The 284419-nt window shown below is 43.2% G+C and overlaps 19 protein-coding genes across 24 annotated transcripts in view; 10 read left to right on the top strand and 9 right to left on the bottom strand.

The window, feature by feature from the left end:
• The window catches only part of pcmtd1 (protein-L-isoaspartate (D-aspartate) O-methyltransferase domain containing 1), a 9207-nt gene extending 7072 nt beyond the window's left edge, over nt 1-2135 (top strand). For both annotated transcript variants that reach the window (XM_076144692.1, XM_076144693.1), the window contains one exon: nt 1-2135. This exon is cut by the window's left edge and continues 528 nt beyond it. The gene's annotated coding sequence lies outside the window, so the exon portion shown is untranslated.
• rb1cc1 (RB1-inducible coiled-coil 1) overlaps nt 1-5171 on the top strand; it is a 75285-nt gene extending 70114 nt beyond the window's left edge. Inside the window, exon 20 of the mRNA XM_076144554.1 lies at nt 4889-5171. Within this exon, the coding sequence (XP_076000669.1) occupies nt 4889-5047 (159 nt within the window). The 3' untranslated portion in view covers nt 5048-5171. The remainder of the gene's footprint in view (nt 1-4888) is intronic.
• On the bottom strand, nt 5089-30076 carry sntg1 (syntrophin, gamma 1). Its single transcript, XM_076144555.1, has 19 exons — nt 29490-30076; nt 23274-23589; nt 22580-22629; nt 21236-21370; nt 20366-20422; nt 20116-20173; nt 19983-20026; nt 19550-19591; nt 19131-19233; nt 18020-18102; nt 17562-17692; nt 14782-14911; nt 10921-10959; nt 9380-9496; nt 8808-8879; nt 7541-7693; nt 7296-7388; nt 5384-5494; nt 5089-5271 (listed from the first exon to the last, which is right to left on the bottom strand). Exons 3-19 carry the CDS (start codon nt 22604-22606, stop codon nt 5089-5091), a joined length of 1578 nt encoding a protein of 525 aa, XP_076000670.1. The 5' UTR covers nt 22607-22629; nt 23274-23589; nt 29490-30076.
• Nucleotides 30077-33335: 3259 nt separating this feature from the next.
• On the top strand, nt 33336-35688 carry snai2 (snail family zinc finger 2). Its single transcript, XM_076145178.1, has 3 exons — nt 33336-33584; nt 33825-34346; nt 34760-35688. The coding sequence occupies exons 1-3, from the start codon at nt 33506-33508 to the stop codon at nt 34939-34941; spliced, it is 783 nt and encodes a 260-aa protein (XP_076001293.1). The 5' UTR covers nt 33336-33505; the 3' UTR covers nt 34942-35688.
• A 45344-nt stretch (nt 35689-81032) lies between these two features.
• ube2v2 (ubiquitin-conjugating enzyme E2 variant 2) lies at nt 81033-86007 on the bottom strand. The gene is made up of 4 exons (XM_076145100.1): nt 85916-86007; nt 82344-82492; nt 82101-82226; nt 81033-81931 (listed from the first exon to the last, which is right to left on the bottom strand). The coding sequence occupies exons 1-4, from the start codon at nt 85929-85931 to the stop codon at nt 81785-81787; spliced, it is 438 nt and encodes a 145-aa protein (XP_076001215.1). The 5' UTR covers nt 85932-86007; the 3' UTR covers nt 81033-81784.
• A 650-nt stretch (nt 86008-86657) lies between these two features.
• mcm4 (minichromosome maintenance complex component 4) lies at nt 86658-93487 on the bottom strand. The gene is made up of 17 exons (XM_076144453.1): nt 93298-93487; nt 92554-92631; nt 92265-92423; nt 91733-91896; nt 91521-91628; nt 91331-91426; nt 91092-91187; nt 90803-90941; nt 90410-90630; nt 90139-90259; nt 89787-90046; nt 88843-89208; nt 88585-88712; nt 88123-88330; nt 87612-87840; nt 87316-87449; nt 86658-87202 (listed from the first exon to the last, which is right to left on the bottom strand). The coding sequence occupies exons 2-17, from the start codon at nt 92615-92617 to the stop codon at nt 87107-87109; spliced, it is 2589 nt and encodes an 862-aa protein (XP_076000568.1). The 5' UTR covers nt 92618-92631; nt 93298-93487; the 3' UTR covers nt 86658-87106.
• A 1406-nt stretch (nt 93488-94893) lies between these two features.
• cebpd (CCAAT enhancer binding protein delta) lies at nt 94894-96386 on the top strand. The gene has a single exon (XM_076144454.1). The coding sequence runs from the start codon at nt 95125-95127 to the stop codon at nt 96058-96060; it is 936 nt and encodes a 311-aa protein (XP_076000569.1). The 5' UTR covers nt 94894-95124; the 3' UTR covers nt 96061-96386.
• A 66-nt stretch (nt 96387-96452) lies between these two features.
• Nucleotides 96453-117777, bottom strand: spidr (scaffold protein involved in DNA repair). The gene is made up of 20 exons (XM_076144452.1): nt 117602-117777; nt 117179-117337; nt 117022-117085; nt 116622-116828; nt 116086-116225; nt 112741-112976; nt 112346-112443; nt 110628-110820; nt 107565-107769; nt 106640-106875; nt 102853-103011; nt 101014-101101; nt 100576-100716; nt 100394-100453; nt 99701-99899; nt 99418-99594; nt 98259-98352; nt 98056-98170; nt 97558-97614; nt 96453-97031 (listed from the first exon to the last, which is right to left on the bottom strand). Exons 1-20 carry the CDS (start codon nt 117614-117616, stop codon nt 96912-96914), a joined length of 2763 nt encoding a protein of 920 aa, XP_076000567.1. The 5' UTR covers nt 117617-117777; the 3' UTR covers nt 96453-96911.
• A 405-nt stretch (nt 117778-118182) lies between these two features.
• mapre2 (microtubule-associated protein, RP/EB family, member 2) lies at nt 118183-127091 on the bottom strand. 2 transcript variants are annotated; one of them, XM_076144667.1, is made up of 7 exons: nt 127006-127091; nt 122226-122353; nt 121487-121632; nt 121129-121345; nt 120791-120933; nt 119798-119956; nt 118183-119573 (listed from the first exon to the last, which is right to left on the bottom strand). In XM_076144667.1, exons 2-7 carry the CDS (start codon nt 122344-122346, stop codon nt 119463-119465), a joined length of 897 nt encoding a protein of 298 aa, XP_076000782.1. In that variant the 5' UTR covers nt 122347-122353; nt 127006-127091; the 3' UTR covers nt 118183-119462. The 2 variants fall into 2 exon arrangements, with proteins under 2 accessions (XP_076000782.1, XP_076000781.1); XM_076144666.1 differs by lacking the exon at nt 127006-127091 and adding an exon at nt 123630-123912.
• A 1197-nt stretch (nt 127092-128288) lies between these two features.
• dtna (dystrobrevin, alpha) lies at nt 128289-143354 on the bottom strand. Its single transcript, XM_076144664.1, has 20 exons — nt 143115-143354; nt 140273-140340; nt 139905-139985; nt 139601-139814; nt 139278-139363; nt 138642-138796; nt 138418-138523; nt 137784-137950; nt 137448-137572; nt 136380-136463; nt 133079-133160; nt 132664-132758; nt 132350-132463; nt 132014-132110; nt 130440-130599; nt 130256-130345; nt 130079-130172; nt 129796-129907; nt 129653-129691; nt 128289-129530 (listed from the first exon to the last, which is right to left on the bottom strand). The coding sequence occupies exons 2-19, from the start codon at nt 140337-140339 to the stop codon at nt 129674-129676; spliced, it is 1947 nt and encodes a 648-aa protein (XP_076000779.1). The 5' UTR covers nt 140340; nt 143115-143354; the 3' UTR covers nt 128289-129530; nt 129653-129673.
• A 1158-nt stretch (nt 143355-144512) lies between these two features.
• On the top strand, nt 144513-158582 carry ccdc178 (coiled-coil domain containing 178). The gene is made up of 19 exons (XM_076144449.1): nt 144513-144570; nt 145374-145510; nt 145611-145669; nt 145775-145864; nt 145941-146167; nt 146297-146517; nt 146890-147032; nt 148855-149008; nt 149096-149191; nt 149282-149418; nt 149494-149677; nt 149758-149820; nt 149984-150112; nt 150196-150309; nt 150448-150593; nt 150747-150906; nt 152840-152989; nt 156055-156189; nt 158454-158582. The coding sequence occupies exons 1-19, from the start codon at nt 144513-144515 to the stop codon at nt 158580-158582; spliced, it is 2532 nt and encodes an 843-aa protein (XP_076000564.1).
• Nucleotides 158583-163054: 4472 nt separating this feature from the next.
• klhl14 (kelch-like family member 14) lies at nt 163055-178785 on the top strand. 2 transcript variants are annotated; one of them, XM_076145029.1, is made up of 9 exons: nt 163055-163207; nt 168480-169380; nt 171205-171326; nt 175184-175273; nt 175770-175848; nt 176675-176865; nt 177685-177843; nt 178278-178435; nt 178645-178785. In XM_076145029.1, the coding sequence occupies exons 2-9, from the start codon at nt 168503-168505 to the stop codon at nt 178783-178785; spliced, it is 1818 nt and encodes a 605-aa protein (XP_076001144.1). In that variant the 5' UTR covers nt 163055-163207; nt 168480-168502. The 2 variants fall into 2 exon arrangements, with proteins under 2 accessions (XP_076001144.1, XP_076001145.1); XM_076145030.1 differs by lacking the exon at nt 163055-163207 and adding an exon at nt 167746-167791.
• An 11520-nt stretch (nt 178786-190305) lies between these two features.
• cacna1eb (calcium channel, voltage-dependent, R type, alpha 1E subunit b) lies at nt 190306-225815 on the top strand. Its single transcript, XM_076144580.1, has 47 exons — nt 190306-190608; nt 194573-194678; nt 194818-194957; nt 203712-203815; nt 204138-204296; nt 205439-205629; nt 205723-205826; nt 205907-206022; nt 206666-206719; nt 207035-207109; nt 207549-207758; nt 207860-207972; nt 208130-208242; nt 208329-208460; nt 209139-209208; nt 209638-209755; nt 209899-209966; nt 210116-210183; nt 212155-212907; nt 213000-213262; nt 213348-213483; nt 213573-213702; nt 214568-214627; nt 214737-214843; nt 215344-215355; nt 215644-215740; nt 215824-215984; nt 216206-216343; nt 216456-216657; nt 216758-216922; nt 217535-217645; nt 217776-217856; nt 218119-218238; nt 218331-218396; nt 218488-218579; nt 219111-219285; nt 219373-219500; nt 219872-219968; nt 220060-220165; nt 220257-220364; nt 220462-220562; nt 220655-220761; nt 221381-221480; nt 222317-222421; nt 222842-222974; nt 223178-223341; nt 224027-225815. Exons 1-47 carry the CDS (start codon nt 190307-190309, stop codon nt 224537-224539), a joined length of 6774 nt encoding a protein of 2257 aa, XP_076000695.1. The 5' UTR covers nt 190306; the 3' UTR covers nt 224540-225815.
• A 1000-nt stretch (nt 225816-226815) lies between these two features.
• On the top strand, nt 226816-230127 carry LOC142993970 (RING finger protein 11-like). The gene is made up of 3 exons (XM_076144581.1): nt 226816-227502; nt 227860-228029; nt 228234-230127. Exons 1-3 carry the CDS (start codon nt 227380-227382, stop codon nt 228403-228405), a joined length of 465 nt encoding a protein of 154 aa, XP_076000696.1. The 5' UTR covers nt 226816-227379; the 3' UTR covers nt 228406-230127.
• Nucleotides 230128-231229: 1102 nt separating this feature from the next.
• On the bottom strand, nt 231230-234863 carry rpe65a (retinoid isomerohydrolase RPE65 a). The gene is made up of 14 exons (XM_076144974.1): nt 234807-234863; nt 234447-234529; nt 234218-234368; nt 233884-233991; nt 233630-233771; nt 233386-233533; nt 232989-233070; nt 232767-232899; nt 232528-232667; nt 232302-232431; nt 232086-232200; nt 231883-231977; nt 231590-231701; nt 231230-231502 (listed from the first exon to the last, which is right to left on the bottom strand). Exons 1-14 carry the CDS (start codon nt 234815-234817, stop codon nt 231357-231359), a joined length of 1596 nt encoding a protein of 531 aa, XP_076001089.1. The 5' UTR covers nt 234818-234863; the 3' UTR covers nt 231230-231356.
• Nucleotides 234864-237642: 2779 nt separating this feature from the next.
• Nucleotides 237643-244283, top strand: LOC142994024 (uncharacterized). 2 transcript variants are annotated; one of them, XM_076144678.1, is made up of 12 exons: nt 237643-237940; nt 238638-238771; nt 241184-241299; nt 241434-241514; nt 242231-242268; nt 242414-242547; nt 242636-242714; nt 242794-242913; nt 243024-243113; nt 243223-243300; nt 243397-243580; nt 243662-244283. In XM_076144678.1, exons 1-12 carry the CDS (start codon nt 237819-237821, stop codon nt 243851-243853), a joined length of 1368 nt encoding a protein of 455 aa, XP_076000793.1. In that variant the 5' UTR covers nt 237643-237818; the 3' UTR covers nt 243854-244283. The 2 variants fall into 2 exon arrangements, with proteins under 2 accessions (XP_076000793.1, XP_076000794.1); XM_076144679.1 differs by lacking the exon at nt 237643-237940 and having other exon boundaries at nt 238645-240930.
• Nucleotides 244284-244350: 67 nt separating this feature from the next.
• Nucleotides 244351-252969, bottom strand: LOC142994306 (ankyrin repeat domain-containing protein 13C-like). Its single transcript, XM_076145074.1, has 13 exons — nt 252153-252969; nt 252000-252041; nt 250606-250710; nt 248945-249030; nt 248736-248781; nt 248439-248505; nt 248154-248298; nt 247926-248057; nt 247518-247679; nt 247356-247435; nt 247123-247221; nt 245891-245991; nt 244351-245793 (listed from the first exon to the last, which is right to left on the bottom strand). Exons 1-13 carry the CDS (start codon nt 252526-252528, stop codon nt 245663-245665), a joined length of 1572 nt encoding a protein of 523 aa, XP_076001189.1. The 5' UTR covers nt 252529-252969; the 3' UTR covers nt 244351-245662.
• A 672-nt stretch (nt 252970-253641) lies between these two features.
• On the top strand, nt 253642-255083 carry znf830 (zinc finger protein 830). Its single transcript, XM_076144687.1, has one exon. The coding sequence runs from the start codon at nt 253739-253741 to the stop codon at nt 254759-254761; it is 1023 nt and encodes a 340-aa protein (XP_076000802.1). The 5' UTR covers nt 253642-253738; the 3' UTR covers nt 254762-255083.
• A 373-nt stretch (nt 255084-255456) lies between these two features.
• efcab14 (EF-hand calcium binding domain 14) lies at nt 255457-260745 on the bottom strand. Of its 2 annotated transcripts, none has more exons than XM_076144685.1 (9): nt 260027-260745; nt 259043-259191; nt 258769-258914; nt 258581-258679; nt 258379-258486; nt 257108-257266; nt 256849-256951; nt 256626-256757; nt 255457-256532 (listed from the first exon to the last, which is right to left on the bottom strand). In XM_076144685.1, exons 1-9 carry the CDS (start codon nt 260200-260202, stop codon nt 256354-256356), a joined length of 1251 nt encoding a protein of 416 aa, XP_076000800.1. In that variant the 5' UTR covers nt 260203-260745; the 3' UTR covers nt 255457-256353. The 2 variants fall into 2 exon arrangements, with proteins under 2 accessions (XP_076000800.1, XP_076000801.1); XM_076144686.1 differs by having other exon boundaries at nt 258382-258486.
• Nucleotides 260746-284419: the final 23674 nt, after the last annotated feature.

Here is a 284419-nt window from a genome sequence, read left to right as displayed (position 1 = left end):
TTGACGGTTGTTAGTTAATGTCAATTTTTTTATTTGTATATGAAAATGTATGTAAAAAGTACAACAGATGGAAATACTTTCTGAACCACGTTTTGAGATTCAGATTTTATCACAATGTCAGGATGTCTGCAGAATATGTTGCAGACGTAAATTGTACAAAAGCAAAGTTCTTACTATATTTGTTAAAATATGATCCTGTTAAGATGAAGACTTTTATTGCACCTTTTGTAGAAGCTTTAACTTGCTATAAGCGTCTGGCAATTTACTGATGCTGAACGAAGCAATTGACACAGAGAGACACTCCCATCCACGAGTTAAAGTAGTTCATTCTTAAATAATCATAATGTGGCACTTCACTTATTCTGCCATTACCCTTCTTCATATTCTGCTTTAGGTCAAGACACTTTTATACCCGGCTATTACATCACCGAGAGAATTGGTGTGGTTTATCATTTCTGCAGGGCACCCTCTAGTCTAACTTGTTTTTTAAGGGGGTGCTTACTGTACATCCTGGTGTTTCCTCACTTTGCACACGCATCGTCTGCAGGCCCAGAATGAATCTGTATCCGATCTAATGCACATAATTGATCAAACATACAACATTTCCCTTTTCCAATGTCAGTGCAGCTGATTTATAGCTGAATCACATTTTAAAAAATATTGGCGATGCTCGTTAAGGTTGTTTAATGGTGAGTCATATTTTTAGCTTTGTAGAGTGAAGTGGGAGAGAGTATGGCCTTCATTTAGTCAAGTGCATGCATGAATATAGTGTGTGTACTGCGCGTTGGTGGCTCTGCTGCACATCTTACAGCTGATCACTTGAGGTGGTCACGGCCCTGAAAGCGCAATGAAGATGTTTTAACAATACAATACCATGGCCTTGAGACAAAACCCAAGAAAATATAATACCACATTTTTAAATTATTATTATTATAAGGGTTGTATAGGAATGACTGAGGATTTGCAAGATTTTGTATCGTGGACTGTAAAAGCGTCCACCTAAGCACCTTATTCTGCAGTCTGAAAAAGGGTGCAGTTTTTTGGTTTAAATTTGTATTGTGGACTAGTCATCTCATGTAGATCACAGGTCTATCACAAGTACAATTTGCTTACAGAAGCTCCTGATAGTGATGGCTTTCAAGTGCCAATGTACCCCATCACATTAGGACTTTTGTCAGTTTTCTGGCACAGTAAATGTACCTATGGACGGTATATTTCTACGATACATTCCGCAGTTAAAAAAAAGGACAGCACATCACTGATAGATGTCATATCTTGTTTTTTTGCTTTTACTGTCACACACTTGGACTTTTCTCCATCTTATTTTGAATGAATAATTTAGTATGCCAAACGCTGAGTTGAATGTTGGTGATATATGTTGGTATCCTATTCAATATAAAAGTGATATACGTAAATGTATTGTTATATGGGTCTGCATACAATTTGATTTTGCATTGGGTTTGTTGTAGCGCCCTCTTGCTGTACTGTGTTTTGACACTGGGAACTCTGTAGATCCACTGCTGTCTGTTCAATAGATATTCAAGAGATATTAGTGCTTCATAGGCCTTCATTTTATTCTGGTGTAATGTAAAATATTTTCTTTTGAAATGGGGCTGATTATTATATTAGTTGTTAATGTGTGTGACAATGTTTATTTTCAGGAGGGTTTTTATATTCATTGGAAAACTTTGCAAGTAAGCAATAATAGAACTATTTCTCAGATTGTAATTACCAATGACAATTTAATTTGCATTGTAGTCATTAGAATTCAGATGACCCGTTACAGGCATGCAACAATTTATATACCATTATCCAAAATATGATTGCTAATCACAGAGGACATTAAATATTGAAAGCAGGGGACCTTCAGACTCTCAGGTCATGACTTGCACCAAAGTTAATGGGACGGCTATGATTGCATTAATACGAATGGTATCTGACTACAAAAGTAGCACCCAGTAAAGACCGAGTCATAACCAATTTCATGGTCTTACATTGAGTTAATTCTTTAAAGAGCCAAAACAAATTCTGTTACCGAGCCCGAGTTGATTTCTCATTGAGTGTGTGGAGTTCATTTTGAAAATGTGTTGTTCCTCCGTAAATGTTTGGCACAAAAATAAAGGTCACAATCACAATATGCCTCTGATAGTCATTGCGACCAAACAGCTCATGGATGTCTTATTTGGGAGATGGGTTCCTTGCCCAAGTGTGTCCAACATGGTCAAAGAGTGTAATGAGCCATGCTTGGCAAGCAGGCGAGCACTGCAAACTGCCAATTTGGCATCCTTCACACATCAAGTGAGTGATAACCTATGAATACAAGTTTTCCTGCCAGTGTAGACATAAGCGATATATAGGGTGAGATGGCAAATGCCCCAGGCTGGATATAAATATATGGCTTCCTTTTGGAAGATTGTAACAAATCCTCGGATGCTTCCTTTGCTGCAAACTGTTTTGAAAACAGTTTAAGTTGATCCATAAGATTTACTAGAATTAGGGACAGACTGAGAGTGAACTGAACAAACTACAATCACATCTCAGCCAGGCTGTTGTCTGCATATGAAATCCAAGTTATTTCTCAAAATAATTGAGTTAAAAAGTTATTCTTCTACGTCTTTGGTTATTCCAATGATGAATCGTTTCTATTCTGATGGGAGTCGCCTTGTGAACGATGAACCATCCAAAGGCCACGGAAGGTCGCTGAATGATATGATGAGTTTGAAATTGTAATGTGATGTAAATGTGAATCAAATTCCATGGGCACTCCAAAATACTAGAGGTCAACCTAAATTTGCATCGCATCAAAGGACCAGGACCTGAAACACCAGAACTTTGCCCTCATAAAGTGACACCCACATTGTATCATAGTTTTAGACTTGGACACAAAAGGTAAAATGAACAAGCATTTCTCAATATTTACGCATTCTTAAAATTTTCAAAATTGACCTTTCGTTTTACAAGCTTTCAAACTGCAGCTGCCGACAGCTGAGCAATGACAATAGCAGTGTTGATAGTGGCATGACACTGGAAAGGTCAGGGTGAGGTGACATATTTGTGCCTAGTAGTGGAGTTAATAACATGAGAATATAGGCCAGATCATAACCCGCTAAGAGCAGAACACCAAATGAGATGTAGAACTAGCTGCTCAAGGCTGTGTGTGTGTGTGTGTGTGTCACCTAATAGGTCAAGTGGTCAGTGCTTACATCACTAACCCCTTGGATAAAGTCACCCATGCAGAGCAGCATCTTACTTCCATCTTTAAGATGAATCTTTTAGACTTTCCTTCCTGCCATTAGCATGCCAGAGACTCTGCACACTCTTTGCCAAATGCATTGAAGCTGTTTACACTCTTCAAGTCCCAATTTGTCACTTATCTGTACATATTTGTGAACAAGGTCTTATGCAAAAACTGTTATATCAGCTTGGTGTTATTTTGTTTGCTGAGTCGTGAGGATGAGCTGTTGTTCCCGATCAGATCAGACACGGCCAAACACAAACCTACTCACAAACAAGGCCATGTTATAAAAGTTCATATTTATTAATTTATTACACCACATATGTGTTAATAAAACATCTGCAAAAAATAAAATGTAACTCACTCTCTAGATCTCCTGCGTTATAAGGGTATGCGACCAAGATCATTTTAAAGCACAAAAAGCTTCACTCAGACTCTCTTTGCATAGACTGCACCACCATTAATCAGACACTCTGCCTAACTTGCTCGTACAGTGCGAAGCACTTTACTGAACCTTTTAATTTGTTACCCATGGGCGTGTTTTGCTTGGATTCTACTTTATAGAAAGTAAGAGGATGACTAATTGCTCTAGCTGACCTGAAGTCTTTTCGATTATGGTAGTGTTAAGGGGCATCCGAGACCTTCAGAGGCCATGATGCTACATTTCTATATCCTTGTGGTTTGCTCCTGGTTGTCACGTGGACATGCTGAAGAAAAGATTCATTATATTTACAAGTTGAAGTCAAAAAGATAGAATTTTCCCCCAAAAATGCACCGTAGCTCATTTTATTCTTCTAAATTGGTCCACAGAATAAACGATGACGAGAGCAAGAGGATATATAAGATATCTTGTCTCTGGTGCACCAATCAAATTAACCAAAGCCATAATCCCTACAAGTAATCCCTCAAGTAATCACCATTATTCATAATTGTTCCGAGTTCATTTAAGTGTGAGGTTTATTTACATAATCAAGTTTTGGGAAATGCTATAAACAATACAGAAGGCGTCTACTTTCTAATCATGTTTAGAGCTGATTATGGGAGTTTGGATGGCGGACCTGATTAAAACTCACTTATCAAAGTGTCACACTGCCGTACAGCATCAAAAGCCACAACCAGTAATGATGTTGAGGAGATGGGTACATCCTGACCCAAAAAGTGTGTGTACAGCAGCTCTAAAGGCATATGTGGGCAACTGAGATTACTCTGTATACCCACACACACCTACTTACACTGTTTCCGCTTTTTGATGTTGTCATTTAGCCTTTCATTAGACTTTTACATCGTAAACTACAATTGCACCGCTCAGTGAAGTATGCATGTAGGTCCACTCACTTCAAGTACACAAAAGTCTGGGAATATAGAAAGCATCCCTATATTTGCACATACATATCCTCAACATCTGTATGGATTTGCAAACCGTGTCAAGAAAATCTCTGTGTGGAAAGTCAAGTTATGAACCAGTTGAGGAAAACCTTCATGTCATCTTCCGAAAGAACCACATTTTCCTTGGTGATGTGTGAAATATAAGGATATCTGAGGATCAACTGAAGGATAAACTGACTTGAAAACATTTCTGAATCAGGTTTTGTGTCCATGGAGTAGCCGACCCTCCATTGGTTATGAGGTGATTCAAAGAACAGCTTGATGTTTATGTCTCAGAAATGTGATATTTCCTCAGCGATATCAGTTGTGTCACTCCAGAAGAGATCTTTCAATAAAAGAGTTCCACTACGGTGTAAAGTTATCCATCATAATGTCAGAACAGCGAGGGAAACAAACATAATCCAGTTCTGCTATCTATCATTTTAGGCCACTGCGTCTTAGAAGGAGTAAGGAGAGAACAGCCCCTGTCAAGTGGCGTATTTGAGTTTAGAAGTCTGTGAATTGAAAGAGATAGCGGCGAGAGAGGCAATCCCAGTGGTCGTTGCGTTGCCTTGACTCTCCACAAAGATCGGGTCCAGACACGCAACTTTGGCAGCGAAGAAAGCGTGAATACAATGAAGCACGGCGAAGAGGTTGGAGAACTCCAGCTCCTGTGAGACAGAATCAAACTGCAAGTCATATGGAAGTAATTCATACTCACAGCTCACGTCGACTTCTATATGACTCGGAATACAGCGATACACAGCATAATATAAGTGTTACCTTTGCTTCGATAGATTTGGAGTCTTGATTTTGGAATAAAAACTTGATCTTGCTTTTCCCGTCGTCAGATGATCCTTTCAGTTGGGAAAACTTGTACCTCCATAGAACTGCCTGTGTGGCACAAAGTGGAAATGATGGTGATTAGGTGATTATAAACTTTAAACTTTCAAACAACTAAAAATCGACTGTATTTCTTTACCTACTGCAATCTAATTTGTGGATTCCCACTTGTCACAGGGCCATGAATAATTCACACTGAAATCCAAAATGAAGCTACTGAGAGACCGGCACTCATTATGAGAAATGAACCTGTTATATTTGCCATTGGGAAATTTAACAAGCACAAATTTCACCTGAAATAACAAAGCGTAAGTGATTCAATTTGTGCTGAAGTGTATAAATAAAAGCTGCACAGTGAGCCGGCAACGACGATCTGATCCCTGTCTGACAATTCATTTCACTTTGTGTACATATTGTAATACTGCGCCGAGCACTGTGATACTTACGACTCTGTATTCTGATTGGTCAATCGCAGCAGTGGTCAATTACTGTTCAATTATTTCTTAATAATGTCATTAGCTGACAAGGAGACGTGTTAAGTTTTCAAACCGGGAGGCAACAAAACGTCAACAATAACGTCCTGAAAGACGGCTGAATGTGGCTTTTGTGGCTAATGCCGGAGAGAAAGCAGCAGTGTTTCTATACACAACAAAACCCTCAAAACTTCAAACTGGGATTTCAACTTTCAGTAAAAAGTTATTTTCAATGCAGATGAAACATTAAACTTAACTGAACTCCAGCAGTGTGAGCGCAGAATGATAACACTGCTGTTGATGTTTTGTTGATATTGCTTGGAAATGCAGTTCAAACTAAAAGTGTTTTCCGAAAAATGTGAAAAACAACTTTCCTACGACGATTCTTCCTAGCCGCTTCAACGCCACAAACTGTCAATTACACGTGAATCTTTTCATAATGTCCATATTGGCTTGTTGTTTGCATCCTGGGTGTTCATTTCCCACAATTTACATCAATTCTCTCAAACCTCGGGTGTCAGAGTCTCGTACCAGCGAATAAACCCTCTGAATCTCTTATAAATATCATGCCTGAAATGTCAGCCATGTCAGCAAAAAGTAACCTTTACTGAGCTTTGGAGGAAGTTGTTACTTCTGTTTGTTTTTGCAGCCACACTGGGTGATTTTCATCAAACTCATTAAGTCTTGGGGGCTTCGACACAGAGAAGATGTTTGTGCAGTTAATTGTGGTCCTATTTGATTATCTGTTAGTTAGAAGGAACTGTGAAACCTGTAAACACATTTCCATAAAACGTGAATAGGATAAGTGATTAGTTTGTTTGTGTTGATCTAAATGGAATTCTCAGATATGGTTTATTCGATTGTGCAGCTCTTTATAGCTGTCATTGAATTCTAATGGGCTTCTTTTTGCCAGCAGCAGCTTTAAATGATTGTCTAATCCCTTCCTGTGTATTGTTTGTAATAGCAGTTTACATATGGATTGTGTTTTGGCACGTTACTCTCTGCAAACAATATGGCAACAACATTCAATAGCCCTTGGGGGGAGGTTGTTGCTTCATATTGCAGGAATAAGAGCCAAACTCTTTCGAGAACAATATGGCAGTGCTTGTGCCCTGTTTTTCCACATAATGTGCACCAGCGGAATAGTCTGCGTATGCTCACAGACTTGGGGAACGGCCAAGATGAACTGCAGGCAAGAGTGACAGAGCTGAACTGTGGGAGCCAGCCGTCATAACAAATGAGCCCCAACTCCTAAAATGCACACACTGCAGGATGAGTTAGCAGCACCGAAGGAAGGACGGGAACGATCAGGCGCTATGATTAATTTCACCTGATGCTGTATATTCTTTTAATGCCGATAAGCAATGTCCTACACTCACCTTTGAGGCAGCGTCAAAGCACACAAAGCCCATGCTGAAGTCGATTGTGAGTCCCATGAGGTGGCTCTCCATGATACAGGCGTAGGTTTTACACTACAAAACAAGAGGACAGGAGTTACACACAAGTCTCACAGGGCCTCCGAAGCCCTTTTGCTCCTGCTGAAAATGTCACAGACGCATTTTCAGTGTTTGTGTCACTGGAACTACTTCACAATTCTCCCCACGTCGCCTGTGCAGGCACCCACCTGTATCCTCTCCACCTCCAGGAAAGTGGCCATCTGAAAAGCCTTTTCCCAGGTCAACAGCTCACACTCCAGCTCCACGCTGAAGAACATATCCTCCCCGCTCTCCGTCTGCACACTGAAGCAGTGTTTCCTCTTGTCCAGAAGGTCATTATCCTAAGAAAGCACAGTGAGGACGCCATGCTGAGTATAGATGGACAGAGTGACACAGAAAGAAGAAAGCGAGAGCAGCGAGGCGCTCTGGGGTAGAGAGCAGCTACAGAAAAATCATTCAGACTGCAGTGCAGCAAGAAAGACTGTTAGAATAGTAATATCAAGATGGAAAAAGGCTTAAATATCAATAAATTGCATTGAAGTAAACATGTATTAGCAGTAAATGTGCTCAAGTACCAAGTGAAACTGCTCTTTATGTCTTTGTGAAGCACGGCTACACATAATAGATTATTGATAATAATCAGAGTATTTCCAGTTCGCAGGACTTTCATGTCTTCCTCTTCTAGCTGAGAGAAACTCAAACTGATATGAGGATATGGGATTATTAACCTTATTGCATGTTCATTGTAAATCCTTCACCTGAAAACTATATCAAGTCAGCAGAAATATTAACAAGACAGACAGATAGTTTTTTAATTATGTATTGTGAAGTCAAACCAGGCATATTGATCCTGTTCTAGACTATCAATAGCTGTGATCTGTACCTGGATAAGGAGCTGGATCTGGTACACTAATAAACTGTATATACTTGGACACGGGGGCCAATTAATGGAATTGTTGTACAGTAACAAACGGAGCAGAAACAAGTAACACTAATGTGTGGCTGAGATGATGCTGATCCAGCAGCATGAAAATAGTTTGGATGTATCTTTAATGGGTATAGGGATAGATCTAGCAATATATATATGTGTTTATTATGGCCATTTGTTTCTCTTAAGGCCAGGATCCTATTAAAGCCATTTCCAAAAGCTAAATGGCACAGTGTTCTAGCACAGCAGTGTAATAGGTCAACTCATATCTGGTTGCATTTGTGACTCTATATGGGTGACATTTGCCTTTGGGAAGCTGAAGATATTAAATTGCAGTGAAATTCCCGCAATTCAATTCAAAATGACCTAGAAACTACTGTGACGACTACGGTCTGAACTTTGAGTGTCTCTCTGTGGGATCGGAGATGAAGGCATAAAACATGTAGCTAAGTGCATTATTCAGGTTCTATTTTACATTTTCTTAATATATCCAGTTTGACATTTCTTAGTGTAGCTCTCATACTTACCTTCAGAATCTTGGACATTATCTCATACACAGTAAAGCTTTTCTCTGCTCTGGTCCAATCCCATGTTGTCACCTGGAAACATGACATTTCATTTAAGTCTTTAAACAAAGAAAAGGACAATATATAATCAATTTAATACTGCTGCATAGACTCATCCAAGCGGAAATCATTCTTAAACGACATTTACGGCAATAGGGAGAAAAATCGTATAGGTATCTGCTTCTCCATAAGTAATATGGGGGTTTATTATACCATCAGCATGCAAAGCGCAGGAATATATTACAATATTCTATTTATATCAGCTCATCTGCCTCATGCGGGCAATTTCAGCCATCGATCAATCATTCCTCATCTCCTTTAACATCGACACTTTATCCCTCTTGTCATAATCACTTAAATAGCTGGCAGAATGTAAACAGATTTAATGATCATCATCAATCTAGAGGAAGATCAATGCGGCAGAAATGGTTTTGTGTGAGCTGCATCCAAACGTCGCTCCGGATGAAAATCTCCTGAAGGCTTTCAGATCATCAAATGATACATGAACGAGTGAGGAGTGAGGAGAAACGTACAGGAGGTCCTGAAAACTTGAAGAGTGAGGAACCCCTCAAAGCGAGGAACTTTGGTGAATACATTCGGTCCTGAACGGAGTCCTGCTCCTTTTCATCTACCCAGCCCATGTAGATAATCTGGCAAAAGGTGAGAAGAGAGAAGAGAGTAACAGGTGATAATGAAGCATCAAATGCAGACAGACAGAATTCAGAGGGGGGGACAAAAAGAGGTCAGACCAAGGTCGACATGCTAGGAGGAAGAAAGCAACACGTCCGGTGCATGTTGAGAATTGACAGCAGACTGTCAAGCATATCTCAATATCACTGCTTGTTAGAGTCTAACTGCAGATTGCGAATAAAATGTTTTGGCAGCTCGTCTGCGTGAAAAACTTTGATGGGTGGAAAAACAGGTGAGTGAGTGAGTGACAGATTCAGGGCGAGCAAGCCACTTCTAACCCCGCTCTTTAATGTCTTTAACGAAATGTCAGGTGAACTCGCACGTTTGCCAGAAAGAAAAAACAACAATTAAAACAAAAAAACAGCAGCTCCATTTTAAGAAAATACCAATTTGGCCGTGTGAGTTCAGAGCGAGAGGACTGACTGAAGGCAGATGCTTGTTTTCTGATGATTTCTCAGTGGATTGGCTTTCATGACGCAAACCCTCTTTTGCCGTTGCAATATTAACAAGATGAGGCCGTGTCCTTTTCGACTGACTGACCTTGTTACGTTAAAAGTTCAGTTTTAATAGAAGAATGAAACACAAATGCGAGTAGACTGTAGTCAGTGTGTACTTTGTGTTTATCTGCACTGCGATTACAGCAGAAGTGCAGAGGAAGACGTATGTTCATCTACGTGTGTGTGCTGTTATCCCCTTTATCACGATTAAAGTGATAACCTTATCTCTTCTAAATTCTGTTTTCACACACGTCTCCCTATTGCATTTTTCAGACATTGTTCCATGCCTGATATTGTTGGGAGAATAAAGCAGGCCGACAACTTTCGCATGGATTTATGGGAGTTATTGCTGTTTTATATATTGCTGTTATTACCCAGGCTACCATTCGGTGTCAGCGGTGAGATGAAGAAAATGTAGAAATTACGGATCGTCTTGAGATTAGAAAAACACATACATGCACACACACGTGCGCACACACTACCCCCTGGCACGCGCACACACACTACTATAGAGCAGGCTTCTCACTCCATTCTGAGAGAGTATAGATGAGGTCACTCTCTGATGTTATCACTGATTGACGGGCTGGGAGGTCGCGTGAAGCGTAATGTGACCTTCAATCGGTTAAGGATGGGCCGCACGTAGAGACTGATTGCTTAATGTGATTGTAAACTGATGGGTCATTTACATGCTTGAGTAAATCGATTTACATCAAAGGGGGTCAATTCATGCCCATCTGATTACGCTGTTTACGTGACGTTTGGAAAAGTCCATTTATTGCTTCTATTGGGCCACAATCAACATTTTAACATAGCATGTAAATGAATTCAGTCATATTTGAAACCTGAAAGCAGCAGGGGCTCAGAGTCTGCATATATTAACATCTTACCTGCTGGTTAACTGGAAAATTTCGGTTAATCTTCTTCACCTGTGAAAGAAGACATCATCATCACTAAGTCATTTCAATGAATCAGCAATTACTGAAAGAATTTATATTTAAAATATGTGTGTGAGTCTCAAGAGCAGAACACGCGATCAAAATGCGACAAACCACGAGTCACACTGTCGGTGATTGCGTCACCCACTGCAACGAGGGAATATTGTTAAAATAACTTCATTAATTCAATGTATTCATATTGTAAAATGAGACAGAATCATTTCCACATGGACCTCGGGCTCTTCCTAAAAGAAAAAGTAAAGGAAAATCCATTCTCTCAGCGGTAATAACGGCAGGGAAACTACTGTGAGAGCAGCCAAGCTTTAAATTAGAACATTCTGCTCAGATCACAGGTATCACTCCCTCCTAATCCACACCATAGCATATAACTCTGTTTCGCAGGAGGAGGACACCAAATTAAAATGTCCAAACCAGCTCCTGCCTTCCTATAGAGGCGAGAAGAATCATCGCTCCTTATTCTGAGACGTGTGTGTGTGTGCCCATGGAAGAGACAAGGAGCTCTTTAAGGCCAGATCACTGTGAAGATAGGAGGTCGGTCGCGTACATGGGAGGAGTGAGACACAAGTCATCAGTCATTAAAGCTGTTGGAGAGTTAAGAATCAACCGAAAAAAAAATAGAACAAACTCTGTCACTGTTATAGCGCCATCGTCAGGTCGACTGATATTTCAGAATGAGCCATGCCCACTCAACTTTGGCAGCCAAAATTGCTAAATAATCGACTAAAGAAATCCAAAATGGCATAAAATCTAGTCTTGAAAATCTCGATTAAATGATTTAATGGTCAGAGTGGTTATGACAGCGCCACCATCAGGATCAAGTCTGAAATCATCAACTACTTTTTGAGATAACCTCCTTTGCTTTGCACCCATTATCACATCCGGAGGGGGAGATTGGCTGGAGCTTATTTATGGCTGCACTTTGACTCCACGTGTCCCGTCCAGTATCAGAGAAGATAAATTCAACTAAAACTCAAACTACCAGAGTGACTTGTGCACACTCGTCGCATACAAAAAAACCTGCTTAATGATGTAATACGTGTCAAAAACAATGGCAGCAGACGGCAAAGTGCGAACAAACTGCATGGGCAAAGAAGAAACCCTCACACAAGTCAAGGTTTACAGACAGACGCTTGACAGGATGGCTGCTAAATGCCACTGAAGTACAGCAGCGAAAATTGCCACAGAATTGAATCAGCAGCTCTGTGACCCAATCTTTGGAATAAACCGGTCGGCTTTGCTGGGGTGGGGGAGGAGGAAGAGAAGAAGAAGAAGAAGAAGCAGGAGGGAAAACCGGAATATTTATGGCAGAACTGCCATTTAGAAACAGCTTGTATTTAAGGCAGGAGTGTATACAGTGTAACCTAGTGTACGGAGCACAAAGCCAGGACTCCTGAACACAAAACGGATGAGTCACTGCTAATGACTCACACTTCACCTCATTTCTCACGTCCAGGAGGGTTTACACTGGGAGGAAGCCAAGCAACCCCCCAAAAAAAACCCATAAAAATCTGTTGCCAACTATTAAACATGATGGCGGATCTGTGGAATGTGTAGGAATCTCGCGGGAGCCATTAGGATCTCTGCGTGAAATATTGGGGTGTTTATTTACGGGGGAAAGCTGCACCCTAAGGTGTTAACGCGGAGGCTGATGAAGCACTGTGTCAGCATGTGTTGACTATTAAAGATTGTAAGCAATCTGTCAGCGTGTGTGCGCTCGCTGTTGCACTATAATAAGCTTATACGAGGATGGATTGATAAGTCCTGAGCCTAATATTTGATGTGTTGCGGTTTAGTACATTTCAGCAAATGCCAAAGTAGCCCACGCCCGTTGATTGATAAGTTCTGAGCCCGGGCAAACATAGCTCTTACGCCGAGGTGTTTGCATGATTAATTTTTCAACATTAGTGCTTTTCTTGGCTGTCCAGAGAAACCCTTAATGGCGGACATTAAGTCACCATCTGAGGCAAAAGAGGTTCCCCGTTAAATCATTCCTCAATGTCTGGGAAGAGGTGAAGGCGAGGGCATCAAATCAGGCATGTCCCAGATGGAAGTTGATTGAAGCCATGAACGCCTCATTTGTCAATCTTGTGCAGGTCGCCGGGCATCACTGAGTATCGGTATGAGATAATAACAGTAGATGCGCCGGAGAAATTATATTCTTCCATAAAAATATTATAGCCCTCGCTCGCTTCCCTGTGCACGAGGCTGAGAACCTCTCCATCAACCCTCGTAGGTTGTTTTTCCCGCTCTGCTCATATTTTGGCTAAAAAAAATATCATGAACTCCGAAGTCCCTGCTTCTCCAGTCACAGGATATAAACATCACTAAACCTTTACGTGAACCTTTTTGCAGTTAATCTAAGCACAGAGGGGCAAGGACATTCCCACCTTTCCTCATCCTTCAACGTGCCGAAGGCCTTTCAATTCTTGGCAAAAGGTATCACATCAAACTCCACACAGTTGTTTGACAGCAATCTGATACAGATTTGCACATAATATATTTCGAAGGTGCAAGGTTGCCTGTTTTATAAGAACAAAATCAGGGGAGTGTATCAATACTGAATGAATCCACCTTATACAAATGTAATTTACAGTGCAAATATCCCTGTTTTTTCACTGTGTTTGTCTCTCCCCATCTTTTTTTCGCTTTCCAACACTGGAAGCAAAGTCTGTGCTGTCAAGGGACAACTTTGTGTACTGGATACTGCAGTAAACAATGTTCCTGTGCTGCGGAGAGCTGAACAGTGTTTTCATGAACGAGGAAGGACAGTCCAGCTGAATAGGATCTGCTCTCTTTAGAAATAATAATCAATGATGTTTCATTGAATATTAATAAAAGTCCTTGAATGAAAAAAAAAGGATTGGCTCCTTCGGTGATTCCAGAGACATTTATGTACAAAGCTCTGTCCATTCTACACAGCAGAGTCCATCTTCAGCCCATTCACACACCTACGTAAATGCCAAGGCTGTTGCTAGAAATACTCTCTCAATATTTCAGGCCGTTCTGGCAATGAGTCATCAGTGTTATGCTTAGTGTGTCCCTCACTTTGTCCACTCCAATTAGTCAGAGCTCCATTATCCCCTGACACTCTCACACAACGCTCTCACACACGGCGCCCAACACATCATTAATTTAAAACCCCTCCTGCTCTTTACTGCCGCTCACTCCCCACTGTATTCATGTCAAGTGGTGACGAGCACAACTCGCCATCAGTTACATTTTACTCTTTAAAAAATTAATTTGATACTTTACAAAAAGAATTGCAGAGGGCATTGAAAAACAGTGCATCAACAAGGAGAAACACAATGTTGTTTTGTGGGAAAGTACATTCATAACTAGAGGGCACTTTGCCTTTTTTGTTGCCGTGCAGAGTGAAAAAACATGGACTATTATTAAATTGAGATGAGAAATGAAATACATCGTCATTTGTTAAAAATATGTCAGAAGCATCGGCGGTAGTTGGATGTTTCAAGCCTTATTTGTTTATGCACAAAAATGTTGTCAATGTGCAAGTAAATCCAAATTAGCATCTGAAATAAATCGCACCTGTTCATACGATAAACAGGCCTGAATATCTTCTATTAACATTCCTGTCTTAGGTTATTAGTTTATCTGCATCTGGATCTTGATCAGGATCTGGATCAGGATCAGGATCAGGATCTGGATCTTGATCTGAGCTTCCCTGACTGACCCAAGTCTCACTTACTGGAGTCATTGTTAATGTTGACGTTATGATGTATTATGGCTCATATATGGCGGACATGCAGTGGAGAGAGAGGCATGTTTACTTACATTGTGCTTGGTGAGGCCGGATAGGTTGCTTGCTATTGCTTGAAGCCAGTCCAAGCACTCCTCAGCTGTGGGAAACTGTATGACCCCACTGCAGACGCCGTCCACAGCGATGACTTGAAAGGCATTTTTCCTTTTAAAACAATTGAAACAAATCACAAAAACATCAGGGCAACTGATTGAAATCAGCCTGACGTGAGTTTGCATGTTTTAGGCCATTAACCTCAAATTGCATCAACATCTACTTCCCAACATGTTTCAAAATGGTCCATGAAGGGTTTTTAAAAAATAGCTTATTTTAAAAATTGATTTGCTTCCTTGCAGGCAGCTGTAGTTTCCATTCATTTCTGAGCAGAGAGGAGAAAGATTAACGTAGGTGATCCATCACGGTGAACATTTTCAGTAGCTTTATTTCTTTTCTTTTTTGGGTCAAAGCTAAATTATCATCACATGCCATCATGACGCCGTACATCATCTGCCAGCATGCGGAACAGCAATAATTAGATTCAACTACTTCAGTGTGTTTCCAGTCGAAACTAGGATTATTTGGTGGTGTAATATGTTTGAGAGATCAAATCTACAAGAGAATGAATGAGGAGAAATGAAAGTTGTGACAGATTTCATGCAAATGTGTTCTAATATTAGAAAAGGCTCCTGCTCATGTTGTGTGCAGAGTTCACCACCTTTATTTCTTTACCAGGTATAGAACATATTACCATTTCAAACACTGCTCACCATTACACATATTAGTAAAACATCTTCATCAAAAGTATCTATCTTTAGCAATCTGTGTCCAACACACACTTTCACTTAATTACACTTTCCTCCAATTTCTTTCTGCTTTACCTATTTGGTTCCTCGCCGCCCGAGATGTTCTTGCTCCTATCTTCCAAACCTACAATAAAGCGCCTACAATAATCGACATTGTCTGGCTTTACATAACTCAAACTCACTTAACTTTGAGAATGATGGCAGCCTCTTCGTAACAAAGCTGTAGGACCAAACAAACAAAGGCTTGGATTCACCCGCAATCTGCAGGTCACTGCCTACACACTCTTTTGTAAGACAATCACGAATGTCTACATCCATTGTCAATGAACAAAACCCAGTGATTACAGTAGTTATGGCAAAAACAAAATATTCCCTTTTTGCATCACTTTAAACCATTCCACAGTCCATCAAATCAGACCCACGTACATATACGTTCAACCATAATCTAAAACACACACACATGCTACACAACCAGTTGTGTACACCTAAGCACACCCTCTCCTGTTTCTCCTGTGTTTATTCTTCTAAGCTTTACTAACATTCTCACTCCTGTTTCGATTTTTACCCGGTTATATTTTTTCCTCTTTTCTTCTCTATCTTTTCGAAAGCTTTCCCATTGTTATTGAGTTACACAGGAGCACATTGTGGAGCAGAATTAGAAAGAATAAGCTATAAACTATGAAGTATGGTCTAACAAAATAAATAAGTAAATAAAGCAGAATTGATTTTTGCTCTGATGGAGGACCTCTCTCTCTCCCTCCCTCTCTCCCTCTCTCTCTCTCTCTCTCGCCTGAAGGTGGTGAATCACTCCTATTACTTGAACCTATGTGATGTAACCTTCACACAATTTTCAGTTTCAGTTAATGGGCTGAAACATGCCAAACTTTATTAGGATGGTGTGATTTCATACGTGAGTGGTCCAACATCAAAACAGGCCTTTGCTGTGGCAGCTGCACAGATAACTGATCAGTTTGTTTGGTGCTAAAGGTCCATCTGCATTATCCAAACACTCGCTTCTATGATTCATATGAGCGCACTGCAGGCACATTTAGTTGAATTTTATTTCTAAATGCATAGATTGAATGACTGCAAAATCAAATGACAGCAGACGATCCACTTGAAAAGCCTCGAGTGTTACTGATCAAGTAACTGAGCTTGTCTTTGCCGTTTTGCTTTACATTCAACAAAAACCTTCTTGTTTCACTTTAAAAGCCACTTAAACATTTTGTATTTTCAGATTAAAGGGTAAAGCAACTAAATGTCATCCTAAGTGAAGCACTCACTATCCTCTTCAATCTGCCCTCATATTAACGATTATGCGGTTTAATCACTTACGGTTTATTAAAGCAGCCTTTCCTCTAATTGTGCAAATAAATGGAAATTTGAGGCATTAAATCAAGACACTTAATGGAACGTGAGGTGTGTGTAAAAATTTAAAGATAATTAAGGCCTTTTGAAGATTATTGAAAGAAAGTGGATGTGCTAATAATCACTGTAGGCATTTATTTGCTACTTTTAAGGTTGTTTTTTTTTAGCAATAATTCAATTGGTTTCCAGCACAAATGACTCTGAACCTACATTATCATATTGAATGTTGAGCCATACCAAGTGTTTAGACTTTTTGTGCAAATGATTTTTCGGCAAACTTAGAATAACAATTCTTTTTCGGATTATGACATAAAAAGCCCACACCTGCAATTCTGTTAGCATGGAGCCATATTTCCTTAAATAAGACAGAAATAAACTTTAAAGGTCAGAATCTTCACTTTGGCAGGTAGTTGTTCACATAATTCAAACATTTTTATGAGCCATGCGATATTCATAACAAATGATGAGGATAAGCTGTTTTTGAAAGCTGTGAGCTGAAGTCCTAGGACTAAATGATGTCAGCACTCCAACGTGGCTCCTATAGAAAGAGCAGACGACACTGACACTGACACCAGAAGCGTCAGTTCTGGAACACACACGGTATAGAGCTCTGTTTTTGACAACGACGAGTTCCCTCAGCTCACCTGCAGACGTCAGATCCTGGGACGTACTGTGACAGGCGCGAGTGGAGCAGGGGAATAAGGCGCAGGTCCACCCATCTCTTCTCCCAGCGCAGACCCGGGGATGTGGGCCAGGACGAGCAGGACAGCGTGTCCTGCAAGAAGTGCGAGACACAAATTCAAGAGGAGCTCGCCGCTGTTCACCTCAGCACACTTCAAACAGCTGACGTGTCAAGTGGAGCTGGAGGCCCCGGCGCCGTATGAGCACGTGCCAGGACGAGCACGCTCTGCAGCGGAGGAGGAGGTGGCTGATTCACACTTCTCAAAGATAAAGATAGAGTGTCCAGATTATCGGCAAGCGCTGACAGTTGCATGGAAACAACTTTCTGACATTTGGAGCTCTTCCACACGGTTTGGGAGGGAGAGTTATATAATCAGCCAGGCGAGTTAAAGCTTAATGAAAGGAAGGAGAAAGGCCTTACTGTGTTGTTGGGGTGGTAGTTCAAGTGCAGACCACTGTCGCAAAGAGGAGAGGAGGTCCCACTGCTGTGATCACTGGGAATGCCTGAGAGAAGAAGAGGGGCGCATGAAAAAAAAAATCTTCAAAACTTTTTTCCATCTATTTCACGGTTTGTAGCCACAGTGAATCAAAGCCATCACTTTGTTCTCCTGCAGGCTGTCTGCTCCATCCAGTCTGAAACCTGCCCACGGGTTAGATGTCTATTCATGGGGCTTTTATAAGCGTATAACAGGATTTTATAAAAGCACTCATGTCTGATGAAAAGTTGACGCGTTCACATCATCAACTGCCCAACAACGATCGGCATCAAAGTCTTCTTTTTGAGACAGATCAATGCAAAAATGTCAGCGGCGGCTCGTGTTTGAACCTTAATATAGAGTCTTGTTTGCTGTTAATGTTCTTGATATCAGCTATTAGTTGAACATTATTGAATTATTGCCCACAGCGCTAACTTTAAATAACTCCCTACCTGTTCAACCCCTGCCTAAACCCCGCCCACTTCTGAGGCATGATTGGCAGTAAAAGTAGCAAATCATCTCGTGGTGGGTTTTTTTGGGGGCCCGCTGAAAGGTATCAGATGCAGCAGCACCGCCGTGCAAAGTCATTTCCTTTACAGACACGTCAAAAGTGCCATTCTACTTTGATTAAGGCGATAAACCGATCAAGTCAAACATCAGGTAAACACCATAATCGCTTCCAAATTGGCTTAATTGCGTATTGTGTGTCGCAAGTGACATTTTGAGATCATGCAGTTGTAAATCAATTCAGTTCAATCATGTAAACGATCCATTGGGTTATAATCAGTGTGATCATTCTCCTCATTCACTCCCTTGCCGCTTGTGCTTTCCCTAAATGACTCATCCTATTCATTCCATCAATTTTTGAGTGTGCGTCTAGACATCCTGACAGCGAGAAAACTGCTTCTTTTTTTGTGTTCTGTCTATTTAAGACGCCCTCCCTCCCTGAAAGCCAAACTCTGCTCCAATCAGTCATGGCAGACTCCACGCCTGTTCGCTACACTCGTCCTGTTGGTGTGTGTGTGTTAACCAGGTGCGATACATTTGGGCTCTTACATGTGCAGTCCTCACACAGGGGCAACTTCAGGAAAGCAGGAGTCTTCTTCAGGAACGCGACAGTAAGCGTCACTTCTTCTCCGGCGTTCCTTAAAACCTGGACCTGGATCATAGACACAGGAGGAAGAGGGGGGAGGAAGAGGAAGAGAAGGAGGAAGAGGGGGAGACGGGTATTTTTGAAGCTGCATCCAGCAAACTTTTCTCGCTTCCCTGCTCCTGCCAGCTTCTCCACAAGTTTGGAAAGAGGCAAGATGGAGTGTTTACAAAGCAGTCAAGTTCCATACCATATTTCACTGTATTTAGTGTTGGAACAGGAGAAGAAGCTTTACGCGTCATTAGATAAAAATCGCAGCGAGACAAGATAAGCTGTTCAAAGAGCTGCTGCAAGTGTAATAAAAATATCAGATATGACAGCTTACCACTTCCTCGTGGCGATAGCTCCGAACGTTTATTCCGTTTATCTAGAAACAACAGTAACAGGGTGACTGTTAAATAATACTTCTGGCAACCATATCACTGGGTTTCTATCTGTAAAATGATAAATGGTACAAGAACAGTAACTGCCATTGCATCTGCACTAAAGACTGTAAACAACACAGTACAGACTGGGGTGGGGGTGTGAAGGCTTCCCCTGCAGTGGACGGGCTGAGCAGGAGAAATTCTTTTCTGCCGAAATACATGTGAGAAATAAAAGAGTCTGGATGTGACATTTACCATGGAGACCTGGTTAATTCTTCAGCGCTATTCTGTTGACATTTGGCATATGAAATATTAAAGACAGAGTCTGTGTCACTTCTGCAGAGGAGGCCGTGAGTGTAAACAGGCATTACGTTGACTTTTTTGGCATTTTACCTGAAGGATGCCGTCGCCGATGAAGAGCAGCCCGGAGAGTTCAGCTGGAAGCAGAAAATTCACTTAAGTCAAAACACAAAAAAACTCCCGGGAGAGTGAAAGGAGTCGTGCGGCGTCGAGGGTCAAAGTTCACCTTTTTGTTCTTTTGATATTTTTGAAATCACAACAGGGATTTTATGCTCCGCTCCGCCCTGGGAAATAAATGAAACAGCGTTACGGCCCGATATGCATCACAAGCACACAGAGAGAGCAGCTCAATATTCACCGACTCCCTCGGCTGCTGCTATTATTGCAGTTTGACAGGAGAGCGATCAATAACATTAGGTCAGAGTGAATCTAAAGAAGTTGGGAGGAGTGGACTGATCAGTTGAGATCTAAATTACCTTTATGCTCAAGCCGAACCCTCCAATCGTCTGTCTCCTGATTGTCACAGTCCTCTCCTGGAGAAGAGGCAGAGGCAGAGAGAGGGAGTGAGTGTCGCGGGTTTGAAGCCCACGGGAGCAAACAAACGGGGGAAGAAGGATCCTCGTGTCAAAACAATGTAGCCGACGTGCAAATCAGCCGACACGCCGCTCTGACAGCCAAATATTGAACAAAGTTTCACGTCTTTATTGCCTCTGTCAATGAAGTCCTGTTTCCATCTGTGTATTTGTTTCCAAGCTGGATTCCTCAAATAGTCCTGAACTGAATTCTTAAGTCAAATAAAGCAATTGAGCCCGATTTTAATTATTGTTGTTTGTTTCTCTGGTAGGTAAGTAAGTAAGATTTCACATTCACACACATGGCAACACCAGAACTATCAATATGATCAAAAGAGAGGAAGTTTATTGGAGTTTGTCAGACGTTGTTTTGATAAAACCTTTACTTTGAATAGGCTGAATAAAATAAAAGCTAAAAATCTAACCTGGATTTGTTAAAAGGGCAGAATGAACTAAGATGCTGAGGTTGTGTGGGCGCCTCTGTGTCTTCCCCCCCTTTTTTTGTTAATTGGTAATCAGGTTTCCGCCAGCATGGAGCGCTTCCCTCCGTTGACTTTGAGCAAAATGATGAATTGTGCCATTTTGCGAAAGGTCACGGGCACGAGGCCTCAGCTGGGGTTTTCCAAGAAACAGTCAATTTATTAACGCGAGGAGAAAGAACGACACCCTGAGCCGCCGCCTGACTTATGATGTGGATTTAACCTGAGGCGGCTTTGCTTTCGCACAAACACGAGGTGATTCGGTAATCATGACGTGACAGACTGAGTTACTTACGCTTGAGTAGAAAGGCTCTCCCGACACACAGATGACATCTTGTTCTTGAATGGTCAGAATATCTTTTGCCAAGTGCAGTCGAATATTAAACGGCTCCTCATTACCTTCTTGCATCAAATAAATCCCAGTCTTTGTCTGCGCGGAGTCAGAGAGATAAAATCATTCATCATTCCTCCGTGACCAAATTAACTGGCCGTGAAATGAAATGTCATTGAGAATACGGCGTGCGGAATGAACGCAGAAATTATGACATAGTGGTGAAATCTGTGAGTCTGTTGTCTTTACTACTCGTCCTGTTAAAGCTTAATCTGAAACAAATGAGTGATAAACAAGCAATTAGACAGCAACGTCGAACAGTTGATGTATGGGTTTTGATACTGAGTAGATAATCAGGATGTAAAACAAGCATTTTTCATCTTTTTACAACCGCACCTCGGGAAAAAAGGTCGACCGCCCGGCGAGAACTACATCACCTCATTGATTCTAAGTGCAGAACCGCTGATGATGGCAAACGAAGAAGCTGTGAAATTAAGTGGAGTGGAATCAAGCTTACATTAGAATTTTTACCCTGCATTAAATGAGCGAGTGTGAGAACTGCACGTTTCTCAGCAACCATTTAAAACATGCTAATCTGCACGCATTTGCATTCTGCATATCCTTCCCCTCCCCGAGCTAATTACGATGCCTGTCCTGTCCTTGACTTGCAGCAAAAAAAAAAAAAAAAAAGGATCTAAATGAAAGAAAGAACCACCTTCACCTGACAAGATTACTAATAGAAAAATGCACCAATGTCATCATTACTGTCACAGCGGGGGGACGCACGCAGTCATCAGTTAACAAAGACACCGCCTGCCTGCTATTCTTAGAGAGACAATGCGCGTGCCGGTGTCCAACCTCAACAAAGACTCAAGTTTGTGGAGAAAATTGTCTTTCAACTCTAATGAGGAGCGTGAACGTGAACAAATGAGCCTCCACCTGCAGCGCCGCGGTGGGGAAATGGAACAGGGACGTGAATTCACATGATTTTTCAAGAAACGTGTGTGTGTTCCCGAGCCTGAGAGTCATTAGCAAGACAAAATAAGGGCAGCAGACGGGGTCTCACGTGGCTGAGCATTGGTCCACTCGATGTAACGCTTGCCTTGTACGTAATTGGCCCTCGCTCTGATCCCACTCCATGTTTTGCTTTTACTCTCCCATGCTAATACCCTCTATTAACATCTACGTTATCATCTCTATATGCACAAGACATGCAACAAGGTTGGCTCTTTCACATGCTTTCAAGTGCTGGGGCTCATTCAGAGATGGATAATGATACTGAAAGATGATATAATAAATCCTACCAACCTCTTCATTTGAAGTCTTGAAATCCATGTGCTATTATGCAGTGAGGGATCCTGCGACGGAAGAAAAAGAAGGATAGTGACACGACTCCGACTCGTGTTGGTGCGTATTTGTAATTGACTACATTGTTAACAGAACACCTGCTTTCATTATACATGCGTGTTTCTCAATAGGAACCGAGAACGGAAAGAATGGGACTGAGAACGGAGAAGAATGGATTTTTCATTGCAATGTGCCTCCTTTAAACTCAATTCCGCAAGAGGAAAAACGCCATTGAGCAATCTCTGGAGAAAACAGGACACCATTAAGAAGCAATGAATTATTCATTAGCAAAGGTGAGAACTCAGGTATTGTAATAAATGTTTCAGTATCAAATCTCGTGCTGGTGGCGACATGTTACAAATGTGTGGTATGCTGTCAGGAAGATGATAAAAACAAGTTATACAAGAAGATGCTGCAGAGGTGAGTGTGGTGGTAAAACAGGAGAGGCACAGATTTAAATCATCTGACTTTCTTTACAGATACACAAGTCGTCTCGCAAAGAGCTTCACAGGCCCTCATCTGAATAAACCAGTTCCACTCGGCTCTAATCAAACGTGACTGCCACTTGACTCACCAAAACGTCTGAAGAAGATGGAGGCTCACACTCCAAATGACATAGAACCCGAGCGGCATAAAGGGAGCTTTAGAGGCTTACCTCAGTAGAAAAGCCCCCAGCTCTTCCTGTGGTGAGATCTAGCCATCTAGCAGTGAGTTGATCCCCGATCTGAGCCGTCGCAGAGGGCCTTCCCAAATCATGGCTGTCAGATGGAGCGAAGCTGTCACCTCTCTGGACTGCGGCTGTCGCAAGAGGAGGGGGGCGGATTATTCTCAGAGGAGCCCGCCGAGCAGTGTGAGGCGATCCTTAAGTGAGGTTTCAGTCCCGACAGCACCCCAGATTTGTGGCCGCGCCGCAGCAAAAGTGTTATTGCTGTCTTGATTAGTCTTTTAAGTCCAGCAGCCAATAGCAAGAGCTGCAATAAACAAACAAAGTGGTAATTCCTCATGCATCTCCAAAGTTAATGCAGTGAACAGCGATGTTTTGCAGAGACAATTGGGGATGAACCTCTAGCGAGTATGAGTGAAAAGATGTGTTCTACTGGTGACAGCAAACACTGATATGTGCGATGTCAACAGAACTCTGTGGGATGCTGCATCAGATGTTCACAGCTTTATTTCACAAATAAGTAAAAGGAGACAAAAAAGGAAAAGTTAACCCCGAAAGTGTGAAAGTTTTGCTCAATCGATGGCGACCGTTGTAAACACCTGTGGATTGAGTGTATGGAATCCAAAATGCAATTAATTCCTATTCTTCCATTTTCTCTTAGTTCAGCCACCAAGCGGAAATGATGCTTTCAAAGCCTTTATGCTCCTTAGATGCAACCTTGAGAGATTCATCTCTGCAGTCTGCACGGGTGGCTCACTTCAACCGCTGCCGCTACTGTCATTGTTCGCAGGGATTACAGATGTATGCATAGGAAGCATAAATTCACGCATCAATTATTTAGCTGTGATTATATATTTAGAATGTATTTAATGAAATCTGAAAACGTCTCCCGCTGAGAACAAACACAATGAACCCTGAAGCGATACCGCGAAGCTTTAAAGCATATTAATGTAATCAAAAGAATCTGATTTGCATTTAAGAGCACCAAGTTACAGTCAAATTCCTCTTCTGTGACATCATATCATTAATATATATTATTCATCATACATATTACTTGCAGTGTATTAACAATATAATATGTAATATGTTCAAATGTATGTGTATTGCATCCTTCCATATATTCTAATATTACACATCTCAAAATGAGGGAAAGGAGCAAAGAGCACAGCAGGATATGTACGATTACACTGTATAATTGTGGAGTTCAATAATCAATCAAAAACGTCAGATGACATCAATGCAACTGTGCCAGCAGAACTATAAATGACTGCAATGTGTGAAAGCAAAGTAATCCACTTTGATCAATTATGTTTCAATATATTTCAGGCATTCAAGTTTTGCACTTAATGGAAAGTGAATTAGAAAGAAGTTTTGTCTGCTTCCCTCCCCGCACCTACATTCTAAACTTGTATCTGACTGATGAGCTCTTGGTGATTGATGAAAAGAGCCATGGTGGCATCATTTGTGGACCTTATCTCACAATGAAGCCGTGCGTGTGGTCAGCTCCAAAGCGCTCTGAGACGAGCACTTTGTCTTCTCCCTCATGCACTCGCTGTCAGCTCGCTTCCCTGCGAGGATCCACGAATAAATAGACGGAACCCTTTGTGCCTTTTAAGTTGAGTCAGCGCAACTCCATCACTGCGACATCAGACATTTTAACTGCTGCCAATTTGCCACGCCGTGTTTTTCAAATCATATTCTTGTCATTGACACAATGGCAGGCGACTGCAAGAGAGCAGCAGCACGGTGAGATTGCCTGGATGAGGCGTAGACGGTGATGGTGACATCTCCATCTCTTCCATGTGAGGACAGCTGTGGCCCATACAGGATGATGAATGGCCGTTTCAACGAGCAGGTGGAGCAGCTGCCTGCAGTGCACTCCAGCAAATACACTTTTATTACTTTAAAACTGAGATAGGTTTCATTTATGCTCACTTGTTCTGCGACCCTTAAACATATGGCGACGGGAAGTAGAGCTTTTATTTGAAGTGATGCCCATAGATATTCTTTTTTGTGTTTGTTTTTATTTATTTTTTGTGTTGAAAAAGAGCCATGCTCAATATCAGAACCACTACAGCGATGGAGAACACGATGCACATGTGTGTGAAAACACAATGAAGTAGAGTTTACACCCACCAGTCCTCATCGCATGGCTTTAATTGGAGGAGCAGTGTTGAATTTTCAGCAGCCATGCCTGTTTCTTTTCACCTGATAATTTGGATGGCACATTAATAAACATCCCCCTTGATCTTTCTCTGGTAGTAGAGGAGCTTGTGTCAAGAGGCGACTGTTTGCGCTGTAATTACAGAGTGCATCTTGTATTCACCGGCGTGCTCCCCGCTCTGAGAGTACACGCCGAAAAATGATCGTTTGTGTCACATTTTCAATTCTTTCAGAGGATTCGTTTCAAAAACATCTTTCATTGCATTATGGCCTAAGTCAGTACGTGAGACCCAGTGACATCCAGTGGTGCTCTGCCTGCCAGATGCTCATGAATGATGGGCGCAGAGGTAAATTAATGATGGACACATTTATAGACTGCGATCCTGACCTGCCTGACTGTGATTTATATTTGTTGGCAACAGAGTGCCACCAGTTATCAGACGGGTGCCAACTTAAATCTATGGGATTCATTTCAAAAACTGTTTCCCCCACGAGATCACTGGATATGAGAGTGTAATGAAATACAGTTAAAAGGCTGTAAAGACTAACTTCCGAGGTCAGGCGGAGCTGCGGCCTGTTTTTCTTTACTGACATGCTCCTTAATGAGTGGAATCCATTTTTCTATACCATAATATTGCGTATAAGCCTGTGGGTGTATGGATTTTGCAAGTCAAGCATGTTATCTTACATGAGTATCTTAATTAGGTCATTATACTACCTGGATTAACAATGTTCATTCTCCTAATTGATTTTTTAGATTAGAATAGAAATAACACGTTCAGATGCATATGCCTCATACTGTACTTGCTGTCACTTGTGCAGATCGCAGAAAAGGAGCTAAATACTCAACTATGGAGAAGTGTAGGGTCTGGAAATGGCACCACGCTGTGTGTGGAAAACATGAAAGGATTATGCAGCTCAGCACACTGCTGAAGGGTGGACTCGACTTGAAATGAAGCTGCACAGTCTGTTCAAGTACTTACATGTGAAGCAGGGAAACACAACTCTTAAAATGAGCCAATTGCTGTAACTGATTTTCTCTATTAAGTCAAATTGCGTGACACCAGACAAATTCCCTATCTGAGGAATGTGAAACCAGCTGTGGAATTAATAACTTTTAAAAACTGCTTAATGTCATAGGAGATGAGATGATTTAATTTACCTAATTTCCTGGAAAACGTGTGGTGTGTGATTCCCTGACTGCAGTGTGCATAAGTAACTGCTTTAAGTGAACAACAAGGTGAACTCTGACGGCCATTTTTTTTCTGCCTTCATAAGCAAAAGTGTGAAGTGAGTTAATTGCTGCTTGCGGCTATTTGCTATTCACAGGTTGAATGAATTGCAAATGTTCCAAGGAAACACAATTTACAGCGTCGGAGACCGTCCTCACGCACGCTAGGTGTCAAGGTAACAGCGTTTAACGAATAAGCAACCACGATTCACATTAATCAAACCTGACCTAAAATTGTCCGGCCTGGACTACTTACAGATTGTAAAGACGTGGAGGGAAACAGAGCGGAACTGCAGGGGCGGAGGTATGGATTCTGAGCTCTTTGTCACTTGTATGTAAAGCAGCGAGCGTGCATCATAAATCACTACGTATCATCTAACACCTTATTGGTTTTCTTTGGGTAGTAATCACCCTCGACTGGCTTTCACTGCTCTGGTTTGTTGCAGTCCTGACCCTCTAAATCAGACGGGCTGCTATATGAGGTGCATATAAATGAGTGTTGTGTCTTCTGTCTTCCTCCGCCATGAGAGTTTGGTGTGCATTCGCTTCATTAGCCCTCAGCCTCCACTAAGACACACTGGTAATGGCTTTCTCTCTCTCTCTTCTCTCTCTCTCTCTCTTTCTATTTTCTTTTGCATGACAGTGACTTTCCAGGACGAGACACTGACAATTCCCTGCACGCCGACTGAAATATCTACAGATTCTGCACATTCATCAAACAGCAGTAAAAGCACGAGTCACCTCCCCTCTCCTTCCCTTCCCCATCCACTGCAAAATTCAACATCTGGAACAGTTTGCACGGATGGTTGGCCGAGCTATTCCTATTTAAAAACCCAGTGAAACATCAGGTGTGATGCAGTTTGCAGCTCTCCCTCAGCTGCCTGGCTGTGGGGCTGCACTGTAATGAAAAGGAAGTGTGGCCAACCTTACACTGACACACTGTAGGCTCTCCCAGCTGCCCTTTTCCACGGAACAGCAGCTGGAAGAAAACGTTAAAGGAGCACTCTATTTTGGGATACCTAATTGTTTTGTTTAAATACACATAAAGGGCCCTGGCGCTATGCGGAAAGCACCAACAGGACTATACACTCTCTACACTATACACTCTCCTGCGTCCTCATAGCTGATTTGACGCTTTGCAGTTTTCTGATCACAGCAATTCCTTCTGTGGTCAAAATAAGCCGCTACGGTGTTGATAAGATCTGAGTTATGCTCCAGTTTCACACCAAATCATTCAATATTGATAACAACTATCTAACGAGCTATTGGATGACACCAGGGGGTGTGTAACAACACTTTGAATGTGTAAACATTCATAATTGATGTCAACGTGTACACATTCCACTGTTTGCAGAAACGCCTCAGGACGATTCATCCCACTTGTGCATTTTAAGACATTTATCCGGTCAGGGTTTTTAAATGACCCAGTGGGATTGACTGGAAGCAGAAGCAGTGGATTAGTAATTACCTCAGCAGGGGAGGTAAAAGCATGAAGAGGCAGCAATGTCGCTATAGATACCATAACGTGTAATGTCTGCATGTATTTACCACGGCGTCCTTGTCCTAAATGTGAGCCGATCCAAACAGCTGCACGGTGCAGAATGGAGGCCGGAGTCAAGCACCTGACATATCCAGCAGATGTGACTGACACCATTTCACTCAGGCCTGGTTCTCTGCCAGTGTATCTCTGTCACTTGGCCAAACTGATCATTGATTTAGGACATGAGCAGAATGGGAGGGGAGGCTGTGCTCGCACTCGGTCATAAAATCGTCAATGACATGTCAGCATCTTGCCTTCTGTGGGAAGTGAGACCTCCAGTACATCAAACAGATTGCTCCTGACCTCTGACCAGCGGACGGAGCGGCTCAGCTCCCTGTTAGACCCGTATGGACAAAGTGCTCCCTATGCTGGTGCCAAGGAGATATATCTGAAATAAATGGGTATGCAACGCTCAAGAGATACTCCAGCCTGATTCAATAACTCAGCAGGGTTCTTTAAACAAACTGCACTCACAGACTTTGTCACCTTCATTCCCATAATGAGAAGAAACCAGCCTCCCTGTGCTTCTTGCCACATCTGAACCTGCAGTTTATAGTTAGAGGAGCAACATAAATTCTCTGCAAACCCCCCTGGAGGATTCAGGAGCTCTCTGTCAGGCTTATAAAACACACTGGACCTGCAAGGCTGTGGGTGAAATACTCACCCAAGTTTCGGGATGGACGTTGCTTCGGGGGTTATTCGAGGATTGAGAAACAAAAAGGGTGCTGACCCGGTGATTTGTGATCCACTGGGTGCAATTTTAAGGCGTAAATCTTGTTTTGTTTTGAAAGTATAGGGACGCTGGTGGTGGTGGGGTTTTGGTGGCAGTCAAGCAGCCACAGCACTTCTTGGTGGCTCTTAAATGCTGCACTGGGCTGGTGTGGAGCGACTGCGGGCGCTGAAGCTGAAGCAGAGGCGAATGTAAAGCTTCCTGCAAAAATAAAGGAGGGGGGGAGGGGGGTGGGGGGGCGCATATTCCCTGCAAATCACACAATAACGGAGCGCTCTTTCATCTCATCATCAGGCCAGATTGAAGTGCACAGTACACCCCCCCCCCCTCCCCCCAACACAAACGTGACTATAACAGGATGTGGCTGCTTCGTTATATTCACCGGATCTTGTAGGTGCATGGTACATAACGAAATGCGCAGCAGCAGAAAAGTGCCCTACAGATGGATTATTGTTGCATTTCATTAACCAGAGTCATTAACTACCTACATCACGCAGTGGAATATGAAGCGTTGGGAGATGGGGACAGATCTGTTCGGCTTACCTGGTTTTAGTAACAGGTGGTGATGTCTTATTAGATCCCTTCGGACGCGAGCAACATTCCCTCTTCTTCCTCTCGTTGTTTTTTAATTTATGCAACGGCTCCTAAAACATCTCTGCGAAAACACAATGTATCCCTTGTGGCAGCATCGCCCACACGGCATCCTGGTCCACTACACTGTAGCAATGTGGCAACAAAACACACACACATACACGCACACGCACACACGCACACACGCATAAGCTCCGACGTCGATGAACGAGCCCCGGTGAGTTTAACGTAACGTGCAAAAGCCAGATTTAGTCCATATTTCCTGGGCAACCGCCTGGTTCAGTTTCAGCGGCTCCTCTCCGTCGTCTTCCTCCCCGGCAGCGCGCACCGGTTCCGCGGCTCCTCTCCGGCTCCGGCTCCCTCCTCTCTCATCGCGCCGCTGCCAGCAAGGAAAATGACTGGAGCTGGAAATCACATGCGGGGGGTTTAACGCACAACGCGTCAATAGGCTCCGTTTACCCACAGACGCCCGCACAACTCCGCTCCATCAATATTCAATGGAGACACTTTCTCCCTCTGTGTCTCTCTCTCTGTGCGTGTGTGTGTGTTTGTGTGTGTTTTAGAGATGCTCCTCACTGCTGATATTTCACTTTTTTTTTTGGCATTTTGCATGATATGTGCGCGCACTGCGGTTCTCGCTTCTTCATTTTGGGATTCCTAAAAGGTTTGTCCGCACACTTATGAGCATCTGCGACATAAAAGCTCATGAGAAAAAGACACATTCTCCCTTTTAGGAGGGTTTAAAGTTGCTCTCACTACTGTGGTTCGCATTTAGAGCTGAATACCACAGTGAATAGAGCTTGATGGATAAGTGGACAAACGTAGCAGAGGTGCATATTCTGGCCTGCTAGGGTTAAAATGTTGTAAATGTTACAACTGATAAATGAATTTCATTTGACCTGAGCTGAGTCTGGAGATATGATGAACACAGAACACACATTTCCATCTCGTCAAGTCATTTTGTCTGTTTAGTGGCCCTGAACGTGTGATTTTCCTCTCTAACAAGTGGAAAAACTCTCATCTCTGTCCAATACAAATCATTCTGTCAGTGTCAGGATAGTAAAACTGAATTAAGCAGATCACTGCACTTGAGACTCCCATGCTTGATTGTCATGGGCTCCATTTGAATTGAGTCCTTGATAATCCACACTCACTCTGTCGACAGCAAACATTTGTTTACAGGATTAGTTTGGGGTGAAAGAAATCAAATGAGAAATAAAAAGCCCTAACTCAATGAAAGACTTTTCAAAAGCCATTTTTAGAGGCTCCACGTGATCTCCTGACTTACACACACACACTTGCTGTACACATGTGTTCACTGTACTTGGAGTCTTAATCCCTAAGGCTTGTGAGCAGCTGCACAGGTTGAGCAGGTGCATGCGCTTGATTTTCTAACCATAAAGACTCCACTGTGACACACACATGATGCGCCAGCTCCTCTGACGCTCGATACCCGCCTAAGCTCTACGTCAGGGAAAGCGTCTCTTCAGAAGGTGAAATCTAGGACAAGATTGACCCCTGGGACCTTAACAGCCTGGAGCCCAATACAGATCAGTCCAGCCCAGTCCAGATTGCAGCCTCACACTGGCCGCCATGCCAAGGGGGAATGGTGTAATTTAGAGATAATATATGGTTGTGCTCAATGACTTCACAATTCATTATACGGCAGCAACCCCTTTTATGCTACTTTGCTTAACTGTGAAGCTGCAAACCAAGAGCTAACACACACTCAGGTTTATAGCTTTATTTTGCTTTATTTTATGTCTTTCCAGATCCGATTGGGAGCTTTGCAGCAGTCCTGTGCTATTAACGGCTAATTTCTGACAACAAAGCACGCTCAACCATCTAACATAACCATCTGGGTGAGGTTTTCATCAGTCCATGCTACATCAAATAAACCAAATGTTATCCAATTCAGCTCTTGTGATTCTATTGAAAAGTATCCTTGGCTCATTGCTCTGTTCTCATCTCTTGCTTATACATTTTATGCTTTTAAAAGAAAAAAAAAGCCTCAAATAAGTCCTTGTAGAGCTGTGTAGTGATATGAGCAATGTCGCAGAATAATCACATCCATTTATTACTGTATCGTTGTGCTCTGAATACAGGGAGCACGGCTGAAATCTGCAATAAGCTCCATTTTTCACTACAGCCGATGCAGACCGCAGCTCTTTGATATGGTCTGCTGGTCTTGCGGCACTGATTAGAAAGCAATGCCTTTTTTCCAGCGCACAAGGTAAAGCGCTGGATCACCACCAAACACCGTCATCGCTCACACCTCCTGCTCACCGTATGCTAATTGAGGTATTGTACAGAACGCTGAATGAGTATGTGACAGTCGCCGAGAGTTATTACGCATAGATAACCTTCCCTTGCCTTTATAATTCCACTTAGCACAAAGGAAAACTATTCATGATCTGCAATTATGTTCTCTAGATAAGATAAGCGCCTCACAATTAACTTAAGGCATGGCCCCGGATGTAAGGAGCTTTTCATATCTGCTGACCCAGCCAATCAAACTGCTCCAGGAGCTGCTTTTTGATGAAAACCAGCAAAGCCTTTGCCTTTTGCCTTTGTGACTGTAGCTTCCTAACCTGCTCCCCCTGCCCTCTGAAGTGAGTTGAACACAAGGGGGCGTAGACTGCTAACTTTGTCTCTCCTCGTCCAGCTGAGCAGCAGAGATAAAATTCGATTATGTATCATGTCTGACCTTGAAGGGGAAACTACACTTACATTTACATTTCAAGGAGAGATACCTTATTGCATTACAGCCGAGGAAGCGTGGGTTCCTCCTCACTCAGCTGCATTAGGGAAGCCCACCGTTAGTAACAGAAAGGCAGGCAGGTTGAGTGGATGAGTGGGAGGCAGTGTGGTTCATTTGCTGCTTTGATCGCTGATTAATAAAGGTCCAAATATAGATGGTTAAACGAGCATGTATGTAGAGAATAAACCTCCCCTCCTTCCCCCATCCAATCATCGCCATTGTTAGCAGCGCCAGCAGTGGTGGGAGTATTCACCAATTCAAATATGCCTGCAGTACAGCCTAATCAAGTCTCCAGAGGTTATAACACAACAATCAGCAACAACTTACACACACACACACACACACACACACACACACACACACACACACACACACACACACACACGATTGCATTAGCAATGGCATTTTAAGCAGTCGCGTCCATCTCGCTTTCTTACTCTTATTCTATTCACATTTTCACACATTATATCTTTAACGGCTTTGCAATGTCAGATGCTTTTAAATTGTTATTTTTTTGGAAATGCAAGTTGCACACACACACACACACACACACACACACACACACACACACACACACACACACAAACACACACACATCATTGCAAAGATGAAATGTTGGATTTGTTCAAAATTCTTAGATAGATAGATAGATAGATAGATAGATAGATAGATAGATAGATAGATAGATAGATAGATAGATAGATAGATAGATAGATAGATAGATAGATTTTAAATGAATATGTAATTATTCATATTTCCTCTGCTTATTCAATGTGGGTAAACTCTTCAATACAAAACCACGTCATCACACACACGCACACACACACACGCACACGCGCACACACACAGAGGCAGACACCAGCACCTGTCTGAGTTGAGGCTGCTGGTAGTAACTCCGCCCTTTAGGGTGTTACTACAGGCTAAAAGTCTATTTTAACAGCTCTGTAGTAAAAGCGCGTTTTAATTGGTTTGAGCTCCCAGTTTATGTAAATGGTGGTTCGCGGCTCCTCCCATGCACCTGATCGAGAGTATTTACGGCTCTTTACTGCTCCACGCTGCACTGTTTCCAAGAGCGCAGCGCCGCACCATGACACTCCACCGCTGGACTAAGCAATAGGGATTCCCGTCGCCGAACACCGCTGCACTCGTCGTCCACCGCCGAAAAAGATCGCAAAGTTTTGCCAAAGTTGCCTATTTGGTCACCAAGATGCCACGCTCGTTTCTGGTCAAGAAACATATAAACTCTGCCAAGAAGCCAAATTATAGCGAGCTGGAGAGTCCCACAGGTAAAGTTTTACAAAGTTCATTGATTGAGTTTGGACCACAAATGCAACACAGCAAAGTTTAAAAGTTGTGTGTCGATGCGATCAAATGATTTTTAAAGTTGTTTTCTGGCTGAGTTTGAATCAGTGCTTTTCACTTAGATGACAGCAGAAGTTTGTTGCCACATACACTCACACACACACACACACACACACTCTCAGGCAGGATGTGACTCACTCTTTTGCTTTTATTCCTGTTTTCAGTCTTTATTTCGCCGCACATCTACAAGGGCCTCCCCCTGCCTCTCATCTCCCAGCCGGAGATCCTGAGCCCGGCAGCCTACAGCCCCATCACGGTCTGGACTACCAGCAACCTCCCGCTCTCCCCGCTGCCCAGTGACCTCTCCCCCATCTCGGGATACCCTTCCTCCCTGTCCGACACCTCCTCCAAGGACCACAGTGGCTCCGAGAGCCCGAGGAGCGACGAGGATGAGCACATGCTCCCCAAGCTGACGGATCCTCACGGCGTGGAAGCAGAGAAATTCCAGTGTGGTTTGTGTAACAAGTCCTACTCCACGTACTCCGGACTGCTCAAGCACAAGCAGCTGCACTGCGACGCCCAAACGAGGAAATCCTTCAGTTGTAAATACTGCGAGAAGGAGTACGTCAGCCTGGGAGCTCTCAAAATGCACATCAGGACTCACACGTTGCCTTGTGTTTGTAAAATATGCGGCAAAGCTTTCAGCAGACCGTGGCTCCTTCAAGGACACATCAGGACGCACACAGGTGAGCATCAAGACAGGGCCACCCCATCAGAACCTCTATGTAGGGGCTGCTCTAGATTTAATAGCCTCTCAAGCTCTGTTATTCTGCCTCTATTATCCTCTAGTGCAGACTTTTGTTTATAGCTTATTCTTGTAGGAAAATGTGATGTTTAACTGAGCTCCTCCATCTACAAATCATTATTATGTTCTGTAGGTTTTTATAGCTGATATTTTCCCCCCTGTTTTGCATGGAAATCAGCCACAGGGTGAACTCAGTATAGTGTGATTTTTGTTTAGTTTTGCGTCCCCCGGATGCTTCAGATTCAGAGTCGATGTTGCACAGCTGTGTAAGTTTTTTTGCAGGCCATATCTGTGTGCCATCACTTAAAAAGCTTTTCCTCTCCCCCTCTCCCTCTCTCTCTTCCCCTCCCACAGGAGAGAAGCCGTTTTCCTGCCCGCACTGCAACAGGGCTTTCGCAGACAGGTCCAATCTCAGGGCTCACCTACAGACCCATTCGGATGTGAAAAAATACCAATGCAAGAACTGTTCCAAAACCTTCTCCAGGATGTCTCTTCTGCACAAGCATGAGGAATCTGGTTGTTGTGTAGCACATTGAAACGGGGGGATTCTGTTCCAAAAAGAAACCTCTTGTCGCTTTAAAAAAGAAAAACATTTTCCAGCCCAGGAGAACTGTCAGGGAAATCACACTGAGGGTTTTTGTTCCAAATATGCAGACTTTTCTATGAGCGATCCATTTCATTTCAGAGGGCATATTTCTGTCATGTGCCTCTCATCTCCAGCAGTGTTTCTGTGGTTGCTATCAGTGTTGATCTTTTGTCATGCGTGTACTCACCTACCTGTGCTATTCATGCACTTTCTGCATGTCTAGATATGTTCTTCTGCCATGTTTATCAATGTCTCTGCCTAAATATCTTCCCCGGGCTGTGTGTTTGGTTGTAACGGACTCCTCCACTTTTTTATACGAAACCACGCAAACTACACTAAAGAAAAAAGGCGCATTATACACGACATAATGAATATAAACGGTGGAATCCTGAAGCCATTCTTACTTAGGGAACAAGTGCAACCTTAGTTTTTAGGGTGAAATTGTTATAACTTTTGCACAGTCATTAGAAACTGTTTGCCAGCACTCAAAATAGCAATACGATTCCTTTCAAGTGCCTCAGTTTTTCTTGGCAATATGTATTTTTCAACAACAGTTTGCTTTTATATTTTTATATATTGAATGTAAGCGTGACTGAGATGATTGTATATTAACAGTGAAAACTGTGATGCTGAATTACTTTGATATTTTCATATCCTCATGACACTTTTAAAATAAAGTTTCATGACTTTTGTATAATTTCGGAATCTTTCAAATCACTTTCTCTGGCTTACCCTCCTCTTGTTTCTCTCTGTGTGTGTGTGTGTGTGTGTGGGTGCTGCCATTTCACATTCTGCTGCAGCGCCTTGTTGATGTAAACTTCAAACTGAATAATTTGCAGAAATCCAAATGATATTTAATCCACCTTGAGCTGTCTCATGTTGTGAAGGAGACGGAGGGAGGTGACTTAGTGCTGAATCGAGCCTGAACCTGTTCACTGTGAACCTGTTCAGACATCAAACAATCTTGAAATTTAACACATACTAGCTATATTGATCTGCACTCACTTGTTACACTCTTTGAGGGCCCCATGACTCTTCCTTTACCCAAGTGTGTCTAACTTTTAAATGGAAACACTTCTCCTCGAGAGCCATTTATATATTTATATATCTAACTTAGCCACTGACTGCACTTCTTACAAGAAAAAAAAAAAAAGGCTATCTGTCAGTGCCGGCGTCAAACTTCAATCGATCATTTGGTGGCGAGGGTGTTTTCTTACTTCCCTGCTCAGTCGCTGCAATCACTGCAGGGGCAGAGGGCAGGGAGATATTTAGATTCTAATATGTTTTCTCAAAAAGCTTGCATTTGCATTTGCTTTGACAACCTCTGTGAGTTCTGGGCCGTCTGCCATCGTGGATGAAATAGACTTCCTTGGGCTACGTTTTGTTGTCTTTCACCATATGATGTCTTTCTATTCGCGACACGCAGAGAACAAAACGTAGAATGCCTCTCGGGCTACAGTCAAAGCCCACAACTCTTTCTAACAAACCTGAATGTTTCCATTTGCGTCCTAATGCCCAAAAGCTGCTGACCTGAGTGATGTGATCTGACAAACAGACACTTGTTTTTGCAGGGCTGTGAGGGGGGTTTCTGAGCTCCTCTGTAGGTAGATTCTCCTGCCTGTGAGTCAGCGTCAAGCTATTCCAGGTGCTCGCCGCCCGCCCGCTCGGGATCTGTCCAGGTGGCTCCAGGCTCTTCGACCCCACTGAATAACAGGTGCAGAAGGGAGGGAGTACAAGTGATACAAACCACAGCTCAGGCTTCCATGTAAGAGACCTCAAGCGTGACTTATTGTGGGGAAATTACAAGCGGCGGGTCGGTTTTATTCAGATCCTTTGCCTCATAAAAAGGCGAGTGCCATCAAGGGGGCCACTGTGAACTCCTGCACTGGTGGGATGGCGAGGTTGTTGTTCCTCACCGTTCTTCAGGGATGTAACAACAACCACAAACCGTCATTTTGTTATACTGTAAAAATGAATAATACCAATTAGCTTTATAATAGCACAAAAAATCCACCCTTACAATAATAATTAACTGCATGAATGATTTGACAGATAACAGCAATGTGTTAAAGGCCCCCCCCCCCTCGAACGTGAGTGTATTTGATTTAGCTGTTGCCTTGGTAGTGGGAGGAGATGCGGAGGCGGAGAGGCAGGAACTCATTTGTTTCTAAAGCACATAGCTGTTATAGGATGTGTTGTAGATTGTGAGGGCGAATCTTCGTTAAGAGCGGCAAACTGTTACTCGTCACACAGTTGTGTTTCGTTTACAAATGCGAGGCTCAAAACAGGTCTATTCCCTCGGTGTTGAGTAATCAGCCAAAACAAGCCTCGGCAATGAAATGTGGAGCTGATAAGGTTTGATTTGATTTGTTCTTCCCTTAGAGTCCACTGATGTGAAAATATGTGAGGCCTAAATTGAGTTATTTGGAATTTTTCGCCTTTTCCTGACAACTGTAGCTGTCTATTAACCTCAATTTACATCTCATGCATTCACTTTAGACTAAAAGTAATTATGAACAACAGAAATCAGGCCATTTTGATGACATCACATGCCATTACAACATGCACCTCCTCACTCCACAGTGGTGAGCGGCTATAATCATAAAGGAAAAAAAAAAGCAAAGGAGTCAGCATGGCCTCAGGGGTGGGATGAGGGGCTGAGATGTAAAGCAGGGCTCAGCTCTCAGAAACCTGCTGACTTTACGGTGAATTCGAGGGGTATGATTCCTTTATGACCATCAAGTGGAACAAATAAAGTTAACGCCGTCCTCTGAGACCTGATTGTCCTAACCGGAGCGTGATCCTCAGACCCCCCTGTAACCCTGCCACATTAGAAAGGAGATGATTGTGTATTTTATTCCAATGCGCCCGGAGGAATGTATGCCTGTTTATTGAGCTCCCCCATCTTGTTAGAGACTATTCTCTTACATTTCTGTTGTCTCCTCCAGTGGGGAGCCATATAGGATGGATGTGCTTTTCAGCTAGAGGGGGCGTCTCCTGATAATAGTGTTTGCCTCTAATTGCGCAGCGCCCTTCGCATCGGCGCTCTATTTGTTAATAAATTGGATTCAGATCAGGCAGGCATAATTCAATCAGTGGGGAAAATGAAATCTTTTGAGGTTTTGTGGCCCAGTACACTCTCCATGCATCTTATTAAAGGGAAAGAGTAATGCAAAGGGAAGGGAAGCCAGTAAAGAAGAAAGTGCATGAGTGTCAAAGCAGGGAAATAAGGATATGACAAGACGTTTGATGTGAGACAGGCGCTTTCTGACCCCTAATGTGGGTCGGGAATGATTTTTGTTGAACGTGTCACAATGAGCTGCAGTTAAGAGTCAAGCGGAGACAGACGAGGCAGTGTTGTCTTAATCAATCGCTCTGTGCTCTGTTCTCGTTGCCTTCTTGTTGAGCAGAGGTCATCTGTCAGAGGATCCTGTGATCATATTTACTTGATTGTATTTCCTCTGTAATGTTCAACCCGCAAAACCCCATGACCACAGCAGGATCGTCTCTGTAAACAACACGCTGCTTTGTAGCCACACATGATCTGACAGATTGAAACTCGTCGTGTTCCATGGAAGGTTTTCGCTTTCGAGCTGAGGTGGGGAAGTTACCACAGTTACTGCTTTCCTTGAGTGTTGGCATTGTGGGAGACTTTCTGTCTTAGTATGATACTTTTTTTTTTATCCCACTGCATTTTTCTTACAACTGTGGTTACATGCAACATCACAGTGCGTCCTTTGGTCTTTTACATTCAACATGAGACATTCTTAAAATATCGCTGTTGTTGGGTGAAAATCTTACTTTTCGCCTCTTAAGGAAGTGTTCAGGAACAGCTTGTGTTTGAGTTTGAATTTTTATCTGAGCTCATCTAGAAACAGGAAATTCCAAAATGGTACATATAAGTTTTTCTCCCCAACAGGTTATTTGAAAAAGGCCTCATTTATAAGGGTTTCATCAGTTCAGTATAATAACTGTTTCCATATTTTTTGGGTGACTTTTAATAGAATCTACTGTATCTACAACTTCCCCAATTATTGTCTTTTTCTGTCATTCTTCAGCTAGGATTTTTGACGATTGATATTCAAATATGTTGTTTCATCCCATTTTAGAATTATAATATTTTTCAGGGATTTATAGAGTAAGTGAAAAAGCAAATTTGACTTAAACTTAAAACATTATACTGATGATGTAGGTTTCCGTCTTCATGATCAACTACGTGCACAAATTGGTTGTGTGGTTTTGATCAATTACACTTCACTGGAGCAGTTTAAATCTTCCAGGCATCGTACATCATTCTGTCCAGTCTTTCCTATTTGAATTCAGAATTACTTCTTCTTCTCTCTCTGAGTAATTTTTCATAGTTAAGTATTTAATACAACCTGAAATCTTTGACCACAGCTGCTAAATGTAACTATAATTGGAGAGAGACTGTTCTGTGTTCTGTAGGTATGAGTCAGCAGAGCCAGGGGTTTGCCGTCCGAACCAAAGATGTCACTTGGTTTGGATTTTTATCTACCTGAACATGCAGTTCTCTGGAGACGGGACATTTTCCCTCCTCGTCCCACAGGAGCGTCCCATTCAGGTGAATCATGTTTTCCTCTCCTCTGCCGATCACGACAAGGTGACGCTGGACAGGCGTCAGCGTTATCGAATGATACTCCGACAGGGACAGCTGAATGGTTGTCAACTTCACAAGGTGGTGCGGGAAATTCATGAGTGAGGCCACGGCGCCGCCACAGTAATGGGGAGTTACAGCTTTTAATATGAATAATGATGACTACCTACTTTGAACAGAGGATGCATGACATTACTCATTTCTAATCCTTTTAGCCTTTACAGGTGCATTTCACACGTCCATCAACTAATTTAGCCTGAAAAAAGTGCTGTGTGATATCACCCGCCATGATTCATCATATTTATCACCAGCATCAACTTCTCTATCGCCGCTGGAAACTCGTCTTCCTCTTAAATAAACATATACGCAGTGCTCCATGCAAGCTTTCCTTCATTGTTCATGCTTCCCCCTCGCTGAATTAATTTGTAAACACAATTGCAACAATCCCCGCTATGCTGATGACACGCAATTATACCTTCTGTTAAACCCTGATGATTCAAACAGCCTTGACATACCAAACAAGAGCCTTGATGTCTTCGGGCGCTGCATGTCTCAGAAGGTTTTACAGGAAATCTTCCAAAAAAAAAAAGTAATTGGTCCTGCCATCTGAAGTTGGAGGATCCAAAGTAAACCAAGGCCATGCCCACATTAATGAGGATACACTTTCGATCTTTTATTATTGCCGCCCCGAGAAAGTACTTTAGACCACAGAAAACTGATCTTTGCTTGTTTCCTCTCCACTGTGGACAAGTGAACATACAAAGTCGAAAACTACAAGATGGAAACTGAAAACTGAGCTTTTCAACAAAATTCCAGCACTGATTGGCAACACACTCCATACTTGCTACAATACACACACAATACTCCCTGCGTGAGGCTAGTATGCCCACTGAGTAAAAGTGCGCTGAGGCGACCGATTTAGTGCCTTAATTGCAGTATATGGTTGATATTTAAAGTGCATGAAAATGTATTCAATATCAAAGCGAAAGTGACGCGCAAACTGTAAAGGCAATGTATAAAATCATTACCATAGCAACTAGAACTTGTGCTACTTCTTCTTCCGCCTCTAGGCTGCCCTTTGATATACTGTATGGCTCTTCACACTTTTTAGATGTATATTTTTCGCCCTGATGTTGCACTTTGTGTTTGTTGAATGTGAATATTGAACGTCAAATTAATCAATCTTAAAACAAAGTTGTTCACTTATCCGTCTCATCCTCCCATCCGACTCCTGACTACGTTTGCATTAATTGCACACTATTGTCCAATAAGGTGAAATGTGAATAACACATACAATATACATGTTTTGCATTTGTAGGATGCCACTGAGTATACATAACATGTTGTGTAATCAGATGAAGAGGAGAGGCTGCCAGGTGAGGAAATGAATGCAGAAATGTTTAGATTCTAATCACATAATAACCAATTTTCAAACTTGTCTTTCCAATTCTCGAAAAATATCTATATATTGCCTTAATTGGAGCCGAGTGGAGTGTTACTGACCTTCTCCCACCTTTGCCAAAAATGACCACATCACATTTTAACTGTCCCACAAATGACTCCCACACCAGATTCCTTTCTTTGTATTTACTGTATTTTCTATTGCCAATGCAGATGTATTACATTTTGTCACAAGAGGAAGACATTTGAGAATATTTACCTCATTTACTAGGATAACACAAAGCTTTGTGTACCTCTTTGATGCAATATTTTGACAGCCAACACAAGTAACAAGTACATCAATCCCACTGGAGCTGAAACTGGACGGTACACTGAAGCTTTCAATAATTGGGTCTCATACTGATTTCCAAGCACACATAGTTCTTCTATGTGTCGTGCTAAAAAAAAAAGGCGGCACCAATCAAAGCGCTGAGATATGAAGAGAACTGTGAGAATTTCAGTGTGATAATGTACAGAGGGCTTATAGAGAAAAGCTTCAGAACCTCTCATTATGCTGAGTTAGTAAACGTCTGCTTTAATTACAGCACACATGGGCGTTTGTCCTCTGGGATCTTTTAGACTCTGAAAAGGAGCCATCCACCATCCAGGCTCAGCAAAAGCATCCTCAAGCCGCATCTCTGCAGTTTTGAAACTGACAATATAACACACACCATTTCACAAGCAATTCTGTGCCTGTAAAACAATTGAACAGAGAGCAGACCGGAGCCAGTTCAGGGCTCCAGTGGCATATTTACCATTTGTTAGGGACAGAAACAGCTCTTCTGCATTCGCCCACACCTAGACATCCAAATATACGAGATTGCCTTTCAAATTGTGCAGCCGTGGCCCAAATCCTTTATTCACATTAATGTTTGAGATGAAAATCCATCACTGAATTCCCTCTATGAAACTGAACCAATCACATCCAGATTTGAGACATTGTGGAGATGCGGACGGTGCAAAACAGATGGCAGGTCTGGAAGGTCACTGCATATTCAGTTTATAATATTCTGATGTCTGTATTTCTGTCACCAGCAGCGGTGCACAGTGTTTATATGAGAGTGTGAGGCGACCCCCGTGAGGCCACCAGAAAGAGCCGGTGACCTAATTATGATGAATCAGGGCGGGGAGGAGCTGTCTGGCCACCAGCCGTTCCTAAGTGATTTTACACGCCACAGCAGCAACAGCAGCAGAGCCTGATTGACACAGCAAAACATATCAGCAATGCGCCCACCACCTATCAAATAATTTAAGCTGAAAATCGCATAAGCAGGACTGTTTACAGGTTTTAAATGCAATGGTCCAGATGGGAAGTTTTGATTGAAACTTCCCTCATGGCAGAAGAGATTTTGAAGCTTTCTTAGGCCAACATGTAACAAAATGAAAATGGTGTGGGCTTCTCGTTGGATTATGCGTATCCCTGTGAGTTCCAGGTACCAACATCAAAGAGCAGCTGTTCGGGTGACACACACATTACTGCATGACCTCTTTTAACTTTTGGGTAAATAGTGAAACAGAATACCTTCGGGGCTTGAGAAATGTCTGCCCTGTCGCTGGGTATGACACAGGACCTCTGAGACGTATTAGAGGAACCATCCAACATCACATTTATGGCTTAATGTGTTGACTTAATACATGCAGGGAGATTCTTGACGGCTGTGTTAGCCTCAAAAATCTTGAAATCGCCTAAAAATATCCACCGAGACACATTCTGCAAGGATCCAGTGGCACCTAGGGCATCTCTGGAGATGTTTTGGATTTTTTTGCCTCTTGTCTAGCGGTTATCTGATCATCAGTGGAGGGAAAAGGTGAGTATGGAGCACAAACAAAAGGTGCTTGAATAAACTAGCTCCCGGCCACATTATTCAGACTCTGGGTATTGTGCTCTGCTGACAAGCCCCAACAGGACGTGAGCCTCCGGAGTGGCTTCTCCGGGTAGGTCTCCTGCGCTCGACAAGGATCTCATGGGAACGACAGATGCTACATACCTACTCAGTCATTTTACTTTTACAGCCCGTTCTCACTGAAGTACTAACCTACAATCTAATTTGCATATGTCATAAGCGCAGGATTTCCTTCAGAATGATTTATACATCTGGCTTATTTTGGCTACACAATACATTGTTAGCCTAGTTCATGCTTTTCAGAGGAAGAATAGTGACAAGCTATAGCCTGGAAACCAACTGCAAGAATGCCATTCATTTGGGATTGGACATTCATTTTCCCTAGAGGTTGAATCCTGATCACCCTCTGACCTTTTGTCTTCCTCCGCCATGAGGCCAAATCTTTTACTTCTAAATTAATTGGCCATTTGCATGAAATTAAAGGTACTCTGCACACTCATGCTCCCCAGAGGAAGGACTGTTTCAGTTCACTGCATGAGCTTTCTTTCCCTTTCAGTTACAGTGTAGTTGCACTTTATACACTGTATATCTGGACAACAGTTATATCCATACACACTCCTTGATCTTTGTGTCTCCTTGAGCGCTTCCTGGGCTAGAATATCCCCTGTACATCTCACAAATGTCTCAACTCCTAAAGGGGAGATTAAGAATTGAATCTCAGAGGATTACCTTAAATTTCCTCCAGTGCATCTTGAAACCAAAAGGTTGACTTTCTGCCCAAGATACCTTCATGCCAGATTGCCATTGGACGTGCCGTGATGTTCCCGGTCCCCACAGGATGAATCCGATTGATTTTGGCATTGCTGTGACTTATCTCTTTGGTGCCTGATCTGTGGCGCCCTGTTTTAGCTGGGAGAAGTCAGTGCCCCCCATTATTGGTAGTTTATAGGCAAATAAATAAAGGCTTTGCACGGCCTCAACCAGAGCCAAAGTTGCACAATTTTTATCACACGGTAATTTGTTCTGTTGATGACTTCCTCTCGCTGTGAATGAGACTTTCTTTATAGTTATTTGTATAACGAGCACATACTGTGAACTCGAGTTCTCTTTTCTTACTGTCTGGGAAAGCGACTATGTCATGTCTCAGCTGATATGACTTACAACTGTTTTCAGAACAGTAATGTGACTCCTTGCTAATGATTTCACTGTGTCCACTAGTGCACGCACAGTTACCCGCGTCATAATGAAGACGCTTGTTTCTGCACATTGCTACCGGCCATGTACTACGGGAGATCATCTGTCTGTTATTGAAACGGCAGAAAGTCATCAGTCATGTCCAAAACAATATCAGGACTGTGTTTTTTAATATTAGATTTATGTGTGATAAGTGGAATGGAAGATGTTTACGACATGTGCAACATAACCGTCCACAGTGTATCTAAAACTCCCGAGGGACTGCCTGCTTTTATTTATGCTGAGCCGTGCATTGCTTCACTATTTTCCTGAGAGGAGTCGGAAATATTTCAGCACTCAAAGATTTCAAACAACCACCAAGTAGCTGGATACGTCTACGGGCTGATATTTTGCAATTATCAGCCTTATAAACAACGCATCATATCACAATCCCCTCTCTGAGAAACAGATTGTTTGTCTTTCCAACCTAGTAGTCACAGCCTTCACCGCCATAAATATCTGCTGTCATTGGTGCATTCCTCTGCTTCACCACAGCCTTTGAGTATTTTCGGAGGTTGCCTGGTCTGCACCGATGCCTTCATTCCGCTGGACTGATCACAGGAGACCCGATCCAGCTGTGTGTCGAGCCGCAGAGCAAACCACGGCTGATAAGAGACGGAGAAGACACTGACTGATGTGGGATAAGGCCTGACTTTAAAGGCAACAAACGCCATTTGGGTTGTATTAGGAGATAATGCTAATGAGGTTCAGATTAACACACATTTAGAACTCGGTGGTTTAACAAGCTTTGGTTTTAGATCACTGCTCATAACATCAGCAGGCAGATGTGGGAAGTGACTTAGTGTATTTACTCCAGTACAGATTTGAGGTTCTGGTGCTTTATTTTGTTTTGTTTTTCAATTTATAAGTTTTTCACCATATAGTGCCTTTGAACATTCATAGCGCATAAAGTATTGCTCTTGTGGTTTGTATATTCTGAAAAACAGCCAAAGTTCAGCTTGGTGACATAATAATTGTTTTGGACGTCATCTGAAGAACTTAGAAGAACTTAGAACTTAGAGAACTTACTCAGTCTGTGTCCTTCAACTGGAAACTGAAGATGATTGATATGAATAATAGAAGAGGGAATTTCATCTTAATCTACGTGGATTTACATCTCATCGAATATCTCCAGTTTGGGGCTTTTTATTATTTTATGATTTTTAAAGAGTTTGTTACTGTGAATAGTTCTGATTTTACCACTTCAAACTTCCACAATAGTATGACTGCTTTAAGTCATGTAAAATAATAACGGCTAGTATTATATAAGCCACTCAGCGGGGGAGTATATAATATAAAGCACTGGATATGCACTAACAGACTGTATGAACTGAATTTAAAGACATTATTGTTTAAAATTTACATCTGCTTTCATGAGTAGAGTTGTGCTGAGTTTGGTTCATCATTTCCCCACAGTACCACAATGGAAACGTGCTTTTAGTTTTATTGTTGTAATTGAACTTTAAGGCTGGATCAACAGTCTGGCATCCATCCTTTATTATTGTCACATAAATCTATCTCTCTATCTATGTACAGGCAGACACGTCATCATCCCACAACACTGGTGTTACTTGCCACAGACAGCTGGAATGTTCCACTGGGATGACAAAGGGAGTGTCCAATGGCAGAAGGACACATAACAACAACCCCCCTCTTTCTCTCTCACACACACACACATACACATCACCGTGCCTTCTGGTTGAGCCCCCAACCCACACCCCCACCCCCACACCCCTCCAAGCTAATCCCCGCAGTCCAAGCTAACTGGTCAGCGGAGGCAAATGGTATGAGCTGGCTGGCAGTGAGGGAGCAGCAGGTGCTGTGTTGTCAAAAGGCACTTCACACCTCTGCGCTCTCACACCACCGTCGCTATCGGCCCCCTGTGAGCCTGGGCCACTGTCTCCACGGGAGGGAAGAAGATGCTCTCCGGGGCCTGCTTTGTTATCAGCAGGCTCCAGCTTTGAAGTGAGCTGGGCCAGAATCTGGACTGTGTTTACTTGAAGGCATCTCCCTTATTGTGTGTCAGCCTGAGGTAATTGTGGCTCAGTGAGTAGCCCTGACCGTGATGACACGGCGGGGTAGGTGTGGAGGTGGAGGCAGACCTCTGAGTACATCAGTGTCTAGAGCTGCTCTTACTCACGAGGATGTGGTGTAGACGAGGGAGCTCCCAAAGGGGGCCTGCTTGCATAGGCATGATTTGTTAAAAGAAGAAGCGGCCATAGCCAGAATTGTCCTATAATTGTATTGCTATCATGAAGTGCAGGCCTGTTGCAGGCCCCGCCTACTATTCCTCTGCGGGGTGTCACATCAAAGACTTGAGGGGCAAAGCAGCAAATTCGGAAGAAGTTATAGTTGTTTCATTCAAAGGGAAAGTTTTGTTATTTCCCCTTTTTAATGTATGGTAATACATTTTCTACCTGTAACCGTTTATTAATTTCATTCTTCCATCGACCCAATGACTTAAAACATTAAGTAAGCATTTTGAGACACTTTTTCTATGTGTTTTTTTAAAAACAAAACAAATGTAAGTTTGACTCTTAATGTGCAATCCAAATGTAGGAAAAATGGTCACTACAAATCACAGGTTTGGAATTTATAATCATTCTCATATATGTATTGTATATATAACCATATTGGTATTATTTCATTTTTTTTATTTTTATTTCACAGCACTGCTTCTTGTTGATGTCTTCATCCACATACCACAGACATATCTCCTTGCCAAATTGCAGTTTTGTGATGTTTATGCTTGTTCAGAAGTCTCATTCCAGATTTGTTTATGTGTTTTGCTGATACTTGTTTGTGCATAGGGTTTAGATAAATACAGACTTAAGACTTAATGACGTGATTTCTACCTTAACTTATGCATGAATCCACAAAAAGGCTGAAAACAGATTGCAAGTACACGCAAGTAAGACTTTAGTAAAAAAAAAAATCCTCCTTCGTGCCTGTCGACTGGCCGAAACATTACTGATGGAGCTCCGGCAATTCCAATTAAATGCAACCTTCAAGATTATTAGAGAGAAGTAGCACACATACATACATGACGCTGGTTCTGTCATAGATCATGTTGTATAGCCCTTTTACTCTGGCTTCAGACATGTTGATGATGTCAGTGTTAACACAATGTCAAAGGTCAGATTCCTCAGAGAGTGAGCCTGTTACATGGACTCTGTAATCTGCAATGAGAATGACGCCGGTGACTGTTGCGTTGCATGGGGCCAGATATCACCCCCCGCCACCATCACCCCCACAGCCACCATTACCGCAAGCCTGCTGCAGATGTCAGAGAGGATGTGTGTGAAGTCTCAGTCAGTCTGAGTATCCCTGTGGAAAATGAGGGTAGCACTGTGTGCAATATCCTGCGAGGAGTGTTTTACTATTCTGTTCTTTATTTGAACTGATTACCGAGCGACATGTTATGAACTTTGCCTTCCCTGTGTCCTCCAATCTACAAAATCTAAGCGCGTGATGGATATTCAACTTGTCACTCTGCTTCAACCGCCTGCAATTAAACTAGCTGTACTCCGGATTTAATAGACATACTCGTTTGTGAAAGAATAATTGCCTGTCTGCCTTTGGACAGTGCCGGAGCACCCAGCTGATTCCAATTACGGAAATGCAAACCAATTCTCTCTTAAGCTTTTATTGTGAAATCAACAAGCCGAACTTACGTCGCAGTCAGAGGTGACGAAGCACATAGTGCAGAGTTAAACTGACAGTGAAAGCTTTTTTTTTTTTTTCCAAAGCCAGTACACACAGATTAGGGAAGATCTACAAAGGCTATCACAATCTGATAATGCTCCTGCTGTTTTCATTGGTGAGTGTGTCTGCTTTTATCTCCTACAACTGCTGAGCTTCCCTTATCATGTGCTGCACAGTCTGGAATTCCAACCGCTGATAATTGTCTGGTAATCCTTGGTTAGAGTGAAGAGCAAAGACGTATACCAGTGTGGATTGTGGAATATTAGTAAAAATGGCCTTAAACTGCATGCTGCTTCACCTGAACATAACTCTGCTCGGAGCTGATTTGATAAATCGCAGCTGCAGGAGCATGTTTTGTTCAGTCTTTCAACACAAAATAAGCCCTCTGACATGAAACCAAGATGAATACAACTTAAGTGTGAGGTAAGCTCTTCTGCCTCGATGCCAAGAGAGAGCAGAGGCAATAGCTGACCTTGTCCTTCTTTGCTGTTGGTCTGTGGGTTTGGGCCAGGGACAGGAACTCCCTGTACAGACACTGTGTCTGCGATTGCTGAAACTACTCCACAGTAGAACGCTTTGTTCACTGCCACCAAGGAAAACCTAGACAACAAAAACACACACATTCTGGAAAAATGAACACTTGAGAGGGGTCGTTTTCCCCTCAGACGTCTTGCTTGGATTTCAGCGGTAAATGATATTCACATCAAGAAAGGAAAATTATGGAGCGTTACCAAACGCCTCAAGATAATACATATAAGACCTGTTGTTATCAAACCATTAATCTACAAGTAGAGTAATGAAAGGTTATGTCTTGCATAAAAAGAGCACATAACCACATTCTGACCCAAGACTGGAGTTGTTTAACTGTGGGGGGCTTTGACTGGAGGGGAAGCTCATAACTCTGGAAATTAAACAGTTTGGAGGTCATATGGTTATTTGTATCGCTTACACAAGCCTTAAATCTTAACATTAGCCCTTTAGCCTGCCAATAAAAACAACAGCATAACAAGCTTATACTGTAGTTTTAAGGACACGGATATGTTTTTTCTTTTATTCCTTCATCCCCACAGGTGAAATGGGATTGTTCCAGATTTCACTGTCATAACATTCTTGCTCCTGTGCAGCTGAAGGAGCAGCTTGCCATTTTTCATTCACATCCAATACAGCTGACCAAATATCACTGGCAAATAGTGTAATTTCAATCAAGGTGCCCCCAAAACTGATAGGTTACCCAATTATGTGCTGGGATGCATTTCCTGGGAAGCGGGAACATTGCTCATGACCTTTTCTTGATAGCAATGAAATTTTCTCCCCCTCCAGCTAAACAAAATCTCCGAGTGCTCCACCCTTTCGCCACGAGTGAGTCACACTGGGAGAGTCAAACAAGCCTACACGATGAATCCCCAGACGTGACTTCAAAGGAAGAGCGGTGAAGAAATGGGCCCATGTTCTTAGTTGTGTGTCACCTGCAGTGGTTCTGCATTGGCATGTTTCAGTGTTTGGAGAGGTGTATCGACAGTGGGCTGAGTCCTTTGCCCCTTGCTGTCTTTGAGCAGGTTACCTCTCCCTGCAGCAAGCTGCCACGCGCCTGGTGCACCTGATTGTCTCATCGGTGCATTCCAGGTGAGAGGTCCCAACAAGCCAGGACAGAGCACCCAGACAGTGATACACTTGTTCAGCAGCCGCAGGTGTAGCTGCCCTCTTTTTGCTGCTCTCCCAGAGGTATAAGGCATCGTGGAGGAGCAAGAGTAATCTCAGGCGAGGCGGGGAGAAATCAATGACAAATGACTTTGCTTTTCTATGCAGCCAGTAGGAGAGGACGCCTCATCTTATTGACCCACATTGTTGTCCATCATTCAAGGTAGATTCGGGTGCAATAAAGTACTACACTGAGTGAGTGCAGTTCATCAAAGGGGATTTTCATTGTGCATCCTCAGTGTGAATATTACATTCAGTAGTTTGAGAGAATTAGTAGAGAATTGAATAGGGATGCACAGCACTGTAATGCACCTCATTCGAGCAAATACCTCATAATATGCAGGTCTAAATATAAAGATAACAACAATAACAACAACAACAACAACAACAACAACAACAACAACAACAATAACATAATAGGCCTAAACTGCTGCAACTTATTTGAATGAAATGACAGAGATGTAAAACACAGTATATACAGTGAAGAATGCAATACAACAACCTCCATAACGATACTGGTGTGAATAAATACCACTTGAACTGTAGGCGTCACAAAGTAGAGAGCTTTTGTTAGATTGTATAGTAAAAGAACATATTTTAACCTAGTCCTATTTTATTTTTAATACTTAATTAATCCCTTTCTTTGTAGTAGAATAGTGCCTTTGTGCTGAAAACATACATCTCCCACACACATAATTACTCCCCTTTATCCTTTTATAAAACATTACTATTTGCACCTCCTAAATGTGCCTTTTTCTGTCACTTTGCTCCCATTGTGGGCTGATTCAACCATTCAGACGGAGGGAGGAAACAGGAACTGAAGCATTTTGATGATGTAATTGGCAGCAGATGCAGAGGAAGATGGAGATAAAGGAAAAGGAATTCAAAATAATGTGTGTTTGGGCATGCATCAGGGGGCTATCAGGAGCACAGAGGAATCATGCTTTGACTTCTGCCTCACAGATTCACCACCGCTTCAGTACTTTTGTTTGACAGTCATCCGAGCTGTGGGAATCTGAATTTGATTCTTCTGTGCAACTGCAGAGGTTATATTGTTGGGAACAATCGTCAGATCCTATCTCTAAAAAGACCCTTTGATAAAAGTCATTTAGCCCACCTGTTCGATGCCCACACAGGGCCATTTAGAAAACAAATTGAATATGCTAATAAAATGTGAGCTGCTTGTAAACAGTACTATCATATCTGCTCATTTGGTGCTCAGCTGGGACGAGGCTTTCAAACTCTTGATCAAAGCTGGAAACTATCCAGCGGTTCATCCAGGGTGAGAATTATTTTCTCATAGGAAAGACATTGCAAAGAAAACGACCAAAGCAGGTCAAGCAGCCCCTTTTTCCTGCCTTCCCTTCCTTGCGGTCTGACAATGGAGCAATGAGAACAACAAGCCAGGGCTGAGTAAGAGGACGCGGAGGGGGTGGGGGGGGGGGGGGGGGGGGAGGACACAGGCTGGGACCTGCTCAGGCATTAAGTTATGCCTTTGTGAGGCAGAAGCACTTGCCTGTGGCAGGTGCAGGTAGCAGACGTGACGCTGCCGAGGTGTTTCTATTGAGAGGTACCCAACCTGTCGAATTGTCAGGACAAGTTGGAGGCTCAGTCACCACCCCTCCTCAGAAAGCTAAGCAGATCCGCACACTATGACTTGCACTTCTAAAGATGCGATGGGGGAACTGGAAAATCCCAGGGCTTGAACATAAAATTATAGGATTGTTGTGATACTTGTCAAGGAGTCTAATATGGAGGATAATACATCATAACAGCAATTACAATCCCAGGGACTGTCTCTTTTATCTTCCATCATATAAAAAGCACTAGTTATACATCAATGCTCAGGAGTTATATTTAAAATGGAAAATGTTAGCTTTTACAGGGGGAGACTGTAATCCTAAAGGGTTTAATAACAACCAATGCACTTGTGAAGATTTACAGCAGTGGATTTTGATTACACTGAGGAGCGCTTGTATTTCACGGTAAAGCCGAGGCAATCTTGACCACTTGAACACTCGACCCTCACTGACATTTACACTTGAGCATTTTCCACCTCTGCGTGTGAGGATGAACTGATTGAAAAGACGGCATTCTTATGTGTTTACGCCCCAAAAGCACCTGTAGCTTCTTATACAATGAAAACGTAAGCTGGCAAGTCTGGACATGTCAAATGGAATTCTAGCCATCAGTGGAACAGTAATCACCTGCACAGAAGGGGCAGAGTTGGAAAGGCGAATGAAAAGGGTGAGTGTGAAAAATGCACTCAAAAATTCTCTTGGAGGAGACGTGACTCACTGCAAACGTTTTCTTGTTGTAGGAGTGGCAGTGGAAGGCCCCTCTGGCCACCATTTTCAGGTTCAAAGATGTTCAATGCAAACACATTTCAGACTCGCTGCAGTGAATCAGGTTCCTCTGCACTCCCGGGACTCCAAAATTCCATGTTTGGATGATTTTGCAGCTTGATCTAAGCTATGAAATTTAAGATCCAGAACCTGTTTCAGCCCGTGTTGATAAGACCTGTGGGAGATGATATGAAAGATTCTCGGCCCTCATGCTGGTTGGAAAATTTAAAGATCACGTCAGCGCCACCAACATGGAGTCACAGGAATTCAAATACACCTCCACAGATTCTCCAAGTCACATACCCTGCAGCTTGGTACTAAGCATGTGCATATTGTACATGCTCTAATACTATTTTTAATGTTATTCTGAAAAGCCAGTGGAGAATGTAATGATATGTATCTCAAACAGAACATTTAGCTGCAATTATCACTGTCGACTCCTGAAGGAATGGCCAGTATAACAATAAGGGCTGGGTAAGCAAAATGATCTGCCTTCCTCTCTCTGTTTGCTTTGCCTGAATGAGCAGCAGATCCACCAGCATGGCAGTGTCAGAATAGATTAGCGCCACGGTCCATCTCCCCGGCTTCACAAAATAAAATCCTCTTAAAAGCAGGGGATGTCACTCAATCTCCTGAGACTTGTACTTGCACGGTGGACTTAGGAGATCTGACAATTGGGAAATATACCTGCACAAACAGAAGGAGTTTAAACGGAAAATGAGCCTCCGATGTGGTATTTACCGAGGTACAGAAAATCTTATATGTGGAGGGAGAACCTGGCCCTCAAGAGAGACTGCACGTGGAACTACTGCAGACAAAAGATTGTGACATTATAGAACTGCAATATGCGATGGACACAAAATCATTTATTTCAACTTATTTGCATTATTGAAGTGGACAGGTTCACATAGCTTTTTATCTCAAAAGCATCTCTGTATTGCCCTCAGCTACCCCTTAATTTATAATCATAGCCAAAGGCTAAGCGTAAAAAGAGGCTTATTCTCCCAAAGCATTCAAAGTTTTCAATCTGTGTAACTAAGAAAACAACAGGAAGTTCCTCTGTTAAGAGCCCAAAGGCAGAGGTTAAGAGTTCAATGCTTACAAAACCACCTCATTATTCTCCGTCAAAAATAGATTAACAGATTTGGGGAGAAGTGGGAGAAAAAAGTTTCAGTGTCAAAGTTTATTTAAAGATATGGAAGATAAAATATATTGTAAATGCAGTAACAAATAGCTGTAGATCTGTAGTTTTTGCATATGCATGATAAATAAACTACTGCTAAATAAAATACATTGCAGCAATACCATGTAGATTACAATATACTGCAAATATGTAACAGTGGGAGTTTTCCCCTGACTCATATCCAACCTGGCAACCAAGTGTCATTGAAATAACTTTTTGCGATATCTAACTAAGAGAGAGACAAACGGCCATCTTTTTAATAGATGGACAGCAGGAAAATCATGGAGTTCATTTGCAAAAGTTTTTTTTAAGTTTTTTGTTTGTGCATTTCAGATCAAATTAAATCAAATGAATCATATTAACTCTTCATTTATTTTCTATTTCCATGACAGAATGAACTGGTTTCACACAAAGTCCTTGTCTGTGTTGCATCTTCTTTCACCCTCTGTGCGTTCACGTCATCATTTTGTCCGTCCTCCTCCCCTCATGTGGCTGAAGCACAATCAAGACGCACAGTTGTGTCTGCAGAAATATCCGATGATGATGATGACGGTGACCTGTAAGGTGGATTTTACCTCCAGGAGGGTGACACTTTGTACGTGCCTGTCAGCTTAATGCCTGCAGCAGCATTTGGTATCTGTCAGAATGATTATGTCAGTGCAAACACATCCAGCATTCTGCACTCATTCACACATACAAACACACACACCAAGACAATATAAGTATAAAAGTTTTTGCAGATGAATACAGGGCAGAGGCGCAGTCTTCCTCTCTGGCATGGAAAAAGCTTTGGTCATGGGTTTGAACATTTCAAAGCAGCATGAGAGGAGTCTATGTCAAAAAAAGCATCACCTACCATTTGAAGTGAGGATGTTGTAGTGTATGTTTGCAGCGGAGCGCCACACGGCTCTGCACTAATCAATTGGAATCACTTTCTGTACTGCAAGAGTCCTTCTTTTCATCTCAGAGTCTCATTGATCATCGGGGGGGCTCGTAGTTCTGGGCTACAGGTGTGATCATCATCCTAACTAGCTACAATATGTGCATCCAAGTTTCACCCGCTGTCTGTGCTGTATGTGTGTACACTTGTTCTTGTGTGTACATCGTCATCACGTGGACACAGGAGTGCGTATATGGCGAGAGTTGCTGTGCACTGTACACCGAGTACTTTCTTATGAGGTCTGGAAGTTGAATAATGAACAAAGGAATTACATCTGCCATCGTGTATTAATGACATTTCAAAACAACCCATACAGAAATCTAATATATGGAAATGACATGCACATATTCTGGAATTACATACTGTATATGTAAAACATGGCAATGTCATATTCAGAAACTGGATCAGTTTCTAATGGATAAAGATGTTGTAAATATATCCAACCATGTGTTTCACATGCATGACAAATCTATGCAACATTATTCTTGATAATGGTATGGGTGTCAGATAAAGTATTAGTCATCTCCAGTATGGCACATACATGAAAACATCTAGTATATATGTAAACCTTTGATTAATATCACTACATTTGTTTAACAAAACCCCTACTGGTCAACAAATTTAAGATGAGGATATTTTCATATATACAAATGTATGTGTTACATATCTGCACGCCCATTGTGGCATATACTGCACAAACTGCATCTTAACTATATAAATTGATTGTATATTTTACTATATTTCGCTGTATGTATCATCTGTCTCTAATAGGATCATGTATGTTTACTGTTGATTTCTACTTCTATCATGCCATTACATCATATAATGAAGATTTGGTGTTTTCATTCAGCCAAGAATGTTGCAGTCGGTGTCCCTGAAACACTTGTGAAGCTACGTGTGTGTAGAACACTTATACCCTGCAGCATTTGTGTATACATGTTTTGTGTGTGTGTGTGTGATGACTCTGGCATAATGATAGAGTGACAGTGGGAGAGACAGCACCACCCCAAGCAAGCAGAAAAGCTCAACATTCCAAGGCTGCGAGCTGTGAATCTGAGCACTGATTGCAAGTTTAAACATGCAGCTTGGAGCCACCACTGTTTTCGTAAATACTCTTAGAGCTGCTGTTTAGAGATCATAGCTTTAGGACAAGGGTGGGATTGATTTCCCAAACAGGGATTATGCGTCGTGGTTGTCCAATTTTATTGAAAGGAAAAAGTAGAATGACGACTTCACCTGCAGAAAGGGACTCCAGTGTGCATGTTTTAGTGTTTTTTGAGCTTTGGAATTGAGTATAAAATCCCATACTTACATACTATTATGTTTAACTCACATGTGTAACATCAACATACATCCATTTGATATAATTCCCAAGGTTGTAAATCAGTCTGTTGTTCTTTGGATTCTTTCCGCGCTGTAATAAGAAATTATGAATCTATCCAGCGGCTCACCCTGGCTGCATAAATCTGCATAGATCGCCACCTGCCACTCATATCCAAGACACCTGCTTCCTCCACACTGTCCATCGCCAGCTGGCTGGCTGCTAAAACGCTCACACAGCCATGAAACATTAATACAGTGGAGGAAACAATACTGTATCTTCCCCGCTTCTGATCCTAAACATTTACTACTAGTCAATGTTCTGGGGACTATTTTATACCTCCTTTTTATGTGTGTATCCTACTTTCCAGCTGTCCAGGGTTTATAGCAGTTGAGCTATGAGAGGAAATTTCCCTAACTCACAGCCAACATCATCAAATAGTAAAACTCCACAACAATATTAAGAACTCCAAAGCATCTTCTCTGTAACCTTATTCCCCCTGCCTTCCTTTAATTGAAACATGAATCACGCAGACGTGCTGGTGTGACTGTGTCACATCCTGATGTTCCCAGGCAATAAACCGGAAGACCAATGATTGGCGTTATCAGCGAACTGATCATTCTTGCCGTGTAAATGGAGGAGGAGCCAAGGCACCTACAGGATCACCTACAGGATAAGAAAGTGCATCCACTCTGCTTAGTTGAATCTCTTCTACTTGACTTGATAAAAGCCTATTTGTCTGCGTAGCATAAAAGCTCTGGATCCGCTCACTCGTGCCCATTGCTGCTTCTCATTGTAATTCACTGCCTTTTCTACCATTTTGGCTCTACTCTGTTGCATATAATTCTTTTTCTCTCTGTGCTTACTTTGTCCATTTTTCTCATCCCTGTGCGGTCGGTAGATCTCTGTCTCTTTCCCATTCCTCTGCCCAAACAAGCCATTTTTCTTGTTCTAGGCCTTTTTGCAAATGGGAAATCAATTGAGTTTTTTTTACTTTACTCTACTTAGCATCAAAGCCATGTTCTATAGAATGCTCTTGAATTACAAGCAGGTTTAGTTCAAGACATTAAATGGAACATAACGCTGACATGCAGACCAATTCGATTCAAATGAGGGAAACAGTCTGAATGGAAGAGGGAGGAAATCCAACCCATTGCAAGCCCACCTGATTGGAGCTGAACTGAATTTCAGCAATTGTTTACAAATGGGTGCAATCAAAATCAGGTCCGGTGGGGAAGAGCTGGCTGCACACACAGTTATTGGAATGTCTTGTAAAATTCCAATAATAGTAACAATTCATTTAAATATCTAACATGGATTGTGTCAGCGTTAAATATCTTTGACTGGTGCAGAAACTGCCTTCCAAGCTTAAACTGACAGTAATTATGATTCATAAATCAAAACGTTTCAATCGTCTGCACTTTGATGCACCACAGCTAAATATCCTCCAATGGCTCTCTTTTGGAAGAGAATCGCTGCTGCACCTGTTGAAATAAAGGGCCTGTTGCCACCAGCTGGACGAGCGCTGAAGTGCACCACCTGTGAGGAACACCTGTGCTCAAACAGACAGGTGTGCTTGTTCATACCTGCACACTGAGGAGAGTAAGATGAGGGAGATAAGGTTCAGATAAAACTTGGGACAAACAACGTGGTGAATCACTCAGAGTTCTAGATGTTGTTTCCTGGAGACACTCATTTAATGAAGTGTAACTTCCCCCTCACAAACCTGGCTGGAGTGTGTTTACGCAATTCTGTGTGATACTGATGAAGCCGGAAATGTTTTGATATTGGTTTCATTTCAGTTCAGATAACGAAGCTTGTCAGTCTTCCCACGTTTCGGAATTGTTTTCGGCCGGCACAAACAAGTGGAGCACATGGTTGTTATTAATACTTATTTCAGTGAGGGCCGCGCCTGTATATTAGTCAACAGGGCTGGACTGTCAGCGGAAGCAAATCTCAAAAGATCAGTGGTCAGTGGAACAATGGCATCGAGGGTGAATGTAACAAGTGGCTCTGAATCAAATTCCAGTCGGAGGGACGCGTACGGGAAGCTGTAGAAAACCAGGAAGGACACTGCCCTCGCTCTTCCTCTGGCACTTCAAAAATACACCAGCTATAGGCACCAGACGTAGACGCTCTCAGATCAGGATCCTGTTTTCACTCTTTCTCTGTTCCACATTTGTACTTTCCAAAAAAGAGAAGAAGCGAGGCGCCGCCAGAATAAGAAATGTGCCACGCATGTGACTGTCAAAGGAGCTTGGATTTCTTCAGAGGTAACATGGTTTCTAATTTTAGAAGGCACATATGACCAAGTCTAACTGATAGCTACTCCTGTCATGGACCTGACTGGTAGATGTAGGTGGTAAGAGGAAGTGATGGTTGCAGCACTGGTGCCGTGATTCACTGGCCTATGAAATGACAGTGATTCATAAGTCACTTGACACGATTAAAATTGCTCTCGAAAACGGAAGTGTGCCTCTCTAACCTTTAATAAGAACCACTTTGTGATATCACATGCACATGCACTTAATGTTATTCATTGAATTATCCGTTTATGAGGTGCACCTGTTCGTTCTAGAGCCATCCAATAATAAATCTTATCTGTGCAAAACGTTCAGTGTTCATTATCGATTCATCTGTGTGGTAATATTTTTATAAGGAAAGTAGCGTGTCTCTCACTACATTTACACACATTCAAATTGCAAGAAGGGCGAATGCATGGACATATTTGATATAATACTCCTCCAAACTCTTTCAAGATGTTTACATGCCGAAATAAATCAATTTGAAATTGTATAATCTAGTTTTAAAGTGTAAACCTATGCAGGTATAAATATTATCACGCAGCTGGGGCATATTGATGAGATGCAATCGACAAATGTGTTGAAAATGCTGAAAATGCTCCTCTAGCTGGCTCCACTTGTGCTTGTTAATAAAGGTATTATGAACTGGGAGGAATACAGACAGTAAAAACCCATACAAAATGTTTTGATTTTGATTTTTAAAGACGGTACTTATCCATTAAAGAGCGATTGGAGGAAGAATGAGCTTTGTCAGCTTTATAACCTGCCACTTATGTCTTTAACCAGATAACATATGCGGATACACGGGCCGCATTTTAACGCAAAGGTGTAAAAGCCAAAGAGACAACAAAAGCTTAACTGTCTTCAGCTTTCAGGTCGGATTTATTACCAAACAGTTGTGCTGGACAGCATCGGACAGATGTACCTAATAAATTGGTTGCTCATCATCGTTGCTATTCAAACTGATCTAGGAATAACACGTTTATCATCTAAATGGAGTGTTCTGATGATGCAGACCAATAGGTATGCACTCAAGAGAAGCCACAGGAGCACAGGAGCAGCAAGCCAACAACATAAGTAATGAAACAGAAATGGGAAAGTACCATGTAATGCAGAATCTGCGTTCAATCTCAATTTCTACTGTTAAGCCGTTGCTGGTGAGCTGCACAGAGGATGGACTTCCAGCTGGAAATGTTCTATTGGGCTTTGGGCCCATTTCCTATAATCTTTGCTTATTAAAAGCAGCCCCTCCTGGTGTATTCACTTGCACCGGTCTACAGCATACCATAAATCCTTGCAAAAGACAGAATGTGTGAGTGCGAAAAAGGGGCAGAGAGAATGAGAGAAAAGGAGAGAGAGAGAGAGGAGTGGGCAAAGCAATCATTCAGTATCATTACCATCATCTTGATTCATTATCCTCTTAATTATTGGTTCACTAGAGAAAGAAAGGAGCAGTTCTCCTACATGACGTATTCCTTATTTGGGCAGATACAGAAGGTACGAGCGAATGTACAATATTAATAATTTATACATTGATAAGCATTGTTGATAACCTGCTGGATACACACCACCAACAATACATGACTCATATAGGTCCCAATTCTTTGATGTATGGCTTTGATATTTATTCAATGATGAATGTGGGAGGGTTTGTAATCGCACAATGCACAATTTAGCTTTGACGCGTTAACGTCGGTTGTGTGAGAAATGATTAAGACCTTTCATACAGGAAAAGAACACAAGCAGATAATTAATCTATTTTTATTAATTATGACCGCCGGATCAAAGCAGAGATTGATTTACAACAACGACACGAGGAAATCCGGTACCTTCTTATATTTTTCATTTGCTATAATGTGTATAAATTACATTTCCGATGAATGCTAATAAATTGAATCTTGTTTAAATCAGGAACTAATTAAGTGTTTGTATAATGTCAAGCTCTGCAATATTGCCTGTCAGTCTTCCTCACCCTTACTGAGGAAAGACGGGAGGATCCAAGCAAAGGAGGCGATGGATCAATACCTCCATGATCTGTGGTGACCTCCATGTCACTCCTTGATATTTTACAAGTGGGACTCTTTTTCTGTGCTGTCGCCCAGCTGACTCCAGCCTGAATGCCAGGCTGTAAACATCTCTGCTACGTATCATGGATCTAATGTCAGCATCTATCTAAGCATCTATATGAAATTAGTCTTCTTCAAACTCATTTTTATATTTGGACTGTTTATTGTTTTTATGCAGGGAGATTACACGAGTATGAATCCACAAGTTATAGGAAAAACATTAGGGACTCCGTTAGAAATAAAGATGAAATAAATCAAATACAAATGAAGTACACATCACTCCGAAAACAATGCTACAAGATCAATAACCTGTGTTTGTTTGAGTGTGTGTGGGTGGCTGTGAACTTCTGAGTGCATGTGCCTGTGAGAAAAACTAAACAAAAAAAATTGCATAAATACAAAAATAGAGACTGGAGAGGAAAAGAAGAAAGACTGCGTAATGGTGTAAGTGTGTGTGTGTGTGTGTGTGCGTGTGCGTGTGTTTGTGTGTGTGTGTTCTCGGTGAGAGAGTTGGTGTGTAGATCTGAGTTTGCATTTTCTCTAACAAGACTCTGGCGTCCCCACAGCCGTCAGTGGGATCCACGCTGGGCCCTTTCGCAGTAATCAGCCAGACTGTCTTGCTCTAATTGTTTCCAGATTTGTGTGGGAGGTCAGAGCCCCGGAGTGCTGATCCTTGCCAAGTTTATAAACAGAGCAGTGTTTCCAGATGGCCACTGGCTCCAGACTGGCTAGCAGGTTGATTGGGACCAGAATAATAACAGGTGGAGAACAGACAATGAATTCCTTGACACATTTTACCCCGCGCGCGCACACACACACACACACACACGCAGACGCGCTGACACTCTCTCAAACACACAGTAACACACTTTTCAATATGGTTAACGGGGGGAGACTCCTGACGCCGAGCTCAGTAACAACCAGAACAGAGGGAAATACGAGCAGGATGGGGAATACATTTGGAGTTCAGCGTCCAGAAGCAGAACGGGATCTTGTTTTAAACATTTTACATACGCAAATCCAAACATAATCTGGAAAACTTTTTTCTTTTGGGTCTGTTTTAACCTCATGTTGTAATACAAAAGTAACACAGTCCTGGAAAAAATTCTTCTGACTTCTCCTTTTAGTCAGACTGATATTTGACATTGTACAATGTCTTTTTCCTGGCTTGGCTTGCTGTCAGCCTTATGAAACATTCTTTGTCTTGTGGGGAACAACGTCAGCTATGAATTGCAAAAGAAGAGATTACAAAATATGAAGTTCCTGCAGGAAGCCAGCTACTTTCCTATGTTGTTTTTGGCTGAGGCACAAGTTTATGAATTCACTTTGCCTTTCCGAGACGTCTAATTATTTATTTTCTACTTTCCCGAAGGCACATTTTTTTCCTAAAAATCCCTAAACAACAAAGAAAAGAAAGGAAATATTGCTTTAATTCATGTTTTTCATATTTAAATGAAGGTTGTTTCATTTAAACTTTTTTAACACTGAAGTGTCACTGCCTTTCTAAGAAATTTGTGTCCACTCTGACACACACACACACACACAAATTCAAGCACATTCTCACTTGTAAAGCAAAGGTTTGGGCAGCTTGGGTGAAGACATTCCCACCACCTTCACATCATTAGCTGCAGCGTGTCTCTTAATGCCTCTCTCAAGTTTTTGTTTACAGAATCCAGTCCTTCCAAGGTCTTTGTAATAGCTTGAGAGATCTGGGCTTTGGCGAGTAGACGGGAGGGGTGGGGGGGTGGGGGGGCTGAGGACGGGGGCGAGGGGGTTTTGAGGGTGCGTGGGTGGGTGGGTGGTTGGGTGGAGGGGGGGGGGGGGGGTGCTGCCTTTCATCGGTTTTGCTCTGCTACACTTGCTCGGGCCAAGGTTGGCCCCTGTTTTTCAGTAAGCGTACTCCACTCCAGATGTGCGGCGGCTCCAGAGTGGCTGCCATGTACAGTAAATCGGCATCTGAGGGCTCGTCAATCTGTGGGGTAGAGAGCTGCGGTGTCGTCAGCCCCAGCCACTGGTATAAACGGAAATTTGTACTGCCGAGCTCCCATGAGGCCTTTGGGGGGAGTTGGAGTGGGGGGGTTGTGCGGTGAGGGAGTTGGGGAGCCTAGGGGGGGGGGGGGGAGGGGCAGGAGAGTATATTTGGATGTGAGAACTTCAACCTGATGAAGAGAGAGGGACAGAGACACAAAAGGTGCTGCAAAACCTTGAATGTATTTTCCTCCAGAGGGATAATGAATGGGCTCAGCGCTGAGATGGTAAATGTGCGGCGGAGAATTACATCGACAAGAGAATAAATGATGACTTTTACAGAGAAATCTATCCTCTGCTGAAAATGGAGACATGAGAGTGGAGGCAGGTTCTCAGTCGGAGTATTTCAGCAAGCTTTAAAATTGAATCCACGCAGATAAAATGATAGGAGCCCCATAAAATAAAATTGAAAAAAGACCTCACTGCAATCCAATAAGCGGTGATATAAAGCAGAAAATCAACTCAAACGCTTAGAAATGGAAGCTGTTGATAGAGCTGCGATTGGCAAAATTAAGTTTACTTCTCCGTAAAAACAAAATGTAAACACCGAGCGCCTTGAGAGAGATTAATACGGATACATCGTGCAGTTAATGTGAACGCATCAGAGCCTGAGTCATAGCAAAGATGGAGCTGTTTGGAAAAGGACACAGCACAGACTCCGGAGTGTCATCAGAGCAGACAGCGTTTCCCCCACACATTCCTCCCCGTACATTTTCCCATGCGCAGCACTCAGGCCCTGACTCAGCGGCGTTATCACCGGGACCGAATCTTAAGGAAAGCCACTGATGACTTACAGAGCGTGGCCTCCGACTAATGTTAGCGCCGTCCTACGAGTGGGTTCCTCCATGCATCTGATGCATTTCATCATAGGTCAGCCGTGTTTCTGTCGCCCTGAACATTGTGAAGGCACGGGAAGGCTGCAGATAACGAAGGAATTAAGGTTTCAAGTGGGTGCCCATCACATTTTGTTCATTTTTTATCTGTCACCTGGTTAAAAGCTTTATTAAAAACACTTTATCATCATTTCCTCATAGGGGAAATCCTGAGTCAAGTAGACAAACCATTTTTTCAACAATTTGTTTAAATCCTTATAACGTCCATTAATTGGACACTTCATTAAAAATATCATGCCTCTGCAGCGCCTCCTACTGATGGAATCTGATTTGGGAAAAACCTTCAGTAATTTCCCTCGGGATATTTAACTTTCATCTTATCTTATCTTATCTTATCTTTGAACTATTAAAAAAACTTACCACTATTTACCACAAGGGGCATCATGGCCTCAGCTGTCAATCATGTCTCATGATTTCAGGGTTGGCTGAAAAATAAAAACTCATCATTACATCCTACATTACTTACATTACACATACATTAGTAAGGATTATTGCAGCTGAGTGCGATGTGGCATCTGTTACATATTAGTTCTAATAGCTGCGGCGATCAATTTTTGGCACACTGTGGGAAAATTGATGTCTGAGATGAAATATCTAACTGACATATTGTTGACTTATAAAGTTGTTACCGAGTGTGTGTTGTTTTGTCAGCATTTTCTTATGTGCACATCCAACAGTCACAGCAAGCTATGAGCACTGAACCGGATTTGTTTGTTTGTTTGTTGTCCACAAGATGAATGTAAACCCTCGGTTTGCTTTCCTTTTAGATTTGTTTTCATCTCCTGAGAAAAATATCTGGGTTTTAATTTGCTTTATATATTGTTCAGCCTTCTACAACAACAAACTTTCTCTCTCTCTCTCTTTCTTGTTGTCATTTCATGCTGGGCAGGTAGTGTACATTGAGCTTGTTGGTTGAAAATGGCTTTCTGTGATGTTACACCAGGGGTTTGTGAGAATTATTGGGAGGCAAATTTGCAGTGTTTTTGCAGCCAGAAAATCAAATGAGCGATCTGAAAGAGGCTAAAAGCTCCTCAGAGCTGTGAGGCTGATAATTCTCAGTGGGATTGGCAATGACCCTGTCATATCATTCACTTGGCTGTTAAAATCAAAAACATTCACTGATGCAGGGTTAAATAATTTATCATTCATCATCTATTTAACAATCTTCCATTTTATGTTATTTTGAAGCTACTTGTTAACCACTGATAACCATTTACTTTCAGACTCATTCTCACACTCTATGGTAACTACATAGAGATTGTATGTACTTTGTTGTAACATGTTGCAACATAACAGTGTATTCTGAGTCTGTGTTGTTCCTTCAGCAGGCTTGGCCACATCTTAACCTTTCCTCTCAGAGCGACAGCCCCACTATGCGACCCCTGTCCTGGGTTTCCTGTGGGATCCCCCCGCACACACAACTTAGGGGTCCTGCGCCCCCCGCCCCTGCCCCGTAACGAGGCAAGGCGTCAGAGGCCTGATTACTTGCACTGACCCGGGTCTGTCTCCTCGGGGCGGCTGCCTCGGCACAGTTGCACTGGATCCCATTGACACGGTGAAGGGAGAGGAAGGGGGGAAGAAAACAGGCCCTGGCTCCAGTCAGTCGGCCCTCCTCGGCAGGTTGATGAATGTCCAGGGCTTCACGATCTTTGCCACCCAAGCCAGTGGAGTCAGGCTACAATGAGTTACAGTCTCTAGGTTAGAAAACGCTACTGCCCACCGCCGCCCCCGCACACCCCCAGCCAGCCCACGAGCCCCTCAGTCCCCCCAGAACCCGAGCTGGCCGGCCTCCCTCCCTCCACAAACACTAAAGGTCTATCCTTGACTGCTCCGCGGCACACTCTGCCACCAACCTCCTCACCCTTTCAACTCTGCTGTCCTGACTGGGCCAATTCTACCAGGCAACACACACTCTCAAGTCTAACCACAAGCTGGCTACAGTCACCTCCACACACATACACACATACACACACGCATTTCATTGCACTTCTAACTGCTATTGACAGGTTGCTGCAGCATTAATGCATCCATTAGTCTGGTATGAGAACACCTGACTGGCTTTGAAAATGTAAGGTGAGGGTCATTATCGATTACATTGCTTCTTCATAATAGCCTGAACCTTCAGCCACAACAAAACACTATCTGACCTTAAAACGAATTAGCTTCACATATGCAATTACACTTTAGGTAATAAAATGAATGTTTGTTGAAATTCAGGCCATTTTTAATAAAGAGTAAATGGCTTAAAAAAGGAGTATATGTTTCTTCTTGTGAAATCGATCAATCTTTGCATTTATCAAATCATTAAAGGTTGATTTGAATTGGAAACTTTGAATAATCTCACTGGACTGGAAGATTTTCTTTCTGTTGCTTTTGACTCAATAACAGAAAACTTTACTTATTAAGAATTCTATGGCTGTTCTGATTTAACCTACAAGTTTTCTCATCATCGATGTTTGGGGATAATCATTGCCTTGTCTGATCAATCTAGAAGCAGCATATCGACACTTCCTGGAATCCCTGCCTTGCGGTAAAGTCACTGTCCGTGCTGAACACAGCCGTGATAGATGCTGCACTGCCACCAGCCAAATTTCAATAAATAATAAATGTGATAAATATTTTATTGCCCTTGTCTTTCGTTACATCACCGGCTCCGCTGACTATGTATCTTGTAAATGAAGAATGCAAACCAGAGGGGAAAACTGTAAAGAATCCGAGTAACGTTCACTAAGGATGGCCATAAAACTCGACAGCAATGGCAAGAGGGAAACAACAGCATTGTTAGGAGTGAATCCCCCTGCTGTGAAAGCTAATTGTGAACTAGTCTTATGCTGTTCAGTGTCACTTTGAGTTGGTGGGAAGTGCTATCAGCTCATTGACCAACTCGTGCTGAAGTGTTCCTCAACTCATTTGTGTTTGAATAATTGCGGAGGGTTTAATGATTGTTCTTTTGGCGGAGGATTGAATGTAATCACTTGCTCATTGTAAAACTATTCCTGATTGTTTTTCTTTTTTCCTTTAATATGGGAGACGCGTTAAGTGATCCAGCCTGAAAAGTGAAACTGATAAGCAGAGATCCTGGCATGAAAAAACAGTAGGAGGTATGATCAAATTATACAGAGCTGGAGACAAACATGCCATGCCATTAGAATTGCAATTATTCGTTATTACAGCAAAGCACAGTCATTATGCTACCCTACAATTGAGACTGGCAACACTCGTGGTAGTTTGATGACGCACAAATCGTGGTGTTTTTGGCTGCCGAGAGCGAGTCTGAGTGTTTCACGCCATTTTTCCAGCATCGGCCAGAAATTCAAACTGACCTCTTTAATCGCTCCAAATATTCCTCCGTCAGACTCCTGCGACCCAGTGTATGTTTGTTTAAAGCAATAAGACCGAGCTGTAATTCCACCGAGCAGTAATTAGATGTCATTGTATTGTTTTGTTTATAATAGTTGTCACATTCTGTTAATTTCACAATTGTGGCAGTGTTGAGCATAATTAACCTGCAAGGTCTGCTGGGTAAACTTTGGAGGAGTTTTTCTTGTTCACACCTCAGGTCATGATGTTCTACATACATTTATGATATTAATGAATATGTGTATCTTGTGTATACTGAGTACACTTGATGACTATTACTTATGATAGCTGTGCTGCAATTTCAGGTTCTCAAACTGTTTTTTATAGTTGTGTTGTCATATATTGTTTTTTAGCGTTTTTTTAGTGTTGTTCATTGGAAAAAGCCTAACATGTCCACTATGAAATTCCATATGATGCAGGTATCTATAGCTTTTTGACTTGTTATGTGATTTTATATTGCATTTGTGGCTCGTTGGTGAGGTTGGATTTCGATTGGTTACTTACTTGATTGAAAAATACTGAACATAAAAAATGCCCAATTTTTTTTTTCATTTAAACAATACAATTAAAGATGCCTATAGAAAATTAAGCATGCAGATATCATCTTGCAGTGTGGAGGTGTTTCAGCTTAATGCATCAGATGCCACAAAAAAAGGTCAAAAGACTTGCAATCAGCTGACACGGGCTCTGTCAAGGGATTCTTTGAGTGGCTTTTCAAAGGAAACACTGTCCGCACACGGTTCATCCGTCTGTTCCCTTTAAACCAGATCTAACTTCCGTCCAACCCCCCCGCTGGTGCAGGAGACATTCCTCGCAAGATGGTTGAATGGCAGCCCTGTTGCAGGTCAGTCTCGGCGGCAGCAACAGGCGATTTACAGGGTCCCTGCTGTGTGGAGCTGTGACCTGGCCTCAGAGCACTGCTCCCAGGTGACAAATAAAACACTGGCCCTCACAGGAGCGCGACTTCAGACTCCACAATGCTAATTCAATACAATGCATCTAATTGTAGCCCAGTTCAGAGTATTTAGCAAGATCCTCTGCCAGCCATTCAGAGGATTACTGCTAATTGGGAAATAAATGTGTGGTAAAACAGTCTGGGATGAGGTAGTTAATGTGGAACCCTCTAAATGGCCACTTACAGCTTATTAGGTGCATTCTCACAAAACATTTTTGATCAAAAAAACTCTTTTATTTTTCTTTTTATGGTGTCCCATTAGTTTTTGTGTGTTTTTCTAAAAAAGTAAAGATTTGTTTGGAAGGCGCAACCAAGCATCAAAGTAATTCTACTGTGTGGTTGCAAAATATCCACCCAATGATCTTGTCATGCATCCATGAAAAATCCATATTTTTGCAATGACGCTGGATAGATGTAAACATCAGCTACTCAGATCCAAAACCAGATAGTCACAGATTGGCTTATCTGTGATGTTTTCAATAGATGTTTGGAGTAGCCTTTTCTCATGAGAAGCAAATTGTGGATTCAGAGACTGTCACAACTTGTATAATGTTCATAGTGCTGCATAAACCGAACTAGAAAACATATTCCTGTTCCTGGGTAAAGGCCAGGGTGTCAAGAAATTGCTGTTACTGTGTTGCTGCTGCTGTAATTCAGAACCGTTCTTCTACAAATGTCATTTATATTTAGTATACTGCAGAATCCTGTTATTTCTGTCCATGTGTAAATCTGACTTGCATTTTTGCAGACAAGTATTGATTGGATGTCAATATGATCAGTACATTTAAATGCACATCAACATTTTGATTGCGATTAAGACAATAAACACACTCTTTAGTCGTACTCTGAAGTACTGCATACATATAACTTATTGCTGTAAGTTAAGAGAAACCATAGCAGGAAAACCAAACTTTTTTACCTTGTAAAACCTTCAGAGTCTAACCTTTGTCACTTCAGCTATTAAGGAAAATAGACTTCACAAAAACCTCAGCTGACTATTTCTGCTGTGGGCTGCAAGCTACAGTAGGTATTCACTGTAATCTTATCAGTTCTTTCAGTCCAGAACTATGCATTGAATTATTCCGAGCACATCTGATTTATAGCTGCAGGCTCATATATTTTTAAAAGAAATTGTTTCCAGTCTGGCCCAAAAGAGATCTTGACCTAAAAAGAGCTCAAATATTTTGGGCCATGAATAAGACAGATACAGAGACTCAAGCACTCCCACCATCGGGTTCAGTTCAACATGGCTCTCTTTTATCTTAAATCGGGGATCCTGTGTATTCCTGCAAGGACAATGACGTGTTTGCAATTGTTAACTATTGCTATAAGTGTGTGGAGTATAAGGGAATGTGCAGCCTCTGTGCAATCAATCTGCACACTGTGTATGTAATTCGTCAGGATAGAGGAAAACCTGGATTAAAATTCATTCTTTCACACATCTCTGTGTCGCTCTCACAGCTGCATGTTTATTGCAAATTTGTAAAAGGATTTTTGGCTGCCAACAAGACAAATGTCCTTCTGTAGTAAATCACCAGTTGCAGCAGTCCCTCAAATAATTCAGTGTCCTGGCCGTATACTCTGATTGGATTATTGTGGCTATCTGTGTCTTAAGACAACCTGACAAAATGAAAAATGCAGTCAGCTTCAGGAAGCTGTGACATGAATTTCAAAACTAGGTTTGCTTTTGACGCCAGAGTGAGAGAGAGAGAACGCACATGTAATGTCTGTCTGGACCTTTACGTTATGCATGAGCATTTCATCAGTTATACATCAGCATTGCAGTTCAAGTCAAAGGAAAACACTGGTATGAATGTACCATTTAACCCATTCACTACCTGTCACTTATGCATCACACTACTTGATGATCATTTTCCAAAACATGCCACAGATTTGCGGTCTTGTGTTTACTCCATTCCTAGGCAACCATTGATTTATATAAATTTGGGTGCAAGATGAAAAGCATTGTTGATATTTCTTGGGTAGTCCATCCATGCTTCCCTGCATCACCATACAATGGAAATGTAATAGCAAAAGCTTTTAGAAGTCAGATTCAAGTTTCTGTGTTGTATTGTGCTGAAATTAATGGAAATCGATGCCTGCCAGGAAGGTCAGCAGTCATTTTGAGTGAACAAAATATGTTAAAATAGGGTAAACAAGCAACAACTATAAAACAAAAAGCATCACTATAGTGCCTTAAGTCTATTCTGACATCAATAAATGACTCCTGCTTGTTAAAAAACACACTTGAACTTCATAGATATTTAGTTCTCTGCTCACTCCTGATAATCACTGAAATCATGAGTCCTCCAGCTCCCCCAGCTCATCCGCCACTGAGAATTCCCAGAAAGTCTTCACGAGCACATCACAGACTCGAGTCAGCCCTGTCCTGTGTAAATGTGTCATGTTTATAAATCTTCTCTCTCTCTCTGTCCAAGATCACAGCTTTGCCTGCGTGTCGTCTGTGTCCCATAATTGCCATTTACCTCCCACATGTAACACTTTTCATGACCACGGGACTCAGCCAAACAATTAAAGACATATTTTATGTGTAAACATGGAACAATTCCACCCACCTGCATTATTAACATACTTAAAATGTAAGTTATGGTGACACTCTTCTGTTGTTGTGTAGATTTAGGCTGGAGATTCACATGAATGGAAATGTGGATAATATTTCCACAATATCTTGAGGATTAACCAGAGATATTTTGATAATCCAGTTGATGTTGTAAACTGCCACCGGCTGTAAAACAGACCCCAGCAAGCTGTCTGCGGGATCAAATGGGCAGGTTCTCAGCATGCTATCAGCACCGTTGACTCTGGCTGTAAAACAAACCTCCCAGGAGGTCAGAGGTTGAAATGTTTGGGCTTCAGAGAGACGCCACAGATTTGAGCGCGGCCAGGATTTCATATGAAGTCTGACTTGAGAGTCACCTCCCAAGAATTAATGACCTCTGCAGCAACCCCTGTTCACACTCGCACAAGAGGGCCGTACAGAGGAAGTCCAGTTGTAGATGCAGACGTGAGGTACAGGTTATTATGGAGCTAAATCAAACTACAAAGCTCTGGGAGAACGCACACACCACCGCTATAGCCACACAATGCTCTGAATTTATTATTTTTCATAAAAGAAAATGCTTTGACGTGCAGATCAACATCAGATACACTGTGAAAAGTGCCCTTTCTTTTATTTAGAATGTCATCAGTAAAACTGTTCAGAAAGATCAAACAGCAGTGTTAAATAATCCAAGCAAACCTGGATCTCTGCCCAAACTTTATAACAACTTCACTTTTAAGATATATTTCACAGACTATTAAAAATCTGGACCAAAAAGCGGGAAGCGGTAATGTTCTGCATGAACACACATGCAAAATGCCGTTGATATAGAGACAGGTTAAGTGAAATAATATGCAAATAAGTTGTACATGTCTGCTGTTTACAGGCTGCACATATGAATGCATTGTTAGCTTTATATTTAAGCATTTTCTGTAAGCAACATATGGAACCTCTCTATGGCTTTAAGGGTGTAGATGCTGATGTATTAGATTCCTAGATTTCCATTCAGTTTGGTTAGGCGGGGTGGGTACAAATAATTGTGCTTATATTGTCTGCAAACTGATATTTATATTTCAGACCGACTCTTCACTTCACTTCGCTGTTGAATAGTGAACACAAACACCAAAGTTAAACTAATGAATCGGACATTAACAGTATCCCCAAGTGGCCTTTGGAATACAGAGAATTCCATCAGCGTGAGTGTAAACGATAGATAACGAGCTTATTTTTCATTTTCCTTAAAATGTAATGCACCATTAAGCTAAACATAGACTCCAGCAGATAGAGCTGTCGAGACGACGGCATGGAAGAAAAGCACAACATTGGCTTTGTCTGGGATGCTAAGCTGAGGAAACCATTGAATCAGCAGACAGTGGAGCTCAGTAAGACTGCAGTGAGACGAGCAAACATAGCTGCGCACATCCTGAAGGTTACGTCAAATGAGTTATTTCTTTAAGGATATTTCACTTACACGTAGATAAGAGTCTTAAAGAGCCTTCGGTTGCTTTCCCTACTTTATTTGGCATGCGTTTTGGCACGCACCTCTGTACTCTGCACTCACGACGTAAAGATGATGTGAAGGGAAAGAGAGAGAGAGAGAGAGAGAGAAGGAGACAAAGAGAGAGAGAGAGAGAGAGAGAGAGAGAGAGAGAGAGAGAGAGAAGTGGGAGGAAGGACTGATGAGGCAGGAGGGAGGATGAGGAGTCTTATCAGGAGCTTTGAGTCGCAGTCCTTACCTGAGGTGAGACATACACCTGCTGGATCAGTGTGTCCTCGCTGTGTACACACACCCCCCGCATTCCTACATGAGCACCCATTTGGCACGTGTAGGTTAATTACCGGTAAGTATTAAATGTGTTCTTGTCTTGTATCAGACATTTGCACACACAGCACTCTGCAATGGCACAGGGCCTAATTTTCACACATTTGGAGGTCAACCAACGAAGCATTAGACTCCAAAAGTGTGTGTGCAATGAGACACTAACTATGGGGGGTTAATTTGATACACAGATACGTGTGTGTAGTTTGGTTTAGAAATGCAAAATAAATGAAAACACTTTGAGATTTATAAACAACTTTACACAGAAAGTAGCAAATGATTTCTAACACACAGTATCAAATAATACTTCTGATTGCACGGCTGCCCCACTGTGCAACTGAACCCTAGATGAGAGCTATTGTAGAGAGCGTTAATACAAACCAGATGTTAAACTTGTGTCCTTAAAATGAATGGGTCTATTGGGAAACCGAGGCAAGTCTCAGGGGACATTCCACTGGAGGCTAAGCTGATTGGTTCATATTGAAACAACATGGCCAAGATAAACTGAGATTTCAAGAAAGGGGGTCTCTGGACGCTGGAGTCTAAAATAAATCGTTAGGGCTAAAGGAGGAGCTTAGCTCATCCTCTAAGGAAAACAGTGAGTTTTGCAAGTGACTGACACAGATGATGACTGTGGCGCCAGGCAACCTCGGTCTACGGCCCAGTTGTGGGCTGCATGGGAAGTGGAGAGCATCAGGGGCCATGCTTCCTTTGTGCTGATGTCACAAAGCTGCAGGGTATTACTTTTTCCAAATTGTTATTTTCCCCTCATGTCTTGACTGTTGCTGGCAAGAGGAAAACTAAACTCAAATGTTCTTGTAAGGGCAAAAAGATTTCTCTTTTGATCACAAATTCAAATGAAACTCATTTATGCAATCTTGCTTTAAGGCCTCAAAGATGTGCGACTCATGTGTGCCCTAAGAGTTTCAGCTGTGGTTTGTCATTTAATGTAATATGAGTGTGTTCATGGGCAGGGGAAATTTATTGCAGCAATAGCAGCTCAAATCAATTTCAACATTTATCATTTGATACAGATCTTTCTTGCAGTTCTATTACATTTGTTGGTGTCTTTCATGACAGCAGATGAACAGACACACTTGATCCAACAATCCTACGGATATTTTATTTAACCTTCTAAAAATCAATATTTGTGTGGACTCTCTTGTGAAAGCCCATGATGGATAACAACAGTGAGGAGATTATCTCAACTCAAAAGGCACTTGGACACAGGCAATCCTCCAACCATTGACAGAATTTACCTTCCTCCTCTCTCACCTCAGCCGTGCTCACAGAGCTGATAAGAACCAAATCTTCATGTTTTACCATCTGCACACACCTAACCGTCAATTCACCTATAAAATAAGTGTTAGGGATTGGCTAGCTACAAGTAGCTAAACTCCTAACTGAACTACTTTTTTTCAGTAGCTTGACAGTAGCTGAGCTCATTTTCACCAATGTAGCTTTTAAAGAATTTTACTACAAGTAGGTTGCGAGGTGGAGTCAGTGAGGAGCACTGTTACAACTTTATTCAAATTCATACATACACACACACTGAACTCTTCGACACGCCACAATCAGCACAGCTACTCCCCAGCATGCATCACTCCATAAAGACTACACTACAGATGTGCATACTACTTTACACACTACTTGTGGGGAAACTGAATACTACATTGACAGAGCTTGGCTGAAGCTTAACTACTTTAAGTCATGAGGAGCTTGTGCCTTGAAAAGTAGCTTCCCTTACACTGGCCCTAACAATGAAAACACTGCACTCCAGGCTTTATCGGCCTACTAGAGGAAGCACATCAGGCAAGGCAATACATGTGCAATGAGCCAGCTGTATGCTGATCGATCGCTTCATGTAAATGGAGTAAATCAACTGACAATCACAAAATGTAGATCTGTTTGTCGGTGTGCAACAACTCCAAGGCCAATTTCAACCTTTTTATGGTGCTGACAAAACATTTGAAAACCTATTTATTGACTCAGTTGGCGAGGAAACACCCTGAATGACTCAGATTTAGTTGTGGTGGCTTGATAGTCGATGTGTTTAAAGTAAGCTGTCAAACTGTTTGGAGTGATGGCTGGGTCCACTCCTGTTGCGTTATGGTGATTTTCACTGGAGGGGCTTTGTGTTTGTTTATTTTTGCATCACAAATTGCATCTTTAACCTATCACAACAATGTCTGTCTCTGCTGTAAGATAATGACTGCAAGTCCGGTCATTGGAGCCTCCTACGTACAGCTCCAGAGGACTGGTATAAATAAAACCTGCACAAAGTCATAACAGTGGCATTCTAATTACCATTAGCCAGTCAAGAAGGTAATTGCTGGTGCTGCGTCCTCTGGTACTCTGAGATGTGAGGCTGTACAAAGACAGATCTAAAAAGAGAAGCACGCTTCCACACAATAGCTGGAAAGCAGGAGTGCAGCGGTGCTTTCCTCTGTCAGTGGGCTGGTCAGCCTGTTTTGTAAGCACTTCCATCCTGTGAAAGCCCCTGGTAGACCTCCACCTGCTAGCTCCACTAGACTGCTGCAAGTTCTCAGAGAGAGCAGCGCCTGCGAGCCAGCCTCTCCCCCTCATTTCACTGGCGCCAGCGCTCAATGGGCCCTGCACTTTGATTATTTGTGTTAACAGTTAATTTAGCACCACAGACACATGTGCCAAAGCTGGCTTCACTTCCTCATGCATCACCAACAAATGTGACTTTTATGAGTTCCTTTTCACAGGGCCACCCCCCCGCCCCACCACCCAACCCCTCCACCCCCACTCCCTCCTCACTTCTCGCCTCTCCACTCTCCAACTCTCTACGGAGTCTCCACCCCCTTTCCCACACACACACACATGCACACGCTCCTCACCCCTTTAGACAGCTCCTCACCTCTTCTTACCCCCCCGCCCCCACCCCCCCGTCTCATTTTCCAGCCTCCCTCCTCCACTTGCTCGTTTCGTTGCTTCAGTCTTAATCTCTTCCACATCTTGCCTAAGAGAGTTATTTCTGGTTCTTCTGTTCCTGATGTTTGCATTATCAGAATACATTTCATGTCAATTTATGGTTGGTTAATACGGCGCAGATTCATTCTTTAGGAGATTTGCATTGCGCTCAATAAGAGTCCTTATCCCTCGATGTTATGTGACGACCTTTTTCCATTTGGATCCCTTCTCCCAAAAATAACTACAGAGGGGGAATTAAAGAAATAAGTGTTTCAAACAGCGAGCCCACTTGCAGACATCATTATAGGCCACAAAAATGCAGACCTGGTTGCACAAGATGATAAATGGTTTTATCATGCAGACCCCTGACCGAGGATGACCACCGTACTGTCGGGTAAAGTGCTCCAGATATAAAACCAACCTGAGACCGTGACCTGCACTTCTACAGGATTAGGTGACATAAAGATATAATCTGGCGTTATTAAAAACCTCTAGCCTCAATACCAAGTGGAGCCACAGTTTAGTGGGTAGTGGGAAAGGAAGCATAGAGGACTTCGTCAATGCCTTGTTAGCCCCGACATTGATACTTACAGACTGGGAAAGAACAGTGCTGAGGGAGCACAAACTAGCCGCACACACATGAGCTCATGCCAGGACTATGCAAGCAGAAGGCCACAGGAGCCATGGAAATATTTGGACATCTTTTTTGCTCCCCCGCTTGTCTGTAGCACAAACCAGTGCATCATCTTTTGTGGTTGAGAGACACGTTTTCAAGTGGCCAGAGGCAAAACCTTTAAAGGTTAGACTTGCATGGTTTTTATTGTGTGACTCCATTTCAACCACTCAGCATGAGCAAATTGTGACCGCATCCCAACACTGTGGATTCTTCTACATTAGTGCTCTGTCCGTGACATGTATTCCCTTCACTGCTTTAACAGCGATTCATGCAAAATGTTCCACAATAACACAGCCACTGTAAGCCTGTTTTCCATCTGACAGAGTTGGTCAGCGTTACCAGCCTGAAGCGCTGTTGTGTGTGTTACTATGCTGCAGTCGCTTGTGACCGCTCGTGAAAACTTACATAATTATTTTTTTGCTTTTACACGAGTAGACACAATGGTGCCGTAAAAATCTCTTATTTGGATTAAATTCCATCGCTTAAGGTTATGCTCTCAACTAATATGGGTGATTTTTTTTGCTGAAGGCCTCACAGGGACTCGAGAATTTTAATTTCCAGAAAATGATAGGTCACAATAGGATACATAATATCCGCCAATGCAGATAGATTGTTTGTCTGTATTACATCTTTCAAAGATGCGAAAACTCATCTTTGAAAATCCCTGAAACAAGTTTGGTTGTACTGGAAGCGCTGAAATAATCTCACCAAAATGGACATTTTTGTTCCACTTGTTTTGCAAAACAAATAGTTCTAGGGCTCTATAATAAACGGCATACAACTAAAATACAGAAACAGGTCGACTCAATGTTATGCACTGCAATTTGTGTGGGCAGACAATCTTAACTAAGATCCAAGTAATAAAGAAGTATGGTTCAGTAATTGGTTGCTTGCCATTGGCACCTGCTGAAGAGTTAAATCAGCAGGACGTGAACAGAATTCAGATGAACGGATATCAAGCAACCGCACACAGGAGAGGAAAAATAAAAGTAGAAAGGAAATAAGACACTTATTCTCTATTATGTTGTCATTGATTCAGAGTTAATCAAAGAACTGTGTCTTAATCAAAAGGCTTCTTCAGATTCTGAGAACTTATTCAGTGTTTTAGATAAGCAGCTACAGTCGTTTCCATTTCCATTTCCATTTCAGTCACACAAGCATATCTGTGTAACCATTCATTAATAAATAGTTTGTTTTGTTTTCCTTCCCTGGTACCTAATGAGGAACTTGTGTACAGTGAGCTGTTATTGGAGGAGGTAATGTCACACATCGCTGTATCTTTACTCTCATTTTCCTGCACATGCGTAGGTGGGAGGATGACAAAGTCTATACTCATGGGAGGTGGAGAAGTCGCGGGGGAACGCTGTCAGAGACACTCGGCTGACCGGACTCCTGCACACAGCTCCGGGATTCCCTCCTCTTCCTTCCCAGTATTGTCCCACATCCTGCAGGGCCAAAGCGCTCCTCTCCGCGACCATCACTGCCACAATAGCATCAACGGGCAGCGGGCACGGAGGGGTGACCAGAGGGACACCAGCAGTCAGCTTGACAGGATGTGACACACTTCTCTCAACAATTAATGAGTACAAAGCCACGGTTGACACGACATGACAGCTTTGCATGGCACTTTCAGGCCCAATGGCTCACTGAGTGGCACATTCACACCAAGGCTATCAGACCATCAAACAAAATGGCCACTGATGGCGTCATGAAAAACTTGACCAAAAGAGGTTTTGCTGTCAGTCAGAGGTCACGCACTTGACAATGACACAGCAGGTGGGGGAGGAAAGGTACTTCTGCTTTTTGCATTTTGTGCTACTTTTGGTGGAAAGTGCTTTTTACTTCGCTACGTCTCTCGGATTTACAAGTTACTTAGCAATTTCTAGGATTTTCATTTCTCATTCCATCATCTCAAAACAGGTTTTCCTCACTGTGTCGCCAATTATGGAGGAATTTAATAACAAATTCTCTCCGGAACAATTGTTCAGAATAAGCACTTTTACTTCTGACAAAAGAATTTACTGATAATACGTGTCTTTGATTAGAGTAGGTTTTCAGGGCAGTCGCTTGTAGCAGTGTTTGTCTATTGCAGTATATGTTGCCAGGTTTACTCACATAAAGCATTTGAGTAACTGTTTGTTTGGATGTCATCACTGTTTGAAGTTTGTTTGTTTGGGTGGCATCCCTCTTCTAACCTTTGTTTATTGGATGACATCATAGTTGTTAGTTTGATACTGTCACTATTGTTTATTTAAGAAGCCCCAGAGCCTGATACTGTTGTTTTTTGACTGCACTTAGTACAGGTGGACAAATAATGGATTTTGTAATTTCGTGTTTTCTGAATAAACAACCCAAAGGGAAGTAACCACGTGTAATCGTACATGTGACAAACTGTTGGCCAGGCTCACCCAAGAGGTGCCACTGCACTTAAATACAACAAACATCCTTATTTGTTTTCGTATTTGCTATAAAAATCCAAAGCCTGAAACAATCACAGAGATAAAACGATCAACAAAGCCTTATTGATATCCTCGCCCGTGTGATTTCATCAGCCTCAGTAAATGAATAAAGGAGCTGCATTGCTCTATCCTCTGGCGTTTGCGAACTGTGAACAGCAGCTTTCTCAATATTATTAATAATATCACCGATGGCACCAATGAAAGGGAGGGATTAATGTTTTTTCTGCTGGATGAGGAGTCACCGCCTGGCTGGTATACATGTGGGATTTGACTTGACTTTCTTTAAACACAGCAAATGGGAAAGCCAAAAATCTTTTTCATTTAAGAGCAATTAAGTGGATCCCAGAATCACTGGCTCCAGCACGCCGCCGAGGTTTTTTTTCTCTCGGTTTTATTACCCATTTCCTCTCCATTGCGCCAGCAGAAGGAATGTTCACTTTTCTCTCACAAAGCCACATTTCCAAAGCCAGAATCACACAGGGACCACCGTGATTAAGTGCAAGCCAGTGCTTCCCTAAACATGCAAGACATTATAGAGCCCCCCCATCACTGGCGAAGTGTTGTGTTCCAACATTTATGAGAAGTAATTAAAAACATCCAGCAGTAATTTAATAGTTCCCACCGAGTAGAGACATGAAGTCTACCCAGTTTTTTCACTCTGTATAAATAACCTGGAATTCAGTGAGTACACAGAATATTTGGTCATTTTTCCCCCCCTGCTTTTTTACAACATTCTGTATGAGGCCCTGTTCTGTGTCACTTTGACCTGAGATGAGTTTGCAGAGTAACGCACCGACTTTTAAATTCTCGTTCCAGATAGCTAGTTTCATACATCATGCACTGACAGGAGAGTTTTATGTCTCAGCCTCCCTATAGCCTGAAATTGTCACCCTCTGAGTCTTATGGGCTGACACCAGTAAGCGCAAATATGACCTGAAGCTCTTTCTGCAGCAGCCTGTCTGAAAGTGGATAACGCTGTGAAGTGCATGTCAATAGCCCAGAGCCGGGAGAGCAACAGACATGTGGTTCCAATCTGTTTTTCTCACAGTGCGGGGAGGCCATTCATTTATCTCACAGCTAAATACAACACAAAACACTGAACATGTGAGTAATTAACGTGAGCAAAGAATGATTTTTTTTCTGTATGAACAATGGATTCTGTGTCCCCTATGTCATGTTTTGGTTCTGAATTCTAAACCTCAGTGTTAACTCCTCCACAGTTATGACAAAGACTTGGGGAATGGTAACAAATGTGGTTTCGACGTGTACGCAGAGACATTCTGGTCATAAAAAAGACAAAAGCTTTTTACAGTATCAACAGACGGAAGACGTGACCTCTTGGCCTTCCAGGGCAAAAGGTGAGAGCTCTGGGAGAGGAGGCCTGGTTCCAGCAGTCTGCCGGCAGACGAGCCGCATGTCCTCCTCGCTGCATTCCTTCCCAACTTAGATCACTAAACGGCACTCTCAGGCTTTCTGTCTTTATTCCCATCCTACCCAAAGCAATATAACACGTATTTTTGCCCTGGTTGGCAGCTTATAAAGCAAGCGAAATAGAGCAGGGTGGCACAACTGCAATAAGCTCAGTGAGCTTCCATTGCAGTTCCAGCTTTTGTGCAGGTGCTTGAGTTTGAAATTCAGATTAGTCTAATGGGGCTGGAGGTTAAATACTGAAGGATTTCCTGCTTCCATTCAAATTATATTCTCATAAAGTGGAGTCATCATGAGCGACGCTGCAGATAAGTGAATGACGATGTGAATGAAGGAAGACGCTTGTGAAATCTGGAGTTTTGTCTTTTCTACTTGGGGTTAACTGTGCTGAGTGAACTGATAATACATATCCATGACTTCAGAAAGGTGGTAAAAAAAAACTGAACAAACCAACAAACTAATAATGTAACTAAGGGAGGCTAGGCCTCTTATAAACTGTCACAACACAAGGAAGAGCGAGGTCATCCTCCCCCAGCACACACTGACTCATCTCACACCCACATGCACACACGTGGGTTCACAGGACAAATGCTACCCTTATTATCTGTTAACACGCACAACCTCAGCAGCCCTGTGAAGACACACAGAGATATCAGCAAAGATTATTTACACAATGGCCCACTAACACTCTGGCCGTAGTCCCCTTGAGCAAAACGCAAAATATGTGAGTTTTCTAAGGAGTACTGACAGCGAGCACAAACCTACCCTGGAAGCATTACGCTGGCCCTGCCTTTACATACAAGTCATGTCCTCTGCACAGAACCCCTTCAGAGCCCAGCCAATGACATGCATGTGTTTGGAGCGCCCTCTAGGGGACGCAGGTGATAGGGGTTGGGAGTGTTCAGCAGATGGACGCACCTACTGTAAATACACATCTATGCAAAGATGCGTATGTTTCATAATGATTATGGAAAATCTATTCTCACACCCTGCTGTGTAGAATTCTTCACCTCCAGATTTTCTAAAAATATGCTGAAAATATATATTTCTATCTAAAATACAGTTTTTTTCCTCAGGGGGCCTTTATGAGTTCTTGCTATTCTGCAGTGATGTCATCGCTGTGCCGGTTGATGTGGCCTATATACGTGTGGCCTGAGTCGGGCTCTGCAGTGAGGCAGATCTACAGTATGCTGAAGAGGTCACACAGGTCGAGGGAGGAAGCTGCCACACTCCATCATGTGTACACGACGCACTCCGAGAGCCTTGGACGCGTTTAGGGCACAGATTTCTCACACAACTAACAGTTCTGCGAGCTTACAAGGGCCCAGTATTTCAAGATCCCTTTAGCGTTATGACGATATTCACAGGATGAGGCCTATGTCGCAATATCTACACAGCAAGAATAGAACTATGTAATAAACTGAGAGAATGCAGTGGACAAACTGAATGTTACTTTCTGGCTGGTTCAGTAGCTCGCTTGTGGTTGGGCCATCATCATTTTCCTCTGAATGCTAATCCATCCCTGATAAACTGAGCCTAATGCCAGTTTTAATGGGGATGGGAATTGCTAGAAATCCCTCAGCACACTTTTGCTCCCCCTCCTCTGCTACTGTGGCCTTTGTTTGAAAAAAACAGAATGAAGGATTGGTCAATTCTCTTGCTTTATGGAGCTCAAAAGTTAAAAATCCCAAATGTTCCAGCATGGTTATGTGCGCAAATACACAATTTCCTATTTATATAGAAAAATGACTTTGCCTCTAAAGAATACAATCCCTGTAAAGCAGCAATAGCTCACATTTGCTTCTTGCACAATGAATATGTACTGCTTAATATACAGTAGTGTCCACAAACAAGACAGATTAGTACCTGACGCAACAAGGTTTAAATGGACCATCAATCACTGCGCATAACTACGCAGACAAACGAGGCCTGCTCGGTTTAATAAATGACATAGTGCTTATATTATTCTAATGAGTGTGAGTCACATATCGAGTATCTGCAGTGCAACGTCATCCAGCAGTTTCATTAACCTGGTTTCCATTACATCCCCCCCCTCAAGCATGGACAGCAAGAACCTACAAACACAATACAGAAGGAGCATCTCGTGCATCTTGATGCCAGCAGAAGTCGATGTGTCAGCTAAGCTGCCGCTCAGTGCCGAGCGTCCTGAGGGAAAACGGGCCACTGTGGTTTCGGCTTAAGAGGCAAAATAAAAACGTCCAACCTTTGGAAATGTATTTGCAGACAGTGATTTTAATTTCAGAAAATCACAAGTTCATTCACCTGCCATTTTCACTAGAAGTTAAATGCAAGGGTTTGAGAACAGAACAGAACAGAACAGGCTTCAACGTCTGTTACATGTCAAAGAGAGCTGTAAGAACAGAATCGGATTGGTATCTTGTCAAATACAGATATATATTTATATTAAAAAACAAAAACAGATTCTTTCTTACCTTGTGACACTACTTTTAGACTACAGCCACTGTTCAATATTCAGCAAATCTCCATGAAATCTCAATGAACTTGCTAAATTTCACTAAACAACTCAAAAAATGTGGCTTCTCCTTAACTATTTATTAGTTACAGAACATGCCTTCATACACACACACACACGTCTTCGCTGTTTTGCTTCAGTGATCAGTCATTTCAACATAAAACTGGACTGGTACAGCCTTTTACATGGCGTCATGCTTCTCTCTTTAAGCCCACTTCAACGGGAAAATTTCAAAATAAAGGTGACGGTCAAAGAAATGTAACAAAGGCGAGTGACTGTGGCCTTGAAGTTGTACAACTATGTATTCAGTGCTTAACCGCTTGGGAGTTTATTCTTCTTTTTTTTTTTTTAAAGACTTATGTAATAAGAAAGTCCAATCTTGCTCTTGCAGATGATATTGTAGATGTGCAAAGTGAGCCTCTCGATGATTTTACACAATATTTCTAAGAGAGTAAAGTTTAAGACAGAGGGGTCAAGACAATCCGTTACAATTAAGTGGTGTAGATTTGTCCTTCTGGTGGTTGTGGAAGCTTCATATTTTCTTTGGCCATCATTAGACGCCTTAACTCTTGAAGAATAGCTTTAATGCTATAAGAATTCTGCCATTTTGCTAATATTGGTATGCTACGTGGATCCACCTGTGGGACAGAATGAGAAACAGCGAATCAGTCACGCCCACAGGGTCGGCCCATAATGCATCATTGCTCATGATAGTGGCAAACGAGACAAGTACAAGCATTTTTTTGAAAATATCAATAAATGTAATTGGACAACACATGCAACATATTGAGCTGCGATGACACTTACCGCCCCGTTGGAATTATTTATCCCATTCATGCTAATTTTTGTTACAAATTTAACAGTCGGGGCTATCTCTGGGTATTTAGATCCACATTCCACTTTCAGACTGTATATCCTGTTCTCATAATTGGTCTGGAAAGCAAAGAAGTGGACACAAAGGAGAGATGTGTTGATTAGAACTGTTTGCTACCATCACTGGTATAAGATGTGATACTAAAAATCAACAGTGACAGGGTTTGTGCTGCTTACTCGTGCTGGTCCGATGATCATGCCTGTCCACCGTGTCAGAGTCATGTCATCATCGTCCTCAAGGCCCCAGCTGACTGTGCCATCTCCTTCTCCTTTCTGCCCTTCTTCAAGCTCCTCCAACAAGCGAAAATTGCGTGGAACTAGTACTCCTAAAACAAGAGACACAGACCCAATACATGGGATCAATTCACCAGGATTGTGATCTTTAGAACAGAGCAGATCATCATGACACACTTTCAAAATGTACTGCAATTACAGAAGATCATATCAAAGTGAGTCTGTACCAATAATGCAACTCTGCATTACTTAATGGAGAGACACAAGACAGGAGCTGCTGACACAAAGTCCACTGACTGTGACAGCTTCAAATGTGCTTACTTTGTCTAAAAGAAAACATGAAATCCTAAGATTAGGCAAATTCTTACTGCATCTATGAATATCTATCTAAACTGTTAATAGATTAATAACAATATTATTTGCTTCAGCACTAAATAGGCCATTAGGAAAGAGAATCAGATAACGAGCACAAGGACCTATTCCACCATATTTAACAGAAAGTATTAAGGCAGGTCAACACATCATCACGACAGTTAAGTTGCTATGACAACAGATTGTTCAGTGGGACAACGTTCCTGGAAAGTGGCTTGGATGTTGGAGTTAAACACAGTCTGACAGGAACTCATAAAGATGTCAAGACGAAGCATGATGGACACAGTTCCTGACAGGAGAAGCGATATACGGCGAGGAAAACGGCAATTTAAAAAAGCAGTAATTCACATTTAAAATACTAAAAGGCGAGGTCACAGAGAGGGAACAGAATGAGTATTTTCGGAAGGGTTCTGTCTCACAGAGACAGAAGCCACAATGAAACCATTCAGAATCCCCTGCCACTGAATCCTAATGGGCCATTTCACCTTGTCCAATTTCAGACATTCATCAAAGTCACACTTCACAAATCACTATTTAAAATCAATATTTTTCATCTGGTGCGCTGGGAACAAAATGAAGAGTTGACCCGTCAGTTGCACAAGCTCTTTCATTTTCTTAAAAGGCCCTTCACGCTCAGTTCAAGATTTCAGTTCTTTATCAACAGGCAAACACCGCCGTATGGAAACAGACAACAAAAGTGATTACAGCCAAGGGGCACAGGTTTTCAGGAAGTAATACTTTAAAGAAGCAAGGTATTGATGTGGTGTGATGCATTAAGCAAATTTAATTAGTTTAGGCTGGAGCAAAAGTTCTTATTTTGTGGTTGTTGTGCTTCTGTCTGGGGATTTATATTGTTATATCACTGAACTTGTTAATGCTCTAAACTCATCCTCCTACACTAGAACCAGCATCACAGGGATGACACGGAAAAACCAAAAGGAGACCAAGTGATGGGTTCCAATCCTGGGAAAGTAATTCTCTGAGTTTAAACAGTATCTAATCCATCATAACAAACCTGGGGCCTGTGCAACGAAGGAAGCCCAACTGACCCCGCCCATAAAAGGGGGCGTGTATGCAAACACAAGCCATCGACATGAGGGGAGATTGTGTGCGTGTTTTGTCATATTTTGTTATGATTCTATATTAAGTGTATTGAACCACTCATGTCAAATGCACTTTAAATGAAGCTGGATATGATTCATTACTGTATCTTGTTGTTGACTTAGATTAAGCATAACTCACACCATTATTGTTTGAGTTGCCATACCAGGGAGAATTCAACACAGAGCAAAGCAAGTAAGAAGCGCACACAGATGTCTGCTTTATATCCTGTGGGAATTTAAGCGTATATTGCGGCGCCTAATATGGAGAAACACCCTAAAGACAAGTCAAGAGGATCCTGCAGGTACAATGATGCTATTTTACAAGTGAGGTCCATTGGTCAAGGGTTGGTGCTTTATATTTCAACCCGACTAAGTTGCGTAACTGTTCCGGACCAGAATTGGGGGCGTGGAGCGATAAGTTACCGTGGCAACACAGTGAGCTCAGAAGTGAGTCAGCTTTGTGACACCGAAGAATCAGACCTGAGCTTTAAGAGAGTTGACTATCCCCTTAATGAGGCTTCGCTGTACAGGCCCCTAGCAACCTGTACTCAGTGTAACCTGCCTGATAAATGAGTACACAGAATGGATTACATATTACATGTTATACTACTACATGAAATATCATAAAGTTACAAAGAGCACACTGAGAAATGACCATGTATCTGAAGCAAACTATACCAAAAGACCCTTTAAGATGACTTACTCTTAACAAGAAATGTACGGTACTGTATGGTGATCAATCGGCGCATACTACATATCCATTAAAGTACATTTTTACAAGTATGTTGCATTTACAGCATACTAATATTTATCACATAGATGCAATTGCTTGTGTACTTTGTAAGAGAATATAATAATAATAATTATTAATATTATTCAGAGGATCCTCCTACCTGATAAACACATGGTTAGGACTCACTTTAATGGTAAATTAAAGGGGGTGTGTGTGTGTGTAGAATGAGTGTCAGTCCACGTTATGGATCTAAAATAACCCAGCTGTTGTGCAGTCCAACCGTCTCCTCTTTCTCTGCATGTGATCGAGCGCACCACTGGTAAACTTACACCCAAACTACAGTATGAATCAGCGGGTTGTGTACTTTCGATCATCCACTTACGTGTTCACCTGCTTAAATTAAACATCATCATACTCTTCATACTTAGCTGCTGTTGCGTAAACAATCTGTGTGCGATGTTACAATCTAATGTATTGCAGACGCGGCTGGTTTATTTTGACGCACGCCTCCCTGGTGAGAGCTACCAACGCATATGGGCTCCGACTACTTGCTGAAATCAAGCGTGCCTACCCACTAAATCTTGTGCTTCCGTTTCTCAACTTAAGAAACACTTGTATGACAAATTAAAACATCAATTTAATTTCCCAAATCTGATTGATTGTTTGAAGCATGACAACTACGACTGCAATGATGAGACTTTGTCGCTGCAATGCAATCATTTAGCTATGTTTTGACAGCGTGTAAGCAGCAAAGAACTCCCATAATAAAATAATAATATAAATATCATGTTTAAGTTCATGTGCGATTACCACATAAATGAGCTAATATCACCTAGCAGGGACATAACGGGATAGGCACTGTCGCACTGTTAAAATATTCTAGTCGTCCCGTTAGATAGCTAGCTAATGCTATCGGCTGCTACTATTTACAATTCTGGTATTTGCAACGATTCTACGTTTTTAGCATCCAAGTTGCACACACAAGCTGTACACCTTTATAACGATGACATATCTACAATATCATCATTTATCTTAGCACACATACTGCGCGACACATTGAGCTGCTGAAGCTAAAAAGCATTAGCGGGGGGGCTAGCTTATATTAGCTCAGATAGCTGCTAGCCCTGTCGCTCCATTAAAAATCATAGCTTTTGCTAGTCGCGGTGCGTTCGAGGGACTGGAACACAAAAAGACACATCACGGCTTTTGTAAACAGCTTCGTTCGCCTGCTGAGATCGCGTATCGCCCCACCACCCCAGTTTTGAGATCAGTTCGGTGTGGTTAAGATGTTTTGGAGGCACACAAACCTGAGGAGGCCATCATCTTCTTCAGCCTGATCCAAAAGCACACAGCGCTGTGACATCACAGCGGACAAACCCACGGCTACATCACGCTGCTGGCTGCGGCGTGAACTGCTGGACTCACACCCGCTGATCTTTGACTCGAGGTAATTTTATATTTACATTGTTTTACTATTTAAATGAGTGTAATTTGTGTTGCTGTGATTGTGCTGTAATATAACAGCAATTACCGACAGATTCACCAATGGAGGCCTGTATTAACATTAAATCGGGTACTATGGGGTCATTTTGATCACTCAGCCAACATTTGACTCAAAGAAAAATATAACCAATCATTTAGTGTATTTATTCATGTGACAACCTCCTTGTAATGTGTATGTATGTGGCTCACATGCTGTTCCTATTCAGGTGTGAGATCTCCAGAGGGCCAGAAGACCACATAATGATGCATTCAGGTCCTCCTTAAATTAAATTGGTGAGTGAAATGATTTTCTGCCCCTCAAATTATTATTATTATTACTACAACAACCGGTGGTGTTCCACATAGACAAGGGACATTTTTCAAGGCTTTGATTGGACATGGATCCCACTCCATATAACAAAAGACACAATGGATTGTGGGTACCCTGGTCTCATTATGATGCAACAGATTTCTAAGGAGGGAACAGTCATCAATCTCATTAGTTGCACCTGTGCGTCTCCAACAGCTCTGCAATAAAGAATCATTCCAAGCTTCTTACATAGCCAACATTTTTTATTTTTTTCTCCTTATTAACAAGTTCAAAGGACTGAACTGAACTGACATTGCATGAAAGTCGTTACAAAGTCCAAACTATCTCCAAACATCAGTGACAAAAGAGGAAACTCGGACTGCATATTTAGCACATTTGGCCTTTAACCAGAACAGTACATACAAACAGCAACAGCATTACTTGGAAACAGAGAGCAAACAGTATAGAATACAAACACACTTAAATATCAACTTTTAACTGCAAGCTGAGTATTTTTAATCATGGTAACAATACACCAAAGAATGAATGCATTGTCTGTTAAGTTTTCCAATCCAAGGCTATTCCAACATCAATAACTGTGCTTCTATTAAACAAATAATTATTTATTTTTTTACAGCTCCAAGAAGAGGTGAATACAAAATAGGATTTTAAAAAGTAAGGACTGTACATAATTGCAGCGTGCACCTCAGGCGAGGAAACGAACGGTCTTTCCAGTGACTGTCAGGAAATCGTCGTCGGCCAAGGCTCGGAGCGCTTCGTCGAACAGTTCCTTTGTAATGGCCTGAAAAGAGGGCGACACAAAAAGACGTTAAAATAAGCACACAGTTTTAGGTGCAGTCAATATAAGCAATTTATATTTTAAGACTGATACTATTAAAATATAAAAATATTTACAGTTTCAGATTGTCCTCTGAGATCATCGAGCAGCTGGTGGTATTTCATGGCAGGCATCTTTCCTTTGGCCTGGATCAGTTTCTTCAGGGCTTGGGCGACCTCCTCCTTGCGCTTGCGGGCAGTGGCGCTCATGCCTGTTATCAGAAAATAAGCTTTAGGACGTCTGATATCAAAACACCTTTAACCGATAACGCCTGACCTCCATATCAAGACACCTACTGCAGTGCCACCTTTAGAAATAGTTGCTATAGTGAAGTGAAAACAACCAGAAACGAGGCTGTGGCTTGCTTGCATACCTGTTGTGAGAATGGAGATGTCAACAAATCCTGTCCTGGGGTCTGTGGCCGACTGTTTGAGGGCCTCGCGGTGCAGCCGCTTCGCCTCCTCCACGTCGATGGTCTCCACCTTCTCGGAGAAGCGCACCTTGGCGTGGGCCTCTGCCAGGCGGATGAGAGACTCCAGCTGTCGAGGGTAGGCGGACACCATGCCGCGGCCGCTGCCAATCTTTCTCATGTCGACGTAGGCCTGAGGATGAACGGGTACGAGGTCAGGTGAAGTCACGGCACTCGTTCCAAATCAAGTTAAAGCATCGGTTTCCATTGTATCGTTACATTGTATCATTACAGCTTATACACCTACAGTTATTATAAATTCCATTTGCCTCTTTCATATTGGGGTTATGAGTTTCAGAGGTTGATAAGTCAAATTCTGCGTAGCTCAATAGACTGAACACGTTCTGTGTTTCTGATGTGTACTGTACTTATCGAGCGCCTACTAAGTAATGAGGGGAGCAAACACTGCACATACCTCAATGAGGGCCTGGCTGGCCTCCTCACTCAGCCTCGGAGCGATATACGTTCGCGCATATGCTATGTAATCCCTCAACACGGCCATGTCGAGGAACTCCTCATGGATCTGCTCCTCGCTCTGGTAGTACAGTGACACCAAGTGGTGGGCCAGCCTGCGGTCATAAGCCTCATCTTGAGGATCCAGCATGAGGAAGATCAGGTCGAATCTGAAGGGGAGCGAAGCAAAGTCTCAACATTAAAACAAGAGGAGGTGGACAATACACACAGGCGTCATGAAGGACACACATGCAAACACTGTTACACATTTTTGCCAGTAAGCATTTTTAAAAATTCCTCTTGCTGTTTTGTGGCTTTCACTCATAATGTTCGCTGGCTTTAATTGTGTTTCAACAAAAAGGTCCGACAGCCACAACACATTTGTAGCTGTAACCAATTTCTAACCAATCAAGTTTGCATTAACCTGGACAGCAGCGTGTGAGGCAGCTGAATGTTCTCAATTGTGGTTTTCTTGGGGTTCCACTGGGATTCAATCGGGTTGGCAGCTGCCAAGACGGCCGTGCGGGCATTCAGCTGGCAAATGATTCCAGCCTGCAAACATTACAAAAGAAAGAATTAAGACAAAGTTAGAACAACAACAACATATTCTACTGTGCAAAACTCATATGTTCTCAAACCTGAACATCTTAAAATTGTCACCACAGTATATTTTTAAGTTTACCTTGGCAATGGAGAGTGTCTGCTGCTCCATGACCTCGTGCAGCACAGACCGAGTGCCGTCACTCATCTTGTCAAACTCGTCAATGCAGCAGATGCCGTTGTCGCTCAAAACCAGTGCGCCGGTCTGCAGCACCAGCTGCTTGGTCTCCGGGTCCTTCATCACGTAGGCGGTGAGACCCACGGCGCTGGAGCCCTTTCCTGACGTGTACTGGCCGCGGGGCACCAGGTTGTACACATACTGCAGGAGCTGTGACTTACTGGTGCCAGGGTCCCCACAGAGCAGGATGTTCACCTCGGCACGGAAGTGGCCTCGGCCCGTCTGACTGAAGTCCTTGCGAGCGCCACCAAACAGTTGCAACAAGATTCCCTAAGACAAAGAGAAGAGACGTTAAATAGCACTTAGTTCAGTCACCATCACATCACTAACTACTGCTTGTTTAGTGATATTACACATTTTAATTGATACATCTATCAAGTCAATGTAGAGACGAGACATTTATGGAACACAAACACTGTGACACATGATCTTGGTTGGGATTTTGGTTATAATAATGAGTCTAAATGTTTTCATTGCCTTAAAATTAATCGCACAAGGCAATAAGATAAAGTTAAACGCACCCACTTGATCCAATTTAATCACCATCTTTTTTCCCGTTATAGCACATTAACTGTTGTTTACATTCGATATGATTGATTCAAAAAACAACTCTGGAATATCTCCCTCTGTGTTGATTGTTTCAGCTCTGATTATAAATTATTTGTTTTTAAGGAGTTTCATCTCCTTATAACTTAAATACTGATATTAGTTATTTTAGACTTGTAAAGACATTGCTATGGGCCTCATGGATACTGCAATCACTGTCATCCTCCACCAGGTTAATGCTAAACGAAATGTCGCAATCCCCTTCCTTGGCTTTTGATCCCATCCCCTCCCCTCACACACACCTTTTTGATGTCCTCATGTTCGTAGATGCTTGGAGCCAGTGCAGAGGAGAGGCGTTCGTAGACATCTGGCTTGGCTGCCAGCTCCCTCAGGGTCTGCACTCTGTCCTCGGTGAAGAGCTTCTGTTCCGTCTCCTCGTCCAAACCGTGCAGACGCTTCTCGTCCGTCTTACGGAAGTGGATGACGTCGATGTGTGTCTTGTACACCGACTTCACGTTGCTCTGACGCGGGTGCACGCGCATGGGCACGGCTCTGTAGATACCTATGGAGACACATGGGAGGCCATCAGGGTGTGGATGAGCGAACATATGGATCGGCACATTGCAGGGGGGGAGGGGGTTCACGGGTGCTTACCGGTGATGTTAATGCGGTCTCCTGGCTGCACCTTATCAACTAGATCATTATGGGCATAGACAATGGTTGTGTGAGGGGTTTGGCCAGCAGGCATGTCTTCAGGAGACTCTTGAATTTTGATCTGTTTTGAAGAAAAAGCAACAGATGTCACGACTTCATCAATAGCGGCATATTATTATTCACCATTTCACATATTTGGAGATTAGGTGTCATTTACATTATGTCTACAATCTGCCCTATAGCTTACCCCTCAACCCCACCAAACACTCACCATCTGTTTGTCTGAGAAGCCTGAGCGATTGTGAACGAGCGCCAGGCTATGGGTGTTGTTGCAGTTGCGACACACGGCGGGCTCGGCGATGCGCCCGCGGTCCACCTCCACGCGGGTGCTGTAGGCGCAGACCTGGCACTGGAAGAAGGCCTCCTGCATCTCGGGGATGAGCTGAGAGGTGCGGATCACCATGCCCCCGATGGTGATCAGCTGATCGATATCTGTGAGAGCAACACAGAAGGCAAAACAGAAGCTTTACCTCGAAGCCGTTACCTCACATTTTATCAAATCGAGGAACAATATTCACAAATATCCCACACGAAATATGGGATGGAATATGGAACAAATGGTGGCCCTTATGAGGGTGATTTGTGGGCCAACGAGACCACTCACCTTCTGGGTTCAGGCTCCTCATGTTTTTGGTTTTCAGGGCGTTGTAGGGGCGTACTTGGATCTGGAACTCCAGGATGGAGTCTGGGAAACGCTCAAAGAAGAGCTCATTGACTGCCATGTCAAAGGTCGGGATGACTTCCTGCCAAAAGAATTCACAACAAACACTTATTTATCATTTTCAATATGCTGTCAAGCACGTCAACGCATAAGTCAGTACAAGAACAACCACCGAAATGAGTATGTAACATGATACGAGCCCAACTACTAAGGATGGATAATGAGACGTTACCTGCGGGTAGGAGATAAGCTGCCTGTAAAGTTCTGCATCGAAGGACTGGACATGGAGGCAATTGACATTCAGCACAGGGTCGCCAACAACACTGATCTGTGAGGTAAGAAACACCCATCAGCATTCAAGACGCATCGATACCACTGATCACAATGTAGCCCGACGCAAAACAACGCAGATCGACCCAAACGCCAGGTAACCGAGCAGAATGAACAAACGGATAAACTACTGAGCATCACCTCCTCCAGCTTCTGCATGTACAGCGGCTCATTCAGGTCCAAACCGGCGTTCTCGTCTTCGTTTGAGGTCGGGTCGATGAACCTCTGCAGAAATCTCTGGAAGTAAACAAAGAAATCGAGATTTTAGCAAAGAAGATTAAGATTAGAGTTTAAAGAAGAGTCTTGGCGAAGTGTTCTTGTGCGTCCATACCTGAAACTTCTCCTTGCAGGTCCCCACATTCACATCAGTACCCCAAATCACCAATCTCTGGCCTGCATTTGGCTCGCTGGCCGCCGCCGCAGCACCATCCACATTTGGCTGCAAGAAAACAGCGGCAACAACTTAATTAAAAACTTGTACACATTGTTTACTGTAGTCAACAGTATGACAAATCTCTGAATATTCTTTAATCTGCCGCTTACCGGCTCAGAGTGAAGATCGACTTGGGGAGCCTTCCTCACAGAGCCCAGGTCAGGACGCTGCCTGGCAGGGGTGCCACGCACGGTACTGCGCGGGGTTCCCTCCACCCTGGAGCTGGGGGTCCCGTACATCAGAGGGGAGCTCATGTCCACCTCGTTGGGTAAAACTGTGAAAAACATTTCAAACATGAGCAAAGATTCCGAATAATAGGGTTGATTGATTGATTAGTCGTGAGCCTGACAAGAATGTGTAAGAGTAACCAACAGGAATTTCATGATGGTTTCACATTTCTGATTTGGAGTTTATAATGCTAGGCTCAGAAATATCAGTTGAACTTCCTCAGCATAGGCCATTTCAACTATGAAAGTATATGATCATTGTTTATGAGGCCTCTAGACTTATGCACCAGTCTAATTCCACTGGATATGAGTAATGTAATCCAATAAAAATGTAATTTGGACATGCTTGTGGTTCTTTGGCTGGAATTAAATATTTAAACTGAAGGGGAAAAACTCAAACATGCAGTCAAACTACCAGAGGGACGAGGGCTGGAGAACAGAGACGTGTCCTGGACAGCTGCTGGGCTCAGCATGTCTGTAGCCGGGGAGGTGGGCATAGGGAGCAGGTCCGCATTGGAGGAGTCCAGGCCCCTGCGCCGCTGTGATGGAGGCGAGGTGGGACCATCACTACTGGCTGAAGGTACACAAGAGACATGAAATTAAATTAGAACAGTATGTACCTCATAACATCAACAAAGTACATCAATCTGTTCAAATTCAAACGTTTAATTGTTTTTGGTCAGGAAGGCAAACCCTGAACATACGTGTGGCAGGGTTGTCAGTCCTTTCACGTTTACGGCCACCGGGTGTTGAAGTTGGGGAAGACATTGTTGTTGGGATATCTAGAAATCAAAGTGATAACAATGAATTAAATGCAACATAAACCTTGGAAAAGATGGAAAGGATGAAGTGCAGAGTGTATTTACTTAAATGCTGTACATTAGAAGGTTTAGAGGCAGTGTATTGGAGTTAAACTATGGTTTTCATTACATTAATAGCACTACAGCAAAGAACACCGATTGGTTACTGGGCAGGTTAAGATTTTCTATGGCAAACATACAATAAACTGAATATATTATGGATTTCTATAGCTCAAACTACCCCACAGTATATAAAGAAGTGACATTAAGATTACCTGACCGAATTATTGGTAAAACACTTACACCAATCATACATCAAAAAGGTTGCACTAATCCCAGAATCACATAATACTCCTATTACTACAACTTCCGTGCAGTTTGTTGTTAATACGTCTTTACTTGTGAGTATTTCTTCGTTGTGATATTGCTTCTTTGATAGTTAGTGAACACTTTTGCTGTACTTGACATGTGGCTGCAGTGGAAACAATGAGCCCCATTTTGTTTGTATTGAAGTAACAGTTAACGTGAGAAAACAAATCAAACAGCAAACCACAATCGGGCGCGTATGTTATGTACTAACTTGTGCTTCAATCCGATTCAAATTTATACACGCGATTAAACATGTTTTGCAATGAAATGCAGCCATACCTTTCCTTGTGTGTACGTCCGTGCGCTGCAGACAGATCTGGCGCGAAACTGTGGGTGACGTAATTTTCGCGCGGAACTTTGCACCAATGGCAAGGCAGCGTCCTCAGTTTCCTTCCGTCAGACTCCTTCATTGCACAGGGACGTTCACGGATTGAAGCCATTTGCGAGTTGTGTCATTTTAAAACCATACAATTACCATTAAAAGTGACCAATAGCTCAAATAAAAACATAAATGAATATATGTTTCTGTGTTGAATGACAAATACTTTCTGCATTTCGTACGTGCCGCCTCACAATCGGCGACACCCCTGCTTCGGTTTGGTTTGCGCCAAACGGAGGGTGAAATTATCTTGCAGGTACACTTATTGACCACGTGGGGGCGTTAAAATCATTAATAGGAGGTTTGTGTGGACTGGAAAAATACAGAGCACCACGTGTGGGGAAAACAGGGAGCGTTTCCCAGAACTGTCAACATGTGGGTCATGTAAAAGTACTTCAACGTTTTATGTTTACTGAGTGAAATCACCCTTTCCCATCATTGTCGTAACACGACATTACTTGTCAGCTGTAATTCAATAATTAGTTTGAAATGAGTTTATATTGAGGATGGAGTGTGCTCATTATGTAGTTATATTATTCAGTGGAGTGAGAGAGACCGGTGAGCAAATATTAACGTGTAGCAAATGATAATGATGTTCATAATGGAGGATGCTGTGATGAATAGGTTGTCAAATGGCAACGGATACACACCACATGGAATCTACTTCATTATATTGTTATAGTTACCCACATGATTTGTTGGCATGTTTTATATCAGTCAGATTATCATTTAAGTGCAAACTAATGACTACAAATCCATGCCAAGATGTGTCAGCTAACTGCCTCCTTTCATTGACAGTAATTGGGATTTCTCATAATGAATATACAATATACTGTTTATTATAGTTAGACAGAGCCATTCATTTCTGTAATTTATGTGAAATACCACACCTTAGACAAATGTTGCATTATTAATTTGAAAGTCTGGATCTGGGGTTCAGAAAATCTAAAATGCTTTAATGCAATATCGAATTACTTCATCAGTTATGACCTAGATATTATGAAGTCATGTGGTAAATATGTAATATAGGAAATAGAAGTACTTTTAGGTTAGTTTGGTCTTTTTTTCCCCCTTCCGTTTCCGTTCGTTCATTTGAAATCAGATATTTTAATCTCATTTTGGACCCGTTTACTGAGATTTCTAGCAATCCAAGTGCATATCTTACTACTATCTGTACTACCACTCGTACTACAAGTGAGATTTGCTGGATTTTTCCTCTCATACATATTCTCCGCATGTTATTTGTTCATTGGATCGTAAAAACTCGAGGACAGATGTTTAGTTGCGGAGTGAACAGATGAAGGAGCGTCCCAAAACTTCCAGGGTCTATGTAAACAACAGCTTTTAGTCGTAGTAAAAGTGGGTGGCAGGAGGGACACGCCCACAAATGTGAAGTTAACGGGTCCTACGTCACTCGTCCCGACTTTACTGGCTCGTGAGAGGGGGAGGTAAAGGTCTGACGTCACCGAGGGAACGATACAAAAACACTCCGCGAAACTTCAGATCCCCAGACAAGTGAACAGTCAAGGTGCGAAGTTTTGAAACTACTTGTAATGACCTGTCAGTTAACACGCAGGGGATCAGAAATCTCGCAGCCTGCTACAGAAGACTTAATTACCGAGCGAATCCACGGCGGGTCGTGTTGCGTGGAGAGCTGTCACACCCGCGGGTTTACCTATTAACACCTGCTTTCTCTTTCTGAACCACGTGGACGCCAGCCAGAGTTCATGTGTGACATATACAGCCTGGACTCACACTGCGTGTCCCCACAATGCAACATGAGTTGGGCGATGGAGCCTGCTAACTTCTACGAGAGCAACAAGCTGAGCGGGGGCCCGCAGCAGGGGGTCTGCAGCAAGCCGGGCAGGAGCGACGGTGCATGCGAGGACGGCACCATGGCGGAGCTGAGCGCCGCCCCGGCTATGTACGACGACGAGAGCGCCATCGATTTCAGCCAGTATATCGAGTCCATGACGGCCGTTCCGAACCTGGAGCTGTGCAACGACGAGCTCTTCCTCGACCTGTTCAACACTGTGAAGCAAGAGAAGGTGGACTACTACGGCATGCCCACCGCCATGCTCCCCGGCGGGATGCAGCTGTCAGTCGGCTCAGTCTACGCGCCCGGTGCGCAGAGAGAGTTTGACAGGAGAGCGGAGATCGGGTTGAATAAGTCATTCAGCGCCCCCATCAAGCAGGAGTCCGACTGGAGTGACAGCGACATGTCCTCGTCCCTGCCGTCCCAGATCCAGACCTGCGCCCAGACCTCGGTCAGCCTGACCACGGGCCAGCCGACTCCCCCTACAACCCCGGAGCCCCGCTCCTCCTCCTCCTCCTCCTCCTCAGCGTCCCCCTCTTCCTCCAGCTCGGTGAAATCGTCCCCGCGGAAGATCGGGAGAGAGAAAGGGAAAAAGTCCGTGGACAGGTACAGCATGGAGTACCGTCAACGGAGGGAGAGGAATAACATCGCGGTGAGGAAGAGCAGGGACAAAGCCAAGCGGCGCAACGTAGACATGCAGCAGAAGATGCTGGAGCTGGGCGCGGAGAATGACAGACTACACAAAACCATCGAGCAGCTGACCAGGGAGCTCGGCGGGCTGCGGGAGTTCTTTAAGCAGATGCCCAGCTCCTCCTTTGCGGGCTCCACGAGTTCAGAGAACCGGTGACAAGACTCTCATGTCCCAACACGAACTGAGCATTTGCAGACATACCTCAAGAGACATTTCGTTTTTACCATCTGTAACAGATGTATTATAAGCTTTACCATAATGGCACTGGAAATATTTGATGTCGCTGCCATACTTTTTTTGTGGATTTTTTTGTATATTAAATTATTTTACCACTGCATTTACATGATGTTATACCTTCTATGGTACATGTTTTATAATTCCAAACTTTGTATAAGAGCCAGAGCATGATCTTTTATATAGTTTGTATGAAACTTTGGAATATTTGTCTATGGAATCTGTAATAAAAGTGCTGTAAAGATGGAGTTCTGAGTCTTTGGATACTTTTTTTTTTGGCCTCACAAAAAGTTGAAGGAACAAATATGATCTGGAGTTGAACCTAGTTTGTCTGCACATGAAATTTGATCACATGGAAGAATGCTGCAGGACTTCACTATATGATTTATTGACAGAATCAGCAGCACCACACAATCTTAAACACAGAGGTAGATGATTTGGAAAGAGGCTTTTTACCACAAAAAAAACAATGTTTGTCCAGCCAACAGGCAAATTCTAGAGTGGCCTCACAGTTGATGAACCACATGGGCTGGTTTGACAGCCTGCACTCCACTGCTTTACCCTTGGGCTGCGAACCCTGGGTCCACTGTATCGCATATCATTAACACAAACAAGACCTTGTCTTTCCTGCAGCACAGCCTCAAGCTGTCAGGAGGCCTTCGGCGGGGGAGAGGAGGCTAACCGGCTCAGACCAAGGCCTCATGTGCAGATCCTTGGAGCCAGCCGAAAAGCCTGAGGATTGATTGTCATTAGTGTCTCGCTCTGACCTGACCTCACAGGCTGATTTCTTCCAGGCCCATCCAGAGGGCAGGTTTCCTGGTGACGACTCGGACGCAAACCGTGAGGGGTCCCACTTCCTTCCCCAGGACACACTCCATGTCGTAACCTGGGAACTAAAACAAGACACACATCAGACACACACACACACACCTGGCACACTGCAATCACATTACTGCACAATTAATGCACTACTAACTATTTGGTATCGTGTTATGCTGACAACTCTGTCTGGCCTGGTTTACTCCTTATTTGTTCTTACAAGAATTTTGGCAGAGAAGACTTTGACCTTAGCTTGACCTGGGCTCATTATGCATTCAATTATCCAAATCACAAACTAATTCTCGTTGCAACTGCATTCATTACCGTTATCATCCCTGGTGCAAAGAAGCTGTATTGAAAATGACTAATTCAAAACTTATCAAGGGTGCTGGATTATAACGTCAGCACTTTGGAAGACAATTCTCTGATGTGCCAGCATGACTCAGCAATTTGTTCAGTACAACACAGTCTTTATCTGTGGATCTGACGTGAACAGATGACGGCGATTGTAGGGACTATTGACAGGAAATCGGTGCACACTGCTATTCAGCGAGAGGCTAGTGCAGGACAGTGTTATGTAAGACGTTAATGTGAACCTACCTCATTACCCGGGGATGAGGTCGCGTTCAGGAGGGAAACGATCGTGCTTTGCTCCAGCTGAGACCAGAAAGTTGTCAAGCTGTTAATTTCATTTGTACTTATCGCCGTATTCTTGTAACATATACAACATTACAATTACATTACATTCACGTACTGATACTGATAATTTCATCCGCTTATTTCCCTGATAACAATGTGACTTTTGTACCGTTTTACTCATCATTCACTAATCTCCAAAATACTGAATCCATCTTATTGCTCTTCTCCCTCCCCATCAGAGGTCCATGGTCATTACACTTGACCTTCAAGGACACCTCAACAGGACAGATGCGTGCTGTGACCTTTGACCTTTGACCCCTGCTTCCTCTATAAGCCGCCCCGTCCTCTTCTTCTTTTACAACAACGCACTTCTGATATTCAAAGTTTCATGTTTTATCACAACAGGTATCCGTAGTATCGATAGTTATAACTTCATAACGCAAACAAGTTCTTCCTCACCTTAACCTTCATCGTGCAGTCCCTTAACGAGGAGCAGCTCAGGAAGACGTCCAGTTGAAACTTCATGGCCGGCGTGTCCACCGTCGCCTTACATGACACGCAGCGGAAGGTTTGACTGCGGTGAGACAGTAAAACAAGAGTCATGCCAGTAATTTGCCACGATAAGTAAGATTAAAGTCTTTAGATTAGTCTGCGCAACTTACAGTCTTTCCTCTAACATCTCTAAGTCGTCGCTTCCACAGAGACTGCAGGTGGGCCAGGAATAAGCTGTGTTCTCATCCACGCCAACTATCACCCCTGAAGGCAGCACAGGCACATTAGGGGGAAATTCACGCACAACAAATCTATATTGATTTAGTTTGTCCTATAACTTAAATCACATTTAGGAGAATTTCTGAGACACAGTACAAGTACAAGATTAGATAAATGATCTTACACGTGATGTGCATCGCTTTCAAAAATGTGCGTATGCTTGTGAGTGATAAAAAAACATCCCCTTCATTTTGAACTGAGATAGCGCCGATAAATACAGCTGAGAAGTCCTCCCTACCCAAAAAAACACTGCATCTCTCTTGACAACCGCAGAAACGGCCCCACAAACGTAAACACAGACCCTCAATAAGATACCAACTTTTAACAACTGATAAAACGTTCTTGTGCGTTCTGATCTCGGCCTCTTTCCTCTCCGGTACTTTTCTAGAAGACGAAACTTGCTTATGAGTGAGAAAGATAAATGTGTGTTTTGTTTTTTTCCCCCAGCCACCTGACCAAACATGTATGGCCAGAGGGGCCAGAACCAGAGTGTGTTCACAGTACGATCTTTGCCCTTAAACTGTGACATGAAGCAGGCAGGTGCAGATTATTATCTGAAGTTCTTCTTTGACTCGCATTTGCATAATTGCAAAGGAATCAGTGAAAGACGGAAACACCTCCCTGAAAGTAACAGATACAGGTGCAAATGAGCTCATTTAGATGGCGGCAAACAGGATTTACTGCATGGAGCGGCTGAAAGATGCAGTTCTATCTGATGCTACCATTTAAATAAAGAAAATACTGAAGGAAAGACAATAACAGTAGAAATGATGCAATCAATAAAGTACTTCCACTAACAAATAAGGAGAATTTAGTGTGTTGAGTGAAGTGTTTGGACTTTATAAAGGTCCAAACAATGACAGTTTGAGGACACCAAATGAACAACAGCAATGCCTCAAAGTCACATCAAAGCCTCTCGATGAGCAGGAAGAAACATATAAAACACAAGTGGTTTTCCTTTCCTGCGACGAAAACACATTAGACATGCTCATCACGTCAGATGTTGCAGTCACGCGAAAACCACAGGATTAGTTGGATGTGCAGACTGACCGGTGAGACTGCAGAGGGAGTTGGGTGTGACTTCCTCACTCAGGGGATCCAGTATCACAGGTTGGGGCTCGGTCAGCGTGTGTGACTGTGACTCTGGCCTGGCTGTGCATTCACCTCTGACCTCAGGTTCAACTGAGCTCATCTGAAGCACCGACTGCTCGGCACACAGGAGAACACCTGCAGTTTCAAACAGACTTTCTTTATTTATAAGCTGGTTAGAATAAGTCCTATAATGTGAAACTACTTCTGAGAAAATGGAATGAACACAACATAGTAGTACTACCATGTTCTTTGATGGCATCTCTGAATGACATGCAACAGGCAGTGGGGGACTTCAGTGCGCTGACGACAGAGGAAGTCAGCACACAGGAAGCGCTCACACACACGGCCACCGTACGCCTGCATGGCCTCTCGGCTTCTTCCTCCTGAAGACTGGGGTCTGTCAACACCAACCAAACCTCACCTTGGCCTACATTGCAACTCTGAAACCAGCGCAAGCAGAGAGCAGAAAGTGCAGACGGAGACGGAAAAATGATTTCTGAGATTTAGTTAGTGGCATTTATTCATCTAAGGCCGTGACGAGATCATCTCCTCGACAAATAAGAGGACACAGATTTGCCTGGAGTGGCCTGATGTCGGTGCAATGTGAGAGCGTGGCAAAGTCCAGCTCTTGTTCTGAGCTGCTATCTCTGTTTGGTCAAAGTGTAAAGGTTTGGCCAATCAATGGTCAAGAATGCCTGGGCCTCACACACACAAACCGACACACACCCACACACGCGCACACACACAGATATGGATCGTGGTCTCTGCGTCAGAGCTGATCTGATCTAGAATGGTGGTTAGGCGTGAGCTCTACAAGACACGCTGTGACTCTGTCTCACATCCACCAAGGACAAAAATGAAAGTATGAACACTTAAGAGAAGCATTTGAGTTAAAGGAGTTTTAAAAAAAAATGCTTCAATAGCACAGAAATACCTGCGATCTCTTGTAAACAACAGTGGCAACGAAGCTGCAACGAAAGCTTTTGATCTTGCTCTGAAAAAGAACAAATGTTTTAACATTATCAACCGTTTGAAGATTATTTACCGTGACCTCAAGACATTTTTGCCGAAATTCTCAGTGTGGGCGTGTGTGTGTTTGTGTGTGAAACCGTTCACCTGCAGTATATCCCGTAAGGTTTGTTCTGTGGGGGGAAGGTAGAGGGGAGATACTGCCCCGCCCTCCACCAGCTCCACACAGCCCTCCTGGCCGGACAGCAGGTAGCAGAAACTGGGAGCCGGTCTCTGCGGCCTGCTCACCTGAAACAGAAAGCGTTGTACGGTGAATCACTATTCTCAAGAAGGTACGGGCTTTAAATGGCCAACCACGCACCAAAACACACACACACAAACTTCTTCACAATTGTCATCAGATCCTACACCCGTGCTCCAGATCTGTGGAGCCGCCACAGATGGAAACAATGTTCTCAAAGTCAAATTGACGTAGTTAGATTCCAATTAGACATGTGAATTTGTTCAAAGCTTTTGTTTGGTGTTTGGTTGTTTTGGCCTCGGAAGAAATGTACGATTTTATTCGGGATAAACGTGGGAACGTACGCTGGGTGAGCCGGGGGAGAGTCCGTGCTCTTTCGGGGGCATGGCGGGGGGCCACACGCTGTCTATCAAGCCGAAAAGCCTGGTGCACCTGAGTGTGAGGCGAGAGAGAGAGAGAGAGAGAGAGAGAGAGAGAGAGAGAGACACTAAGTAGCGATAAAGAGATACCATACCAAGGAATCAAGAGGCTTTGGTGGGAAGAGTCGCTTACACTTCCACGGAATCAAGAATATGCTCAGCCAGCTTTTTTTTTTTCTAAATGTCAGAGAGAGAGCAACAAGCTGGGGCTGGCAGAGCACATACAGTACATACAATCAGTTGTTTACAGGGAGGCGGTGAAATGGCAAAGGGTGGGTAGTAAGTTCACACCCTACATAAATCAGGGATGTGATTGCGCTGCAGAAATAACAAGGTACAGAAAAGCAATTACAAGCGCCGTCACGTTTCCCTTCTCTCAACACGATCTTAATCTCGCCGCTTAAACACAGAAACTGAGTCAGATCGCAGAAACTGGCTTTTAGCGCCGCACCGTGACGCGTCAACCTCTCAAATCTTTGTCTCCTCTCCTATGAAGTGCCTGTTGAGTTAAAGGCGGCCAGTCAGTGTTTCGTATTCATCACCGAGCGTCTGTCAATGTCAGCCAGTGGTTAATAACCTGTTTGTCAACCTTTAATCACAGGGCTTCTTTGTTGGGAACTGGTTCTGCAGCCCATTCAGGTCCAGTGAGGCCTGCATAAAGATGAGTAACAACACACTACCCGGGACACATTCAACTCACTGTGACTACAGATTCTCAAGATTGTATTCTTGTCAACTTGGCCAACGTGGCCTCGGCTTTGAAGGCGAGCTGAGAGAGTTCGTACTCTTGACAGACGCACGTTAAGCTGTGGATAAACCCTCGACATGCTCTGCACTTTACTCACTAAACGGCAAAGATTCGGGGATCAGTGATTCATTTGTTACGTGTCGGTGCAGACTGCTCACCTTGGTGCCTGGGAACAGAAGTTTCTTTTTTTCTAAAACGTCTTGAAAGGCTGATATTGTCGGTTTATTGACTATTACAGGATGCTGAGAAATAAAAACCTTTGCTGCTTCTGAGAAACAGTGGGGGGGAAAATAAAATGCCCGATTTATTCCAGCTAAACCCACATGTTTTTCTACTTGACCACTAAGATGGCCCACGTGTGGGGCTCTGAAGATGGACCATCCATCACAGTCTGCACATAGACGACCCCCAGAGACATTATATGCTGTGGTGGTATTGAAAAATACCAAGGATGTAAACATACCCCGGCCCGTCTCTCAATCTTCCCATGTCAGTTCTTCTAACTGCTTCTAATCTGGGATCCTGACTATGGACGCTCACATGGGAGCGTGTACCTCCGTGTCACGTTACATGTCAACACAGACGCGGCCGGTAACATAACAGCGTCACTGCGCTCACCTGATCTGAAAATTTGACATTCTTATTCTATTGTACCAAAACAGATAAAGGGAGTTAACTGATTTCTAAGAGTTGGAGCCATTAGATACTAAACGTCCACATGAGTTTGAGTGTTTACATAGGGTCAAAGCCTGGAGAGTTTAAGGCCTTTAGGCCGGTTTAACCAGCGCGTCATATCAGCAGTTGGCTATCACAGGCATTTGCCCGCGGCTGTTGTCTCAGATGGCTGAGGAACCAGATAAGATGACTTCTCGTATAGCAGAAATCCATATCACAAATATAGCACACCGTGATAATCAGCAAAGGTCCCAGGTTGAAGTTTACCCAGTCTAGCTGTGGATTGCAGACCAGGTGGAAAGCAAGCGGGTGGTAGTGTGTGTGTGTGGGGGGGGTCTCACCTTTCCCGAGTGACCCGCTGGACCACTTTAATGCCTTTCAAAGTGCAGGCCTTCCCCTGCCACGTCTGGCAGTACTGGCGTAGCCGGTCCTCGCATGCCAAAAGGTGGAGCTGGACCACGCTGAACATGCCGTAACCATCCTGCACCAGCACACACAGCCTGAGAAAACACACACACACCAGACATAAACAGAAAGAAAACACACTGATTTCCTCCACTGATTCATACATAATCATTTGTTTTCATTTTGTATGGAGCATTTGTAGCTGAAAAACACAGTAGAGACTCAACAGAAGAGGCTCCTCATCTACTGCTCCCTGCGGAGATGCTACAATGTCTCCAAAAGGCTTAGGTGTGACATTTTGACGTGTTAATGCCCGGTGGCTGCGGTGACGAGCTGCTGCTGACAGTGAGGACCTTTGGCCTACAAAGTTGCGAGTCAGTGAACCGCTTTAGAGCTCCGGGTTGAGCGAAGGAGGCAGGAGCTGCTGTAGCTGCTGCAGTATCTCACTCAAGTCAAGCCCAGACACAGCCCAGTACCAGCCCAGAGAGTAAACACTAGAGTTCATATCCCCCTAGTTAAATGAGCAACAGCCAGGGAAGAACGGGAGAAAGATGAGAAAACAGGGCAGAGGGCGGAGGGCTTGTCGGCGTGCCTGCGAGAGTTTTTGGGGCTGTTTTTCGACCACCTGATTGAGGCTATAACGGGCCTGTGTTGGTAAACAAGGGCTCTGTCTGGGTTTATTTTGAGAGACCTGGAAATAGACACCAAAATAACATTCTTGTCCTGACTTTTGGTGAGGTAGGCCGACGTTTTTCACCACGACTATTCCCAGTTGTGTGCTTAATTCACGCTTCCAAATCAGGCGCGTTGTAGCGTTTCGGTTAAAGAGCGTGAAATGTCAAAATCAAGTCGTTTTTTCCGCAAACTGCCTGCTTTTTATGGAGCTGCACGGAGCAGGATAACAAGGTAAGGTAAGGTAAGGAGAGGAGATAAGGTAAAGAGCTTCAGTCCAAGCAAAGTCTACAGCCAAGTGAACAGGCCCCATTATACAACTATGTTATCTCTCGCAGCGAGGCCGTAATGACACGACGGCCATAACGTCAAGACGGACGAGAGACGCCTCCGGGAGGGTGGGGGGGTGGAATTCTAGGAGGACAAACTAAAATCTTTGAAAACACAGGAGGCCGTTATCACCAATGTTCAAAAGAGATTCCCCCCCCCCAATCAACCAGTAAGTGATGAACTCTGGAATCGCTTAGCAGTTGTTTACTAAATTGATTGACGGGTGATTTAATGTACCGCAGGTCGCAGCCAAAGGTAAACGTATTCAAAAACGGGCAAGGCGACACATGAAATGCTGATGTATCCGTCAAACAAACACGTAGATTCTAACGTTTAAGACTCTGGCCTCTTATAAATGGATCCTGGGAGCGACGTTGTGTTGAATCGTTACTTGGCCTTTTTTCTTTAACTGTCAAAACAAGCTCTTATTCACACAACTGTCACTGACTCCAGTCGAGTCTGGTGTACACTTTCACTTTGAGACGAGCGTGTTGGAACTTGAAAAGAGACTTTGCATGAAATCTGATGGGATGCATGACGGGGAGGGAAGAAAACGGGTGAGACGACTCATGGTGGTACCGGCTCGCCTGCGCAAAAACAACCGCCTCCCTTATTCACTCGCTCCTTTCAGCCGTTTTCACAGCCCCACTTCCTCAAATGCCGACCCTCTCTCCCTCTCTCCCTCTCTCCCTCTCTCTCTCTCTCTCTCTCTCTCTCTCTCTCTCTCTCTCTCTCTCTCTCTCTCTCTCTCTCTCTCTCTCTCTCTCTCTCTCTCTCTCCCCAAAGGCCTCTGCCATTGGCCAGTCGGAGGATGTCAGGAATTTGTTATTGTGAGCGATCACGGAATTCTCAGCAACCCAAAGTTTCTTCCAGGAAGTCCGATCCACTGAGCCTTTGCAAACACACGCGCACATGCTCCTTCTTGCACACATCCACACATACACACACGCTGTGAAAAGCATGCGCACATGCACAACTTTTGGCAACACACTAAGTAAGAGTCCCACACTTGAAGAATACAAGCAGAGAGGCCTCATTGGTTCTAGGCGTATAGGCGGGATTCCTTCCTTTGCGTTGTCCACCAATCAGTGGCGGGAGAGTGATAAACATGGTTGTAACAGGATCCCCGCGGCACATTGTGTTCCATCTACACCCGTGAAAAAACAAGGGCCGGCCTCTCTCCTCTCTCCCTGCAAACAGTTAATCTTCTTGTTTGTCCTTCTCCGAGTTTACGGGAACTTCACATCATCTTCAGGCATAAATATCACACTGGCCTCTCTCCTCTGTGTATGTTAACGGAGGGGTTGAACAACAAAAGGATCAAATGAGCGTGTGTTGACCGACAAGAGTGAGTCAGAGACGCTGGGGACACAAACTCGAGTGGGGACAAACTGTCCTTGCAGTTGTACAGAAAAGTGGGTCAGCAGAAAAGTAAACTTTCATTTACACAGGGCAGGCAGGCAAGCGGAACAGCTCCATCAAAAGGAGAAGTTGTTGTTTCTGTCGTACATCCGGCCATGAACTGCATGGACAGCATAAAAAAAAAACAAGGGAAAAGGGCAACTGCACAATAGTGTCCCCTAATGAGACTTAAGATGTTTTTGTTTTGAAGTGGAGCTGTGACAATAGACAGGATCGGCCAGATATTCTGAGCTCCAGCCCTCGTGATCGCCCTCTAACCTCTGCCCCGCCTCCATCCGCCCAACCTGCTCAATCTTGTTGAAGGGAAGGGAAGGGAAGGGAGGGGAGGGAGGGAAGTGTGGGCAAGGGTGTTTCCGGTCAGGAGGGGGGTGGCAGTGTTTGTTTACCAGCGGCAGAAGCAGCATGGCAAGAACAAGTGTCAAGTTACAACCAACTGCTCCCTCGGGCAGGTTGTCAGCTGACTTGGACTCTCCTCCTCCTTTCCCCTTTAAAGAGCCCCCACCCCACCCCACACAGAGAGACCAAGACTTTTCTTTTATTACTCAGCAGAGGACCAAAAACATCTAGGGCAGGCACGGCCAAGTAACTAAAGGTCAGACTTGCTGGCTCGTCCTCCGATAGAACATTTGCAGATTCATTAACCCACAGCAAGATGACTCAAGGTAACTTAACTTCAATGACACAGGAAGCTTCTAACAGCTATGACTGTGTTAAATGTGACCCCAATAAAACACAATCACACCATTGGAATAGTTTTGCGATATTACATGGACAGGATTGAATTGAAGGTGTGTGCTCCTGACACTCTCACATCCGCTTGGAGTTAAATTGAGAGGGTTAACGCGAAACAATCCCGCAAACGGTGCCACCCGGTTGACCGTGAGTGGGCACCGGTTCAACTTCGGCCTCCCTCAGGACTCACAGGATTCTGAAAACATCATGCTGCGCTTTCCTGAGAATTGGCCCGGATCGCTCAGGGAGGCTGGATTCAATTAGAAATGTTTGTGTCCTTTGTCAAGCAAAGCCATATGGCCAGAGACAGTCCGGGCGCTTTGTGGGGCCTGCTGCTCTGGGAACAATAGCTCGACAATGAGACACACTGTGCCACCAAGGAGACTCATGCGAGGCCCAAGACCGAGGAAACCAGCATGCAATTTCTACCCAAAGAATTAAGATTGTGGTGCGGGGGAGATACACAGCAGATTAAACGTGATTCGGTTTTTCCACCCGCTTTTGGCTTGGCGGTGACAGAACAAGAGGCCTCGCCAGGATTCTAACTGTTGTGCGTTCGAACAGTACCTGGTTTTGTCTTTTTGTGCGGGAGGAGCCCAGGAAGACCTGGGGGGCGCCCGGAGCATGGGGGAAGCGGAGCGGTCTGGCGCGGGGACGGAGTAAACTCTCTGGACCGTCACCTCCACGTTGTGACCCACGCTGCCGGCCTGGCCCAGGCCCTCGATGGCCTCCAGGAGCGAGTGGCAGCGTCTGTTCGTGACACCCGAGGGTCCAGGGCTACACAGCGGATGGGGACCGGCACGCTGAAGAGGGGGGGGAGCGGGAAAATGAGCTTGTAGTGTGTGAACAGAGGAACCACACATAAACTACAGTATGTTTACATTCTAGTTCAACTTGAGAAACCCATAATTGCGTCTAGGAGTGTGGTATGTCAATATCCTAACTCGATTAGAATAACCAGGTTAAGATCAGATGCTATGACCTATGAAAACATGTTAAAGATGAGTGAGACCCTAAGGCACAGAAACACCTTTATCCTCTTTACTTCTGGCTTATACACCCACAGTGTTACATACATAAACAATAGCACAGTAGCGAGCAGTGCTTAAAATGCTCTTGTATTAAAATTTGCTTTAAGAAGGAGATGGTGAATGATGACATCGTGTTTTTAGCATAGCTCAAAAATATGCAGTTAGTAAAATAATTAATTAATTCATATACAAACACGTGAGCAAGTTCATTTTAGTAGAACTATAAACACCTGGACTCTGCACAGCTGGCACAACTGCTGCTAATGTTTATGCGTAAACTTGGTGTCACAGTTACCAGCGTATACCAGCGTATATGCGTCTTGTGGAATGATGTCATAATGTCAAAGTTATCAGGTCTGTGTGTGTTGCCTGTTGGCCAGTGTGCCTAAAGTGTGTGTTTCCAGATACATTTTCAACAGGCGTCATGATGTGACTTGCGCCATTGTAGACGTTGTACACACCTGTTGGACCTTCTCCTCCTCTGCGGCCTCGTTCACCTCCAGCAGTCCAAACGTCTTAACCAGGGGGTACGGCGCACACCTCTCCACTGGCAGCACGGCTCGTGGAATGGATGCGTCGCCTCGCGTGGACGCAGAGTGGACTTTCTGGCTGAAGTGTGTGTTCAGAATAATTGCACAGCTGAAGCCCTCTATGGAAAGACTTTGCCTGTGAAGAAACACGGAAATCGGTTTCTAATTCAGAATGCTGCATGTTGCGTTCCATACATTCATTCACTCATCGACTCATTGCGGATTTAAACATTTTCAATGTCGATGGAAGATTATGAACAGCTGGTGTTGTAATGGCGTTGATGTAACATTGGCAAAAACTCCTGTTTCACACTGAATTCAATGTGTTGTTGCTCAAACTTAGAGGGGGCTGGCAGACCCCTAAAGACCATTTGAATGTCACACACACAGATAAGGCGACACCTCCACACGTCTGCTCGCAATGCGACGCCAAGCGCAGAGAGAGAGATCAAAACATCCTCCTGCCTAAGGGAGAAAACACGCAACTCTCACAGATAAAAAAAGACGCATTTTACAAGCACTTGAGATTCTTACAAGCCTACGCATCAACAAGGCTCAGTGGAAAAAGAAACGCTTTCCGAACGTGAGCTCATCGCTCATCTGTGGAAAAATGACACCCATCACCATTAAACTGTAAAGATGACGATGAGGAGAAACACGCAGGAAATGTTGAAAGAATCTAGGAAAAATCTAAAATCAGAAGTAATACACTTTTGTCCAGTCATCACGAGCAATTCTGTTTATCAAAAAAAAGAAAAAAACAGCTGGACAATTACATGTGTCATTCGTGCCACTTCTCAGTTATGACCACATTTCTTCCTCATGTGACACAGACACTAATGTGATGGTCTATCACTGACTCAGAGCCAAATCCCGTCAGTAACCGAAGCTCCTGTTCGTGTCACCGCCTGTCGCCGGAGTTTCCAGAGTAATTAAACGCACAAATTAGACGGTTAAAAAAAACGACAATTGATTTGGACCAACAATAAAAAAAACTGAATAGAAAAGGCTCACTTCTAGGATGAAATTCAAAAGTTTCAGAAATTATTTGTGGTTCTGTTTATGGATGCTGGTCATCATCTATAGGTTTGATAGGATAACGCAAACATCTGTACGATATAATGCAGCATGAAAACACAAACTAGGACCTCTGAAGTAGCATTGAAGCTGAAAAAACACAAAGTTGACAACTTAACAAAATGAAAAATACAAGCATTGATGGTAAATATCGCTGGATTGTATTAAATCCGTGCAGATGTTCAAGTCCAAATTTTAATGTTCAGTTCATTAACTGATTAGCTGATAAACTGATCGATGATACTTTTAAATCTATTTCTTTGTCATTTTTAGACATTTTGGTTATTTATTTGGAACAAAAGTCTTTAGTTACACTTTCACAAATTCAGAGATTTTGTTCCTTCCCTCCATTTCCAATTAGTAAAGGAATAGCAGAGACAGTTATGTATTTCTGAAGGATATGATTCACCAACAAGTGAATAAATATTGAAAACCATAACACGCCCCAGGCCTTTTGTTCGCCTACAATGACAGGAAGCACCAAGTTTGATTCCTGGAGCAATATTTATCATCACATAATCTAAGGCCAGCCCAGTCATCGGTAAAACCCATAGCAGAGCAGGACGTCCTGTGCGGAGAAAAACAGGTACACTGGTGTACCGGAAGTGTGTGACCCCATTGTGAACAGGTGAGTGGGCAGCAGTCATCATCAGACAGGTAGCTGTGTTAAGGAGCGGCCCGTCTGCTGGCGTCACAGCTGGTAAGTGAACAATCCCTGCAGGTATTTCCGCTCAGGCCCCGGCCCACGAGCAAACAAGGAGTGGGAGGTGGGAGGAGCCGACCCACACACTGTAGGAATTATGTGGGAGGCGACTTGTCAGGTGTCACACAGGAAGGACATAAGAGGAATTTTACCACGCACTTTGGGCGCTCAGAATTCCGGATTTTTCCACTCGAGCTTTTCCCGCTGCTGCACATGCTGGATGAATGAATGAATGAATCTGCAGGACATCAAACTTGTCATCTGCTCTTGTTATGACTTAGGGGACCATTTTATTGCCCTATAATGCTGATTAAAGTCAAACCTAAACCAAATGGGGTACATGCTTAAAATCTATATGAGGGATTTATGGATGCTAAAAGGATTTAGACATCCCTGCTCAGATGAAAACTGGAAGAGAATCCGACAAGAAAAAGAGCTGCTCAAGCACAAAGGCTGCGATACTCTGAAACTCGCCATATGTTTTCAATCTCCCTCCTCTGGCTCCGTCCACGCTCTGCTCCCAAATGCTCCAGAAAATAATCCTACTGTGTTTTTCCCCGGCTTGCTGGAAATGACCTAACTACTGCCAGGAAGAGGAATGCGAAGCATTCCCAGAGGCAGTTTGTGACGTCAGAGCGCCGAGGAGGCCCCTGTGCTTCCGCCAGCTTGGATATTCCAGAGCTCACACGGCCCCAAACTCCCAACAGCTGGAAGCGACTGCTGCCTTGCTCCAGCTCCAAAATATTCCCAAACACACACACGCGGCCCCCCCACCTCTCCGCTCTGGATGCACAGGGCTGTACTGCACATCTGGGATTTTGCTGCTTAGTATGAGACCACCAACTGGAGATGTTGAGGACAGTAGATTCAAAAAGCTGAATATTGTGTGATCGGATTATGCCTAAAAACCACTGAAACAAAATAAGCTTTCAACTTATATTCATCTGTACTGTATATACAGCCAGGATGCAACTCAGCAATAATTGTGAGGTTTTGTCACACTGTTATCAGTTGTGTAATTGCACAAAGAGGGGAGTGTAAGTGTAATTTCGGGTTGTGATTTCATTTCAAGGCACGGCCCAAATGTGTCGCACAAGTATTAGACGCTGTGTTAATGTCAGACTCTGTTACTGCCACAAAGCAGCATATAACCAATATAAAAACCATTTGTGCATCCAGGGTCAGAGTACATGCTTCACACACATCCTTCTCACCATGGGGGGTATATGTGGACGATGTCTCCTGGGGCGGGAATCAGCTGGGCTGCAGTCTCCCTGTTAAACAGCACCAGCAGGCGGGGCCGGGGGCCTGAGGCGTCGGGCCCGTGCTGCTCGCAGTGTGCCAGTTGCATGCTGCACTCCTCCAGAACTTCCAGCACTTCCAAGACCAGCACACCAGGCCTGTCCACTGCAGAGGAGAGCAACAACACAGATGTTGAGCCAGAGTGCGTGCATGCAGAGTGTACTTACACCCACACATCTCTCTCTCTCTTTCTCTCCCTCTCGACGTAATTCAATGATAGCATCATAGCCATTTGCACTTCATAAAAACAATGTAATGCTAATGTTTGGATTATAACTATGGCGCCGACTCTGCTTTTGTACACAACGATAAAATTGACAGTAATGAATCACATGAGAAAATCAAGACGATGCCTCAAAGCACAGAACACACAACTTCCCTGAGCGCACATTTGCGTCAAGCTAATTGCGATGAATCATGTATGAGAACTTAAGGTTCTGTCAGCAGAGCTCTGTGTTACCTGGCCAGAGGGGAAATTCTAATACGCTAAGAGTAAATGGTATCAAAAGGATCTTGAGAGAACAGTAACGTTCAGACATGCATTTGTCCAAACATGCATGTGAAGAGATTAATTGCAGCTCAGCACATCCAAGTCCCAGATAACAAAATTGTAGAGTAATCAGAGGCAGGAGGCCAAACCTGAGGCAGGACAGGAGTTCTGCTCTAGACCTATAATGAGCTGATCTATCGCAGTTAGAGCACTGTGAGCGTCAAAAACTCAAGGCCACAATCTGTGCGCGTGTACTACTGTGTAAACAAAAACATTACGAAGATAAAACATGACGGCATCATTTAGCGAGATAATAACGCTGTTACTGTTAGCTTTGTGCCAGGCAGCCATTAAGTACTGTCGACTCTAAACAAAAAGCAAAAAAAATTTGGGCTGATCGCCAGCAGAAATGTCTGAGTGTGCAGAAAATAATCAATTGACATTCATCTAAAAAAATAAAGAGTCGTGATATGAGCGATTTGACTTTGACGTCGGTTTGAGAACTCTACAACCCCAGAAGTTTTAAACGACTCCCGAGACTTAAAGACATTATGTCAGTCCACAAAAATCTACAAGGCAGGAGCACAGAGTTCTTAGTAAAAAGCGAGCATGTATTCATTCAACACTTTCAGAGAACCACAAATATTGATTATATAATGAAAATGACACAGTCTTTCACTTTAAAACCGGCGTTAAAACTCTACTGTCCATTTACTGAACAAATCATTGATTGGACCACAAATTTTACGTTGGATCACGTGGGCGCTTGTTTCCACTATCAACTGTCACATTTAAGCCGCTGGTTGTGTCTTATTATGAAGAGACACTGAAGAGAGAACAGTGGTTTGGTATACCACGGAAAGGAAAAACAAGAACTGAGCATGCAGCTTCCTGTCACCTACATTTTTGCCCTGAGGTTCACAGTTCACTGCCATAGTGATCGACGCAAACGCCAGAACATCAATGTGCCCTTAACCTTGCTATCATATACATCTGAATCACGCCCGCCGACTTATTGGCTTCATCCCACTCGTCGTGTGTGTGGGTGTGTGTCTGTGAAATCAAAGTGCGGCGGCAAGTCACGGGAGCACATGTGCCACATCCTGAGGTGCGCGTGGGGCATCGCTGTCTTTCAATCACCTGTTGTTGATGTGTCAGAGTTGGACTGGTGCCTCCAGAAGCTAATAGCTGACCTCTGCCTGCACTGCAGTCGATTCAGCCTCTCTGCCAGGCCGCCACTGTGACACACACACACACAAATACACAAACACGGTAAGAGAAGTCAATGAGTACATTTCAGAGATAAAACTATCATGTGCACATAACAAGGCCATGTTTCAGATGGAGGGGGGCTAGTGACTGACACTGACATTTAGCACCCACATCGTGACACCAGGTGTCCCTTTCATCAACAGTTCTGCCATGGAAATGTACCCCACGGTGTTCTGACTGTTGTTTACCGTCTGATGTTGTTACTTTAGTTAGTACTTTGCTAGTATGAAGCAACGACAACAACAAGCGACAAAGTTTCAAACCTTTGGAACTTCCTTCGCTTCTTGGCAGAGTCCTCGGGGGTCTTGGCCTGCTTCTGCTGCCGTTTCCGTGGCGTGTGCAGCATCGCCTGTGCCGACCTGACCCAGTCACTTACTGACCTCTTGCTGCCCTCACCAGTTTGTGCGGAGAAGCTCTCAGAGTCCAGTCTGCTCGAGGTCATTGCACCACCGACACTCCCTCCGTCAGACACATAGCCAGAGATCTCCAGCTGTGTCACCTGGGCACAGATTAAGAATTCATTGATAAATAAAATCATTTAGCAATTTGACATTTTCCCATTTTTTGGACATTGTTATGATTTACTTCAGGTTTAAATAAACTGTTTATACTCAGTGGGGGTTTCATTTCTTTCATTTACTACTAATGATCTTGTTTATTATTCTATGCTACTTAAATTGGAGTTTTGGAGATTGTGTGTACGTGCCTGTGTACGTGCCTGTGTGTGTGTGTGTGTGTGTACATCCCCAAACTTGCCAAAAACAGTATTAAAAGGCTATGACATTTACATATTTTTCATTCCATTTACATCAAATTTGAGTTAGTTCTTTTTAAATTTGCTACCAAATTATAGCAGTAGGAGACATGAAGGGAACCACCCTTCTTTGCCATGTGGCAGCTCCCTCTCAGGCTGGCCTTGGTGGTAACCGTTAACAAAGGTCAGGGGTCAAGAGAATGAGCGAGTTGGCATCTCCCTTCCCTGACCTGTGTTAGCCCACTATCAGCTCTACACAGCCAGGGGAGGGAGAGCTTTCAGGCACTTTGCTCTAATTATAAGAAATCAATTAACCGTACGCGTTCTCACGTACTGGTAATTATCGAGATAAAATGACCAAAGAAAAACTAATATGCAACAGTATCTTCTTTACTTCTGTATCAGAGTGCACCTCAGGGCATCAGCTCGCATGGAAAAATCCACGCAAAAAAACTACATGGTCCCGTCATGTGCAGACAAGACCGGCATACCAGTCTCTGTCAGCCAACGTGCTCTCTTATTTGAATCAACTTGACCCTGCTAGGCGACGTGCCAGCAGACGTCACACTCTAACCAGCTCCAGAGAAAGGAACACTATGTTCCTGGCTGCGACTCAAAAATGTTTTCAGCGAGCGCTGAAAGCATTGTAAGCGCACGGCCCGGAGCTCTCCGCCCGTGCAGGCTTGGGCCGCTACTACGTTTTCCTGCACAAACAGTAGTAAAACTGCATTTACGGCCCGGAGATGTTGGCACGGCCCCCACGGTTCTAGCGAGGCCCCCAGATAGTGGGAGGTTACCGACCCCGTTGGCTGCCGACAGAGGGGGGGACAAGGATCCAGCTTCATCCGGGAAGTGTCCGTCCTCTTAGGTCTTGAATTACATTGTCACGCTCACAGCTCCGCCTATCCACTTTCCGCGCTAGTACAATAATAAAGAGGTCTGGCAGCCATACATCCAGTGAGTCAGCCTTGCATTTGTTTCAGCTTTATTTGGGAGTCGTAAAACTTGGGATCGGAATCTTCCCTTCTGCATCCTGTTGGAGCCAGTTTGATTTAGCTTTGGCAGCATGAGATAGGGAGGAGAAGTTTCAGATTAGATTACTACATTCTGCTGTCTTTATTCAACCTAAATCAATGTAGGATGAAAAATGTGCCACAAAACAAATACATATCTAAATATGACATATACAAACAAATGTACCCAACGGTGACAGTGCACCAGATTGTGCAGTCGGACCGCCTTAACAGTTATAGCACGCATGCAATTTATGAGCGTCTCTTTCTAGGAGGCCTCTGACCACAAGTTTTCTTTTTCAATGACCTCACACTGCTGATAGCAGCAAATTAAACTGTGACAAAAGGAAGTAGCTGGGTCTGTGAGAGTGATGGTAATCTGTCTTCATGCTTCCTCTCTCAACATATAGCTGGTAAACGCAAAGCTCCATCGTAATATGCCGCTTAGTTGAGTTCATCCTGATTTATAATGTAATAAAAAGCTGCACTGGGCTTCAATTTGTTTAGGCAATACCGCCACTGTAATACTCTTTAGTTTCGTTATTCTATACTCATCTAATAATTGCAGCTCGATTACATAATGTCTTGAATTAGAGCCATGTGTGGTCTTGAATATGAGCGGGTTTATTACCACTCCTTTCACATTCTCTCCATGCCAGCCCTGCCTTCAACAAACACAGCTCCTGGGTGACTTCTGAACAGGAAACAGTAAAATCACACCCTGTACTATACAGATAAATGTGCAGCACCCACAAAGAGCACACATGCAAACATAGTAAAACATCAGCGGACATGTAATCAGTCAACTGCCACTTGATTGCCTATTAACCGATCCAACTATTACTGACACAGGATAAACTGGTTTCGCATTGACTCTATTTGTTTTGGTGAACACAAACAACCACCATTTTCATATAGTTGTAACAATAGAATGCCTATCCATTCAAATGCAAACAATCGCTAGTGCATCAGTATCTGTTTTGGATGGCTGATTTCATCCTCCACATTTGAATTTGCTTCCTTGACATGTGACCTTAAGTTGGGAACATGACCTGTATCTAGAAAAGTGCACTATGTGCTGAGTTTAGCCTGTCGGGCCTTTTCAGGTCATCGGAGCATTACTGCAATAAACTCCATCTAGTGGAATGATTGTTGAACATGCAATAAAATGTAAACGACACCCACCCAGTGATAAGAGAAAAACAGAAACATCTTTACAACCTTCTGCAATTCTGATAAAATAACCAACTGAACAATAATTAACTTTCAGAAAGCCCATGTTAGTATTTTGTCCATCCTGTAATACATAAACTAGAGGGACAGACTATTAGAAACACCCCTGATACAGATGTGTTTTCTGGTGATTCGGCTTATAACAAAAACAACCGTGACATTAAAACTATGAGAAGTGCTCCCACACCAGAATTCCTATGCTTAATACATACTGTGAATTTTGGAAAATGGGAAACACTAAATTGTTCATCCCACGCATTTTTCTAAGATTAGATTTTCATTGATGGTGCTCCAGTTGTGTATTATGATGGATGTTTACAGTTCGATTCATCAATGAACACTCTGCTTTGCACATTTAACAAAGCAGGTTGTGACTGTCAACAAAAAGCTGAACAACATGATTAAACAGTGTTAATCATTAACTGCGCCTCAGCTAGATATAGCAAAAAAAGGTGCACAGCTCCACCTAGTGTCCAGAAATCCATATAACACACTGAGAAAACAACATTGTATTGTTTATGATGAAGAAAATGCATAATTTTGGACAGCTCATGTTGCACATATACAACAGGATATGGCGGCATATAAATCTCTTATTAGTCACTTACGGGTGAAGTTTCAACACGCGGGTCTTCAGGCTTTCCGTCACACAGTTCAGAATCACAATCGGAAATGTGCTTCCCGCTGTCGTCTTCCCTTTTCCCAGAATCCTCCAGGTCACTGTCCGTGTCTATGACAGGAAAGTCCTCTGAAATAAATAACAGATATATACATATGTTTTTTAATTGGTTCGTTCCTGTAGACTCACAGCAATGTGACACATAAAACCTAAAATTTAACTGTTGAACCTTTAATTCAATTGATTATTCATTAGTGAAATCAATAAATAAACAATAACTAAATGAATACACATTTGAGACATGCTTGTTGTGAACAGGCTACACAAAGGTTACATAATGCCACTGTAATCTGACTGATTTGTGATGTGTGGTGTTATCTGCTCATTCTGCTGAACACTGTGATAAAGGCAGTGCTTGTTTACTGTACGGGGGGCCAAAACCAAAGGTTCTTATATATCACAAATCCACCTTTAGTCACAGGAGCGACCACTGAGTCACTGACTGGCTGACAGATATCCATATACCTTTATCAGTGCTGAGCATACGTAACGCTCTGCTGTAAGACTGAATGGGGGCTGTGAGCCTTCCTGGTCTACAAGCCTGGAGTTGATGATGTAAACGACGTGTCTGCTTCTGGGTCTCATCGGTCTCATCATCAGCCTGCTCACTGTCGCTGGAGCTCCACGCGATGTGCACCGGCTCCTCATCAAGGCCAACAGCAACTTTCTGTCCTGAACGAACATAATAACATCATCAAAATATGGAGTTACAGCTCAACAATTCGTTAACATTTACATTAGGTTGGCACGACTAAACACTAAACAGTCATTGACACACACAACTTACTGTTACATTAAACAGTGTATCACATTAAACCCCCTCAACATAATAGCTAAATATATCTAATGTACTCCAACTGATTACCTATAGCAGAAGGCCGAGCCAACTTTCTCACTGCAGACAATCTCCTTCCTGATGACTTTAGATTCTGCAACAATAAGGAGATTGGACGATTATCATTATTATTGTTTAAGTTAACAAATATCGTTGCTCATTTCATAATAGAAGAAGATGTTCGAACCTTAAGCACCGGAGTGTCCATGAAACTCTCCCCACATCTCTGCCAGCATCTGGAGGAGGACGCGGATGGACGTGGAGGCTCATGTGCTTCTGTTTTCACACGGGGTTTCACATCATCCGGAAAGAAAACACACTTTATATCCTTGGAGTATTTTTTCCGCTGAAGAAACGTGAACAAAAAGGCAAAGGTTCGAGGTTAATGTCACCAGCTTCAACTGCACGAGTCTACTACTTCATGAGAATGTTGTTTATAACGATATATAATGGTTTTTGAGGGGGTAATAATGGAAATATAGCAAAGAATGTGCATAGGGTACAGTGTACAGTACATTTAATCCGCGTTAATTAAGTAAGTGGTAAGTTTTATGTCTCAATGATTGAGCCTGAACACAGGAGCTAGCAAGTTAGCCAACAGGCTTCTTACCTTTCTACAAGACATGGCGACAAAATAAAGAATGCCACAGCTTTAGTTAATGTGCGTGTTTACATGTCGTTATCTATTACAGTTAACCTTATCGTTGCATCTTTGAACAGTTAGTGTTAAGCAGTCAGAGTTTGCTACACCATTAGTTTTCAAACTATGTGGAGAAGAAGCGAATAACGGCGCATGCGCATCAGTTGTCGCTGGAGCGTGGTGAAGAGGGGTGCGCTTCTTTTCTCTTCCAGAGCACACCGGCTGCTGCCGAGTGGGCGTGGCGCTCCATTGAAACAATATAGTCTGTCTGACTTGTCATGTATAACGCCAAATATAATGTTAGCGTATATACCTGAGAATTATACAGTCAATAAATTATTAAAGAATTTCCTAATACTGCTGTTTTCTACTGCAGATTGCCTCCTGTCTATTAAGATAAGGGATTTTATCAAGATTTGACAAGTACTGCAACATGCGAAATCATCAAGTTGTATGTATTGGTGATGTTGTATTATTGATACCGGATAATTACGTTTTGGTTTGCAAAACATGATGGTTTGCGTCAATCTGGAGTGACATGATGACTCTCCCTTGGACTCAAACGTGATTTTATTACAGCAAAGTCATCCTAATCTCAACATCTTTCAAACAGCAGGTTAAACATACAAAAGCTCACTTAACATAATTTTTTTTATTAAATATGTAAAAAGCCGGTCAAGTTATTCACAAATAAAATGCAAACATGCAACACGTTTTGGGGAATGCATAATGAGTGGGACATGAAAAAACATTTACCATTCGTAATTATTGACAGTACATGTTTACATTCCTTTTCATTTACACAATAATATATGACTAAAGCATTATGGTGCACTGCCGAGTTCAATAATAGTAAATGCAATATTACGAAAGGGTATACAATTGACTTACTGGAATATAGCATGGCAAATAAACGCTCAGTGAACAGACTCATCTCCCTAAGACGTGTGGTTCGAAAAAAGAAATAAAGTGTAAAAAACCCTTAACATGATTGAAATCTGAACAATCCACAATTTCCAGCGGAGGTTTCAAAACTTGAACAGATGCATTGTAATAAGACTAGTTCACCATGTTTCTTCCTTCTCTATTTAGACGGCATACCAACATACCAACCACCTGTATGACATGAATTATCCTGTTAGACTGATTATCGTACGTTTTGTGATTTGCGAGAACAGTTGTCACGCAGTCATACAGCTATTTGTGTAATGTATCGCCTCCCTTCATGTGGATGCAATGCAGAATCTTACACTATTCCTAAGGTTGAATAATAAATATGGTGACTGTCTGGACAGATTGTCCAATGTAGGATCAAATGTCAGTGCAACATATGGAAGGAGGTTAGATAAGAGCTACTACGAGCCCTTTAGGGCTTTGCTTATTGCGTTCTTTTGATTAATATTGTCGATATATGAAATTAAAACAAAATAAAATAAAAGATGTGACAGAAGCTTGGAAATGAACACTTGCACTGACAGGTATAAGTTTACCTGTCTTAACTTCAGCATTTCATCGCATCTACAGTTAGACTTTCCACCCACACAGTCCTTGGTAACTTCTGTGATGGTCTGAGCTTGTCTGCTAGTTGAGGTCATTACCACAAACCTGGCACAGCAGTTCACCATCAGTCACAAAAAAAAGAGGAGGAAAAACACTGAACAGTGAGCAGAGGGATTTTAAAAAATGTGACGATGCTTCTTTTCAGGAGGTTGCTTCATGTGCTCAGTCTTTAAGAGAACAAAAGAAAGGAACCATGAGGAAAAAAATTAAAATCCTGTAACAGTTCTCACAAAGTAAAAACGGGACGTAGTTGCGTTAGGGATCATGGCAGTCAGTATTCGTCCTGTTCCTGCTGATCACCTGGTACTTCCTCCTGGGCTTCCTGGTCCACCTCCTCTCCCTCTCCATCTGCATCTCCCTCAGCCACCTCTGCAGCTCTTTCCTACAGGGAGCACAGACCAGATTAATGCCAATTCCAACGGACTGGAAAGTATGCAACCAACATGTGACTCCAGACAAAGACTTGATTCTTGTTTTTCCCCGAAGTTTACCACCACCAGGAAAAATCCCACCCAACACACTTGTTTTTGTATTCTGTCCTGCGCCGTCGTGTAAAATCAGGAGCGCGACGGCTCTGAATCCAGTTGGGACCCATTAAAGACTGACCTGGTCGTCTGAGGAGTAAAGGACCTCCATTAGCCGCTCCACAAACGCGGCGTTTTCTTCACCATGTTCCTGGCACAGCAGCTCAACCTCTCGCAGCTTGCTGAAGTAGTAGTCCCTCTCCTTCTCCACTCCTTCCAGTGCCAACTTTAATGTGCTCACCTGCAGAAATACACAGGAAATTACTTAAAAGCAGCCACGTCGAAAAACCTGAAACTATTAAGGAACAACCATTTTAATGAATCGACGGATTAATTAATTTATGCAAAACAAATCTTGCTACTTTGTCCGTTCCTATCAAGGTAATGAATGAATAAATCGTATTAGTCGTTGTTAGTCAGCTGATTGAGGATATACACACACACACACAAACAAACACACCATTATGTGGACTTTGGTAACAGTCAAGAGGGAACAGATAAGCAATCACAAACTAGACAATCTGCAGACTCAGACTGTGTTACTTTCCTTTGTACTGTTATCGGCTCAGTTAATGGATATACTGTTAGTCAGAATTGTAACCATAAACAATTAATCAACTGATTGATTAGAAAATGTGTCAATCATCTAAATAATCAAGTAATAACTTAGAAAAAACACTAGACTGCTTCATTTTCTACATTTTCAGAAACAGAGAGTAAAAAAAGCCTGTTTAAATCCAGCAGAGCCACACAGATGCAGAACAACTTTTAGAGAGACTTCCATGACAGGGACATTCTTGTGGAGTGAACGCCGTGCCAATGCCGCTTTCGACACGCACGTGATACACTGTACATTGCATTTCCCCTACAGTTCAACATTTGCCAAGTAGGGGCAAAGCCAAGTAAAACACCAAATGTTTAAAGTGGTGTGCAGTTGTTGTCTTTGCTGGTTTAAAGCTGCTGACATTTGCAAACACTGAACACAGCTTTGGCAGGACACCTGTCATTATGTTTGGGCTGAATGTTTTATCAGTGAATCCAAAATCAATAATGAAAGTAATCCCAGTGAACGCACCTCCTCAGTAAGATGTGTGACTTGTGTATCCAGCTCTTTCTCTCCTTTGGCAGGAGCTGATGGGGTAGGGAGCTTTTTGGCTGAAGAAGGTCTGGATGATGGTGTGGAAGCTTTGGGGGTAGTAGAGCTTGACCTTGAGGCTCCTGCAGCAGATAAAAGGTTAATAGCTCAGGGACGACGGAGCAATTCCTATCATTCCTGAACTTGTTCTTGACCCATTATAAAATCCAAAACGACAGATTTGTGCGTTCCACCTAACACAAGAACACCAAAAAGTCACCAGATTCATCACAGATCATTTAAAGCCAGTGACCGTCACTCTCTGCTGTGAAGCTTACCTGCAGTGGGGGAGCTGGCAGCGTGATGGGACTTCTTTGGCAGATTGAAGATCTGCTCGCCGGGGTCAGGTGGGGGGATGGCGTCCTGACCCTGTCTGGCATCCAGCGGGTCGTACTCTTTACCGTCGTAATTGGCGTCAAAGAACTTCTTGAACCACTGGATGAAATCGAGATTGTCCTGAAATCTGCCTTTGACCAGCTTCTCCACAGGAATAATCTGGAACAAATCAGGAGGAAAGGTAACATTCAAGTCAAGCCTTTTACTTAAAGGAAGCACGGTGCAGTACAGCAGAGTAACACTAAGTGAAGAGTAAATTGACAATTGGTTGATTTTAAATTAAAGTTTTAGCTGACCCACCTTGTCCACATTCATCCTTTTAAAGGACGCTTGCAACAGTTTGAAGTTGTGAATGTACTCATGCTCCAATTTAGCTTGAAACTTGACTTTCTTAAGACTGATGCAGCCAGGGAAGAGCAAATCCATGAACTGGCAGTAGGCCGCTCCTAAAGAGAAAACAAGACAAGGACAGTTGCTTGTATAAGACCTTGGATGAAACCTGAGTGTGACAATACAAACACGACAAACTCTTAGTTTATACTAAGGCGCATCAGTTGTGTGTTAGCGCAGCAAAAAAAAAACAGGAAAAAAAACCCCATAATGCCTGGCAGCCTTTTCCCTATCCAGCACATTGACTTCGATTCTGGAAAATGAAAAGTGAAAATAGGTTTTACATCTACAATTGCTGAAAATGCAGTATGAGTTGAAGCTTAGAGTACATCAAATCAACATTTCACTTTCACTTAAAGAATTAAGTGTGTGTATGTGTGTGCTGCCTAAGAGTCACTAAAACTGGATTAATCGGTCACAGCAGGAGGACACAGCAGGCTCCAAATGTATTTATAGACAACTGTGGCAGGGAGACGTCTCCACAGGTTGCTTTAACCGACGACTTACAACCAAAATGATTGAATACTGCACTTCAGGTGAAGATGGAATAGTGAAAAACCTGTTCAACATCTCAAACACCTTCTTTGAGACATGCCCTACAAGATGAAAGGAGAGGGAGAGATGATTTTGAGGTTTAGTTTGTTCTCACCTGATGAGAGTTGCTCCACTTTCGTATAGTTTAGGCAGACGATATCATTAACCCAGGCAGTGATGTCATGCCTGCTCATAGTCTCCTGGGTTATTGAGGTAGAATATACGTTGACCGCCATCCCCCAACTGCAACAGAGGAATAACAACACTTAAAAACCACTGTGGTAAAAACTGCTGTGCATAATGGGAGTATAAATATTAATATGCAGTGGAACTTTGAACGGCATTCAAGTCTTTGAAGCGACACACAAAATGACACAAGATTGAGATTGTCTATCACTTACACACAGCAAAAACACGCAAATAGTTTTATTACACATACAGAACCAAAACATGTCTTAAATTGAGGATTTTAGTGTGACACAAAACTTGACGCACAGATTTCCCTTTACTTGATTTGGATGAAAAGTCAGAATCTGCACTTGTGGCAGGTTTTGTCCAGTCAATTCTGCCCAAATGATAACACATACAACGTCAATATACTGGGACTTTGGTGGGGTAATAACACAAACATTGCACTCCAACATTTCACTCCAGGTAAATGTGAGGACTGCAGCATAATCAGTGGACAGTTGCGGGGCAAAACACCCACGTATTGGATTATAGGGTCCACTAATATGCTATTACATCATGCCAAATCATCATTATCATCCACTATTCGACTCTTGGTGTTACAGGATAATAATAACCCCTGCTGCATTCAGGGATCCATGGATTCTCCGGGAAAAAGGGAAGGAAGAAACTGGGTGCCAGGTCTCATGTCAACAAAGCGGATGTATGAGGCTGTTAGCATGCTTTGTTAGCCGTGCAGACGTCGCCCGTACTGGGCTGGGCAGCCGAGGTTTGCCGAAACACTCCCGGCTTGTGCGGGAGTGTGTTCTAACCGGATGAGAAGCTGGTTGTATTTATAGCAGCATTCCCAGCAGGTCCACGAAATTAGGCCACTTCAGGTACCGGGCTAGCCTGTCCTGTCACAGCGGGGCTATTCGTGCAGGCAATAGGGGGGGTGGATGCCGGCCCCACCGTTTTCGATGTGGGGATTCGCACCAACCCACGTCGCCACATTACAGCCAAAGCTTATGAGCCGGTGATAATAACGCAGAACGTTAGACCGGCTTGGCGGGTGTGAACTAGCTAAACTCGCAGGGGCCTTAAGCGATTTACGCCATGATGTTAGTCTGACACACACGGGGGGAGAGACGTAGAGGGAGAGAGAGGCAACATGACAGCGGGCTGAGACAACGGAGAAGAGCGGAGGAGCGCAGAAGCCAAGCGGATAAACGCGCAGGGGGAAGAAAATGGGGTCTGACGCCTTCTGCAGGGGTGTTGTCGTTTCATTCCGCTTTGAGCTTCTTCCCTTCTGGATCCCGCATTAGATGAATGCGGCGCTACACGGGTTTACCTGTAGGCGCGCTCTCCCCGCACTGTATTTTTCCTGTAAGGAATGATGTTGGTTCCGTTGTCCGGGACGATGTCGTTGTTGTTCTCTCCATTTGGGGACAGGGCTTGGGTGGGACCGGGCATTTGGGTCTCTAGAAATGTCGAACAGACGTTTCTGTTCACTCGGTTGGGCCAGAAAAAACCGGGGCGATGTGTGAGTAACGCAGGGAGAGAAGCGGCGGCGCACCTCGGGCTCCTTTCTTCTGTCTGCTTATTCCTCTCAAATCTCAGCCCCGATTACGTCACTGCGCCCCGTGACCACGTGACTGATGGGTGGCTTTCTGGTCCTTCTAGTGATGTAGGGGGGTTTAAATACGCGAAACAAAAACCATCCCAACGTGGTTACTTAGCAGATCAGCGGTCAGATCAAACGCCGAAAGAAAGCCGCTTTTGCGATGCGGATCGATTACGTCACTACAATTAAGCAACCAACTGATTAGAGACAATAATCAATCAATTAAAAAAGATCAAGTGGGTTAAAGAAAAGGAAGACCTACGACTGAATCAATCTAATAAAATAAAAAATAAAATTCGTACAAATAACAAAAAAAAACATTAACATTAAATATTAAAATGTCAAATACAACAAAATTCTGTTAGAGTGGAATAAAGAATTAAAATACAGCCCGTAAAATATATGAGCATTGCAATTTTGTCCTGCATCTGCCAGCAGAAGAGGTGATGATGACATATCTGTGATTAATTATACATCAGCATTTAATATGCGACTGGCCTATTGACTCCAGCCTTGTATGACGGTGGAAAAGAAGCACGATGAAACTCAGTTTGGTGTCACACTTCTACAAGAGTAATAAATCAATCAAAACACCTTTGTGGATTGCTTGCTTGCTGGAATTATATATTAACATGTTTATTCATTTTATAACAACATATAAAGCACTCTTATAAGTCACTACACAAATTCTCAAAAGGGCCAAAAACAACACTAATCCTCCAAACTAACTAGCAAGCAATGTGGACGGCAGCCAACAGGTCTGTCTGACACTTAAAGGCCCATTAGCAAAGGGACACGTGTCCTATAGGTGTATTTATGCTGTTAGAGAACGGTTCTCTGCCTAGTTCTTAAACTATAAATTCAGCCTTAACGCTCCAGAAATGTCAGATTAGGAACAGCTGCAGTTACATCACCGCCACAAAAGCGTTAAAACCTTGTGAATTCCAAGAAGTCTCCTTGAACATTTACAAGACCGAGGAGACAACTCGGATCTGAGAGCTCAGTGTTAACGTTGTTCAAACGTGTTTACTTGGAACCTTCTCTGTAAAAATGCAGTCAGGTTTAAACACAGAGTAAAGATAAACAGAGGCGATATGCAGTACACAACATGAGCCAAAACCACAACTATAATTTTGGGGAAACAGTAAGCTCAATGCAAACACACCCCACCAGTGTTATAGCATCACACACATGCGACAAATACATGAGACCGGTGCTCCCTGAACCCGCCATCTCTAACTCCAGTACGGCTGAGTGCCATATCCGACGAAAAGAAGATGTGGAAGATAAGATGGCGGCTCTTTGCGACAGGGGTCAGGTTAGGCCAGGGGCCAGAATTTAGTACAATGAGCTCTGCGGCCTCCTGCCTGTTCTTCCGGTCAAACGGGCGGGCGTTTACAAGACAACCCTGCCTGTATATATTCATCATCGAACATAGGCGTGAATCTAAATTGCTGCGCTTCAACGAACAAAATGCGATTGGAAGTCATTTTATTGAAGCATATAAACAATCCACTGGGTGATAAACAACAATCTCCTCATGCATTTCCTCGCCTCTTCCCCTCCTAAGATTAATAAGCGATCCAAAACTCCATCCATGTATTACACCTTACTCAACATTAACGCCTTAAGCTGTATCCGGACACTAAATGAACTTTGTGGGGGTGTAAGGTAATTGCTCCATTTATTCAAGGTAGTCTGTAATTTTGCGCCATCTGAATCGACAACAGACTACTTTTTCTAACGCCCCCATCTGAGAATGTTCCCGGGTCAAACTTCCTACAATCTCACAGGCCCTTTAAATATTTTAATACTATCTGAATCAACCTGAGCTCCACAAGTCGTGGTGTATGGGAGAGTCATTTTCTGTGCAGTTTCTGTGCAGTTGTAGGGTGTTTGAACTGTCAAGACAACAAGTGCTTCTTCAGTTTCATGACTATGATAACAAATATAACCACATTCAGCCACGTTGCAAACAGAAGATGAACTGGGTGATTATTTCCAGACTGTCAGCTTTGGCTGGAGTTGTTTGTTAATGGCTGATTGTGTTCATTAGGTGAAGCTGAGGGACTAGAAGACAGGCAGGATGCAGAGAGGACACCGTTTCCTCAGCTTGGAGTAGCGGGCCACTGGAAGGCCAAACACGGAGCCAACACAGTTCCTGACTTTGGGAGCACAAAGGCAGGTACTGTTGTTAAAGTCTGACTTCAAATTCATCGCCGCTTGATCTCGCAAATTAATCTAAGGCTGAGAAAGCTGAAACAGAAAATCAGTTAAAGCACTTTTCAGCAGCAAGACAGACAACAAGATCTGTTTCAAACTCACCACAACAACTTCATTCATATGTCTTTCTCTTTTCACAGCCTGGGGCCACGAATGAATTAAAATTCAGTACAAAGGCACGATAAAGGCTTTAACTGATCCACTACATTGTAAATAATCCAGCTACAGTACACCATTTGTTTTGAACAATGGTGCTGCCTAGTTTACATGTACACTGGGGAGTGTACATGTAAACACACCGACAGGTTAACCATCTTTATGTGTACATAACTTAGATGCAGCACACTTGGAGCAAAAGGTTTCATTTACAGTCTAACCACCATTTACACAACGGACAGGAATGGCCACCCTCTATGCACGCCACTGCTCCGCGTTAGCATCAACTGTTGATGGGAAAAAATAAGAAGTCGAACATTCCAGAGCTACTTTGCACAACAATACCGTATATGTAAACCATGTAAATGCAGCTACCTCAGCTAGCTAGTGTCGGTCTGGCTGCTTTACGTGAGTTAAATGACGGAAACAGATTGAAAACCTAGCTAGTGATGTAACTGAACAAAGCCAAAGCAGAAAGGCGAGCGGGTTTAACAAGTGAAATGATATTTAGAGTGAGAGTAGCGTCGCTACGGATAAGTTAGTTAAGCTTAATATGTTTTTTATGCACACTTTGACACATCAGTCAGAGCCGACGAACTGTGTGCTGTAAAACATCACTGTATGGACCTCCCGTCTGGCGAAATAAACGGACCAGTTTGTGTGAAAAAATAAAAAATCGTTCTGCATGTTTTATAGATTATTATTAGACGCAAAACAGACTCACCAGTGAACTTTGATCCGCAGGTTCTAGGTGTTAAAAAAGCTGCTTTCCGGCTGAGTCACCCCACCCTCCTTACGCCTATTCACGAACTGGAAACACACGCGCGCCTGATTGGAGAAAGCCTCACCGCAGTCGCAGCTGATTGGTTCGTTTGTGACAGCTGTCATAAGTGTGACCAATCATGTCTTGATGCGTTGATCATTTGAACGTGTGACAGCTTCCCGTCATTTTACACCATTACAATCATGAATTTATTCGACGAGATATTATTTTATATTTTCTTTATTAAAATTAATACTGAAAATATAAAGATAAATAACACATAAACCATTACGTTACATTAAAAAACGTTTTTAATTACACAAAGAATTATGAAGAATTCTCAGAAAACGACTTAAACCCTCAAATCACGTTATTAAGCTTATTAGAATAAAAGATATTAGAGGACAATGTGTGTGGAATTCTGCTGAGTTGAATCATTTAACATATTCTTCAATAATAATGCCAAAAACGACCATAGGTTTCCGCCGAAAGGGTTGGTTAATCAGTAAATTACAATCCTGTGGAGAAAATGTGTGTTTAGCTAAACGTTTTCACGAAAGAATGTGTCATACGTCAACAAGAGAGGCTGTCTGTCTTACTGTTGTGTTTTGTATCTTAAGATAGTATATTTCAGAAAATAAACCAGCTGTCCAGTAATTGAAAATTGCAATCCTCCCTTTCAACACCAGGGCGCAGTCATGGACTTGATAAAAGACAAAAGACAGCTGGCTGCAAGGAATTGATCTGTTATAGCGCCTTACTAGCCTGGTGGACCAAACACACACAATGATCAGAGAAAAGAAGAATAAAGGAAGATTTTTTTAGCCATTTGGACCTTCTAGCTATTTGTGATAAAAAATGTAGGGTGAAAATGTTGGTTCCATAACTGTTCTCATTGACTGCAGTAAGACTCACGTTGATGTGTTCAAAACATTAAAGATTCTGTTTATAGAAACTATCAGTTAAATTACGGGCTGATACAGTTTCAAAGAGAGCTAAATTCTCTTTCATAATATCCACGTGAGAATGAGGTTCAGTACCGGTTGGCTGCTTTAATGTTTCTTCAGATGGTGAATCTGTGTGATGAATTATAGACAATAGGTTGAGGGCAGCCAGCAGTGCATTTATGACAGATAATAAATGTGCTCTGCCAAACCAAGCCAATTGAAGTGTGCCGTTCTGGAATGGAAAAAGAAAGAGAAAGCAGTTCATAGGCAACAAAAATTGCGGTATTATGTCAACACTTTATTATGCATCACCACCATGCAAAATCACGGGTATGAACTTGCTTGAAAATCAAACTAGATATATTTCACACATTTATGATTTCAGACTGGCACCCCACTTTTTCCAATGTGACTGAGTAAAGTTTAACACACACTCAGAACATACATCAAGAGTGTGTACGTGTCAGTGTGCAGGTCACACACAGATTTGTGTGAGCATAAAATTGGTAACAAATGAACCAACAGCAAATGATCTATGATCTAACCTTAATCCATGAGTCAATAAGAATAGTCAACACAATTTGTTCAATGCCCTTACCTGTGTAAACCATTCAGTTTGAGCAACTGGGAAAGATGTCTCTCTCCTCTTTTTATTTTACATAATTATCACTGTATTTCAGCACATTGGCAGATATCAGAACCAATTCTGATAGGCCATACATTAAACTGACAATTATAATTCAGACAGTGTAAATATTTGCCTACCAAATCCCTCAGGGGATAATATCACTTCCCAGCAGCTGAGTTTACTGTCATTTCTCCAGTAAAGAACACTGGCATTGATGCCGAAATGGTGTGATATGTAGTCAACTACATGCTGCATTAATGGTTGAACTCATCTGAGAGGTCATCCAACCAGTGAAGGCAGTGTGCATGACTACTACTAATGTATCAAACCAATCACAATCAGCCTGCTGTGAGACTGAGTCAAACAATACAAAACCCACTCAACAGTAACAGTAAGAAATCTATGGTGTGGTGGGCAAATCTGATTTTAAATCTGATCAGGCCGGATAAGTATTGCAGATTTTAAAACCTATAACCTTATAATCTCTAACTTCTTCTTACACAGTCAGAGGTGACAAACACACTTTGATCTGGCATAACATTTCAGAAACATAAGAAATTGAAAGAAGAGAGGTTTGCGACCCTGTAATGACAAAGTAGTTGTGCAATTGCTAGACAACTCATGTAAAAAGGATACAAATTAAGAAATAATTCCCCCAAATATTTTGATTTGTTTTTATGGCACATGTGGTATAATAGACAGCTCAATTATTAATCTCTTCACATTAGGTCACAGTATTATCCTAAATATGTTGTTGGTTAAAAAATATATCTTTACATAAACTTATTCAGTGGTTGTATTGAGGTTTTTCTTCAACTTAAATTCTTCATATCTTCAGAACTCTGTATGTTTGGCCCAGTGCTGTTTCATCCAGTGTGTCTTCTACTTTTGTTGCTTTTCATATTGCTCACCTGTTAAGATGATGGCACAGGTTACTAATAGCATAAAATTAATGGCAGGAGACACTCCAGAATAATGCAGAAAAGGTTACATGGCATAAAAGTGAAAATGTCTGGCAGTTTCAGATACTTACCAGTCATTTAGACTAACACAGTCACTGCTGCAATGACACCTGTACCACAGAGTGAACAGACAGGTGAGGGTTAGAAAGGATTTCATTTCCTCACTTTCATGATTTAATTTCAATTTTACAGTAATAAAAAGCTGGTAACTGACCACGCATGCTTTCTCCGGTTCCTGCCTGTGCTTCATGAGTTCCTCCAATTTGAGCTCATCCTCCAGCTGCTGCTCCAGCTCGTTCTCGTAACTCTCTGCAGCACTCGGAGTTCTGTACCAGATGCAGTCAGTTCAAAAGCAAAATCAAAGATGGGAGGATAACCAGACAATAAAAATGTTGCAATATTACAAATCTTTTGTCTACATCCACAAAGCTAATTACAAAACATCCTGTGTATGGGTCATTATAAGGCTGTAAATATTCTGTATATCAGCTAGGCACCTTGGTTGAGACATGAAGAAGGGATCTGAAGAGGCCAATAGGTCACCATGTCCAAAGTCTGAGTCCACAGTGCTCTCAGTCTCACTTCCACCCTCTGTGAAATACACAATCCCAATACATAAAGCAGTTGTGGTGCAGAAATGAATGCAAAACACGAGTTACAATTACTCTGTTTACCTGAATGTAGTTCCTTAACCAGTGATGACATTGTGTTGGTGATGGAGTCAGCAGCAATGAGCAGGTCATTTCTCAAATTTCTCCTTGGACCTGAGGACAGACATTCATTTTATAGTCAAGCTATCTGCCGTGCTTTTGATATTGTATGGTGATGAACTCAAACATCTGTCTGTCTGACTGATACCCTGAGCAAAGGCCTCCTGAACATCCCCTCCCACTCCCATGAGCGAGTCCTGAGGTGTGTGAGTCGGCGTCGTTCCGGCAGAGTCCGAGTAGATCGGCGTTGGGATCTGCCGGCTGGAGGTGTGGCTGGGGGAAGAGCGCGGAGAGCCGGTACCCTGAGTCTTCAGGGAGCATATTCAGAAGCGAGAGGAGGGATGACAAATTTAGATTCCAGAGCCCTTTCCAAATCTATTCCTGTAATTAATATCATCTGAATACAAAGGTTTTTCATCATGCAGAAAACATCCTAATCCAAGAACTGAATGTACAACTGCACAAATCACAGCAAAGAGACGTCAACATTATTACTGCTCAGCAACAAACCAGTCCAATAGCCTTGTAAATGATACATGTTGCACACATGCTGAAAATGTACGGTATGTGGAGTCATTAAGCTGCCTTTGTTATCATGTCAGTATTTTTCAAATAGTCGGCATGCTGTTAAATTAGTTTTCCTCTCTAAGAGCTATTCAAATGACTCCCACAGACCAAACCACAAGTCACCGATACCCAGTGCACACACGTGTATCTCCAAACGTGTTGAAGTATAAGGATTACATCATTTGACACCTTGTCAAAATTCATTTCTTTTCCTTCTCACGTTTTGGAGACGCACAATACACTGATTTCAAACGTACATGCAGTAAGTTTCTCTTTCTGCCCTGCAGTTTTCAGACTTACAGCTTGTTTCCGTTCCTCCTCCAGCTGAAAAACAATATTTTATGGCTCATGAAACAACAACCACTACACTTGAGTATTTCCATAAATCCAATTGGTATTTCCTCCGGGCCGTGACAAGCACGTGGCTCGCTCATTCAAATTTAATGGATTGACATTGATCCTTTCTCAGCTAATTAGATTGATATCCTCGCCACTTAAGTCAGTACAGTGAGCAGTTTATATAGGCTTTGAGGAGCTCCTGTTTTATTGACTGCAGCAGATATTCTCACACCAAAGGTTATCCTCCTTAGAGTGGGGCAGACACGTTGTCTTGCCAAGAGGGATGGAGCGTAATCCCAAACTGAAAGGTCTGCTCCAAAGTCATCTGTCTGGCCTTGTGTCTAGCAACAATAGATATCTTAACACAACACAACCAATCGATACTGCCTGTCACATACAATTACTGGGACACAGTGTATGTGAAAGAGGTTATACCTTCCTCCAGCTCGGCTTTTAATGACATACGCCCTCTACTGGACGGCTACGGTTACACGTTCTCTAATCTGCAGTGTTGGTTTTATATTATCTGAAGCGATTCCGCCACAGCTGGGAAAACTCATCATCTGGCCATATTGCCTACCACCTGCCTCATAATAAGGAAAATTATTTCCAAATTAAGCACCACACATCTCCATGTATTATCATAAAAACATTCATACAGGAGCCTTAATGTTTAAGAACACAGATAAAACTAGCTCTGCATTGGTGCTAGATGCAAACCTGAGCCAAGATTATTCCAATTACTGCACTTCTGTCTATAATGCAACAACCACTGTGCGATCATAGTGAGGAAATGCATGAAAGGGTTTATCGTACCTTGAGCAGCATCATAAGTTGCTCCAGCTGCACCATGAGTTCCCTGCGACTCTCCTGCAGAGTAGACATTCTTTGTTCAAGCTCATCTTTGCGATGCCTGACAGGGAAACAGAAACAAGTTGTAAAGCGTGATGATACACACCGCAACGTCATGTCTTGGCAGAGGAGAAAACATTCTGAGCATCTGCGGTCTCTAACACACTGTGTGTTCATTTGCTGGGAGGAAAAAGGTAGGCAGTTATGTCGCCTATGATCTACTGCAGCCTAAGCAAAAAAATAAATAAATGTCTGATGTGAACCGGTTGATTTGTACTGGATCAAAGTCAGCAAAGACACCTGAGAAGTCGTAGCTCAGCCAGCAGAGTGGGATTCTGCTGGCTCCTGTCAGTTGGTGGCTGGGATGCCTCTTCGTGCTGAACGCGCAGACGCTGGATCTCCTGCAGGATTTCTCTGCGACAGGCACAAGTAAACATGCAAGAGAGTAGTTTTGAGTAAAGAAGTGCAAAAAACAAGGGATAATGTATTAATAAACGTTCATGAATGAAATTCAAACTAAGATCATTTTATTAAAAGGGGATTTTTCATTTTGGAAGGAGATTTGGGAGAGACAAGCAGAAATGATGGGCACCACCAAACCAGTCATCCCTAACCTGTTTTTGCTCTCGAGCTCGGCAATGAGCTGCCGCTGCTGTTTGTTGGCATCTAGAGAGCAGGGGAGGTCTGTGGGGACCCTCTGCTGCTGAGCCTGTGGGTGAAACCAAGCAAGAGACGTGATGTCAGCTGGCTTTACCTGTGGCTGATCTCATCCTCTCTTCCTCTTATCTCACAAAAGGAACAGAACCGTCGAGTCACCAGCCATCCGTGAACACCCGAGCAGAGCATACAGAAATGATCCCCACATGTAAATCTCTTCATCATCTTGCTAATAAAATGTAATACAACCCCTCCAAAGATGCAGTGGCAGTGCACATTAAACCGTTTTCTCATCAAGGACAGATTTTTGGCTCCGGACACCAATGAAAGATGCTGTGATACTACGCGCAATAAATGTCTGATATATCTCACCGCAGCATCTGCAGCCAGTCTAGCAGCGTAGCGGGCAATGAGACTGTGCTCTTCATCTTGATGGTTACTGCTCTCCAGCAAACTGATCAAGAGGGAAATAGAGATGGGAGTCAAAATAAGACACAGCTGCTCAGTGGAGAATGTGAGGAAAAAGTCAGCAAAGTTTGTTTTAGTTAACTAATTTAACTAAAAGTCCCTCTATTCACATAAAAGACTGGATGATTGCTCATTTTGAAGATTAAAGCATGAAAAGCTTCACATTTACACACAATCACACACAGATTTGACACACATACGCAATGGGTTTCCACAAAGCTGCTCATAAAATAAACAAAGATAGCCAACGTGATAACTACTGTAAATATGGCACTGGAAGCAACATAACAGGAAATCCCCCTTACACAAGGCCACATAAACAACAGAGCATACAGGAGATAGCATTTGATGGTGTTTGTAAGGAAGAGAGGTAAGTAGACACATGGTTATGATTCAAAGGGGAGAGAATATGTCCAGACTTTTAATATTTGTTCTTCAATATTCCCTTAATGCAGACTGTCAGCTTCATACATGTACCTTGTATGAAATAAGGTGTATGACCTTACTTACAGAAGTGAGATAAGAGTTGATGTCTTAAACATTTTCAGTTTGGTTAGAAAACTATTATAAACTATTTAAACCACTTTAATACTCGTTTTGGATATGAGTCAGTCACCATGTTGCTGCTTATGCATACAACAATGTATCAAAGTTCAATGTGTCAGTGATTAGCCTGTGTGTAAAGCTGACGGCATGCAGGATTAAGACTGTAACAGATTATAAATGAGCTTGCACAGGAGTATTGCTCAGTGTGGCTGTGCAGCAGAGCACACAGATTCAGGCAGGATGCCCACTAACCATGTATTTGGCTTGTTTTGAAGTAGATTCACATAGAGGCCAATCAGAACATGTTCGTCAGCGAGTCTATCGGCAACATCGAGGTTGTAGTTTAACCTGGAACAGTGCAGGTTTTCACACAAATAAACATTACGTTACACAGGTAACAGGCACAAGTGTGTGTGTGGGAAACGGAGGGAGAGAGAGAGAGGGGGGGAGGTAGGCACAACAAACAGGTTTGAGGGGAACGACTGAGAGGCAGCCATTCATGGCTGACTAGAGAGAAACAAAGACATATAATGTTTGAAACAGACACCAATGCTGGCGAGGAGTTTAAAAAAGGACATGCCGAGCAAAACCAGCCAAAACTGTAAATGCAAACTTTACTACCACACACTTATTTACACAACTGGAACACGTTTTCTAATCCTTAACGTGAAGCAATAATAAGTCAGGTATGCACAATACTCCCTCAGGTGTAGTACAAGTATGTTTTTTTCATGTGTCCTTGTATTTTTGGAAAGAATCGACTGTTTGTGTACAAAACTGTACAAACTGGCATAGAACAAAGGACAACTGCAATGTGGGTGAGCACATTCCAGTCTTTGGGATTCTAAGAATAGTTTTGTTAGATCTGTTTCCAAATTAAGCTTCACGCTTCGCAATTGCAACCTCAGGCAAAAATGTCATTGAGTTGTAACCAGTTAATCGAAAGAGTTTGGATGTTAAGTAGAAAAACTAACTAACCAGTAAAGCAATTTGGCAAAGTGTCACTGTAACATGCACCTACTAGTCTCTACTACATGCACAGTCACATAATGTTCTCTGCTGGATGTATTTAACATGCATAAAGCAACATTACTGATATTGGTGTGCACTGAAATGAATGCATGGAATATGAAATGCTTGATTGAAGTAGCAAACACGCTGAGAATCAACACAGAGCAAAGCAAAGATCTACACTTTTATAATCTTGTTTTTGGGGTTTTTCATCCGGCACATAAACTGTAAAGTTGCATCAAGTGGCTCTCTCAGTATATCCAACATGCCCAGCATGAAACCAGAAAGTAAACAAGTTGCCGGTGTCAAAGTCGAGCATGTAGCTGCTTAAGACCTGATATCTTTCTCAGGAGTTTATGGAGACCAAGCTGAGCAGCTTAGTTGCATTTTTCCCCCTTTAATCGCAATGAGGAGAAATACTGAGTGCATATACACACACTGAGTGATGAGATGAACTGTGTATCCCTTAATGCTGAAATCGTTTCATCGTACATTTAGAAATACAGTTATTGAGCTATACTTCACCTTCTCCTGACCACCTGAGGGCACGTCCACCTGTATTACACAGTTCCTCTGCTCCAATGTCAGATGCTTTGATATGCTCATCAAAAACAACTTATAAAGCGCCTCTCTCTCATCACTTCATCTATACTTTCTATAGTCCTGTTTTATATAAGGAGGTAGTGTCCCCGACAGAACTTGTTTGCATTATATCCGCATCAACCGCTGACATAAAGGAGCTTGTTACCTTTTAGCATTAAACTCATCATATGCATCCTGCTCGCAAAATGCCACGCAAATAGCCAACACAAATGAAAAGTTGACATCATTTGATCCAAACAGCAGTACCTGTTCATACACAACACAAACAACGAGCCCAAGAATTCATTCAATTTAACTGCTAAGACCTGAGCGAGGAAGAGATCGAGGGTAGCATTCAAAAGCAGCTTATATTAGAAAGTGGCCGTTAGTATTTCCCATCACAACGCCAACGAAAAGACTGTAATAGACACTGCAAACTAATGGCCAATGATCTTTATGATGCATGCTTCATATGGAGTCTTTGAAATAGCCCCTAGAGTATAACAATGTAAACTTCCCTATAAGAGATCGGGTACTCTAATAGTTTCCTTGGGACAATAAGCACTCCAGTGTATGGTCTATGATTATTATCTATCTATATTAATTCACACATGCATTTGGGCAACAAAGGCAGCCTTGTGCACACACACACACACACACACACACACACACACACACACACACATCACCTGCTTCACTTACCCTCTCCCTTTCAACAGATCTGGAGCAGCCCTAGTCAAGGGCTTTCTTTGCTCAACATCATTATTCTTACTGCAAGGCAAGTTTACACTCAGCAGAGGAAACCACCAGGAAACACACAATGATCCAAACATGCACACACAAATGCGCTCGCACGCACACACACACACACACACACACACACACACACACACACACACACACACACACACACACGCACACACACATACTCACACATTTACACACTCTTAGGAAAAAGGCAGTGAGGGTCACACAGTCTATAGGGGATGGGGCCTTAAAAGGGGCACGACAGAAAAAGGTCTTTTTTACAATCCAGGGCATCTATTGTTGCGGCTTTTGTACTCACTTTTTGGTGGAGTATGGGTTCCCTGATGTAGGCATGGAGTGGGAGAGCGCGTATTCATTGCTGATGTTCACTGGTCTCGGAGGCCTGGGTGGGAGACAAAAGTTATTTCTAAAGCGAGACTAACAAAGGTATTTATTATGTTAAAGAGACTGAAAGAAAAGATGCCATTTGAGGGTCCCGACCCTTTTTCTTTCCACTTTCTTTCGACTATATCCTTGCCTAACTACTATTCTGGTAGATGACCTATATGATGAGTATGTGGCAAAGAGGTAGTATAGAATTTGTGGCATGTACTAAACAATGGCAACATGCAGTGAATGGATGAATCGACAAACACGATACAATAGGAAACGTCAGTAAGCAAGGAGGGATGGGATTTGATTTGATATAATTAGCACAAAACGAACAAAGGATTCAAATCTGGCAGAATGTCATATAAAATATGCTATGATCTATAATTAAGCAAAGCCCACTCACCATGTGTCTCTATTTGGAAGACGATAACAAAAAACAAGGAAAATAACTTATTATAATCATTGCATAGAACACACTGAATGTAGAAGCACTAGTCCACTAGTAAAAGCACTAGATCAGTAATAAGTAACCAACCAATCCACTCATACAAAACGGCTGCATTGATCTGATTAAGCTTGAATCCTTTAAGGTTAAATAAAGAAGTTTGTTGGTGAAAATAGCAACAGAAACGGCTGAAATCCCCTGTATGTACTGGCTTTAATAGACTGCTTATGCTTATGGTCGACCTTCACCTGATTATTTACGACACACACAAGACATTGGTCAAGTCATCATAAAGGCAGAAGCAGCAATGAACATTACAATCATTCCTAAGGCTATAATTAAGTCTCATTGATCAGTTGCACAGAGAGATTGATTGGAATCGCTTCAGACTTGGGGGCACACGGTAATTTGCATCCAAGGGGTTTGTTGCATTTCAACATCTGAAATGAGGAACTGGATGGTCCGACATTTGTGATATGCATGGAGGCGCAGGGCAGGATTATGCACTTTCAATGTGTTTCCAGGCAAAAAGAGATAAAGCTAACTTACACAATGTGGGCTAGGTTGAGAGGTTTCTCTGGCATATCGGGGAACATGGGATGAAGAGGCTCTCTACTGGATGCACAGCTCAGGGATTTACTCAGTGCATGGGATAACTTCTTAGCAGGGGATTTCTGAAAACAACACACAAGGTGCTAGATCATATCATTCCTCCCAGAAGAACACACAACATTGATGCAAAAGAAAACAGTGTTGCAACAAGCTGTGATACACGTTTACCACCACTATGTTGTGGCGAAGCAGAGCGAAAATAGCTGCAATGACTGGTCCAGTGCAGCCACACCTCCTCAGCCCGCCCCCTCTCCTCCCCTCTCCTTCGCTTACCCATGACGTATACTCCTTCATTTGGTGCTGGTTGCTATGGGAACCGCTGGCATGCCCCCTCCAGAAGCAGTCCTGACAGAGCTGGTAATTATGACATTGCTGGCAGCGATAGCGGAAGCCCATCATACTCTCAGTATGGCAGTAGGAGCACTCGACCGGGTGAAAGACTGCGGGGAGGAGAGGAGGGGTCGGATACACACAAGCACACAGATGAACATAAACAAATACACACACGGGGGCAATTGGAAATCTGACGAGTCGGCATTTTGCAGTAAATATGGGATTAATTTCCATTGAAAGGAAAGGTAGCTGAGCTGGGATATTGAATTCCTCTTGACACCAGAAAATGTAACTCAATCAAGCAGAAAAGCATCAAGCTGTAAATGTGTCATAGATTTAATTGCTCACATAGAGGGGGATAGTGATGATGATGAGTGTATATCACAAATACACACACGCAAACACCAGGTGAAAGGTCCCTGTTGGTCATCAGCACAGGAGGTGTGTATGTGCAAGTGCTTGTGTGCTTGTGTATGCTTGCATTTGCACACAGTGATTCACGGTTATGATGCAAGGCTGAACTTTACATTCTCCCAGCCCACAAGGTTTATCTTGTGTAAATATGCTCTTATACCGTTCTCCACATTGGCGAGCCGGTGCATGAGCGGCAGCCACACCAGACTCTGAGGAGGCGGGTCTGACATCAACGTATCCAGGAATGTGTTGAGGGACACCTTTTTCTGTTCACAGAGAAAAGAGTTCAACAGGGGAAAAGAGAAATGTTCAATGCCCGATACGGTCACCGGATCACTTTGGTGACAGGAATGTGATAATCTTGTGTGGGTAAAGAACCCTCACCTGTTGTGAAAAGCAGGTTCTTGCAGCTTGTTCGCTATAACCAAACGAAGGTCCTTCAAAAACCGCCATTGGTAATTTAAGAACTTCCCTTAGATACTGGTCAAATAGTGAGAACACCATTACTCCAGTGGAATCTGATATCTGTGAAAAAATATCTTGGAACAACACAGGGGGAAAATGAATCAAACTAATTGTCTCTTGCCGCCCCAGTTGACTAATTACAGCATTACACAATGCAATTATCCCAATTATTTGCGAAAAAACAAATCAAAGAAGCGTAGATATTTAAATCCATTGTTATAAAACATGAGCAATACAGCTCCCCTCTTATCTTCCTCGAGCCTTTGCTTTGCTGCTCCCACAGATTATTATGTAATACACCTCATCCTTCAGATAACAAATAATGATTTATCCCAGCCAAGAGGAGCCCGGGCCAGTTCTATTTCTTTCTGGACACAATAGGCTAAGCAGACAGAGATGTCAAGAATCCAGACACGAAGGTGCTAACAGATATTCAAAAGCACCACATTCCTTTTTTTTATAAAGGCTATTTGCTGATTTATTACAGGCAAAACGGATGATTGCAGTTCCATTTTTCACAATTAAAGTAAAATAAAGATTGGTCGTGGTGCTTACATCTTAATTTGTCCAGAATTTTCCCTCCACAGATGGTTGCCAGGACCATCTTCACAACGGAAACAGATATTTTTCCATGGCCCTCCCTAAAGAAAGAACATACGATTTACGTTATGGTCAAATGTTAAAAGGTCAAAGGTTGAAAGATGCTTACTTTGGTTTTGTCCTTCATATTCACTCTATATCAGCTTGTTGTGACATTATTCATTATCATTACTACATTATTTACTCTGCCTTTGGAATGTTTGCCACTACCACAACGTCAAAACCTCAGACATGAGCACACACGCCAGCCACCAGCTGTCACAAAGCATGTTACTCACGGGTCATAGGCTGCCAGCAGGAAGTTGAGCAGCAGGCTGATGCACTGTTCTACATTGATCTGGTGGGTGGTGGGCATACGTTTATTCAGCTGGTAGAAGATGGTAGAGATCACCGCTTCTAAGCGAGCCACTGTGAGCTCAGCATCCGAGTCTGCGGTGTTGAGGCCGTTCTCTCGGAAAGCCTCGATGACGTTCCAAATGTCAACCAAATGCACTTGGGAGTAACAGAAGAGAGCGGCATGTTATCGTCCAGGTGGCAGAGAGTACGAGCGCAGGGGTGTGCTAGAAAACAAATAGTACTCACAATTGCATTTCTTCTGCACAAATCTGAGTTTACAAGCTGTCCTGTATGTCGACAATCTTATGGAATCCAACTCCTGAGCCCCTGTTGAAGAGTTAGTCCTCATTAAATAACACTTGAAATGACAGTGCTAGTTAAGAGACAATATTGAACCATGGAGGAAAGAGTGTGTCATCACATTGTAAATACTGAGCGAGTGAGAGTTTGTTAAAGTGTGAAAAATCAATCTGGACACAGACTGGTGGGGACACTTGATCTTCATTATATACATTCTCTTTAGATGAATCTTGAACATGAGTTGTCATTTTTATGGGCAATAAGTAAAAAGAGTCCAGTGTGGATCACAATGATATGTGGTCCGGGGCACTTACTCATTTCGACTAACAGTTGCCTTCTATCTGCCATGGTGTCGCTACTCCGCCCGCTGTCTTCAATCATTCTGATCAGGAGGAAAGAAAGTGTGGTTGATGTGTGTGCACCCCTGTATTCATCACAAATACCATCACAAATACACATTATGCTTTAACAGCAATGATCAAGTATGAAGCACCGTAGTTAGATTCTGAATGTCGTTTTTCTTTTGCAGTTCATTTGCAAAACAAGTGAAACACACCACCAAGCTTATTAAAAATATGTGAGGGGGCGCGGGAAAACTTGAGAAAGACAAGCGCAAGTCTTTCACAAGAGGGGCAGAGCAGCTGAGAGAATGCCCACACCATGCCTCGCTGCACACTGTCCCGGGCAATCTAATACACCTAGTCATGTGGTTTGTTACCATGGCAGCAAAGATCCCAGCCACTTGGTTTGTAAAAACACAGGGCGAGTCGTCACCCCCCCCCCCCCCCCCCCCCCCTTCTCCACCTCCCCCTTACTTAACTCCCCATGCACTCCACACCTCCCACTGCAGGGACTCGAAAAGTTTGTAGAGAAAAGTTTTGCACCGGTAAATATCTTTGAATTTCTGTGATAACGCTCGGTTGGATTGCGGTTGGGAGCGCGGTGCCACTTCCCGAGCCAGTGGTTTGAAAACACACTTTTTCTGCAAGACAATCATCCAGCCATGGCTTTTCAAATTACTTTGACAGTAATTGGTAGACCCAAATATTATGCTGCAGAGACCCATGATGAGGAAATTAGAATTCACCTAGTGTTTAACAGCAGACTGCAGGATACTTTTGCTCTTTTAGAACTCTGTCCTTTCTCTCATTTCAGTCTGTACAGTAAATACAGGACTCAAGGAATCTTTGAAATCCAGCCCTAGTGGTAAAAGATTTGGAATAAGAACTCAATACATACATAATACATATTTATGAGCTTATATACTGACAGAACATCATATCAAATCATGAGGAATTTGGGAGAAAATGACCACGTTGTGAACCACAGCCTCATAAACCACAATCATAACAAATGAGTACCTCTGATGCAATGATGAATGCCACTACAACAGTAAATAGCCTTTTTTTAACTGTGTATACTGCAATGTCAGCACCCTGCCAGCAGGCCGTAGTCCAATGTCATCTTGAACATAATGGATATGCGAGCTCGTTCATCACTATAGAGTGAGAAATATGTTTACAAATGCATGCAATTTCGTAGATTAACATTGATGTCCTTTCCACATCAAGCAGCATCTCTGGATTGCCAGTTAGTGTGGACCTCTGTGCTCTGTATCGTGTCTCACAAACTGAAACTGAGAGTGACACAAACATACAGTATAAACCAATACAAACTAACTACTAGCAGGCATACCTTTCATAAAGCACCATGGTTTACTCCTTCTCCCTTCAATTATCACAAAGCAAAGTCCGTCTTCTGCACACCTACAATCGCCTGTCTAACGAGGGAACATTACAACAAAAGCTGCGCAAATGGATGTGGCTGCCTGAAGTTATCTGAAATTAGAAACTGTCAGTGAGGACACAGCCTGCCTGCCTCTATCTTTAACTACAAATGAGAAGGCTCTACATTCTTGTAGAGCTTTACTGGCTCTCTCGTTGCAGACCCCAAACCTCATTCTTGGCATGTGCCCAGTAAACATTACTCTTTCTCTGTGGCACTGTCACACTGGCAACATTAGAAAATAACAACCCTTAAAAGAGCAAATTATTGTATACTATTAACATTGCAGGGTGCTTCTTGTTCTAAGCACTGCCAAAACCAAACTATGTCTCTCAAAGGAATAACTCAGTCTATCATTTAATGCTGCACGGAATCCTGCTGCCCAAATATTCCACAAAATTCCTTATTAGTCATTTGTTTACATGGCAAGTCTATTTTGGAAGCGGCGGGATGAAACATAGGGGGCAGTGCTGTTAATTTATATCCTGCTTCAAGTACTTGGAACAGATTGTCATCCAACATTTCTGAGTACAAGCATTTGCTTGCCTTACAGTGCGACCGGTGTTTGGCTGGCTCAGTACAGTACATCGCAGCTGTTCCCCTCATTGATTGGCCAATGTTATTTATACATCATGGTGATTCTCATCCCCTTGACAGGCATTAAAAGCTGTGCCACTAGCTTAGTTCATTAGAAACAAAGCCAGAGATGTTGGGTAAGAGTAAGTCATATGCAGGAGTAAAGCAGGCAGCCACTGCATGGAGTTTCTCATCCTGTCTGGTAGCAGCCTGTGCAGTCTGCTGGAGGGCCCTCTGCTCACTATAGCACACTGATCGCCATGGTTTCAACTGCAAAAAGGCCAAAACTTTTGGACCCTGATGTTTAACGGGCAAGCAGGAACCCACATCTGAATCTGTTGGTGCTCTAATGTTTCTGACACTATTGTTGAGCTATTGGCACAAATGAAGGAGCGTCCATCTCTGCAGAACACTGGAGACACTGCAATACAGAGTTAGGGTGATTTTGCATTGGAGTAGACATGGTGTTGACTTTCCACCAACCTCTGCCATGCTATTGTCTAAAGGTAAAAAAGGGCAGCATGGCAACAAGCGACTCAGCCCGCACGTTCATGCATAAAGCATCACCTGTCAGCAGTGCCACCTGTGTGGACGAGCGACAAAGCCCCAACTGTTACACGGAATCACTTCTCCAAACGCAAAAACACCTTAACCCCTGCAGTGTTTTTACGCGGCACGCACATTACATTTCAGAATCGCTTAAAACTTAACACAGAAACTCATTTCAGAGTGACAAAGTCGTGCTATGGTCGCTCCTCAGCCTGCAGCTGCAGCAGCGCACTTGCACACACTCACCAGAACGTATTTCGAGGCATGTCGGGCAACATCGCTGCTTCCAACCGGCGCTCCGACAGTCTTTTGTTGTCCTGCAGTGTGATCAGGGTTTCTTTGGTGTGAGCTGCTTCATCACTGCGCGTAGCGGCCGTGGTTGCCGCCGCTTCTGCTGCTGCTGCACCGCTTGTTGTGTGTGTATGTGTAAGTGTGTGTAAGTGTGTGTGTGAGTGTGTGTGTAAGTGTGTGTGTGTGTGTTGTGGAAATTTTCGGCCAGCGCGCAGGCTGATCGGAGCAGCCTCCAGTCCGTGGCCTTAGCGGTGACGTAATGCGGAATCTCTTCGCTTGCGTCAGTGTGGATGGGCTGCAAATGTTAAAGTTGGACCGAGAAAAAGGGAAAGGTCAAAGAAGTAGATGGATGAAATTGTATATGCTCACTGATACAATGATAGCGCTCATATGGTGTTGTGTTATTCCGTCCCATCATGTACAATTCAGCCCAATTCTTCTATATAGATCGATAGAAAGATGCTTTACATCCCTAATACACACATTTTAATTATATTTAAGTCCCCGCAGTGGACTACGAATACCGCTTTGTTATATTAACATTCTTTTACTCAATCTACTTAATGCCTTATCTATTCTATTCTATTGTGTTAAGAATTGTTGTGTCTCTCTTTTTTATTCTGTTCCATTATCTTCTGTCTCCGTTTAGTTTATTCTATTGTGTTCTATTTCATTCTGTTCTATCTGCTTGCATTCTATTCAATTCTGTTATACTCTTTTTAATTCTATTTCAATGTGTTTTATTCTATTTCAATATGTTCTATCTCCTCGTATTCTATTCTATTCTATTGTATTCTATTCTATTCTATTCTATTCTATTGTATTCTATTCTATTCTAGTATTCTCTGATTCTTCTGTTGCGTTTGTGCTGTTAAACATCAACAACGCAACACTCGCTGCTGCTCTTGAACACACCTCTAGAAGTCCAGGCGCAGCCCCCTTATTGCTTAGCAACGTTGGCAGAAGATTGACAGCGACTAAAGTTGACTTTCTGAGGAAACTTTTGCTTTGAATTTAAGGGAGGAAACATTGAGGGAATACATGCAGCGAGCACACAGAAGAACTGCCACAACATATACAAGCCTGCAGTCAAACTATAAGGTAAATGTAATATGATAGCAACAATTGTTCGCTCTCACTTTGAGCCATGACAACGACCCCACCAGACATTAACAATTTAACAGCCACTTATTGGTGAAAAGTGAGCAACATTCTGAGAAGAGTGGAGGGGACAAAAGACTGGTAGTATTAGTAGATGGTAGTTTTACGTTATATAACAATGTTTCATGTTTACACTGGGTGGTGAGATTGAGTATATTCATATTTTCTCAGTAACCTGGTGAAGTTGCAGCAATGCCGGACATTGAACCTCTCAGATTCCCATCAAGGGAAGGAAAAGCCAGTGAACAAGGTGAGACCAGGAGATGACATGTGTGTCGTGGTGTACTGTTATTACATTGCATTTTTCAAATATATTTCAAACAAATGAATGCCCAAACTCGATGAATTAATGCACAGGCAGGTGTATTGTCAAATTGATTCCGATTCTTACAAGATGCATCCAAGGTAACTAACTGTCCACCAATGATCACCTCAGTGACAAAGAATACAATATTTAAAAAACGAAAAAGATTTACAGCAATGACAAGAATGTAAACACGTAATAAGAGGCAGTTGTGTTTGAGGTATTAAAACAGAGACTCGTGAGTAAAATTACTCACTATTCTGCCAACTGTTGAGCTTGTATAGCTGTTTGATATCCTTTAATGTTAACTAGTTTATAACCATCTTACCTGTGGCCGAAAAGGACTTGAATTCGTTTGAACAAATACAAGTTTAAGTGTCAGTCTGCGTCACCTGTGCACATCATCCTCCAGCAGCCAGATGGCGCTCTTTCACCACTAAGAATGGTGCACCAGGGTTTGTCTCTGTTCTTCCACTGATCCCTCCTATCTGTGCCACAAGAAGCCAAAAGGAGAGTAAGGAACCATGTTTCACAACAAAATGGATTTCAATCATTTCTTTTCAAAATAAAAGTAAGGAAATAGGTGGAGTGTTTTATTTTATCAGCACCTTTGGGCTACTATTGAAACCAACCTCTGTGGGTCTTGTTTGCTTTTCAGTGCTTCTCTGTTGGCAAATGTTTGTATGTGATGCACAATATGGTTAAATTACACTTTATTTACAGTTGACAATACTTTGTTGTGTCTTGAGATCAAAGAGATCTTCCATCTGTTTGCTCTGGCCGACGTCGCTGTTGCATTTCGCTGAGCAGTCCCTCGCCTTGCGTGAACAAAGCTGTTTTCCATATCCAGGAGCTGAAGCTGAAGGCGGAGAGCTGGTGTCAACAGGTAAAGTGCGGGTGTCAGGTATGATGAAGCCTGAGACTATAAGTTAAATATCCTTAAATTCAAATCTATACGGCCCCCGCTCCCCTTTGTCTTTGACCAGTGTGGGAAGTTTCCACCACAGATAGAACGGGACAAGCACCAATACAGCCAAACTTTGCGGTATTTGATTATATATTTACTCCTGTTCAATTTATGATGACATTAAATAAGATTATTATTTATACTAAGTGTTATTATATAATATTATCTTCTGTCCTTTAACAGATTCCAACACATTGACTCGGATACGGACACTGTGCTATGTACAGACTTATACATTGAAGGCATTGGAATCGGTGAAAGAGGTGAATACACGTTTCCCCAGAAAAGCTACTCAGATAATGTAAGACAAGGCTTTTTTGTGTGTTGTTGGGGATACGTTCCAAAATAGTGTGTTTTCAATCCATCTTTTAGAAAGCAGCCCGGTGTCACCGGTTTGGAAGAAAATTTCAGATGTCCTTGGAGAGGTTGTGAGTCTGATCGAGAGGCTGGAGGCTGATCGTCAGGATGCCGAAGAAGCTTTTCAAAAAGAGACCAGAAGGAAAAGAATATTGGAGAGCAAAGTTGCCAGTATTTCACAGTGGAAGAAACAAGAGCATTCTGTAGTCGTCCAGAAAGGTCAGTGGCTGAGACATACACACAATCATCCACCTACAAGCTGCAGTATTGTGACATCATCATACCCCACATTAAATGCATGAGATGAAACTCAGAATCCAGGTTTTTGTTAACTCTTCCTTCATGTAGAGCACGAGGCGTGTGTCAGGGACATCACCGAACTGAAATGGCACCTGAACCTGGAACAAGAGAAACTTGACCAGGCCCAGGAGAAACTGTGTCACATCGAGGTTTTGAACCGGCGCTTACACGAGGACATCAGCTTTGTCAACAAACAAGCGCCCCTTGTGAAAGAAAATCTGGAATTTCAGACCGGCATCATCAATGAAATCAACAGTGCGCAGGCCGAGGTAGCTTTTAATTTGATATTTTGAGTCTGTATGTCTTTTGAATCTTAAAGCACTGGATTCGCTCATAATTTGGTTATAATTTAATCCTAGTTGCTGATATTTTTAAACCACAATGTCACATTAGATGCTTTTTAACTGGAGTGCCTTGAGGATGAACTTGTCCCACTGAGGATCACTTTAGATCAGTAGAGACATGACTGATGACTGAGAGACAAGGGGCATATATAGGACAGCGTAGCTCATTTTTGGCTTAGTTCTGGGATTCAGAACACAGAGAGTGTTCTAAACTTATCAGTGTCTTCTTCAAATCGGTATAAAATATGTTAAATAGCTGAAGAAAGTGTACCCTTATTTAATTCTCCCATTGTTTAGGCTGACAAAACGTATGCAAAGACACTAGACAATCTCAAACTGGCAGAGAGGGAGTTAGAAACCATGGCGCTGGATGCCAACAACGAAAAGGCATCAATGGAGCAGGAGCTGCAGAACGTGAAGAATCAGCTGGCCGACAGATTGTGAGTATGACAGTCCGACCGGTGTTTTTGCCCAACAATTCATCCTCACAGTTTACATTCACTGTATTATTGGATTAAACTTGCATCACACTGAATTATTTAGGATGTAATTACTTTAGAGCATTCTCAACTTTAACTGTATCTGTGTTATTCCACAACATAACACAGAGGGTTAAATTGCTGGTACACACACCTGCGATTCCTGCATAATCGTTGTTTGGGTGACTCTTTTGTCTCCTCACTGCTCCTTTAACTTCACCGTGTACGTGAGATTGCCGTGGTTACCCTATCAATGTAAGCCCCGGTGGTGTCTAAATTTATATTTTGAGTTATTGTGACCATACATCATGGTTGTCAGTGATAAAAATGGATGGAGGCCAAAAAAGACTCTTATATCCACAGAATTAAAAGTGTGTGGCCAAGCGCTTATTTTGCCCCATGGAGGAGGAGGAGGAGGAGGAGGAGGAGAAGGACGTGCCTGCATCGTCTTGACAGCTCACTCCATACACTGAGTTGTATATAAATAAACTACAAGTATTATGAGCATGGCTCTATACTCAATGTTCATTTTCTGTGTGACTAAAAATGTTAGGATTTGTTTACAACACAGCAGATCAGTTGATTAGATGGGGTCAGATGCTCATTTTGTCTAACACGGAGGATGCAAGTCTGTAAATAGCTTAGACAAACTCTCTACCAAGAACACGATTATGCCACACAGGGCTTGCAAGTATCCAGACTGGATAAAATGTTGCCTAGTTCAACACATTCCACTTTCTGTTGCAACATGCTGATGACAGGCACTAAATTTGGTGTAAACATCATGATTCCACAGATCCATCTGGCCTGGTGTCAATGGTACAGGCTGCTGCTGCGTGTGGGGTATTAATGTGGGAAATATTACATTTGGCCCCATATCATGCATCATCTGAACACTACTGTCATTTTGTACAGCTTTGCTGATCAGTTGTGTTTTGTAGTTTCTCCTATGTCACAGCGGTAAAGAGCAGACAAAGTGAAAGTAACAGAGGCAGTTAAAGGGTAGGCAGGATCGTCTGAATGGGGCTCGGCAGGAACTCTGGTCGCAACATTGATCTACCTCAAGCGAGTTTTTGGAGCATTTTGAAAAATGTGTTGGATCACTTGCAATTGCCGTCAAGCAGTTTGAAAATTTGGTGGATATATGGCTACTGTCTGTAGATCAGTCCATAACAGTTGCTTTTTCTACTCCAGTGGCTTCTCAAACTTTTTTGAATAATCAGTGTGCGGTGTGCAGAGTCATTTGAGAAGTTTTCAGTGTGAGCACAAGAACATACTGACGCCGGCATAGACAGAAGGTACCTGGTGTGCACACTGAATGAATTGGAGACATTTGATTAAAACCAAAGGACAATTTAACACTTCTTGATGAAACATTTTTTGCGGAATAGTTTGCCACATTAACAGAATTTCTATAGTTTTCAAATGTTTGGATTTTCTGTAGAACTTTCTTGTCATCTTGCAAACCACCAGGAGGCGCTTCAACTGCTTCCAGTGGTACATTTGTTTCACCCCTTTTGCTCTACAGGTTTATTTAATTTAGGATTTATCAATAAAAGCTCATATTATCAGAGTTTCACAATGAACGTCCAGGAGAAGGAGTGAGTGATACATCTAGAAAAAGCCTGGATTTCATTCAAACTTGCATGTAAGAGATAGATTGCTTGGTTTAATACATTGTTCTTTGTAATACGTATATTTAGAGGCAAGCTTTCAAACAAAACAGCCTTGTTTTAACTGACCGGCTTGATAACCAAAAACACAATTGTGTTCTCCTCTCCAGAGAGGAGTTTAACCAGTTGAAGACACAGGAGGAAGGTCTGTGTGCAGAAAAACAACAAGCTGAACAATCTGTTGCTCTTGGAGAGAATGAGAGTGCAGCCTTGGCACAAAGTATTCCTGAAAGGATGGAGCTTGAAAAAGCAATAAACAAGCAGGTAACTCTTACGGTGCAATGTACTAAAGGTATCCTTCATTCAGCAGACAGCAGGTTTTAAAATTCATTCTTTGTCCATTTATTGCAGATTTTTCAATTAAGGGGTAAAATCAGAGGTGAAATGCAGAAAACTAAGAAGTTGAAAGAGGAAATAGCTGAATTGCAGGAGGACATTCAGAAAACGGTGAGTAATGTCTTAATACTATTGATCCAAACATGAATTAGTGGAGCTGTAAGGTCCTACCGTATATTCATTATGTTATGTTATTCACAGAAACTAAATGGGGAAGAGGAGGTCTCCCAATTAGAAGAGCTGCTCCATTCAAAGCGTGATTCCCTCGCAGCTCTGCGTAAGGAAAACATGGAGTACGAGGTGAAGGTGGAAGACTACAAGATGAGAATTTCAGAAAGGTACACAGCAGGAACGGAAGAGGAACAATCAGCAACCAACGATTGTATACTAATAATAATTTGTTTTTGTATTAGTGAGAAAACAGTGACTCAGATGCAGGAGTACAGGAAGGAGATGCTCCAGAGGATCCGTGAGAACGAGGAGCAGCGGGAAGGAGTCAAAGAGGAAGTGACTCAAGCTGTGGCCCAGCACAGCGTCGTCAAAGCCAGCCTGGAGAAGCAGGAACAGCTCACCTTCATGGAAGAGCAGAGGACCAGGGTCAGTGTAGAACGTATGTACACGCACGCATGGTTTTACGCGGGTCCAGGTTTGTAAAAAGGTAATTCAATGCTTTACAGAATGTGATGGAGAACCTGGGGAGAGAGCTGGCCAATGAGACGGCGGCAGTGGGACGACTGAAGGTAAACGAGACGACTTTAGATGCGAACGAAGCAGAACTCGGATGAAATGTGTCGTATTTTGCATCTTTGCACATTGTTGAATTAGAATGGAACTGTTGGTGGTGTGAGTTGCGTAATCTTCATAATTGAGACCTCAGGGTGAAACACATTTTGTCTCCATCAGACTCGATGTGCAAATGTCACAGAGGAATTGCATCAGCATGGACGGAGCTCGGAGATAGTCAATGAAAGACTTCGGCGGGAGTTTGACCAAGCGTCGTCCACTACGAAAGCTTTAGAGGTGCAAATGGAGGTAAAATGAAGATTTGTCTCAGGTGAGGTGAGAATGAAATCAGCTAGAAACAACCTTCTAATTTCTGTCTTTGGTTTGTTCAGAAAATCAAGGCGCTGACAGAAAAGTTGGAGGGAATTCAGCGTCAACACAGGAACACAATGGTCAACCTTGAGAGGGAGAAAAAACTCAGACTTGAGCACCTGAACGCCGCAAAGGTGTGAAAGCAAAACTTCATGGAGCGCAAAGCCACTCGCTGCCATTTATCATCTTACTCTTCGGGCAAACTGTATAATCTCTCGCCTCTGAGCCTTTACACTTTCCAGATTCCAGTTTGTTTGTTTGTTTGTTTACAGGACGTCCACGCCGATACTGTTAAGAGATACGACTACGCTGTGGACAGGATCAGTGACCTTGGAAAGAAGCGCGCGGAATACAGGGACGCCTCAGACAAAATGGAAGTAACAGCTGCGTCCATGTCAGACGTCATCGCGGAACTCCGGTAAGATGAGTGAATATCCCACTTTTGTCTCTCGTACAGGTGGAGTCCTGCTAAGGCGTAGATACTGAAAGCCATCATAATATTTTCGGTATAAAGTGCACGGTATCGTTCAGGATTAGTGCTTTTTATTATGTGTGTGTGTCTCCTTTTCAGAGGTGCATTTGATGTGGCGGAATTCAGAAACAAGTCAGCCGCTCTCATAATGAGCACCTTGCAGTCTGATATTAATAACTGCCTGCACCGAGCACAGCGATCCATGCAGACACACACAGCTCATGTTACAGCGAGGAGAAGGAAAATGGAAGACATCAAGGTAACAGGGAAACGTTACACGGGGCTGGAATACTGTACAGTATAACTCCTTGTAAAATACACGACTTACGCGTCAAACACTGTGAAATCGGAAACAAGCTGTTTATTTGTTTGTGGATTAGTGTCAGCACATTGCTCGTCACAATACTTCCCTTAAGATGCAGGGAACAGAGCTGTGTGCAATTAAAATTACAAGCCATGGTCAATCTTGTTTAAGTGCTTTACCCCACAAATGACAACTCACAGTTCTTATAGTCTTTTTTTTTTTTTAGTCTGGACAAATTTGATGATGCATGTCCCCCTTCGTTTTTGTTTACTTGTAGGGTGAAATTTCCAGTGAGAATTTCCATGTAAGCATCTTCTTCGCAATATTCCTAAACATCTAATGTGTGTATTTTGTATTATGTGCGCAAAATGGCACACATTTGAACCCTCCTTTGTAAGAGAAACCCCTATTTATTGTAAGGTTTTCATCTGCAGGATTATCAGCCCCAGCCAGAGCCTCTTTGCTGATGGGGGTTTCACATGGCTTATCTAATGTGAAATCGCCATGTGGTATATAGTTTCATTAAACGGTGATCAAGAATGCATTAGTTCAAAACAAGAAAAGGCAATGGAGCTTAAGCCGCCATGCATCCAAGTGCAGCAACTTTAAAGAAGTTGTTGGCGTGAGACAATTTAAGAATTAGAAGTCTTCCTCATAGACACAACTCCCATTAGCCAGATAAAAGTTAGCCATGCAAAAAGGGTTTAGTGTTCTCACTCCACGAAATAAGATGAAATAACAACAATACTCCTCGGCAAATAAAAAGATCAGACGGAGTGCGGAGTTGGATGGAAATTGGTCACTTTAATCATGGAGACCAATATAAAGCACACATAATGTCCCGCATTAGCATAACATAATAAGCACGGGAGGCATTCAGAAATCGCAGTGCGTGAAGCGGAATGACGAGACTTCAAATATGAGATTTGGTATAAAGATGCTGACCCCGTGCTCTGCTCCCGTAACCTCTTGTGGTTTGAAGCTCCAGTTTTCCTCTCTTCCTGTGGAAAGTGATTGGAATTTAGAGCACAACAGGCAATAGACTTGGCCTCGTAGCTTTAAAAAAAAGATAGGATACGAGAGGGTGAGATCGTTTGTTAGTCCGGTTAAACGTGATCATCTGCATACGTTCGGACCTGGCACGTGTCTCTCCTACCCGGAACGCTTCACGCACTCAAACCGCCACCTTATTCGTCTGATTTGATGGGGCTGGCCTGTCGTTTTCTTGAGGACAAAGTAAACAATGCAAACTGCCGACGCTATCAGTTTCTTATGGGCAATGAAGTGTAATTTGTTCCATTTACACTTCACAACAGCATCAGATGGGCTTTGTCAGTGCTGCATGGAGTAATTAAACCTGAAATCAATAGCAGGCATTTGTCATGTTTACAGCCCCTCTTTCTGCTGGGTTAAACTCATCACTTTAGTGCTGTTCTGTTTTACTGCAGAGACACACTTCATTATGTCTGCAGGTAGAGTTGAGATGTTCACCAGCCGCATTTTCCAGCACTTGGGAGACAATGTTCAGATGAAAAGGGGACACGCGGAGAGACACGTACTCATTGTTATTTATTTGCTTGATTTCCCAGAATAATGTCCAGCTTTGTGTGCCTGCTATTTTTTTCCCCCCGGTTTTAATTAGCAGCGTAACAGTGAAAAGCATTTAAACACATAGCAGGTGAGGAGCTACAGCGACAATATCTCCTCTATCATCATGTTGGCTCTGCATTTCAAGTGATCTATTTATCTACGCACCACCATGAAGTCATTGTGGTCATCACACTGATGCAAAGCTGTTAGTTAATCTGTCTTCCCCGCTGACCCTACATCTGCCAGTGGAGGGCAGTAAAAACAACCTTTTCTTTTTCTTTCCTTCATGTGTTTGTAGGAAGCACTAGAAGTCGCACTGAGGGAGAACGCAGTGTTGGCCACTGAGTACGAAGGCCTTCAGCTGACCTCGATGAATGCCAAACAAGAGGCCACGTCTGCACTCAGCAAGAAAAACACTGCACACAGATCTTTTCATTACTACACACAGGTAGGATCACATTCTGTTATATTGCAGTGACTGTATGTTGTTCACCTGTATCCATTGGTTTGTATGTAGTGGAAAGCTGGAATTTCATGTGCAGATGTCAGTATATTGCAATTTCTCACACAGAGTACACTGATCTCAATGTAGTATTCATGCATATTCACCCCAAGTTATTATTTTGATTTACATTTATCTACTAAACTAATAAAGCCTTTCAATCCGTTCCTAGTCCCATAATGCCAGTACGCTCTTAAAACATGTACATTCTTTTACAGGCTTCTCTGGCCTTGGTGGAGGTATGGTAAATTAATGAGTGTGCTCCTCTAGTGAAATTATGTTTAATGAGGATTTCTGTTATGTTGTGTTCCGCTCCGTTCTGTCCCTTCTACCTCTGGACAGCTCTTGTTTTTGCGGGCAGTAATTTTTAGGACAGTTTCAGTTGGGCAACCAACGAGGAGGTTACTGCAGCAATCTAATAATGATCAGTTAACTTGAGTGGAGGAGGATGATGGATGTGACTTAATGTAATGATAGCTGTGTAGTCCTGCCACCAAAGGGAGTAAGAGAGGTTGATGGCACATGTTAATAGTATTACTTACAGTTTTTCCATTAGCCTGTGGTTTTTGTACAGTGGTCAGAGGTGAAATGCTTTATTATCTTTGCCTCTGCTCACAACTGCAGGATCACACAATAAATATCACCAGAGGTCGGAAGGAAGCAACGTTAAAGTGTTTAATCTTTATAGTTTTTGACAGTATTTAACTGGAATAGAATTACACATGACAACCATAACACCAGGAAGAAACTGCACTGCTCCTGCAATGAAAAATACACAGTATTTGTTCCAAAAATGACTAATACCTCTACTTGAGCAATTCCTCATCTAACTGCATGAATGTTATCAAGTGAGAAATGCATGCAAAAATAAAATCCTGTGGACAGGATTTTCCACGCTCATGATCAAAGCCTGATTTTCTTTTTACTCTGGATTCAGCCCTCTCCATTTTTGTTTGTTTCAACTCTACTTCTACAACAGCAGCCTCTCGGCAGTAAGGTTTTGTGTTTAAATTTAGTTTATTCTAACAAGCTTATCCTGAGTGTTTCTGTAATGTAGATACATGCCTGATGATGGTTAATCTGATTTACACAGCAACCCTTTCATTTTCTCAGATTTTCTTCTAATTTTTTCCCCAGTAATGTCTACATTTATGTCACAGTTACCATATTTCGTGAATTGATTCATTTTCTAAGTGGATGTAGCCAAGATATTTGCATTTAACTCATCCCAGGTCGTTTGATAGATTAGAACATTAGTGCACATGAGATGTCTCACACCAGCCATTTGTTTGTTTAGAGAGCCCATATTTTGGTTTTTATTCAGCAGAGGGACTCAATAAAAACATTATTTAAGCATCATTGGAATATAATCTTGACTGCAAGCATCACTGACAGGTAGTTCAAGTGACAATTAACAAAAATCCTTCACCAATGGTTCCAAATCAGCTGCTATTCGACACAAAATGCCTTAAAAAAACGATTTAAGCTATCTTTTCGATTCAATTTCCTGATAAAAACTTATTATAAAAAAACATCCCTGGCATCACAGAACTGTTTTCCTGCTCTCTAATGAACAAGTACGAAACTCTATACCTTCCTAATTTGTCAGAGAGAAAGCCCTCACAGTCACAGCACAGATTAAACATGCTGCCATTCAAGCGAAGATGTCATAACTTTCCTCAAGTTGTTTCCTTTTACGAAAATAAAAACAAAATGCAATAACCACCTCTCAGGAAATTCTCTCTCTTCTGAGTAACACCGCTTACAAACCAACCAACCAACGTTAAAATGGAGACATCATCTTCCTCGTCATCCAATCGATGATGAGGAAGATGATCGACTGACCCGGTAGCTTTGGATGTATTTATTTCCCTTCTTATCCAGGACATTTGAAACCCAACACCCCTAACAACACTTGAGAGCATCTAGAACTACTGGAAAATGTTCTTTGCTTAATGTTTTAGTTTACCATATACAATATATTACCCTTGATGTAGTTGTGCTTGGTATATGCTTATTTAAAGTAAATGGAGGAAAAAGGGGGTTGTGCTGAAATATGTTTTCTTATCTGTTAATTCTCCAACCAAGAAAAGTGTGTAGTAATTATTATTTGGAGAAAAAAAAGGAATAAATGGGGAGTAGGGCACCTCAAATACATTTATACTAATATACCACTTCATCATAATCCTGTACAAGTAGAAATACACTCAATATTACAGAATTCTCTTTTGTAAATGAGGGAAAAATGCATGATTAATTATCATCTGATAGCGCTCTTGCCGGTATGTGCCTCTCATATAAACATGGAATCTGCTATACATGTAGGCATAGCTTCGTTGATGTGAATGCTCTCAGCTCGCAGGTTTTAACAGGGAACACCATAAAGAGCATTCTTGTTATTGTCTTTCCTTCAGGAGCTGATGGCTGAGCTAATTCGCTTTAGTTTTTTCGATGCACTGGGGAACACATTGCCAAACAATGATAAGCTTTGTAGGAAAAGTGGAGAGATGGGAGGGGAAGAAAAGCCATGGCATCTATCAGAATTTAAACCTCTTTGCTTGAAACTGTGTTCAAATAATAAAGCAAGCAGCATGTCTTTCCGAGAGACTAGGAATAATTTCTGGTTTCAGTGGGGGGTTCATGACTCTGTGTGTATGTGTAAAATATGTCTTGAGGGGATTGGTATAAAGTTAAACTGGGTGAAGTAGAAATATTTTACTCATCAGCTTTGCAGTCACAGAGTTTGCCTCGGCTAGAACAAAACTGCTGAAGCATTTAGAGAAAATTAACCCCCCATCCTGGCAGCCAGATGTGACTGGATTCTGATGAGTGCACACGAGTGGGCAGAGAAACCAAGAGACTGTGAAATTCCTGTCAGGCCCGTGTACTGCAGAATGGGCTATTGACTGCTTTCTCTATTCCCCTCCATCATTCTTCTTGAACACTGCCATTAATTTCCTCTCCTGCCTTACCAATTCCTTTTCTCTGCTTTCTCTCTCTCCCCCCCCCAGCTCTCTTTGTTGCAGAAGAGGATGCACAAAGCTTTGGTAAAATACTTCAAACAACGCAGCCTCTACAGCCAGGCTGAACTGGACCGGTGCCAGGCTCTTTCCCGAGAGACCGACCAGAAAATAAAAACAGCCCAGGTATTTGTGCGCATATGTGTAAAACAGGATGCAAAACTGTCACCGTCCATTTGGATCTTAAACGCATTTATTCAGCTTTTTATTCCACTCTCTGTATTCTCCTGGATGGAAACATATTCTTTTTGCATAGCACAGTGACTCCACGTTACGCTCGACATTGTTCGAGCTTCATCCGGCTAGTTGGGTTTGCCTTGTGTGTTATTCGCCGTCGAGGTTTCGTCGCCGTGCTGCTGCGGCGGTGGAGTGAAAGACGCCACTCTCACATTTACACTCCATCCATCCACTCATCAGATCTCAGACTGACGTGATGGATGATGTGTCTGCAAGAGTGCCTATGCAGTGACCCTGAGTCTGGGGGGCCAGCTCTGCCTCTTCAGATAACTCTATATACAGAGCACATTGTTTCTGGCAGTATTGTTTTAAGGTTCAAGTGCGTTTCCTGTTTAATGGCGGCGTATTGAGTTTGCAGGTAATTCAGAGTTTTGAGTTCGAGATATCTGCTATGCGGTTTCTTCTTCGAAAGTGGAATAACCTTCTGTCCGGCAGCGTATTCTGCAAGGTTGAGAAGTAAGGATCTTCAATTAGATGGTAATCGGTGTCTAATCTGTGCTGTGACGTGAGATGAGGTCAAAGCAGACAGGGGGGGACAGTGATGAATCTTTATGAAATTTCCTGTCCGGTTTTAGCGCAGACTCAGGAACACTCATCTTTTGCACTTCCTCTTTACCTTAACAGTAGGGCGTCTCAGTGCGATCATCATTATCAGTTGCAATCGATGGTTTTGCTGTAAAATCCGGATTTTGTGATGAACTTACTGTTCACCCAAAGTCAAATTCAGCTGCTACCATTTCATCAGATAAGCCTGAGGCATGAATCTGATTTAATGTCTTTTTTTTCCAGGCAGCACCTATTGAAAATACTATTAAGCGGTTTCCTTCTCAGTTCCTCCTCCTTTGACTGCCGACATGTTCTCTTTTTTCTTTTTTTTTTTGATGGGTCTGGACCAGACATTACAGGGAGCGGCCGTGTCTCAGCGGCCCCGACTGAAAAGGCCCCAGCAGATCACAGCTCAAAGCAGGGAGGAGTGGGGCGCAGAGGGGGAGGAGCTATCAGAGCGCTGCAGAGTGTGAAGGACAAAAGAGCTGGTGTATTCAAGCGCACCGCACCGTCACCCGTCACAGCCCAGCACAGGGTCCATCAGAGCAGGCAGCACTCACTTTAAACTGGCTCCTCATGAACAGTCCGGCTCAGGGTCTATTCTCTCAAAAGTGCACATGTAGAAAAACCATTACATCGTCTGCAGAATCATGGAAATAAGCTGCTTAAAAATGCACCAATCCACAGATCCATGTAATTGTGATAATATCCAGCAGATAGTGTTATGCAAAAGGTCAGTGAGTAGGTCATATATGAAGTAATATGTCCAACACCAAGCAGAACATAATTGCTTGACTCCCATATTATCAATACCAGTGCCCGGGTTTGATTGTAACTGGTGTTGAACCAGTCTGAATCCCGACGAGGCCCAAACTAATCCATCATGTCCACTTAACCCCACAAGCAGAACATAAGAGAGGTCAGGTTAGCAGTTTCACGGCTAAAGGCGTGCTCGCAGAATCACAACGCCAAATGGCACTTTGCTCAAAAAGCAGCTTGAGGCGAGGAAGGCCGGGGGAACCCTGGGGTGGGCGGGTGTGGGTGGAGGAAGGGTGGGGGCGTCTGCGGGGGCTGTCATCCTGTTACACTCCTGCCAGAACTGGCAGTTCGGCTTTGTGTTCTGCCAGTTTACACTAGGGATGGCATAATTGACAATGGCTAACAGCAGAGAGCAGTGCAGAGCCTTGTTGAATGGCCAGTAATGATTGGAGCAGACGCCCACTGCCCCAGTCCCAGGGGACAGTAATCCAAGATCCTGTTTCTGATATAATTGTTAGTCAGAGAATTTCTGCATGGCTAGGCCAGTTCAGATTCCCAAGCTGGTTGACAGTGCCAGGCAGTTTAATAGAAAAACTGGATGCTGAGGTTTTTAAAACAGAGGAGCACTGAACCTGGACATGGTTCACCAGGAGCCTCTTGTTCTCTTTCTCTACAAAAATAAGAACAAGACGGTAACTTTACTCTCACATTTGTAGACTCAACATCATCCGGCTGTGTGTGAGACGTGATGATTTGCTTCGGTTTTGTTGCCTTTATACCAAAACAGTGTCATTCTTTTCTTCATTAACCTGCCTTCACAAATTCTGTTTCCTTGCTCATTGGAACAGGGGGAGTTGTCAAGCGAAATTCAGCACATCTCTGCATTCCTGCAGTCTTTGACAGATGACTCTACTACCTCTGATGATGTTGGGGTGAACAAACAAGCCAGTCCACATGCCACTGGATCGAATGACTAGAAGCCTTCAGTCTAAATCGCAGTGTAATTGGACATTCACCTGTACCAGACAACTTACTTACCCTAGCACGCTTCACTATTCTCCCTCTTTACTTGCAGCAAATCCATAACAATGAAACAGGTGACTTTCATGCTGCTGTCAGGACTGATCTAATTTTAGCTGGGTGAATGATTGCAATTGGCTTTGCCTCATCAGATAATTAATCTATGTCACCATTAATTGGAAAAGAGAATAATTACAGGCAGTGTTGACAGAAATTCTACGCTTCTCCAGATTCCAAGATCTAATTACAACTAGTGGAACCCTGTGACCTTAACTAGCACTTAGTACCCCCCCTGACCACCTTGACCATGCCCCGAGTGAAGACGCCGTCTCGAGGAGGCGCCCTGTTTGTGTTTTCACGCCCGCACTCCTTCCTCTCCTCACTCCCTGAAAGCTGTCTCCCTCAATCACTTTTCAATATTCAATCTTAATTTTGTGGAAGTTTAGCATTTTCAATGAGCTGGAGATGAATGATTAATGAATAAATTTAAATGCTTCATTTTGTCCATGGATCATTAGTTAAGTCCTTTGTGGGAAGGACCTGAGAAAGGAGTGAAAATTATTGAGACATTAGCCTGAAGCAATCCAGGGGTAAATAGTGTGCACAAAAGGATGTTGTGTGCGCACTATCCACTGGCTTTCTAAAGAACCCTGGGGAAACACTGCTTTCAATTTGGAATCTTAACTGAATCACATTTAGTACTTGGAGAAAATGGATTTTTGTTTCAATGTTGTCATACTAATGGCACTGAAAATTAATGTGTGTTCCATATACAGTATCAAAGTTAACTAAGAGCACTTCTGAATAAACAATAATAGTCAAATATTATGGTTCGATATTTTCATTTTAATGGAAATATGGGAATAAAGGATTAAAAAGGATCATATAATTCTTATGATTAGATTCAAGAGTGGTTGCTTTTGTTTCCCATTGTTTTTGCTTGACCGTTTTCGTCCAATGTTTACACCTGTATGTCGCTGTCTCCACCTGTCCCTGTGTGGTGTTAGAGGTGCTGTTGTTTAGTAGAGAGGTCAGACGCATCATCTGCTAGAGGGGACAGAAGGGGGCAGTGTGGAACAGCAACCTCACAAACACACACAGTAATTGACTTCAACACAGTCTGGTGCACTATGACGACATGGCCATGGCGTCTCAAAATAAGCATCTATGTTATCATTTCTGTTGGAATATTAACATAAAAGGAAATTAGATTAAATTTAAATGGAGTTTTCAAACTTTAATGTTGTCTTGTTAGTTACACAACAAGGGAATATTCACGATGCAACCAGTTTGTCCAAAAGCACCTTGGAGAGAAAAGCGCTCTGCTCATCTCTTATCCCTTACTGACGATATATCCTCAAATTAAAGCACCTCCCTTAGACGTTTATCTACACTCCTCGCCTCTAATCAATCCTCTAAATAAATTAAAGCGAGCCGGACGTGGATGTCATCACATTTATCTGCAGGCACGCCTCAAAGTGTGTACCCACCTGAATCCTGCTCCTCTCAAGATTGTAAGACTATGGCGGGGGTACATGATGGCTGAGGTGTATTTTCTTCCATGTGACAGGGACAGAAAATACAGTACAAGCCTGCGGGGTATTCTGATGGTTGTGAGGATGTAGCTTGTTGCATCAAGAGACAAACCTGGTTTACAGACGGCATGATTCTCAATTTCAGGCTGGCGCCACCATGCAGACGATGGGTCTGTTTCAGTTGGATACACTTCACGGATCACCTCTGATCACTGATGTGAAGCCAAGCGAATCAGAGCAACATTCTGCGTTTAGATGCTAACGAAAGTCTGTTGGAGATCTTTTCGATGTTTTTTTTTTGTTTGGCCACGAACACACACGGTCCTCTCTTTGTTCATGAGTTAGTGTTGAGCCATGGAGCTGATGGAGTCAAGAGAAGAATGTGAGTTCAGAGAGGTGCAGCTGTGTCTAAAATATCAATGAAAGAAATGCTGCCAAGTTTTGGAGCACAGAAGAGGAAACTTAGTGTAAACTAGGCAGGTCTTCACTGTTACATAGGGTAAATGTGTTTTAATGCCACAGGTATGCTCGCAAGTAGTTTTATTTTGTTTTATTTAATTTTAATATTTTTATTTTTATTATTATTATTTAACTTTTTATCTTACTTTTTATTTTTATTTTATTTTACTTTATCTCATTTTATTTTATTTTGTTTTTATTTTGTTTTTATTTTATTTTATTTTATTTTATGTTGAACCACTTCTTCACAGGCTATGTTGGTCTCTCTGACATTAAGGGAGCTGTAATATCTGCCAGTCAGTCAGGTTTTTACTGTGTTACTGTCTGTGTGTTTGCCCAGGTGAGTCTGGAACACGGAACCGCACCGAAAACATGCCAAACGCATTCATCAGAATAACAATGCGCGTTCCTTGTGTTGCCACACTCGTTTGATTTCAAAGATATTTTTCTTTAACAGGATAATAATTTGTGAAAGTCTCTGACATTTGTGGCTAGCTAGCATGATAATAAATCCATGGCTCGGAACATTTTTTAGTTAATTAGAGTCAATCAATCCAAACTTTGCTCACTTACCGGTGTGAAACCAGAGTATAATGAGCAGAAATCAGCATGGTGATTGGAAAACACAAATTACAGCTGTTAAAGAGAAACTCATCCACTTTTCTTCTGTTGATGCCAATGCCTGCTGCGAGGATTTAAAATTAGTGTGGCATTCCTTTAATGGATGTTGGGGAATGTGCTCTTGTATAATTAAAAAACCTGTTAATATCCTCTTAGTCTAAAATAAGAAGGTTTAATATGATTACATGACAATTCTCTCTAAAAACAGATTGGTCAGTTTGTGTATTTACTCACTTTTGCTTTATCGTGAGACAGGTTATTATTATATTCTAATATTATTATCCCGACCCATCATCCATCCATGGAGGACTACATGCTACATAGTGTATATGTGTGATATTTTAGTAATGTCTTTCCCTGTTGTATGCAAGTGAGGTAACCCTGCATAATGGCGTGTGACCTCAAAAGTGAGGTGCTTCAGTAACATCATATGGCATATTAATAAACTCTGAGGTACCCCACCACTGGCTCCATCATCATACATTCACATTTGTTCACATTGTTCAAACCCAACATTCTGTATCTCAAAGAGCAAGCTTCAAACTGTGCAAAAAAATGTTTTTAAAAGGACATTGCTGTCTAGGATGGATTAAATTTGAAGATAACTGATTTGTGCTATAGCTTTAAAATGTAACAGTTACTATCATGGGGTTTTAATGGATTTATTCATGGGTTGACTCATGAATTCTCAACTAATTAAGCGGATTTCAGTGTCTTTTGTGCTTTATTTACATGTTTATTAACGTGAAAAGACCAATTTAATGACCTTGGACTGTTTACGTTAAATTAACAATGATAGATATTCAGTTCCGTTGTGTCACGTAAATGAAAGCAATTCATTTGATGTCTAATAGGCAATGAACTTCCTCTGTACAGCCAGGCCCCTGTTTAAATCTGTGTACATATAAGATCAGGGGTACGCTCATATTATCCCCAACATATCCCACGAGCCTCACATTCATGGTGTAATGATGTGAGTAATAACCTGCTGATGTTAACAGGGGCCCTTACAATAGGACCTTTATCTGATCTAGGCTCCCAGACACAGTGTGATGTGACCTGGTGGTCGCTAGTGACCACGCTGTACATGACCTCACTGCCGGATGTAATTTCCTCTCGAGAGCTCGTGGAATGCGAGAGCTTATGTTGTTGAGCTGGTGTCGTTAGGGCTGGTAACAGCAGCTTGCCATTGTATTAATTATTGTCAGGGAATCCAAGGGGTGTAGATAATACAGAATGCACTGGTTGGTCCCGTTTGTTTCACTTGTCAGTGGAGTGAATAATTGGGAGTGCTGACCATATTAGACACAGAGAATTTCTAAAAGATATGACTCGAACAGTCACAACACAAAAGTATGGCTTGGAAATTAAAAGCTTAATGTCTGAGAATTTTAAATCAGTTTTGAATAATTTATTGGCTTCCCATTGCCAAAACATTTAGTGAAGTTCAACTCTGACGACTGTGATTCCGACTCAGTTTGGAATATTATGCTAAATTAGAGAAGCCATTTTCCCCATAGTGTTACAATAACATACCGTGTAACCCGTTGTAGAAATAGTAGCTATGACTTTGTTTCACAGCTACCTGACAGATTTTTACAGCCCCGACCTCCGTACTTTAAAGACTCCAGAACATTGATACAATTTTCTGTGAAAAGGGGGTTGCTAATACAATGGGGCTCATCTTGCAATTCTCCCATGGAATAACTATCAGTCCTGCTACAGCGGCTTCAGCGTCCCTAGGTGACCGCGCCACTGAGCTCGTGCTCGCTCCATCGCACCCCACTCCACGCCTGCTGCCACCCTGAAGGTAGATGCATCACGCTGGGGAGACTGCGCAACAGCAGCCCCCCCTCTCCTTTCAGCCCCCTACACCTCCTCCATGGCACTGTGGCCTCCTGCTGCCCCTCCATACTTTGGCTACTCAACACAGCCCTGGTCCCGGTAGCCTAGAGACTCTCCCTTAGGTGACTCTCCATACCACCTCCATGTCTCCTCCCACCTGAACTGCACAACTGGTATCCTTTGTCACTTGAGAATGCCACACACACACACGCACACACACACACACGCTCCTGTGCTCACTCTGGAGGGGACACCGCCTGTTCCTCTCTGCTCACCTCCCGGCTGCCGGCTGACTCTGTGAGCCGTGTCTGTGGTGGCTACACCATGTGTGGGGATCTAGGGGCTTAAAACAGCAGGTCTCCCATACTCCCCGAATGGCAAATATACGTGCTTCCAATTTATTACACAGTGGACATTTTATGAATCATCCAAGATTAACTTTGAGCTGGGATGACAGGCATGCACTAATCAGGCCCGAAATCAAAATATACATTAAATATACCTAATCAAGTCCATCAATGTTAAACAGATGACTACATCTGTTCAAAGTTGCCCATTCATCTTGATGAAAATGAAAGCTGCAATTAGAAATGTTGCATTGACTCCTTTATCTCGCACTTTCTGTTTCGCCTCACCTATATGAATTTAAACCTGTGCCACGAGTGAAGTCATTTGTTCTTCTTTTTTAGAGACGTAGCTGCTCTCAGGAGATGATAAACCGGCAAAGCCATCGCCAGAGACACTTTACAGTAACCAGGCTCTGAAGAGGGAACTTCCAGTCTGAAGCTATAGTCCAGACCTGAAATAGGATCACAGCCATAGTCCTCAAGTATCCACAAAGCAATATAATGTATCTTAGTTATTTGGTAAATAATATGTAGGGAATTTCATTAAATACACAGAGCCGTCTGCTAAAACAAAGGAAAGCTGATCGCGTCAAGAAATACAAATGATTGTGTCTTTAACGCTAATGTATCTGCTCACAGCTATACAGTTTAATTTTTTTTGCTGTAACCTGCATTCAAAGAAGAAATGCACAAACCCGGAGGCTTCCTTGCAGCAGCACACACCCCCCCTCCCTCCCTCCTCCTCCCTCCCTCCCCCTCCCTCTCTAAGTCTTAATAAAATAAAACCTTTAAATCATAATACTTTCAAAAAACACCAAAAATTACAACTTTCACTTTATATGTTTGCCATACCACACCACACTTAGTTAACAAATATTTTTACGAAACAAGATGGTATCACCCCCTCCATGATATTAATATGATATGTTCTCTGATCTGTAAACAGCTGGTTATCTTGCTTTTCCACGATAAGAGAAAGTGCTGAGGATTTCCGCTTGGTGAGCACATTTGGGCTGAATCTTTCACACGTCACAAATTGCAGATGGGAAGCAGTGATCTTGAACAGCCGATCACATTTCCGTGACCATCTGACACCTTCCATTTAGGAAAATAATACTTTCTATCTTAGCATACCCTCTGCAGCAGCCAGCAAGAAAAAGGAATTATGCCTGGAAGACTTTGCTATTCACAAGTTTGCTGCTTCTCCTTTGTTTTCTTTCAATACATTGATTAGATTAAATGTTTACTCTGTAATCTGTTATCCAGAGGCCACAATAATCTTGTTTTTGCTTATTTCCTTTATTATAATTGATATGAATGGAACTTGGAGTGTTAGAATAAGCAATCACAATGCATGGAGGATTTACAGTGGATATGTGCACAGGCTGATTTAGGGTATATATAATAGATGGTCAGCAATCGGGATTGTCGTGTTGCTATTTTCAGGCTGTTTCTTTTGAAATCATGAATATTAACTTCATGTAACCCTTTCCTCTCATGCTTCCAGAATGTTCCAGAAACAAGTGAAACACTTTTTTTTACCCGTAGAGGTAGATAGGGTATCTGTGTAATATGACAGATAAATATGAGTCGGGTTAACTGGTACAGAGAGTTGTAAATCACTGTAGTGTGATTCTTTGTCTCAAAGGGTTTAATTAGTCTGGAAATTCTTCTCTTATCTGATGACCCCCCCCCCTCCCCCCTCCACCCCACTAACACCCCCACACACACACACACCACAGCCCCCCTCCCCTCTCCACACTGCAACAACTTACAACCATAAACGCCCTGCAATCTGAAGACCAGTGGCCTCAGGAGACTGAGTTGCTACAAAGAGCTGAAAGAGTTGGAAATGGTCATTTTATTGCGTTAGAATAGCTCGCTCGAGACTTGGGTAATGTAGTGCTAACTGAGAGCTAGTAAAGATAACAGTGTGGCTCCAAAGTGAAATACAGTGAAGCACCCGTAATGCTCTGCAATGATAAGTCCTTTGAAAATGGGGCAAACGCAATAATAGTAGTAAGCAACAATACAAAAGTGTTTTGGAGCCACTACTTAACATTATTATAGTTTCTCTTTAGTGGTGATAATTGTTTGAAATGCAGTGCACAATCTAATCAGTTAGAGTTCATGTAGAATGAATCTGCTCGGTGTAACTGCTAAGTGGGGGATCTGCAGGCTGCATGCTTGTCAAATATTCAACCATCAAACATGGTTCCGGTTCCATCTCTTATAAATGTTACCTATGTATGTGGCCTGTTATTGCTTGACGGTAGCATGGTGTCGCTCTGTTTCATAGTACATGAACAAACCCATTTATCCCTATCTGTCATTTCATAACTTGTGAGGTATCTGTCACTTCTGGTCCCACGGGACTCCTGTATATAAGTTTTTTACTCTAATTGAGCTCTTTCTTTAATTGACAGTTTACTCTATCCCTAATAAGTCATTTTTAACAGTTTTTGATTGGATTTGCAAGAACGCTATTTGCTCCGGGGGGGGGAGGGAGGGGTTGATATAGTGTGTGAACCTGTAACCATGCGGTGTCAACCTAAAAGATGATTACGTTACCTGATTAGTCTAGAACAGGGTTGGGAAGAATACTTTCAAAAGCGATAATATACAGTTTGCAGATTACAAAGCTTTTCTTTCCACGTTTATAATAGCAAAGTAAAGCTTCCAGACCCAAACTAGGACCTAAACAGAGTCTATACATTGTGTTTGCTGCAAATAAAAGTTAATAATGACTCATATCTGTATTTGTTGTGTTATTTCTGACAAGGAATCCTGATGTAATGGTGAACGTGGGCCAGGTGACATCACATGGCCTCATGAATATGGCAGAATCAGTCAGTTTTGAGGCACACATGAGGAGTTGCAGGTGGACATTAAAGGCCTATGTAATGTGGACACAGTGTTATATAAACAAACAGGGCATTCCTATAGAACTGGGCTGCGTTCTGTTTATCTAACCCATGATGGATCTTAGGTCGCAAACCGTCTTTGTTTCCAGGCCCCTAGGTAGGCCTCAGGTTGTAAAACAATAAAGTGATCTGATAAGACTTGAAGATAATCTAATGTGAGACTATTTCCCTGTTATTCTCCGTAATGAATACATGTTGTTTCACCCACTTGGGCATCATTTGGGGGGCATGTGCATTCACGACACGTTTGTTTTTTTCCTGTTGTTTTTTTTTTTTTTTTTCCTAACACAGTAATGAAGAATGATGTTTTGTGTAAATGTAATTGTTTACTGGCTATGTTGGTGCTGATACTGGGATGCCAAAGTGAAGTTTGGTGGTATAGATCACCTTCTTTTTGTAGGACTAGCAGGAGCAGAATGAGATGAGGGGTTATTTTGGCGATGGAGATTAAGGCAGGGGCTTTTTGTCATTTGTGCGAGACAAGCCATTCATCCATCCAGTTCACAGCCAAAAAAAGGCTGGTCCCAGAAATTAGCAGTTTCAGCTCAGCAGCAAAGTCGTCGGGCTGTGAAGGCAGAGAGAAATTGACTAATTAGCAATGCGCACTAAAACTTGACGGTTCTCTCTATAACAGCGAGGGAAAGAGTCGCTTTTTCTCCCCCTTTCTCTTTTCTTTCTTCCATAGATGTTTGAAATCGCAGTCATTTACGCTCGACAGTTTTTACAATAGCCTTGAGCCATAATTTTGCGAGTCTCTCCAGCATCCATACCCCTGCATGGTCTCTCTCCACCGGCCATGCACGACCGTTTCTCTCCCCAACCGTGGATTTCCTATTACTCTCGTTACGACTCACTGAGCCCCAGGCCCAAGGATAATGATGTGTTGTTTCTTGGTAGCATAATTTGTCACACGTATATTTCTTCTTCTTCTTCTCTTGCAGAAAGCACAGCTCCCTCTCACACTCACACACTTCTTGTTAATTCAGAAGAACAAATGATCAACGTCAACAAATAACCCGAAATAGTGACTTTATGAGTTGGAATCAATGGTTATTTTGACACACCGGCGGCTATAAGACTTTAAAGGAGAGGATATTCTTTAAAAAAAAAGAAGAAGAAGAACAAAGGGGAGAAATCCAAGTGAGAATATTTGGGAACCTGAAGCTTACTTTCTTTTTTTTTGTCAAGAGCTGAAGTCAGGTAAGTTTGGCTCCTTCAGGCGAGCTGCTCACATCATTTAGTTGTGACAGGCGCTTTTAGAGAATCTGGCGACAACGTTACAGGACGCTTGTGTCAAGTTTAGCCACATTACGCACGAAGAAAACAGCTTTTTGATCGCGCCTTTTGGATACCTCCGATATGCATATTACGCTTCTCCTCGCCGAAAGCTGCATTTCAACGAACAATTCTCGGTACTCACGTCCGCTAAACTCAGGTAGGATACAAGGCGAAACGCACCGCGCCGACGATCGACTTGCTACCGGGGAGATAAACTAATTGCTTTTGTATGACTCCGTAAATCTGTGCCATGTGTAATGTCCTCATTGTGGGGGTGTGCAGCTACATGGGGGGAGATGGAATGCTGCGTTTTTTATCCGTCCACCGTCGTGGGGTTTCGCCTCTTTCCACCCCCGTATATCCAACAACTTCCCAGTCCGCGCAATCGAGCGGGGGGCAAAAGCGCCGCAGCATCTCTCCGTAATCCTGGGTGTTTTCTCCGTTTCATACCCCACCCTGCGTGTGTGTGTATGTCTGTGTGTTTTTAAAATCTTCTTAAAGAATGAGTAAGAGCGGATCGCTGTGGGAACTACTGCGTTTCTGTTTGTTGCTTTTACGACCCGGAGCTCAGAAGTTGAAAGCGAACCCGAAGCCGCGTCGGAGGCAAGCTTGTCGCCCGGGCGGTGCGATGGTTGATCCCCATGCTGGATGGACGGGACGAGCGGTGCAGTTTTGCTATTTACTTATTGTTCGAGAAATCCTCTTCTATATTGTTAGTTTGGTGTGGGGTGGAGGAGAGAGGGGGGAGGGGGGAGAGGGGGGGGAGAGAGCACGTATAGCCCCCCGTGTGTTGTGCCAATAAATGACCTGAGGTAAATGGCTTGCATGGTTTGTTTGTTGCCTAGGTGGCGTTCACAGTCAGGAAGTCATGTCCAGATCGGGCGATAGAACATCCACCTTTGACCCAACACACAGTGACACCCTGCTGCATGGGCTCAACCTCTTGTGGAGAAAACAGCTTTTCTGTGATGTGACTCTCACTGCCCAGGGACAGCAGTTCCACTGCCACAAAGCCGTGCTGGCGTCCTGCTCCCAGTACTTCAGGGCTCTCTTCGCCTCCCACAATGTAATCAACAATGAAGGGAGCAAAGGGGACCAAGGGAGCAGCGGGACCCCGTCCTCCTCTCCCGACGACAAGCTGGTCACCCCCAGCACGAGGCCCATCAATAACCTGGTACTCCAGGGTTGCTCCTCCATTGGACTAAGGTTAGTGCTGGAGTACCTGTACACTGCCAACGTGACTCTTTCCCTGGACACGGTGGAAGAGGTGCTGTCAGTCAGCAAGATCCTCAACATCCCCCAGATCACCAAGCTCAGCGTTCAGTTCCTCAACGACCAGATCTCAGTGCAGAACTACAAGCAGATCTGTAAGATCGCTGCGCTCCACGGACTGGATGAGACCAAGAAGCTGGCCAACAAGTACCTGGTGGAGGATGTACTCCTGCTGAACTTTGAGGAGATGTGTGCCATGCTAGATGCTCTGCCACCCCCTGTGGAGTCAGAGCTGGCTCTCTTCCAGATGTCAGTCCTCTGGCTGGAGCACGACCGGGAGACTCGCATGCACTATGCCCCTGACCTTATGAAGAGGCTTCGATTCGCCCTCATACCTGCCCCCGAGCTGGTGGAGAGGGTCCAGTCTGTTGACTTTATGAGGAGTGACCCAGTGTGCCAGAAACTACTTCTGGACGCCATGAACTACCACCTGATGCCCTTCAGGCAGCACTGCAGGCAGTCCCTGGCCAGCAGGTGAGGAAGAGACAGACATACTGTACATACAGATGCTAACAAAGAGCAGAAACACACAGAGGCATGAAATTTCTTTGTTAAATGTGAACAAATTGGCCGCTCGTTATCAATGTTGCTCACAAGCTCTGTATAATCGAGAGGAAGTGGTCAGGCAGAGGGAGGTGGGAGGTTTGAGGCCAGTTAATGAGGACTGTGGGGTTTTCCTGTTAAAAGCCTTGAACTATTCTGTGCTGTGCTGTATCCATAATTACAAGGTTAACACATGTTGCAGTGAGGGAAAACATCTCTTTATTTCCTCACACATCTGTGTAATTGCTCTCTAATCAGTGTAGACAATATGCAGCAAACTAGATAAAGGTTATGCATTTGAATTATGGCAACTCACACGAATATCATGCTGTAATTAAATTGTTGCCACAATTATATGGTAATTACATACCAATTGTGGGCTAAGTGCAAGGATGCTGCAGCTTTTGAAATGAAAATAAAATGTCGTCAAAGAGAATTTAGCATGTTGGAGTCTGTAGAAGTATTAAATTTGACATTTTATTATGGGGCAATTGAGCAATGTTCCATTTTAAGGTTAGATGTGTTTGTCTCACACACAGACACACACACAGACACACACACACACACATACTCATATGGGCCAAGCTGCATGGATGGCTCCCATGTTTGTCCTGATCAGCACTTTAAAGAGCTGGGAAGTAGACAGGCGCTGTCAGTAAGTTGATTGATTGACGGCGCTGCTTTCAGCTTTTGTTTACACGGCTGACTCAAGTTCCTTGCGATGACTTCGGTGTTCAAATTTGATCATTTGCCGTGCATCTGTGAAGACTAGGAAAAACAGAGCTGTGAAGCGTTTTACATGTACTTATTCTTGTATTATCCTGATAACACATCTATTCCCACATATGGACCTAAACGAGCAAGGAATCAAGAATCCTCATAATTAGTTTCACATGCCACTGTTTCTCTCCTCTCAATTAATCACCATTATCTATGTCCAGGGTCTCATTTGCATATGAATAACCCCAAAAACACTTCCAAGTGGGCCAGTAGCAGAGGAGAATGTGCAGAGACGATGCTGATTTGGCCAAGCATAAAAAAGTAAAATACAAAAATGAGAAAAGGTGAAAGTGTCTGAATTTAAAGGCCAGATGCTTTTATTCTTTTGTTATTGCATATTGTGATTAATTGGTTGGATTTGCGTTGAAATCCATTAAGAGCCAGCAAACGGCCATTAACGTACAGTAACACGTGCAGCTGTGAGGTCGTATGTCACACACAAACGACGGGACATATCTCAGAGACGTCACATGAATCATTGTAGCCAATGAAATGGAGACATTTTATCGTCAACTTTATGTACTCAATTGTGCTTTTAGCCTGAAGCATGGCACCCTGCAGGACGGCCCTAGATTCACAGCTAATTGAAAAGATATCTTTAGAGTACAATAACCATTCAATAACACAGGAAAAGGATAAGAATGCTGTTGAGTATTTTTTCGGTTAATTGTGCTGATTACAAAGTCTCAAGTTTAGTAGCTGCAGCCAGACGAGCAGCATTTGTCCGTTCATTCGTGCCTTTATTCTAGTCTGTAGATTACAAGGATTTGCTGGTAAAGATTCAGTATTACTGTCTGAGATATTTAGTGATCACTATAAACACGATAAACCCCTGTGTAATTAATGCGAGGAATTAAAAGGCGTTCCAGCTGTGCTTATTTTGGCCCTTGGGTGTCTTATTTCATGCCTTAATACCTGCTTTGTTCTATGTTCTCCCTAACACTTGTCCACATGTGCACACGTGTGACATTACAGAATCCGTTCCAATAAGAGGTTGCTGCTACTGGTGGGTGGTTTGCCTCCTGGACCCGATCGTCTGCCCAGCAATTTGGTCCAGTACTACGATGACGAGAAAAAGACATGGAAGATCCTCACAAGTGAGTAGAAAAAGCTCTGATATATATATTTTTTTAGGACCTGCGGCAGCTTGTGTTGGAGGCTTTTAGGAGGGGGAAATAGTTGTTCCTATGGATGACTTTAGCACAGGTTAATTTCCGCCGAAAATGAGGAAAGGAGTTCCCTTAATCCTTGAGGTAATAATGTATCACTATCACTTTTAATATAAGTTTTTAATCAGAGCGTGACTTCACAGCACTGTGGAGTTTTCATGCCCGGTTTCCCGTGTTTTTGCTGAAATATGCTGCTATGATGCAGGATGAGATTTGCTTGAATCTAATGGTCGATTGTGGCAGAGATAGAACAATAATGATTTAAAAATGCAGTTTCGATTGTTCTTTCAGGACCGATCAATATGTAAGATTGAATAAACGCATGTTGAATGAATCTTTTGACACAGTCTCTATTGATACAGGGTTAAGATCAGGTGAGCCAAGTAGGCAGATGTGATCAGAGGAATAAAGCAGCAAATAAACACGGTTTCTTACTGACCAAATAGTATAAATTGGTGGCCTATTACCTGGAGGAATGTATTCCTACCCATGCTGTGCTTTCTAATATTGATTTTATGACCTATGCCAGTAGGGCAAGTTATCATAATCTCACAAAAGAAATCTATTGAAAAAAAAGAATTTGCAGTGTCCTTTGAGAAAATAACTAAATCTTCTGCAAATTTGCAAAGGGAAACACTCATTCTTGCAACACACACACACACACATCTGGAGAGTGTGCCCCTGCTGTTTTTCTTACTGTCTTTCCTGACCTTTGAAGGCTCACCACTAAATTGTTGCCAAAGGTCAAAGAAGAGCTGATAGGAAGCCACGTTTGTCCTATGCATGCTGGTCTTATTGAGTTTCGTTCTTTCGTTTTGGAAGGAGACATATCTCACAAGTGCTCCTTCATTCATACTTATTAGCCACAGGCCTTTTTTTTCTGTCAGCATGACCCCGTGCAATGTCTGTTCTCACTTAATGGCACATTTCTTATGTTGTTGTGACATATGATCTTAACAATTTGGGGAATATTTCCCTCCTGTCCCGGAATCTTAATGTTCCCCTGGCTGTGGTGTTATATTTTTACATCATGTATGGCCCGAATGTATCAGGGTGCACTCCGGTAAAGGAGGCATGCAAACACAACAGCCCCAAGCCCCGCTGCTGTTTATGTTGTCATTTTCTCATTAAACTCACTCTCATGGGTATAAACTACAACAAGCGAAAGGTCAACAGGGATTTCCATCAGTCAAAACTAAAAAGTTAACACACAAATGGTCCGTGGCCAAGTGGAAGGACAAAACTGCAAAATCATCCCCTTAACACATCAGTGACCATCTGATGTAGCTTCCACACAATGGATGTGGAATAGAAGATTATTAACATTCAATCATAACTTTTCAATGAGGCGAAACCTGAGAGGGACAGGCTTTGATTAAGACATTCATCAACACAATTTGGGAAGAATCTGATCCCTCTCGTTGTGTCACATATCTGCTGCTCGGTGATTCCAGTGTAAAGTTTGCCATCTAGCGTACCCACAGTGGCGTGGACGAACACGAGACAAAGGCAGGCGCAGGCACAGTGCTGCCGGACTGCTCCATCTCTCTTTCTCTCTCTCTCTCCGTCTCTCTCTCTCTCTCTCTCTTTATGTGTTTCTTTAATCCAACCTGATATGAGAATCTCACAATTTCAAATGAGCCTCGTACACGCAGCGTTGCCTAGAACAAAGGAATGCAGCTCAGTGGGATGCAATGGTAATGGTGATAAAGGCACGTCAGAGCTCGAGCGCCAGTGGTGCATTAGCTGTGGAGTCAGTCAAGCGACCCCGACTCTGCCTCTATGCGGAGGTTTCTGACTCCCTCTAGTGAGCCTGAGAGCTCATTGTAGAATGGAGTGATGGCGTCCATCTCACAGAGGACGTGCTCTCCCATGGCTGCTGTTCTGTGCAGAGTGGCGCCTCCATTAATTTCTTACACCCGTTAGATCATAATTCATGCAAAGCTCAACATATTAAAGAATGGAAGAGAGCAGACTTTGGGTTTTAGACTGCTATAGAGGTCTTAGTTATTACAGCCTTGCACTACTAATCCACACTAGTATACAGTATAATGCCACTTAATGCTGATCTTCACCTGTATCTCAGACACCTGTAGAGACAAAACCTCAGATCCTCCCTCAGAATACAGCACTTTAGTTCCATTTCAGTTTTCTGACACACTACACAGCAATAATCTCCTTTTCACATCAGTATATGAGGTTTTTTAGAATGAGTACAAGTCAGTAGACATCAAATATATAGCCACCCATCCGTGTCCTATATACTGCTGACTGAATGATAATGTAAATAGCGTGTAAGGGAATTTGGCAGTCATATGGTGCTCATCTTTGAGGTGCACTGGAGGCAGGAAACCTAATCCTCTCGTTCAAGATAAAGCTGTGTTTAGCGTATGTAGTATTAGTTCCTATCTGAGACTCCCTTTCCTGTGGAGGAGCGGCACATGTCAGCCAGCCAGAGTGAGATTGCAGGGAGAGGCCAATTGGAAAGAAATGAGATTCAAGGCTGTCTAATTTTGCAGCAACTGTGATCCATCAGGCGGTGGGAAGGTGACAGTGGAAATGACTGATGGAGACAGACAGGTGGGCTTTAACATTTCACTGATTTGTGCTCAAAAGGCGCCGGGCCTGAGATTTATTGAGTGAACAGGATCATGTTCATTATGACTGTCACCTAAGACCATTTCTCTACATCTCAATGGGGTCACTATAGCAAAAGGGATGATGGAGGAGAGGAGGGGGCCACGAAAAATACACACAAGGGGTCCTGCTGCAGCCGTGGGACTGTAAGCTGTCTCTGCTGTGTGTGATACACTGGATGAGCCGGATGTGCTCATTAATACACGACTGTAAAAGTAGATGATTTGCCACATTGTAATGTCAGCTGAAGAGAAAAAACTGTCGCACTCGGATTTTCTGTCCTCGCGACAGACAGAGGCACTTCCTGTAAATGGATGATTGGAAGGTCTGAAAATCAAAGAAGGAGAAGAAAATCATTTGGCTGAGGTGTAGAATACATGTGCGTGTGTGTGTGTGTGTACCATTATATCAGCATGGTGACTAATAAAAATTGGAGCCGATTCAGAAACGCAGCATGCAATTCTACATGACTTTTCTACATAAAGAGTAATCAAAAATCCATTTTACTGTGACAAACATCTATTTTCCAGCATGGACTAAAATTTCTTCCTCTGCCAAGAAGATTCAAAAAGTTAAAGTTTCTGGCCATATCCAGGGGCGGAGCTAGGAATTTAATTTTAATTTAAAAATAATTAATAAGTCATTCTCAATGAAGAAATCAGGTGTAGGTATCTCATGGACTATTAATAAGTAGATTTGGATCAATGGGATTGCTGGATAATAACAAATAGGACTACAAACATGCCACAGCCCATAATGTTTTGTAATTGATAAAGATCAGCAGCAGATTTAAGGTGCAACCATAATCCCTCATCCATAAACACCTTTTACCAGATGTTCTAAATGTATCCCCAAAGAGCCGCTGCTGTGGTATTTCCTCATCTTCATGTCTGGGCAGTTAAGCTTTATAAAACTCTGTCATGTAAGAATCAAGACCTGTTTCATCCGGATGGTGAATTACAACAGTATATCAAATCTGGGTGATCAATATAAGTGACATCTAAGCCCACACAGTTGATTAGTCAGTTTATTTAAATGGCACACTTTTTTTTTAATGAATTACTTAATTTAGGAGGTATGGTATCCAAGCAGTGTCCCTCTTTTATTGTCCCTGATGAGTAATCGTAGCTCATTTGTTTCCCTTGTAGTAATGCCTTATAACAGTGCTCATCACTGCGTGGTGGAGGTGGAAAACTTCCTGCTGCTGCTGGGTGGAGAGGACCAATGGAACCCCAACGGTACTGTAACAGTATTTCTGGAGTTGTCAAGGTTCCTTTCATTCTGAGAGCTTATGTACGCAACTGATCGATAACACTCCAATTGTTAGGTATAATCTAAAATATATCAATATCGCCAAAGTATGTGTTGATTCATATCTGACTTTAAAAAAATCAATGCAACCCATCACTATTATTATGTTTAAGTATAATTTTTATGAACACATGTCGCAAAAAGATCAACTGTGAGTCAACATAACACTTCAATCTACACTTGTCATCTGCAATGACGCTGAACAATCTGCAAATATTCAGACATCAGGCATCTTTGACGATAAATGAACAGTTGTGCAGTCACACTGTGAACAATGACTCAACCAATCAGCACTTAGCACTTCCATTATTTGTTTGCATGCCCTGAATTACTGTGGTATTAAAGTAGAAGCTCTATAAACTGTACATGTGATATGTAAATGTACTCATGTGTCATGGATCTTGATGTCTCTCTATTTTGCAGGAAAGCACAGCACTAACTTTGTCAGCCGCTATGACCCCAGATTCAACAGCTGGATCCAGCTGCCTCCCATGCAGGAGAGGTGAGTCTGCGTTACTTCAGTCTAGCATTGTTCATCTGACTGATCTCTGAGGGTGCACTAAGAGATAAAGACATTATTATGTTCTGCATATGAAGAGAAAAATGAAATGATTGTCAGAATTTGTATGAGCTTTTGTCTTAAAATAAAACCCAAATGAGAGGGAATAATAGTTTATCTGTGCATATAACCAATAGGATTTAAAATCGGAAAAGATGATGGTTTGCTAACTTGCTATATTTGGAGTAGTCTAGACCAGTGGTTCTCAAGCTGTGGTATGTGTACCATATCATACTTGAAGCACCGCCTGTTGTTATGCCATATGACTGCAATTATTTACTAATAAACCTGGATTCATTAAAAGATATTAATTAAGAATGCAATGTTTTCATTGAAAAAAGCTAAATGCTTCCATTATACACACATGCATCCATGATACAAAACGTATTGTGCGCATAGTGCAAACATCTGGATTTCAGACCACACACACACACACACACACACACACACACACGCGCGCGCGCGCGGTTTTCTGTGATTGTTCTTAGAGTTCTGAGCTTCTAGTTGAGGAGGGACATAAATACACAGAGTCTTACTTTTGTGACATGATTGATGTTAATGTAGTCACCCTACATATAAATGACCTTAAACTAGATCAAACTTAGTACAGATCTAGTGACGTCTCCTTTCCTGAAGGATGTCAAGTTTACACATCTGTTGATAAGCCTTCAGTGAATGTTGTCATTGCTGCTTTAATGATGTTGTCTTGTTGACATCTCCTCCTCCTCCTCCTCCTCCTCCTCCTTGTCCTCCTCTTCGTCTTCCTCAGGAGAGCCAGTTTCTTTGCCTGCCGGCTGGAGAAACACCTGTATGTGATTGGCGGTAGGAATGAGACAGGCTACCTCTCTAGCGTCGAGTCCTACAACCTGGAGACTAACGAGTGGAACTACGCGTCCTCTCTGCCACAGCCTCTGGCCGCCCATGCAGGAGCAGTGCACAATGGGAAAATCTACATCTCAGGTTAGGACGGATGCTCGTCATTCAACCTTCACCCCCCTGTTGCTCAATCATCCTGTATTTCTATCATAACAAGTGACTCAGCATGCATCACTGCAGGTACATGTTTGAAAAAAGGAAAACTAATGCTCATTGCTTGGATTGATTTGAAAAATATTCAACCGTGTTAGGTTCCGGATAGTATATATATTCCACCACAAAATGGAATCAAAACAGGAAAATTTTGAAAATAGCTCCACATGCTAAATAGCAACACGTCAAAAAACTTCAACAAAACATAAAGAGTTACATTTTCCTTCAAATAAACATTTTTAATTTGTTCTCCAGCTTCTATCTGCCAGCTTACAGTTACGCCACACAAGAACCCGAGCCAGTTCCGACCGGTATAAAGGCCGGAATGCCTAGCACACGCTCATCTGCTTTGTTTCTGCGTGACATTTAAACGACAAAAACACTCATCAACACCAACACAGACTAGACGAAAAGCCTCACTATGACTGACTCATCGGGGGGAACTTAATGATCTGACTATTGCAGCATTCACCGCGGCAGTCACAGTTATATGGAATACAAAGAAAAGCGAGCGTGACGGCAGACCTTGAGCGGAACCTGGATGAATAGAATCAGCTGGATCAGGCCACAAACCCTGCGATGTTCAGATCTGTCGGCTAAAAAAAGATTTCAGGATACATTCCCTGATAATTATTAGAAACACAGGCACTAAAGCAATATATGTACCGGTACCATTATCGATCAGTCTGTACGCCGTGTTTGTACACAGTATTAACGGCTCAGTGTGTTTTTTTTCTTCACCTGTTGCAGGAGGCGTTCACAATGGAGAGTATGTTTCCTGGCTCTACTGTTATGACCCCATAATGGATGTGTGGGCTCGGAAACAGGATATGAACACAAAGCGCGCCATTCATGCCCTGGCTGGAATGAACGATCGTCTGTACGCCATTGGTGGAAACCATTTGAAAGGTAAGCACTCGAGCGCTCTGGGTTGGAGAACAGACGACGGTCAAGACTGATCCTGTTTTGAAAGCCGCGTGAAAGAGATTGCCGCCGTTACACGCAGGCAGCCGTGACCGTCGTTTCACTGCGAGACCTACACTGGCAATTTTCTTTTCACACTTGTTATTCAAGGGGACAATATGAAAATACTGAACAACGCAATTACAGCGTTGCATTCTGCATTTGGATGAGAACAGGGGGACTGAATGGTGGCGAAAAACTGAAATTGTGTTTGTTTTGCTGAAATTTAGCTTCCCGGTAGTTGTTCTTTTGGGGGATTTTATCGTTTTGGTAACACCAAGATGTCGCGTGCTGAGAGTGATTCCATTTGTTCCCTTTCCTCTGTATTTACGTACTGTACATATACAGCATCGGCTTGTTTTTCGTCCCCTCTCACTTAGGTTTCTCCCACCTAGATGTGATGCTGGTGGAGTGTTACGACCCGAAGGCCGACCAGTGGAACATCCTGCAGACGCCCATCCTGGAGGGTCGCAGCGGTCCGGGCTGCGCCGTATTAGATGACAGCATCTTCCTCGTGGGGGGCTACAGCTGGAGCATGGTACAGCTCTCACTTTGTGTTTACTTCAGATTCAACATAATCATTCCCAACAGCAAGAGATCCTTCAAATTATTACTACAAAATGGTCTTTACTTTACAATTGTGCATCGTTGTTCGTTTGCATGACAAGAAATCCAGATGGAGGAAAAGTACAAATAAAAATGACGCCTAGAGGAATGACGGGAATGATGTTTGGTTTTGTTTTCCAGGGGGCCTATAAGTCTTCAACTATCTGCTACATCCCAGAGAAAGCCACATGGACAGAGTTGGAGGGGGAGGTGGCCGAGCCGTTGGCGGGCCCGGCCTGCTCCACCGTCATACTGCCGGCCTGCCTCCCTTATAACAAATGACAACTAATGCTAGCCGCGGGCAGAAAGGGCAACCACCAGCACAGCGACTGGGCGGAGGAAGACCGATAAGCAAAGCAGCCGCCGAACGACATTGCGGCGAATTCCTCCAATCGGTCGGCGGGGGTTGTGTATAAATTATTTTTTTACAGGTTTGACCAGAGCACTTTCGTTATTCCCTACTGACGGTTTGAAAAAAAAGAAAACAAAAAAGTGTAATTCATGTATTTAAACTCATCTGTGTTGAACTTCTGAGAAATGGTCGGTTTCATATTTGATTTTATTTAAGCTGTAATAAGTGTTTTTGGCTTCTCTTCTATAGCACGCATAGTGTTGAGCTGAATTCTAGCTTTCAAATCCATCGTAATCTTGTATTCAGTAGAGGCATAAATCGAGGCAAAAACGCAGTGTTGTTTCAAAGATCGCCACTGGGGGCAGAAGCGCGATCAAGTCCCATATTGTAATGGGGTTACGTTAAACTCGGGCTGGGTGGGTTCACATTAATAGTGTATATTCTTCACCGCTCACATGTTATTGCTATTTTCTCTTGCTGGATTGTGCACTTATCTTACTGTATCCCCCCCTGGTCACATCATTATGCAACCGTTTTGTTGTCTTTCTCTGAAAATTGAAAATGGATGTATTTATGAGACTTTTAAGTGGGAACTTTTTTCTATTTGCAATCAACGGGTCTCATTTCAAATGAGATGATAGGAAACATACATTGTATCAAAAGACTGACACACGCGGTCACTCCATGATGTTTTTGGAGGATCTGTCTCCCGTCACCCGGCGCACCAAAAAAACATCTTTCTGTACAAACTGTTAAACAGAGATTTCCTTGAAGCTTATTGACAGAAAATGCTGCCAGATGTTTGTGGTAATTACTTTTGATTCTGAATATTCATAAGACGCACTAATATTCACGTTGATTATACAGTGATCGTACAATCAGATTGTATTTGTATGGGTAGCATGGTGGCGAGATGGTAGAGGACACACTTTGGTTGGTTCTCTTGTGTGGCCGTATAACAGAAAGCATCCACGTTATCAAATTTAAGCTTTGTGTGTATGGAAAAAAAATATTCATTAATAAAGCGTAAAATGGTCCCTAATGCACTAATAGTGAACTTTCATTCAGCAAACAAAGTTCACTCAAATGTTAAATCAGTGTGCTAAGTAAAAAATGATCTCTAGTACAAACAAATGAAGTCCAGTTAAGCCTACAGGACGTTCAGAAAAAGTCTAAATATCGACGCTGATATCTGTTGAACTCTGTAAAGATTTGTTGATTTCCATTCTTGTACATAATCGCTTGCAGTGGAACATTTTTGTGCACTCAACCTCGGATTTATTCTCAAATCCTGTTATGTCCTTTGCATTTTAGAATATGAAAATAAACGGACTCTTGATGATTAAACTCGATTGGCTTCTTTTATATTTCAGCTAAACCAAATTGATGAAACCAAGGATGCCGAAGAAGTTAAAGTCAATTCTGTTCTGAATTTTACAGGAAGCCAGTGCTGCAAAGCTGAAAATGGGAGGAATATTAACGTAAACATTGGTGAGCAGATGTGAGCCGGTCTTTTTAATTTAATAGTTTCATTGTATTGCATCATTTGAGTCTTGATTGATTGGTTATAACCCAGATTTTCTGTCATGCTGACTATCACAGCTTCTCCACATGTTTACTTACTGTTAGATGAGCTTGCATTCCTCATAGGGGGTTCTCAAGCCGTGGTACGTGCGTCACAGCGTGGCCGGTCAGATTTGAGAAATTCCTGCCGAGAATCAAAACATATTGAAATGTATCGGAATTGTATTAATGTGGGAAAGAACACAAGACAAAACAAACTGTGAACTCCACAGAAAAGAACTTAAGATCTAAACAACAGATGGCCTAATAACAGCGTGACTCAGATCTATTTCATCTGTGGCTTCCCTCGTCTCTCGCAGCCCCAAAAAGTGCAGGTTGCGGCTGAATCTGCGGCACAAACACCTTCACGTGAGAGCAAACCGGAGTCTGAGGCATCGAGCAGGGAGAGTGAATCTGATGTTCACCCTCAGGCCAGCCTCTCATGCCAGACCGGATTTAATTTGCCACCATTTACTACCAACTGTCTTTTTGCACCCAACAGCATGCAACATCAACCCCCGGGTCCCCCCCACACACTTACACAGACACACACGTGATTCTTTTATCCCAAACGGCAGCAGTTTCTCTTCCTTAGACTATCTACCTGCACCCTGAGACGACGTCCTTCGAGATTACAGAAATCCATTTAAAAAGGAATAATCTCTTCTATTACAAACCGTCTGATCTGAGGACCCCTAAAACGTGAAAGTGACCCAAATAAAGACAGATCTAGATCAATGTCAGGACAAAAAGTATATAAATTTAGATAGCGTGGGATTTCATTTATTCTGGGTGTGGGACATATGGAGAATTGAAATCTTCCATTTCCTTTCACTGTTGGTGGCAGATGGTTCCCTTCTCTCCTCCCGGTCCCACTGCAAACCCTCCTTCCCTCGCTCAGGGAACAATAGGATTGGTTAAAAATTAGCACAAATGACCTTTTAATTAACTACATGGACCACGATGACTCTGTTTTAATCACAGCATGTACACGTCCTTGGCTTTAGTTTGATGATTGCAGGTCAGGTTTGATTGTCGACACCTTGGAGGGGTTTGAAAAGCAATTTTGATCTACGGAGTCTGCTTAGTAAGGAGACAAAAGAGACAATAATCCTCTTAATACCAAAGGTGAGAGGTCACAATAATACATCGCCTCCTACTTGTTACCATTAGATTGTGTGCTCGTGTGAATGCTAAATCGTTTATACTTCCATGTGTGTGACGTGTCACGTGTTTTCTTGGCAAAATGGATATACATTCATCGTGCAATAAGAGCCAATCATAGATACAGCTTTTCCAGTGTATGGAACATTTGTCATGCCTACAAGCATCAGATTTCCCCCCGAAGCTTTAGGATATAAGGATACTGAACCAGCGCTGTGGTGGATTATTAAAGCACACAGCATGCAATGTTATGCTTTAACTCAACTGTATACTGCACCTGATTTAACAGGTTATACTTAGCAATCAATTGTGTGTTTGTCCCCTGCTTATATGCTGCACCCCACTGTTTTGCAGTGCAGCGCCGCCAATTATGTTTGTGTGTGTCGAACACGCCAATCTGCCTTTCCTGTTCTAACATGCAGGACACAGATTTCCTCAGACATGCTGCATGAACGTACAGCACAGGCAGAGACTCGGTGTAAAAGCTCGGACTGTTTTGTTGATTGTTGATACGGAGAGCCTGATCTTTGTTCTCCGTGATAAAATTGAGCTTTGTCTTCATGATGTGGACCATTTCCTTGGCTAATAATACATTTTATTACAAGCTGTTTTGCAACATTTGTTGTTCTGCATACTACCTTCATATAACTGGATGCACATTATGACGTAAAGATGCAAGAGGTGCCATTTACACCCAGCAAACCCTTACAAAGGGATTGAGATTGAGTGGCACATGTCCCACATTTTGTGAATGCTCTATTGACAAATCATGACAGGCCGATTCAGTGCTTTATACCAATAGAATTGCTCTCTGTGAGCTCTTAAAGTCACATTTACCACCAAAAATTGACATTCTGCCTTTGCACTCGCAAATTGTAATCTTAGTTTGTGCATCTTTCCATTCGTTTGATAGAGGGATGGACCTCACCTCACTGTGCTCCTCTCCACTCCTAAATCTGTGCTTCTGTCCTCTTCAGGCGCTGAATGTGTGCAGTTTGTCAATAGAAGGAGGAAGACTTCTCTGATCTTCGTCTGAGCTGTGATGGGCGAGTACAAGCATGATTTCAGTCATGGGCAGGCAAACATGGTAAGAATCAATATCTGATATTTTGTGTGTGCGTACTTGTGTGTGTGTGTCTTCACAGAGGAGTGTAACCAAAATAGATGCTGTCATATTTGCATATTCATACATTTTTGTGTTGTAACAATAGCTTTTTGTTCTAAACATTTGCATAATTTGTAAAGAACATCGAAAGCAATTACTTACTGTTCTCTCTTACAACTGTACGACTGAAAAATGTTGTTACAATTCACACACAAATGTAGGAGGAAGGAGAAAAGAGAAAATTAATTAGCTACAAGTGGGCGTGGCCTATATGCATGGACGCATTTAGAGCCAAATACTGGATAATTGGTGAATCCGTGTCTCAGAAGTTTAGAGGCCAAAACATCGCCACTATCGGACCGAACGGTACCAAAACATTTAACAGGTTCTTCTCTGGATCGTGTCTAACCTGCCCACCAAGTTTCATTGAAAACCGTCTTTTATCTTGATTAGTAATCTGTGTGATATGCTGCTGACAGACATACAAACAGAGAAACAGTGAACGCAACCTCCCACTGCATGTGCACTGAGTCAGTCGTTCGCGCGCGTATGTGTGTGTATGTGTGTGTGTAAAAGAGTCTCGTTTGGATAGTCCACCATCTAGTGGTAATCGTGTCTGAGTCGCACACGCACACTCTCTCTCTCCCAAACCCCCCCACACACACACACAGACACACACACACACGACCTGTTGCATTGATCTAAAAACTCATCTGGTCTCCGGTGAAGGTAAACAACTTCCCGGGGCTAACCGTTGACAACTAGCGCATTCGCAATTAAACCGACACTTCAATTAACTCCCCGATGCAGCTGAAGATGAAGTTTAAAGGCGCTGCTATTTATACCGGAGCGTAAACTGACTCACACCGCGGGCACGGCGGCGGAAGATGATTGGCATCGTACCCGCGCTTCGCTCCTCGGTTCCTCGCTCCTATTTACGCTCATCCTGCCGTATTCACAGACACGCAGCGGCGACTCAAGCACTCAAGGAATCCTCGCTTCCAAAAAAACACCAAACTTACACTGAGAGGTTCCATTTTTGGGTGGGGGGGTGTAGGGGGGGTCGATTCTTGACGATGAAGAGGCGCACGTCACTTCAAGGTAACACTTATTAATCCTGTTATTAGTTTAATTAAATGTCTGTTTCCTGTTTCTTGTTTGCTACGTTAATCTTTCTCCTTTTCGTATCTGTTTCTACTTGTTTTGTCTGATCCGGGTGCTATTTTTCTTCTTCTTCTGCTTCTTCTCATTATTTACGTGCGTCAGAGAAACAGTTGAACTCCAGGAGAAGAAGAAAGAAGAATAGACAGCATCCTAATTAGCGATACATCTTAATAGGCTGTTTAATGTATATTTTTCTAATGATTACCGACCTGCATCTGACACGCACAAATTAGATGAGCGGGTTTGTTGTTCCGGTAGCTTTACAGTGGCTGCACTAATTAAGCGAAATCACAGTCAGGAGCTGAAATGTGTTACTTGTAATAGGGATAAAAAGTGTTATGACTTTGATGTAGAGATACAGTGACGGACTCTTCCTCTCTGTCATGGATTAATGTCTGTTTAAGAAGCAGCTTATTGATTTCCAGAGTCAGAAGTCAGAAAGCTCCATCACATCGCTGTACGTTTCTGTTCGCAAAGCTGCCTCGGCATTGATTTTCCTCCAACTGATTGATGACACAAGGTCTCAGTCTCAGACGGTTGCTGAGGTCAGAGCTCCCAGAGCTCAGGTGCAAAAAAAAAAAGCTGCGTTCGCCCTCCCTGCAGGCGTAAAGCTGTATCTGTGCTGACCCCTAGAGCGTCTCCAGTGGGCACAGCTAAACTCAGACCAGTGTCCAAGTTCATGTCTGAGGAGCCCCTGCTGCCAAAGAGTGAGTCACTGCGTCTGAACCTCCGGCTCCCCCACACTCACTCATCTTTCCCTTCAGCTCTGCCTGGATGGAAACAGCCTTGTTTCGTCGCTTAAATCTGCTGTTTTTCAGCTTTGCCACTTTGGCTCTGCCGTATTTCTCTGCCTCAGTCAGACACAGAAGAGCGCATGCACACGCAGATACACACTCTCGCACTTTCAGAGGAGAAGTACATTTTTTTTGTACGTCACAGTGTATAACTCATGACTGTACTAACTCATGAAGGTACACTTGCAACCCCAGTGGGACTCGATGTGTTTGTGCTGATACACTATTGGACTTTTTAAAGGTAGAGATTTGCATGAAAGTGCACTGTATTGTACCTGGTTATGAACCTAAAGGGTGCTATACGGTATATTCTATTCAGTGTTTTGGAGACAAAACATGGGAAACTACAGGAGCAGATACTTTCACCAAGCCTAGACTAGTATTTTGATTCTCTGACTTGTGGTTGAAACGTTATCGGCCAAAACATAAAGTAGGGTAATTACAGACCGGTGAAACTTAATTGTTTCTTCCTGGGCCGTGTCCAAGCAGCTCACCAAGTTTCTTGAAAATCGGTTCATAACTTTTTAGGTAATGGTGCCGATAAACAGGAGGAAAAAGCTGTGCGAGAATGGATCAAGATTAGAAAGAACAAGCTGTGCTGAGTTTCCTTTTATATTGTGATGCAAATGCCTCCTTTCATAGATTCTTCTTGTTGGAGTGCAGTTAAACAGCGGCACTTGTTTCAGATATTCACCTGCACGGTTTAGAAGAAAAGGGCTTTTTGTTTCATCAAGAGTTGGTTTGTTGGTTTTCAGTGGATCCAGTCATCTTTTTCTGCTTCTTCTGCTTCCAGTTGTAGCATTATGGTGAGACCCAGCCTGTGCAGAGATGCTCACCAGTTCAGACCAGTCGCTCTCCCTCTCCCTCACCCCCAACCTCCCCTCTCCATCCAGCTCGGGCCCGGGCGGGGAGGAGGCGCACGTCCATTCCTCCCTCTCTCTCCCCGAGCCTGAGGCCTGGCGGACGTCCAGCCCCGTCGCTCGTCACGGCCTGGCCCAGGGGTCCCGCTCCTGCTCCCTGCAGGTCCCCGGCACCCTGCCCGAGTACCTGGGGCTGCCGCCTCGAGCCGCCAGCTTCGACGTGCCTTACGGGGCGGAGGACGGCTCGTCCGATCCGGGCTCGGGGTCGGCCAGCCCTCACGCCATGCTCAGGCGGCGCGGAGGCCTCGTGGAGCAGAAAGACATCATCATGGCGCACCAGGCTCACAAAATCCAGAGCACACCGCAAGCCCGCAGGAAGGAGTGGGAGTGAGTACAAAGGAGATTAAGATGTGTGTGTACAGATGAGAAAGCACCGCAGACGAGTCAAAGAATATAGATACATTTATTTAACTATTCACTGTTGAACCCTTTCAGGCGTCGAAGGGGAGCATCAGTCAAAGCTCCTCAACTTTATTCTATATGATCTGGAAATATTGAACTGAGCACTGAGAATGCAGGAGGCTTTGATGTACAGAATGGAACAGGTTTGCACTTTGATTTGAAGCCACTTTTAGGTGAAATACACAGAAAACATTCCACTCACAATTCCCTTGGTGATCTTCTGCTAGTAGGTTTCCCATAGTACCAACATATGCAAATGCCAATGTTGTAATAGTGCCGCTGATGAATCACCGCTTTCATCCGAGAGGTCGCTTTTATTCTTTATTTTATTGTATTGTTTTAACGCTTGAATCAGATGTTGGATTGTGTTATTAACGGTGGAGCTGAGGGTGCTTGCCGGTGAACTCCGGGGGCCACGCTGCTTTGATTATCGGCTTCCCGGCACTCGAATGTGGAGTGGCGCTCCATCGGCGTAGCACCCTCCCTCCCCCACCCTATACCCACCCACCCACCCATACCATACCTCCGCCTGCCCCTTCCCCCCCATCCTTCTCCTTCCACTGCACCTCCACCACCCACTCCTCGTCCACTCCACCGTGTCAGAGGTTCTGTCACGTTCTGTCGCTCATTCTCCGGCTTCTCCCTCTTTTTCTCTCCGGACATCCTGTCATGTTTTTAAAACGTGTTTGTTACTGAAAACGTTAAAAGGCTTTAAAAAACGTGGGAAGGAGCTGCATGTTATTTTCAGAGCACTGCGTGTATTGTGGTTATTTGTCCATTAGGGGATGCTAGGGAATCAAAGTAGAGGAGGAAAGCAGGAAAGCAGGAGATGAAAGTGAATGCAGCTGAGCATGGGAGCTTGGATGTGTGTTGATCTCCACTACAAACGGTTTCAACTGGAGCGTTAGCAGTTAAGATTAAGCTGGAAGAAAGAGCAAAACAACAAAATGCATACGTATGACTTAAGATTGTGAGGAAAGTTTCAACACGCCACGCAACTTTCCTTTGAGATCCATCTGTGGGTGTGTGTGTGCGCAGTCAAGCTATGTCCCGCCGTTCCGGCTATGTCCCGCACCTGTTTTGGGGCGAATCGTTCCACAAAAGTGTCGGTTTGTCTCTGAGGTAAAAACCGGCATTGTGTCTCGCAAGTCTGTGATGAAATCAGCAGCAGTTATTGGTCGAAATCAAACTGACATAACTCAGTATGAGAGGATGTCTGTTGCTAGGGAACAGAGAGGAAAATAAAATGCTAAAACCACTCCAGTCAGCGTCGGATGAAAGCCTGTCTGCAATTATATAAATGCTCTTCAGAGCTCTGGCACAAAAGTACGCCCATTAACGTTTTAACTCGCAGTGTGTGTCACCTGTAACCCTGCCTTCATCTATCTTCTTCTTCTTCTTCTGCATTCGCGACCAAATGCTTTCCAGGGCTTTTAATGCGGTGTCTGTATTCTTTTTTAAAACAGATCCTTCCTCACACCCCGTGGTAATATTCTAACCTGTAATCAGCCGATCACGACCCTTTCATCTCATTTAAAGTACTGATTAGGCTTCGGCGTGTTACACAAGCTTTTCTACTTTTGTGTCTGTAGTGCATTACATTTCTATTTTAGGAAGTCTTTGAGTAGGCTGCCAACAAGAGCCGGAGAGGAACAAAAGCTCAGTCATCTCCATACATCTTCATTTCCTGGCCCCGTCTATACAGAACAGTGTGAATGTGTGGATCGTCAGCGTAAGTGTGTGTGGAGCTGCAGCGTGGTCAGCTTGCTCTTTGAAGATGTCCAGTGTTGACCCTTCCTGTGTGTGTGTGTGTCAGTGTGTGTCAGTGTGTGTCAGTGTGCAGAAGTGTGCGTAAGTGTGTGTGTGTGTCAGGGGCGGAGGGGGGTGAGTCTTAGGAGAAATGGATTTCTGTAGGAAGAGGTTCGCTTTATTGTGCAACGTAGCTTTTGTTGGCAGGAATGAAAGGAACGGAGCAGAAATTCAAGCGAGCCATGTCGCTATGGAAACAACAGCAAAGCAAGAGGGAGAGAGAGAGAGAAAGAGAGAGAGAGAGACAGAGACAGATAGGAAATATGTACTGTTTGAAGAGATGGACAAATATTTTTGTTGGACAGCGTTGATGATTTGTGTGTGTGTGTGTGTGTTTGTGTGTGTGTGCGCTCCTTACACACACACAAACACACACATCATCACATTTGTGTATCCAGGAATTGGATATGAAGAGTAGCAGCACAGAGACATATACTGTATTTACACACTCTATCTGTATACTCAACATCAACAATCAGCAAACTGTACATTTGGACGAAGGCGCCAATTATCACACTTCTGCTATTTTTGCGTTCAACAATCAACAAGCCCCTTTTTTTTTTTTTGCTTGTTTTTTTTTGTGGCATTTTTGTGTTGCTCTACTTCTGCTTCTGCTTTTGCATGAGGCGACACACCCACCTGCTCCTCCATGCCCGCGTGTGCAGATGAGGAAGAGGAGGTCACAGAGTTTTGGGAGCTTATTCATAGATCCCCGTTAAACCGATTCTCCCTCCCCATCTTCCTCCTCCCCAGATTTCCACTCTCTCTCTCTCTCAAAATCCCCTCTCACTCGCTGCCCATCTGTACGCTGTGATACCTGCTGCACCCGGGCAAACTGTCATATTCCTGTCAGCTGACTTGGACTTGAACTGGGTCGCTTCTCTTCTTCTTCTCTTTATTTAGCGTAAAAAAAATTGAACAATACAATGTTTTCGAGGGGCGGGGCGAAGCGGTCCTCCTTAAGAAAAGACATGCACGAGGAGAGGAGAGGAGAGAAGAAGAGAAGAGGAGGAGTAAGAGGAGAGGAGAGGAAGAGTAAGAGGAGATGCAGCAGATGGAGTGAGAGAAGATCCTAATGAGGTCTCACTTGTGGCGCCGAGTGTGAAAAAGACCCTGCTTTCTTCTCAAAAAGGGAGCAGCCCTAAGATCTATTTCACGCTCTATTTTTACTCCTGACTTTTACTCCAGTATTAGCACAGTGGCCTAGTTTTTAAATGTTTTAATAGTGCACGTTCCGTCTCCAATCATATCACCAGGATGCTTTTGGGTGTCAGCTGTATACATTCAATTCCACTCCAGACACACGCACACACACACACACACACACACACACACACACACACACACACACACACACACACACACACACACAGGGGAGGGACTCGGTGCTCAGTCAATCATCTATATGTTGCCCTTTTCTGCATGTGCACTTCTTTCCTGCTTGTTTGTGTTAAATGTATTTCACACCTTATTCTCTCTCTCTCTTTAACTCTCAGCTCTACGTGGTCACATCACCCGCAAAACACCTCAGCAACGCAACACAACACAACACAACACAACACACTTTAATGTTATTTTTTTGTACCTCGACCTGAGGAAACGCGAATTACTATGGAAACAAAAAAACCCAAGTCCCCTCCTCTCCTCTCCTCTCCTCCGTCGCTTTTCATTCAAGATGGGATTGAAAGAAATCGCCATCATGAGGTGTGGGAGGGGGGAGGAGGGGGAGGTGGAGGGGAGGGTGGGCTGCGTGAGGGAGCTGCTGCCGCGCGCTCCAGACTCATGCGTGATAATTTCCACGCAGGTTGATGAGACTGATCGAGCGACTCTCCAGCAACTCTCTCTCTTTCTCTCTCCCCTCCAAACAATCACAGTTTTTTGGAGGGGCTTGAATAGGAGACAATAAGTTGGCGCCAGATCCGAATTCGACCCCCCTACCCCTCCCCCTTTTTTTCGCCGGGATCATCCCTCCGTCAAGTTCACCCGCAGGTGGAGAAGATGCGTAAAGTTTGCCAAGACTTCCTCCACTCCCCCCGCCACCACCACCCCGGACCCCGCCGTTCCGTGAGCGCAGAGTAGTTAGTTTATCCGGTTAGACGCGGAGCGCAAACCGAGCGTGGATGTTGACCGAGAATGTCGAGGTGGAGTTCAGAGACGCGTTAAAAGTTGTTGATCGCCGATCGAACCGCGCTGGATAACACAGATGCTGTCCAGATGCGGACTTTCCACGGGCTGAATTGCCTTTAAGTAAGTGGATGTTGGTGTTGCGGTGCTTTTTGTCGAGTAATAACCGAGCAGAGTTCGTTTTTCCCCGGTGGATATGGACTGATATGAATCCGCTCATGCAACTTTTGTGGTATCTCGGCGCTGGATTAGATCTGCTGTCGCTGGATTGAAAGGCGGATCGGGGTTTTTTTGCGCTCACTTAACTTCCATAGAATTCGTTCTTTGGAAGGAAGGGAGGAAGGAAGGAAGGGGGGAAAGAAAGCTACTCTAAGCCAGGGCGGTGTAATCCTCGTCTCTTTGTAGAATGGCTCGGTTCGGGGATGAGTCCGCTCCCGGCACGCTGGACTCCGGAGACGGGGATCCGGAGCGCGGCGGCTGCGGTGGAAGCGGCGGCGGCGGAAGCGGCGGAGGCGGCGACGGGGACGCACAGGACGCGGCGGCTGCGGCGGTGTCCCTGAAGCAAGCCAAGGCGCAGAGGGCCCGGACCATGGCGCTCTACAACCCCGTCCCCCACCGGCAGAACTGCCTCACCGTCAACAGGTCCCTCTTCATTTTCGCAGAGGACAACATCATTCGGAAATATGCAAGAAGAATCATTGAGTGGCCATATCCTTCAAAACAAAGAGTGATATATTGGGAAAAGTCGGGTGTTTGTTATCTTCAGCACCTTGGACAGCTCAAGGTCCAGCCTCTGAAGTTCAGAAGCCAGTTTGATGCTGTCCATGGTCCTGATTTAACACTCAGAAAAGCCTGAATATTACTGTGACGATTCAAAGCAGCCCATATATCTATTGTGTAACATTTAAAATGGCAGTATTAAGTGTCATATGTGTTTTAATGTAACTTCCCCCTGAGTTTTAATGCTGTTGTTTCAATCCCGTAGCCGATTTCAAAGAACATCTCCCTCTAATTGGGCACAAACAAAAGTCCGGCAGCGCTTTAGTTTGGCGCTACAAGTGCTCGGATGTCGGCAGGGAAGCTGAAAGTTAACATGTGGTGATCATTAGAAGCAGCTCTGCTCACTGTGGGGGCGGTATGTAGGCACATCTCTGCTGCCTTAGTGCTCATTGGAATATGAACCTGGCCTTGAGTACGTAGGTGTGGGTTCAAACGCACCAGGCAGTGTTTGTTTCTTGCTGCAGGACTGGCCAGCTGCTTCTCTCTCCTCCACCTGTACAGAGCAGCAGATGATGATGATCGTTTAACTCGTTTTTGTCAGTAACCGCAGCAAATGAATGTAATGAGTGCATGTACTGTAGTACACGCAATGTGTTTATACAATCATATTAACACATGAATCCAACTGTGCTGCTTGTTTACTTCATTTACTGCGCATTTGGCAGCGATTTCCTTCTAAGTCATTAACATATTAAGACATTTGATACCACGATCAGTTAAGCAACATGATTCAAATGTCATAGCTACCCACAGCTCCTCCTGTCTTACACCACTCACTGCGAAAGCGTGCCAGTCTCCCGCTGTTACCTAACCACAGACTCTGTGGGTGTGTAGGAGTGGGGCTAGTGGTCAAGACTAGCTGGCCACTGAAAGCGATGTAATGTGACTGTCAGTATCACAGAGGCAGAGGTATGTGGGAGAGAGCTGGCCGGTAGTACTGTGGTGGATTGTGGGCTGCAAAAGCAACACATGTCAGAGTATTGATTGGGTGAGACTCAGAATCTTGCGAGCAGCGTCCAAGTTCTGAGACTGCGAGTGCAAAGCGTATTCGCAGTGATTCAACAGCACCGGTAAATGCTTTGATGTATAAGCTACCGCACAAATGTTTCCTCGCTATTCTCATGTCTCAGTTACTGGGTTCTACTGCTGTAATATGTATAATAGGCACACAATCTGCCCTATATTTGTGGCATTTGACCTGGTATGAAGGTGCAGCTGTTTGTGATTATTATTAACAACAATTAACAATTCAGCTAGAACTAGAGGTGCAATTACAGAATTCAGTTAAGGTAAAACATTGATTGATGTACAAAGGGAAGCCTATTCCTAAACTCTGCAGGTACCCAGTTTCAATCCAAAGCCAGTGTTATAATAGAATAAGCAGTGTTGGCGATGGGGAACATGTCTTTGTTTGTGCACAACAGTGACTCCTACACTACATTACGATCATTTGGCAGACGCTTTTATCCAAAGCGACTTACATTGCATTACACTACCACCCTTGGCAGAGGGGGGAGCAATTGAGGGTTTGGTGCCTTGCTCAGGGGCACCTCAGCAGGGACTCGAACCGGCAACCCTTCGGTTCCCAAGCGGAAGCTCTACCCACTGAGCTACTGCCTCCCTGGTCTCCTACTGGACTCCTACTGGTTGGCTTGTCAACAACAACAAACAGGAAAACGGAAACGGTTTCAACTTCCCCTTATAATTAGACCACAAATTTGTTCATAGTTGTGCTTTTGAGGTACAAATCATAGGGATGCAACAGGTGATTTTGCAAGAAAGAGTACTACAATGTGTTTGTAGAGAGTACTGGCCCTGCATCAAGTTCTGTACCGGAAAAAGGAACAATTCTTATGTCTTCATTTCCGAATAGGGCAGAGTAATTGAGCATTTTCCAGTTTAGCCATTTTCCACTCATTTCAGCTGCAAGAACGTGGACTTGTGGATGTGAGTCAGTGTGGCTCCCAGAGGCCACCCATCCCAGCGCTCCTCTGCGAGTTAGTGACACCATTTCACTCAAGGCGAGAAAATTAATAACAAGGAGCAGCTGCCTCATGGGGACTCCAAGAGACTGAAAGACACAAGCACACACGCAAGTGTCAAAGCACTTACATTCACATACAGTGCATGTCAGGTCACACATATGCAGGCCCCCTGAGGGCCACACACACACGTTCCACTGTGTGAAAAACTACGATGATGGATGTGTTGCATAATGCTCGACAACTTGTAGAAACACTGTGAGAGTAGAAATAATGCGAACGTGATAGCTGGTGTTTGTGGTCCGAATGTGATGTCGCATGAAGGAAAGACGAGACTTGCAAGTGACGTACTGTATCTCCAATTTATCGACTTTCCAGGAGGGAAGCTGTGTTTTTAATGAAGACAACAATGCATTTTAGGGATGCATCAATGGGTTTGAGGGGATTTTATTAAGTTAAGAGGAAGGAGAATGTTCCCTTGATAATGAGATTGTGGGTAGTGAGTGAGTTTCCGTGATGTGTCAGGGCTTTTAGGGACTCTAAGGGACAGGGCGTGGTGCTTGGACCATCAGGAGGGAGTCAACCCAGGTGCTTTTGTCACGATGCCTCCTGGTCGCCCATCTGGCACTGGGGGACACTGTGGGATCCCTCAGGAGGAGGATGGGGGGATGGATGTGTGGATGAATGACCCATCTGAAATCCTAATTATCACCAAATTTGGAGAACCTTGTGGATCCATCGTTTGTAATTTGAGTTTCCATTGGTTTCTATTGGTTTCTCCAGCAGCAGCAGCAGCGTTGACATGGCTGCGTAATAGACGGTGTTGCAGCTGCAGGCAGTGAAAGCGGATGGCTGCCGTTTGTGTAATTCGAGTTGGACCAAAGTGACTTGATTACTCACTCTTTCCCTCCCTAACCTGCTCTTTCTCTCTTCATGAAAAGCACTTTTAACAGCAGGTTGCCATGGATACGGCAATCTCTCTATCAGACTGCTTCCAATACAAGAGAATATGAACTGTGCCATAATTCATCTGTCATCTAACCATCCATCCATCAAAGATTTTTTTTTCTCCCTTTCCGCTAAACAGTGCACACACACACACACGCGCCACTGGGCACACCGCCGCTGTACTTTATGATATTTCACAAAGACGTGACTTTTCTATAAAGAGACGGCAGCAGTTTTAGTGTATTGAACCTTTTAGGCTATTGACCCGTGGACGAGTGTGAATTATGTAACGAAGAAGATGATTGTTACACTTTTAGCTGAACGTTCTGCACAGACAGATTCCGATCAATTTTACAGAGATTGTTGTATTACACACTTGAAAGCACCACGCTGATGTATATGTCACATTACTGCGTATATTCCAAAGCCTATGATCTCTATTCATTCCAGTCTAGTATGGAGATAAACTTGTGGCTCTTTCTAAAACAGCTTGTGTACGGAAATCTGTTACAATGGACATTTAATTTAGTCACCCTGCATTATTTTTGACAAATCTGTGTCCATGTTTTTTGAAACCATTTACTCACTGGCGCTTTAATTTGGCTGCAGTCGTCTGAGCCTCGGTGGTTGTTTGCCAAACAGCAATTCTGTATGCAAGTAAGTCAATGAATTCATATCATCCCTTTAACAGTGTTTAAATGTCTGATGTTCCCATTTATACACTGTTGATGACAATTATAGACGGTGAAATAGGAATGTAATATGAATAGTCTTCCAATTATGACGCAATCGCTCTGTGGTTAAATTTAACAAGTTATTGATTAGAGCAGGTTTGATTTACATTCGACAAGGTGCAGGTTGTTGTTTAAGTGCCACCATCAGGTTGATTGATGTTGTGAGCCTCATGTATGCTGCTATCATCAGAACCGTTTGGAAACCGCCCTTAACCTTGTGACCTTTACACCATTTGAGTACATGATCCTGGCCACCATCACTGCCAACTGTGTGGTCCTGGCCCTGGAGCAGCATCTCCCAGGAGAGGACAAGACGCCCATGGCCAAGAGACTGGTGAGGAGGCTACACCTGTGTCCTTTGTCAGTGCTTAGATTGTGTGTACGGTGTTCAACAGTTCAGTCCCTGTATTATCAGTTTGTCAGTCAGCTTTCCAAACACCGCTGACCCGAGTCTTGTGCATGACTTTCCGCAGGAGAAGTCGGAGCCCTACTTTATTGGAATCTTCTGCTTCGAGGCAGGGATCAAGCTGGTGGCCCTGGGGTTTGTTTTCCACAAAGGCTCCTACCTGAGGAACGGCTGGAACGTGATGGACTTCATAGTCGTGCTCAGTGGGTGAGTGACATCAGTGGGTACTCGCCCGCAAAACCAGCTTCCCGCTCGCAACTTTCTTTTTCTCTTTAACGTTGTTTAACAGATTGCTAAATTACTACCCACCAAGCATACTCATAAAGTCTGTCTTAAGAGGATGAATAAGAATGAATAACAGATGAAGATGAATAACAATCAGCTGCCAAACTGGCCGGTAAGTTTCGGAGACAATAATATCACTGTGCTCCATCCAACTGTGAGCCAGACTTTGGATTGGCACTTTTGCACAAAGTCAGACTTGTACAAAGTTTCTCTGCTGACAGGATTAAGGATCTATTTAAGGGGCAAAATCTGTTCGTACATACAAAATGTTATTTTTCTGCTTACAGTCAAGTATCCATCCTTCCACTCATCCATTTGGTATAACCAGATACGCTGTGCAGGGTCACAATGGGACTGGAGCCACTGCCAGCACCTTTGCCATGTTGTCTATTACAGAATAGTTTTTGTCTTTTCCTAAAACTAAATATTTGCTTTAAGGACATTCAGTAAGAAGATCTATTAAGTTATTAACTATTCTTTAGTGTAATGGCCCTTTAATATCAAAAAAGATAATGTAACTTCTTCAGTGCTTTTTGTGTGTGTGCGCGTGTGTGTGCGTGTGTGTGTGTGCGTGTGCATGTCTTGCCTCACTATGCGTCGTAATTTTGAATTCAGTTCTGCTGCATGACGAATTACAAACTTGACTGACTGTACGAGGGGGTGAAAAGTTTTAAATTAACACACATCACCAGATTCCACAATTAGTTTTGACAGAATTCATTTTTCGTTTACCAGCAGCTGCTGGCTGCTGAAGCAAAACATTAATTTCAGACACTGATTGTCTCGGCACATTCATCCTCCTATCACCGGTTGTGCCATGCGTGCGTCCCTACCTGCTGCACCTCCAGTCTGACACTGCGGCCACACGACTCAGGTTGTGTTGTGTTTGTACGCGTTTTAAGTGTAAACATACATATTCCTCCGCCTCACGTGTGAATGCAATAGAATGTGTGTGTTTCCAATGGCGCTCTGTCAAGGCTGTGCAGCCGGCGATAGGTGGGCGGATAAGTGGATTGGCAGTTGTGTCTAAAACCTGCTTTGGTTCGCCCCCAGGACCTCTGTGAATTAAATGTGAATGCAGCTCCGGAGATGTTATGCAGAAAAGCTGAAAGAGAATGGATGAAAGCGAGAGAGAGAGGGAGAGCGAGAGAGAAAGGGGGGAGAGGGAAAACAAATGGAGAGAATGGAAGAAAACACAATGATGGACGTAATTTGTTCCTCATAAGACTGGGGTGATATGTGCATATGTTTACCTCGCTGTTAGTGAACCCATTGAGCAGCGAATCCTCGCTCGGCTGTTTGAGCGCTGGGGGAAGATTGCTGTTGGCGTGTTGACATCTCATTTCAACCTGACACCCACATCTTCTCCCTCTCTCTCTCTCTCTCTCTCTCCCTCTCCGTCATATCCATCCGGCTGTCTCACTCTCTCTCTGCCTCTTACATAAAAAGGAACGCCGGTGTCACTTTTGCAGACCTGTTAGCGCAGGTCTGCGAGCTAAATGGAGGCAGGTTGGACAGGTTTACCCAGAGTTCAGCGGGTCAGGAGTTGAACCACTGCACAGCTGCTCGCTTTAGTGGAATACGTTTTATATATTTATATATAGTATATATATATTTTGGCATTTTGTCAGTCTCTTCCTCCCCTTGGGGACCTGTCACACATTTGCAAAATATCGAAACTGTCTTTCAGTTTCACACTGGTGCCTTTTGCTCTACTTTTAACTCCTCTATTTCCATTACGGCATAGTCTTTAGTGTTGTTTTAGCCGGCAGTCAATATGAAAGGAGAGGAAGAAGTTAAGAAAAGCTATGAAGAAGGATGTTTTAGAGATATGGTTAGGGATTAGGGTTCTGTTGCCTCAGCTTGCAAACACACAACTATATTCCTACAAAAGCAACAGAGGTACGACAACTTGGTTCATGTGACAATATTCTTGTCTGCCACTTCACCTTAGTGGTTGATGCTCTCTGATGGTTGTAAGACCTACTGGGTGACACTAATGGGAGCGAAAATGTCTCCGATTGGTCAGACCGAAGCAGTAACAGCGACACGGACGGTTGTGAAAAAATCCCCACAACAATGAAAGCAACCATTCGATTCCCTGCGTTGCTTCTGTCGTCGCTGTCATGTGCTCGTGTGAAGTTCTGGCACACGTGTAAATGAAATGGCTGTGGCACTGTGGATGTCACATGCTCTAATTTCCATAATTGTCATGATACTTGAAGCATGATGGGACTGCAAACGAGGATCTTGATGAAGGCGTCACATAATTCTCTGTGTTAAGTGGTTCCAAACTTTAACTGTGAAAGTGCCTAACAAACGGCTTGTTGGTATCAGCCTCAGACTAGCAACTGACAGATCCTTTTCACGTCATGTGTTGTGCCCTTTGTGTAATGCTAGTTTGTTCCGAGGACATCGGTTGGCCTGATGGTGGCGCTGTAATGACTTATTTTGGCCAATAGCTTTAAACCAAGCTGGGTGATGCACAGATATTCACCCAGATATTAGTCAGTGTGGAAGTTGTGCAAACAGTATAGGAGTTAGGGATCAGACAGCAGAGACTTCTTGTTCAGTTTGGTGGGCGGAGGAACCCCATCTCATCCTCCTTTTGTCCACAGTGAATACAGACACAGTGTGATGGGAATTTGGAAATGTCTGTCTTATTACCCTCTGATGTGTTTGTGTGTGTGTGTGTGAGAGAGATCAGGTCAAGGACTGTGTGAATTTGAACGTTTTCATCTCATTCCTTTATTCCCTGATCACAGACAACAGACACGATACCATCTGACTCACTTTACTGCCTTGATATCACAGTGGCCCAAAAATATTAAATGTCAGATTATTTCACACAAAAAGACTAAATCATGATTGGAGCGAATGTTTATGCTCTTTTTTAAAGAGGTTACCTCAGAGTTTTTGGTGAATTTATTAAAGCACCGCTTGGAAACCGGAGGGTTGCTGGTTCGAGTCCCTGTCGAGGTGCCCCTGAGCAAGGCACTGAACCCTCAATTGCTCCCCCCTCTGTAACTTACTGGGTGGTAATGTAATGTAAGTCGCTTTGGATAAAAGCGCCTGCTAAATGCTCGTAATGTAATGTAATGCATTGAAACCTAGATTTCACATTTCTGCTTCTGTAGCTGCTTATAATGTCATTCTACAGTTACAGTTGAAACTGTCACTAAAATGTGCAAAGTCCTGTACGTTTGCAGCCCAACAGATTGTCTTGCCCATCATTTGTCCATGTGGCAGCCACAGCTGGAACTGGTAACTGATGACCTGGTTTCCTTCCACCTACATATCAACTGACATATTTTCTGGTAGCACATATGCTTGCTTCCTCCCTCTCTCTCTCTCTCTCGCGCGCGCTCTCTCCCTCACACACACGGTGTCAGAGTACAAGTAAGTCAGACTTAAAAGAAAACACACACATGTGTCATGGCGGCCAATTGGGAATCAAAAACGAGGCCACCGGGCCACCGCTGGCGGCATTCATTCCATTTGGTATTAATGAATTGCTAGAAGCGAATCTGCTGGGACACCCAGCTCAATTAAAATCCTTAATCTGAGTGACGAGTGTGTAGCAAAAAAAAGATCACAGTTTGAAGAACTTACCCACAAAACAAATCAGGAATCCAAAATTGGTCAATTATATCCTGCGGCAAACAGATGGCACAGGTGGACCTGATGGCTTTGATTAAAATTAGAATGTTTCCTACCCAGCAAATCACCATTAGATCAATCATTAAATTGTCAGGTAAATGGGAAAAGGTGAAAAGTGTCTGATCTTAATTATAGCCACAAACTCCCAGAAGAAAAAAATCACCAAAATAACATCACAATGAGACAATTTCCCGCCTTTTCTTGTCTCTGACCAGCAATTACAGACGTGTCAGGCTGTCAAGATTCGACCTGGTTCTGCTCGTGACAGTTTGTTCGATAAGATAAAGACCCAGGAGTGTCTAATAGCCGTTTCCCCTCTGCCCCAGAAAAACAGTGAGAGTGTCTGGAGGTGCTGCTTCACATGACAAAGGGATCGACCCTGTTGCTTCCACTCTTAACAAGGTCACCTGGCAGGAAGTGATCAGTCATAGGGATCAACCGGCCGCTGTAGATGTGCAAAATGGGAACGGGAAACATGTCGCAGCAGCAGTAGGCCTCCGACTAGTCTCATTTCCATCGTGGTCGGCTCACACAGCGTTGAAAGCATCAGCTCCTCTGATCAGAGGGCTGGCAGCTCAGGGTTCTGAAAAAAAAGGTCACATAGCAGAAAATAGCGAATTTATAGGCAAATACTTGTTCATGTAACACACATACTGTAGGGTCATGATAAGGATTAAACTTCCATTCATACAGCTCCTGAAAACTTTAATATTCTTATGCTTAATGAACAGAATGTTCCTGTCTTTCACATTTTGCTTTTATATCTGAATTCCAGGCTCTTTGGTGGCTCTCGAGGCCACCGCTGTACACTGGAACACATTCTATTCATGTTCCTGAACATTCTGCAGATATTAGTCAAAGCACAAATTTTACAGCGGACCATTTTTGGTTGTGAACTTGTGATGGTTCACCAGTATAAATTTGGAGCGACTCCACAGGCAGCAGGCCTCAGAGGTGATGTCCTCATTTAGATGAAAAATTTGAAATGTAGATCAAATCTGGTTCAAATGCCATCATATCCTTGCACTTTAACTCGTGCATCATGTTTGTCAGTTACCACCCAAGACAAAACACAAGTAGAGAGTAGATTTCTTTGTCTTTTTGCCATAAATTTGTAATTCCTAGTCATATGTTAAGATGAGTAAACATGCTATTCCATTTATGTACATGTGGGAAAACAGTCATTTGTAGTGAGAAAGCCGCTTTAATAACCCAGAATAGGAAAAGGAGCGAATGTATAGAAAGTTTATGCGATTAGCATTGATTAGAATGGTCTTGGTTGATTAGATAATGTCAAAATAATGATTATTATATTTTCCCAAACCTAGTTCAGGTTAGTACATAAAACATGGCAGTAAGTCATTAATGGAGCAGCAACATAATGGCAGATAACAGGAGAAGTTCCTGTTGTCTGTTTCCACCAGCGCTGAGTTTGGATTGATTAGTGGGAGGGGCCTGAGCTCTGTGGCGTCCTCACGATGATGAAGGAGAGGTGGAGGGGCGATTTTCACTGGGATGTTGCTGTGTGTCATCATCCCATCATCTTGGCTGAAGGACATCAGCTTTCTCTTTTCTGTCCAGGGCTGCTATCTCTCTTTCAAAGTGTGACACTTTTCTAAAACTGTTGCTCTTTAGACAGGATGAATAATACAACTGGGTGGGTGGGAGTTCGGCGTGATTCATTAGCCATCTGGCACAAAGACAGACACACACATGGCTGAGACTCTTCTCACACATGTGAGTCTGTCTTTCCACATCAGAGCAATTTTTGTCCCAGTCACTCAATGTGTGTGTGTGTGTGTGTGTGTGTGTGTGTGTGTGTGTGTGTGTGTGTGTGTGTGTGTGTGTGTGTCTCCTAAAGTGTTATTTGTGTAGGCGGGTCAGTATAATAAGATTATAACTGATATTGCAATTAAACCTGTCACTGAATGCCTCTCCCAGTGCACATCTGTAAGCTCAATGCTGTCAAATTGCGGTCAAAAGTGTGTTTTTGAGGACAAATTTCAGCATCTCATCAATATTATGTGTAACGTGTCAGGAGCTCTGGGGTTACAGTGGTCTCAGCTCTAATTTTGCACTCTAAATTGAACCTGATAAACAGTCCCACAGTCTCAGGTGTGTATTTGCTTTGGGACAAACACACCCCTGACCTCTCATTTAAATCCTAACACTGAATAAATACCTGCTTTAAATCCAATCCCAACACAACAAAGCAGCTATAAGACTTTATTTTCCAGCGATGATGTATTGAGCATTGCATTACCAATAAGCAGAACTTTGCTGAAATGGTGAGCAACGTGATGCTGCTGATTACTGGTGTGTTTTGGTGGTGTTCAGCATGTAGGTGGAGGTGTGTGGGAGAGGCTGCATTCTGTGCTTGTAATGAATTCAGCCTCTCCAGAGCCAGATTGGTATAATGCTGTGCAACGGTGCTTCACTTAAAGAGCCAACGAGGATGAGATTCGCCTCTCAGTAATAACACTGATATGGACTCTTGAGCGTTGTGTGTGTGTGTGTGTGTTACGCACTGCTTTTGGTGTGTGTGTGTGTGTGAAAGGCCCGATGTGGTGATGATGTGAGGGTTGGCACTGAATTCATGTGTTTGCCTTTTCCAACCCCTTGTAGTATTACAGGTTCCGCTCCTGCACCCATGCGGTAGTTTTTTTTCATGTGGCGCTGGCAAAGCATAAGCGCCGTTGATCAATTTGACCACTAGGGGGGTAGAATAACTATTTTCTACTGGGAAATTCTGACTATTCTCCCTAGCTTTAGCTCTGTTTTGGATACGGAGCAGTAGCAGTGTAACTGATTGGTCCAGATTGGTCCAGATGACTCCTTGGATCAGAGGGAGCCATGTGAGGGTAGTTTGGTGTCCTCAGATTCAAATGGGAGTCAAGTGAGAGTCATTTCAGTGATTGGAGATGCCTCAATAAAGGTGCACCAACTGCTGAGGAATGTATGTAGATCTTAAGCATGTTGACGTTCACAAGCCACTTACTTAGTTTGGATGTGTCATACGTGTGTGTGTGTTGTTCACAGCTATAGTTTTGTATGGGGGAGGGCTGGAAAAGCAAAACATCTGAGGCTGAAACGTACAATTTAAATCCCCGTCAGCTCAGACGTGGACCTACTTGCAACGCTTCCATTCCGTGTTCTTAACCTAAATACTGTTTATTTGCGCTTTTAAGACGCATGAAAAACGTCCCCCTGTGTGTTATCAGTGATCGACCGCAACCGCACGATATTTTCACTTTAATTATGGTGGAGCTTTCTTTGAATTGTTTGGCTCAGAGTGCTGCCTTGATGGAGCCGTGCTGCTGCTGCTGCTGCTGCTGCTGCCTGTCTTTGTTCAGGGTGTTTGGTTTGAAGGCTGTTTCCTCAAGACTCCCACCTCTGCTGCCTGCACACACACTCACACACACACACTCACTCACTCACTCACTCACTCACTCACTCACATGCATACTAAAGCTACAGTTACGATTTCTGGCAAGAATAATTCACTTATCTGATTTACACGGATGCATTTCATGTTGATTTACTGTGCTGATTAATTAATTTGATTAGATTTAATATTTAATTGTGTGCAGAATCACACACAGGATCAGGCTAATGTGGATAGAGAGAGCAACATGTAATCTAGGTCTGTTTACTGCTAATTCTTAATTCAATCTAATTAAGATAATCAGATCATTTGTTGACATAACAGATGCAGTAATTTGATTATTGTTATAAATCCGCTGATAACTGCATTATTAGTGTGCATGTGTTCTCACTAATGAAATGAAATGTGTGGTAATCATTTAACCCAATGCATGATTGTCATCTGGTCATTTCTCCTCTTCTTCCTTTGCTTCCTCTTCATCTAAATTGACCAGCATATATAGAAATGAAGTGTTTCAGGTCATTATAACATTAATATTGGGAAATATAATATTTCAAGATGAGGTTGTTGTAAAAAATGAATGATAATAGTAATAATAATGATGATGACTTATCAGTTCAGTCACGTGATCACCCTCACTCATTCACCCACTCGCTTGCTTGCTCACCCGCTCACTCAGCCTCTCTCCCTCCCACTCCCGCTTTCAGGAGAGAGTTTGCGTGGGCCCACACTTGAGTTCTTGCCATGTGCTTTCTACCCCCTGCTTCACCACACACACACACACACACACATACACACACACCCTCCCCCATACTTCTCAGCACTGTCCAAAGATTTTATTCATTTGCGTGTGCGCCTGTGTGTTTGTGTGTGTGTTTCAAATTATTTCTCGGATAATTTTCACAGTTGACTTAAACAATTTCTTGGCAAATTAGCATCGGAGATCGAACTCATCAGTGAAAGCGTTAAAGGCTCTCGGGCTATAATGAGTTGAGACTGCAAAACATTCTCTAACTGAATGCTCAATTCCCATAGCGAGATTGTCACAGATGTGTTAGAACACACACGCACATACAGGCGACATCAGCGCCTCAATATTTCCTCCGCGCTGTCGTCTGCCTCCTGTAGTTTTGTCATCGTTAAAAGAAACAAATGTGTTTCCTGCTGTACCTCGGTAAACGGCTGTCAGTGCTGCTGCTGGATGCTGCTTTTCAGTGTTTGTGTGTAGGTGGAGAGACATCAGTGTGTGAGTGTGAGTGTGTGTGTGTGTGTGTGTGTGTGTGTGTGTGTGTGTGCGGGCAGATGTGAGTAGCGATGCCTGCCAGGTGTGTGTGGCCCTGGATTCTCTCTCTCTCTCTCTCTCTCTTTTGGTTGCTCACCCTTCCACACGAGAAGCGGTCGATTATCTCCCTAAAAGGCCTTAATTATTTAACCCAAAATCTGTGTGTGTGTTAATGAAATGGATTTTTTTTTGTTGCATCGCTGTTGCATAATATCTTTTCATCTAAATTTGTTTTTCCATTTCAAGGCGTTTGTAATGTAAATAATGATGGCTATCAGAAACAAATACGTGGACATATTATCTGCCTAATGTTTCTCCTGTGTGTGTGTTTGTGTGTGTTGCTCACTAGGATCCTGGCCACTGCCGGCGCTCACATAGACATCCCGGTGGACCTTCGGACCCTGAGGGCCGTGCGAGTCCTCAGACCTCTCAAGCTGGTCTCAGGGATCCCGAGTGAGTCTCTTGGTTTGCCTTTAAAGCTGCACCGTGTGACCTGCTGTGATAACAACACTGATCTGGAGTCTGTTGATGTATTTTGCTACAGTCTGACGCTGCTGTTGTCTATTCGGCAGCAGCAGAACAGACTGGAAGTCAAAGGATCTATGATTTTACATAAATATTTGTAGGGCAACAGCTTAAGGGCATATTGCTGCTTTTGAAAATACGGATAATTCACTATTTGATGTGTGTGACAACCAATCAAAGGCTGTTGTGGAGTAAATTAGATCAAATGTGTGTTTATCCTTGACGCCGATGCTGTTTGTTCGTTCCTCAGGCCTGCAGATTGTCCTGAAGTCCATCATGAAGGCCATGATCCCCCTGCTCCAGATCGGCCTCCTCTTGTTCTTCGCCATCCTCATGTTTGCCATCATCGGCTTGGAGTTCTACAGCGGGAAGCTTCATCAGACCTGCCTGCCGACCGGGGAAATCTTCGGTACGTTCGGCGCTCAACGCTAGCAGACGCTGATTAGAATGAACCGACTACAAGCATTTAATTGTATTTATGGGCGCATTGTGGGAAATAATACGAGTGGTTTGGATTAATTCATTGTTTAGACGGTGTGAAAGGAATGAGACGGGAGAGAGAGACAAAGGAGAGAGAAAAGCTCTGGATTCAGGCCTGAGCTGGTGGGAGTGCACACGTTTTTATTATCAAAAAAAATCCCCAGAAAACACTTTCACACAAGCGTTGGCACCGCATCCTGCATCTCTAGGTAAATGTTGTTGCTTGGTGGCGTATTTTCACCCAGATTTAGGCTGTTAACAATGCATTCAGTGAAACGATAGAAAACACCAAAGCGACCAACAGCAGAAATTGAGCGAAACAAAAAAACATCGATGATAACAACTATCACCAAACTAAAATCTTGGAAAGTGGCGTCTGTCTCCATGCCACAAACTCTGACGTGGTATTGCTGCGTGATGTGATATGCGTATAAAGCGCCTGGTGTCACTTCCTTTTCTCAAACAGAAGGTGCGGGTGTCTTTGTTTGAGACGCTGAGGGTTTGTCCATCACAGCAGCAGCGAGCTCAGAGGTATTATTAGAGCCGTTGGTCTGGGGCGGCTGATTTAGCTTCTGCTTAATTAGTCAACAACTACTCTGTAATCACAAGCTGCACCACAGTATTTACTGTCAAGCCTCTACTCAAGGCTGGAGATTTAAAGCTGCAATAATTAAAGTGTGTCATGTATAAAATGCATCATTTCATTTAGACTCTTACTGCAGGAGAAAATACAAATGTCTCTAATATTTCAGGGACAAACTACAAAGGTCTCTCTTATTTTGGGGACAGAAGGCACAAAATAATCACCTAAGGATTAATGCTTCAGATCTGCCAGGTACTTGGATGTGTGACAAAATGTCTCCAGGACAAACAGCGTGTCCAGTTGCTAGTATACGTGTGACAGCTGGTAAGAGAGTAAAGTATGTGCGAGGTGTCAATCTGCTCGGCGTGCTTGTGGTATAGATTCTGTGAATGGAGCAGTCGGTTATAACAAACATGGCGAACTGCCCAGATTACTATACCAATGTGCATCGGTACAGAAACAACAGTTGTGATTTGTATTTATATCAGACAATGAAACGGTTGATTCGTCCGAGTTGGCGTTCGCCTGCGGAGTGAGGAAGTGTCCGGAGAGGTACGACTGCAACGACACCTGGATCGGCCCCAACGACGGCATCACCCAATTTGACAACATCCTGTTCGCCGTGCTCACCGTCTTCCAGTGCATCACCATGGAGGGATGGACAGCTGTTCTCTATAATGTGAGTCCACCTGGTTCAGTACGCATAAAGTAAATGAACCTGAACGCATCACACTGATCGCGGCGAATGTTACCAATAAAAATCTAATTTCAGACCAATGATGCCTTGGGTCCCACATGGAACTGGATCTACTTCATCCCTCTCATCATCATCGGCTCCTTCTTTGTGCTCAACCTGGTGTTGGGTGTCCTCTCTGGGTGAGTGTGACACTGGTCTTTGCGTCTTCCGTCTGTCTGTTACGGGTTAGTAGAGGTTTTCTGTGCTTTTCTCTTTTAAGGGAATTTGCCAAGGAGAGGGAGAGGGTGGAGAACAGGAGAGCCTTCATGAAGCTGCGGCGCCAGCAGCAGGTGGAACGAGAACTGAACGGATACAGAGCGTGGATAGACAGGGCAGGTACTGGAAACCATGTTTAAAGGAGACATTTGAAGGTGAAAACGATCCAGTGAGCAAGAGAAAATATCCCTCACAATGACCAATTATGGGTTTTTATCAGAGTTTCTATCTCGAATGCTTCGAAAGTATAGATCTGTGCATTTAGTTTGGTACTTTAGGAGAGAAGATCGTCTCTGCTGCGGACGCTTTCAGAGTTTTCATAACTCCAGTAGCTTTGTTGACTTGCTCACTCAGTACTGTAATGCTAATCTACATCGCTGGGCTCCCACGCAAGTAGGGTGAGAAAAAGGTGATACTGACTCACTGACTCAAATTTGTGCGCATGTATATCTGCACGCACATTTGCATGTTTGCGTGCTTGTGTGTGTGTGTGTGAGAGAGCTGCATATTTATGCATGCGTGTGTTTGGGTGAGTGTGGGAAGAGAGAGAGAAGGGGAGAGAGAGAGAGGGAGCGAGAGAATGCAAGAGAGAACAAGTGATGTGTCTCTGAAGAAGGTCACGCAGTCTCTGTAAATATTTGCAGACGTACACAAGAACCCCAACATTTCACAGTCTCGTGCTTTAAATTGGGATTTTATTGAATGCAAATAAGTGTGTGTGTGTGTGTGTGTGTAACCTCCAGGTTTGTTGTGTGTATTACAGAGGAGGTAATGCTTGCAGAGGAGAATAAGAGTTCAGGTAGATCACCGTTGGATGGTAAGTTACATGTTCAGTGTGTTACATCACCAAAGCATCATTGGTTCTGCAGTGTACGTACAGATACAGTAAAGTATGCATGAGCCCACTGAGGTGTTTGTTCACTAACAACACGTACAATATTACCTAAAGCACTTAAAAGAGGTGAGTCATTATGAGTCGAAATGAGAATAACACTGAGCTTATTTCATTTGTTTAAGTGACGTGTAACAGAAGCTTTTTGCTGCTTTAGATTTAGATTTTCATTCATGTTTTGTTTTTTTTATTACCTCAGATTTCCTGGTTAACTTTGTTTTTTTGTGGGGGATCTTTTAGTGCTGAAGAGAGCCAGTAAGAAGACTGGAGCCCGCAGAGGAGCGCCCGGGGACGACAAGGCCATGTCCACAGCCAGTGAGTGAAAGATTCAGCACTGCCCCCAATTATTTCACTCATATATTTGTTTAAAATGTTAATAATCCACTAATAAGGTCAAGTCAGTTTGATGGCTAGTGTCAGGTCGTACATACAGTATATGTCAAACTGGAACATTTGCTCCCTCGATTTAGTAAACTTAGATAACAGTTTAAAGGACAATGTGGGCCTCAGAGGAACAAGCACAGTCCGTGTAGCCAAAGGCCGGATATAGCTTCGCTGTCTATGGCCAAGTTTGGTAAACAAAGCCACAGTGTTGATCAAAGTCATACGCGCAACTTTTTTCTCCCACGATCAAAATGTCATCGTGCAGTTGAAATGGGCTCCGGTTGTGTGTCCCACTTTGCTCTGCATGAGTAAACTTTGGTGAAAACCCTTCCTCTTCGTCTCTCTCTCTTTCTCTCTCTCTCTTCTTCAGGCATGTCTCGATCGAGGGCAAATTTCCGCAGCGGCCGGCGTGGCCCCGCCGCTTACCTGCGCCGCAAAGAACGCATGTTGCGCATCTCCATCCGCCGCATGGTGAAGACGGACACTTTCTACCTAATGGTGCTCAGTCTAGTGGCTCTCAACACCATCTGCGTGGCAATCGTCCACCACAACCAGCCCGACTGGCTGACGATCTTCCTCTGTGGGTTGTCAGACTCACGAGTTTAAAAACAATCTCTGAAAAAACAAATGCGCTTGAGTTCATGCTTTTTTGTTTGATTGTCTTTTTCTTCTCGTCTTCAGACTATGCAGAATTTGTTTTCTTGGGGCTTTTTTTGGCCGAGATGTTTTTGAAAATGTACGGTCTGGGTTTCCGACTGTACTTCCATTCATCTTTCAACTGCTTTGACTGTGGGGTGAGTCATATATAGAACATTTGTGGAAATTGCTTTAAGTAGTTCTGTTCTACTTACCGATTACTGTAATTAAGCAACATAAAAACTGCAGGAAAGAGCAAAGATTCTTGGTGTTCGCGATGGATGTGTGTTCATGTGTGGCTGCTCTCATCCACAGGTGATTGTTGGCAGCATCTTTGAGGTGGTTTGGGGTTTCTTCAGACCTGGTATGTCGTTTGGCATCAGTGTTCTGAGGGCATTGAGACTTCTGAGAATTTTCAAGATCACCAAGTAAGTAGGGAAACTCTGTGCCTGTTCTCGCACAATATGAAGTACTTCCTGGGTTTAATCTTCTTGTGCTACGTCTTTCTCGTCAGATATTGGGCCTCTCTCAGGAACCTGGTCGTGTCCCTCATGAGCTCTATGAAGTCCATCATCAGCCTGCTGTTTCTCCTCTTCCTCTTCATTGTGGTGTTTGCTCTGCTGGGGATGCAGCTTTTTGGAGGAAGGTGAGTTAAGAGGCGGTAAATCCAGATTCTGACTCTGTGTGGGAGTGAGTGTGTAACAGCTTCATCGGATCTGAAAGTGATGTGAATTCACAAAAAAGGAGAAATAGGTTTTTTTTGTGGTTAAAAACATAGATTATGTGGTTTTGTTTTGGCTATTTGTCCTTTCAGTCTTGATTATTTGTGTTAGTATTTAATGTATCTTCTCCTGCAAAGCTGGTGGGTGTCCAGTGTTTTTTATTTCTAGGTGCTATAATACTTCTACACTCTGATAAGAACCATTATGATACTTTAACAGGTTGTACCATTAATACTTAGGTTTACTTGTGGACGTGTTGTTGGATGTGGACGAGAGTATTTTATCACTGTGGTATTTGCTTGAGTAAAGGGTTTGAGTTCTTCTCCTGCCACTGGTTATGCATCTCTATTCTATCGCTTCATCTGTAGTGCCGATTAGCATTTTGCTTTTAAACCCACATCATTCCTCTCGCCGCTGTTTTGAAACAGAAGCCGCGAGCTGAGGAGCCGTTTCTTCAATGGAGACTTTGATGGAGGAGAGAGGAAATGACATACCCGGACAAATATAGCTCTGCATCCTCCTCCTCCTCCTCCTCCTCCTTCTCGTCCTCCTCCCTTTCTTCTCTGGTCATATCTGACCTTGCTTTTCCATCTTCCCTCTAGGTTCATCTTTGAAGATTACACTCCCACCAACTTTGACACGTTTCCAGCTGCCATCATGACAGTGTTTCAGGTTTGGCTTCTGCAGACCCCAAACCCACCCCCCCTCAAGCCCCCCCACCCCCAACCCCCCCTCGCTCTGCGCTGCTCTACATGACACATTGCACCCTGGGATATTTTCTCACCCCAGGCGCAGATTAAACAACTCTGCTCACTCGCTCCCCCACCCCTGCCTCTCTGCTATCATCCCACACATCCGTGCCCACATATGCGCGCATGGATATCAGTCAAGTGAAACATGAACGAATCCCCGTCTGATCGGCTGCAAAAACCTATTTGTGCTGTCAAATAACGCTTCCATCAGTACAGACGCCATCGCTTATCTCACTATTAACACTCCATGCCTCCACGCCATGTCGACTTTTACATTACATCCACAAATATTTGCACTTTAAGCACTACTTGTCTATTAATTATTCAATTTTATCCATTCAATCTTCAGATTTTGACCGGTGAAGACTGGAACGAGGTGATGTACAATGGGATTCGCTCCCAGGGTGGTGTGCAGTACGGCATGTGGTCGTCTATCTACTTCATAGTGCTCACCCTGTTTGGAAACTGTATCCTTGATCACCATCTAAATCTATTCAGTGGACCTCTACACCTTTAAAATAAGCATTTTAATTATTAAATATATTCAAGGTTAGAAGTTTAGAAGAGGTTTTATTTACATCCCAATGGTTCTTAACTGCCTTGTTAACAGACACACTGCTGAATGTGTTCTTGGCCATCGCTGTGGATAATCTGGCAAACGCTCAGGAACTGACAAAGGTTTGTTTTCACCCATTGCCTAATTAATCAAAATGTTTCTGACATATATTTGTATTAAAGTACATTAAAAGTGTACTAATTGATTGAAATAACCACTGCGGGTGCTTACAGACTGTGTCCTGTGTGTGCATTAATGATGTCTTTGCCAGGATGAAGAAGAGGAAGAGGAATTCTTCAACCAGAGATACGCCAGGGGCAGAGATGGCTTGATATCCGAGTAAGTGACTCAATAACGCAGCAGTCAAAGCCAATAAGTATTTCTTTTCAATTTCCCTTCAGTGTGTGACACTTTAATCAAATCATCTCTCTTTTTGGAGATAATGGTCAATTTGATTACAGTAGTTTGGGTTTTTGCAGCAGGTGGAAATAAGTAAGACTTAAACTTGGACTTAAACACGGACGCTGTGGGGAAAATGCTGATTGTTCCATTGTAGAACGGCAGTACAGTGTTTGCGGTTGGCGGTAAAGCTGAGCCTCTGCAGATTACAGGTTAGAGGTCAGATATGTCGGGGGCCTTGTTTTCTCTGTGAGAGACATCGTTCCACGCTGTGACCTGCGTGGTTTCCCTGCAGGTCCAATGATTCATGCATTCGGAGGTGGAGAACAGGAAGCGTTTCCAACTGTTGCTGGGAACAGCGGCTCAAATGTGTCACTCTGTGGTGAGAGGGAGGCACATATTGGAGCGTGTTAGACTTTGGCCAGCGTTCACATTGTAACACTGGCAAGCCTGATGACACGGACTCAGTGAATATGACCATCAGAGGCAGAATTGGCTCAGTAAAGCAACTGTTCCTAAAAAGCTGCAGAGTTGCACACATGCTGGAATCCTAACCCGTCTCATATGAGTTGGTTTGCATGTTTCTGTCCATTAGCTTCAAATTGCACATACTGTTTCTTACATTGCTGTCAATTTTCCAAAGCGCATTTCGTATTCAGATTGATTTTGTTTTGTGTTGATGTAACGCATCAACCTCAAAAGCGTAAGAGGTTAATCCTGAAAAAAACATGCTCAGACGGGATAGAAAGAGACAGTAACTAAGGCTTTTTTTCACTGAGTGTACACAGCAGTGCTGCTGCAAGGGAGATCAGAAGTGGATTAATATACACTAAAGCTAAAGAAAGAGACCCTCAAATCTGCATAATTCCAACTTAAAACCCCTTTAGACAAACTAAAAGCTGCCTTCAGTGAGAATCCCATGCAGGTTTTAAGTCTTTGCAAGCCTTTGAAAATCCTTCTGTGTGCTTTGGAAAAAGGCGAATGAACTCAAACATGCAAACTCGTTAAAATCACCCAGGCGCCGGGTTTAAACTTCCTCAAACACGAGCAAGAAGCAGCACGAAAAACAGCCAAGACACCTGCTTAGACTGTCTGTAAACACTGAATGTATCATTTGTCTGTTACATATTTGAATGTTAGTCTTGTACACTGTCACAGTTATCAAGATGGCATTTTTGATGTGTATGCCTGTGTTTTTCCAGGTTCCACCATGTTGTCTCGTTTTATACCTGTGATGTGACACTGACCAAAATATTGTAAGAAATCTTTTTCTCTTATTGAACTCCATCGTTCATTAAGCCTTGTAAGGTTGAACTTCAGTCTTTACTGTGTTTATTCTGTATTTTGGTCTGTGTCACAACAAAATTGTTCTGTGTATGTTGGAAAACACTAATGTCTTGTTTCCAAATAATCACTCATTGATTACATGGACACCTAAAGAGTGAATACCAGTAAGTAAAATCGTATCTCTGTCACCAAGAATTTCTCCCTGAGTTCCCTCCCTCCTCGATTATAGAGATTATTTTCTACACCTAACAATATGTCTGTATTTTAATCTTGCACTTTCCCTTTTTAGTTTTTGTGGGTTTTCCTTTCTTTTTCCTTTTTTTCTGTCCTTAATTCTCAGATATTTTCATTTTTTGACCTTTTGGATGTCTGCATTATTTAGCCTGAAATGATTTAACATTTGCATTTTGCATATTTTCCATGGGAACCTATTCATCTTAATAATCAACTAGCATTTTTAACTCACAGAAAATTGCATTTTCTTGCAATTTTCATTTGTTTCTTTATTGCTGTTTTGTTTTTTTATAACTTGTATGCTATGTGGACAATAGTTTTGATGTTTCTTGCCAGCAATTCTTAAAAACTCAGACCCAAAAGTGATGGCAAAATGATTGTGCTCTTTAGCGGGAGGAGAAGACCCTACCTGTACAGAAAACGTGCGATCCATCGGGGCCGACCAAACTTCCCAGAGGACCCCGAGGGCGCAGCGGGAGACGATGATGAGCCGCCCCTCACTGGCCCCGGCGTCTATGTCAACCGCCGCGACAGAAGGCGGAAGGTGAAGCAGTCTGTGTGGGAGCAGAGAGCCAACCAGCTACGCAAACGTCGTCAGATAGCGAGCCGGGAGGAGCTACTCAGCAACCCCGTGGAGGACACTGCCGAAACTCCTGGCGTCACCCACCAGGGCGCCACCCTGTCCCCAGAGGCCAGCCCGGGTCACCTGTCAGAGTCCCCTGTGTCCGTGGGCATGCCCCTGCCCGAGCCTCCCATGTCCGGAACCATTCCCGAACCACCAGGGGCCGGACCCTTGCCCTTGGTGAACCTGACCGAGGAGAAAACAGGAGGCGCCAACCACCGGCCTACCACCGGCGGGGGCAGGCACAGGATGGCCCGTAAGTTCAGGCCCTCGCTAGCGCCGGAGGACGGGCCGCGGCACAGGCGTCACCGCCACCGCGAGGCCAAGAGCCTGGACTGCGCCCAGATGCCGCACGAGGCGACCCGAACCAGGCGGTCGCTCAGCCAGGAGAGGAAGATACTGGACGAGAGGGAGGAGAAAGACCAACGGGAGGAGAAGGAGGCAGATGGAGGGTCAGTCCAGGATGACTGTGGGACGTGTATCATCAACCCATATGCAGAGGTTGGAGAAGATTGTCAAAGGTAAGACTGAGTAATTCCACTGTTAAAAAAAGAGGGATCAGTACAACAAAACGTGGCCCTGATCTCGATTGCTTTTTGTTCGGTGTGTCCAGCTCGGACATTCCCGAGCCTCCGCAGTGTGAGCAGGTCCCGGGCTCTCTGCTGGATTGTCCTTGGCCAGAGCAGAGTGAGGGCGGTCACGCAGACCAGCGCCATAACGTTCCCGTGGAGGCCGGCGTGGAGGCCACGGAGCTCACCGTGAGCGCCATGGATACCGAAAATCACCCAGTCGCCAAACGTGACAAATCTAAATCGGAGGGGAGCGTGGCGATCGAGATGTCCGCACAACCGCTGCTGGAGCTCAAGCCCAGGAAAGGTAGAACACATCCTACTGTACATGCTCAGTCTGTACAGTCTGTTTGCCTGTCAGCCCAAACACTATCATCTCCTGCCTGTTTCAGTGAACAGCAAAGAGTTAGAGGCGTACGAGTGCGATCTGGATGACGACAACTGGGACGACACAGAGGAGGAGGAACTACCGCTTCCTCCCAAACCTGTGGTTCCAGACAGCATGTTCATCTTCAAGGCCTCCAACCCGTGAGATGCTGAGAAACAACTTCACTATCCATAAATCACTCCTTATCTGACTTTGTGTGCGTCTAATCCTCCCTTTCACTTCTCCACAGTATCAGGAGGATTTGCCATTACGTGGTGACAATGCGCTACTTTGAGATGTCCATCCTCCTGGTGATCGTGGCGAGCAGCATTGCTCTGGCGATGGAGGACCCCGTGTGCACCAGCTCAGAGAGAAACAAGGTCAGAAGCAAATCCAAATCCATCTCCCCTGAAGTCTCTTACGTTAAGAGTAATATAAACAGTTAGAGACAGAGACAATCTAAACTGATTTCATGGTTGTCTGAACGTAACGACTGACCTTATGACATCACTCCAGTGGCCCGTGTGGGAGTTACAGCGCAGGCAGCCGTGACGTAAACAATGGAGAATGTCTTTCCACACTCCACTGTGCAAAACATTTACTTTGATTTTAGGGCACAGACACACAGACACACACACACACACACACCGAGGACTTGCGATTCAACATCAAACAACAACCAGCCGCGTTTTTTACTATATTTACACCTCGGGTTTGGTCAGGTGAAGCGGCCTCGAGCTGCAGGAGAGATAAACACACTGATTGCTCTCTTAAAATAGAGCTAGAGATAAAATGTCTGAAGGAAACGAAGACGTGAATGAAGCTCAGCCTGCACACACACACACACGCATACACACAGCTGTGAGGTATGGAGGTCTAATGAGCCGAGACGAGTGAAAACACCTGAGTGATGCTTTAAAAAGAAACAGAAGGATGGAACTTAAGTGCACAAAAAGTGCAAAATAATAATAACCAGTTTGAGTCAATGTAAATATCTGAATGTATCACACATCTGATTTAGATTTTTACACTCAAATATTGCAAAACGATTTTACTTGAAGAGGAATAATCTTCGTCACGCTCCATCTTTCCCATTCTTACAGCAGACCCTCCATTTGATTTATTCTCCCTGTCTTCTACCCAAACTAAATTTTACACACAGGAGTCATTAAAGCGTCGAGCATCATATATTTTGGGATTTAGGATTTTTATATATTTCTTATCTCTGCTGCTATCTTTGTCCAGGTCCTCCGCTATTTTGATTACGTCTTCACCGGCGTGTTCACCTTTGAAATGATCATTAAGGTGAGAAACTCCACTTTGACCACACCGACGAATCCGCCTGAAAGTCAATTAAACACGTTGTGGACTCTGCGTGTGTGTGTACGCGTGTGTGGGTGTGTGTCTCCTGCAGATGATCGACCAAGGCCTCATCCTGCACGATGGCTCCTATTTCCGTGACATGTGGAACATCCTGGACTTTATCGTGGTGGTGGGAGCTCTGATTGCCTTCGCTCTAACGTGAGTCACGGTAAAGTGCCGGCTGCTGATGACTAACGGCTGAGTCACTGCAGCAAAGCGTTTCTGAGCATACAGAGCGCCGCCACTGACCTTCCCTCAAAGACGCGGCGTTGTGGAGCTTTAAATGCTGCCTAGAAAGCTGACAAGCGTTCAGACTGCGAATATAGGAGGCACGCATGGCCCTCTGGGTACTGAAATGCAGATGTAGCAATGCATCATGGTGCTAATTCTGATTTTGATTTAATTTCTGAGCTGTGTCAAAAAAATGTGATTTTAAAAAACAGTTCTTTGGTTCATCTTTTTGTCTTTGGCAGCATATGAGTGTGACGATGACTTAATGAGTTTTCTCTGGTGTCTATTGTTGGCCTGTAGTAGATGGTGTGTTTATTGCTACGTTGTTGTTGTTGTGGTGGTGGTGGTTGTTGTCTCACTGTGTATCTCTCTTTATGCCTCAATTTCTCTGTTGTTCCTGTGGATTTTATCACTGTTGGGGCTTCCAGGAATGTGATGGGGTAAAACTTTCACACTTCTCCCATAAGCTTCTCACATATTTCATTGATTTTGATGCGTGTCTTTGTCATTTTTACACATTTTTGTCTGTATTTAGTGTGTTTGTGTTTGTGTTCTATTTCCTCCCGAGCTCATTACTCACAGACACATTTTGCTCATGTTTTTTTAGTTTTCAGTGTCACCGTTTTGCTTTCAACACCAGCCGTCGTAAACGCGCCCATACCACGTGTCCATGTGTGTGCATGTGAGCATACATATTACTTTCCTTAATATTGTATCAATGTCAACAGGAACAACAAAGGTCGAGACATCAAGACGATCAAATCCCTTAGAGTTCTGAGAGTTCTGCGACCTCTCAAAACCATCAAGAGGCTCCCTAAGCTAAAGGTACGGCGGCGTTTGCACCTTTCTAGCAGTTTTGTGCTGTTATCCCGCAGATTTATGACATTCTTCCCATCTTCTCCTCGCAGGCTGTTTTCGACTGTGTGGTCACGTCTCTGAAGAACGTCTTGAACATCCTCATCGTGTACCAGCTCTTCATGTTCATCTTTGCTGTCATCGCGGTGCAGCTCTTTAAGGGGAAGTTCTTCTATTGCACTGACAGCTCCATGAATTCAGAGAAAGAATGCCAGTAAGTGGATGCACAATGTCCAGAGTCTTACTGTGAATGTTAAACTGAATAACTGCTTATATTTCTTAAAGCCTTAAAGGGTTTCCACTCTCCTTTTCCTACTCTTACTCTCTTTGCTACTCTAAACTCATACATCAGCGTTAATAGTTTACAGCCTCTGTATGTAACCACTGGGTTAAACTGGGAATTGAGTGATCCCCGGCCTCCTGTGTTCCCTGCAGAGGATACTACATAGACTACAGCAGAGACAAGAAGGAGGTGAAGAGGAGAGAATGGAGGAGACACGAGTTCCACTACGACAACGTCTGCTGGGCTCTCCTCACCCTTTTCACCGTCTCGACTGGAGAGGGATGGCCTCAGTAAGTCTGCTTTTCACTGGGACATTCCACTATCTTTGTTAAGGTGAATGCTGTGACGTGTAAAACGATTCCTCCTCTTCGTCTTCCTCTTCCTCGTCGTTTCTCCTGCCAGGGTTCTCCAGCACTCCACCGACGTTACCGAGGAGAACATGGGCCCGAGCCGAGGCAACCGCATGGAGATGTCCGTGTTCTACGTAGTCTACTTCGTGGTCTTCCCGTTCTTCTTCGTCAACATCTTTGTGGCTCTCATCATCATCACCTTCCAGGAGCAGGGAGACAAGATGATCCAGGAGTGCAGCCTGGAGAAGAACGAGGTGCGGAGCGAGTCGAAAAACGTGCATCCGCGTACGCGAGGCACAAACGTCACACCTTTAAACTCACGGCTCGTACTGTTTGTCTCTCTCTGTCCACTAGAGGGCGTGCATAGACTTCACCATCAGCGCCAAACCCATGACACGCTACATGCCCCAGAACAGAAAGACCTTCCAGTACCGACTGTGGCACTTTGTGGCGTCGCCCTCTTTCGAATACACAGTGTTGGTCATGATCGCCCTCAACACTGTGGTTCTCATGATGAAGGTAAGGCCCTTTGTGTGGCACGATTTGTTTAATAGAAACAGATTACGCCTCTTCCTTCATCGCCGCTCACGTTTCGCAGACGTCTTGCCTCGTCTTTATTTTCAGGTGCCCCCTCGTCGTCAGTCAGTGTAGGTTGGTGAATACTGTTTCACGGTGCCAACACACGCTTCACACACACTCTCTGAAACAGTCGATCCTTTCTTCCTACTTGTTGTTGTCGTTGTCTTGTCGTTTTGAGAAAGCCCCCACAGAGAACACACACCACTGAGGTTTTACATTTTACTGCCAAATAGCAAACTTTAATATAAGAAACTGCCACATTTATCCAATTAACTGTGTGTGTGTGCGCGCCCTTGTCTAATTTGGTTTGTCGTGTTTTTTCTAATTGGACCTGACATTTCCCCTTAATTTTATTGATCTGCACCTGAATGCACCAACAATGACGCATTTTGCCATGTTGCTCAAAACTGCTGAAGAAAGTAACAACAGTCGGCTGTGATGAAAAATATACAACATTCTTAGTAAACAGGTTGAAACTTGAAAATCCATCTTAACATATTTGGTGATGAAACACAATGTGACTTTGTGTCGCTTCCTCTATTTCCCCCTCAGTATCACTCGGCACCGACAGCGTACGACACGGTCCTAAAGCACCTAAACTCAGCCTTCACTGTCCTCTTCTCCATGGAGTGCATACTGAAGATCATGGCCTTTGGTTTGGTGGTGAGTATGAACATTGGTTGTTGGAATCAGACTATTTAAAGACGCATCAGGAATTGGAATCAAATCCACCGAGGACGCAAATATCTGCAAATAGAACTAACATCTTCTTCCTTTTTTCGCCTCCCTGCAGAACTACTTCCGAGATACTTGGAATATTTTTGATTTCATCACTGTACTTGGCAGCATCACGGAAATAATTGTGGATTTACAGGTAAGACGCTGCCAAGACTCCCAATCGTTTTCACAAGGTTGCGAACCCTAAATACAACACACAACTAAAATAGCCAGATTCATACACAGCGCTCATTCTCTCCAAGTGTGTGTTACGATCCCTGCCTCCAGACACAACGTAAGTCATGTTGTGATGAATTTCGCCATCTGTGTTTCCTCCGTCGAGTCTCTCCCTTCTGTCTGCCTCTCTCGCTCTCTTTCTCTCTCTGTCTCTCTTTTGTGTCACCCTCTCTCCGTCCCAGTCGGTGAACACCATCAACATGAGTTTCCTGAAGCTTTTCCGGGCAGCCAGGTTGATCAAGCTGCTGAGACAAGGTTACACAATTCGTATTCTGCTCTGGACATTTGTCCAGTCCTTCAAGGTGAGACCTCTTCTCCCCTCGTCCTCACGTGACCATGACACTCGGCTGGTGTTGTCACATCAATGACCGGTCGCTGTCTCTTTCCCTAACAGGCCCTTCCGTACGTCTGTCTTCTCATTGCTATGCTTTTCTTCATATACGCCATAATCGGAATGCAGGTATCTTTTATTAATGATGTAAAAACATTAAAGAATACTTTAATAATTTGGTCAAATTAAAATCTCACCAGAGCGACTAATTTTTCTGCAGGTGTTTGGAAACATCAAGTTGAACGACGAGAGTCACATCAATCAACACAACAATTTTAAGACGTTTTTCAGCGCACTGATGCTGCTGTTCAGGTGCGTCCATGCAAACTGTCTTCTAATTCTATTAATCATTTATTTTACATAAACCATTTATGTTTTAATGGGGACAATACACATCCACTTCAATTTTGATTTGTAGTGTCAGGTCAGGTTGATGTGAAACGCAAATAAGTATCTCACTCCTTATACATTTATAAGGCAACTATAAGGCAAGTAAACAACATTTTTGGATACATACAGTAGCACAATACTTCAGAAAGGGAAAAGTTACATAAATAAGATGAAAACTAACACAAATGATACTGAAAATATTCAAATACGACTAATACAATAGTACAAATAATGATAACTGAACACTCTAAATATACAAATAAGAATGCAAAAGTAAGAATAATACAAAGTCAAGATGCTTGTCATTAAAAATGAAAAAAAACTCAACAAATTATATAGAAAAAGGAAATCTGATCTCATCTTGTCTGGTCAAAAATAAAAATGATTCTTTTCGGATGTGTGCTGTTATTTCTATTGCACTTTGATGCTAAATGGGATGTTTGTTCATGGCAGGAGTGCAACAGGGGAGTCGTGGCAGGAGATCATGCTGTCCTGCCTGTCGGGTCGGGAGTGTGAGCCCGACACGTCCATCTCCCCTCTCACACTGTCCCCAGACCACGAGGGAGGCTGCGGGACAGACTTCGCTTACTGCTACTTCGTCTCCTTCATCTTCTTCAGCTCCTTCCTGGTCAGGGCTTTGAGCGATAACATCTCTCCTGCCTGTGAGATGGCCTCCATTCTTTTGTCTCTTAAATGGATTCTCGTGTCCCTCCAGATGCTGAATCTGTTTGTGGCTGTGATTATGGATAACTTTGAGTACCTGACACGAGATTCCTCAATCCTGGGTCCCCACCACCTGGATGAGTTTGTCCGCATCTGGGGGGAATTCGATCGCTTGGCATGGTGAGGCCTCTTCTTCTTCTTCATTGTGCTGCTTGTTCACAGCTTCAAGTTCTATCTGTATCCAGCAGAGGGCAGTCCACATGTGTGAAATGTTCACATCCAGCTGCATGAGCTGATTGGGTTTTAGTAAATAACTCTTATATAACAGATGTTTTGATCATTTTGTTGTCTGGCAGTTTTTCTTCATCTGCGTTGGATTTGAAGAAGTAGAAGGTTTTCACAACATAACAACACAACATTTCTTTTCTGAATTTAACCCATCCTAACCAAGCACACAAGCTGGAGTAACTAACACACACATCCTGACACACACATGCTCTTTCTTCTTCTTCTTCTTCTTCTTCTGCCTTCACCCGTGGTTGCCCCTGAAGCGGTCGTATCCACTACACCGCCATGTACGAGATGTTGACGCACATGCAGCCGCCCCTGGGCCTGGGCAAGAAGTGTCCCGCCAAGATCGCCTATAAGGTACTGAGGAATACGATGGGCTCTTCCTCGCTGCTTAAGAATGTGCTATCGTGGAAACTGTGACATTTGTTTCCCCCCTCTGTTTGCTCAGAGGTTGGTGCTGATGAACATGCCTGTGGATGAAGACATGAGTGTGCACTTCACTTCCACGCTGATGTCGCTCATACGCACGGCTTTGGAGATCAAAATAGCTAGAGGTCAGAGGTCAATCTTGGGCTATAAAGTGAACTTGAATGTATTTTTGGAGCCTAGTATGTGTATATAGTTAGTTGAATGTGACTGTTCCAGGTGGAGAGGATCGCATCGCCCTGGATTCTGAACTGCAAAAGGAGATCAGCATCATTTGGCCTTATCTGCCCCAGAAGAATTTGGACCTGCTGGTACCGATCAACAAAGGTCTGGCTCTAGCTCCACACTGTATGGCGGCACCAGTCAGCGTAAGGCTCTCACAAACGAGTCGTTGATGGTTAACTTTGTGCGTCTGCCCACCCAGATACGGACATGACGGTCGGGAAGATCTACGCCTCCATGATGATAATGGACTACTTCAAACAGAACAAAGCCAAGAAGCTGAGGCAGCAGCTGGAAGCTCAGGTCGGCTCAGCGAGTGAACTTTAAAATAACATGTAAATTAGTACAAACTCTATCTGATCTATTTGATTTTGTTTTGTCTCTCTCTATTCCAGAAGACCAGCTTGATGTTAAGCCGTCTAGAAACCGCCGCCCTCCCCGAGGACATTTTATCCAACACCCAACCGATGCCCATGATGGCCCACAGCGCCGGCTCGGCCCTGTGAGTCTTACTTACAAGTCTTACTTGTTAATAAGCTTTTGCCCTCTTCCTTAAAGCTGTTTTAGTAACATTTTTCCAGATCTTTAGGCTAAATATGGTACTATACAAAGAGAACCTAAATGATTAATTCTCACAATATACTTCCTATAACTTGACACAGTTCTTTCCCATCACTGTGGAAGAACTCTGATCCGCTCCTGCTTTTCTTCCGACACATTGGTGGGTTTTAACCGGTCGGTTTTTGGCTCAGATCCTGCCAGAGCATCTCTCTTAAGATCTTTTGTGACTTCTTCCAATGCGTTGCCGTCTTCCCCTTGGAGACATTTTGGCAGGCCGGCCTTTCCCCGGGAGGATTCACCGCTATTCCCAATGTGCTTTCCATCGGGAGATAATAGCTCTCACTGTAGTGCGGTGAAGTCCCAGAGACATTATAATGGATTTGTAACCCTTCATTCTTCTGCTTCTCCTTCGTCCTTTGTTCCTCAAATAAATAAAGTAAAGAATAACCATTTGGGGTTCTCTTTATATAATATAGATTTATCTACAGATCTGATTTCAAGATGTGGGCAAGTTCCCTTTACGGATGTGCGTTTACTGGTTTTCTCTGTTCCATATCCAGGACCAGGGGCGGCTTTTTGGCTCTGAGTCCCATCTCACCTCAGGAACTGTTTCTGCAGCCCATAACCTCAGACACTGACGCTACTCAACAACAGACTGTGGTAAGAAAGAGGATGAGTATGCATTAACTGTGACCAGCACAGTCACACAAACACACACAGCATGGAGGTCTTTCTGAAAAAAAGCGCAACAATGGCGTTGCTGTGACTTTCTGAGTGGCACTTTTTCTTGCAGAGCACGGCATTGCAAGCTCTCTGTTGCTCCTGTCTCTGGTTTTGCTTTAATCCTGGCGGAGGTCGGGGAACAACAAAGGCAGATTGTCCCACTTGAACATTTTGCTGTGTCGCTCCCAGTGTCTGGTTCTCACCGATCTGCAGTGTTTTGCAAGCGGAATGACACACGGTTGGCCCTTGAAATGCCCACATATTAGTGTTTGTCTTCTTTTGCAGTTTGCTCATGCGGAGGAATGTTTTGGCCTCAGGACAGATTCTTGTCTGGCTCTGTTTGAGTAGCTGTTAGTGTACATAAGAACCTGATCCTGCATGACTCTGTGTACTTCCAACCTGAAAAATCGATTCCATTTGTGCCTGCAAACTGTTTTGTTTATGCTCGCTCTTCCACTTCTCAGTCTCTCTTCAGTCTTATATAATCTCACCATGTTTCCTCAAGTCAGTCAGTTTCCCTGTTATTTGGTGGTTAATCTGTTTGTTTCTGGCTGGAATGGCTTTTCTGATTGGATGGCAATGATGATGGCTATGAGAGATGACCCCTCCCCCCTCCCCAATCCCCCCCCCCCCCCCCCCCGAAATGAAATGGCTTCTCTGCCCTCCTCGTATTCGAAACCAGGCCTCCGTATAGAGGCAGACCTGGACCGTGGACGATCCTGAATCGTGCTCTGTCTCTCCTTGCCCTCCTCTCTGTCTCTGTACTCACCTAGGTGGGGGAGTGCAGTAGGGGGAATGAAGCCCAACTGGAGCTTCCACTAGGGAGGGGCCTGTGTGTGCGGGCCTCCTCCATGCCCCGTCTGACTGTAGAGTTGCAGGTACAGCCCTCTGAACACGACATCACGGAGCCTGGACGACTTCAGTGGCTGCATGGGCTTTCATGCCAAAGTGCTTTTTATTTGTATTTATGTGTCTAGAGACGATCGAGATGAAGTAGCTTTTGATGTGTTTGTCTGTCGGTGTCAGATCGAGGATCTGTGACGGAATGGTGTGTGGTCCTCGTCCTATCTCAGTTTCACTCTCCAGAATAGAGGAATGAATAAACCAAACTTCACTTTTTCACTTGAATGCATTTTGCAGTCACCAAAGTGCATGAGAACGTAAACTAAAAACCTCCTCTGTCACCTGTTTCTTAACGCTGCATGTAATGAGAATGAATTTAATGTTTTCTCTGTGCATGTACTGTGTGCTTCTGTGCATTTGTGCGTGCCTGTCTGTGTGTGTTCACATGTGAGCAGACAGAGGTTGCAGGTGGCTCCATGAAGCGTTCTGCATCCACTGTGGCGGATCAGCATGTAAACGGTCTCTGGGAGGAGGAAAAAAGCCCCGAGCGAGTGTATCGACCTCGCCACAAAAGCTACAAAGCTGCTGGTTAGTCCCGCCCACCTGTGGTTATCACATCAGGTTATATTCATGTGAAGATCTTTGCTGTAGTCGTACAAAGTTTCGAATTTCAGTTTACAAACCTTTATTTACAACATGTGTCCAATAATGGAACCAAATGTGACACTCTTCCTCTTCTTCTTCTTATGTCTATTTGCATGGCCTCCTCTCCTGATTGTCTGACTCTCTAGTTTCTCGATCAGAGCACCGGCTGAGGGCAGACAGGGAGCGCGGCCGGTCGAAGGAACGCTGTCACCTCCTCTCTCCGGACAGGTCTCGCTGTAACTCTGAGGAGCGGAGCTTACAGCCCTCACGGTCCTCCAGCGTAGAGAGAGCGAACCCCCAAGACAAACAGGTACATGAGGGAGCTGAAGAGCAACACAGCAGGGTGAGAAATTAAGAAGGGATTTGAGGAAAAATGCATGTAGGAGTTGATGAAATACCTGTGAAATTAAAAATGAGGAGGCAGAGGGAGAAGCGTTTTTGTCATGCTGTTCACATTTATTGCTGTAGAAAGGGTCTAACTGTGAACCTTTTGCTGACTAAAGCAAGGGAATAACTGAGAATTTTATGACCATGAAGGAGCTGACTTTGCAGACTGAAGTCACAAGAAATATCAGCACAATGCAGGAAGCAATGGCAACGTCACAAAGCACAAACCTGAGGGGAAACTAATGCAATAATCGGAAAACTGGAGGATGAAGTGCCTTGGGAAATAGAGCAGGAAAATGCTAGAATCTTTTTCTAATAGGATGGAAATGTTTTGTGTGATGAAGTGTGATGAAATATGTGGTGTGTATTTGTCAATAGGCCATGTAAATGCAATAGTTATCCCTGAAAGGCAGTAATATGCCACTAAGCACTTGAGAAAGTAGTTATCTTGACCTAAAGTGCAACATTTGTGAAGAATGTGCTCCTTCAATTTTACTTCAATTCCAATCCAAAAAGTCACATTTGTCTTTGAGTTCAAACTTAGAGTCATAAGCAAATGCCCTTGAAAAGTAGATTTTATAAATAATATTTATTATTCTTGTTTCCAGGGCAACAGCTCAGAAAGTCCAGTGCCCTCCACCTCAGAGTCCAGCACTCCCAGTGGCCGACGACCTTTATCTCAGACCCCAACACGCTCTCACCCTCACATCTCTTACTCCCCGCTGGTGTGCCGCACGCAGCCCTCTGTCGGCGAGGATGAAAATGAACAAGGCAGCCCACAGACCCTGAGGCAGGGCGAGCCCATGTGGGAGACCCAGGAAGAGCTAACAGGCGAGGCGGGCTGCCAGATATCGCCCCCTCGCCGTTATCCCTCTGAGCCCTTCCTGGCCTCACTGGAGGGTGACCACAGCCCAGACCCCTCCGGTCCCATGGAGACGTTGACCTTCGAGGCCGCAGTCGCCTGCAGCCTGGGACGATCAAACACCGTCAGCTCTGCTCGCCCACGCTTGCGGACAGGCTGGCAGGTCCCCAACGGGCATTTTAGGAAGCGTCTGGCACAGACGACCTCCGTTACAGGCTGTGACCCGCTCAGTGACACAGAGGAGGACGACAGGTGCTAGGGACATGGAGGAGGAAGGGAAATCCCACTGAGGTGTGAGAGACACTGTACCTGTATGTACAGTGTGAAGGTGAATGTGACTCTTTTTGCATCAGTGCTTTGGGGCCATGGGTCTCTTTGGATGATCATACGTGAATCCAAAACAACAGAGAACAGTTCTTCTCAAAACTGTAGTTGCTAATTCACACAGAACACTGACAAAAAAAAGGTCTATTTCCTGACTTGTACTTGATGATAGACAGTAATAATATATCTCAGATATCTGTGGGATACAGAAAATAACGGAAATGAATGGATCGAATTATGTTGTTCCTGTCAATAGGTATTGTCATTCCCGAAGGTGTTTGTGACTGATTCAGTGTTGCTCTTGACAGTGTTTGTCTGTGGTGTGTGTGAATATGTAACTACGTGCAAAAGGAGGAACATTTTCTTATAAATTCCCTGTTTTGTAAATACATTGTGAACACCACGCCATTGTCACATATTTTGCTACCATTTCTAGGCCTGATCAATACAACTATCCATCAAGACGCGATCAGATACTTTGACAGAGACAATATGGACACTAATAGCTAACACTCAGTGATGCTGGATTTTTTACAGTGTGAATGAAGAAACTGATTTTCCACCTGGCTTTTGCCAATTCCATCAACATAAGCTGTGAAATATGAATACAGGAATAGAATATCTTTAATATAGAAAAGATGCTTTTTTTGTACAAACCATACCAAGCCTCCACTTTTGTCCTTAAAATTCTTAATTTTTCTTCCTAATCATCCAACACAGCCTCTTTAAAACATTTTTTTGAGTCTTTACAGTTTCATTGAGAGTTGTTGGGCTTGTAACTTTGTAATCAAGCAAACATCCCAAAACCCAATAAACTGACACAACAAAATACAATATGATGGTTCATCTATTTTCATATATTTTCCTTCTTGTGAATATTGTATAATCCATTGTGTACAATGGCTGTAGAATCATTGTAGACAACATGACCCATTGTTTCATCGATGAACATTCTATTCTATTACTTACTAATAATGTACAGAGGAATTATGCTGTTTGTACCATTAAGAAACAAAACATATAAGCTGATGAGCTTTAAACGTAAAGGAATGTTAATTTTAAGGTATGTGTATCTGTCTTATTTGCCCGAAGAAGGCTAATTCTGTGAAACTCCCTTAACCAAAAACAAGAGGATTTGTATCATAAGTTCCTGGAATGCAAATACTTGTGGGTTTTTATGTGTACAATAGCTGTATATAGAAATAAAAGTATCCTCAACTTGCACTGTGATTGGTTGTGTGTGTTTTTCTATACTAGATGATTTGAACATGCCTGTATGTGCAGAACGTATTTGATGTCAATTTGTGCAAAAATATTAATATAAATTGTACCCATTTTAATTATGATGTTATTGTACATGTACAGATACAGCATAAGAGTTCCACGCATTTTTATTTCACTTTTTTGATTATCTTAATCAAACAAGTGTGCTTTTTACAAACGTTGTTCTGTAAATAACCACAACAGTGACCAAAATATAAAGCAAAACGAACTCTAAAGATCAACAATGGTGCTTTCATGAAGGTAAATTAAAAACGATTTGGTCGTAAGAACTCATGTCAATTGTACAACGTCGTAGGTTACTTATAAGTGGAGTAGGGAGAGGGCCAATTCACCATCTGGTTAGGGTGGGAGACACATTTGAATATGTTTAACTCGCATATCACCCATAAGGCGAACCGGAGGCGTTCGCTCGCTCACTGAACACTTTATTAGGACACCAGACGCCCTCAGAACAGCCTCGGTACTTCGTGGCACGAATTCCACACTGTTTTGGAAACATACCCTTGAGATTCGGGTCCACGTGGACACGATTAAAACACATTATTGCTGTTGTTGTATTTGTGGTTTCAGATCTTGGGGACTGCGGACGTCATTGGAGTGCATTGATCATCTTCAAATGCCAGATGTAGTTGCGTTCATGAATTTAGTTATTCATATATGTATTTTATTAAACAAAATGTGGTATTCTGCGCCATACAACTCAGCCAACCGCACAACAGCTCAAATACGTACATAACTACGAATACTAATACTATTACAATGGAGGAATACTTCTTAGTTTGGTATTTTTAGATTAATTAAAACTCTAAGCTATACTTTTAATGACTTAAACATAGATCATCGCCTTGGGGACGCTTGTTTTCAACACACACATGCAGTGTTTTCATCTTGGAATGACGTTCTCGTGAATCAACCAATCACAAAGCAGATAACGTCATATCCAGTGGACCGACATCACGTCCACTGGAGGAAGAAAGAGCTAACGAGGAAGCAAAGTGTTAAATGTTACTTGTGAAGTTAAAAAGGGAAAATGTCGCGACAGCACAACATTGACACGGCGCGGTGTTAGAGTCCCCGTAGCCGTTGAACCAGATACTTTGTCGAAATTGCGATTCCTTAAGAGGAATGAGCGACAATTGCCGTGGAAGTCGCCCCGCTGGCTAGCGAAAAAGTGGCTAGCTAGGTTGCTAGCTGCTGTTAGCAAGGGAGTTCTTTGTTTTGATGCTTTCAGGTGAAGGCAGTGCAAACACGCTGGACAGAAATTAGCGCGGGTATCGGCTAGGGGGTTATTAAGAATGTGGGGGATGTGTGTGTGCCACTAGGTCAGTCATACGTTAGTGTTTTCTGCGAGATCGAACATCAGAATAGGGTCTGTAAGTGCAAAACTAGCCAGCGAGAGCAACTTTAGCAACTCAGAACTGATCCAGACTGCCAGCTGATCGACTTGTTTTTTAGCTCAAGCAAGGCTAGGACCGAGACGAGAGACAAGACATGGGCAACTGTCTGAAATCTCCAACATCGGACGACATTTCTCTGCTCCATGAATCCCAGTCAGACAGAGCCAGCTTCGGGGACGGGACAGACCCGGACCTGGAGCCACCGCCGCCTTACCAGGTCAGCTGATCTCATGTTTACACGGCAATGTTTCGACTAATGGGATTTTTGGTGGCTTTAATTAACTGTGATTGAAATAGATATGTTTTATTTGCTAACTATTAATGTCATAGGAACCATTTCGGTTTTTACTTTTGATAAATTAATTCCACATGCTGGTGTATTTGATTGACTCACTCATTCATTAGTTGTGTACTTATGTCAATGTGTCTGTAAGTATCTTCAGCTTGCATCCAAATTGTTGCACATCTGTACTTATGGATCGTATTGTTTCATTATGTTTGCCATTCAGACCCTAATCCGGGGCTGAGAACTTGTTTTTGTGTTGTTTACCTGTTTGTGTTTGTTTAATTCCAGGAGCAGGCTCACATGCCGATGTACCACCCGACGCCTAGTCAGGCCCGTCTGGCCACTCAGCTGACAGAAGAGGAGCAGATCCGCATCGCTCAGCGCATCGGCCTCATCCAACACCTCCCCAGGGGCGTGTATGACGGAGGACAAGATGGCTCAGAGAAAAAGATCAGAGAGTGAGCGTCTTATCTGCTTGAATAAGAGTTAACGTGACTAAATCTAATGTTCTCCCCTGATTTAAAAGGGATTCAGTTCATGTCCGTTTCTAGACTTTTCAATAGATCACTAATTCAACAATATACGCCTGATTGGTTTGATACAACTGCATGTTTGTTGTGTCACGGTATCAATGCTGACTGTTGATGTCGTGCTGTTTGCAGGTGTGTGATCTGTATGATGGACTTTGTATACGGCGACCCCATCCGGTTCCTGCCGTGTATGCACATCTACCACATGGACTGTATAGACGACTGGCTGATGAGGTCTTTCACCTGCCCCTCCTGCATGGAGCCCGTGGACGCCGCCCTGCTCTCCACCTACGAGACCAACTGATCTCCCAACTGACCTGCATTAGATCTCCCATGCCCCAACCCCCAACCCCAAACAAACACACACACACAAACAAACCTAACAACTGCCCCTGTCGGACCTTGAGGGGGAGCAGATAATCCTGTTTGCCGTTATCTGTCTGTTGCGAAATTCACACACAATGTTAACCATCCCACAGCCCCCCTGCCCCCCCTAAGCCCCCCTCTCCCCCCCCCCCCACCCCCCACCCCCCGGCCTGCAACTTCAATAAGCTGGTCTTAAACAACAATTACACAAGTCGGTAAGAAACTGTTTGCAGTTAAACCTGCACGATTGCGTCGATACGTCTGTCATACCAAAGCGGCGTCCAGTGTCGTACAAGGCTGATGGAGCTCGAGTGTGTGTGTTCGGAGTGTGTTGTTGCGTTTCCACTCGAGCAGGTCTCGGTGGATTCTCCCCCAGTTTACCTGCATTCCCAGTCTGTTGTCGTTTAAATGGATTATTCGATCACTGGATCACTGGATTATCGACCAAAACATTGATAACATAAATCAATCGGATTCAATTTGACATTACCAAAAAGCCTTTTCTCCACATTCAGATCTCCTAAACTCACTTTAAAATGGCCCTACAGTTTGGAGACGCCCGCGTGCACAACTACAGTTTACACAGTTTTGGTGTAAAACAACGAAAGCTTATCGCGCTGCCTTTAGCCGGAATTTACACACAATGCGCACACTCAATGAAGAAATCACCCATAGATTGCAAGTACGCGATATGTGACCGATAAATATCAAAGCTACAGGAAAGAGTTGAATATCGTGTAACGCCAAGCATGATTTACATGAAGGCGTGTAAAAGTAGCTGGCAGCCATTTTAAAGGGCTCATTCGTGCATGGGCAGGTGGATCAGTCTAAAAAGTAGAAAACGCTTGCACACACATTCATCTGACCCAGAGATTTGCACTTTATTTATAGGATAGTAACAGAAACAATATATTAATATATGTACCTATAGCCTTGCACTATCAATATGTCATTCCTTCATTTTCTGAGATGCAAAAGTTACATCGCAGGTGACGACTGACGTATTCTCAAGAGTTGTCGGCGGTCACTTTAACACATTGAGGTAAGACTGAAGACGTGTTTCATGAAACGTGTGTATGTGTGTGAGCCTCTTGTACGTTCCGTTCCGCTCGGTATCCTGGTATGTTTCGGCGTGGCAGTGACGGGACAGACGAGATTTAAGGTCACTTTCGAGGCGAGAAATTTCGAATCCACGCTTGGCGCGGCGTCGGCGGCGTCGTCTCCTTCTTCGTCGTTGTCGTTTAACACTGTACGTGATTGTTTTGGTTTATCGCAGGGTAGCCGTGGCTACAATGAGTTTCATTTGTGGAAGTGATATTGTGGTTGTTTCTGGGTTGTTTTTTTTCTTTGCTGTCTTTATCTTACCACGCCACTTTCACATTTTTGTTACAGTTGTGTCAAATCTCACCTGTACAGCTATTACACTGGTTTAACCCTGACTGTGCAAAACCTCTGTCCCAACTGAATATCTGAGTGAGAGAGAGAGAGAGCCTCTTTGTGGTGTGTTTTCTGATGAGCTTTTCTTTCCTGTAATTTGACATTTAAGTTGAAACTTATATTCTGGAGTCTGACAATTAATCTTTCATGTAATCTTTTTGTTTGTTTTTGGAAGGCTAACAAGCCCTCGTGTAAAGAAAATAAAGAGAAGGGACAAACGACATATTTAGTATTGATTGTTTGAGGAGCAGGCCTCCTAAAAGTGAACTATAGGCCCAGAGTACTTGTTTTCACGAAGAACCAATCGCATCCAAAACCAAGTTAAAATCATCTTCCAAGGTTATAATAAGCATATATCTGCCATCAATGGAGGTAACTTTAATTGATTCCAGTAAGGATCAGCTGTTCTGCTATGATTTCAAACCATCTGTGTGTCTGGAAGCCATTTCAGTGAGCCAGCACACACAATATAAGGACTCAGATATCCAGAGAGTATTTAAGATATAACATCTGTGCTTTTCCTCCCAATTAAAATGTTCTGATTCATTTCCTAATGCAAAATCATTTACAGTGGGCATTTAAACTAAGCCAGCTTGAAGTCAGCTGAACCTGTCCAGACAATTGAACTAAAACCAAACACACAGGTTGCACAAGTACAGGTGTTCCGTAGCCATGTGCCCTATTGTATACTTTTGATTGCAACATGCCAACTCCTAGTCCCTCATACAGTTAATGAGCTTTGCAATGCTGCAATGGTTTGGTCAGCAGATTACCCAGTGTAAAGAACATACAGTCAGGGACGCGGTAAGGTTTGTTCTAATAGGATTTTATATGTCACCATATTAAATCTCTGCTGGAGGATTATTTAGACTTGTATTTCCTAAAGCTTCAGTTGCTTTGTGATTCATAAAGGGGATTGTCTGCAACACTCGAACCCACTTTCTAACACAGTCTTGTTCCTTTCTGACCCCTTAAGCAAGAGATCACAGCTCAGCGTTCCTGCAGCTGCCGTGGGTTCAGTGTGAGTGTGAGTCTAGTACTATAATGGATAAATCTACAGTATGTAAATAAATAAACATTATATAGAATGCCCACAATACCAGGATATGTTTAAATCTTTAAAACCACTTTATTTTCCACACTACCAGAATCCCAAACACTATCATAAGCAGCTATGGGATTAAGAGATCTCTAAATACAAACAATGCAACTACATCAAGGTTATTATTTTGATGCTGTTAAAGGCTGGTTTATCACCATAGTAATGTTTTTCCTGATTAAGGTTTATATGAATTTGTCTCACATTTACATGATCAAAAACTTAACCATTGAGACTGAAGTTCACTGATAAAACTTTATTTTCCTTACACAGTGAAACATATTTTGATGTCATTATCTCATGCTGAGCGGCAGGGTGATTGACTAACTGTTGACACCGTGACACGTGCCTCCTTAGGGTTTGTACATGCCGTGAAAGGTGACAGGAATGGTGCACTCAACCTCTGCCCTGGCGATCTCTGACAGATCCTTGGCGTTGAGGATGAGGAGGTACCCGGGTCGATGAGAACCGGGAGCCACCACGATGGTCAGCAGCACACCTGTCAGGCAAATTAACCAGCGCTTGAGAATCAAACAGTTTAAATGTTGACATAAATCCATATTGTCCTCTTTTGCTGTTGACATACCGTCATCCTCATCTATCCCATCAGGAGTCTGTACAAACAGGGGCTCTGACGGGTAGGAGTCTGGCTCTTGCCAAACACACGTCTCCTTGGTCTTCACATTTAATTTAATAATCTATATGAAGGAAATAAATAATCGGTAACAATTCAAATAAACAAACCTATTTATTCCCGATGGCTGTAACTGATTATATACAGTATGTTCATATAACTGGAAGATGTTACAATTCCCAAATATAAACCCATATAATCATGTTTTGTTTATTTAGTTTACCATTGAAGGAACTCTATCTTACCCTGTCTGGAATGAAATGGTTGAGACCCAAACCATAGGCGTAGGTGTAATTCTTCCCTGCATGCTTCTCATAGTTGATCTGAGGGAACTCAAACGCTACACACACACATAAAACAGCAAATATGAAGACATTTCTGCCCACCGTAAACGTGTGAGTGTGAGTGATGGATGTGAGCAGGTGACTTATGCAGGGTGTGTTGGCACCTTGGCGAGGTCCGGAGAACAACACCTCAGGCTCCAACCAGATGGTCCCGTCAGCATGCATCACTGCTGTGGCTGTGGTGTATGGCAGACTGACCAGGTTCTTGCCCTGCTCTTCCTATGTTGAGTCCAAAATGAAGAATTACAAAAACAAACGGTGTCAGGTTTGGATTTCCGTAGCGATTTCATTCCTCTCGATGGGTAAGACAGGTGACTCACCTTGTTGACATCCAGGGGAATAACATATCTGCGCACCTCCGGCTGGGGCGCTATCATGGCGGCCTTCTTTACCTCCTCCCAGTTGGCTCGCAGGTTGGCCAGCCAGAGGTAGTTGTAAACAAACTCAAAACTGATGATGGATGAAAAGAGAAAATGAATCGCAAAATCTCGAACTGAATTGTAAATATAAGGGAAACATAAGTAGTGTCAATCAGTAAAGTCATACCCTTTCCAACCGCACAGATCCACAACAATGAAGCCATCATCCTCATAAGTGTTGATGTGATGGAACATGCCGATGGGTGCCCCTTTGAACTTGTGATTGATGTACTCTCCTGGCTCTTTCGTGGCAATGTGGAACAGTGTCTGGAAAAAGGACGTCAAAATAGAGATGAGATCACAGGTAATATGTGAAAAGTTTGAATTTAACATCTCCAAATATATCAATGTGGACTAGTTTCTTACTCCTTGGCTCTCGTTGGATTCAAAGCAGTCCATGTAGTTGGAGCCTCGGATGCTCCAGGCACTCAAGAATTTGAGGAGGTTGATTTTCACCGGGGTCTCCACGAAGACAAAGTAGTTCTCCGACATGCCAAAGCTGAGATTAATGAGGAAATCATCAAAAGCTGGACTTAACGTTTGATAGACACACACACTCACACCACAGACATAGAAGATGATACACACCTGTGCACATAGGCGGGCTTGAATCTCTCAGCACTGGGGAATTGCACCACCACCTTGGATTTCTCAATGGGATCAGATTTATCTAAGAATGAAGAACAAAAAACTCATTGTAAATTGTGAAACAAGTGTCCACCACAAGTGTATGTTTGGTGTTCACTATAAAGTATGTTTAATGTTGTTATTTAGAATGTATTTTCATGATCATGTGTCTCCTGACTCCATTGGAATAGTGTTCAGCATCTTGTATTGTCTTTCAATGTCAAGACTGACAATATACAGTAAGCTGTCTATGACGACACTTCAACACTATATTACTGGTTGTATTAATTAATATTGTCTCCCGCTCCGTGTTAAAGCTGTTAAAGCACCTGACTGAGTTTGTTATTGTGATACAAACCTTTCTGTGTGGGTGGAATCTTGACAATGTTGTAAGCCAGGGTGGCTCCCTTCCCCATGCAGTTTCCAATGTTGTACACAGTCCCATCTCTCTCAATATGGGGGTGAGCAGTCACGCCATTGATGTTGATGTAGTTACACATGTCAACCTGCATTAAAATAAAAGGGTATTTTAGTTTAAACCATTCAGAAGGAAAACATCTTAAGACCAGCAGAAAAAAAATATGTATGTGGCTTTAATGTACCTTTTTCAGTGTTTCCAATGTGTCGGTGTTTACTTTAGTGATGTAGTTGGTTTCTGTCACGGCATAAAAATCCTCACCAACCGGATAGACATTCACCAGACAGTTGTCTGTAATCTCAACACCCTTGAAGTAAGAGAAAAACCTGCAAAATGGGTTAAAATATTTAAAATACAAAGGTAGTTGTTTGTCTAGAAATTATGAAACTAAGCAAACCCTGATTTACTCTGGGATGCCAAAGATCTCAGGTGACCCACCGGGAGAAAATGTTTTTGCAGGGGTCTGGATAGGCAAAGGTGCCAAACTCAGTGATCACCACACGCTTCTCTGTGATGGCTCTCACATAGGCATCAGTTTTGACAAACCTAAATGTTGAGGTGAGAGCACAAAATGAAGGAAGTTCATTCTCAAAAAAAGTTAAAATCCAATTTGGAACATCTTTGTTTTTACAACCACTTAACATGATAATTTTAGCACAGTTACAGAGACTTGAAATGAAATGCCTTGGAAAACAGCTGGCAGTAATGCAAAACATGCAGGATTCAAAGTAAAAGGTCTAAAACATTGTTCTTTAGGAAGGAAAGGTCTTACTTTCGAAAGTAGGTGACCTGGCCATTCTTGAAGTCAAATTTGTGCATGAGGGCCTGACCATCAAACAGATGATAGAAGGGCTCATCTCCAACTTCAAAAAGGCCGGGACCCAAGCGAAGAAGACTTCCTCTCAGAAAAGAGGGGATCCTCCCTGTAAACAGCAACAACAGACACATCAATCTCATTTGTTTTCATCACTATTTTGTTTGTCTGTATGATGCAAACAAACCTGTGACTGTTGCTGGAAGCGGCTCGGCCAACTCTTCACATGTCTCAAAAATCTTCTTGTAGCCACCGGCTGGGTGTTCAAAACTGTTGTAACCAATAAATCCATTAGTTTGTTATGTTAAAAGCTCAATATTGAGCAGGCTGTGCACTTGAGATGAACTTTACAGAGTTCAGTTTGAACTTTAAATCCTTCAAGAGCTTAGCCAGCTGCAAACATACAAGTCACTGTGCAAATGTCACAGGATGAAATACAATACCTTTATCAGTGGCGGTTAGGTACAAATGTGTGTCTATGCATGCAATCTCTCAGTCATTAATATAAGATATTGTTGAGAATAATTGAAATAAATCATAAACTCACCGGCTGACCATCGTTCCTCACGGTTGTGGCGACAGAAATCTCTGGTCAGGTCTGAACTGAAAGTCTGTGACCTCCTAGTGGATTTAGGGTATTTGTATGGTTCCCCCTCACAGTCATTGTGTCGCAGCGTTATAAACCAATCATGTTACCCCCGTGAACAACAATCCTATTGTGCCAAGATCCTTTGCTAGATGACTCACTGGCCGCCCTGCTGAACCCGGATTTATTGCAGAATATTTCACTAAATCAGAACTATGCTTGGCAAATGTGTTGCAATGGTACATGTGATTTTTGAATGCTTTCAATTGTTCACATTTAGTCCCGTCAGATATACAATGGTTTAGCAGTCTATAAGTTAAAGCTGCACAATCTGATGCAATGCAATATCCCAGCAGTAAATTTGACCTTTGTGAAGCTTTTATACTTCAAAATGTCACCATGATTCAGCTCTGTGATTTTGCACTGGACTGCATTATAATGACGGCCTGTGTGTGTGTGTGTGCGTGTGTGTGTGTGTGTGTGTGTGTGTGTGTGTGTGTGTGTGTGACAGAACAAACAAACAAGCCAGAAATGTGTATCTAATAACTTTAATAATGACCACATTCCATTTAGTTGCCAGGTCCTCATTTTGGCATGTCTGGAATGGAGCCATCATTGATCTCAATGATTTATTTGTTCCTATAAAGAGAAATCAATAATTTTTTAATACTTGGCCAGGTTGTATCAGTGAAGCTAATAAGCTCAGTGCGACTCAGTTTAGTTACTATATGTGTGTGTGTCATCAGTACAAAAACACAACCTTGATTAGACTTTTTTACTGTTGCAGATATGAATTTATGCAGTTTCATAAAGTTAAGAATGAAGATCAAAGGTCTTCATGTTGCATTAGAAAGGCCACCAGACTTGTTTCTAGGTGAAATAGATGGCTTCTACAATAAATAATGAAGTCATAGAATGAGGATTAGAGTTGTAGTCATTATGTAATTTTTAAAAATAGTAAGATTTCTCACATCAAGTGATCCTGACTTTCTATTTTGTTACGGTTACACAATTCTAATTGGATTTACTGCGGGCACTTGTTCTTTGGTCTGAGCACAGACTGCCTTCACTTGCTTGTCTTAGTGGAAACACATTCCAGCTGCAGGGATTAAGTCCGACATGGGCTGAGGACAAAAGCTGCGTTGTTTCCCCTGAGAAAAAGCTCCCTGAGTTTAGAGGGCAGGTTTGTCAATAGCAATGTTGTGATGAACTCCCCCCAGCATTGAAAGCTTGATTTGATTGGATGTAATCGAAATGCCATAATGAAACATTGTGTTATAATGTTGTGATGTCTGCACAACTTAGCAATGAATGTATCCAAAAAAACAGGAAAACAAAAGAAACAGGATTCAAATGATGCAAGGAAACCAAATTTAGATGCCCAAACTGTTCAAAGACTGCCAAACACACACACACACAGATACACACACACACACACACACACACACACACACACACACACACACACACACACACACACACCATGTATACCAATCTATCGTAAAATTTCTAATTTTGTATTGATGCAGTGATCATCATAGGAAAAAAAGACACTTTAATTTTCATTGTGGTTCAAAATTTGATGATATTATTTGTGTCTCTAGTATTTTGCTTTATGTATTTTGTATTTTTCCTAAATGGTTTCTTCCTCTCTTCCCTCACACATACTAAGTTGTTATTGACTTGTCTTCCAGAGAGCTTGGACTTGTTCTGTGACCACTGCAGTGTGACATTGTGACGTTCAACTACACAATTACACTTGACAGAAGTTTGGCCAAGAAAAGAGAGATGACAACGACATGGCAGAAGCAATTATGGTGTTATTATAGCTATTGGCTGAATGCTGGAGGCTACAATTTCCCATCAGTGCTCATTTTGCAAATGGTATTTCAAACTGAATGCGAGGAGGACCTCTGTTGGTTTTTAATTGTAGGTGACAAAAACATGCTTGTGATTCAAACACGTATGAGAGTGTAACAATGTCAGAATTCCCACCAAAATCATCCTGAACCATCCTTTCACACACAAATGCTCTAGGTTTTGTTGTTAATTGAAAGTAAGGAGCTGCTGGATCAGACATGAAGGATCCATTACACGTGAGATTCAGCACATACGGGTTTATGTGTCTTCCCGTATTCTAATTTTCACTCTCTCTCCATATTGCCTCTTCTGGCTTCTTCTTTCTATCTACTCGTTGTCTCTTCTTGTTTACCCGACCCTGCCCCTTATCTGTTCTGGCTGACTCTGACACTGCCCAACCTAACCTTCTCACCGACTGACTTTCCTCTTGTGCATCCTGTTTGCCCTCTCAATTTTCCAGCTTATGTTTGCTGCCAAACCTCAGTGTTTGCTTTTCTGACCTCTCCTGTTCTGGCTACTTTTCCTTTTCCCTCTTCTCATAGTCTCTTCTTGTTTGCTGATCTATTAACGCTCGGCATTTTCCTCACTTTTCCATCTGACCCTGTCCAACCCTCACTATCTCCACCTCCTTGCTTTCCTTTCCAGCATCAGCTTCCAGAAACTTTGCTGCCTTCCCGACTTCTTGCTTGCTGCCCAACTCTCCTAAGAGACGTTTCTCTTCTTCCTTGCTTTTTCCAGCGCTTCCCCAGTGGCTGATTCCGCTGTTTCACCCTTTCAGACTATTTTTGTTCCATCAGCTTCTGTTTGATTTCCAATCTTCTCATTTCAAGTCTTTTCTTCCTAGATGTTTTCTTCCAGCTGAACATATTCTCAGGTTGTATCTTCTTGATGTGAGGTGACGTCACATCTGCCGTGAAGTTGCCCAATGCGCACGCGCAGGTTTTTCGGGACAGAGTAACCGAACATGGCGGCGGGACGCAACAGTCTGCTTTAGTCTATAGCTATCGGTTAGCAGCTAATTATTTACAGTCCAGCCTTGCAGACACTTCTTGGGTTTCACTCTACCCAAACGGGTAAACTTGGTTTTATTGTTTATTCGTTTGAATCGGAAAAATGAATTATACCACGAAGGTAGTTCAGGTGACGAATGTGTCGCCGAGCACAACGTCGGAGCAGATGAGGACACTTTTCGGATTTCTGGGTACCATCGAGGAGCTCAAGTTGTTTCCTCCAGAGTGAGTTGAATGTTTATGCAAATGTGCTGGTATATAATGTAGTAGTTAATGTCACTGCAGTCAGGTTAGAGTAAGGCTTGTCAATCATGTAACCCAAGGTTTGTCTTGGTTATCATCCAAACCAGTGTCCTAGCGAAGCAGCTAAGCTAACTCGGAACGGTGATGCGTTCATTGTTATGACAGGTTAACGTAAACACACCGTGAGCCTCCAAAATGCTTCACATACTTCTCACAATCTGCAGTCATTTCTGAGACCGAGGAGAATTCCCGGTTCCAATTGCAGACCGGAGGCATTGTAACCTTCACGTTTACTATGTTGATGTCATTGAGTTCATATCGTGACCAAGTATCCAGGGTTGATTGAGGAGTTTATATTCAGATTCTTAAGCATCACCCAGTTCTTCATCCCAGCATCAGAACGTTGTTGCACAAGATGTCCTCAGACTTCTCCCATTGTGTTGTATTGTTCTCTTGCTCCCTTATCATCAGCCACCATGAGTATATTCTCTGTTTATATGTCTATTACTCATCATGTATATTTGAGATCTTGATGGCAGTACCACGTGTAGTTGACCTGATTTGAAGGAGACATGGAATGCCTTGTCACATCAAAATGCAATGTTGTTCTTGTTGTGATGATGATGATGATGATGATGATGATGATGGTGTTATATTTTACACCCTTGTCCCCCTCTAGCGATTCTCAGATGCCGGTCACCTCCCGGGTGTGTTTTGTGAAGTTCCAGGAGCCGGAGTCTGTGGGGGTGTCTCAACATTTGACCAACACCGTGTTCGTGGACAGAGCGTTGATCGTGGTCCCATTCGCTGAAGGTTTGTCTCATTATTATTCCCACGTATGAGTGGTCAGTGTTGATTGGGTGGCAGGACTCTCGGGATAGTGGAGCGTCAGTGAGCATGTTAAGGACTTCAGCCGTCCTGTTCCTAATACGAGTTTATTATAGCTATTTCTGTGAACGTCATTGTTATTGCCACTCCCCTCTCATTTTCTGTATCCCATGGAAGAAGTGTTGAAAGCAAATCACTCATCTCAGACTTTTGGTAAACTGCTGGCACAACTCATATCCATTTTTGTTTACCACCGCAGCGCAATTTCCCACGACACATTGGATGTGATTTTGTTTGGTAAACTACACACCAAACTGAACGCCCTGCCCTAAACCACTTTGTTTTGCGCTGCGTTAAGAAAAACACAGTCTACCAAAATCTGCTGCTTTACAGACTAGGAGTTGAGTATTTCCCCAAACTGTGGGCGCCGCAGACACATCAATGTTCAGAAATGACGTTGTGTAAACACTTAACCATATGCATTTTATTTTCTCCCCCATATTGGACTATCCTCTGTTAAACTTCTCTCTGTTATTTGTGTGTGTGTGTGATTTTTGTAGTGAAGAAGGCAAAAGCATCCCCCTCGTTGATGGCTGAAAGTGGTCCTCTGCCTGCCAACAGGGGATTGTAGACATTTGCAAAAGGCCAGCAAGCATTCAAGCCCCACCCCTCTTTTTCTGTGTCCTCTATTCTTTCTCTGCCTTTCTCTTTCTCTTCCTCTTCCCTTCCTTCCTCCTGGTTTTCCTTTTTCTAGGTGTACTAGTGTATGGGATGAAATAGGCCAGATATGGACGTAGCCTTTTTTTTTGTTGATATAGTGTTTCTGCTCTGCACCATTTTTACAACACCCTTAAGTGCTGCTCAGCCATCCAGTTGATGGCTAAAGTATTGCTCCCGGAGAACGTCCAAATTGGCTCTAGACATAAAAAGCGCTTTGCAAAAAAAAAAAAAAAAGAACCCGGCCCCTTACTGGAAAAGGCTCTGCGGCAGAACTGGGTGTTGGAAATCATGTTTCGTGTTTACGGGGCTGACTGATATCACTTGACCGCAGTTCTGAATGGTAAGAGGGAAGCCACAGCACGTAGGTCACACCGCAGTGCACAGCCAGCCCACACTGCACACACACACACACACACACACACACACACACACACACACACACACACACACACACACACACACACACACACACACACACACACACACACACACACACACTTGGGGAATTGACCCTGGCTGAGCAGCATTAGTACATTCCGGACTGTACCAAGGGGAACACTCGTCCCTTCTAACCTGACAGCCTTTAGCCGTGCTTCCCTCCACACTGTCTGTATCATGTTATGCTGCATCTCCCTAAGATACCCGCTCGACTTGACACAATGCCGGTACAATACTCTCTCTTTAACATTGGTCTTTTTTGTTGTTGTGTTTTACAGTTCTTTTTCCTGGCTCAGCCAGTCCTGTATACCAGGCCCTGCTGAAAATACCACCCAACAGTTTTGTCTCCTGCAGCAAATTCTCCCCCTCTCTCTCTCTCTCTCTCTCCCTCTCTCTCTCTCTCTCTCTCTCCAGTGTGTTCTTTTTTTTAAATGTTGTCATTGTTGTGTGTCCGTATTTTAGGCTTTTGTCTGTTTTTTGGGGGTGGATTAACTTTACCTTTACCTCGGAGATTGTAAGGTGGACGTTAAGTAAAAAACGGCCACTTGTTTAATCGGAGGCAGACGGAAGATTTAGTAACTGTGGGTAGCACAAATGAATCCTTAAAGTTAACCCCGTCACCCTCTGCACAGGTTTGGTTTAAGCGTTGCAGCGGCAGGTAAGGTTACTACAGCAATAATGTGCAGCAGGCAGAGAGTACCCGTCTGTAACTGTGTAACACTTGATGGTTTGATGATGTGTGTGTGTGTGTTTCTTTTTTCTTTTGGGTAAGTAGACTGATAGCAGACTGTGTAGTGTTCTTGACCAAATCCCTTAAATTCTCTTTGTTGTGTGTATCTCGATTTTTCTCTGTGCTTTTAGTAGCGAAGCCGCCCACGTGAGTCGCTTGTTTCAGTAAACACCTATATGAAAATTGAGGGCTCACCCAACTGGAGAAGCAGCTGTGCTTGCTAACGTTTGGTTCATGACTTAAAAAACACGTTCAGGTGATATATTCTTGGCAGTGTTCATTGGAGTAGTGTGATTTATTCCAGCATTAGTAATGCCAATGCAATGATTAAATGCATTCAAGGAACTCTTCTGTATAAGGTAACCATGTTGCCCAACATAATTGAAGGAATGCAGTGTGTGTTTTTTGTTTTTTTTTCCTTGTCCATTTCCAAAAACGTCTTTCTCTGTAGTTGGTGTGTGTGTGAGGATGCTTTTTCCCTTCTAACGCTCGTCTTTATTTTCCTGTAGGCTCTATTCCAGATGAGGCTAAAGCTTTGTCACTGTTGGCGCCGGCAAACGCTGTTGCAGGGATTCTGCCCGGAGGGGGACTTCTTCCAACGCCCAATCCCATGCCCAATCCAGCTGTAAGACTTAAAACACCTGCTGTCTGGTACACACACACACCAGGCAGTACACCAGCTCTACCTCTGTCCTGCTCCGCTTTCAGTGTACAAGCTTATTCCTACTTAATGTCTTGTGTGACATTTCTGAATTCCAGATGGGAGGGAACCCTTTCGGTGGTCCCAACATGGATGCAATGGCCGCGTTTGGATTCCCAGGACCCAACATGAATCCCCAGGTCTGACGTTCCTTCTGTAATGACTAATATCAGAATCAGAATCAGAACTGCAGGGGGTCCAGGAGGGGGTCGGTGAGGTATTTCAGGTGGGGGAGTTCCAGGCCCTCAAAGGACTTCATGACTACAGAGGTCAGAGCGACGGATCTGTAGTTGTTAAGTCCTGTGGTCCTTGGCTTCTTGGGGATGGGGATGATGGTAGGCGCTTTGAAGCAGGCTGGTACGTGGCATGTCTCCAGTGAGGTGGTAAAGATGTCGGTGAACACCGGAGACAGCTGATCAGAGCAGTGCTTCAGCATGGAGGGGGAGACAGAGTCCTGACCGGCAGCTTTGCGGGGGCTCTGTCTCCTGAACAGCCTGTTAACGTCCCTCTCTAGAAGTGAAAGGGTCGTTGACGGGGTGGGGGAGGAGAGGGCCTCTGTGAAGGCAATTTGTGTGGAGGGGGTTGATGATGTCATCATGGCTGTAGGTGTCATGGGGGATGATGATGTCAGGGCTGGCAGCTTGACCATCAAAGCGACAGTAAAACTCATTCAGTCTGTTTAAGGCACAGATCATTTAAAGACTGAGCGGGTTTAGGCTTGTAGTTTGTGATTTCTCTGAGACCCTTCCACACAGATGCAGGGTCATTAGCCGCAACCTGCTGCCTCAATATAGCAACACTGCTGCTTTCCCAGAACACACAAAGTGACTTTGCCAAACTTGTGTCTCTTCCACAGGCTGCTGATCAGCTGTTAAAGTTCATGACAGATCCAAAGTAAGTCAGCGTCCTTTTGTCCTTGAGTTATTGTGCCAATGCATTTTAGCAGAGTGAGGATAGAGATGGTGGCATTTATGGAATAAGACCTTGCATATGTTATTTGCTGCGAGTTGTCTTATTTCGTTTTGTGCCTTCTATTCAGACTAAATCCCTTGGCAGCCTCGATGAATCTGAATCCGGGCCTGAAGGCTGATGCATCCAACAAAGAGATTGAAGAGGCCATGAAGAGAGTCCGAGAGGCCCAGTCGCTCATTTCCGCTGCCATTGAGCCTGGCAGTGAGTCGGCACTTTCTTCACAAGACAGTGGAACAGAGAGACATTGACAATACAGTATTAAGCAGTGTCAAATCTTTGTACCCTCCAGATAAGGAAAGCAAAAAGAAGCACTCTCGATCCCGCTCGAGGTCCAGGAGGAGGAGGTCTAGGTCACGTTCAAGACACAGGTAAGATCTACTGTTCACCATCTCAGTACGCACGTCTTTCATGTACGCAGAGCGATGTTTAAGAGAAATCTGGTTGCAGACGATCCAGGAGCCGATCAAGGAGACGATCAGCCTCCAGAAGCAGGAAGCGCTCCAAAAGCCCACGCAGGAGGAGGTCTCACTCCAGAGAGCGAAACAGACGATCTCGAAGCAGATCCAGGTGGGGAGGTGGGGGGGAGCCAAAGCTCAACCCGGCGCTCTGCATTTAAAGGATAACTGTGATGTGATGGAGCCGAGGTCAGGTACTGAAATGTCAACTTTATTTCACAGAGAGAGAAAAAAAGAGGAATCAGGAAGGCGAAGATCCAAAACGCCACCAAAAAGCTACAGCACAGCCCGGCGGTCACGCAGCATCAGCCGGTGAGTGCAGCTCGGGTCCTTTGGTGCAGTCAAGTTGGAGCCATGTAGTGCTCTCGTTTTAAAAATGTAGGCCTTCACTTCTCAAGCTGTACACCCCTCTGGCACACAGGAGACGGAGGAGAAGCGGGAGCCGATCGCCACGGAAGTCCCCTAAAAGGAGAATCTCCAGGTCTCCCTCTCCTCGAAGGTCTGTGTGTTACTATCCTGATGGTGTAAATAGATATACAGTACGCTCTATTTATGTATTGTGTGATGACAAACTCGCCTCTGCCGTCTTCTGTAGACACAAGAAGGAGAAGAAGAGGGACAAGGAAAGGGACAGAGACCGCAGGGGCGACAAAGAACGCAATCGAGACGAGAGGGAGCGCTCCGTCGGCAAGAAGAAGAGGAGCAAAGACAAAGAACGAGAGCGGGAAAGAGAGCGCGAGAGGGAGAGGAAGTCTGATGGAGAGAAAGGAGACGTAAAGGTCAGCACCCAAACGCTCTGTCTTGGTTTATTCTGAATATTCTTTGCTCTTCAAGTCGGACTGATCGCTTTCCTTTCACAGATCACCAGGGATTATGACGAGGAAGAACAAGGCTACGACAGCGAGAAAGAGAGGGAGGAAAGGAAGGACTCCGACGACTCCGCACTGTCCCCCCGTTCAGTGGAAGGTAACGGTACGGCCCGGCCCATGAACCAGGCAAAGGTCAACGGCGCGGACGATCACCGCGAAGAAGACATGGACGTCAGCGACTGAGTGTGCCGTCCTTGTGTTTATCCTTCAGTTTCAGTTGTGAACATGTTACAGAATTATTTTCAGCCCCTGGGGGGGTAAATCTAAAATGTGAAGTGTGTTTGAAAAGTATCGATGTTTGCATATAAGTTTAGTCAACTCTTTGTACAGTGCAGGATTGTTGGCATTTAAAGTAGTCAGAAAGCTTAAGAAGCGCCTGTATCGTCCTGCCCGCCTCAAATCATGATGGGATGTAGACTGGAAGTAGGTTGCTTTGCTTTTCATTAGCGTGTTGTCAAACTGTTTCTTTTCCCATATTGTACCTTGTTTACTTTGTCAGTGTGGAGTATTGTGCTGTGGTGCTTCAGCCTCTTTGCCCACCTGCTCGAGATGCAGCAGCTGCAGCTTTGCTTATTGTTATATTTCAGAGTACGGATCGTTTTATCAAGGATTTCTTTCATATAATAAAAGCGTTAATGGCGAAAAAGAAGTCTTCATATATTTTATCTGCACATAACGAGTTGAAACATGATGCTGGTGCTTTATTTAAAGGGATGTGAAGTAGGTATGGTTGCAGTACACATTACTTGAAGCCAGAAACAACAAATTCAGTTTTGTTCCCATCTACAGAGTTAATGGGACGTCCAGCGATATCAACTTCACAGCTTGGTTACTCTCCTCGGTTAGGAAAAAAAGAAATTTGATGCAGACCACTATCACGGAGAGGTTTGTATAAGCAGTAAAAGTGTTGCCAACTGTTAGTGTTACAATTTCAGTTATCTAAATCTAGATACCAGGAAGTCTGCAAGTGTGTGTATATATATATGTAGGAAATGTTGAGGGACTATACCTTAAAGATGCATGTGATCAAATAGGCCAAACAGAGCCGTAGCATGCGTTAAATATACTTATCAGTGCAGTATTAAACTAGGAACAGTTTTCCTGATCTCCCATCTGGGCTCACACACACACACACACACACACACACACACGTACACACGTACACAAACACACTCGCACCCCCTTGATACAGTACAATCAATTCACTCGCATTTAAACACAGAATTTCATACAATCACAACAAACGTGGAGACAGCCGAGAGGTAAAATGAGCTAACCTGAAAATACAGGAGGTCGCGTCCTGCACTGGAAAAAGGCTTGAATATCGAAGTGTAAATGTATTCATGATCAAACTCACCCAGTTGGTTAAAAAACATTCTTAAGTTCTGGAAATGTATTGCTACACAGTGTTTACTCCTTTGAGTATACAGTAGATCGTACGTCATTTATATATGAATATTAAGCTCATCTGAATGATATAGCTATAGTTGTGATATTTTTTTTTTAAAAGTATCTTGTGTGAATTATTTACACGTGAAAATGTCGGTGCACTTAAACGAGAACTCAGATCAGGAAATAGACTCGTTAACGTATTAACACAGCGACGGAAGAGTTGAAGCTTTCACAGGAGAGAATAGCAGCAAAGAGCAGAAGATGAACTGCTCAGCTAGAGAACAGCGAGTACGATGAGAAGCCATCACGCTCTGCACACAGATGCCTGCCCATATACAGCTACAATATTTATGATATGGTGCACTGAAACATCAGTTTGCATTGATATGCTTTGGATCCATCAAAACACGAAATATAACCGACCGAAAGACCGGCTCCCTTTTTAAACGGAGAACATTTACAAGAATAAAATAATACAGGATTCCTCATTTGTTTCTTTTTTTTCCTCCCCAGCACGTTAGCTGCTCATTTCCTGTCGCAGAGTGCGTCGTGCTCACACGTACGCACCCCGGACCTGTATTCACTGGCGGGCTCACGAGGTCAGAGGTCTGGGAAACGGCTGGGATCTTCTTTGTACTCGCTCGGGATGCTGAAAATCGACTCGTCGAACACGTCGTAGCGGAATTCCTGAAAGGTGACGGTCGCTGTGATGGTGGGGAAGACGGGGATGTCTGAGAGGGGAGAAGAGAACACGTTGTTTAGGGATCGGTCTCCCCAGAGTGCTCGAGAACACACACACATTTATGCTTCTTCGCATTTCATACGCACCGAGTTTGACCGGAAAACCAGGCGGAAGTTTCATCTGAACGAATTCTCTGAGTTTGTTGAAATGCTTGAACGGCGCGATGACCTCCAACACGTTCAGCAGCCTGGAAACGAGAGGCAGACGACAGAAGATTCACACACAGAGAAGCTGACAAAACCAAGGAATTATTCAGAGATGCGGAGAATAAATGTGTCATCAGCTAATCGTGTGATCTGATCTGTATCAATCCCACGGCCCAGTGAAACATGGGGACATGATCCGGCTCCTTCTCTGCCCGAGCAGGAGGAAGCCGATACGGAAAATGGACAAAAATGAATGATTTGCTTTGTGATATACGGCTTATGACAGTGGTACTCAATCCTGGTCCTCCGGGCCCCAAACAAACATGGGTTTACTGTCCAAGCAGGTCATAAATTACCATCACTACACATCCCCAAGTGTGATGTCGCCTGATTAAATGACTGCAAACACCACCAGCCAGTTTGGGGGCGATAAATCACCGAGTTACTGTTCAGTTAAATTCATTCCTTGAAGACTCCACATAAGGGATCCGCTAACACACAGAGTTTCACTGTCATTTCCACCATCGCTATCTGTGTTTTAACGATAAAATTCAACATCACATTAAAAAACCATCAGTTACATTAAGGTAGTTTAATTGTTGGCTCCATTAAAGCTCATTTAATAGAATTGATAAAGCTGCAAAGTGCACTATGTATTATTTATTTTACAGAGGTGTAATGAGCTCTAATGAACGGCCTGTTTCAATCGGTCCATTTCATCTCATCCAAACACTTTCGAGTCTCCGATTAGATCACCTCTGCCAAGGAGGTTCCTGCCTGTTTCTTAGCAGGATGACTGCAGTGTCGGGATCAATGCAGCAGCAGCAGTTGCTGTTAACAGGCCCCCCCCCACCGTGCAAAACACTGGAAAAAGCCTTTGAGTAGTGTCTTCTGTTTATTCTTAGCATATATTTATGTGTTTCCAGTAGCAGACTAAGAGGACGCGTGTGCTGGAACGCTCTGTCTCTGCTGTGGTGTGGTGTGATCATGTAATCAGTGCAGCCCTCTTGTGTGCATCTGGCCCAATTAACCTGATCTGAATCGCTGCAGCTCTTCACCCGCTCCTGTTCTAAAGGTCCCGCGTGTATCCCACATTTCACCCGGGATCAGTGTGTGCGTCAGTGTGTGCGCGGATCTAAGGAGCGAGGGGGGGGGGGGGCTGATATACTTACGACTCGATGCTGAGAGGAAAATCCTGGCTCATGGCTACAGTGGCTTTGAAGTTCTTCTTGCTTTCCTTGCACACCAGCTCTCTCCCGAGATGAGGTGGCCTGAAGGTGGAGAGAAACACACACAAGAACGCACACAAATGCAGATTACACACTCTGCGGTAGCTCGTCTAACCGCACTGACGACATTTCTAAATATTTCAAAAAAAGAAACAGTAGACGAGCGGATTCCCTACTTTCCGGTCTCTGCAGTGATGTACTCTTCCCAGGAAATCGTGTTGGGTGCTGGAGCTGTGAGCGACTGCCTTCTTACGGGCTGCAAACACAAACACATCAGACCGTCAGTTGTCATGAAAGCTTGGGCTTTGTCACCGTCTCCTCCGGGTCGTGCTGCGCACCTCAAAGTTCTGCTCGGTGATGCTGCCTCCTTTACTTAAGCTCTCCATGATGGCTTTGTTCCTCAAGATGTCCTCCTCACTCAGGTGCTCTCGCCTTTTCCTGGACTCCAGCATCAGACCGTTCACTGAATAGAAGTCTGCCAGAAAGTTCCCAACCCTCTCCTATAGAAGAATACGGAGAAGGACAACAAGTCACACAGCCTGATTAATATGTTGGTGTTGATGTTGGACAGTCAAGGACATTTAACAGAAACATTTTAAAACATCTGCTTCAAAAGGTAGATTTACAAGTGAGGGCAACACGGTAAAAAGGAAAGTAAAACAGATGAGCGATTACACAGCGAAGCGTGCGGAGTGTGTGTGTGTGTGTGTTTTTCAGTGTGCGATCCTCAGTCAAGGACTTCTCACCGTCTTGTCCTCTCTGAAGAGCCAGCCGATCTGACTCCGGGAGAAGCTGATGGACTTGGTGGACAGAGTGGCGGAGTAGACGTCGCTGCTCATCAGAATGTCCACCTCTTCCTCCGTCTCCATCTCAGACTCCTTAGGGGGGGACGGGGACACACACGCTCGCAGTTAGTGTGTAAACGGTGTGTAAACAGATCTGGTCAGGCGTGTTGTTGTTGCCGCTTGGCTCACCTCGTGGTGTATTCTTTGGTACACTTTGGCTTCCTTGTCCAGGACCACGAAGGACTGGGCGGGCGGAGCGTCGCCGGTGAAGATGAAGCTGAGATCTCCACGCTGACACTTCATGTCGGAGAAGTCTATGAGAGTCGTATCGAGTCTGAACCGAAGCAGACGGGGGTAGACGATTATTATAATGTCTTTAATGTTTTAGGCCAACTGCTGATATAAACACCTGGTGCGGGTACAAGTGCAACATCTGGACAGCAGCTGCTTTCAACATGTATTCAAAACCCTTACCTGATGTTGATTCCCTGCTTGTAGATTTTACAAGCGTCGGATGGCAGCATGCGGGACAACAAAGGCACTACGACCGAGGAGAGAGGGGGAATAAATTCAGCTTTTGCCGATGAACAAGTGCTGCAGACGTGTGCGTGACGTTTAACATGGCAGAGGCTGATTCTGCACTTTCAGAGGCACTCAGCAAACTAAACCTACAGTTACCGGCCAACAGCTTGTAAATAATGTGCGAGAGCTGAACACACACACATACAGACAGCACCGTGTGTGTGTGTGTGAAATATCAAAGAAACTCACCCCAGCTCTGAAAATCCCAATGCAGCTCCAGATAAAAGTCACCAAGCTACAGAAAACAAACAAACGGTTGTAGTTAAAGGCTTTGGCAGAGACATCGTTGGAGGTTCTCAAAATCCGGAACAAACAAACATACAGAAAGACAAATGTGGGTTGAGACACGGGAGGCCGATGAGCCGAGCCCGGAGCTAAACTTTTCTGCTGATCCTCACCTCCCTGAGAGCCTTCAGCAGCTTTGGCCTCTTGTCCTCCACACTCTCTCTGGACTGCTGCTTCAATTTCCGGAGTATCGCCGTGACTGTGGAGGTGACAAAGGAACAACTTGAGACCGGCACACTTTACCCCTCGGTCACACACACACACACGTTGTCACCTGGGAGCCGTTCCAAGGCGGCCGCGGTCGTGGATTTCCTGCCAACATTTTTTTTCTTTCCTTCCTCTGCCGGTCACAACATTTAGCCCGCTGCTGCCTCGGTGTTTGTACAATAAAACGCTCAGTTATGCTTCAGTATTATGTTACTTTTGAGCGTATTATGTGCTGCTGCAGTGCTGCTTCACTACAAGGACATATTCATGTTACCTACGGTCCCCTTGAGCTCTCACTACACGGCCAATAACCACTAAATAATGGATAGCTATGGGACCACCGCAACCAGTGGCAATAATGGGTCTCAGATATACTGTGCTTATCTCGACCGGTGAGGAAAAGTACGGGACTGGGAATAGATGTGACAGAGAAGTGCTGACAAGGCGCTCGGTGCAGGAGCGGCGTGTCATTGCGCGTGTGTGTGTGTACTGTATATAGGGAACCAGTGAGCGGGCTGGTGATGCAATATGCGCCCGTGTAAATGCAAAGTGAGGGTGAAGGATGATGAAGAAGCTGTGAAGCGGCGTTTTACATGAACACGTCGCTCTCCCCCCCCCCATCGTTTGCCAAGATGTTCATCTCACACGCAGCTGTTTGTGTTGTGCTGTGTGTTATTCATGCATAGATACTCAAACACACTGTGCTACTGCAGCTTTGACTTTCTTTGTATGTCCTTGCTGACTGTGTGTGTGTGTAGCCACCCCCCCCCCCGCCCCCCTCTTTGCCTCCCTGCCTCCACCTCACCCTTCTCTGTAATGTGACCTTGCCAAAGCTAAACCCCTGGTCCCGGTCCCAAGCCTGCTAGCTGCAACAGCAGGCGTGGGGAGGTGAGACGCATACTAACAAGGTTGAGGGTCATTTCTTTACCTCCTTCACGTCCCGAGTCTGTCTCTCAGGAAGCATCGGGGAGGCCTTAGAGTCATGAGCCACTGTGATACCACCAAACTGCACCGACCAAAAAAAATACAACCGTCTAAAACACACAAGTATCGCAGAGGTAGGTGAGTTCAGCTTCTGCCCTTCACACTTTCATATGCCGCTGGACTCATTTCTCTGGCCGTCAGATCAAAACGCAGCAGCATCATTAAGCGGGGCAGCGACCGGGCGGCGCTTCCCAACACTAAGCCATTGTTCAGGCCGCGTTCCAAACCATCTGGATGACGAGCGCTCGCCGAAAATCCCTTGGCTTTTTAGCTGCGCTGACCTTGAATGAGCAGTCGCACCCTTCAAACTAATGACAAAAAACGAGAAGCCCTACAAACACTAAACTTCCTGTGCCTTGTAATCATTCCTTCACCTTGACTTTTCCACATTTCTCTCCTAAAAATATCTTCTTAAAATATGATGACACAGGACTTTCTTACAGATCTACAAACGATTACAACTGCTCTCCTAACAGCTCACACAGCCGCATCCAAAAAGACTCAATCAACACCAGAAAAATAAAGCATATTACTTTGAAAGCTTGGTGGCTTAACAGTTAACAGAGACGTTGCCTTCACTTACTCATTTGTCTGTCGCCATAGCTGATGGCTTCTGCCAGAGGGCTCCATCCCTGTGCGTTCTTTATCTTTACAGGTGCATTATGGGCCAGAAGTAGGAGGGCACATTCTGAAAGGGAAACATTTGTCATAATTATACTTAATGGACGACAGGGCTGCATTCATTTTTCAGCACACTTAACAGCAGTAGCGTCACATATAATAGAACCAGCAGCTACGGCTTGACATCGCTCAGTTTTGTAAAGGGCGACATCACCAGTAAGTCAGTGATGAATGTGGATTTCTCCCTCTAATCCAGCCCAACTGGCGTCTGGCGTGTAAGTACGGCGCCGCTGCAGAGGTCAGACAGAACGCGAGAGTGCAGCGGCGGTATGGAGCTTATTGAAACTGAAGGGCGGGCGACTGACAGAGCTGTAAAAAGGCACATTTATGAGGTCGCCTGAACGCGTCTCGGCGCAGTCACGTGCCGACAGATACAAGGACGTGCGGTCCGACAGAATGAATGTAACTTCAGGCCTCAGAGAGGAATGACTGAGCTGCTGACCTGATGAGAGGCTTTGTGTTCAGTTATTTAATCCTATGCAATAATAACAAATGGCCGTCGACCCAGACTAAAGCCATTTTGCCTCTGACTGGTTAGGATTTAGTAGCCGTCTTAAAAAGCCAAATAGGACTACAAAAACAGCGTCATATTTGGTCTGATTTCAAGACAATGACTCTCGTTTCTACAAAATTGATAAAATGTGTTAATTTGAATCAGGAAAACAGCAGATTGAAACACATCTCACTACATTTTTACAGAGACAATTTGTTCCAGCACAAAACCATCCCTGGTGAAAATACTACCAAAACATTCCGGCAGATTCCACATCAAACAACAATCAACATCATCCTGTTTAATACACACAATGAAACAATGGCTGTACTTAGTGTGCAGACTTGAAGGTCAGAATCTGCACATTTAGGCAGATGTCAACTGCTGCATCTCAATAAATAAGAATATTTCAGTAATTCTAATTCAAAAAGTGAAACTCTCATAAATTATAGCTTAATTACGCACAAAGTGAAATATTCCAAGCCTTTATTTGTTTTCATTTGGATGATTATGGCTTACAGCTCTTGAAAACCCGAAATTCAGTATCTCAGAAATTGAGAATATTGTAGACTCAAGGTGTCAATCAGCTCATTAACTCAAATCACCTGCTGAGGTTTCCCGAGCCTTTAAATGTTCTCTCAGTCTGGTTCAGTTGGCTACACAAACATGGGGAAGACCACCATATTCTAATGTATTGAGACGCACCTGTACATATATAAAGGTCTAACTGTTTAGATGTAACACATTTATTGTTACTTCGGAGGGAATTCTAAACACTTAATGACACTAGGTCCGATTTTTACCTTTGTGGCCGAGCATCACAGCTAGGTGTAGAGGTGTATTCCCTAAAGAGAGAGACAGCGAAACAAAACTGAGATTAAAAAGAAGAAAGAAACAAAGAAGAAAAATGTACATTATGTTATATTCTAGGTGTATTTTCAGCATCTACAGCTCACCGTGGACATCTTTCTGAGAGATGCTGTGGGTCCTGATGAGGGAGGAGAGGCGCCTCACGTCCCCTCTGAACACACACTCGTGAACAGGGAACACCAAGTCCTCACTGCTCAGGATGATCGGGTTCTTGTTGTTATCATCCACAATGGTGCCCACTGAGGATGGATTGCCGTTGATGTTGTTTGCGTTGAACTGTTGTTGCTGCTGCAGTGCTGAAGATTTGGCTGCTTTCTGAAAAGCCTTGTTCGACCTGAAATTGTTGCCGGTACCGTCTGGGATGGTTCCGTTTGAAGCCTCCTCATTAGTGTCCATGATCTCGTCATGTTTACTTGCTTTTTTGTGCTCCTTTCGCATGGTGCGGATCTTCTCCCCCGTCATGATGACCAAGATAACCCGGTGAACTAGTTACTCCGCTACAGGCGATTTAAAGAAACGACAGAAACCCATACACCCAGGAGCTACTCGGCATTAACCTGCAACATCGTCAGGGTGACTAAAGGGTTCAGGCCGTTAATGTACACTGGTGTAAATCAAATCACATTAGCTAACTACACCTGCTGCTTAGCTCCCGAGCCAGCATTAGCTTCTAGTCAAAACGAGCTAGCCCACAATAAACCTGAATAATGGTGGGCGCGGCGTTGAAAACAGTAAATAAACATACACCAGATTAATATACTACCGAGGACGAGGACGGTTGGCAACAGACTCCGTTGTTGTCTCTCCCGTCGCTACGTAAATATAATGATGCTACGTTACCGTTTCTGTTTGCTTTGCGGCAAAACTCAAGCCAACTGATCTGGAGCTAGTAGCTACATGCTAGTTAAGCTGTGATCTCGCGAGAATCGATGATTTAATAAAAAAACGAATTCTGAACAAACTTTATTTAAAGAACATTATATAAAGAACAAAAACATCTTCGCCAATATGTTCGCAAATTATAATAAAACTGTGTACATCACAATAATCTAAAACCAAATATATATACCAAATATATATATAATTTTAATTGGTACCACAAACTTTAAATCGAATTGTGTTGTTTCTCTCCAAATCACACTGTCAACCAATGACCGATAAACATTTTATTACACTTTATCTGTATAATCGAGATGTAGACGCATTTCACGGGTGATCAATGGAAACGTAATCCACATGATTCTGATTTTCAATTGTTTCATTCTTGAAAACATTTACATACAAATGCAAACCTGCTCATAAAAAGGTATTCATAATTGTAGCAACAAGTTCTATTTAGGTTTATTTCAATTTGTTTGTTTGTATTCAGCTGAAGAAAAGTTCCATGTAACACCAAACATTTTGACATCTCCACAATCGACAAAAAGCGTTATAATGCTTTAGTTTTAAACGTAATAAAAAATTTAATCAACTGCAATGTAGTATGTGAATCTATCCATCTCCGTGCTGCCATGTTGAATACGCTGAAGGTTTTCAGACAGCGTAAACCGAAATCTCGCGATACTCTTTGCTCCGTTTCCACTGACGTCATTTTCAAGGGACAGTTCGTTCCCTCTTCCTTACTCAACCCCGTGGCTAATAGCTAGCTCATACGCTGTGTTGTTTGTAAACCATGGCCACTTCTAAGAAGGGGAAGAAAGTGATAAACCAAGAGGAACTTCGGCGACTAATGAGAGCAAAACAAAGACAAACAACAGACAAGAAGCGCGTCGAGTCTCCATTCGCCAAATACAACAGCCTCGGACACCTCAGCTGCGTCCTGTGCAACGTTCATGTCAAGTCCGAACTGCTGTGGTCGGCCCACGTTCTAGGAAAACAACACAAAGAGAAGGTTTCCGAGCTGAAGGGGTCTAAACAAATACCGCAGATTCAGCCAGTGAAGCGGAAAGCACCGGACAGCGGCGAGGTCAAAGGGAAAAAGGCTAAACCCACGCAGGGAGCGGGGCAGTCAGCATCAGGGGTCCCGGCCGGATTCTTTGAGAAATCAACAGCAAAGGAGCCCGGTCCCGCTCCTAAATCTGCGGGCCTGAGTCTGTTAGCTGGAGTCTATGATGAGGATGAGGAAGAGGAAGAGGGAACAGGTACCGCGAGCGCGCCAGGTGCCTCGCCCGGGCTACCAGCGGATTTCTTTGACAGCTCCATCCCTTCCGCACCCGCCGTGTCGCATTCAGGATCCGTTCTCAAAGCAGATGTGCCTGCGGAGAAACAAGACAAGAAGGAAATGTCCGAGGCGCTACCCGAGGGCTTCTTCGACGACCCGGTGAGAGACGCAAAAGTGCGCAAAGTCGACGCGCCTAAAGATCAACTGGACAAGGAGTGGGAAGAGTTTCAGAAGGAAATACGACAAGTTAACACTAAATCTGATGCCATAGTGGCTGAGGATGATGAGGAGGGTCGATTTGAACGACAGATCGATGAAATTGATGAACAGATCGAATGTTACAGGAGGGTGGAACTGCTGAGAGACAAGCGTGACGTGGTGAAGAGCAAACCTGTACCCACCAAGGGTCAAGAGCATATGGGGTCCGATGTCAGCATGGGAGAAGAGGAAGATGATGAGGAGATGGAGGAGGAGGATGAGGAGCTGCTGGATATGATGTCAAGGGACTGGAGGGCTAAAGGAGCCCTGGTGTAAAATCCACCATTTAGTGAGAAAGAAGCCAACAGTCTGTTTGTCCAGTGTTTACATATCAGATCTGCAGAAACCCTCCATTTGTAAATATGTCAGAAATCTACCCTTGTGTCTCTTTTTGTATTTTTCAGAATGTATTTTCTCATTGTTGGCTTCAAGGCTAATTGTGAACCAATATCATGACTTAAAAACACAACTCAACTATTTAGTGAATGTTTATTCATTGGTGATCACACAAAAAAAAAACATTCATAAAATCTCCCACACAGCAGCCTGGACCCAAAAAGTCTAATAATGTCCAAAGCTGTTACATGTAGAGCTAAAACTAGCCATTGTCCTGCAAAACAAAATCAAAATAGCTATGTTAGATTTATAAATTAAACATTTGTTCATGTTACATTATAAGCAACATGCAAAGCACAAACAGAATATATTTTTAAATGTACAATGTTTAGATTAAGACCCTGAAAGGATAATTTAGCAACCGCGCTGCCTTCACAAGGTTGTATTTTTGAGTCTATACTTAAATTAAACTTTTTACAGAGTACAACAATGTTGGTGGATGACTATTGTATGTAAATATCATTCCGAGGCCCACAAAAATGGACTAAAATGAATCAAGTAAAGAGTGATGCTCAGTGCGTCTCATACTACCTGTTACACGTTGTGAGCGAGGTGTGTCTTCCTTTTTCAACCGATTCATCTTATCAACTTTCCACAATTGCTACAGACACCGCGTCTCGTGAGTTACAACTTCAAACGTCTATTAAGAGTGATTTTAGTATTCATAGCCCTTCAAATCTCAAAGACTTTAAATCTGCAAAAACTACAGAAAAACAACAACCACTGGGTATAAATGTACAGAGGGACCAACGCAGAACGGAAAATGAAGTACAGTGACTTAATGACGGAAACGAGAGGTGACTATTAGGTTTGTCTTAGAAAAGGGCGTACAAAACCAGTCTTTACATTTATGCTTCGGTGTGAGTTTTCAGATAAGTTAGGAAATTGCCTGAAAATAACTAGTAGTCGTTTGTAAACATTCATAAAATTCTAACTTGGGGGGTGGGGGGGATTTTCAGTAAGGTTCAGGTGAGCTGGACCAGGTTCAGACGTGGTGTTTGCATCTACCATCCACTCACAACTTCAACTATACCTGCTAAAATGTTACATTGTGGTGAGACGGATGGGTAAGAAAAAAAAAAAGTAAAGAGGAAGAGGAGGGTGAGTGGCAGTATTCAAAGACGTTCAGAACACTTCTCCAGCATTTTGTCAAACAAGCCAAGGAATAATTTAAAATACAGTTGTAGAGTTGAAAAGTCTATACAAGTATTTGTATGGGATAATAAAATTTTAGCTTGTGTTTTGTGACTAAAGGTTCAGGTGCAAAGGACGGGGGGGAGTGAGTGGGGGGTAAGGGTGAGGGTGGGGAGAGGGAGGCATGCCAGTGCCACTGTTCCACAATCGGTATGATAAATACTTAGTTCACAAAAGTGCAGCAATCAAAGAAAAGGGCCGGCGGCGCTCCAAACATCAGGCCGACCCCCCCCTGCTGGGTTTCAATACTGTCCGCTGCTGCCCGTCGGGGCTTCTGCTCACAGACCCGCAGCAGCTTTGAGCTCCATCAGTGAATACCTCCGGTCTCCGTCCGCGTCGTAGCAAGCCAAGGTGTGGGCGCGCGGGGTCGCCACACCAAATACTTTATGCAAGTCTTCGTAGGTCATTCCAAGTGAATGCTGTCTGATGCCTGACTGCTGGAATATGTCTTCCAGATCTAAAAGAGAAAATGAGATACACGGATGAAAATGATGACATTGTTAAATTGAAGACTGCAAGCAAATTGACAATGCAAGTGGTCACATTTCACCTTTCAGAGAAGAGACACCGGGCAGTGTCACAGTCTTATGGCACTTCCTCTCGGCATTCCTCTTGGAGCGTTTCGGAGTTAAGAAGCGTGGTCGTCTACTGGTCTGAGTCTCGGTCTGTGGTGTGGACGCCTCTGCAGTAAATAAAAGAGAAAAAAAACTTCAATCAACTGACATGCAAAAGCAAAACATGACATGAATAAAGCGGCTGATCCTACACGTTACCGTGCTCTTCCCCAGGCGTCGCTTTGGTTGAAGTTGCGTCCTTCATCAATTCGGCTGCTGGACTTTGACTGCTGGGCTGCAGTTGGTTTGCTGCTTCATTGACCTTTTGAATGATTACAAGTTAACAGTTAAGCACATAAAGGAGCAGATGAATATATAGCAGATGGCAGTAAAGATGTAAAGCGCTCCGACATGGACTCTGTGCCAAGCTTCAACTCCTAATAAGCAGAAATTAAGTGTCAGGCTTCACATGACTCACAGTCTGCTGCACTGCTCCACTGTGCTCTAATGAGGACACTCTCTGGGACAGATTGGCGACTGTAGAGAGGACGATGTGGATCTGCTCGTCAGTCCACATGTGGTGCAGCTCCTCCGTCTTGTTTGCCTCGCTCACTGCCTTTCTCAAATCTGCCACGTCCTGCCACGACAAAATAAATCTGTGTTAAACGCAGCACAAATTATCATACACGCAAGGGAAAAAACAGGAAACTTAATGGTGAATTTAAAGAGTTGTGTGATGAGATTGTGGCAGGTAAAGTACAAAACCATTATGATAGCGCAGCGTGGTTCATGTTTACTCATCCATGTTGCACATTTCAATCTAACCACAAAGTAAATATGCGAGTGTAATACAAAATCCAAAGCCGAATGAAGACGAAAGAGAGTGAGAGAGATAGAGATAGAGAGCTTTATGAGTATGTAGGAAGTATAAGGTTATCGCTTCTTAAATCTTCGCTCAGATATCTGACCTAGTTTAACGGAGCAAACAAAACGTCTGAGCTCCCGAAATAGATCTGCGCCTGTATCATGAATTATGAATGGCGACCCGACACGTGGTTCCAAAACATGAAAGGATCCCAGTGAACCCATCCGACTCTTTCAATCTAAGCACGAGGAACAAATTCTGCATTCTGTATGACGAAGGCGTGTGAATAAACCAATAAACAAAACCAAGTGTGTCAGTGGAAAAGTTCAGTGCGGCAAACGGTGCCCGACATCACAAACAGCCGGGGAGAACCGGGTGCGGATTTATCTCCGTACTCGGTAAGAACGGATCGCTACAGGCAGACGTTGAGAAGTTGAAGTTGTGGAGCGGTTAATGATGTTAAGGAACACACCCCTCCCCGTACTTTTTCGACTTTCATGAATGATAAATGTGGCGGCCTCTAGCAAAATGTGAGCAGAGTTCTTGAGATGCAAATAAAAGAGGCACGCTGTCAAACAAAATAAACTCAATCTTCAACTTCGGCTCATGAAAAATCCATCGGCCTTTGTGTGTGAAATGCTAGACTGATGGTTGCAGCCCCACATAAGAAGGAGCAGCTTTGAAAGCTGTGTGCAGATCTATAGTCGACTACAGTTACTCAGCACCATCAGACAAGAGTAAATAGTTTGAAGCAAAACGGTGTGTTATCCAGTCTCAACGCATCAATACTCCAAACTGGATCGAGCCTCGCGCCCGCACTGATCCGATGAGAAACACATGCTGGATTTACTACTGAATAAAGTGGGACTCTGGCTTGAATTTACCACCGTCTTTTTCACGTCTTCGTCTTTCTTCTGATTTTCCAAAGCCGCCTGCATCGTCGTCACGTCGTGCTGTACACTCGTTAGTGTGCTGCCAATTGTAGCCACACTCTGGAAAATAAAATGAAAATCAACAATAAAACTAATTATGGATATATTAGCCCCTCAGTTATTGTTCAACTTTTTTATTCCTCCAAGTGTTTACCTTTTGCAGTTCTTCGACTGTAGTGGGAAGACTGATTAAGTCAGCGGCTGATTTGAGGTTGGCCTTTAAATGGTTCACTGCAGCATCCAGCAAGTTGATCTACATCAGTAAATGACAATGACTACTCAGTTCGACTTCCACTTAAGATGTATCTGCTACCTAAACTCAAGGTGACCACGGTACCTTACCTTCCTGTTCATTTCAGTTAAGTTAGACCAGAGTTTGCTCAACCCCTTCTCTCCGCTTTCAATGTCGTCAAGCTTCCTCTGCTTGGATTTAAGGTCCTCGCTTAGTTTTGGTATTTCATTGGATGACACCTTCTGGCTGGATTCCACTGTGACAACAACATTAGATCATGTCAGTAATAATAGTTAAAAGATCGGGCACAGTCGGGGGATGAAGGGCAGCCTGCTTCTCATGACGTCACGTGAAAACTGTCAGTGTGCGGAGAACGAGTCTTACTGGTGCGCAGCTTCTCTTTCAGTGAGTCCAGATCCTCTTTCAAAGCGATCTGCATCCATATGAGACCGGCGCAGGCCATGACGCAGGCAGCCAGTATAATGAACAAAAACAAGGGGTAGCACACATTGCAGCACTGCGTGTAACTTCTCCTGCAGAGAGAGAAGAAGGGAAGAAACACGGAAACATTAGACATCAACTCTGTGCAAACGCTTTCATTATTAATGCTGGAGATATTTTCAGACGCCACGAGTGTCACGCACCCTGACAGGATGACTGATAACCAGGGATGCTGACAGTTTGTCTCCAATAGGCATCTTCAGTACTTTGCTCTCCATATGCACGTCGAGGACAATTAAGATGTGACTGATCTGACGATTTATCATCCACTGTTCTGTCTACATAAAGTCTAAATGGCAACAAAACACTGGTCGTATTCGGACAGAGCAAAAAAAGGCAATATTAATTTTGCCATGTCAACAAAATGTCTACACATGCAACTGAATCCTTGTCTTGCTCTGTTGTAACAAGATCTTTCTGCTTATAAAGGTATTAAGTATCTCAACCTCAGTTTGTCTCATGATCATCACAACGACATTCAATAAGCACACTTGCATTTTTTATAACTAATGATCCTGTATGAGTTACATATTCAAGTCAGGCATAGACTTTACGCCCTCAATCAAATCAAACATGGCACCTTTTAATGGCAAGTAGTTTGATACAAAACGAGAAACACTGTATTATCTAATCATATTTGGGTGACAACACTAAATAATAGTAATATATTCGTTTTGTGCTTTGTTTAATGACAGCTGTTGCTTGGATACAGAACAAACGATACAAACAATGAAGGTGGCAGGTGGATTATTGATGTTATGAGCTACACCTGTGTGTGTCCTGCTACAACACACACACACGTGACAGAGGTTGATTGGCACGGGTATAAATTCCGACAGTGTACCGTAAAGCAAACCGATCACTCACTTGCCAAAGTTCGTCCCGCTGCTCATGTTGTTGAACTCGTCGTCCTCCGAGCTAGATTCGGACTCTGAGCCCGGCGGTTCGGTCCGGAGGAGTCTGTGACCGGACCCTTTCTTAGTCTTCTTTCTCTTACTGTCCCCCAGTCCAATCAAAGCATTGAGCTCCTTCCTTTTCTTCATCTTCTTTTGGGGGGTCAGCGATCCCGCCGGGCCCGATTTAAACCCAACTAAATCCAACGTTTTGTCCAGTTTGGTGGATTCTGTCGTTGCTAACTGCACCTTAAGCGCTCTTACTGTTTAAACAATCACACGTTGCTAGCTACTGTCACTAGTATACACATCGGACTCTGTTGCTGCTGCTTTCCCAACAGTTCCCTCTCCGCCGCTTGTTAATTTACACCCGATACAAAACAGTACGATGGCCGATCGCCACACATACCTGCGAAACCTGCAGAACAGCAGAACTCCAACTACCGGACGGCTGTTAGCTGCCAGGTAAGCTAACTAGCTTAGCTACGGCTAACATTTAACACCGGCCTGGCTTTAGCTAACAGGAGCTGGCTAATTCTACCGAGCCTTCACATAAAAACAAATTGACTGCCATCAACGCCAAAAGTGTTGAAATAAATTAATACTAGCTATTCACCCTCAAATGAAAATGTTTAGCGCAGTATGGTGCTGCTTCCTGACTGTTTTGGCAGGGCGTCCCAGTAACCAGACACCTGATTGGTGGAATGAGCGACCTGTAACTTCCGCCGTTTGGTTATTTATTATACGTATGTTTAAGTTTAAATCCACATTCACAAACCGAAAGAGGGAAAATTCGTAACAAACTGGACTAAACTTCGGGAAGCTAAACTGCAGCCTGTACGGTAATCTCTTATCAAAATTATACTCGAAAGCCCATCAAGCTTTAGTCCACATGTGTATTTATTTTATTTTTAATAATTCTAATTTCCATTCTTAATGTTAAAGTAATGCTGGACTTTATTCTGCTGATTCAAATCACAAGTGAAGCTAATTTCAAGGTCCAGTAGTTATCCATTTTCTTGGTAAACGTACTAATTTTCTGTTATTATAATCACAGGGTTATAATTGTACTATTAGAGCTTTTTGGGTACATTTTAGTGCTGCAACTAATGATTATTCTCATTATCACTCATTAGTCTACTGATTATGATGGTTCAGATATTGTGATATCAAGTTAACAAAGGCTCTACATTTGTAAACACTGAGTTTATACTGGCAATGGTTTGTGGGTAAACTGTAGTGCAGAATACAAAATAATACACCAATATTTACCACAAGGTAAACATTTATTTATTGTAAGTTAAGAGATTCCCAAAGCATCACTTGGTTCTTCAAGAATTTAGAAAAATTACAGAAAAACTTAGATTTTGTTGTAGCACGATTAAAGTTGAGGTTTGATAAATACTGAAAAAAGTTGTGCAGTGTATACAAGGAATAAGAGCATGACATTTGTATGCACTTCAGCATATATATGAAATATGTGTTCTTATTTCCTGTTCCATGTTCTAATATAATATGATTGAGATGTTATTATGGGAAATTATATTGCTGGCTACTCATGCAGCCACAAGCATGTTTTGTGTGCTGTTCCGTGATTTTGAAGAAATGCAGATAGACTACAGTGTAGTCATGCCTATAATGTTTAGTTTTGCATTTTTGGTTTTTGTTGCCCGTCTTGCCTGCCATGCCTTTGTGCTTATGCTCTTTTAATTTAATTTAATCTAATTTATAATGATGAAAACAATTGTTGTTGGTTAATTAGATAATAAAATATATTATCAATTAAAAATGTCAAAATCTAGTAACAAGTGCTCATCCTGAGTTCAGAGTGAATCTCCCACTGTGCGTTTTCATCCCTTTTCAGCTCACAGGGGTTCAGTCTAAAGAGATATAAAGCACGTTTGTGAGGCTGGGACAAGCAAAAGCTTGGGTTTTTTATCTAATTACTGACAAACAATAGATAGATTATTAAAATTTTCAGTCGATTATAGGAGTTATTCCAGCTATATATAACACTGTCATACCGGTATGCATGACGTCCTTGCTGCATGTTATTACTTGTTAGTGTGTTTGGATAATCATTGTGAGTGCCATATTCTATTAAAAGAATGTAATGTTTTGTTTCCGTTTGCCTCCTCCAGTTGGGTTCTGCCAGAGATCCAGCTGACCTGTGGCGCTATTGGGCTGACCCAGCAAGACACATGGACAGAGAGGAAGCAGGGTAGGTGCCGTCTGGCCTTTAGCTCTTTTTCTCTGAATACAGACTCCCACTGTCATGCTCTGGGCTTTGAAAATGTGTCCCTTTATGTGCCTGACCCCCCGTATCACCTCAGTTCAATGCTAATAATAAAGACACTGAATAGAAAATCTTCCACGCTGGCCAATTTCTAGACACACGAGGGAGCTGAGATGCTCCTCAACATCTCAGTATGAGTTTGTTTTTGAGTTGCAGGAGATGAGGCCTACTGCTGATGCTTTATGAGCTCAGAAAAGGATTCTCAAGCCAATTGTTTTCAAGTCCCAACAGAACCATGGTGCCCCTACATGCTGTACCTTTCTTTAAACTTGACAAAGTCATATATATTTCTGCAGTATTTCCAAGAAAGAACACTACTATGATGTAATGTTATATTGTTAACCTTAGACTTATTCCCATTTAACACCACCGAAACTTGGGACATTTACCCATATAAATGGTGTTAATTCCTTTATCTGTAATTTATGGAAACACGGCTATATCATTTAAGACAACATTCCATCAGATAATAATCCATCAGAATGCAGATGAGGGATTTGTGTGTGTGTGTGTGTGTGTGTGTGTTTGTGTGTGTGTGCGTGTGCGCGCGCGCGTGTGTGCGTGTGTGTGTGTGACCTGAGCGAGACAAATGGCTTTAAACACTAGGAGTTATTGTTTGAATGCAGATGCTACAAAGCCGTTGGTGGCATGTAGGCTGTAGAAAATTCAATCAGCGGCTCATCTCCTATTAGAACACCTGGGGAGGGGACAAGCATCACGCTGAGGGTCTTCATGAAACCCCCCCAGCATGATGCTACAAATCAAAGCGTCAGAGGTGTTTCATCTCTTCTCTTGAGTCTTACTTTTTCATCCGGGGTTAAGACTGAAAGGATGACATTTCAACTTGCCTCATCACATCTACAGTATACCCACGAGCTATAGAGCAGCAGACATCAGAGGGCTGTGACTCTGATGGCTACAAAACGCTTGTTTTCACACTTTGTTCACAGCAGGGCTGCTCATATTCTCGCCAGGAGCGATTCCTGCAACCGTTGGGCAGGGAGCTGACTTGTGTGCTGAGAGCAAATGTAAATAGTAGCGGCATGATCGGAAATAGTGAATAGAATTGACTGCTAATTGAAGGCTTTCATCTGACATGGCAGTCTGTGTGAATACAGATTATCATCAGTTGGGAGTCAGGCTGCCGCTTGCATACCAATTACTCTCATCAGACATTTTACCATTTATTGTGAATCTTTAGCTATTATGTTGGATTACTCAATCATCATCAGATGTGTCTTGATTTCCTGTCTTACAGATGAATCCGGGCGCACATGGTATTAAAAGGTGTAATTCACGCTTGAACTTTCGAACCTTCCAGCTATAAAAGCCATAGAATTAAGAGCAACTCAATAGATTTGCCCTTTTTGTTGTTTTCACTCATGCTGTGGAGAGAATCTGTGGAGACTAAATGCTGCTGGGATGAACAGAATCAGTGGGCTTGTTGTCAGTAAAATTAATGTTTATTTGAAATAGGAAGAGTTATTTATAGCGGCTGCCGTATGTGCCATGTGACCACAGTTGTGACATGGGAGCAGAGAGAACATGTTGTGAGAGAATGATCGCCCTCCATAGGAGAGACCGCATGTCTTCTATCACTCAGCTCGGCTCAGTCAGCCCTCTCATAGTGTGTAAAAGGAAATCAGCAGGGGGCAATGTTCTCACATCAAACAATGATAGACATCAGCATGCAGCAGAGAGGCAACGCATGAGTCAAGGACAGTTACGCTCAGAGTCACCGGCTATGCTCCACTGAATGGCAGCAATGTAAATATTCTTCATGGCTCACAACACTGGCCACCGTTAATATCCTTTATGCCATAATATTGGCCACAGTTTCTTGTGCATAGGCCCCACGATTGTAAAAATGTTTTACACTCTGTCAAACTCTGCAGTGACCACATTCTCGTCTCGTACATACAATCACTCAGCTGTGTTTAGGGAGCGAAATGTATTTAAAGATCATGAACAAAAGGATATCCATGTAAAAATGATTCAACATGGATATCCTTTTTGTTCTAGATCTCAGTTTCAAAGCAAAGATGGAGGGGGGCTGACTGTAACAATAAAGACTCAGCTGTAACAATAAAGACTCAGTCACCTGCCTGAAACGTAAAGGTAAATGTATTGGATAAGGCTGGCATCATGATGTAGGCATTTAGTCACTTTCTTCTTAAAGAATAACCAGAAATCACACCACGGTGACGCTGCTGCAGTAAATTGCCACTGCAGTGATACAGCAAAGAGTCTGATATCATCTCGCATCGATTAAAGGGAATAGATTAATATATTAGGCAAATGAAAAAGTGAGAGAGGGGGAAAAATCAAACGGGCTTCGGCTTCTTTGATGCTGTTCAAACATTTTTACGCACAGCAAATGCAAAAGACTGCGACTCGGCTGATGACTATACATTCTCCTCTGCTTCACAAATCACATAGACCTGTATGGAAAGCAACGCCCGCACATATACACAGCAGTTCTATCCATTAAAGTGAGAGGTGTCGGATACGGTGTAACACAGCCGAGTATCAAGCAAGAATGTTCGACATTTTCAATTCGACGAGATCAGGTTTCACAGACAGACAGTGGAAGGTCTCTTTTTCAGTGTATTAGACCAGGATTAGTCTAATCCACGTCTCTGAAACGGGCCTGTCTGTTCCCTTGTAATGTCTTCGACTCAGAAGGTATCTTCTTCACTTTTGTTTTATCTGCTGAAGAGGAGAAAAGAGCCGATTCAAATCCACATTTCTTATTTCTCCTTTTTTTTTTTTTTTTTTTCCGGAAATAGTTCTGAAACCAGATTTCCTAATTTACGCCACAAAAAAGAGAGAAAAAAGGAAGGAAAATAATCAAAGAAAGACGCGGCCAAAGGCAGAAGAGAGGAGGGGGGAAAAAATGGTTGACATGTAGAGGAAGTCTGAGAACAGAGATTGGCGGGGCAAGGAGGAGCGCTGAGCATGTGAAGGGGGGACGGGGGGAGGGGGGGGACTCACCGATGTATCTCAGATCCCATTAAAACTGTTTATGTGACTAATTAACGCGTGACACGGCAGAAACTGATCGTATTGATGGAGGGACACGCGGAGATTACACTCAGACGAGGAAAACAATAGATTTATCTGTAGGAGCTTTTATAAGGTGGAATGTAATTATGTAGGTGTTGCTTCCGTCCCCGCCTGCCCCCCCCCGTCCCTCCTCGTGTACATAGTAGAGAGTAAATAGTGGTAAATAGAAATGCTGCTCTGGCCTACTTCTTCCTCGCACAGCGGCTATTTTATTAAGTACAACCAGCTTGCGAGAGACCAAATTCCCTTTACTGTAGCTCAGCTGTGAGAGGCGCTGACGGGGTTTGTGTTCTTTTTTAAATGCAGCTATGTGGACGTGCTGCTCCAAATGTGCTCCAGTTTATGTTTTTGGTTTGGGTTTTTTTTTCTCATCCATTTTTTTTATATTTTCGTCCGTATCTCCTTGCTTATGTCTCCCTTCTAAGGGTTTTCCCTTCAAAATCCATTAAGGTCTTACGTTTGTCTGTTACAAACGGAGCGGCTCGAACATCTCCAAGAAAAATAGAAAGCCAGTTTTCTTTTTTCTAAGACAGCGGAAGAAATGTGACATCCTACACCACACACACTGTAATTTTGGAGTTGTAATGGCAGTTGCATAAACTGGGTTTGTGTGTGTGTGTGTGTGTGTGTGTCTGTGTCTGTGTGTGTGTGAGTGCTCATTTTTGTCCGTTTGTTAGGAATTTGGACAAAAGTTATGTTTAATATTTGTCATGACAATTTAATAGAAGGGTGTGTGTGTGTGTGTGTGTGTGTGTGTGTTCGCCCATGCATGAATTTTGTAAGCTTACCAACCGAGTGAAGCAAATCCAAATATGTGTGTATGGGTTTGTTGACCTTTGTGTGTAGTTAACCCCGCCATTTTCACCTCCAGTCCGTTAACGATAATCTCATTGTAATTATTTTCACACCAATATGAAAAGAAACAACTTAAAAAACTTAAAATCCAATTAATTACACGTGTCAGTCTGTATAATGGCCTGTTTTATTCAGAAACACTTTCCACATGGGCCTTTTGTTTGGCTGCTGATTGAAGGAAGTGTAAACTATTCATAGACTTTACACACACACACACACACACACACACACGCACACACACACAAACGCACACTCTGGCACGAGTCGCTGTCTAATAGTGGTGTTAGAATGATCATACGTTCATATATTGGGATTTATTGAAGGAAACAACAATTCTACATGTTTGGTGTGAACTTAAACATTTCATACTTTAACTATTACATTTTATCACCAACATTTTAGCTGCAGTGCGAGAACATTTTTGGATGGTAAATATGCCAGCCCACGTTCCCATCTGTGTAAACAAATATAAAAGAAAAGATTGATTTTCAGACTTCAGAAATGTCATCTTTGTAGAAGCAAGTGACACAGTCGTTGTATGGGGAGTAAAAATATCACACAGGCATTTTTGAGTTGGGGAGAAATCACACAAGCACGTTTTCGGCGCCTCGTTCATCTCCAGCATCCTTTGCTTCTTCCAGCTGAACGCTGCACTGTGCCGCTGTTTCCTTGTTTTTGTCACATGCTCGTTTCCTGCTAGTTTCTGTCGATTTCTGCCATTAATGATTTGTTTTTTCGCTCTCAGACGTGTTGCCGACTGTGGCGCTGGCTTGCTCGTCTGATGCATGAAAAGCCCAGGCGGGTGTCGCTTTCTGAGATAGTGGAACATCGTGCCTGGCAAGGACAATCACAGCACCCTCGGTGTCGCTTAATTCCGCATAGCTTGTTTGCCTCGCTTTGTACTGCAAACCGCATCCATGTGCCTCTGATTCTGCGTCTGTAACGATCCACTTTCACGAGTGGTGTAATGTATCTAATAATATGCTCGTGACATGTCGTTCTCAAATGTTGCTGGTATAACAAGGATGTGGCTCAGCGATAAAAGAGCCTAAAAGTACCCGAATGCCAACAAAACAAAGGGGGAAATTTGGAAGTGATTATGTCCAGGCATAATTTCCCCCAGCAAGCCGCATGCTGAATAAATATGCTTCTCGTTGAGGTGCAGGCATCGCTGTTTAGGCTCTTTGCGTTTGCATTCATCTACTGTCAAGCTGATGTTGATCAGCGATTCTCTTTGTACCAGCTCCTCTCCCACCATCTCCAATCCAGACGCACGGGGGAAGAAACCTCGACGAGGCGCACAAGAAGAAAACCAGCACAGTTAGGTATGACTAAAACCTTCAAAGCCTTTCTCAGTCAGCCAGAGCGTTTTTTGCGATGCAGCCTACAAGTACTGAAAAAGATATTCTCCATTCTCAGTCGGCGTGTTGTCAATTCTGTGTCTTTGGACCTCGAGGTTTCAGGGAGAATCCCCCCCCCCACCCCCCTCCTCCGCTGACTAAATGGCATGTGAGTTTGGATCAGACGACGTGCAGTGAAAAAACGCAGCCGCCTTTAATGAGGTCGAGAAGAAAGACAAATTTTAAATGGAGAAGGGAAATAAGAGGATTAGGGTTTGATTATGTGTGTGTAACCTCCCACGAGGGCAAGTGTGCCCTGTTGGAGAATACCTGTGTAAGGGCATCCATAGTCTAGGACAAAGAGGCAGAGAGGAGCAGTTTGATTGGTCGCTGGTGATGATGGCAACGCTGGTGGAGGAAGTGGTGGAATAACAATGATGACAATGAAATAAACGGCTGAAGGTCATGAACATCCCTTTCAGCTCTTCCCGGGGCAAATATTTTCCCGTTGAAATAGACATTCCTAATCCCAACTCGTGGATTTTAAATGAGAAACTCAAGGTAACTCCGGAAACCCCTTTTGCTATTACCACCTCATTTGTTATTTCTCATTTCAAATTACTAGAACGTGGCCAAACGGCTTGGCAACGGCGGAGCTCTGTAAAGCAATCCGAACGTATTTAAAGAGGATTAAATGCCCTTAATGAATAGTCTGCCTGTGAAAAATGATCTAAGAAATGTTATCAAAGAAGACTCAAGTTGCAAATCACTGGCTGCTATTGTTCACCATGTGCAAAGGATTTGTTTGAAATCTAGTGTTTAGAAGCACAAATTCCCCTCCAACACATACTGTACGTGTTTCGTTCTCGAGGTTAAGTCGGCCCGAATATCGCAATTAAAGTAATTAGTAAACGGACTTGAACGCGTTTATTTGCTTAAAGCGGCCAGATTAGCCAAATGTGATGGAGAAATGCCAAAAAAGGAAACTGTTCCCACATTGGTCCTATTACCAAATCCAGGTAATAAAAGGTTTGATTGATGAAGACACTGGCACAGGGGCGAAGCTGCTCTCCTTCCATATTTACATACAGTAAATCACCGACTGCCGAGTGGGAGATTTGGCATCGGTGCTCTCCGCAAACATTAATAAGACATAAATAAATAAAATAGGGGGGAAAGGTGATTACTTCTGTCTGTGGGGATTTGAGAGCGGGATCGCTCTGACAAAAGGGTTCCAGCGTTTTTGCACAATCTCCCTCTCAGAGCCTCTATCAGCTTCTTAAGTCATATCAGATGTTTGGGCTTTATTGGGACTTGAAATAGTTATTAGGCTGAGCAGACTGCCTGTTGGCTTTATCTGCGGCTGAATAAAGACTCGCACAATACGCCGCTCGGCTTTGTATGATGTCTATTCCCTTTCTAGTTCCAGATAATAAATGAGAAATGCGAGAGGAAGGCAAACGTGTTGTTAACATAAAATGCAAACACGCTCAAGAACCTTTTTCAGTTATGTTCCGTCAAATGGGCGTGTGCCTCTTTTGAAATATAAAAGTCACATTAGGATTTATTGAGGAGGATAAATGATTACAGAGGGAGAATAGATGTCGTCTTTATTGGATTAAACCCAAAGCTGGAGTTAAACAAAGAACAACAGCCGTCATGGCGGGGAGATTGGAAGCTACGAGGGCCGTGTAAGAGCGCAGATGTTTTTAGCACTGAATCTTCAGCAGAAAAAGATTACTGGGAAGGTAGAGCGTTTATGCCGTCCGCTGCATGTTTCCTAAATTACACTATGCGGGTCATTTCCACAGGGAAAAAGTGGGCCTGCAGCGTATCTAATTTGTGTATAATACCAGCAAGAAACGGAGAAGCTCCTGCCAAGCAGCATCTCAACTTCTGCCTTTGTTTGACATCCTGTTACCGGAATCGCACAACTCTGCCAATCCTCTGTCGATATTCCGTGAAATCAGAAGTCAAACCAAAACAAATCATGCACTGGAAATATTTTTCAAAAATGGATATCAAATATGTTGTAATCCCCCTGAATCTTATAATGATTTAATTGAGCGTTTTAGAAGGGGAAACGCAGTAAACAACAACAACAACATATATTTCCTCTTTGTTTCAACTCTCTTTTCCCATTATCATCAATGAAATGGTTTAGATGTTGAAATTCAGCTTAGTTATGGATAATGTGGGATAACTGGAACCATTCTGTGTTGGATATCTGATAAAACATTGAAATACTGAAGCGATTTGCTTGTAGCAGACTGGATTTACTGCAGGTTTGAGTGTCGCTGTTGGGAAAGTCGTCTGTGGGAGTAGCTGAAATGAGGATACAATACATATCCAGTGCCTAGATAAATACATAAATATATAGGTGCAGAGGAATTTCATATGTGTAATGAGTTGGATGATGAATGAGCCTTTTCTCAGCCTCCTTTGACAAAGTGAAATCATACACACGACATAAATCTCTCAGCTTTGCCTTTGCTGCAGCAGTGTTTCAGTTCGGAGCTGTATGAAAAGACCTCCTCCTCCTCCTCCTCCTCCTCCTTCTCCTTCTCCCTCTCCCTCTCTTCCTCCTCATGTGTTATGCGAGTTAAAGGCTCTGACATGGACCGTAAGCATTTCTTTCATTTTCACCTCGCGTAAGGCCACTGTCTGCTACGGGCTCCATGCCCTAGAATCAAATAGACGAAACCTTGGACGCCGTGGAAATCTCATTCACTGGCAACAATGCTCAGAAGCCAGAGAAAGCATTTTTCTTCTCGGGAGGGCAAATAAAAAAATCACACTTAATTCATTTCTCTCTACTTTCATGCTGACTCGATTTTTAACACTGCTACTGGAGTGTGAAAAAAAAGTATTTCTCCATAAGTAGCAGGTGCAGTCTACGGTAATTATTTCTGGATTTAAATAAAACAATTTACAGTTAATAATACCAATACTGAAATTGTGTTGTCCCTCTTGTTACACCATAGTAACAGGAAGTGGCTGCACACATTAAGGCGGTAAAGGCACAGTATGTAAAATCATTTCTGCAGTTGTTCTCAAATTGAGAGTTTGAAGCCAGCGAGCTGCTCCAGAAGTGATTCGCCACTCAGCCGCTGGTCAGAGGCGCTCGGATGTGCTCGACTATTTCAAATTGATGACAGGGTGAAGCACGGCTGAGCCTAAATTTGGGAAGGCTTTCAAAATATGCGATCTAAGGTCTCTGTCGCTCTGGGTTATGAGGCGCCGCCGTACCAGCCGCTTCCCCGCATTCAAAGTGAAGCCGAGATTGCACATCAGACGTTATGTAAACTGACAAGAAAAGCTAATGGAGGTTCAATCCACCGCTTTTAAATGCTGTAATTTCTGTTTATGGATTGAAGCTAATTGTCTCGTCTCTAATTGTCTGCGATGTGCATATTTCACAAGAAGAGCTAAAACCTGACTACAGCCAAAGATGAAGGTTAACCTTTACTAGCTGAGCAAGGATGGATAAAAAAACAGCTCATTCTCTATCTGCTTCCTTTGTGTCACAGTCAACATTTTCATTAAAGAACCTTTCATATTTTTCCTTTCCAACCATAGACTCTTCCAAATATAGGAAAATAACCTTTTGCTCACTCCGAGCTCGAGCAGCTCTGATAAAGTTGGCTTCTATCCAGTTTCAGCCGTTCTGACAGACTTGTTTTACAGTCTAAAGACTGAGGTCAAGATCCAGCTTTCACACGTCTTCACATCTTCTTTTTGCATCACTGAAGAAATGTTAAATCTTTAAGAAAAAGAGCTCGTGGTATTAATATCAGTAGCAGTTATATTTGGTAATGTCAGAGTGAGGATAACTGACCAACTGCAAATCTATTATTTAGAGCAGGATATTTATATATAAGGATTTATCTATAAATTACACTATTCTTGCATATTCTAGTTAAATCAGTCAGCTGCCTTACTTGTGTGGTCATGAATCCAAAATTCTCATAATTTGCTCAATAATTAGTTTAAAATTGAAAGCCTAAATGGGAAAAAAAGAGAATGCATACACAATATTTTCTTAATATATTCTAAATTTTGCTCAAAAGTGAAGGATCATGTCAATCATGCACACAGTGCTTCTAATAATAGTACATTGGGATTTAAACAGCGGTAACAAAACGCAATAATTGTGAATGAAATGCCTTTTGACACTTTATTTCGGGGCAAGGCAGGCCTATCCGCCTTAAACAACTCGCTGCTGCATAATTCCCACAGCAGCTTGCCAGTTGCATGTCACACTCGTGACGCCAGAACACATTTTTTGCCCTCCAGTTCGTCCTTCCCCATCATCCCGTGTTTGGATAAACATTCGGTGCGGTTAGACATACAACTGTCACCTGTGTGTTGCGGCGAGCTCGACGGCAATGTGCACGACGCCGCCGCCGCTTAAAATGGTTTACCAAGAATGTCAAGGTGAGGAATAACACGACAATGTCCAATTGAGTGATATTAGTGTCACGTCTATGTAAAAATCCATATTGCTGCACGGTGTCATCTCATGTCTTGTTCACAATAACATAATTCCTATAATAGCCGTCGAGGTGACTACTATATAATTACTGCAGAAATAGCCCGAGGTGTTCAGTTTGTTGCATACAATAAAATTCATATTGAAAGGTCAATCAGGTGAGAAACCTGGCCAGTCTTGTTGTATAAATGTGGAGTTGTGCTGCTGCTCTTTGAATGTGGATTCCTGGAGCTGAAAGCTGAGTTTAGTCAACACTCTGCGGTGCTTAAAAACAAGGGGTTAGGAAAACATAACCTTCCTGTCGTGGGCAATATGGTGTGGAAGGACCTGCTGCTCGTGCTAATTCCCAGCTCAAGAAAATCCAAACAAGTACCCGGAAAAAAAAAAGAGAAAAAGAAAATATCAGCAGAAACAGTCTGTGCCAGCGAGAGGAAAATAACACATGGTTCTATCTATATTGGACTCCACGGGGCTGGACAAGAAAACATAATGCCTAATCAGATAATTGGGTCCAGAAATTGACAGAATGAATTACCGGTCTGTTCATGTCACAGCCAATTATAACTATGCAATTTTGGATTTTGAAAAAGCGCTGTAATATTTTCACCAGGCTCTCTAAAGCCCGACTCTGTCTATCAGATTGGGGCGAGGATGCACCATATTATTACCTTGCTAAATAAACAGCCCAAGGGAAAGATAAGTGCAGAAGTGGGCAATAATGCTCATATTAAGGAATAGATAGATAGTAGATTTGTGATTTTTATGTTGAACCGTTTTTCCTGGACTAGAATATATATAAAACAAAACGCATGTTAAATAAGTTTGTACACGTACTTGCCACTCCAATGTCAAGAACTCACTGTGCTTTGCAAAGCCTGCAGCGTTTTTACGAACTGGAATAGCACTTGCGTTCCATTATCCAAACAGTAAAGGTCGGGAACATGCAGGTATCCAGCTAACTTGTATAGGGTATGTTGTGTAATCGCACTGCGCATATGATTCAGTGAAAAATGCAACAACAAGCCTGCTTTATCGCGCTCCGTTCTGCAGCTACTAACACAGATGTTTTATGCTCTGTGGAAGTCTCATTTTGCAACCAAATTCCTCATTTTGATGTAGTTTCACCCCATTATTTTTCATCAACTTCTTTTGCTCTTCGCTAATGAATAAAGTTCTATTCAACGTTGAACAGACGGAATGTGAAGGGAGGCTTCATCTACCCGCACCGTCAGATCTGGCGCTGAGGTTTCTTCACAGACTGAAAAGTTGCATCTGCGTTGAAACCTCTAGGCATTACCACGGGGAGAGATTAACCCTGTCCTCTGCTGTTTGATGTGGCAGCCTGATGTAAAGCGCCATGGTCAACGCGCAAACCCCAGGTTTCCATCCCGACGCTCAGGGTTCTGGATGTGATGATGGTATATGAAGCGTGCACTCTGCTTGTCGTCTTCTTCGCGGCTTCCAGTCAAGGATGATGTCACTCCTTGCCCCGCAGAGGAGTAATCAGTCTCCTGCATGCCTGAAGAGCCCCTCGAGAGTTATCAGTCTTTGATACTTGTCTCCATTGCAGCTGATTCAATCTGTGACACCACTTCAGATCCTATGTGAGCATATAGCAAACGCACGTAATCGTTTCTGTCGTTTGGACCAGACAAAAGTCCTCACCCAGTCTTCTGAGCCACGTTCTAGCTGCACAGTATTAATATCCGAGGTGGTGAACTGCTACGGCGCGCAAGTGGTATAATTGCATACATACATACATGCATACATACATGACAAAGTGAGAGTGGCAGTCAGCATTCACAGCTTCACACACACACATGCTGATAGAAGTGTACACAGACACACGCAGAGCTCGGTGTGCCACTTCCTCATCTCCTGCTGCTCTGTCCTTAAACCTCTTCACCCTCCATGCAGGGAGTAGACACTGCGCTCTTTTCTCTTTGTCATGGTAATAACACTAAGCCTAACTGTCCCCCATTTTGCCTGTCAACTTGCATTTATTTTGTTTTCCTTTTTTCCCTTTCTCCCTCCGCCGTGTACCGTCAGGCTTCTTCGGGTATGTTTAAGTCCCTCCCTACATCATTCACTGCTCCTGGAACCAATTATATTATCCGGCCGGCCTTTTCAATTCCAGCAGAGGGAAAAGACAGAAAGAATTCCGGCCCTATTCTCTACCCCAGCAGCATCACACCTTTACTAACCTATTCTGAAGATCCCACTCACAGGAGATTTTCATTCTTTTCTTTTACGCCTTTGTTTCCCCTCACTCAGTCCACCCCCCTCTCCTCCAGTTCCTCTGTAGTTTCCTATTCTTTCCACGAAAGTCTCCTTGACTGCATGAATGTGGAGGTTGTTGTTTGTGACGCCAACATGCTACCGCGTGACACGTTATCTGTTGTAGTCTGCCATTGCAGCAGGTTGCTCGCCTCAGAGCGCCGGCAGCATTGTCTGAGCCTTCGCCTCACCCCTTGGCTTTTCACTGCGCTCTGGCTTGAGGCTTATCCCCAGGCCTCTGCAGAGCACCCTGGGCCAAAGAACACTAACAACTTTCACTTTGTATGCCGTGAGAAGCTCGCCGCGTCGTCATTACATTTACAACTGCCTGCGCCTTTCCATATTTCTTCCGATGATATTACCCTCTCCATCGTCTTTCAGCCCGCCTCTGTATTAGAGGTGTAACAAAGTGGAGTTGCACACAAAGCTCTCCTTTCTGTGCATGTGGCGTACGACACAATTCACCACGCGTTTCGCTCCAAGTCTGTTCAACAATGCAGGCCTATGGTGATTCTGCTGAGACGAAGTCTGTTTTTAACACCTCATCTGTTATTTACATTATACTGCCGAGAACCACTTTTTGTTTACTGAAAGCCTTTGAGAGAAATCAGATATCTTACTTTTATAATCTTAGACTTAAAGTAGTGAGAAACTGCTATCTATCTATCTATCTATCTATCTATCTATCTATCTATCTATCTATCTATCTATCTATCTATCTATCTATCTATCTATCTATCTATCTATCTATCTATCTATCTATCTATCTATCTAGGGCAAATATCAACATTGCCCTTCAAAGCCATACAGACAGGCATCATAATGAATGGTTCTTTCATCTCCTCTTCTCTCTAGATGCTATTGCAATCAGACAAGGCTTTACCCATATAATCAGTCTTTGATATGGATCTGGTTCTTTTGAGATTTGTGTATCATCAATTCTTTTTATGTTGTATGTCTCTGCTCCCTGACATGGCTTTACTCTGCAAAGGGATGCTTAACTTCAGATGAATTTCATATGAAAACTTTGTGATTCTTGTATGGAGAGGTAGGATCCCTGCTATAGAGCCTGATTGAAATTCTGCCGGTACATTCAGAGCTGTCCTCAGTTTCAGCTGAAAAGTGGCCCTATGTAATTATCCTAATCATAGTTTTAAAAGCAGTGGAGCTGTCAAATACTCCCATGCACGATCATACACATATTGGCTCGAAGTGAGCAATTCGGACAAGCGCAACAACGTGTCAGGAATGTCACTAGCTGAACAAAGTGGCCTCTATTGTTCCGCTGTGACACCTGTGGCTACCTGTTCACAGACAGGCTGTAATTACGTACTCAAAGAAAATATGTAGATGGGAAACATAAATGCTAATTTATCTACTTTAGTCATTCAAATTAATTATTTGGGGTTATTGTCTTTTATTGTTGTAGATGCTGTTGTGTTAGTGTTGCTCTTTGTGTACCTGCTGCCCCTTAAGGTTTGTTGCCTTTGTTAGGATTCCATTCAAATACACAAACGTGGTGCAGAAACACAACTAACTAAACTAGTCTCACAATCATTTAATCTAATATTACTAAATCTCCTAATGATAATTAATTAATTCGGCCTGTTAAAAAAATGGAGAGTCAAAACATCAATTCTGACGACTAAAAATTCAGCACTCAAATAAATATTTTACCGTTTGTATTGCTCCACAGTATAATTGTGTTTAATATGAATGAATGGCATTTATTACATTGATACAGTTTCCAGATTGCTTGGCAACAGGGACCAATTTCAGTTTGTGTTTGTTTGTTTGTGCAATATTGATTCATTAGAAATATCTTTAGTTGTTGCTGACATTTTTCACATACACTGAGAAGAGTTCCAGTGATGTGAACAGTAGACTGACCTAAAACATTCTCTTCACATATACATTCAGTATAGTGTGTGTGTGTGTGTGTGTGTGTGTGTGTGTGTGTGTGTATGTATGTGTGATTGGTCCAGTATCTGATCGGGGTATGCAGATCTGTGGCATGTTTTCGCTCGTTATTTACATTATTTCCCAGATCAACAGAATGGATGTTGTTGGAAATCCCTTTTGCTTTACTGCATTATTAACAATCGAACTGGGTTTCTTTTCCAGAATAGAACATGAGCGACTTGCCAGCTTCTTCAGCTTCAGCCTCAAATTCATCACAGACTTTGTGGAGTTATTCTTCCTCGACTGGGCACTACGTGATGATCTGACTTTTCTTATGTTGGCGCTGTTTGTTCTACACTGGGCCTTCAGAGGCAGACCCCTATTAGCAGAGCAAATACCGCTTATGATGTGAAAGCAGGAAGCTTTGGCAAGTGTCAGCACATGTCACATTCATCAGAATCACACGATAGAAATAGCTTTTCACTCATTTAGAATTTCAATGCCGCTCTTTTCAGTGTGGCAAGCAGAAGCATTTTCAGCATGAGGAGCTGGGTTTTAAGTGAAAGGAGAGATAATTTGAGTGTGAGGGCTGGTAAATAAATATATTCTACTCCTGGATTGACTGAGTTTTCGCTTGAATTAAGATAGGATTGTTCCTATACTGTTTAGATAAGGTGCAAAGAGGCCTTAGGAATAACATGTGAAACATCTTCAAGAGCTTCATTTTCCAGTCCAGGCCAGTGCAACTAAACTTAGATTTTACTGAAATCAACTGATAGGAATCCAATAAATGCAGTGCTCTGTCAGAAACATCACATCTCTGTAGCGCCTCCTACTGAAGGATTCTGATTTGGGAAAAACAAAAGCAAACAAAAGAAACCCCCCATCACCATTTGCCACACAGGGAATCACTGCCTCGACTGTCAATCAGCCACATGTTGCTATGGAGGTAGGTGAGAGAGAGGGAGATGTTTTCCCAGCGATTCCACCCTTTTAAGCGAAGAAAACATTATTGCCTCATTTGTAATAAAGATTTCATATTTAACCGGGGTTTGCATCTATTGTTAGTCTAACATCGGATGAATCAGCTCAGAGTCACTCACTGATTGATGTATCAAATTGACAACTTTCCCCGCGGCACCTTTCTGTCAATCAAAATCAGTTCAGGACTTTTGGAGTAATCCTGCCTTTAAACAAGCCAACACTAGCAAAAAACTCGACCTCCTCGACAAAGGAAGGTGAATGCGATGTCATGTGTGATACACTGTAATTTGTAATTCACATTTTCGCTCAGGCGCGTCCTCAATGGTGTTGTCCTTCAACTAAGGTGTTGACTGGAGTTTGGCAAACGGCGCAGGGTGGCGCTCCCTCTGTGCTGCAGCCAATCGCATATCGATCAGGAAGTGAAAATCTCGAGGTGGTAGGTGTTGTTGTGACAAGTTCAGAAGCAGCTGTCCTCTCAGCGTGGAGCAAAACAGGTTCCTAGTGAGTCTTACCAGCACCTCCGCACACACATGCAGAACAGACCCAACACGAACCGCTCAGGTCACCCACAGTTCAGGCTCCCACACTGTTGCTCCTGCAGTGAGGAGGCTGCTGGCAAGGAGAGAGGAGGTGCGGACATGCAGAGCTCTCCAGGCACGGTCTTATTTATATTCAATATCTAGGTTTACCCTGACTCATCATGGCGCAGAAATCATTGTGAGCCCTACTGCATATCACAGCGAAATACATCAATAAATGAATCATTGAATCTTTTTGTCAATGACAGCATAGAAAACCTCAAACCAATCAATGTGACAGTTGGTTGTGACACTGCTGGCAAACAAGCAGGGACCACACTGGAAACAGAAACCCTCATGGTTGCACACATTGCTCAACATTGTATTAACCCAATTTTTCAAAAACGCTCACACAAAACAGCAATCAGACGCCAGAATGACCTTGTATTTACAAAATGTATTTCTTTAATATCTTTACCAAACAAATGCCGGGGGAGAGGGACGGCTTCCATCAAAACCACCTCAGAGAGCAATCTGGTTACCCGAGCGAGTTCAGCTCCGGAGCTGTCTGCCTGCCTTGTTCTAACGGAGATGAAAGAATGCACCCATACATACTGTCGCGGGGTGTTTCATCATATCAAAATAACAACACTTATTTCTGATGCCACAAGCCACAGTATAGAAAATTCACAGCTGCCTGTGTTTAAGGTTCTATTAATCCCAGGCATGGCTGCTGAAAGATGAAACAGCTGCCCATAAACTATCCTGACAAACTTGAGCATTGCAGAGGAAAGAGACAGTCTCTGTGTCAGTGTTTTTATTTCCTCTATCATCGCTTGTGCTAGATTTCTTTAGCGCTGCCAGCACCGCTGTGTCTTCGCAGGAAGGACACAGAGCGGATTTCTCTTTCCTGACTGTTCACTCAGGACTCTTTCTGTGGATTCCTCAAGGACTTTGCAAGTGGCCCTTTTTTCCCGAGGTTTACCGTTTGCCCATGAAAAATTAAACAAAATGGATCCGATGAGAAACAGTTGAGACTTTCTTTATCGGATCTCTGTGGAGATTCCTCGCCGGCTCAAGAAGAAAAGCTGAGGTAAACAATATGCTAATCTGTTTGAGTAATCATCCTTTTTTGGACCCAAATCACACAATCTATGATGTATTTAAAGATTAGCCTTGAAGATGCTTCCCTTTCCTGCCTGCAAAGCCAGCACCTCTGGGGGGCAGTAGAGGCGTCAACGCTTCCTTTCATCTCCTTCTGGCTGCAGGAAAGGGGCAAGGTCAGAGGGGATTTGAGCTTGGCTCACCACCACATGTTTCTTTGCTTGCCCAGTCTTGCTTTAAGGCACAGATTATCGCCATATACAGGCCACCGTTGCTGTGTACCGTTGTGGCCGTATGGCACAACAGATCCTGATTGGCGTCTAAGGGAAGCCTTTTCTGTGTCCGACCTTTCTTTCTAAATACCGACCCAAAGCCTCTTCTTCGGCGCTTTTCACCAATTGCCACACAGGCACCAAGAAATGAATGTTGGAAACCACTTTCAGGGCCTGTTGGTTGAAATGTGCGTGTTGACTTGTTCTATTAATGCGTGTCTTATTTGAAGTTATTCCATTGATTAAAAACAAAAGTATTTGTTTGCACCCAAGTGCAATTTTCTTCTTCGCTATAGGTTTGGGGATCCCCCTGTCAGATTTTTATTCAGAGATTTCTAATCAGGCTCTGAGCTGGACAACTCTCCAAAGGACTCTGTGCGTGATAACAGATTAATAAAGCTTTGGGTATGCTTCCAGTCTGACAGCACATTCTTAACATGGCCTAATTTTGAAGCAGATTGGTTAAATTGAATAGTTGTATCATAAACACAATTTGGACTCTCTGGGATTGCAGCAGTGAGTAACGGGGCAGTGAGGGACTCAGACTGTGGGTTGTGTTAATGATCTGGCAGAAAAAAGAAGACGAATGAATCAGACATTTTCTATTGGAAAAAAAAAGATGAAAGAGGAAATTCATTATGTTTAGGGAGGATTTTAACTATTAAATTAAAATTGTTCAGAAAAATGAATGAATGTAATAAAAAAAACAAAAAATGACGCTGATTACTCAAAATGTCGTCATTGCTGCCTTTTTGAGGAGCAGGATTAAATTGTCAAAATATATATCATCTCAAAAATGATTAATATCACACACTGACATTTTCTCCTCTTAAATTTCTTACAACAATATTCTCTGACACAACTGACAGTCATCAACTGCCATGAAGCGTCAATCAATTGCAACAATTCGGCTTTTGTTTATATAGTTTGCTGAAGTCTCTAGAGACACCAGGAAGACGGCGCTCACAGTTCCAGCATGGCGAGGTCGAAGTCATCCAGCAGTGGCCTCCGTCTGGCGTTTTACCCAGAGCACATCCTGTGGGAGCGGGAGCTTTGGAGCCGGCTGCGCGACCACATCAAACAATGGCTTTTTGTTGTAAACAAAGCCAGGGCAGCTTGCCGGGGGCCCTCTCGCTCTCCTCCCGCCTCGCGGCCCGGATCCAGTCTGCCTACCATAATTCTGGACTGTCAGACAAACGTACGCCAATGCGCCACAAGTCCCTCTATTCCATTTGTATTTGTGCATAAATACCTTGAACCTGGCAGTGCAACAAACAAATTCAAATTCACATGAAACAGTAAAGCGAGATGAAAAGCGAAACTAAAGGTTTGCCCCAAGACAACAGTTAAAACTAATTCACCTGAACAGCTGTTTAACTGCACAGAATGAAGCAAAATGTCCTTATGTTGGTTTATTGTTGAATTTAAACACTGTTGCAACAACTCTGTACCAACCCCGCATAAAACTAAACGTGTATGCACATTCACTCACACACCTTCACCTATAAACTGGATCTCAATTTTTGAAGACTATATTGCCCGTGACGCCTCCATTCTTCACTCTACAAAGGACACATTTTACAGCAGGCATTCACAAAGGTAACATGTAACCACCTCGTCTGCGAGTTCAGTGTGTTTTACAAGAGACATGCCGAGGGCTTAATGTCAACTGCCTGGCAATGAGGGCTAAATAAAACAGCAGTCAGGGACAATAGATTTCCAGCTTGTTTGGCACACTGACCAGTATGACTAACAAGCCACACGCACCATGAAATTACACTTAATAGGTATCCAAAGGTGCTTCGCCGCAATGTCATAATACACCAGGAGAAAAAAACCTTTTCGTCATCGCATACACTCAAAAACGCAAACCACAGGCTGGTTCATGTTAGTGCCATTAACATTGTGCGTCCTGGCTGCTCTCTATCGAAGGTGACGCTGCAATATGTTTTCACAGTAGGGCCTCGTGCTTATCCTGGTGATTAGCACCGTGTTAGCGCTCAGCGTTTGTTGGCTGCGCTCGGCCGGCTTGGGCCCGCGATCACACTTTAGCTATGTTAATGAAATATTTCACCCGGCTCATTGAAACGCTCTTCCAAGGCAGCAGCTGGGAAGCCTGCTTTGCTATTATCACTGCTAATAGTTTTGATCAGAGAGGGAGACAATATGGCTCATCTCCCTGTCCCAGGAGCCCCTCAGATCCTCTGAGAATAGTAAAAAAATCTGCCTTTATTTCCTCCCAAAAATGATACTCTGTCAACAAATCAGGCAAAGATGAATTAGGAAAGCTAGTTAATTGCAAGGTGTGCTGATAATTGTTTCATTAATTCAAGAGGGCTGCTATTGTTCCTGCCCAAGCATATGGGTCTAAGCCCGAGCAGAGCCTGGCACTAGTTTTTAAACGAAGGGGAAATGGAACAACCTGCTTCACTGCCTCGCTGATCCCTTGGGTTTCAGCTGGTTTCTCTTTTTTTTCACCCCCCCACCCCCCCTCATCTCTCATACCTAGTGTGTCAAGGGCACATTCCCTCTTTCCATGCTTCTGGAATCTTGCAGAGGTCAATCATTCTAAAAGCTGGTGGAGGTGCTTAGCAGGGGACCAGGTTTAAGTGTTGCCTCCCTGCTCCTCTGACATAATGACCAAGATGTTTGTTCTTAATAAATACCACTGCTTTTACAGGGCTCTAAAATCATCCTTCAAACAAAATATGCACTGAGCGGCTAAGCCATCATTTTTGTGTGTTTTTTTTTTTTGACAAAAGGAGGTTTAGCATCTTGTTGACATTTATGCTCTGGTTCTGTTTCATATGAAGTGGAAATTATAATGGACTGGATTCTACCCGAGTGAGTGCATGCTAATCACACGGCTTTGCTATTTGAGATCTGCATGCTGACTGCTGAAGGGGAAAGAGGCTCCTATTGACTCTATTTGAATCCATTGCAGAGCACATGTTCCAATCTCTACATTGAGCAGCGGGGTTATGAAGTGTGGCGTCGGGAGGTACGGCAGAGGGCAGAGGCCAGCGGCTTTATTGCTATTTGCAGCGCTGCTTTGAGGTTTGAAAAGTTTGAATTAGATTTGCTTCAGTTGATCTCCAGCTGGGAACTATGTAAATTGATGCTAAGGCACCTTATCTGTGCAAGAAAAGCTAAAGCCACCGTCACCGTCGGCATTCTGAATCGGCTCGACTCAGTGGCGAGTCTATGTATCGTCGTGTTCCGGTGACTGAATAGTTCCCCCTCTCATATCTGCTGAGCCAACTGCTAAAATGTTACCATATGAGCAGATCCCGCTGATAAAATCAATTTCTAGTCCTGTTCTTTTGTACTGAACTGTGCTCTTTTTTTTCTTCATTTCGGGGAATTAACCCAGCATGAAAATACTTTTCTTTTTCTTTAAGAAAAACAGGATGCCCAGGCCTTACAACTCATGTGCAGTTACTCAAAATAAAGAAAGGTTCCAATCCGTTCACTGTGGGGCTTAGAGAGGACATTACAGCTCTGCGTCACAGACTGAAATTCTGAGGCCGCCGCTTGGGTTCGTGGAATCCGGCGGGTGGTGTGGCCTGTGGACCCCGAGTGGGGCTTACAGTGAGAGACAACAATCCCCCGTCATGGCTGGTGGCTGTTTTCCTTGAACTGCAAACACATGTAAGAAAAACCGAAGCGCCCGTGTGAGAGAGAGAGAGACAGGGAGGGAAAAAAGGGCTCTATCATTTATTATTCAAATGAAATGAGGTCCGGCAGATGGTGGAAGAGGGGCCGTGGGCTTGCGGCAGAAAACCTCCTGCTCTCTACCTCTGTGATTTCGCTCAGGCCCGTGACGAAATAAAAAGTTCAAAGGGAATCAGCGATCGTGACGGATCTCATTAGCATATTTCCAATGAAACAACATTAGAGGGAGAGATGAGGGAGGGTGTATCCCATGCAGGAACTAATCAATGTATGCTGTGTGTGTACGTAGCGCTTCCATCTTCACCCGAGTATACAATTATATACCGGAGGAGCCGCTTCTTCCAGTTGAGGCAAACTTTTCTAAATGATGATCTGGGGGAGCAAAAACACAGTTTTCTTGTTCTTTTCTTTCTGTGGAACATCTTTTTTTGTCTAAGCAGTTACAAAGAATTCCGGGTGGGGAATTTGTGGGTCAAAGTCTGTCTCCATTTGCAGCGTTTTTTAAGGCTCCACTCAGGCTCCATTTTCTCGTTTTCCATGCATCACAGCGAGCAGCGCGAGAAGCTGAAAGCATACGTCTCATTACACAACATAACACGATGCGCGCCGTACAATAGACTCTGTAAATGGTTATGAATTTTTTATTCTTTCTTTTTTTTTGTGTAAAAATACACAATAGCTCTATTCACTGTGCGGACACTGCTGCATTAGAGGCAAAGTCCCATCATACCATTTGCCTGAGCACTGTAAAACACTGCCATGTGTGGGGGGGAGGAGGGAGATGGGTGGGGGAGCAGGGGTGCAAGGGAGCCCAAGGCTGAGCTTGTAAAAAAAAAAGAAGCTGAAAACTCTTAAGCTGCCCTTCAGTCACATAAGACCTCTGCACCTGTCAGGGGGTCACTAAAGTGTCAGCAAGTGACCACGTGCACTCGGCAACAAGCGGGCAAACTACCGTACATGTTTACCTTTGTTTGGAACCCGGTGTTATTTAGTACTTCAGTCTATGGGAGGCCGTTCGCCTTTCTGTTCAGAGTGGAGCGCCACTCCATCTCTGATTTGAAATACTGAGCAGCGAAATGCTCTCAACCCCCGTAGGCGCAGGCTATATTTCAAAAAACTGAAATTCGAGTGAGTTTTCCTGACGTTCCCTGTGGTGCTGTTCTTTTGGACCACAACACGCCACAAATCTGGCCACGGCAGCGTTTTCTCTGTGAAAATACCCAGGAACATCCACCCAATAAAGCAGAAGAGGAATTTGGTCTACAGTTGGAATGTAATAAAACGGCTAAAATAAGCCAAATTTTGACTTTACACAAAGGATCTAAGGATGTGACAGAACCAAATGAGGCATATAAAAGAACAAATAGATCACAATCTTTTATTTATGGGCTATGAAGAAATGGGGCGTTCACATCCTGCAGTGGGGTTTTGGTTATCACGTACAATAATGGAGGAATGTTCTGTCTGCAGACAAGAAGAAAACGTCCTCATTTTGTCACAGCCACAGCACATAAAATCAGGCAATTTGTTAAACCTAATTTAGAGTGAATGGCTGTTTTACTATTTGTTATTTGCATATTATTCAA

This window comes from Genypterus blacodes, unplaced genomic scaffold (assembly GCF_046128005.1).
Source record: "Genypterus blacodes isolate CSIRO-AG114 ecotype Tasmania unplaced genomic scaffold, CSIRO-AGI_Gbla_v1 ptg000029l_1, whole genome shotgun sequence".
In the NCBI taxonomy this organism is placed as follows: domain Eukaryota; kingdom Metazoa; phylum Chordata; class Actinopteri; order Ophidiiformes; family Ophidiidae; genus Genypterus; species Genypterus blacodes.
Note: the sequence above shows the minus strand (reverse complement) of the source record. Positions and strands in the feature narration are given on the sequence as shown.

What these genes read in the sequence shown, in the direction of transcription:
- sntg1 (XM_076144555.1), bottom strand. Translation starts at nt 22,606, where the DNA reads ATGGATTTCAAGACTTCAAATGAAGAG. An exon ending in GCTATCGCCACGAGGAAGTG is followed by an intron (nt 19,234 to 19,549) that starts GTAAGCTGTCAT and finishes TCTATGATCCAG; the next exon opens with GTCCAGGTTTTAAGGAACGC. An exon ending in ATTTTCCAGTTAACCAGCAG is followed by an intron (nt 9,497 to 10,920) that starts GTAAGATGTTAA and finishes ACCTTTTGCCAG; the next exon opens with ATTATCTACATGGGCTGGGT.
- snai2 (XM_076145178.1), top strand. Translation starts at nt 33,506, where the DNA reads ATGCCACGCTCGTTTCTGGTCAAGAAACATATAAACTCTGCCAAGAAG. An exon ending in CGAGCTGGAGAGTCCCACAG is followed by an intron (nt 33,585 to 33,824) that starts GTAAAGTTTTAC and finishes TCCTGTTTTCAG; the next exon opens with TCTTTATTTCGCCGCACATC. An exon ending in ACACATCAGGACGCACACAG is followed by an intron (nt 34,347 to 34,759) that starts GTGAGCATCAAG and finishes CCCCTCCCACAG; the next exon opens with GAGAGAAGCCGTTTTCCTGC.
- ube2v2 (XM_076145100.1), bottom strand. An exon ending in TGATCATCGGACCAGCACGA is followed by an intron (nt 82,227 to 82,343) that starts GTAAGCAGCACA and finishes TTTGCTTTCCAG; the next exon opens with ACCAATTATGAGAACAGGAT. An exon ending in TAAATAATTCCAACGGGGCG is followed by an intron (nt 81,932 to 82,100) that starts GTAAGTGTCATC and finishes TCTGTCCCACAG; the next exon opens with GTGGATCCACGTAGCATACC.
- mcm4 (XM_076144453.1), bottom strand. Translation starts at nt 92,617, where the DNA reads ATGTCTTCCCCAACTTCAACACCCGGTGGCCGTAAACGTGAAAGGACT. An exon ending in CCAGCCAGGCCCTCATTGAG is followed by an intron (nt 87,841 to 88,122) that starts GTATGTGCAGTG and finishes GTTCATCCTCAG; the next exon opens with GCCTACGTCGACATGAGAAA. An exon ending in TCAGAGGACAATCTGAAACT is followed by an intron (nt 87,203 to 87,315) that starts GTAAATATTTTT and finishes CCCTCTTTTCAG; the next exon opens with GCCATTACAAAGGAACTGTT.
- cebpd (XM_076144454.1), top strand. Translation starts at nt 95,125, where the DNA reads ATGTGTGACATATACAGCCTGGACTCACACTGCGTGTCCCCACAATGC.
- spidr (XM_076144452.1), bottom strand. An exon ending in CTCTGACACATCAACAACAG is followed by an intron (nt 110,821 to 112,345) that starts GTGATTGAAAGA and finishes TCTCCTCTGCAG; the next exon opens with TGGACAGGCCTGGTGTGCTG. An exon ending in ACTGCACGATGAAGGTTAAG is followed by an intron (nt 97,615 to 98,055) that starts GTGAGGAAGAAC and finishes TTCTGGTCTCAG; the next exon opens with CTGGAGCAAAGCACGATCGT.
- mapre2 (XM_076144666.1), bottom strand. Translation starts at nt 123,751, where the DNA reads ATGCCCGGTCCCACCCAAGCCCTGTCCCCAAATGGAGAGAACAACAAC. An exon ending in CGGGGAGAGCGCGCCTACAG is followed by an intron (nt 122,354 to 123,629) that starts GTAAACCCGTGT and finishes CCTCTGTTGCAG; the next exon opens with TTGGGGGATGGCGGTCAACG. An exon ending in TGCCAGCTCCCCCACTGCAG is followed by an intron (nt 120,934 to 121,128) that starts GTAAGCTTCACA and finishes TATCTGCTGCAG; the next exon opens with GAGCCTCAAGGTCAAGCTCT.
- dtna (XM_076144664.1), bottom strand. Translation starts at nt 140,339, where the DNA reads ATGATTGAAGACAGCGGGCGGAGTAGCGACACCATGGCAGATAGAAGG. An exon ending in CTCAACCTAGCCCACATTGT is followed by an intron (nt 136,464 to 137,447) that starts GTAAGTTAGCTT and finishes TCTCCCACCCAG; the next exon opens with GCCTCCGAGACCAGTGAACA. An exon ending in AACCCATACTCCACCAAAAA is followed by an intron (nt 133,161 to 136,379) that starts GTGAGTACAAAA and finishes CCTCTTGATCAG; the next exon opens with TTTGCTGGAGAGCAGTAACC.
- ccdc178 (XM_076144449.1), top strand. Translation starts at nt 144,513, where the DNA reads ATGCCGGACATTGAACCTCTCAGATTCCCATCAAGGGAAGGAAAAGCC. An exon ending in TTCTGTAGTCGTCCAGAAAG is followed by an intron (nt 146,168 to 146,296) that starts GTCAGTGGCTGA and finishes TCCTTCATGTAG; the next exon opens with AGCACGAGGCGTGTGTCAGG. An exon ending in TGGAAGAGCAGAGGACCAGG is followed by an intron (nt 149,678 to 149,757) that starts GTCAGTGTAGAA and finishes AATGCTTTACAG; the next exon opens with AATGTGATGGAGAACCTGGG.
- klhl14 (XM_076145029.1), top strand. Translation starts at nt 168,503, where the DNA reads ATGTCCAGATCGGGCGATAGAACATCCACCTTTGACCCAACACACAGT. An exon ending in AGGCAGTCCCTGGCCAGCAG is followed by an intron (nt 169,381 to 171,204) that starts GTGAGGAAGAGA and finishes GTGACATTACAG; the next exon opens with AATCCGTTCCAATAAGAGGT. An exon ending in GACATGGAAGATCCTCACAA is followed by an intron (nt 171,327 to 175,183) that starts GTGAGTAGAAAA and finishes TTTCCCTTGTAG; the next exon opens with TAATGCCTTATAACAGTGCT.
- cacna1eb (XM_076144580.1), top strand. Translation starts at nt 190,307, where the DNA reads ATGGCTCGGTTCGGGGATGAGTCCGCTCCCGGCACGCTGGACTCCGGA. An exon ending in CCATCATGACAGTGTTTCAG is followed by an intron (nt 209,209 to 209,637) that starts GTTTGGCTTCTG and finishes TTCAATCTTCAG; the next exon opens with ATTTTGACCGGTGAAGACTG. An exon ending in CAAAAGCTACAAAGCTGCTG is followed by an intron (nt 222,975 to 223,177) that starts GTTAGTCCCGCC and finishes CTGACTCTCTAG; the next exon opens with TTTCTCGATCAGAGCACCGG.
- LOC142993970 (XM_076144581.1), top strand. Translation starts at nt 227,380, where the DNA reads ATGGGCAACTGTCTGAAATCTCCAACATCGGACGACATTTCTCTGCTC. An exon ending in AGCCACCGCCGCCTTACCAG is followed by an intron (nt 227,503 to 227,859) that starts GTCAGCTGATCT and finishes GTTTAATTCCAG; the next exon opens with GAGCAGGCTCACATGCCGAT. An exon ending in TCAGAGAAAAAGATCAGAGA is followed by an intron (nt 228,030 to 228,233) that starts GTGAGCGTCTTA and finishes TGCTGTTTGCAG; the next exon opens with GTGTGTGATCTGTATGATGG.
- rpe65a (XM_076144974.1), bottom strand. An exon ending in CATTGGAAACACTGAAAAAG is followed by an intron (nt 233,534 to 233,629) that starts GTACATTAAAGC and finishes ATTTTAATGCAG; the next exon opens with GTTGACATGTGTAACTACAT. An exon ending in GATTCCACCCACACAGAAAG is followed by an intron (nt 233,071 to 233,385) that starts GTTTGTATCACA and finishes CTTCATTCTTAG; the next exon opens with ATAAATCTGATCCCATTGAG.
- LOC142994024 (XM_076144678.1), top strand. Translation starts at nt 237,819, where the DNA reads ATGAATTATACCACGAAGGTAGTTCAGGTGACGAATGTGTCGCCGAGC. An exon ending in ATCCCATGCCCAATCCAGCT is followed by an intron (nt 241,300 to 241,433) that starts GTAAGACTTAAA and finishes TCTGAATTCCAG; the next exon opens with ATGGGAGGGAACCCTTTCGG. An exon ending in CGGTCACGCAGCATCAGCCG is followed by an intron (nt 243,114 to 243,222) that starts GTGAGTGCAGCT and finishes TCTGGCACACAG; the next exon opens with GAGACGGAGGAGAAGCGGGA.
- LOC142994306 (XM_076145074.1), bottom strand. Translation starts at nt 252,528, where the DNA reads ATGACGGGGGAGAAGATCCGCACCATGCGAAAGGAGCACAAAAAAGCA. An exon ending in TCACCGAGCAGAACTTTGAG is followed by an intron (nt 247,436 to 247,517) that starts GTGCGCAGCACG and finishes TTGTGTTTGCAG; the next exon opens with CCCGTAAGAAGGCAGTCGCT. An exon ending in ATCACTGCAGAGACCGGAAA is followed by an intron (nt 247,222 to 247,355) that starts GTAGGGAATCCG and finishes CTCCACCTTCAG; the next exon opens with GCCACCTCATCTCGGGAGAG.
- znf830 (XM_076144687.1), top strand. Translation starts at nt 253,739, where the DNA reads ATGGCCACTTCTAAGAAGGGGAAGAAAGTGATAAACCAAGAGGAACTT.
- efcab14 (XM_076144685.1), bottom strand. Translation starts at nt 260,202, where the DNA reads ATGAAGAAAAGGAAGGAGCTCAATGCTTTGATTGGACTGGGGGACAGT. An exon ending in AGCGGGACGAACTTTGGCAA is followed by an intron (nt 259,192 to 260,026) that starts GTGAGTGATCGG and finishes CTCTCTCTGCAG; the next exon opens with GAGAAGTTACACGCAGTGCT. An exon ending in CGGTGTCTCTTCTCTGAAAG is followed by an intron (nt 256,533 to 256,625) that starts GTGAAATGTGAC and finishes TTTCTCTTTTAG; the next exon opens with ATCTGGAAGACATATTCCAG.